At 35.1% G+C, this 288,358-nt stretch overlaps 17 protein-coding genes and 23 long non-coding RNA genes across 40 annotated transcripts; 25 read left to right on the top strand and 15 right to left on the bottom strand.

Annotated features, from left to right (window-relative positions):
- The first annotated feature begins 4,421 nt into the window (after nt 1-4,421).
- Nucleotides 4,422-5,974, top strand: LOC131006377 (receptor-like protein 35). The gene is made up of 3 exons (XM_057933559.1): nt 4,422-4,837; nt 5,311-5,382; nt 5,753-5,974. Exons 1-3 carry the CDS (start codon nt 4,459-4,461, stop codon nt 5,857-5,859), a joined length of 558 nt encoding a protein of 185 aa, XP_057789542.1. The 5' UTR covers nt 4,422-4,458; the 3' UTR covers nt 5,860-5,974.
- Nucleotides 5,975-20,761: 14,787 nt separating this feature from the next.
- LOC131006376 (receptor-like protein 33) lies at nt 20,762-21,904 on the top strand. Its single transcript, XM_057933558.1, has one exon. It carries the CDS (start codon nt 21,130-21,132, stop codon nt 21,874-21,876), a length of 747 nt encoding a protein of 248 aa, XP_057789541.1. The 5' UTR covers nt 20,762-21,129; the 3' UTR covers nt 21,877-21,904.
- Nucleotides 21,905-26,585: 4,681 nt separating this feature from the next.
- On the top strand, nt 26,586-29,207 carry LOC131014143 (receptor kinase-like protein Xa21). The gene is made up of 3 exons (XM_057942023.1): nt 26,586-27,433; nt 28,011-28,235; nt 28,939-29,207. The coding sequence occupies exons 1-3, from the start codon at nt 27,283-27,285 to the stop codon at nt 29,205-29,207; spliced, it is 645 nt and encodes a 214-aa protein (XP_057798006.1). The 5' UTR covers nt 26,586-27,282.
- Nucleotides 29,208-37,839: 8,632 nt separating this feature from the next.
- Nucleotides 37,840-47,959, top strand: LOC131006380 (uncharacterized). Its single transcript, XR_009095502.1, has 3 exons — nt 37,840-40,710; nt 41,238-47,184; nt 47,712-47,959. It is a non-coding gene; the product is annotated as an uncharacterized LOC131006380 (long non-coding RNA).
- Nucleotides 47,960-54,019: 6,060 nt separating this feature from the next.
- LOC131014128 (putative receptor like protein 25) lies at nt 54,020-55,318 on the top strand. The gene has a single exon (XM_057942018.1). The coding sequence runs from the start codon at nt 54,395-54,397 to the stop codon at nt 55,316-55,318; it is 924 nt and encodes a 307-aa protein (XP_057798001.1). The 5' UTR covers nt 54,020-54,394.
- Nucleotides 55,319-75,014: 19,696 nt separating this feature from the next.
- LOC131006387 (uncharacterized) lies at nt 75,015-76,653 on the top strand. Its single transcript, XR_009095508.1, has 2 exons — nt 75,015-75,934; nt 76,315-76,653. It is a non-coding gene; the product is annotated as an uncharacterized LOC131006387 (long non-coding RNA).
- Nucleotides 76,654-85,607: 8,954 nt separating this feature from the next.
- On the top strand, nt 85,608-87,294 carry LOC131006389 (uncharacterized). Its single transcript, XR_009095510.1, has 2 exons — nt 85,608-86,527; nt 86,908-87,294. It is a non-coding gene; the product is annotated as an uncharacterized LOC131006389 (long non-coding RNA).
- Nucleotides 87,295-89,473: 2,179 nt separating this feature from the next.
- On the top strand, nt 89,474-90,488 carry LOC131014113 (receptor-like protein 9DC3). The gene is made up of 2 exons (XM_057942017.1): nt 89,474-90,144; nt 90,464-90,488. The coding sequence occupies exons 1-2, from the start codon at nt 89,474-89,476 to the stop codon at nt 90,486-90,488; spliced, it is 696 nt and encodes a 231-aa protein (XP_057798000.1).
- Nucleotides 90,489-96,735: 6,247 nt separating this feature from the next.
- Nucleotides 96,736-120,416, top strand: LOC131014097 (LRR receptor-like serine/threonine-protein kinase EFR). The gene is made up of 4 exons (XM_057942016.1): nt 96,736-97,371; nt 98,053-98,124; nt 119,868-119,939; nt 120,310-120,416. The coding sequence occupies exons 1-4, from the start codon at nt 96,738-96,740 to the stop codon at nt 120,414-120,416; spliced, it is 885 nt and encodes a 294-aa protein (XP_057797999.1). The 5' UTR covers nt 96,736-96,737.
- LOC131006393 (uncharacterized) lies at nt 100,031-102,295 on the top strand. Its single transcript, XR_009095514.1, has 3 exons — nt 100,031-100,342; nt 100,797-100,868; nt 101,469-102,295. It is a non-coding gene; the product is annotated as an uncharacterized LOC131006393 (long non-coding RNA).
- LOC131006379 (uncharacterized) lies at nt 109,639-111,165 on the bottom strand. Its single transcript, XR_009095501.1, has 2 exons — nt 110,159-111,165; nt 109,639-109,839 (listed from the first exon to the last, which is right to left on the bottom strand). It is a non-coding gene; the product is annotated as an uncharacterized LOC131006379 (long non-coding RNA).
- On the top strand, nt 109,783-112,935 carry LOC131006385 (uncharacterized). The gene is made up of 3 exons (XR_009095507.1): nt 109,783-109,923; nt 112,031-112,093; nt 112,701-112,935. It is a non-coding gene; the product is annotated as an uncharacterized LOC131006385 (long non-coding RNA).
- On the bottom strand, nt 115,712-117,238 carry LOC131006378 (uncharacterized). Its single transcript, XR_009095500.1, has 2 exons — nt 116,232-117,238; nt 115,712-115,912 (listed from the first exon to the last, which is right to left on the bottom strand). It is a non-coding gene; the product is annotated as an uncharacterized LOC131006378 (long non-coding RNA).
- LOC131006384 (uncharacterized) lies at nt 115,856-119,008 on the top strand. The gene is made up of 3 exons (XR_009095506.1): nt 115,856-115,996; nt 118,104-118,166; nt 118,774-119,008. It is a non-coding gene; the product is annotated as an uncharacterized LOC131006384 (long non-coding RNA).
- Nucleotides 120,417-121,658: 1,242 nt separating the features above from the next.
- Nucleotides 121,659-123,456, bottom strand: LOC131006388 (uncharacterized). Its single transcript, XR_009095509.1, has 2 exons — nt 123,272-123,456; nt 121,659-122,083 (listed from the first exon to the last, which is right to left on the bottom strand). It is a non-coding gene; the product is annotated as an uncharacterized LOC131006388 (long non-coding RNA).
- LOC131006375 (receptor-like protein 9DC3) lies at nt 123,131-128,715 on the top strand. The gene is made up of 3 exons (XM_057933557.1): nt 123,131-123,166; nt 126,861-126,932; nt 127,351-128,715. Exons 2-3 carry the CDS (start codon nt 126,899-126,901, stop codon nt 128,628-128,630), a joined length of 1,314 nt encoding a protein of 437 aa, XP_057789540.1. The 5' UTR covers nt 123,131-123,166; nt 126,861-126,898; the 3' UTR covers nt 128,631-128,715.
- A 2,378-nt stretch (nt 128,716-131,093) lies between these two features.
- Nucleotides 131,094-133,726, bottom strand: LOC131006392 (uncharacterized). Its single transcript, XR_009095513.1, has 2 exons — nt 133,514-133,726; nt 131,094-131,277 (listed from the first exon to the last, which is right to left on the bottom strand). It is a non-coding gene; the product is annotated as an uncharacterized LOC131006392 (long non-coding RNA).
- On the top strand, nt 131,946-133,507 carry LOC131006383 (uncharacterized). The gene is made up of 2 exons (XR_009095505.1): nt 131,946-132,856; nt 133,308-133,507. It is a non-coding gene; the product is annotated as an uncharacterized LOC131006383 (long non-coding RNA).
- Nucleotides 133,727-138,561: 4,835 nt separating the features above from the next.
- Nucleotides 138,562-141,057, bottom strand: LOC131006391 (uncharacterized). The gene is made up of 2 exons (XR_009095512.1): nt 139,431-141,057; nt 138,562-139,021 (listed from the first exon to the last, which is right to left on the bottom strand). It is a non-coding gene; the product is annotated as an uncharacterized LOC131006391 (long non-coding RNA).
- A 3,777-nt stretch (nt 141,058-144,834) lies between these two features.
- LOC131006390 (uncharacterized) lies at nt 144,835-145,827 on the bottom strand. The gene is made up of 2 exons (XR_009095511.1): nt 145,704-145,827; nt 144,835-145,294 (listed from the first exon to the last, which is right to left on the bottom strand). It is a non-coding gene; the product is annotated as an uncharacterized LOC131006390 (long non-coding RNA).
- LOC131006382 (uncharacterized) lies at nt 145,111-146,345 on the top strand. Its single transcript, XR_009095504.1, has 2 exons — nt 145,111-145,250; nt 145,330-146,345. It is a non-coding gene; the product is annotated as an uncharacterized LOC131006382 (long non-coding RNA).
- A 3,416-nt stretch (nt 146,346-149,761) lies between these two features.
- On the top strand, nt 149,762-151,903 carry LOC131014090 (probable leucine-rich repeat receptor-like protein kinase At5g63930). The gene is made up of 3 exons (XM_057942015.1): nt 149,762-149,993; nt 150,773-150,916; nt 151,725-151,903. The coding sequence occupies exons 1-3, from the start codon at nt 149,906-149,908 to the stop codon at nt 151,901-151,903; spliced, it is 411 nt and encodes a 136-aa protein (XP_057797998.1). The 5' UTR covers nt 149,762-149,905.
- Nucleotides 151,904-152,267: 364 nt separating this feature from the next.
- LOC131006381 (uncharacterized) lies at nt 152,268-154,544 on the bottom strand. Its single transcript, XR_009095503.1, has 3 exons — nt 154,297-154,544; nt 153,058-153,138; nt 152,268-152,549 (listed from the first exon to the last, which is right to left on the bottom strand). It is a non-coding gene; the product is annotated as an uncharacterized LOC131006381 (long non-coding RNA).
- A 14,219-nt stretch (nt 154,545-168,763) lies between these two features.
- Nucleotides 168,764-169,656, top strand: LOC131014081 (receptor like protein 22-like). Its single transcript, XM_057942010.1, has 2 exons — nt 168,764-169,266; nt 169,353-169,656. The coding sequence occupies exons 1-2, from the start codon at nt 168,764-168,766 to the stop codon at nt 169,654-169,656; spliced, it is 807 nt and encodes a 268-aa protein (XP_057797993.1).
- A 1,633-nt stretch (nt 169,657-171,289) lies between these two features.
- LOC131006374 (DNA excision repair protein ERCC-1-like) lies at nt 171,290-175,315 on the top strand. The gene is made up of 11 exons (XM_057933556.1): nt 171,290-171,407; nt 171,629-171,929; nt 172,031-172,115; nt 172,517-172,599; nt 173,697-173,796; nt 173,879-173,955; nt 174,160-174,259; nt 174,369-174,440; nt 174,529-174,597; nt 174,723-175,017; nt 175,201-175,315. The coding sequence occupies exons 2-11, from the start codon at nt 171,682-171,684 to the stop codon at nt 175,227-175,229; spliced, it is 1,158 nt and encodes a 385-aa protein (XP_057789539.1). The 5' UTR covers nt 171,290-171,407; nt 171,629-171,681; the 3' UTR covers nt 175,230-175,315.
- A 2,340-nt stretch (nt 175,316-177,655) lies between these two features.
- LOC131006373 (uncharacterized) lies at nt 177,656-179,910 on the top strand. The gene is made up of 3 exons (XR_009095499.1): nt 177,656-178,274; nt 178,371-178,470; nt 179,457-179,910. It is a non-coding gene; the product is annotated as an uncharacterized LOC131006373 (long non-coding RNA).
- Nucleotides 179,911-180,355: 445 nt separating this feature from the next.
- LOC131014074 (uncharacterized) lies at nt 180,356-184,584 on the top strand. Its single transcript, XM_057941998.1, has 6 exons — nt 180,356-180,417; nt 181,996-182,413; nt 183,211-183,392; nt 183,548-183,701; nt 183,829-184,095; nt 184,191-184,584. The coding sequence occupies exons 1-5, from the start codon at nt 180,356-180,358 to the stop codon at nt 183,847-183,849; spliced, it is 837 nt and encodes a 278-aa protein (XP_057797981.1). The 3' UTR covers nt 183,850-184,095; nt 184,191-184,584.
- A 3,320-nt stretch (nt 184,585-187,904) lies between these two features.
- LOC131006372 (uncharacterized) lies at nt 187,905-189,658 on the bottom strand. Its single transcript, XR_009095498.1, has 3 exons — nt 189,438-189,658; nt 188,414-188,557; nt 187,905-187,994 (listed from the first exon to the last, which is right to left on the bottom strand). It is a non-coding gene; the product is annotated as an uncharacterized LOC131006372 (long non-coding RNA).
- An 11,708-nt stretch (nt 189,659-201,366) lies between these two features.
- Nucleotides 201,367-202,840, bottom strand: LOC131014065 (receptor like protein 22-like). Its single transcript, XM_057941989.1, has 2 exons — nt 202,069-202,840; nt 201,367-201,395 (listed from the first exon to the last, which is right to left on the bottom strand). The coding sequence occupies exons 1-2, from the start codon at nt 202,838-202,840 to the stop codon at nt 201,367-201,369; spliced, it is 801 nt and encodes a 266-aa protein (XP_057797972.1).
- Nucleotides 202,841-204,996: 2,156 nt separating this feature from the next.
- On the top strand, nt 204,997-209,355 carry LOC131006370 (uncharacterized). Its single transcript, XR_009095496.1, has 3 exons — nt 204,997-205,851; nt 208,026-208,085; nt 208,591-209,355. It is a non-coding gene; the product is annotated as an uncharacterized LOC131006370 (long non-coding RNA).
- Nucleotides 209,356-216,028: 6,673 nt separating this feature from the next.
- Nucleotides 216,029-219,909, top strand: LOC131006371 (uncharacterized). Its single transcript, XR_009095497.1, has 3 exons — nt 216,029-216,883; nt 219,060-219,119; nt 219,625-219,909. It is a non-coding gene; the product is annotated as an uncharacterized LOC131006371 (long non-coding RNA).
- An 8,110-nt stretch (nt 219,910-228,019) lies between these two features.
- Nucleotides 228,020-229,105, bottom strand: LOC131006369 (uncharacterized). The gene is made up of 2 exons (XR_009095495.1): nt 228,969-229,105; nt 228,020-228,295 (listed from the first exon to the last, which is right to left on the bottom strand). It is a non-coding gene; the product is annotated as an uncharacterized LOC131006369 (long non-coding RNA).
- Nucleotides 229,106-234,133: 5,028 nt separating this feature from the next.
- On the bottom strand, nt 234,134-237,171 carry LOC131006368 (uncharacterized). The gene is made up of 3 exons (XR_009095494.1): nt 237,140-237,171; nt 235,083-235,145; nt 234,134-234,409 (listed from the first exon to the last, which is right to left on the bottom strand). It is a non-coding gene; the product is annotated as an uncharacterized LOC131006368 (long non-coding RNA).
- A 5,572-nt stretch (nt 237,172-242,743) lies between these two features.
- On the bottom strand, nt 242,744-243,591 carry LOC131014052 (LRR receptor-like serine/threonine-protein kinase EFR). The gene is made up of 3 exons (XM_057941982.1): nt 243,230-243,591; nt 242,932-243,156; nt 242,744-242,823 (listed from the first exon to the last, which is right to left on the bottom strand). The coding sequence occupies exons 1-3, from the start codon at nt 243,558-243,560 to the stop codon at nt 242,744-242,746; spliced, it is 636 nt and encodes a 211-aa protein (XP_057797965.1). The 5' UTR covers nt 243,561-243,591.
- Nucleotides 243,592-249,562: 5,971 nt separating this feature from the next.
- On the top strand, nt 249,563-256,124 carry LOC131014051 (probable sulfate transporter 4.2). Its single transcript, XM_057941981.1, has 16 exons — nt 249,563-249,567; nt 249,823-249,940; nt 250,580-250,645; nt 250,723-250,830; nt 250,981-251,088; nt 251,216-251,281; nt 251,391-251,451; nt 251,587-251,714; nt 252,005-252,046; nt 252,262-252,378; nt 253,392-253,443; nt 254,231-254,369; nt 254,483-254,571; nt 255,000-255,076; nt 255,306-255,386; nt 255,930-256,124. Exons 1-16 carry the CDS (start codon nt 249,563-249,565, stop codon nt 256,122-256,124), a joined length of 1,452 nt encoding a protein of 483 aa, XP_057797964.1.
- Nucleotides 256,125-260,179: 4,055 nt separating this feature from the next.
- LOC131006367 (3-ketoacyl-CoA synthase 19-like) lies at nt 260,180-265,000 on the bottom strand. The gene is made up of 3 exons (XM_057933555.1): nt 264,280-265,000; nt 263,142-263,564; nt 260,180-260,718 (listed from the first exon to the last, which is right to left on the bottom strand). Exons 1-3 carry the CDS (start codon nt 264,879-264,881, stop codon nt 260,343-260,345), a joined length of 1,401 nt encoding a protein of 466 aa, XP_057789538.1. The 5' UTR covers nt 264,882-265,000; the 3' UTR covers nt 260,180-260,342.
- Nucleotides 265,001-267,876: 2,876 nt separating this feature from the next.
- LOC131014044 (DNA excision repair protein ERCC-1-like) lies at nt 267,877-271,525 on the bottom strand. The gene is made up of 9 exons (XM_057941972.1): nt 271,175-271,525; nt 270,650-270,950; nt 270,479-270,563; nt 269,992-270,095; nt 268,866-268,965; nt 268,707-268,783; nt 268,400-268,499; nt 268,141-268,278; nt 267,877-267,954 (listed from the first exon to the last, which is right to left on the bottom strand). The coding sequence occupies exons 2-9, from the start codon at nt 270,895-270,897 to the stop codon at nt 267,877-267,879; spliced, it is 930 nt and encodes a 309-aa protein (XP_057797955.1). The 5' UTR covers nt 270,898-270,950; nt 271,175-271,525.
- A 1,552-nt stretch (nt 271,526-273,077) lies between these two features.
- On the bottom strand, nt 273,078-275,265 carry LOC131006366 (putative receptor like protein 25). The gene has a single exon (XM_057933554.1). It carries the CDS (start codon nt 274,909-274,911, stop codon nt 274,012-274,014), a length of 900 nt encoding a protein of 299 aa, XP_057789537.1. The 5' UTR covers nt 274,912-275,265; the 3' UTR covers nt 273,078-274,011.
- A 4,439-nt stretch (nt 275,266-279,704) lies between these two features.
- Nucleotides 279,705-280,804, top strand: LOC131006365 (uncharacterized). Its single transcript, XR_009095493.1, has 2 exons — nt 279,705-279,878; nt 280,509-280,804. It is a non-coding gene; the product is annotated as an uncharacterized LOC131006365 (long non-coding RNA).
- A 5,310-nt stretch (nt 280,805-286,114) lies between these two features.
- Nucleotides 286,115-287,214, top strand: LOC131006364 (uncharacterized). Its single transcript, XR_009095492.1, has 2 exons — nt 286,115-286,288; nt 286,919-287,214. It is a non-coding gene; the product is annotated as an uncharacterized LOC131006364 (long non-coding RNA).
- The last annotated feature ends 1,144 nt before the right edge of the window (nt 287,215-288,358 follow it).

Genomic DNA, 288,358 nt, shown 5'->3' with positions numbered 1-288,358 from the left:
TAAATAAGTCATGACATTCCAATAATTAAATTGAAAAGTTTAGTTGTAGTAATTTATGGACTCAAGTAATTAAATAATTTTAGGGCCCAGTTGAATAAAATCGGCCCAGAGAAAAATATTTCAATCCAAGTGATTGAATTTCTAACTGGGCTTAATTAATTAACATGAGAGGCCCAATTGAAATAATTCATCGGCTCAAGTAATTAAATAAATCTTGGCCAAATAAATAATGAACAATTGGACTAAGTTTAAATCAAGTATGCAAGGCCCAATAGCAATTAAATAAATAAGGCCCAACTGAATAATCGTTCAACCCCTTCTACTCTATTAAAATCAGCTCAAATAAAATAATAACCGACCAAAATATACATATGAAATTTGGAAATAGAAGTCTATTAATAATAATATCTCAGCCCAATTCTTATAGAATAATTAAAGCCCAACCTTTTAAAATATTTCGGCCCAAAAACAATTATATAGGAGCCCAAAATTAAACAAAACAGGAGCCCAATTTTTTTTTTTTGCCCAAAGTAAAATAAATAGGAAGCCCAATCGAAATTAAATAACAAAAGCCCAATTACAATTAAAAGAAAAAGCCCAATTATTAAATTAAAGCCCAATGAAAAATAAATGAAATAAGCCCAACTCCCTCTCATCACTCTCGGCCCTTTTCTTCTTTTCTCATCACCAACTCACGCACACACACAAAAACGCACATCTCTCTCTCTCTCGTTCAAGATCTGCCGCCCCTGTCTGCGACCGGCGTCGGCTGTAGTCGCGCCTAAGTCCGGTGCCTCCCTTTCCCTTTGGTTCACCGAGCACAACCCTCAAACAGACCTCTCTCACTCTCTCGATTTCTGGAATCGCGGAACATGAAGGCGAGCTTCTTCGCCTGAATCCGCTGTCGTCGTCTCTGTAATTCCGGCGAGCGGCGGTCGAACCTCTTCCCTCACGTCCATCTCTGCCTTCTTCGCTCTTCCTCTCTCAAGATCTGTTCGTCTCTCTCTCTCCCGAAGTCACCGCCGTCCGAGCTCGCCGGAGCGAGCGGCGACAACCACTGCTCCTTGGTTCTCTCTTCTTTCTCGCTGAAACAGGCCCGACATCTCTCCCTCCGCCGACCAGCCCCCGCGTCCAGCCGCCGTCCAACCACTGCTCTATCTGAATCGATGGGCAGCAGGAGCACCTGGCCACTGCCGCCGTCGATTTCCCGAGCCCCGACGCCGCTGCTACTGGAAGGCCGGCTTCGCCGTGCCACTGCACTCCAGAATCGGCGAGCACCGCCGCTGCTGCGATGCGATTTCCGGCGAGCAGGGGAGAGTCCGCCGTTGCTGCTTTCTCCGAGAAGCTCGCGAATGGCCGCCCAGACGTCGTCTCTCAACTGGACTAAGCAGGGCAGCCCTCTAAAGCTATGTTCTCTCGTCTACTTTTCATCGATTCGAAAACGTGAACTAGACAAGGTGAAATCTTCTCAGTTTATTTACACCTAATGCTCGTTTAAAACGCGGTTTAAAACTACATATAAACTGTCACTTGTTCATGAAAGCATATTTGGTGATTCTGCTAAGTTCTAGGGCGTGAAGTAGCAGTGGATGAATCATGCCCTGTTGGATGTGAATGAACTAACGAAATATTGATCTAAAAAAAATGATGTTGATGATTAAGAAGTTGTGAAGTTTGGTTTTATGGTTGTAAACTGGATTGAATACTAAGGTGTATAAGTACCTTTGAAATGTCTTGGTTGATTGTTGATGTGGAGCTAAATGAACTGGAATAATCTGAATATCAATGATGATTCTTGTGTTAATGCAGGTGTTAATCAAATAGAATGAAATCATTGAAGCCCATCCTTACCTGAGAGCTTCGGCTGAATGAGCTGGGCTATTCTTTGATTCCCCTTTGGGTGAGATGAGTTGAGAGTGAAAATTTTATTTGTTGGCTGATTATCAATAATTGTCGTTGCATAATTATGTGATAATGGTGGTAATGGAAAACAAAGTATAGTGGTGTAGAAAAGTGGTGAGTGGTGGGGAAAATGGTGGTGAAAGTGGTGGGGAAAAATTAGGGAACTAAAGTTGATGGAAGAAAAAAGAAATAAAAAAAAATGTAGAGAAGAATTAATGATGTATTTTCTCTGTATCGATGATTCTGTAACTGTAAAGTGGATCGCGTGCTCATATCTGCTTGTACTGTTTATTTACATAAATCTCGATTTCGACATGTGATATCTCGCTAAAATCGATAAGTTATAAAATGAATCTAAATTAAATCCGTAGATTTAATTCGTTTGTTTTTCTAATATTTAAATTAAATCCGCAGATTTAATTAACTCACGAGTCGGAAATAATCCACGACTTGAGTAAAAATAAAATCTAATTCCATCTCGCTTAAAAATAATAACGTGACTTTGCTAAGTCAGTTATAACTCTGAAATAATATCATTGACTGCTTTAATAATATGAATTCAGGATCATAAGCTGAATTCATATCAGGATAATAACCGTTTTCATTCACTGATGAACATAAATAAACACTCATTACTGGATTTAATATATATAAAAGAGCGGGTCACTACAGGAAAACAGACTCTAATATTGGAACGGTGGAATCTCTTTTTCATGTGGATAATAGAGGGACTCACATAGAACTCTAGGGTATGAGACTCGAAGGCAACAACCCCAGTACTTGAGATTGGAAATCTATTTTATTTATGGTTATCAGGTCGGCTACCAAAGAACATTTGCACGCACAATAACCTTCAAAAACTCAAATTACTTGACTTGCCGATGAACAAATTGGAAGGAGATATACCATCGAGTTTGTACCGATGTCCACAACTTGAGAGTATTCATTTGTCACACAACAAGTTTGGTGGACATGTGCCTATAGAAATTGGGAATATCACGCTGCTTAAGGAATTAGACCTTAGTGAGAACAATTTGAGAGACTTTTTCTATTCATTTTACTATGTTGCAAGTTATTCAATTAAATTAGTGAAAGAGTAAGTAAGTTATATGATCTAAAGTCGAATGTCTTTTATATTATAAAATTGATAATAAAATTAGTAATATTTTGAATGATAAAATTTATGAGTTTTTCATCTTATATAAAATAAATTTAATTATTATTGTATTGCCCAGATAAATTAAACATGAGTTAAGTTTATAGTTGGAATATGTGTTAAGTTAATGACTAAAATTTAATCACTGTGATTGTGGGGCGACGCCTCCGAGGAGGGAGGCCTGTTGTAACTCGGTCTCGTTGAACTGCGGGATCCCTAGGATGATGAAGACGAGGAAAACCCCCCATCGGGGGTATCTGATGAAGAAGACGAAGGCATGGGGGGGAGGTCTGATGTTGTTTTGAGTTGGGTTGGTTGGGGTGGGCTGTGGGAGGCACGTGTTTGTGGAGTGGTGTTGTAGACAATTCACCTTCTTTTTCCTTTTTTTTTTAATTTATTTAATTTGAGGTTAAAATAGTAATTTAGTCTAGAGTTATATTGTGTCTATCAAAAAAAAATATTACCTATCTTAAGATTATATTTTATTTATCAAACACATATACATAATAATAATCTCACTCAATCCATGTTATTTTATCTAGGTTTTATTTATCATGCTTTATCTCAACTTAGATATCAAACGGGCCCTTACTTTTTAAGTTGGGTCGACCCTTGGGACACCTATGTACTCCCTCCGTGCCACGAAACATGAGTCTTATTCATTAGGAGAGTGAGGTGTGAAGACCATTAATATGTGAAGAAACATATTGTAGAAAATAGGAGATGCACATTTAATTTAGTCTATTAATTCTATGCTAGTGCCGGTCATCATGTGGAGACCATTAATATAACTTCCAATTAATATTATTGACTATCACACAATTATACACTTTGAAAAGTAATAAAAAAAAAAAATCCCTTTCAATCAATTTCAGAAAATTATCACGTTCAAGAAAATAATACAAGGCAATATTTCATAGTGGTTATTGGCGAAAAATATTAAATATCTCAATTTTCTTGTCAATTTTTTTTATTTATATCATGATCTTTATTTTTTTCAGTAAATTCATAAATTTAATATTAATTCTGAATCGTTCCACGCACACAATTTAGCCTAAAAAATTTTAGGCTCACAAGAAGTGTTTTAGATTTGAATATAAAGGGCATTTGTAGGCTTCTTGTTTTCTCACACAATTATCACTCACAATATGGATACATTTTCCCCATTTTCCCTTCTTTCGCTTCTCATATTGTTTACTTGTCTTAACCTTTCTGCTGCGCAGAAGATAACTCAAATCAAAAGTGATGAATCCATACTTCTTGCTTTGAAATCCCACATCACTTTAGATCCTTTCAATATTTTGAAAAATAATTGGACCAGTGGAACCTCAATCTGCACATGGATAGGAGTTACTTATGATTCACGTTACAATAGGGTGACTCAGTTGAATATATCGGACATGGGTCTTGTCGGAACCCTCCCACGAGAAATCGGGAATCTTTCTTTCCTTGTCTCTTTAAATGCGAGTCACAACTCTTTTCATGGCCTCATTCCCCCATCTATCTTCAACATGTCATTTCTAGAAGTTTTGGCACTAAAGAATAATAGTTTGTCTAGTAGTTTACCTCTTGATATGTGCATACACAATCTGCATAGACTCAAGTGGCTTCGTATATCTTTCAACGAGTTGTATGGGGAAATACCATCGAGTTTGGGGCAGTGTTCACAGCTTGAGTTTCTGTCTTTGTACAACAACAATTTCAGTGGATTTGTGCCGACAGAAATTGGGAACTTGACCAAGCTTCAAGAGTTGTACCTTGGTGAAAATAAGTTGACTGGTAAGTGGATTCCTATATTTATGAGGTCAATTCATGCATTTAATCCCATATTATTTAATTCTTTAATTTATGTGCTTTGCGTTTGAGGGTCAAATTTGAAATTTATCTCGGGCTAATTGTATGTATAAACTTAATTTGGACCACTAATCATTATACAATAATGCATACAACTGTAAGGATGTGATTTGTTGATAATTGATAAAGGTTTTATTTTTCTTTGAGTTATAACTCACACACATCCTTACTCATGCATATGGATGACTCGAACCTCCAACCTACATCATTTTATGTTATGCATAATTTCTCCTTTTTAATTTTAGGTCCAATACCATCTACTATTGAAAACCTCTCAAATTTGGAAGGATTATATCTTAGTTCAAACAAATTTAGTGCTAAGCTTACATCATCCTCTTCTTTAAGTGGAGTCTTGAAGTTGGTTATTTTATGTTCTTCATAATTTTTCCTCTTTTCAGGTCCAATACCATCTACTATTGGAAACCTCTCTAATTTGCAAGACTTACATCTTAGTTCAAACAAATTTAGTGGTGAGCTTACATCCTTCATCAGCAACTTGACATTCCTTGAAATACTTATTCTCTCTAATACGTACAGTTTGGAAGGATCAGTTGCACAAGGTTTTCGAAACTTCAGAAAATCTTTGATGATCTTTCGTTTAAACACAAACAGTTTAGTGGTAATAAATTGCAAGAAGTGGGACACCCTAAAATAGAAATAAAGTCATTTGAAGATAGATTGTAACAAAATATCTTGTGTGCAATGCTAATTGATTTATACTTTAAAGGCATTTAGCAAATAATAAAGTTTCAGTGTATGTTTTCAAGTACAAAACAAAATGTCTTTCTTACTATACTCCATCTTTAAAGCGATTGAAATGAAGGGTTCTTTAATTTTTAGGTCCAATACCATCCACCATTGGGAATCTATCCAATTTGTCGTCGCTATGGCTCTCTTCCAACAAATTAAATGGTGAGCTTCCATTCTCCATCTGCAACTTGATATAACTTCTTTACAAACTTGATCGGATCTTTGGCCATTTTTGTTTGAACTAGTCTTTTTAATATTTTACATTTGTTAAGATAAGATTTGTCTAATTCCTTTGCCAATGCATGCACAATATGAAATAGAACAAGAAGGATATTTAAAAAAAAAATAGAAAACACTTTTTTCGAATTGTATGACTTAGCTAATTTGTGTCAAAAGATCTGAGTGCTTTACATCTCTATCTTTAAAGTGATTTATGTGAAGGGTTCTCCAATTTTCAGGTCCAATACCATCCACCATTGGGAATCTATCAAATTTGTACTCGCTAGACCTCGCTTCCAACAAATTAAATGGTGAGCTTCCATTCTCCATGTGCAACATGACATCCCTTCAAATTCTTATTTTCTCAAATAACAGTTTGGAAATCTTTGGACATATTTCATCTAAATGCAAATCACTTTAGTGGCCCCATTCCATCAATATTTATGAGAGGGTGTATTTTTGAGTCTAACAATTTGAGTGTTAATAAATTGCAAGGAAATTTGTCTGTACGTGTGTTCATATAAGATATGCGATTTGTCTAATTCCTTTGTCACTCCATGTGCAATATGAAATAGATTTATATAAAAAAAAAAGTTGCGTAATATATTTTCTCGATAAAAGAAAAAAGAAAACATACTCTAATATTTTGAAAAATAATTGGAGCAGTGTAATATCTTTTTCACATGGATAATAGAGTGACTTATTTAGAACTCTAGCTGGGGTATGACTTGTGAGACTCGAAGGCAGCATCCCACTAGAAATTGGAAATCTGTCTTGTGATAGCCCTGATTTCCCGGGAGAATAAGAAATGGGCTATGTGACAGGACTACTAAGTTTTACTTGAATAAAATAGGTAATGAGCCCTGAGGGTTGGACATTATGCCGTATTTAAATGAAAACAAGTACGACATTATAACATAATTATTCTCCCTATCAGGATCGGAAGTTCGAAGGTCTGAGACCAAGACAACGTCTCATACTAAGCATATAATAGATGCGGAAAACAATCGCTAGAAAAGTGACGGAGAATGAAATTCATATTAGAAATATGAATAAAAGTATTAATATAGTTAGACATCAGATAATATCCACTAAGTGAATTTATTTCAGCGGAAGTAAACATAGCATTTCTCAAAATCCATAGCAATAACCCTTCCTCAGCCTCGCACGTCACCACCAGCTGCTCAATCTGCAAAAGGTTTTGAAAACAATTGCAGGGCTGAGTACTAGTGTACTCGGTGGGTTGAGCCATTTAAAAATGTTTAAAAATCATTTACTTAAAAAGATAATTCATGCCTTAAACAGTATAACACAGAATGTTTTTAAAGTGAGTCATTCCATGCATACTAAAATAATCTGAGCTCATATTTTCCTGGCCATCTATTGGGCATGCTATCTACAACTGGTTGTCACCGATCTCTCGAGACAACAGGTTCTGGTGTACGTACACAATTCTGGTTAGCAGAGCTAATAATGTTCTGGTTGGCGGAGCCAACAATGTTCTAGTAGAAGCAATAACCAATAGAGAGCAAAAACATTTTAAGCATGAACCATCAACTTTAACATTTCATAAAAACCGAGCTTATTAGCTCAAACATACATTTCGTAAATAAAGCCTCACCTGATTTGGAGAAAATCCAAACAATATAACTCAACTGACCAAGAGCCTAAATATCCTCTTCTGTAGGACCTACAAGATAAGTTCTTAACTTAAACTCATAGTCCTAAAATCAAGCTTAACCTTCATGACTTGTCATCATTTTCTAACTAGATTCACAACACCCGGATTTTCAAAAATCAACACAAAACTTGAAATCATTTTTCTTGGCTAAGGGTTTCAATAATACCCTTGCTCGGCTTTTGCTTTAAAAACTCATCTTGAGCATAAATCAACTTAAAAATATTTTGCTTACAAACATTTGTAAGACTTTAACTTTTTAATAAAAACATATAATCAAACAATCATGTGCCTATAATAACACTTGTAACGAAATAATTAGTGAAGATTTAATTAATTAAATCAGTGTTCAAATGAACTTGAATCATTGATTTAATTAATACATTCAATGGGCAAACCCAATAAGTTAAAACCCAACAAATAAACATGCAGTCCAATTAACAAATTGATGGCCCAAACCATGAGCCCAACTCAATTTATAAGAACAAAACCGGCCCAGAAACTTTAGCCCAACCCCTCTCTCTCTCTCTTTTTCTTATACGTCTCTCTCTCCCCTTTTTGTTCTCTCTCACGACACACAGACACCCTCACGCAGCTCCCTCTCCTCTCTTTCTCCTTCTCCTCCGGCGGCAGAGGCCGCCGCCGCATCGGGTACCACCACCGCCCTCTCATCTCTTTCTTTTTCCTCTTCTCTCCTACTCTCCTGCAAATACCCCAAATCTGCAAATAAAAAAATCCCTAAATCCCTAATTTATATGGTAATCCTATCAGCTCGTGTGATATCCCGACTTTTCTATAAGAAATATAGAAGATCTTTACTTAGTTTATTATTGATACACGTCCATTTTTAATAAATTATATTATTCGAAAGAAATTTTACAACTTTGACGTTCATGATTTTTTATTTAGAAATTAGTTGATAATGTCATTCAATTTCATTCTTTCACTATCTTGTTATGCCATTTTTTTAATTATGCTTTATTTACTTGATTGGAATAATAATTTAGTTTTTGAAATAATTCAAAAATATGGAAAAGAATTTTGGGTTGTCTAATTTTTTTATAAAAACTATTTTTGATTGAATGATATTTTTATCTAAGAACCAATAGAATACATGTATTATTAAAGAAGACCCTTTCATAAAAAACTTAAGAAAATGGGCATTTTTATCTATTAACACTTACTTTTATCCATCTAAACTAATCCGCAAAAATAAGTTTCTATAATATTTTTGATGAATTGATAGTAATTTGATTAGAAGTCAAATTTTGTGGCTCAATGATTTCACTTCCACGGATCTAATGATAAAAACAGGACTTTAACTTTCAATATTTTTCAGAAAGATGACTATATGTTACGAAATTTGAAAATAAGGACTATATGTTACGGAATTTGAAAATGAGGGCTATTACTTTTATTTTTTACATTTACACTCCTATTTCGGGCCCTTATTTGATGTGTTAAATAGGAGTGTAATTATAAAAAATGAAAGTTATAGTCCTCATTTTCAAACTTCGTAACATATAGTCCTCATTTTCAAATTCCGTAACATGTAGTCTTCTTTCTGAAAAATATTGAAAGTTACGGTCCTATTTTTACCATTAGGTCGACTTCCACGCGGCATTGTCACATAGGTCAAATAATGACTTGCAATTTGAGTTGTCTTGTAAATTAATACTCCCTCCGTTCCATAAGAGTGTGCATCATTTTTTGTGGCATGAGTTTTAATAAAATGTTAAATAAGTGTATTGGAAGTTGAAAAAGTGATTGACTTTATTAAAATAAAAGTAAGAAATAAAAAATTAGTGTCCAAAAATGACAATGCACACTCTTATGTGCCGGAATAAGTAGTCTCCAAAAATTCTAGGCTCACAAGAACAGTTTTAGATTTGAATATAAAGGGCATTTGTAGGCTTCTTGTCTCCAAAATTCTAGGCATATTTTAAATCAACTATTACTCTCTTTTTTATTAAAAAAAAAGATTAATAACGAATTTTCATTTTCCCAATAGTGATTCAAATCCCTAATCTATTAATTGGAAGTGGAGAACTTTACCAATTGAGTCACGCTTCGTTATGAAATTAACTATATACTTATTACTTTGCATGACTATATATGACTTTGAATTGATTAGATATAAATTCTTGCACATTAATCTTTTTACAATAAACCGTATGCTTTGATTAAAAAAAAATGACATTTTAATTTTATTTTAACAACTTAATACCAATTTGTAAATATATATCATAGGGCCCACAAGGCCAAGGTTCAATGAAGAAGGCCTAAATGTAAGAAAGAAGAGAGAAGTAATCTCATCCATTGATCTTATCTAATCTAACGGACATGATTTATTCACGCCATGTTCAACAGATTTTTTTCGTTGAACATATGGGGGGGTTCGAAACCTATAACCCCCAAAAATATTGTATATATTCACGAATGTTCAACGAAAAAATCCGTTGAACATGGCGTGAATAAATCATGTCTGTTAGATTAGATAAGATCAACGGATGAGATTACTTCTCTCTTCTTTCTTACATTTAGGCATTTTTCATTGAACCTAACCCGGGCCCACAAAACTTAATTGATATTGCTCAATTCATAACTATATATTTTTTTTTGATCAGTAAAAGAGAAACTTTATTGGCAAAGAAAATAGAGAACCCAAGGTACCAGAGGTACCAAGAGTATTACAGAAAAGCGAGTTTATGTTCACAAGAACACCAAGAGGAGAAGGAAACATTGATATCCACCAATTGGTTTATTTTGTTCCAACTCCATAATCTACCCTTCAAATCCAAAACGAGCTTCTTAGCATCCCAGACCCTACCCTCAAACCTGCTCTCGTTTCTATATTTCCAAATCAGCCACACAATCCCAACCCAAATAGCAAGAAGTAGTTTTCTCCCTTTCTTCCTTCTAGCGCCAAAGACAAAGGATTTAAAGTGTTGAGTAATACCTTTAGGCTTTGCTGTTTTAATGTCCATCCATTGAAAAATTCCATCCCAGACCATCTCAACTTTGGGGCAATTCAAAAAGATATGTTCCGCCGTTTCTTCTTGCATCACACATGAGTTACACCATCTCTCTTCGGGACCAATTGCAACATTTCTCCTAAGCAAATTATCACATGTAGGCAATCTGTTAAGCAAGAGTCTCCATGCTGTCACAGCTGCCTTATGGGGAGTCTTAGCCTTCCAAACTTGAGCTGCGTCGCTTCCCGTTTCCGTCATCTGCCCATTTTTAGAAGCCGCAATGGTATCATAACCCGTCTTTGTTGAAAAAGCTGCGTCTTTGCCGGGTTTCCACTGCCAGTCGTCTTCCTTCCCTGCACAAGGAGTAATATGAGAGAAAAAAGTCCTCAGCTCCTCCCACATCCCTCTTTCCCTATCTCTCAGCTCCCTTCTCCATCCGATCTCCCAAATCCAGTTCCCGTTCTCCCAAAATCCCATCTCTCCCACACATCCTCTTTTGTTACCACATAGATTGAATAATCTAGGGAAGACGTATTTCAGAGGTTTACACCCAACCCACACCTCGTCCCAGAAGCTAATCCTCATCCCATCACCCACCCGCCGAGAAATGTTACTAGAGAACCATTTCTCGTCCTTCTCCCCACTCTTCGCAATTAATCTCGCCCACCATCCCTTTCCCCCACCCCTATTCTCCAACCTGCATTCTCCCTCAATCCCCCAGCTCACCTCACCATAAATGGATTTAACCACCCTAGCCCAAAGAGCTTCACCCCCCGTCAAATATCTCCAAAGCCATTTAAAAACCATTACCTGATTAAACCATTCCAGATTCCGAAACCCCAACCCCCCCTCTCTCTTTTTGTAGCAGAGGGCACTCCATTTGACCCAAGCAATGCCACTCGACTCTCCATTTCCCCCCCAAAGGAACTTACAGAACAGAGAATTAAGCCTACTAATCACAGTTTTTGGGATAAAGGAGAAAGAAAGTTGAAATACCGGGATGGCTTGCAACACCGATTTGATCAGAGTAATTCGCCCAGCAAAAGACAAGGTTTTTCTCTTCCATCCTCCAATTTTCTTTGCGACTTTGTCAACCAGGAAATTCCAGTCCCCAATGCAATTCCCTCGTCCACCCACCTTAATACCGAGGTACTTACAAGGGAAGGCGTCCGCCTTGCATCTAAGGATTGTTGCCCATCTGACAATTTTTTCTGCGGTCACCGACACTCCCATGATGCAACTCTTCTCAAAATTAACCGCCAACCCCGACAAGAACTGGAAGAGCAGTAACAAGTTCTTGATGGCCAACACATTCCTCTCATCTTCATCAAGAATAAAGATAGTGTCATCTGCGTATTGCAGATGAGAGATCGGAATCTTGTCTCTCCCCATCAACACTGGAACCACGATCAGTTTTTCTGTTGCCTTTTCAATGAGTGAGTTAAGACCTTCGGCGACTATTAAAAACAGAAACGGTGACATTGGGTCGCCTTGTCGAAGACCTCTCTCCATTTTAAAATCACCCGAAGACGACCCATTTACCAGTATACTTGCGGACGCTGAAGATAAGCATCCCCTGATCCAACTCCTCCACTTACCATCGAAATTCAGGAGCAACAACAGTCTATCCAAGAAGTCCCATTGAACGGAATCGTAAGCTTTGGCGAAGTCGATTTTGAAGAAAATTCGACCCTTTTTCCTTTTCTTGGCCTCTGTCACTGCTTCGTTCAAGATGACAACTCCATCAAGAATAGATCGACCTTTCACAAACGCACTCTGCTTTTCTGAAATAATCGACCCAACAACCTCCTTTAATCTCCCGGCGAGGACTTTTGCAATGATTTTATATAAACTACTAATGAGAGAAATAGGTCTGAATTCCTCCAAAGACTCGGCGCCTTCTTTTTTCGGGATGAGAACGACAAATGTTGAATTACACCCTCTAGGGATAGCCCCGTTCTGATGGAATTCCTTCATCACTTGCAATAAATCCTCTTTGACGATATGCCATGCTGCTCTCCAAAATACAAAATTAAAACCATCTGGACCCGGACTCTTATCCCCGCTGCAACTCCAAACCGCCGTCTTAATTTCGTCCAGATCAAAATCCCGAATCAACCATACTCTTTCCTCGTTCGAAAGCCTCATTTTCATAAGATCAAGAGGAAGGTTTGGTAAATGGCGCTGTCGTCGTTTGAAGAAAGATCCGAAATGATCTCTGATTCTGGCTTTGATTTCAACCGGGTTTGAAATCCACTGATTCTCAAAAACAAGACCAGCAATTTCATTTCTTTTACGTCTCCCAATTATGGCCCGATGAAAGAAGCTAGTGTTGAGATCTCCATCCTGCAACCATTTGATTTTAGCTTTCTGCTTCATCAGACTCTGTTTGTCTTTTAATTGAAGGAACAACTTCGCTTGAGCTTCGTTTCTCCTGATAATTTCTGATTCCTGCAGCCCACTGTCCTCGTCTTTTTTATCCATTTCTTGAATCTCAATCTTCAAACTCTGAATCCTGTGATCAATACTTCCAAAGGTCAATTTGTTCCATTCCTTTAACTTCACCTTAAGTATTTTGAGTTTCTCTTTGACAACGAAACTTTTCCAGCCCACAACATCTGCCTTTGACCACACATCATCAACAACATCATGGAAGTCCGGGTGTGACACCCAAACGTTAAGAAACCGGAATGGTGTAGGGCCCCAATCTTCGCATTTGGTCCTGAGTTGGATAGGCAGGTGATCTGAAAGGGTTCTTTGAAGACCACATGCAACTGATCCTTCCCACACTCGCAACCATTCCTCATTAACCAGAAACCGGTCCAACTTGCTCTTACATCTACCATTCGGCTTAAACCAGGTGTATTTCCGACCTTGAATTCTGATTTCCTCTAACTCATTACTACAAATGAAATCATCAAACCCTCTTGCCTCTGCCTCATTAAAAGTCTCCCCATTGCCTGCTCTTTCCTCCCTTCTTCTCACCACATTGAAGTCTCCCATAACGCAAACACACATATCTGCATTTTGAACAACAATAGTTCCGATAGCATCCCACAATCTATGTTTCTCCCCTGCTCGAGCCGGTGCATAGACGTTAATGATACAACACCCAATATTCCCTTGTTTAACAATACCATTAACAACCACTGCCCCAGGAAGATCCCATTTACTGGAAGCCTCAAAAACTTCTCTATTCCACACACAAGCAATCCCTCCGGCCCTCCCTTCAGAGTTCCTCACCGCCACTTCGAAGTTATTTACCCCCCACCAAGATTGACAAAAGAAATCAAGAAGATTCTCCATCTTTGTTTCCTGGAGGCAACAAAAATCCACTTTCTGATTTCTAACCAAAACACTCACATCCCTTTGTTTCGCAATACTCCCCAAGCCCCTCACATTGTAAGACAAAAAATTCATGGGAAACTAACTGGTAAACTCCTAGCTTTCTCTGTGTCTTGGTACTTACCTTGATGCGCAATCTGGCGTTCAACTTCACTATCTTCAAGATGACTTGTAAGCCCCAGCTCTTTTCCCAGCGACCAAATTTCTTGACTCGCTGATTTTTCTTTATCCATGACTTCGGGCACTTCATTGTTCCTCTGTACTGTCTTCAAGCTTTCCTCTTGTCTGTCCGATTTTCCTTCATTTTCCAGATTTGAGATGAAAATCCCCCATTTATTATTCGCCTCTTCTCTACTTTGCTTTCTGTTTTTCTTTCTATTACCTTTTGTTTTTGGAGAAATTTGAATTTTGCTTTGGACGTCTGATCTTCTCGACTCCTTCTTTTCCTTTCCTTTCCTCCTACCCCCGGTTTGAATCACGGGAAACTCACTTCCAGGAGAATCAATTGCCTCCAGATCTGTTTCAACCTCCTTCGATGTACTCTTCTGAAATTCTTCCCCTTTACTACTCGGGGCGCTCTCACCAAACTGTGTCTCCTGGTCTGGTGTTACAGTTCGATCAGGCAAAGAGCTTTGTGTTGAATGAGAGGATTCGGCTTCTCTATTCCTTTCTGAATCCAGGTGAGTTCCGTCATTTAAATCAGGGGCGTGCGCACTTCGAGGGAGATCAGATTGAGTTGCAATTGGAGAATGACCCTGATTAAAACCAAGATCGTTTGGGCTTAAAACACCTGTATCCACATAAACTTCGCTGGTTGGGCCTTTGTTTTCGGCCCACTCCAGTGTCTCAGCATTTGTTGGGCTTATCGCAAGAAGATATAAATTCTTGCACATTAATCTTTTTGCAATAAACGTACCGTATGCTTTGATTAAAAAAATGACATTTTAATTTTATTTTAACAACTTAATACCAATTTGTAAATATCCGAGGGCCCACAAAGCTTAATTAATATTGCTCATGATTACTTTGGTAGACTCTTAACCGAATTATTGACCACTACTTAGCCCATATCACAAGATATATTGCTCATGATTACTACGGTGGGCTCTTATTTATTATTATTATTATTATTATTATTATTATTATTATTATTATTATTATTAATTATTATTTCTCTCTCTTTTTCTATACTTAACTCGGTTTACATCGATCTAATTAAATAGAATTGTTTACAAATTAGCCCATATATATGACAATATATATTCACTTTCATATAATTAGAAAAAGCACACCACTAACTAATTTTCTAATAGTAATTATGATTTTAGATTGGTTAGATTAACTATATATGACTCTGCATTGAATAGGTTAGATATAAATTCTTGTACATTAATCTTTTAGCAATAAACCGTATGCTTTGATAAAAAAAAATGACTTTTTAATTTTATTTTAACAACTGAAAACCAATTTGTATATATCAGAGGCCCCACTTAATTGAACCATTGCCAAGACTAAATTGAACCGAGTCAAATTATTTGGATTGAACAATTACCATTTAATATTCACCTAATAATGTATTCAAATTGACAAAAACGAACCATTAAATATAGTGTTCTAATTATACTTATTATTTTTGTGGTCGTGTTATAATAATCAAATCAATTCTTTTACGACTTGGCAATCAAAGAGATTGATTATGTATATCTTGGGAATAAGAAATTCCACAATGCTATGAAAACTTTAGGCCATCTTTAGTTCAATTATAAATCAGTTTAGAAAAATGAGATATATGGAACATTGCATAAATTATATGTCTGTCCATTTCCTAATTTGTTGGTTTTAGATACATTTGTTGAAAAGATATTTCAAATTATCTGCCAAAGTAAATGGTGAGCTTCCACTCCATCTACAACTTGGCATCCCTATCTTTAGCTTATTTTGTTTTCTTAGCTTGCTGGCTTCTTCTCATATAACTAATTTATGCTTAGTTAGATAAATACTCTAACAGCATATGGATTTTCTGTTTCCAGCCATATTGAATCCTCTATTTTCTCAATGTTAACAGATGATTTGTTAAATTATGATGTCATCAAGTATACTTGGTGTGCATGTCTTCGTGATACTGGGAAATATAAGATTTGTAACAAAATATCTTGTGTGCATTGCTAATTGATTTATACTTTAGAGGCATTTATCAAATAATAAAGTTTCAGCGTATGTTTTCAAGTGCAAAATAAAATGTGTTTCTTACTATCCTCCATCTTTAAAGTGATTGAAATGAAGGGTTCTTCAATTTTTAGGTCCAATACTATCCACCATTGGGAATCTATCAAATTTGATGGAGCTAGACCTTTCTTCCAACAAATTAAATGGTGAGCTTTCATTCTTTATATGCAACTTGACATAATAACTTTTTTACAACCTTGATCGGATCTTTGGCCATTTTTGTTTGAACTAGTCTTTTTAATATTTTACATTTGTTAAGATAAGATATGCAATTTGTCTAATTCCTTTGCCAACCAAATACTTTAACAATAGTTGGATTTGTTGTTTCCAACCATATTGTAAATCTATTAATTTTAAGGATCAATGTTAACAAATGCTATATTAAATTAAGATGCCATTGAATATATGTGACATGCATGGGTGATAGAAGAATAGAAGAGATAATTTAATTTCTATCAAAATACTTCACGTGCATAAAATGTATTTCTTCATTGCCATGTTTCTTTATGTATCCAGATGTCTCTAAAGCAATATATATCTACGTTGACTTCTCAAACTTCCAGGTCCAATACCATCCACCATTGAGAATCTATCAAATTTGAAGTATTTAGTCCTCTCTTCCAACAAATTAAATGGTGAGCTTCTGTAACAACCCGCTCTTTTATTATATTTAAATCCAGTAATATGATATTATTATTTCATCTTTCAGTAAATCAAGCCCAATAATTATTTATGATTTAAATTCAGCTTATGACCTTGGATTATATTCAATTAAGCAGGATTATTATTTTATTACCAAGTCAGTAGCTTCGCGTAAATAAAACCGCGATGAGAATTATTGAGTAAGCCAATAATTATTTCAGATTCATAACTGACTTAGCGAAGTCATGTTATTTATTAATCACAATAGAATTATTTTTCTATTTTTATTATTATTTCTTGAGTCGTGAATTTATTCCGGTTTATGAAGAATTAAATCTACGGATTTAATTTAGAATTTATTCTAGCTAAGAAAGGAAGCAGATATCGAGTAGTTTTATAAACACGCGATATTAACAAAACCCGGTAGTTGGATTTTATTTAAAAAAAAAAAAGATGCAATACAATATTACAGATATAGAAATTCCAAGACAAGAATTATTGCTTCTGTTTATACTTCACTTTACAAACCCCTATTTTTCTATCTATCTACCAACATTAAAAAAAAAAAAATGGAATAGTGTATGTGTGTGAAGAAAATCTGCAGATATCCCTTAAGCATGCTCAAGCATGCTCAGCCATCTATTGACATTTTTTCTTTGACTCCAGCTCCACGCCTTTGAAATATTTTTCTTTGACTCCAGCTCCAGCAGCATATTTGCAAAATTTTCACACCCAAACACCTTCATGTGGTTTCAGATTTCAGCAGCTATTAATCCTCATCTCATACCCATTCCATACTTAAACGTTTTCATCATTCTCTGCCAAAGAAATTTTCAAGTATCAGTTAATTCTTGCTTCATTCAACACCAACGAGCAGTTCATTCAACAACCAACACAAACATTCAAGGTATTAATTCTATCTCTAATATCCATTCCAATAAAGCATTCATACCAAAGCATGATCAGTTTTACAATGATAGAAAACCTTTGTAAGCATACTGAACTTAACAAAGTTACACTCCTTATAATGCAAACACCAACAATTCTTAGGCAAAGCAAGAACAGACTGCACTCTTTCACACTAGGAAAATAAGAATTTTAGAAGATGTACCCCTAGACTGCCTTTGTTCGTATGTTGCTAAGACAAATACAGTAAAACCCCAAACTCCAAATCACACGCCATTTTCTTAATAACGAAGAGACAAGACAAGAACTTAGCTTTAGACGACGAAGGACGCTGCCCAGTTCAGTCGGGCTAAGAGACGTCGAGTGGGCAGCGACTACTGCCAGCTCTGAATTGAGGATGACGGCGCACCGAACCAAAGCTGTGGCGACTTCGCCGATTTCCGAAATCTGCCAGTGGTGGCGAATGAAACCCAGATACGGCAGTCTCGCCGGAAATTGCACGCCGAGGCGACGGACGGAGACACAGCATCCTTCACGCGGCGGCGTCGAACAGAGGGAGGCGATTTTCTGATTTTTGGAAAGCTAGGGCTTTTACTCCATTCTTCATTTGGGGATTTCGATTGAGAGGCAAATCGAGAGAGGGGGGAAGCCTGAGGAGGCAGGTGAACGCCGGCCACGCCGGCAACAGGTCGCTGGACTGCAGGAGACCGCGGCGGCAGCAGAAGCCTCGGCGTCGGCTGGAGGCGGAGCAAGAGGGAGACGAGTTTGAGAGAGAGCAGATCGCTTGAGAGAAGAGGAAGAAAGAAGGGCGCACGGATGGGCGCGAAGGCAGCCAGCGCCGGATTCCGGAGCCACGGCGGCGGAACTCCTCGGCGACGGCTGGATCGAGCGAGAGAGAGATGTTGGGCAGCAGATCGAGTGAAGAGAGGAAGGGGCGAGCAGCTCCTTGGGCGAGAGATGAGAGTGAGACAGCAAGGTGTGCCGCCCTCTGCCAGGCACGGCCGCGCCGGCAGCGGCGGCGGCGCCCGCCTCGGCTGGAGACGGATCGAGCGAGAGAGAGAGATGATGAGCGAGAGAGAGAGATGATGAGCAGTGAGAGAGAGATGATCGAGCTGAGAGAGAGAATTGAGAGAGTTTTAATTTTGATAATTGAGAGAGAGAGAGAGTGGCTGCTTTAATAAAAAGAAAAAGAAAGGGAGAGAACCGATAATTTAGAGAGAGAGAGGAGAATTGTCGGTAGTGAGTGAACCGAGAGTGAAGATTTATGGGGAGAATTTTTGGACTCTTTTATTGGGCCATCTTTTTATTTCTAACTGGGCCGAATTTATTTAATGTTCTTGGGCTGGAATTTATTTAATTCTATTGGGCCTGTTTCAGATTTGTTTAGTTCAACCCAGCTGTTAATTCGTCATTTGGGCCGATTAAAGTGTCTATTGGACTAAGATTAATTCTTTCCAGTCCACATTAATTATTACTTGGATTCCTATTATTTATTAATAATGGGTCTCGAATTTATATTACTTGGGCTCCTACGATTTAATTGATTAAGTCCAATGAAATTTATTTATTTAACCCAATAAGAATTATTATTTTAGGCTTCTGTATTAATCCTAATTATTTTAATTAGTGATTAATATTAAAATTTATTAATTATTTTAAGGATGATGATGAGCTCACTTATTGGGCTTCATGATTTTATTATCTTGGGCCTCATTTGTTGGGCTCTAGAATTTAATTGATGTTGGGCCTAATATTATTAATGCATTGGGCTTTGAATTTATTCATTTGGGCTCAAATTAAATTCCTTTTGGGTCTTGATTATTTTTATTTTAATTGGGCCTTCATAATTATTCTATTAAGTTTAATTAGAGAAGATTTTAAGACTTACTAATTATTAATTAGTAAGTGAATTAGATTATTTTAAGATGAGTAGATTATTAAAGATTAATAATCCGACCTCATAAGACGAGCTTTAATTCCTTAAATAGGATTAGCATCTCATAATTTAATTAAAGGAATATGAGTCATGCATAATCATTTCACGCATCCTCATTTATTGAGATTTTTCGAGAATTAGAATCTTATTTTATTTTCTCGAATTAAAGGTCAAGCACCAGAGTTAGAGCTAAACCGTGAGTCTGCTATTCAGGTAGGCTTTCTACGTATAAACTAAAATTATATATTAGAATTGTTAAGACTTTATGCTTATGAATTTAAATGATATTGTCAATGCCTAAATGCTTTATGTTTTATTATTAATTGCCTATCTGATGTTAATCGAATTCGGATTCTGGATGGGACCGCAAATCCCTTCGGAATTAGTGTACACCTTGTGATCGTGAGTCATCTAGCGGGTTGGCCGATCATAGTGTCCGTAGAGGGAGGCCTCTCTCTCGGCACGAGTTACTGATATGGTGATTAATGATATAAAATACCTGCGCGGGTTATTGATAAAAAAAATGATATTATGTTTGGTAAATACGAGTCTTTAAAGGAAAACCCTCGTATCTTACTACTGTTGAAAGGCTTGACAATAAAATATTATGCATGTATGTAAATTTCGGCAAGTGTCCACTAAGTACTTTTGTACTTAGCCCTGCATGTATTTTTAAATGTGCAGGTTGAGCGGTGATCGAGGATGTAGTGTGCAAGCGGAGCTTTGTCAAACTAGGATGATTACCTCAGAGTAGAGTATATGTCTTCATACATATACTCAAATTGTTATTCCGCTGCGAACACTGATTATGTTAAGATATTATGTCAAACAATATGTATTATTTAATAATGTACTAAAACTATTGAGTACTCCGTTTTGGGATAATATTATGTACGGTCCCCTTGTGGCCTTCATTGATATCTAGATATTTCGATTGATTTCCTTATACAAGTCGAGTCATCAAGAAACCGAATATGCCCCTTTCTTACTCCCGCTCCTAAATTCCCTCCCTTAGTCGCGGTTTCCCCGAATTTGCTATCCTTAGCAAGTGCGGTCGTGACAGCTTCCATTCTGCATCTGCAACTTGACATCCCTTCAGCTTCTTCTACTCTCAAATAACAATTTGGAAGGGACAGTTCCACAATGCTTTCGAAACTTGAGCAAATCGTTGTCCATATTTCATTTAAATGCAAATAACTTTAGTGGCCTCATTCCATCAATATTTATCAATGGGTGTAGTCTTCAGTCCATCAATTTGAGTGGTAATAAATTGAAAGGAAGATTACCTAAATCCTTAATCAATTGCAAAAGTCTGAAGGGTCTCGACGTTGGAAATAATAGAATACGAGACAAATTTCCGTTTTGGATGGAAGGTCTTCCTAAGCTTCGAGTACTCATATTGAAGTCCAACAAGTTTGATGGTAACATGTAGCTGTCTTCACGAAGCAACCTTCCATTTCAAAAGTTGCAAGTTTTAGATATATCTGACAATGAATTTGTGGGGTCTCTCCCTCAAACATATTTCAAGAACTTTAGAGCAATGATGGATGTGAAGGAAAATAAGACAGATCTAATTACAAGTAGTGATGATGACTCTTTTCTAAGGTATGTGGAGATGAGAATCACCTTGAAAGGTTTGGATCTGTTATTGACGAGACTGTTGAAAACCTTTACAACCATTGACTTATCCTCCAACAATTTCTCTGGTAGTATTCCAGATTCCATAGGTAATCTTAATTCTTTGAGATACTTGAATTTGTCGCACAATAATCTCATGGGACACATACCTGCATCTCTTGGAAATATAAGTGTGCTCGAATCATTGGACTTGTCATCGAACAAATTGGATGGTGGAATTCCAAGGGAATTGACGAGGTTGACATTCCTTGAGAAATTAAACCTTTCAATGAATAATCTTGTGGGGCAAATACCACAATCTAACCAGTTCTCCACATTTGACAATGATTCATATATGGGAAACTTGAGATTGTGTGGAATTCCATTGACGAGAAAATGCAACAAGGAGAACGGGCATCAGATGCAGCCAGAAGAAGATGAAGAAGATGAAGAGTATGGATTTATAGATGGATTTGGATGGAGAAGTGTGGTGATGGGATATGGAAGTGGAATCATAGTCGGAATTGGAATTGGTTGTTGGATTATTCGATTTGGAAGGCCAAGATGGTTGGTGGAATTCTTTTTTGGCGTTGGATATACATACAAGAAGAACAAGAAGAAGAAGAAGAAGACAAGGAAGAGAGCTACTCCAACACAGAGAAGTTTATAATGTTTATGTTAAAACTTTGTATTTACGAAAATACCCTCATCTAAATTTCAACACCTAAAATGTATTTAAAAATCCCTTGAAACTCAATAAAATTTCCTGCTGCTACGTGACACATTGATCTCAGCCACGAATAAAATTACGGTGAATTCTTCGTGGTGGGTTTTCTTTGAAAGGTGATTGTGATGGAGTCCGGTATCAAATCCAGCAGTTATTTTCATTTGGGCCGTTTGTCGAACACTTGGCGGACTACTTTTCGCTATGCTTTAGGGAATCTTAATTTCCTTCGTCTCTTGGAAACTCGAGCATTCTTGAGTTGACCGAGTTGAAATTTTTTACAAATTTATATCTTTCCATGTTTTAATTTTTCCTATATCTCATTCTTTTATATATTCATGGTCTTCCCAAAACTATTCATGGAATCTTGACGTGGAAATATAAAAAAATTGAAAATTTGAACTTAAATACAGAATTGTTAAAAATGAATTGATGGAGCTACCTTGATTGGGCTATAGAGATTTCGGCCCATCTGAGCTTGATATTTTTGTATATAAAAGTGACTATTGGGTTGGGCTGGGTAGGTAGACTTGCTTTTTGAGCTGAGTCGATCTCTTTGACACCTTTACTTGTGTAGTAAAAAACAAAATTCTACATACATATTTTTTTTATTGAATTAAATATAAAATATTAATTAATCAAATTTAAAAAGAATATATAATTAAATAAGTAACTAGCAGGCACGCGAGACCTCTACACCACACAAAGGTGAAAAAACTACCCACACACAAATATGATCACTACCTACACAAAAGTTGAAAAACTACTCGCCGTAGGCGAGATTGAACCCAAGACCTTTTACAAGGGAGAGTTATCTTTCGAGAATCACATTATACTCGAAATTGTTTTTATTACCAAAAAGCTGGGCCATGTGGTCTTAATTTCCACACGTCTTCTTTTGCAGATGGTCACACACCACATACTTCACACGCATACATACACTCATATTCCACAGTGCTTTCAAAACTTCCAATCTTTGCTCATCTTTCATTTAAATGCAAATCACTTTAGTGGCCTCATTCCATCAATATTCATAAAAGGGTGTAGTCTTATCTCCATCAATTTGAGTGGTAATAAATTGCAAGGAAGATTACCTAAATCCTTAATCAATTGCAAAAGTCTTAAGAGCCTCGATGTCGGAAATAATAGAATACTAGACAAATTTCCATTTTGGATGGAAGCTCTTCCTCAGCTTCGAGTGCTAGTTTTGAAGTCTAACAAATTTGATGGTAACATGTCGTTGCCTTCACAAATCTACCTTTCGTTTCCCAAGTTGCAAGTTTTAGATATATCGAGGAATGCATTTGGGGGATCTCTACCTCAAAGATATTTCAAGAATTTTAAAGCAATGATGGGTGTGAAGGCCAATTATGATGATATGAACTTTGTAGCTCACGTGGAGATGACATTGACCTTGAAAGGTCAAGATCAGTTATTGAAGAGACTGTTGGAAGCCTTTACAATCATTGACTTATCCTCCAATAATTCTCTGGGAGTATTCCACATTCCATAGGTAATCTTAATTCTTTGAGATACTTGAATTTGTCCCATAATAATTTCATGGGACACATACCTGCATCTCTTGGAAATATAAGTGTGCTTGAATCATTGGACTTGTCATCGAACAAATTGGATGGAGGTATTCCAAGTGAATTGACGAGGTTGACATTTCTTGAGAAACTAGACCTTTCAATGAATGATCTCGTGGGGCAAATACCACAATCTAACCAGTTCTCCACCTTTGATAACGATTCATACGTGGGAAACTTGAGATTGTGTGGAGTTCCATTGACGAGAAAATGCAACAAGGAGGATGGGCAGCTGATCGGACCAGAAGAAGAAGATGAAGAAGAAGAAGAAGAAGAAGAAGAAGAAGAAGAAGAGTATGGATTTATAGATGGAGAAATGTGGTGATGGGATATGGAAGTGGATTCATTGTTGGAATTGGAATTGGTTACATTATTATTAGAAATGGAAGGCCGAGATGGTTAGTGGAATTCTTTTTTGGCGTTGGATATAATAAGAAGCAAAAGAGACTCAATAGAGTAACACCAAGAGAGGAGGAGTTGATACTTTGATTTGAAGATGGTTATTTTAATCTTTGTGTCTTACTTTTTCTTCATTTTAATTGTTTCTCTCTTTCTCTTTTATCTTTTTGAATTAGGTCGACTTACATGCTACCACTTTCTGAAACAAATTAAGTTGTTAATTTGTTGTAATTCATTAGTTTAGTTTGCTTTGTGAGACTTCTGTCGTGCTAAGATATTTTGTAATTGCAATTCCGTAATAATTAAAAATGATAAAAAAAAATTGGAAAACAGTTCGTCTAATTTATATCTTCAAAGTTCGTATTAATATCAAATATATTTAATAAATTATTCTCGACTCTAGTGCCGGTCGCCTATGAAATTTTTAGATGGGCATGTGGAGACCATTAATACAATTAATATTATTATTGACTATCACACAATCATACACTTTAAAAAGTAATAAAAATATATATTTCCCTTTCAATCAATTTCAGAAAATTATTTCATTCAAGAAAATAATACAAGGCGCAATTATCATGCTCAAACCATTAAATTAAAATTCAAAAGATTTGATGTGTGAAATTTTGAACCCATTTCAATTAAGCTAACATTATCTTCAACTTGAATAATATTGATTCTCCATTCAAACTAGTTTTTTTTTTTTTTTTTTTTTTTTTTTTTTTTTTATATATCGGGCAAAGTCATGCTAAATGTTAGTAGTTAGTTCCTCATCCACTCCAAGAACCACCTTATCTCTCCATTCACCAAAATCCACCTTATATCTCCAATCTCCAATTCGCTCCCAAGAGGGATCGAACCCGGGTCACTTCACTTAAGTGAGGACCTGGTGGCCAGTACGTACATTGAAATTAAACGACATGTTTAAATAAATAAATATTTTCATATACAAATTTTTTTTAATGACAAGAGCGAAAACAAAATATTTTAAATTTTAAAATTTTCATAACCGATTTGTTTTAAATTCTTTTTTGATGATTTTTATACCATATTAAAAAACTTGTAACGAATTAAATTTAATTAAGATGCATATTGAATTTTTATCATGAATCAAATTTGACGATGTTTAGAAAATAATAAAAACAAATAGAGCAAATTAATAGGAAGATAGAGAGAATAATATTGAAAAATTTGGTGGAGAAGAAAGAGAAAAAGGGAGGAAAAAATGTAGGGAAAATACGTACTCACTTTTTATATATTGTTCTATAATCAAACCTATCATACACCTAAATCTAGATTTGATGCACTATGGTATCCAAATATTAAAAATTCATTTCAAGCTTTGAGAATTTCATATGAAACGTAGACGATGGTGACAAATAATGTATTTCTCAAGAAAATAAAGTTAAAACTGATTAGAGAAGCTTCCCTCATATTTCCACAAAAATGTGGAAAATTTGCATTCCATTTGACTTAGACTTTACTTGTAAATAGACTCTGCTACAATTATTTTAGATTTGAATATAAATGTCAATTGGTAGGCTCATATTTTAGACTCGACCTTAGCTTCCCCTTGGTAATTTCATCATAATAAATTAAAAAATTTCATGATCAAATTTGATGATATTTAGAAAATAATTACAATATAAAAAGGTAAAAAGAAAAAATATTTAAATTTTAATGGAAGAAGAAAGGAAAAAAATAAAGGGAGAAAACTCCTCTTTTATATACTATAGATGGGTTCATTGGTGGTTTTAACATCACTAGTACACTGTATTTAATTTCTACATGAATCTTCAATACGCAATTAAATCACCACTCAATTATAATTAATTTTAAATTAGTCTTGGACTTTACTTGATAATAATAAAGTTATACACTATTAATCAAATTATAAAATGCTTGACTACAGTCAATTCCATACAACTCAAAATCTTATCACTCACGGATGGATGGATGGATGGATGGGAATAGATAAAAAATATGTGATGCACATTTGGTCTTTTGCTTAAATTCCTTTTTCAAATGGAAACAATTATATATCCTTTTCAATCAATTTCTGAAAATTATAAACCTCCAAAAAATATAATACAATTGATTAACCAATTATTGTTCTGCGATTATCGCGATACCGAACCATTAAATATTGCAAATTCAATTTCACAATGACTTCCTCTAATGATCAATGTTAACATACATGGGTGTGATTCAATTTCACTTACCATTAAATATTGTGAATTTAATTTATCCATGGAAAATGAAAAAAAAATAAAAATATATGTAATACACATTTAGTCTTATGGTTAAGTCAAAGTCTAGTGCCCGTCGTGTAAGTAACAATTATATTTCCCTTTCAATCGATTTTTGAAAATTATCACATTCAAAAAAATACTAATCGAAAGCAATTTTCCATGTAGAAAATGTCATTGTGGGCTCCCCAATAATTTGTTTATAATTAAGAAATTTAATTATTCATTTTTCATTCCATAGGTGTGAGAGATCCTATTACGAATCATAGGCTCACAAATCAAACATCTCAGCTTCAAAAGAGGTGGAATAATTTTTTTTTTTAAATGTTGTGTAATATTTTCTCAAGAAAAGAAAAAAGAAAACAAACTCTAATATTTCCGTTACATGAAATTTCATGAGTTTTCTTCTTTGCCCAAATCACACTCCAATATTGAGAGCATAAAGAAGACTAGGTCAATAAATTTTGGGTCGAGACAAAATAATGACTTGCATTGACTTCCAAAAACTGTGGAAAATTTACATTCTCAATTCTCAGTCTCCAAAATTTTAGGCTCACAAGAAGTGTTTTAGATTTGAATATAAATGGCATTTGTAGGCTTCTCGTTTTCTCACACAATTAGCACTCACAATATGGATGCATTTTCCCCATTTTCCCTTCTTTCGCTTCTCTTATTGTTTTCATGTCTTAGCCTCTCTGCTGCACACAACATAACTCAAATCAAAAGTGATGAATTCATACTTGTTGCCTTAAAATCCCACATCACTTCGGATCCTTACAATATTTTGAAAAATAACTGGACAAGTGGAACCTCGTTTTGCACGTGGATAGGAGTTACTTGTGATTCACGTCGTAGCAGGGTGACTGAATTAGATATCTCGGCTATGGGACTTGAAGGAAGCATTCCACAGGAAATTGGAAATCTTTCTTCACTTGGTCATTTAGATTTGAGTTGGAACTCTTTTCATGGTTGTATTCCTCTCTATCCATTTTTAAATTTGTAGTTAGTAGAATCTATTTATTTATAAGGTAATCCTATCAGGTCGGCTACCAAAGGACATTTGCAGTCACAATAACCTTCGAAGACTCAAACTACTTAACCTATCGAGGAATGAAATGGAAGGAGATATACCGTCAAGTTTGTACCAATGTCCACAACTCGAGAGTATTGACTTGTCAGGCAACAACTTTGGTGGATATGTGCCTGCACAAATTTGGAATATCACACTGCTTAAGGAATTAGACCTTGGTGTGAACAATTTGAGAGGTATATATATTCTTATCTCTATACTGAGAATTTAACTAGTTTGATGCCTTACTATTTCATTTCTATTGATAATCTAGAAATTGGTTGATAATGTCATTCGGTTTAAACGTAGATTTTGGGGTAAATGGCAAAGCTACGGCTCTTGCGTCTAATGATATTCTGCAATTCCTCAGTAACATGATGTATATATAGCTAAGCAATTTATTTATTCTTTTCTCATTTTACTTTCAACTTTATTAATACTAATTCTTTATTCAGATGCTCAATCTAACAATAAAACCGGGCATACACCTAAATCTAGATTTGATATATTATAGTCTCCAAATATAAAAAACTAGTGAGTATTTTGACGTGGAATTATTTTAAATTGTAATTTAAATTAAGTTATAGTATTATTTTTCGTAATGCTATTATCTACGCTGATTTGTGAGATTATATAGTCTGGAGTTTGTAAAATTTGGTCACAATGCACTTAACAAAAACTTAACCAAATTCTTAAAATTTGTGCCGAAGCTATTTAGGTATATTTTTGTTTTTGCGTACGGAGGGTGTATTTTATACCATAATACTTTATCAGGCCGCCTACCAAAAGACATTTGCTCGCATAACAACCTTCAAAGACTCAAACTACTTAGCCTGTGGTGGAACGAATTGGAGGGAGATATACCATTGAGTTTGGGTCAATGTACACAACTTGAGAGTATTGACTTGTCATACAACAACTTTGGTGGAAATGTCCCTCGAGAAATTGGGAACATCACACAGCTTAAGGAATTAAGCCTTAATAGGAACAATTTGAAAGGTATGCTCTTGTCTTTATACTAATAATTTAACTTCAATAGAAAAAATATTAATTTATTTAACTTATTTTTTAAAATAAAAATAAAATGTTATTATTTTATTATATTCTCTACATTGTAGTTTTTTTATAATTTTTTGTAGCTTTTTTAGTTTTATTAAAAAATAAATTAAAAATAAAAGATGCAAAAAAAATAACTACAATATAGATAATACAATAAAACGACTAAATTCTATTAAATTAATTGAATTTTTTTTTATTCAATTAAATTGTGGGTGACCAAAATGTGGCTGCATAGATTTATTGAATCTAATAACCATTATAGGTTCAACAAGTTTTGAAAGATCACGTTAAGTACTCAAAATAACACAAGAGATACATATATTCACTTAATTTCATATAGTTGGACAACGTTAATTTACATTTCATAATTGATAAGATGTATGAATATTTTTATTTTCATTATTTGAATATTTTCACTCCCACCCTTGTAATGGGATATTAGCTCACATAATAGTATTTATCAAGGTCTTGAGACATTAATAACTGCTTTGACTCGGTTTACAATTTACAGTTTAGAGTTTAACATTGATGTGATTGTCAGTACACATGATAATACGAGACAACTCCTTTGAAGTTTGAAGTGGTATACAACTAATATACTTTATAATCAAACATAATTTTTTAACTTGACATTATTTCACAGGTGATATTCCGAAAGAGATTGGTTATCTTAATTATTTAGAGGTATTGAGCATGAGCAACAACAAATTCAGTGGACGATTACCAAGACAACTTTGGAATGTCACGACTCTTCGTGAATTACGCATTGGCAACATCTCTTTAATTGGTATATCATTACTCTTTCTGCTAATTTTTTTTATTGAGGCATTAACCACCTTTATTGTTATTTCTAATAAGCCAATTGTTAATCATATTTATCGTCACTTTTCTGTCCTATTTTCTGTTCTTTGAACATTGTATATTACTGCTTTGACTCGGTTTACAGTTGAACAAAGGATTAACCTTAGCAATTAAAATAGAGATTTATTAAAAAAGGAAAGAAAGAAAAAACGTACCAACAAAGGATTAACAAAGGATTAGTCTTAGTTTTAGCAATAAATTAACCGTATGCTTTGATTAAATAAATGACTTTTTAATTTTATTTTAACAACTTATAACCAATTCGTAAATATCAGAGAGACCACTTAACTTAATTAATACTATTGCTCATGATTACTTTAGTAGACTCTAAACCGAATTGTTTACAACTTAGCCCATATCACATGATATATTGCTCATCACAAGTCTCCGTGAACTATACCTTGATGGCGCCTCTTTAAATGGTACGTATGTCTGCATTACTCTTTAAGCCAAAACTTTAGTGAAAGAGTTTGGTATATCGTAACTAACCATGAGAATTGGAAATAATATGTGATACACATTTAGTCTTATGCTTAAGTCAAAGTCTATTACTCGTCGTGTAAGAGATGATTATATTTCCCTCTCAATCGATTTTTGAAAAATAATTGGAGCAGTGGAATCTCTTTTTCACATTAGACTTGAAGACAGCATCCCACTTGAAAATGGAAATCTTTCTTCGCTCGTCTATACTAGGAATTTAACTAGGTTGATGTTGGAATATAAGAAAATATGTATAGGATTTTATTTTGGAGAATGAATAATTTATAGTGGAGAAACTAATTTGTATAAATGTGTATGTGTGTGGACGTGTAAATTGATAAGAGAATAGGAGTTTGATTTCTTAAACTTCTTTTTCCTCACAATCCCAACAATACAAATGCACACATATATATAGTGGCATAGGTCGGTGATATAGCTCACCATTTTAGACTAGTTAATTAATTTTAGCTACTAGAATAGTCTAGGACTACTCATTTGCTAGAATAGTCTAGATAATTAATTAAATATCTTAGGTTCTAGATTTTTCTACTTATTTCCTATATTCTAGATATTTCTTTACAAAATATTTTACTTACAAATCAAGTTTATATTTCAACACTCCCCCTTAAACTTGATTTGTCATCCCGAGCAAAATTCTGAACTTCACAAAATCCTCGAACTTGAGCGGCTTGGTAAAAATATCGGCAACTTGATCTTGTGATTTCACATACTCCACTTGGACCTCCTTCTTTGCGATGCATTCTCTGATGTAGTGGAAGCGGGTGTCAATATGCTTACTTCGATTATGAAAAACCGGATTCTTTGAGAGCGCGATTGCTGACTTATTATCCACGCAAATAGTTGTTGGCTCCTTTTGTGGCCACCCAAGCTCTTCCAGTAAACTTCGTAGCCAAACTGCATGACAAACACTGGATGTGGCAGCCACATATTCAGCTTCACATGTTGATAGCGTGACTATGGGTTGCTTCTTTGACATCCAGGTGAAAGCGGTGTCTCCCATAAAAAACACGAACCCGCTCGTACTCTTGCGGCCATCATTATCTCCAGCCCAATCGCTATCACTATAGCCAACAAGCTTATAATCATGAGTATTTGAATAGAATAGGCCGTAGTTGAGCGTACCTTTGAGGTAGCGAAGAATTCTCTTTGCCGCCTTAAAATGCGTAGTGGTTGGATTCTCCATATAGCGACTCACGAGTCCTGTCGCATAAAGAATGTCCGGCCTTGTGCAAGTTAAGTACCGTAAACTTCCAACCAGGCTCTTGAATAATGTCGGGTCCACCTTTTCTCCTCCATCATTCTTGGATAATTTTATCCCGCATTCCACTGGCGTGTTGATTGCTTTGCAGCCCTCCATCTTGAACTTCTTGAGAATTTCCTTGGCGTATCCTTCTTGTGTGATGAAGATCCCATCTTCGAGTTGCTTGACTTCTACGCCGAGGTAGTACGCCATCAGCCCAATGTCTGTCATCTCGAACTCCTTTGACATGGCCTTCTTGAACTCCTCAATCATCTTTGGATTATTTCCTGTGAAAATCAAATCATCTACATACAAGCACACAATTAAGACATCTCCTCCATTGACTTTCACGTAGAGAGCATGCTCGTGAGGGCATTTGGTGAAACCATTCTCCTCCAAGTACTTATCGATCCTGCTATTCCATGCCCTTGGTGCTTGCTTTAATCCGTATAGGGCCTTCTTTAACTTCAAGACTTTATCTTCTTGCCCTTTTACCTCGTAGCCCATTGGCTGCTTGATATAGACTTCTTTGTCTATATACCCATTCAAGAAGGCTGACTTGACATCCATTTGATAAATCTTCCATCTATTTTGGGCTGCAAGAGAGAGTATTAGTCTGATAGTTTCTAAGCGAGCAACGGGAGCAAATACCTCATCATAATCGATTCCAGCTCTTTGACTATATCCTTTCACGACAAGCCTCGCTTTATATCTTTCCACTTCACCCTTGGAATTCTTCTTAACTTTATACACCCACTTGACTCCAATGGCCTTGTGCCCTTTTGGTAGTGTCACGAGCTCCCATGTATCATTCTTCTTTATGGCTTTGATTTCTTCATCCATCGCGACTCGCCAATTTTCACTATCTGCTGCTTCTTCAAAGCTAACAGGCTCACAATCAGCAAATAGGCAAAATAAGGTAAGATCTTCTAACCTTTCAGTTTTCTCATATATCTCGCCCAAACTCCTTGCTCGTGGTGTGGCTCTTTCATTTAAGAAAGATGGTGGCGAGTCTTCAGTGACTGGCACTGGTGAAGCTGGTGGAGTCACTGACTCTTGTTGGACTTCTCCAACTTGCTCTTCTGCTCTTTGTTCTTCTAACTGTGGGATGTAGGTGAAGTCACCGTTGGAGCTGAAATCCCATACTCCTTCTTCGTCGAACTCCACATCTCGACTTATCACTGTTTTCTTGGTATTTGGATTATATAACTTATAACCTTTAGAGTTAGAGTCGTACCCGATAAATATGAATGCTTCACTTTTGTCATCGAGCTTCTTCCTTCTCTCATCTGGTACATGCACGTAGGCTTTGCTCCCAAATACCTTTAGGTGGGAAATTCCTGGCTTTCTCCCGCTCCAGGCTTCTTGTGGAGTCATTCCCCACACGCTCCTTGTCGGCGATCGGTTAGATAAGTACACCGCGCACGCCACTGCTTCGGCCCAAAACTCTTTAGGCAGATTCTTCGTCTTTAGCATGCTTCTCGCCATCTCCATAATTGTTCTGTTTTTTCTTTCCGCCACTCCATTTTGTTGAGGGGATCTCGGAACTGTCAGGGGCCGCCGAATTCCATTTGCTTCGCAAAATTCTAGAAACTCCCTTGACGTGAATTCTCCGCCTCGATCGGACCTCATGGCCTTGATTTGTCGTCCGCTCTCCTTCTCGACGGCAGCTTTGAATTTCTTAAATGCATCAAATACTTCTGACTTCTGCTTCAAGAAATATACCCACGTTTTTCTAGAAAAATCATCAATGAAGAGCAGAAAATAATTATTTTTACCGAGGGAGCTTGGATTTATCGGCCCACACACGTCAGCATGAATCAACTCCAGTGGCTTTTGAGCTCTTGAGCTTGACTCCTTTGGAAACGGCTTTCTGAACTGCTTCCCGAGTAGACAACCTTCGCAGAGTTGATCGGGATGCTTGATGGATGGTAGGCCTCTCACCATCTCTTTCTTTGATAGCAACTCCAAGCCGCCAAAATTTAAGTGCCCAAACCGTAGGTGCCATAACCAAGACGGATCTTTATAGCAAGCTTTCAAGCATTTGGCCACATCATTTCTAATATTTAATAGAAACATTCTATTTTTCGACATTGGCACCTTGGCAATAAGATTATTTTTGCCATCTCTTATTGAAAGGTTATATTCTCTCATGTGAATATCATAACCTTTCTCTAAGAGTTGTCCCAAACTCAAGATATTATTTTTCATATTGGGCACGTAATAAACATTGGAAATAAATTCATGATTTCCATTTTTCAAGCGGATTAAAATTTTTCCTTTTCCTTTAACTGGAATTTTAGATTCATCACCAAAGGAGACGTTGCCACTTACCGACTCATCGAGCTCCACAAACATATTTCTTTTCCCGCACATGTGATTGCTAGCACCAGTGTCGAGGTACCACGTGTCATCTTGTCTTCCAGCTTCTCCTTTATATGCCAGAAGCACACTACCAATATCTTAATTTGTACTTTCGGCGTAATTGGCCTTCTCTTCAATCCTTACTTTTTCACTTCTGCACTCGGAAGCATAGTGCCCAAATTTATGGCAATTATAACACTTTATCGAAGATTTATCGTACCTCGACTGCGGGTTGCTCCTCCCCCGACCATTTGTAAACTCCTTTCTTTCACTACTGTTGACGAAGCCTCCTCGTCCTCGTCCACGTCCACGACCTCTTCCTCGATCTTGACCTTGACCACGTCCTCTCCCGAATTGTCCATGGCCATTGCTCGGACCTTCTTCTTTCTCTTTCGGGCTTACTTGCAACTTTAAAAGTTGCTCTGAAATCTCTTGCTTCTTCTTTTGCTTCTCCTCATATGCTTGCAACGACCCCAACAAAAGATCGATTGTCATCTCCTCCAAATTTTTAGTTTCTTCGATCGTCACCACAATGTGCTCAAACTTTGGGGTTAGTGAGCGCAATATTTTCTCCATAATTCTTACATCCTCCAATTTTTCACCATTTCTTTTCATTTGATTAGACACCGCCAAGACTCTTGAAAAATAATCCGATATCGATTCGGACTCTTTCATATGTAAAGACTCAAACTCTCCTCTTAAAGTTTGAAGTCGTACCTTTTTTACTTGCTCCGCTCCTTTGCACGCGTTCTGGAGCTTCTCCCATGCTTCTTTGGCGGTGCTCGCGTTTGAGATTTTCTCGAAATCGTCGTCCCCTAGCGCCTGATAAATAAGACAGAGAGCCTTCTTGTCTCTCTTTCTCGCGTCTCGCAATCTATCCTTTTGTTGTTGGGATAGTGCGGCCTCGTCCTGCGGCTCCTCGTAGCCATTCTCCACGATCTCCCAAACGTCGTGGGCTCCCAATAGCGCCTTCATCTTGATGCTCCAATTGTCGAAGTTGCTCTTGTTGAGCATGGGGACTTGAAACGATTGTAAATTCGCCATACCACAAGTAGAATCTTGTGGCTCTGATACCACTTTGTTGGAATATAAGAAAATATGTATAGGATTTTATTTTGGAGAATGAATAATTTATAGTGGAGAAACTAATTTGTATAAATGTGTATGTGTGTGGACGTGTAAATTGATAAGAGAATAGGAGTTTGATTTCTTAAACTTCTTTTTCCTCACAATCCCAACAATACAAATGCACACATATATATAGTGGCATAGGTCGGTGATATAGCTCACCATTTTAGACTAGTTAATTAATTTTAGCTACTAGAATAGTCTAGGACTACTCATTTGCTAGAATAGTCTAGATAATTAATTAAATATCTTAGGTTCTAGATTTTTCTACTTATTTCCTATATTCTAGATATTTCTTTACAAAATATTTTACTTACAAATCAAGTTTATATTTCAACAGTTGATACCTTACTATTTCATTTCTATTGATAATTCAGAAATAGGTTGATAATGTCATTTGGTTTAAACGTAGATTTTTGGGAAAATGGCAAAACTACGGCTCTTGCCTCTAATGATATTTTTCGGTTCCTCAGTAATGTGATGTATATATAGCTAAGCAATTTAATTATTATTTTCTCATTTTACTTTCAACTTTATTTATACTGATTCTTTATTCAGATGTTCAATCTAACAATAAAACCGGTCATACACCGAAATCTAGATTTGATGTATTATAGTCTCCAAATATAAAAAAAACTAGTGAGTATTTTAACATTAATCTTTTTGCAATAAACCGTATGCTTTGATTAAAAAAAATGACATTTTAATTTTATTTTAACAATTTAATACCAATTTGTAAATATCAGAGGGCCCACAAAACTTAATTGATATTGCTCAATTCATAACTGTATACTATAACTTTGCATGACTATATATGACTTTGAATTGATTAGATATAAATTCTTGCACATTAATCTTTTTGCAATAACCGTATGCTTTGATTAAAAAAATGACATTTTAATTTTATTTTAACAACTTAATACTAATTTGTAAATATCAGAAGGCCCACAAAACTTAATTGATATTGCTCATGATTACTTTGGTAGACTCTAAACCGAATTATTGACCACTACTTAGCCCATATCACAAGATATATTGCTCATGATTACTACGGTGGGCTCTTATTTATTATTATTATTATTATTATTATTATTATTATTATTATTATTATATATTTTTTTTTTTATCGATAATACTTTATCAGGCTGCTTACCAAAAGACATTTGCTCGCATAACAACCTTCAAAGACTCAAACTACTTAGCCTGAGGTGGAACAAATTGGAGGGAGATATACCATTGAGTTTGGGTCAATGTACACAACTTGAGAGTATTGACTTGTCATGGAACAACTTTGGTGGAAATGTCCCTCGAGAAATTGGGAACATCACACAGCTTAAGGAATTACGCCTTAGTTGGAACAATTTGAAAGGTATGGTCTTATCTTTATACTAATTTATTTAACTTATTTTTTAAAATAAAAATAAAATTTAGTTATTTTATTATATTCTCAACATTGTAGTTTTTTATAATTTTTTGTAACTTTTTAAGTTTTATTAAAAAAAAATTAAAAATAAAAGATGCAAAAAAAATAACTACAATATAGATAATACAATAAAACGACTAAATTCTATTAAATTAATTGAAATTTTTTCAATTCAACTAAATTGTGGGTGACCAAAATGTGGCTACATAGATTTATTGAATCTAATAACCATTATAGGTTCAACAAGTTTTGAAAGATCACGTTAAGTACTCAAAATATCACAAGAGATACATACATACATTCACTTAATTTCATATAGTTGGACAACGCTAATTTACATTTCATAATTGATCGTATGAATATTTTTATTTTCATTATTTGAATTTTTTCAGTCCCACCCTTGTATAATGGGATATTAGCTCACGTAATAGTATTTATCAAGGTCTTGAGATATCCTAAAATTTTACTTATATTCTTTTTCTTTTCGTATATCTGTGTATGGAATTCGGATTATAGTCCACCCAACTCCTTTTTCTGCATTTGCAACTATCCACAATGGATAGGGGAGCAGTTTGACAACATAATTTATTAACTTGACAACTTTAACGGACGATTACCAAGACAACTTTGGAATGTCACGACTCTTCGTGAATTATACATTGGCAACATCTCTTTAATTGGTATGTCGTTACTCTTTCTGCTAATTTTTTTTATTGAGGCATTAACCACCTTTATTGTTATTTCTAATAAGCCAATTGTTAATCATATTTATCGTCACTTTTCTGTCCTATTTTCTGTTCTTTGAACATTGTATATTACTGCTTTGACTCGGTTTACAGTTGAACAAAGGATTAACCTTAGCAATAAATTAAATAAATGACTTTTTAATTTTATTTTAACAACTTATAACCAATTCGTAAATATCAGAGAGACCACTTAACTTAATTAATACTATTGCTCATGATTACTGTTGGTGGGCTCAATTTCACAGGTGGACTTTATTATTATTATTATTATTATTATTATTATTATTATTATTATTATTATTATTATTATTATTATTATTATTATTATTATTATTATTATTATTATTATTATTATTATTATCTCTCTCTCTCTCTGTCTATTATTGACTCAATTTGCATCGATCTAAATGGAATTGTTTACAATTTATCCCATATGATATATTCACTTTCATTTAATTAGGAAAAGCACTTCACTAACTATTTTTCTAATACTTATGATTTAATTTGCAGTTCATACTATTTGTAACATATTATTACACCCGATTCAAATCGAGTTATCATGATTTGACACAATTTCACAGGTGGTATTCCGAAAGAGATTGGTAATCTTAATAATCTAGAGATGTTAGACATGAGTTTCAACAATCTTAGTGGACCATTTCCAAGACAAATCTTGAACATCACAAGTCTCCGTCTACTATACCTCAGCGACGCCTCTTTAAATGGTATGTCTGCACTACTCTTTAAGCCAAAATTTTAAAAACAACTATATATCGTACATAACTAACCATGGGAATTATAAAAATACGTGATACACATTTAGTTTTATGCTTAAGTCAAAGTCTATTGCCCATCGTGTATGAGATGAATATTATATTTCCCTTTCAATCGATTTTTGAAAATCATCACGTCCAAGGAAAATAATTAAAAGCAATTTTCCATATAGAAGATGCCATAGGGCTCCCCAATAATTTTTTTATAGTTAAGAAATTTAATTATTATTATTATTATTTGCTTTTATAAAGTTACAATATTAAAAAGCTAGTGAGTATTTCGATCTAACAACATACCAGCTTCAAAAGAGCGAGGTGAAATAATAATAATTATTTTGGGAATTTATACCGAGAGGTATATATGTTCTTGTCTCTATACTGAGAATTTAAATAGATTGATACCTTAGTATTTCATTTCTACTGATAATCCAGAAATTGGTTGATAATGTCATTCAGTTTAAACGTAGATTTTTGTGAAAATGGCAAAACTTCGGCTCTTGCCTCTAATTGTAACACCCAGCATTTTCACTACAGTATATATATTATTTTCTATTATCTAAAAGAAGAAAGAGAAGTAGAATCACTGAGATGAGATGAGATATTATTATAATACCTTGAGCTTTTAATTCAATGATTGCATAATTTGAATAATTAAGTATTCTTGCTTTCTTTATTATTTTCATTCTTGGAAGCAAGTTTATAATTCCTAGTTAAAGGGATTATTTTATTATTTTTCAGAGATGAGATTGGTGATAAATACGAAATATTATTAGTCGACTTATTGCTCGGCTAATTGAAGTGACGGATGTTATTTAATTATTTATCTATGAGCTTTCTTTTTTTAATAGTGATAGTTTGAGGAAATTTAGTATATGTATATAGAATTGTATTATATTTCATTGGGTGTATAATAATTTATTAATTTAGATAGCTATCAAATACTACTTGAGCTTGGAGCACAAGTTTCGTGAGTCATATTAGTGTAGAGAATTGCTTTTCTAATTTATTCTTATTTTTATTTGATCTAATTTTGAGGGCCACAAAATAAGGCTTATAGGAAAAGCCAAGTTTTCCTCTTATTATTTATTTCTTCTACAAACCTCAAATGGGCCGATCAGCAAGGGAAATGAGGTTTGAATTATATTGCTCATTTCTATAATTGGATTTAAATTTTTAATGTTTGAGATAAGCATTTATTTATTGTAAAGTGTATATATTAGTTTGAGGAGATTCATTTCCTTTTCTTCTCCCCAAATCAGTCGACCTTCTCCCCTCTCTCTTTATGGAACCTCTGTTTGAGTTTACTTTCAACCTTCAAGAAGATTCAGCCGCCGCCTCTGCTCCGACCGTCGTCGGCTGCCGTCGGGTCCAAGTCCGGCGTCTCGTCTGTTCTTCCCTGGTGCCCCTCGCACTACTCTCATCTTCTCTCGATTTAGCGAAGAACCCAAATGAGAAGCCCTAATTTCAAAATCCGAAATCGCCGTCACCCGAGCCCGAAATTCGGCAATACAGCAGCCTCCTCTTCAACGTGGTCGAAGTTCTCGCACCGGAAGTCCTCGCCGTTCCCCCTTCTTTTTCGATGTGGAGCCCTAATTATTAGAAGAAGGAAATTACTACTGTCGCGACTGGAAGGCCAACGAACGGCTGAGCTTCGCCCATCTCTGCCTTGAATCCATGCTCGAGAATGAGAGAAAGGGAAACGAGCTCTAATTCTTTTCTACTCCCGCCGTCATGGTTCGGCTGCCACCTCCGCCGTCTGTGGAAGACCGGCGATTCAGCGGCGCCGCTCCATTCACGACGCCGCTACTGCTGCTACACGATCCCCTCCGAGGCAGGAAGCGCTGCTGTCATCATCGTCGTCTTGGCTCGACTGAACAGGGTAGCGTCCCTCGTCGTCGAAAAGTTAAGTATTCTACTTGTTATTGTAGAAAGTGTTTGATGTTGCTTGTGATTTCTGAGTTCATGCCATAATAATCGAGGCATAGGTGACTTCTCTCTAAGATTCCTAAAGTGAGATATTAAACAAAATGTTATATGTTTCTAAGTTAGTAATTACTTTAAATTAAGTAAAATGATGGCAGGAATCATAGCTTCAGCCCAAAGCTTCGATTTTTGACCCTCCCTCAAGAACCCCAGAATTTCATCTTCTTTATATTTGTATCAATTGACTATGTATACATGTCTATATGTATGTGAAGAATTGATTGGGATTTTATTTGGGTATTTATTCACAAGAAAACATGATTCCCTAATAGTTTAGTTTAAGTGGATTTGGGAGTTCTTGGAATAAGCTAGCTACATGTTTGATGCTTGTGTAATTGTACTCCTTGAATTGTAAAATGAGATTATATGACAATAGTTGGAGGATATCAAGCATGCTACTATATGTTGATGTGTTGAACATGAATTACGTTTAAGCTAAAGCATGCTAATGTGTAGTAAGATGATGTATTTGAGTTACTATAGCTTTTATTTGATAAAAATATGAGTTATATGTTGAGTTGAGATGAAGAAGGTATTGCTGTTGGTTTTGCTGTACAGGACAGTACCTTGTAAGGTATTTTCGGGAGTGTTCCTGTGTTCGAAATGATTTGAAATTTTTACAGTAATTACTTCATTATGAGTATTAGATCTCTGCAAAATTTCAGCTAAATCCGAGACTAATAGACATGTCAAACTATTTTCTGAAATGTACTGCACGGAGCAGCAGAGTTCAGTTGCAGATTCTGTCTTTGGTCATATAACTTCTTATACACTTGAGATATTGTATTTTTGTAACTTTCTAATAAATATAGACGTTAATAGCTTTCTAAAAAGGTAAAGCCCGTATTTTTCCTTGAAGCGATTGATTTTATATGATTTTCCAAAGTTAGGATTCAAATGTGTATGTGTCTTGATTAAACTTGTGATTGGTAGTTAATTGAGATCCTACACTACTAAACTTGAATTAAGGTTTTATTGTTCTAATTACCTATTGAGAATTATTGATTACTAAGCTTGTTAATATGATAGTTGATGGACATAATTATGTTTATATGATTAATTACTTTGGGATTTTGTGTTTTACATGTATGGTTAGTTGTAAACTGATCTCTATGGAATGGATTTGTTTACTTCTAAACTTTCTCAAGTAGAGGAATTCCTATAAGATAGGAATATTAGTTTATACTTTCTTAAAGTTCATAAGAGTTAGTATATTGGTTAGTTTAGTTGATTCAACCCTAGCTCTGCAGAAGATTAAAAGTTTATTGGGATGTTATTTATAGCTAATTCTTCTTATCTAGTTATCCAATCTTATTTTAGAATCTTGCTATTATGAAGGTGACAGTAACAATGCTAGATAAGTGAGCAAGAGTTTCTACACCGTTAAGCGTATCAGGTGGGCTTTCTAAACTCATAATTTGAAGTGCGCACTATTTAATTATGTTATTATATGAATGAAGTTATATTAAAGTTATTGACTTGCCAAATTATTTTAAGAGCTTGTATGTTACCATCTACGAGAGATAGACGATATCGGCCCTATGCTGAAGCGAGATGTCAGTAAGGGTTTGTGCACATAGTTGTGACCGTGAGTCATCGAGCGGGTTGGCCGGTCACTGTGATCGGGAGCCTTCGGGCCGATCACTGTGTTTGAGAAGGAGGCCTACTTCTCAACACAAGGTTACATGATGCGTAGTTATGGTACATACATGTTAATTGTCTGCAGACGTATATGATGTTATGATGATATATATAAGTTTTACAGTTTTGGCGTGCACAGGTTATTTAAATAAAACTCCTGTGTGATGCTTGAGATGGCAAGTTCAATATATAGCTCTAAGAGCAAACTTTAAAGTTATTTCGGCATGTGACCATTGAGTACCTTTTTAGTACTCAGCCCTGCATATGTTTCTAAATGTGCAGGTTAAGCTGTGATGCAGATGGAGGCGAGCAGAGCAAAGCTTTTGAAGTATAAGTATTAAATTAGGCTCAGGATTTCATGTCTTCATACATGTAATCCACTTAAGTTATTCCGCTGCAACACTTAGTGTATTTTACTTTATTGATGTGTTGTACAGATTTTAAACCAATAGCTTCGAAAATTATGTCACTTGAAAATTTGACAACTTGTCGTTATGTATTGTGAGTTGTCTGCTTTGAGTTTTAGAAAAGATTGTTTATGATTACCAAATATTTAGGTAAATTATTGTTTAAGCAAGATGATTATTTTTATTGAAACCTCTTTTATTTTCCATTTTCTTTTTCCATTTCCCCAGTCACATTTTCCCCGGCTTAACTGTTGTTAGCTTAGGTCGGGCTGTGACAGAGTGGTATCAGAGCAGGTCGTTTGCTCTGAGCCTAAATATTCCTTTGAGTCTAGTCTAAATTTGAATCTTTGGACTAGTGTGAGTAATATAGTAAAAGCTCTGCTCTCCATCTCATCCAACTTAGCCAGGTACGGATTTTCAGAGTTTTGAAGTAGCATGTTACATTTTTAAACAAGTTTGAGATATGAGTTGCAGTTTTGCAAGTATTAGTATGATGGAAACTTATATATTTTAAAATGAGCATGGACAACATGAGTTATTTATGAGTATCCTCTGCCTATACGAACTTTTGAGATTTGAATGGATAAAAGTGTTATTCATATTTTAATATTTGTGTTTTGATATGTGGATGGAGATATAGAAAGTTTGATGATACAATAATGACGTATATCAGTCGCGATGTAACCTAGTACTAGTAGTGATGTTATACAGTTACGGCACCACAATTAATACTAAGAGTTTTTTTTGCAACATATATTCCTATCTTTCGTATGAGAACTCATTGAGGCAAATTTTCTCATGATATGAAGTGATCAAAGTGGTCATTTACTAGGTTGTTATTGAGATTTACTTGCGTTTTATGACTTGAATTTTGGTGTATGAGTTTTATAACTTAGTTTGATTCTAGTTAAGTAGGAGTTTGACTTTATTGATGGGGTGAAAACTCAATTTTGGAGATTTTGTGTATTTACTCGGCATGATGTCTCAAAAGAAGAAGTGGAAACCTGCCATCCACCAGATGAACAATTTAGAGAATTTACTCCTCCCCCCTCATCTGGAAAGAAGAATTGCAGAAAGTTTTTCATCGTCAAAATTCCCCTATTTATAGTAGAGTTTCGCGAGTTTCGCTTCCTGTGATGCAATGATCAAGAGCACCTTCTTGTATGTTATTTCAACAAGGATCGACTGGTTATTAGTGGGAGACGAAGCAGAAGATATATACCCTCGAGCGATTAGAGAGTCTTATTTGGGGTCAGATCATAGAAGCTTTTACCAAGAATATATTTCCAGAAGCCGTCGTCAGCAAAAGGAGACGTAATTTAACAATTTAAAGCAATAGAAGAAGACAGTAGCTGAATGTGATCAAGGGTTTTGTGATATAGCTGGATATATGCCTTATAAGGCTGACACATATATTAGTTGTAACTTTTGATAGAGTTTTGATGTAGTGCCTTTGCTTGTTGGCAAACCAAATATTCTTTCAGCTATTGCAAGCCAAACATTCCTTCAACTAATGAAGATATCTCTTTTCCATTTCATCCCTCCCACCAAAAGTTTTGTTTGAAATCTTGATATAATTTAGTGCTTCTGTGGTGGGCAGTATATAGCGTATCATGAGCTTTACTCGTGATTTTATTTCTCAACTGTTCAGTATTGGGTACACAACTTTTCTCAAACATGATAGCAGTACCCCTAGCTTTTTGGCAAGTATTGACCCCTTCTATCAAAATCCTTACCCATAATTTTTCTCCTTTTTATTTTCCCCATGTACTTTAACAATTCTTCTTCTCAAATCAAAAATCATTGTTAACATTGCAATTACAGCTTCTCTTGTTTGCTGTGGTAGAACCATTTGTAAATCCAACTTTCAAATCCTTGATGAGAATTTTTCTTCATGGGTAAGGAGAAATCCTTAGTAAACTTGAGTTTTTCTACTCAAGGCATCCACTACTATATTGGCTTTGCGTGGGTGATAATTTATTCTACAATCATAGTCCCTTACTAATTCGAGCTATATTCCTTGTCTCACACTTAGATCTTTTGCTCGAATAAGTATTTTAAACTTTTATGAGGTGTATCAATTCCACATCTCGTTTCAGAATACCATTGTTGCTAGTTCCAAGTTATGTTGAGCAATTCAGTTCTTGTGGTCTATGTTCTCATGACCCAATAACAATAACTCTTTCACTTTGCAACAATGCACAACCAAGTCCATCTTTGATACACAGGACCAATTTTATATGGTCTTTCAACTTTGAGAATTCGGCCATATTTTAAAATAGCCTTTCATCCAACAACAGATGAGCAATTTGAGAGAAATCTTTAAACCTTAGAAGATGTGACATAGACTATTGTACTAGAGCGAAGAAGTGGCGACCTTAGCAGTAGGGACACTGGCGATCGTAAGAAATTCTGGGTTCCAAAACTCTCTTTCCAAAAATGATTTTTCAGAAGGAGCGAATTCCCCGCAAACAAGGCAGGAGACGACTATCTCAAGGTGCATCACGCGTACTCAGAAGCCGCATTATGCACTAGATTGAAGGATGAATTGGGAAAACCTTTTGCTAGTAATTGAATTGGCCTACAATTATAGCTTTCGGGCAATAATTGATATGACACCATATGGAGCTTATTGTGGAAAGAAATATTGATCTCCACTCTATTGACATGAGGTAAGTGAAAGAAAAGTAACAGGACCTGATGCGCTTGAAGAAATGATTACGCTTATCCGACAAATTCAACAACTGCTCAACGAACCTCAAGAGCGACAGAAATTTTTTTTTTTGTAGATACTCGTTGATTTGATTTGAAATTTTTGAAATAGGGGATGAAGTTTTTCTCAGTGTTCCGCATTCTAAGAATGCACAAATTCGATGTGAAAGAGAAGTATCTAGCATTATTCTCTGACGTAGTCAAATTTCGAGGACGAAATTTCTTTAAGGGGGAGAGGATGTAACACCCAGCATTTTCACTACAGTATATATATTATTTTCTATTATCTAAAAGAAGAAAGAGAAGTAGAATCACTGAGATGAGATGAGATATTATTATAATACCTTGAGCTTTTAATTCAATGATTGCATAATTTGAATAATTAAGTATTCTTGCTTTCTTTATTATTTTCATTCTTGGAAGCAAGTTTATAATTCCTAGTTAAAGGGATTATTTTATTATTTTTCAGAGATGAGATTGGTGATAAATACGAAATATTATTAGTCGACTTATTGCTCGGCTAATTGAAGTGACGGATGTTATTTAATTATTTATCTATGAGCTTTCTTTTTTTAATAGTGATAGTTTGAGGAAATTTAGTATATGTATATAGAATTGTATTATATTTCATTGGGTGTATAATAATTTATTAATTTAGATAGCTATCAAATACTACTTGAGCTTGGAGCACAAGTTTCGTGAGTCATATTAGTGTAGAGAATTGCTTTTCTAATTTATTCTTATTTTTATTTGATCTAATTTTGAGGGCCACAAAATAAGGCTTATAGGAAAAGCCAAGTTTTCCTCTTATTATTTATTTCTTCTACAAACCTCAAATGGGCCGATCAGCAAGGGAAATGAGGTTTGAATTATATTGCTCATTTCTATAATTGGATTTAAATTTTTAATGTTTGAGATAAGCATTTATTTATTGTAAAGTGTATATATTAGTTTGAGGAGATTCATTTCCTTTTCTTCTCCCCAAATCAGTCGACCTTCTCCCCTCTCTCTTTATGGAACCTCTGTTTGAGTTTACTTTCAACCTTCAAGAAGATTCAGCCGCCGCCTCTGCTCCGACCGTCGTCGGCTGCCGTCGGGTCCAAGTCCGGCGTCTCGTCTGTTCTTCCCTGGTGCCCCTCGCACTACTCTCATCTTCTCTCAATTTAGCGAAGAACCCAAATGAGAAGCCCTAATTTCAAAATCCGAAATCGCCGTCACCCGAGCCCGAAATTCGGCAATACAGCAGCCTCCTCTTCAACGTGGTCGAAGTTCTCGCACCGGAAGTCCTCGCCGTTCCCCCTTCTTTTTCGATGTGGAGCCCTAATTATTAGAAGAAGGAAATTACTACTGTCGCGACTGGAAGGCCAACGAACGGCTGAGCTTCGCCCATCTCTGCCTTGAATCCATGCTCGAGAATGAGAGAAAGGGAAACGAGCTCTAATTCTTTTCTACTCCCGCCGTCATGGTTCGGCTGCCACCTCCGCCGTCTGTGGAAGACCGGCGATTCAGCGGCGCCGCTCCATTCACGACGCCGCTACTGCTGCTACACGATCCCCTCCGAGGCAGGAAGCGCTGCTGTCATCATCGTCGTCTTGGCTCGACTGAACAGGGTAGCGTCCCTCGTCGTCGAAAAGTTAAGTATTCTACTTGTTATTGTAGAAAGTGTTTGATGTTGCTTGTGATTTCTGAGTTCATGCCATAATAATCGAGGCATAGGTGACTTCTCTCTAAGATTCCTAAAGTGAGATATTAAACAAAATGTTATATGTTTCTAAGTTAGTAATTACTTTAAATTAAGTAAAATGATGGCAGGAATCATAGCTTCAGCCCAAAGCTTCGATTTTTGACCCTCCCTCAAGAACCCCAGAATTTCATCTTCTTTATATTTGTATCAATTGACTATGTATACATGTCTATATGTATGTGAAGAATTGATTGGGATTTTATTTGGGTATTTATTCACAAGAAAACATGATTCCCTAATAGTTTAGTTTAAGTGGATTTGGGAGTTCTTGGAATAAGCTAGCTACATGTTTGATGCTTGTGTAATTGTACTCCTTGAATTGTAAAATGAGATTATATGACAATAGTTGGAGGATATCAAGCATGCTACTATATGTTGATGTGTTGAACATGAATTACGTTTAAGCTAAAGCATGCTAATGTGTAGTAAGATGATGTATTTGAGTTACTATAGCTTTTATTTGATAAAAATATGAGTTATATGTTGAGTTGAGATGAAGAAGGTATTGCTGTTGGTTTTGCTGTACAGGACAGTACCTTGTAAGGTATTTTCGGGAGTGTTCCTGTGTTCGAAATGATTTGAAATTTTTACAGTAATTACTTCATTATGAGTATTAGATCTCTGCAAAATTTCAGCTAAATCCGAGACTAATAGACATGTCAAACTATTTTCTGAAATGTACTGCACGGAGCAGCAGAGTTCAGTTGCAGATTCTGTCTTTGGTCATATAACTTCTTATACACTTGAGATATTGTATTTTTGTAACTTTCTAATAAATATAGACGTTAATAGCTTTCTAAAAAGGTAAAGCCCGTATTTTTCCTTGAAGCGATTGATTTTATATGATTTTCCAAAGTTAGGATTCAAATGTGTATGTGTCTTGATTAAACTTGTGATTGGTAGTTAATTGAGATCCTACACTACTAAACTTGAATTAAGGTTTTATTGTTCTAATTACCTATTGAGAATTATTGATTACTAAGCTTGTTAATATGATAGTTGATGGACATAATTATGTTTATATGATTAATTACTTTGGGATTTTGTGTTTTACATGTATGGTTAGTTGTAAACTGATCTCTATGGAATGGATTTGTTTACTTCTAAACTTTCTCAAGTAGAGGAATTCCTATAAGATAGGAATATTAGTTTATACTTTCTTAAAGTTCATAAGAGTTAGTATATTGGTTAGTTTAGTTGATTCAACCCTAGCTCTGCAGAAGATTAAAAGTTTATTGGGATGTTATTTATAGCTAATTCTTCTTATCTAGTTATCCAATCTTATTTTAGAATCTTGCTATTATGAAGGTGACAGTAACAATGCTAGATAAGTGAGCAAGAGTTTCTACACCGTTAAGCGTATCAGGTGGGCTTTCTAAACTCATAATTTGAAGTGCGCACTATTTAATTATGTTATTATATGAATGAAGTTATATTAAAGTTATTGACTTGCCAAATTATTTTAAGAGCTTGTATGTTACCATCTACGAGAGATAGACGATATCGGCCCTATGCTGAAGCGAGATGTCAGTAAGGGTTTGTGCACATAGTTGTGACCGTGAGTCATCGAGCGGGTTGGCCGGTCACTGTGATCGGGAGCCTTCGGGCCGATCACTGTGTTTGAGAAGGAGGCCTACTTCTCAACACAAGGTTACATGATGCGTAGTTATGGTACATACATGTTAATTGTCTGCAGACGTATATGATGTTATGATGATATATATAAGTTTTACAGTTTTGGCGTGCACAGGTTATTTAAATAAAACTCCTGTGTGATGCTTGAGATGGCAAGTTCAATATATAGCTCTAAGAGCAAACTTTAAAGTTATTTCGGCATGTGACCATTGAGTACCTTTTTAGTACTCAGCCCTGCATATGTTTCTAAATGTGCAGGTTAAGCTGTGATGCAGATGGAGGCGAGCAGAGCAAAGCTTTTGAAGTATAAGTATTAAATTAGGCTCAGGATTTCATGTCTTCATACATGTAATCCACTTAAGTTATTCCGCTGCAACACTTAGTGTATTTTACTTTATTGATGTGTTGTACAGATTTTAAACCAATAGCTTCGAAAATTATGTCACTTGAAAATTTGACAACTTGTCGTTATGTATTGTGAGTTGTCTGCTTTGAGTTTTAGAAAAGATTGTTTATGATTACCAAATATTTAGGTAAATTATTGTTTAAGCAAGATGATTATTTTTATTGAAACCTCTTTTATTTTCCATTTTCTTTTTCCATTTCCCCAGTCACATTTTCCCCGGCTTAACTGTTGTTAGCTTAGGTCGGGCTGTGACACTAATGATATTTTACGGTTCCTCAGTAACGTGATCTATATATAGCTAAGCAATTTAATTATTCTTTTCTCATTTAACTTTCAACTTTATTAATACTGATTCTTTATTCAAATGCTTTATCTAACAATAAAACCGGGCATGCACCTAAATCTAGATTTGATGTATTATAGTCTCCAAATATAAAAAGCTAGTGAGTATTTCGACTTGGAATTATTTTAAATTGTAATTTAAATTAAGTTATAGTATTATTTTTCGTATAATGCTATTGTCTAAGCTGATTTGTGAGATTATATGCTCTGGAGTTTGTAAAATTTGGTCACAATACACTTAACAAAATTCTTAAAATCTGTGCCGAAGCTATTTAGGTATATATTTTTGCATACGGAGGGTGTATTTTATACCATAATACTTTATCAGGCCGCCTACCAAAAGACATTTGCTCGCATAACAACCTTCAAAGACTCAAACTACTTAGCCTGTGGTCGAACAAATTGGAGGGAGATATACCGTTGAGTTTGGGTCAATGTACACAACTTGAGAGTATTTACTTGACATACAACAACTTTGGTGGAAATCAACTTGTACATTAATCTTTTAGCAATAAATTGCATGCTTTGATAAAAAAAATGACTTTTTAATTTTAGTTTAACAACTGAAAACCAATTTATAAATATCAGAGGGCCCATTTAATTGATTCATTGCCAAAACTAAATTGAACCGAGTCAAAATTAAGTGGATTCGACAATTACCATTTAATATTCACTTAATAATGTATTCAAACTAACAAAAACGAACCATTAAATATAGTGTTCTAATACTTATTATTTTTGTGGTTGTGTTATAATAATCAAATCAATTTATTTTACGACTTGGCAATTGTGGAGGTGATATTCCAAAAGAGATTGATTATGTATATCTTGGGAATAAGAAATTCCACAATGCTATGAAAACTTTAGCAAAACTTTGGCCATCTTTCGTTCAATTATAAATCAGTTTAGTGGTAAAAAAATTGGACGGAACATTACATAAATTATATGTCGTCCATTTCCTAATTTGTTGGTTTTAGATACATTTGTTGAAAAGATATTTCAAATTATCTGCCAAAGTAAGATATGCGATTTGTCTAATTCCTTTGCCAATGCATGCACAATATGAAATAGAACACGAATGATATTTAAAAAAAAAAAGAAAAAAAAATAGAAAACACTTTTTTTTCGAATTGTATGACTTAGCTAATTTGTGTCAAAAGATATGAGTGCTTTACATCTCTATCTTTAAAGTGATTTATATGAAGGGTTATCCAATTTTCAGGTCCAATACCATCCACCATTGGGAATCTATCAAATTTGTGGAACCTAGACCTCTCTTCCAACAAATTAAATGGTGAGCTTCCATTCTCCATGTGCAACTTGACATCCCTTCAAATTCTTATTTTCTCAAATAACAGTTTGGAAATCTTTGGACATATTTCATCTAAATGCAAATCACTTTAGTGGCCCCATTCCATCAATATTTATGAGAGGGTGTATTTTTTAGTCTAACAATTTGAGTGTTAATAAATTGCAAGGAAATTTGTCTATACGTGAGTTCATATAAGATATGCGATTTGTCTAATTCCTTTGTCACTCCATGTGCAATATGAAATAGATTTATATAAAAAAAAGTTGAGTAATATATTTTCTCGATAAAAGAAAAAGGAAAACATACTCTAATATTTTAAAAAATAATTGGAGCAGTGTAATCTCTTTTTTACATGGATAATAGAGTGACTTATTTAGAACTCTAGCTGGGGTATGACTTGTGAGACTCGAAGGATAATGGGGCCACTAGAAATTGGAAATCTGTCTTCACTAGAAATTGGAAATATGAGTGGAAACTCTTTTCATGGTACTATTTCCTCTATCTATTTTTTAATTTGTTGTTAATAGAATATATTTATTTATATGGTAATCCTATCAGCTCGTGAGATATCCCGACTTTTCTATAAGAAATATAGAAGATCTTTACTTAGTTTATTATTGATACACGTCCATTTTCAATAAATTATATTATTCCAAAGAAATTTTACACCTTTGACGTTCATGATTTTTTTTTTTTTAGAAATTAGTTGATAATATCATTCAATTTCATGCTTTCACTACCTTGTTATGCCATTTTTTTTTTAATTATGCTTTATTGACTTGATTGGAATAATAATTTAGTTTTTGAAATAATTCAAAAATATGGAAAAGAATTTTGGGTTGTCTAAATTTTTTATAAAAACTATTTTTGATTGAATGATATTTTTATCTAAGAATCAATAGAATACATGTTTTTACTAAAGAAGACCCTTTCATAAAAAACTTAAGAAAGTGTGCATTTTTATCTATTAACACTTACTTTTATCCATCTAAACTAATCCTCAAAAATAAGTTTTTATAATATTTTTGATGAATTAATAGTTACTCCCTCCGTTCCATGAAGCATGACACAGTTCTTTTCGGCATGAGAATTAAGAAATTGGTATTTTGTGTGTTACGTGTGGTGGGTGAAAAAGTGAAAATGTGAATAAAGGGTAAATTTGTTTGCCATTTTTAGAAACGTGTCATACTTCGTGGGATAGACCAAAAAAGAAACTGTGTCATGCTTCGTGGGATGGATGGAGTATTTGAGTAGAAATCAAATTTTGTGGCTCAATGATTTGACTTCCGCGCGGCATTGTCACATAAGTCAAATAATGACTTGCAAATTGAGTTGTAGTAAATAAAATTGTGCATCATTTTTTGTAGCACGAGTTTTAATAAAATGTTAAATAAGAGTGTTGGAAGTTGAAAAAGTGATTGACTTTATTAAAAAATAAGAGTAAGAAATAAAAAATTAGTGGTGTAGTAGTGTCCAAAAATGACAATGCACACTCTTATGGGCCGGAGTAAGTAGTCTCCAAAATTCTAGGTATATTTTAAATCAACTATTACTCTCTTTTTTATTAAAAAAAAGATTAACGATTTTTCATTTTTGCCAATAGTGATTCAAATCTCTAATCTATTAATTGGAAGTGGAGAACTTTACCAATTGAATCACGCTTCGTTATGAAATTAACTATATATAACTTTGCATGACTATATATGACTTTGAATTGATTAGATATAAATTCTTGCACATTAATCTTTTTGCAATAAACCGTATGCTTTGATTAAAAAAAATGACATTTTAATTTTATTTTAACAATTTAATACCAATTTGTAAATATCAGGGAGCCCACAAAACTTAATTGATATTGCTCAATTCATAACTATATGTAACTTTGCATGACTATATATGACTTTGAATTGAATAGATATAAATTCTTGCACATTAATCTTTTTGCAATAAACCGTATGCATGCTTTGATTAAAAAAAATGACATTTTAATTTTATTTTAACAACTTAATAGTACCAATTTGTAAATATCAGAGGGCCCACAAAACTTAATTGATATTGCTCATGATTACTACGGTAGGCTCTTATTATTATTATTATTATTATTATTATTATTATTATTATTATTATTATTATTATTATTATTATTATTATTATTATTATTATTATTATTATTATTATTATTATTATTATTATTATTATTTCTCTCTCTTTTTCTATACTTGACTCGGTTTACATCGATCTAATTAAATGGAATTGTTTACAAATTAGCCCATATGACAATATATATTCACTTTCATATAATTAGAAAAAGCACGCCACTAACTAATTTTCTAATAGTAATTATGATTTTAGATTGGTAGATTAACTATATATGACTCTGCATTGAATAGGTTAGATATAAATTTTTGTACATTAATCTTTTAGCAATAAACTGTATGCTTTGTGATAAAAAAAAAATGACTTTTTAATTTTATTTTAACAACTGAAAACCAATTTGTAAATATCAGAGGCCCCACTTAATTGAACCATTGCCGAGACTAAATTGAACCGAGTCAAAATTATTTGGATTGAACAATTACCATTTAATATTCACCTAATAATGTATTCAAATTGACAAAAACGAACCATTAAATATAGTGTTCTAATTATACTTATTATTTTTGTGGCCGTGTTATAATAATCAAATCAATTTTTTACGACTTGGCAATCAAAGAGATTGATTATGTATATCTTGGGAATAAGAAATTCCACAATGCTATGAAAACTTTAGCAAATCTTTGGCCATCTTTGGTTCAATTATAAATCAGTTTAGTGGTAAAAAAATGAGATATATGGAACATTACATAAATTATCTGTCGTCCATTTCCTAATTTGTTGGTTTTAGATACATTTGTTGAAAAGATATTTCAAATTATCTGCCAAAGTAATTCTTGTGAACGTTTGGTACTAACTTTCAAATCTGCAAATCCTACAACTCTCTTCCAACCAATTAAATGGTGAGCTTAATTCCACTCCATCTACAACTTGACATCCCTTGCTATCTGCAACTCGGCAGAAACGATTGCAAAACTTGATCAAATCTTTATCTTATTTTGTTTTCTTTGCTTGTTGGCTTGTTCTCATATAACTAATTTATGCTTAGTTAGATAAATACTCTAACAGCAGTTGGATTTTTTGTTTCCAGCCATATTGGATCTTCTATTTTCTCAATGTTAGATGATTTGTTAAATTATGATGTCATCAAGTATACTTGGTGTGTCTTCGTGATACAGGGAAATATAAGATTTGTAACAAAATGTCTTGTGTGCATTGCTAATTAATTTATACTTTAAAGGCATTTAGCAAATAATAAAGTTTGAGCGTATGTTTTCAAGTACAAAACAAAATGTCTTTCTTACCATCCTCCATCTTTAAAGTGATTGAAATGAAGGGTTCTTAATTTTTAGGTCCAATACCATCCACCATTGGGAATCTATCAAATTTGCAGTGGCTAGACCTCTCTTCCAACAAATTAAATGGTGAGCTTCCATTCTTTATATGCAACTTGACATAATAACTTTTTTACAAACTTGATCGGATCTTTGGCCATTTTTGTTCGAACTAGTCTTTTTAAAATTTTACATTTGGTAAGATAAGATATGCGATTTGTCTAATTCCTTTGCCAATGCATGCACAATATGAAATAAAACACGAATGATATTAATAATAAAAGAAAAACATAGAAAACACTTTTTTTTGAATTGTATGACTTAGCTAATTTGTGTCAAAAGATCTGAGTCCTTTACATCTCTATCTTTAAAGTGTATTATATGAAGGATTCTCCAATTTCAGGTCCAATACCATCCACCATTGGAAATCTATCAAATCTGCAGTCACTATACCTCTCTTCTAACAAATTAAATGGTGAGCTTCCATTCTCCATGTGCAACATGACATCCCTTCAAATTTTTATTTTCTCAAATAACAGTTTGGAAATCTTTAGACATATTTCATCTAAATGCAAATCACTTTAGTGGCCCCATTCCATCAAATATTTATGAGAGGGTGTATTTTTAAGTCTAACAATTTGAGTGTTAATAAATTGCAAGGAAATTTGCCTATACGATTTGTCTAATTCCTTTGTCACTCCATGTGCAATATGAAATAGAAAAGGATGACTTATCTAATTTTTAATCTTTGATTTCTCAACTTGCTAGGTTGTTCTCATTTAATTAGCTCGTGCTTAATTAACTAAATACTTTAACAATAGTTGGATTTGTTGTTTCAACCATATTGTAACTCTATTAATTTTAAGGATCAATTGTTAACAAATGCTAATATTAAATTAAGTTGCCATTGAATATATGAGACATGCATGGGTGATATAAGAATAGAAGAGGTAATTTAATTTCTATCAAAATACTCCACGTGCATAAAATGTATTTCTTCATTGCCATGTTTTTTTTTTATGTATCCAGATTGTCTCTAAAGCAATATATATGCTGACTTCTCAAACTTCCAGGTCCAATACCATTCACCATTGGGAATCTATCCAAGTTACGGTTGCTAGAGCTCTCTTCCAACAAATTAAATGGTGAGTTTCCATTCTCCATCTGCAACTTGACATCCCTTGGGATTCTTCTTCTCTCAAATAACAGTTTGGAAGGGACAGTTCCACAATGCTTTCGAAACTTGAGCAAATCGTTGTCCATATTTCATTTAAATGCAAATAACTTTAGTGGCCCCATTCCATCAATATTTATCAAAGGGTGTAGTCTTCGGTCCATCAATTTTAGTGGTAATAAATTGCAAGGAAGATTACCGAAATCCTTAATCAATTGCAAAAGTCTGAAGGGTCTCGACGTTGGAAATAATAGAATAGAAGATGAATTTCCGTTTTGGATGGAAGGTCTTCCTAAGCTTCGAGTACTCATATTGAAGTCCAACAAGTTTGATGGTAACATGTCGCTGCCTTCACGAAGCAACCTTCCATTTCAAAAGTTGCAAGTTTTAGATATATCTGACAATGAATTTGTGGGGTCTCTCCCTCAAACATATTTCAAGAACTTTAGAGCAATGATGGATGTGAAGGAAAATAAGACAGATCTAATTACAAGTAGTGATGATTTCGATTTTCTAAGGTATGTGGAGATGAGAATCACCTTGAAAGGTTTGGATCTGTTATTGAAGAGACTGTTGAAAACCTTTACAACCATTGACTTATCCTCCAACAATTTCTCTGGTAGTATTCCAGATTCCATAGGTAATCTTAATTCTTTGAGATACTTGAATTTGTCACACAATAATCTCATGGGACACATACCTGCATCTCTTGGAAATATAAGTGTGCTTGAATCGTTGGACTTGTCATCGAACAAATTGGATGGAGGAATTCCAAGTGAATTGACGAGGTTGACATTTCTTGCGAAATTAAACCTTTCAATGAATGATCTTGTGGGGCAAATACCACAATCTACTCAGTTTTCCACATTTGATAATGATTCATACGTGGGAAACATGGGATTGTGCGGATTTCCTTTAACAAGAAAATGCAACGATGAGAACGGGCATCGGATGCCGCCAGAAGAAGAAGATGACGAAGATGATGAGTATGGATTTATAGATGGATTTGGATGGAGAAGTGTGGTGATGGGATATGGAAGTGGAATCATAGTTGGAATTGGAATTGGTTGTTGGATTATTCGATTTGGAAGGCCAAGATGGTTGGTGGAATTCTTTTTTGGCGTCGGATATACATACAAGAAGAACAAGAAGAAGAAGAAGACAAGGAAGAGAGCTACTACTCCAACACACAGGAGAAGTTGATTCAAGACAAACATCTATTATGAGCTTTTCTTTCTTGCTTTTTGTTCTTTTCCAGAGTTCAGATTGTTTTTTTTTTAATTGCTACTTGTGAGTTTGTGATTTTGAGTTTATAAAATGTTGTTTATGTTCAAAGTTTGCTAAGTTTTAATTTTATCTCATTTAAAATAGATTTGTGATTTCATTTTGTTAAATTGACTTAATCAAGTATTTGATTTGCATGATTGAGCCTGTAATTGATAACTCGGCCTGTATCTAATCACCCAAATGAGTGATTGTTTATCACCCCAAAATTGAGTGGATTAGTCAATCTCTCCCCCAATTCTATCAATCTTATTTATCCCATCCATCGAACCAAACATGAAACATCTATCTTACTAACCCCTCAATGGTTGTATTCCTTTCCATTTTTTGGTCTGGAATGTCTACTCTGTGATTATGTATTTTTTTTTTTCGTCTCTCTCTTTCTATACTTGACTCAGTTTGCATCGATCTAAATCGAATTGTTTACAATTTAGCCCATATGACAAGATATATTCACTTTCATATACTAATTAGGAAAAACACATCACACTAACTATATTTCTAATACTTATGATTTTGGAGTTCGTACTATTTGTAACATATCTTTATACCTGATTCAGATCGAGCCTTCATGATTTAACACAATTTCACAGGTGGTATTCCAAAAGAGATTGGTAATCTTAATAATCTAGAGATATTAGACATGAGTGACAATAATCTTAGTGGACCATTTCCAAGACAAGTTTTGAACATCACAAGTCTTTGTGAACTATACCTTGGTGGCGCCTCTTTAAATGGTATGTCTGCATTACTCTTTAAGCCAAAAGAGAGGACGAGTTGATACAAGAAAAATTTATGGGCTTGTTCTTCAGTTTGTTGTGAGAGCTTGTGTTTCAATTGTTTTTCTCTTTCTTACACTAATATTGTAACTCCAAAAATATATAGAAGCTTTTTAGCCAAGGTATTATCAAATAGCATAAGCAACTTAAATATTCATGGAAAAACAAGCACAAGTTATTGATGTAATAGCATTTTATACCTTTTAAAATAGTTAATTAAAATTCATAAATATTAATTATTGCAGACAAATATTAGTAGATATGATTAAATAACGTCGGCTGCAAATGCAGCATGTATGACAGACTTATAGACTAACTTTTTGTGTATATATAAAATTCTATAATTATTTATATTGTGCATTCGCACATATACAAAAGTATGGTTGGCAGAAGAAATAATTTTTTCTCCAAAAGTATAGTGCGGTCGTCTTAATTTCCACAAGTCTACTTTTCCTTTGCAGATAGTCACACACCACTCACTATTCACACGTCTACTTTTGCACTCCACCTCCACTTTAGTAATTAAAGACCCAGTCATGTGGTTTATAATATCTTAGGTATGGATGTTAATTCAGTCCGTAACTCGTGAATTGACCCAATTAACTCGTTGATTCGAGAGGGTTAGGGATGAAATTTTTTAACTCGATTGGCCTGTAACCGAATAGTCCGGCACCCGATAGGATCGACCCGAAATTAACCCAAAACCCTATAGGGCTGACCCGAAAAATTGTGTTTGCTTGATTATATGAAAATTTTCTCATTATTTGATTTTCAACTTCATTACTTTGCTTATGAAAATTAGTATAATAAGATATTTAAAAAAACAAATTGTGAAATGTATTTTAATTCAATATTAGAAAGTAATACTCATCATCAATATTTTTAATCCAATATTTAACATAAAATATTTAGTTGTAAAAATTAGAAAATGTTACGTATTTGATAACAACATTGCATTTTATATCTCTAAGACTTGCATATTATATCTCTAAACTTGCATTTATATCTCGATGTTGAAATATTATTTATTTATGCGTTTATTTATTACAAATGTAATATTATCAAAAGAAATATGTTAGTTAATTTTTTTTAAAAAAAAATTTGAGCCAGATTAACCCGATGGGATAGCCCGAAACAAGAACATTTAGGGTTAAGGTTGAAAATTTCTAAAAATCTTCAATCTGATTAGCCCGCACCCGAATAACCCGTAATCCGATAGGGCTACCCCGTAACCCGGTGAGTTGGCTCGATTAACATTCCTAATCTTAATAATTCATCAAGTTAAAATTCTCAACAAAAATAAAACTAGTTTTTGACCATCAAATTTTGGTACAAATCAACAATACTAATTGAAATTGACATTGGAAGTTCATTAACTATTGCAAATTCAAGTTCGATTGGTGGAATAATATTTTTTTTTTTAAATGTTGCGTAATATTTTCTCAAGAAAAGAAAAACGAAAACAGATTCTAATATTTCCATTACATGAAATTTCATCAGTTTTCTTCTTTGCCCAAATCACACTCCAATATTGAGAGCATAAAGAAGACTAGGCCAATTAATTTAATTCCTAAATTGAAAACTTACATTTTGGGGCCAGACAAAATAGTGACTTACGCTGACTTCAAAAAATGTGGAAATCTGTGTTTTATTATTTTATATATATATAGTTTGAGCATTAAATGTCGAAGTCGAAATCTGTGTTTGATGATAAATTTACTTACACTGTGTTCAATTCGTGTCCCTATTTTCTAAAATTATTTATTTTGCACGAAGGCAGGACGTCTACCCACATAAAGTTGAAAAAAATTGGAAAACTATGCGCACGCAGGCGGGATTGAACCCAATACCTCTCATAAAGGATTCGTGTCACGCAGGCGGGATTGAACCCAATACCTCTCATAAAGGAGAGTCATTGAGTACCTCAATTTTACCACTTGAACTAAGCCTCATTGACGATTATTAAATTGAGGTTTATTATAAAAGAAAAAGAAAAAAATCCCTTGAGAGCACAAAACGCAGACTAAGGGCACGAAACTCGAAAAGAGATCGTTAAGCTAAGAATCCTGAAGACACTAGCAATCCCATAACTCAGGATAGTCGTCCATCTCATCTGACTAACGTCTATTTACTATATTATTCATTGCCCTCATGCTATCATTATTGCTACAATCAACTACAAAGTCCCTCGGCTTGTAGCTCATTTCCCCCGCATTCCTGAGACGACCTTTTATGCTACCTTCCGGAACCGCTTGCATCGGCTCCTTTCCCATGCCCTTTCCCGTGCCCTTTGGGCGGCCACGTCCCCGCTTGGTCGTCTTGTCCGAGAGTATTTGCATCCCCTGATTAACCTGCTCTTCTAACCGACTAATGCGACTATCAATATTTTCCGGGCCAAGAGCGGACAAATCCTTGTTACCTTCATGCGAAACACCCCCTCTTTTGTCCAAAGTTGGGTCACGTTCGAGATAAACAACTGTGTCGTCAATAATCGGGCTGTTCAAACCCGCGCCATCCGTAGCCTCCATCTCCAAAGTTTCCTCCACATCCGAGTCCTCCTCGTTAATGACCAAGTCACTATCTTTAATAATCACATCTTTAACCCCCCTGAACCGGAACCAGGATTTTTTCCAACAAATCCGGGCCAGATAAATGAACCCCGAAAGACGTTCCAGAAATAGGATCAACGCCCATATCCAAAACAGTCTCCGCATTATTCTCCACGTCAAGAGCCTGAAATGCATTCCGCGTCTCAACAGCCTCTTTCTCAAGAACTTGAACAACAATCTGTTTTTTTACCGCCTGTTCGGTAACCTTTGACCAAGCCGCAGCAGGTTTAGCAGCCATGTGAGCTTTAGGCTTAACCTTCTTGCTCTTGTTTTCATTATCAGTAGCAGACTCGATCAGAGCTTCTTTACTGTCCTGGCTGTCCTTCCGCTTAAGCTTTGTACACTTTTCCACCTGATGTCCAGTGATGCGGCAATTCGAGCAAAAGAAAGGCAATTGTTCATAGCTAAACTCGACATAGAAAGGATGTTCACAATCTATAAGCATCGATTCCTGCAATTGCTGAGCGAGATCCACTTCAATTAGCACACGAATGAAATGGCCGACCTCTCCATGAGCTGATACACCATCAATTTTGATTGGAAAACCAATAATTCTCGCAATTGCTGTTATTACCTCAGGATCCCAAAACTCATTTGGAAGGTAATAAATTCGAACCCAAACTTGACATATAGAAGAGACTTTAAGCCTCATTGGCGATGCAACTAGTATATAAAAATAAATACATATATAAATAAAAAAGCAAAATATAAACAAATACAAAATATGTTTTAGTAAAATGTAATAATTCACATCAATTACTCAATAAAATCCTGAATTTAAAAATGTAAATATTCAATTTATACAAAGTGTAATGATAATTATAGTTATTAAATAAATTTAAAAAATTATTCGATAGTAAAAATTTTCAGTAAACATATGTTATTCATCATAATAAATAAAAAGCTATAAATTTTGAATGAAGATAAATAAAATAAAATATTTTAAATTTTCATAACTTATTCATTTTAAATTCATTTTTGATGATTTTTGTACAAAATTAAATTTATGATACATATTGATTATTTTTTCATGATCAAATTTGATGACATTTAGAAAATAATTACAATATAAAAAGGTAAAAAGAAAAATATTTAAAATTTTAATGGAAGAAGAGAGGAAAAAAATAGAGGGAGAAAACTCCTCTTTTATATACTATAGATGGGTTCATTGGTGGTTTTAACATCACTAGTACACTGTATTTAATTTCTACATGAATCTTCAATACGCAATTAAATCACCACTCAATTATAATTCATTATAAATTAGTCTTGGACTTTACTTGATAATAATAAAGTTATACACTATTAATCAAATTATAAAATGCTTGACTACAGTCAATTCTATACAACTCAAAATCTTATCACTCACGGATGGATGGATGGGAATAGATAAAAAATATGTGATGCACATTTGGTCTTTTGCTTAAATTCCTTTTTCAAATGGAAACAATTATATATCCTTTTCAATCAATTTCTGAAAATTATAAACCTCCAAAAAATTTAATACAATTGATTAACCAATTATTGCTCTGCGATTATCGCGATACCGAACCATTAAATATTGCAAATTCAATTTCACAATGACTTCCTCTGATGGGTGTGATTCAATTTCACTTACCATTAAATATTGCAAATTTAATTTATCCATGAAAAATGGAAAAAAAATAAAAATATATGTGATACACATTAAATCTTATGGTTAAGTCAAAGTCTAGTGCCCGTCGTGTAAGTAACAATTATATTGCCCTTTCAATCGATTTTTGAAAATTATCACATTCAAAAAAATACTAATTGAAAGCAATTTTCCATGTAGAAAATGTCATTGTGGGCTCCCCAATAATTTGTTTATAATTAAGAAATTTAATTATTAATTTTTCATTCCATAGGTGTGAGAGATCCGATTACGAATCACAATTCCCCCAACTCAGCTTCAAAAAGAGGTGGAATAATATTTTTTCTTAAATGTTGTGTAATATTTTCTCAAGAAAAGAAAAAAGAAAACAGACTCTAATATTTCCATTACATGAAATTTCATGAGTTTTCTTCTTTGCCCCCAAATCACACTCCAATATTGAGAGCATAAAGAAGACTAGGTCAATTAATTTTGGGGCGAGACAAAATAATGACTTGCATTGACTTCCAAAAAATGTGGAAAATTTACATTCTGCAATTCTCAGTTTCCAAAACTCTAGGCTCACAAGAAGTGTTTTAGATTTGACTATAAATGGCATACTCTAGGCTCACAAGAAGTGTTTTAGATTTGAATATAAATGGCATTTGTAGGCTTCTTGTTTTCTCACACAATTAGCACTCACAATATGGATACATTTTCCACCCTTCTTTTGCTTCTTATATTGTTTTCTTGTGTTAGCCTCTCTGCTGCACACAACATAACTCAATTCAAAAGTGATGAATATATACTTCTTGCCTTAAAATCCCACATCACTTCAGATCCTCACAATATTTTGAAAAATAATTGGACCAGGGGAACCTCGTTTTGCACATGGATAGGAGTTACTTGTGATTCGCGTCGTAGCAGGGTGACTGAATTAGATATCTCTTATATGTATCTCGAAGGATGCATTCCACGGGAAATTGGAAATCTTTCTTCACTCGTTTATCTTGATATGAGTGGAAACTCTTTCCATGGTTGTCTACCAGGTCGTCTATCTCTTAAATTTGTAGTTAGTAGAATCTATTTATTTATATGGTAATTCTATCAGGTCTGCTACCAAAGGACATTTGCAGTCACAATAACCTTCAAAGACTCAAACGACTTAACCTATCGAGGAACGAAATGGAAGGAGATATACCGTCAAGTTTGTACCAATGTCCACAACTTGAGAGTATTGACTTGTCAATCAACAACTTTGGTGGACATGTGCCTACACAAATTTGGAATATCACACTGCTTAAGGTATTAGACCTTAGTGAGAACAATTTGAGAGGTATGTTCTTATCTCTATACTGAGAATTTAACTAGTTTGATGCCTTACTATTCATTTCTATTGATAATCCAGAAATTAGTTGATAATGTCATTCGGTTTAAACGTAGATTTTGGGGTAAATGGCAAAGCTACGGCTCTTGCATCTAATGATATTCTGCAGTAACATGATGTATATATAGCTAAGCAATTTATTTATTCTTTTCTTATTTTATAACTTTCAACTTTATTTATATTGATTCTTTATTCAGATGCTTAATCTAACAATAAAACCGGGCATACACCTAAATCTAGATGTGATATATTATAGTCTCCAAATATAAAAAACTAGTGAGTATTTTGACGTGGAATTATTTTAAATTGTAATTTAAATTAAGTTATAGTATTATTTTCCGTAATGCTATTATCTAAGCTGATTTGTGAGATTATATCGTCTGGAGTTTGTAAAATTTGGTCACAATACACTTAACAAAAACTTAACAAAATTCTTAAAATTTGTGCCGAAGCTATTTAGGTATATATTTTTTTTTTGCGTACGGAGGGTGTATTTTATACCATAATATTTTATCAGGCCGCCTACCAAAAGACATTTGCTCACATAACAACCTTCAAAGACTCAAACTACTTAGCCTGTGGGCGAACAAATTGGAGGGAGATATACCATTGAGTTTGGGTCAATGTACACAACTTGAGAGTATGGACTTGTCAGACAACAACTTTGGTGGAAATGTCCCTCGAGAAATTGGGAACATCACACAGCTTAAGGGATTACGCCTTAGTTGGAACAATTTGAAAGGTATGCTCTTGTCTTTATACTAATAATTTAACTTAGGGTTAATAGCCGAAAAATACACGAACTTTCATCGAATTTGCATATTGCACATGACCTTCAAAAATAGCCCCAGAATACACCACATTTGAATTTAATCGCAAATTGCACCCGCGTTGACTAACACCTTGATCGGCGGTGACGTGGCCATCGGAATTTGTTGACGTGGACGATTTTCTGATGTATTAAAACGACGTCGTTTTGTCAAGCTCTTTTAAATTTAAAAAAAAATCAAAAAATGGAAAAAATCATTTTGTTCCAATTTTTCTAGTTTCCGGCGAGGAGGCCCGTTTCATTTTCCAGGCGATTTCTAGACGCCGAGCACCAGGCCAGCGCCCCAGATCCGCCGCCTTTTCCAGACGCCGAGCACCACCTCCACCTCCACCACATCGCACAGCGCGACCTTGTCTCTGACCGCTGCGTTCCACCACCACCGTTCATGAACGTCGCCGACCACCGAGCCCTACACCTTCAATTCAACGCCAACTCTGCAAAATCCCCGAATCCAGAACCAAAACGATTCTCGGTCAATGATTTTAGGAGGTTTTGTATGTTTGCTTGTTTGGGGTTCTAAAATCGCTGCTCTGCAATTTCTAAAATCGAGTGGTTGGGAGGTCGATGAAGGAGGAGGGTTTGCAGAGTGCGAGGCGGCGAAAAGTCGCGGGGGAAGAGGGAGGGCGGCGGGGCAGCGAAAGTCGCGGGGGAAGAGGGAGGGCGGCGGGGCGGCGGAAGTCGAGGGGAAGAGGGAGGGCGGCGGGCGGCGAAAATGGGCCAACTCCGATCAAATCAAACCCTTCCCCAAATCTTTCAATAGATCAAATCGAAGAAGGCGGTGGAGATTTTTGTGATGGTGGTGGTGGTGGAGATGACGGAAAACAGTGGTGGTGGAGAGGGAAAACGGTGGTGGTGGAGAGGGAAAATGGTGGTGGCCGGACTCAGACCGCATCGACGAAGGCGGTGGACCGGTGGTTCATCGTTCTTCATCATTCTTTCATTTTTTTAAATTTCTTTTTCAATAAAAATGACACGTGTAATGCCAGATTTTTTAAAAATGCCACGCGTATTGCCACCTACAATAAAAATGTTACGTGGAGTAAACGTCATTGCCGGTCAACTTTAATTATGGCCGGAGTTCTCGCCGTGTGCAAATCACGATAAAATCAAAAGGTCATGTATTCTGAGGCCAATTTTGAAGGTCATGTGCAATTTGCAAATTTCGTGAAAGTTCGTGTATTTTTTGGCTATTAACCCTTTAACTTATAATCTCGAAATCAATTGATGATATATAACGTCATTCAATTTCATGCTTTGTTTTCAAGCTTTTCATTGTTTTACAGTTCAATAAATCTATGCAACCACATTGTGGCCACCCACAATTTAGTTTAATAGGGAAAATTTCAATTTGTTTAATTTATTTTTTAAAATAAAAATAGTATTTAGTTATTTTATTGTATTCTCTACATTATAGTTATTTTTTTGTAATTTTTTTGCAACTTTTATTTTTAATTTAATTTTTAATAAAAATAAAAAGTTACAAAAAAAGTATAAAAAAATAACTACAATGTAGAGAATACAATAAAATAACTAAATCTTATTTTTATTTTAAAAAATAAGTTAAATAAAATAATTTTTTTTCTATTTAAGTGAATTGTGGGTGGCCACAATTTGGCTATTTAGCATTACTCTTTACATTATATCCATCATATGAAAAAAGATGATTAGAATTTACCATTTTGTCATAATTATTACTCATTTTTCTCGTTCTGGGGTTTGAGAAGAAACGGATTTTGATGTCAAATCTAATAACCATTATAGGTTCAACAAGTTTTGAAAGATCACGTTAAGTACTCAAAATATCACAAGAGATACATATATTCACTTAATTCCATATAGTTGGACAACTCTAATTTACATTTCATAATTGATAAGATGTATGAATATTTTTATTTTCATTATTTGAATTTTTTCAGCCCCACCCTTGTAATTGGATATTAGCTCACGTAATAGTATTTATCAAGGTCTTGAGATATCCTAAAATTTTACTTATATTCTTTTTCTTTTCGTATATCTGTGTATGGAATTCGGATTATTCCAACTCCTTTTTATGCATTTGCAACTATCCACAATGGATAGGGGAGCAGTTTGAAGTGGTATACCACTAATATACTTTATAATCAAACATAATTTTTTAACTTGACATCAGGTGATATTCCGAAAGAGATCTGTTATCTTAATTACTTAGAAGAATTAGACTTGAGTTCCAACAAATTTAACGGACGATTACCAAGACAACTTTGGAATGTCACGACTCTTCGTGAATTAAACATTGCCAACATCTCTTTAACTGGTACGTTGTTACTTTTTTGCTAAATTTTTTTATTGAGATATTTGGTCTGAGGCATTAACCACCTTTATTGTTATTTCTAATAAGCCAATTGTTAATCATATTTATCGTCACTTTTCTGTCCTATTTTCTGTTCTTTGAACATTGTATATTACTGCTTTGACTCGGTTTACAGTTGAACAAAGGATTAACCTTAGCAATAAATTAAATAAATGACTTTTTAATTTTATTTTAACAACTTATAACCAATTCGTAAATATCAGAGAGACCACTTAACTTAATAAATTTGCTCATGATTACTTTAGTAGACTCTAAACCGAATTGTTTACAACTTAGCCCATATCACATGATATCAATTTGCATCGATCTAAATGGAATTGTTTACAATTTATCCCATATGATATATTCACTTTCATATAATTAGGAAAAGCACTTCACTAACTATTTTTCTAATACTTATGATTTAATTTGCAGTTCATACTATTTGTAGCATATTATTACACCCGATTCAAATCGAGTTATCATGATTTGACACAATTTCACAGGTAGTATTTCGAAAGAGATTGGTAATCTTAATAATTTAGACACATTAGACATGAGTGACAACAATATTCTTAGTGGACCATTTCCAAGACAAATCTTGAACATCACAAGTCTCCGTCAACTAGACCTTGGTGGCGCCTCTTTAAATGGTATGTCTGCACTACTCTTTAAGCCAAAACTTTAGTGAAAGAGTTTGGTATATCGTAACTAACCATGAGAATTGGAAAAAATACGTGATACACATTTAGTTTTATGCGATGAATATTATATTTCCCTCTCAATCGATTTTTGAAAATTATTGCATCCAAGAAAAATAATTGAAAGCAATTTTCCATATTGAAGATGCCATTAATTTTTTTATAGTTAAGAAATTTAATTATTCATTTGTCATTCCATGAGCCTAAGAGATCCGATTACTTATTGCAAGATATAGCACCGGAAATCGAACATATATACCAGCTTCAAAAGAGGTTCAAGGGTTTTATGTGTAAATATTTCTTTTTACCCACACATAATTCAAATGTCAACAAGTGTGGGTAAAACTTTGTAAAGAAAGAGTTTTACCCACACATACATATATGTGTAGGTAAAACACTAAACATTACCTACACATACATGTCACTAAATGTATATTTTATGTGTGGTTAAAAATATTTCTGGTATAATGTAATGATTACATGGAAATGACGTGGATGATGACGTGTATATATACGTGGCTATTTATATGTGTGGGTAGGTAAATTTTTTTTAAAAATAATTATTTTAATTTTAATTTGCTACATAATATTAGTATTATAATATATTTTATATTAGTCAAATATAATATGATCTTATTAAAAAAACCTAAATTAAGTGTAGTACAACACATTAAAAAACAGCAAGATTATAAAATTTTTATTTCATAAATAATATTAAATAATATTAAAGTACACAATATTTATATGACAACTACACAAAACTTTACATGTCAAAATAACTATACTTGACTCGGTTTACATCGATCTAATTAAATGGAATTGTTTACAAATTAGCCCATATGAAAATATATATTCACTTTCATATAATTAGAAAAAGCACGCCACTAACTAATTTAGATTGGTTAGATTAACTATATATGATTGTGCATTGAATAGGTTAGATATAAATTTTTGTACATTAATCTTTTAGCAATAAACCGTATGCTTGGATTAAAAAAAATGACTTTTTAATTTTATTTTAACAACTGAAAATCAATTTGTAAATATCAGAGGCCCCACTTAATTGAACCATTGCCAAGACTAAATTGAACCGAGTCAAAATTATTTGGATTGAACAATTACCATCTAATATTCACCTAATAATGTATTCAAATTGACAAAAACGAACCATTAAATATAGTGTTCTAATTATACTTATTATTTTTGTGGTCGTGTTATAATAATCAAATCAATTCTTTTACGACTTGGCAATCAAAAAGATTGATTATGTATATCTTGGGAATAAGATCTTTAGCTTATTTTGTTTTCTTAGCTTGCTGGCTTCTTCTCATATAACTAATTTATGCTTAGTTAGATAAATACTCTAACAACAGTTGGATTTTCTGTTTCCAGCCATATTGGATCTTCTATTTTTTCAATGTTAACAGATGATTTGTTAAATTGTGATGTCATCAAGTATACTTGGTGTGCATGTCTTCGTGATACAGGGAAATATAAGATTTGTAACAAAATATCTTGTGTGCATTGTTAATTGATTTATACTTTAGAGGCATTTAGCAAATAATAAAGTTTCAGCGTATGTTTTCAAGTACAAAACAAAATGTCTTTCTTACTATGCTCCATCTTTAAAGCGATTGAAATGAAGGGTTATCCAATTTTCAGGCCCAATACCATCCACCATTGGAAATCTATCGAATTTGTGGTGGCTAGACCTCTCTTCCAACAAATTAAATGGTGAGCTTCCATTCTCCATGTGCAACATGACATCCCTTCAAATTCTTATTTTCTCAAATAACAGTTTGGAAATCTTTGGACATATTTCATCTAAATGCAAATCACTTTAGTGGCCCCATTCCATCAATATTTATGAGAGGGTGTATTTTTGAGTCTAACAATTTGAGTGTTAATAAATTGCAAGGAAATTTGTCTATACGTTTGTTCATATAAGATATGCAATTTGTCTAATTCCTTTATCACTCCATGTGCAATATGAAATAGATTTATATAAAAAAAATAGTTGAGTAATATATTTTCTCGATAAAAGAAAAAGGAAAACATACTCTAATATTTTGAAAAATAATTGGAGCAGTGTAATCTCTTTTTCACATGGATAATAGAGTGACTTATTTAGAACTCTAGCTGGGGTATGACTTGTGGGACTCGAAGACAGCATCCCACTAGAAATTGGAAATCTGTCTTCACTTGTTTATCTTGATATGAATGGAAACTCTTTTCATGGTACTATTTCCTCTATCTATTTTTTAATTTGTTGTTAATAGAATATATTTATTTATATGGTAATCCTATCAGCTTGTGTGATATTCCAACTTTTCTATAAGAAATATATAAGATCTTTACTTAGTTTATTATTGATACACGTCCATTTTTAATAAATTATATTATTCCAAAAAAAATTTACAACTTTGACGCTCATGATTTTGTTTTTTTAGAAATTAGTTGATAATGTCATTCAATTTCATGCTTTCACTACCTTGTTATGCCATTTTTTTAATTATGCTTTATTGACTTGATTGGAATAATAATTTAGTTTTCGAAATAATTCAAAAATATGGAAAAGAATTTTGGGTTGTATATTTTTTATAAAAACTATTTTTGATTGAATGATATTTTTATCTAAGAATCAATAGAATACATGTTTTTATTGAAGAAGGCCCTCTCATAAAAAAATTAAGAAAGTTGGCATTTTTATCTATTAACACTTACTTTTATCCATCTAAACTAATCCTCAAAAATAAGTTTTTATAATATTTTTGATGAATTAATAGTTATTTGAGTAGAAGTCAAATTTTGTGGCTCAATGATTTGACTTCCACGCGGCATTGTCACATAAGTCAAATAATGACTTGCAAATTGAATTGTTTTGTAAATTAATTAATACTTTATTCGTTCCATAAAAGTGTGCATCATTTTTTGTAACACGAGTTTTAATAAAATATTAAATAAGTGTATTGAGAGTTGAAAAAGTGATTGACTTTATTAAAAAATAAAAGTAAGAAATAAAAAAATAGTAGTGTAGTAGTGTCCAAAAATGACAATGCACACTTTTATGTGCCAGAGTAAGTAGTCTCCAAAAATTCTAGGCTCACAAGAACAGTTTTAGATTTGAATATAAAGGGCATTCGTAGGCTTCTAGTCTCCAAAATTCTGGGCATATTTTAAATCAACTATTACTGTCTTTTTTATTAAAAAAAAGATTAATAACCATTTTTCATTTTTCCAATAGTGTTTCAAATCCCTAATCTATTAATTGGAAGCGGAGAACTTTACTAATTGAGTCACGCTTCATTATGAAATTAACTATGTAATTATAACTTTGCATGACTATATATGACTTTGAATTGATTAGATATAAATTCTTGCACATTAATCTTTTTGCAATAAACCGTATGCTTTGATTAAATAATATTAAAGTACACAATATTTATATGACAACTACACAAAACTTTACATGTCAAAATAACTATACTTGACTCAGTTTACATCGATCTAATTTAATGGAATTGTTTACAAATTAGCCCATATGACAATATATATTCACTTTCATATAATTAGAAAAAGCACGCCACTAACTAATTTAGATTGGTTAGATTAACTATATATGATTGTGCATTGAATAGGTTAGATATAAATTTTTGTACATTAATCTTTTAGCAATAAACCGCATGCTTTGATAAAAAAAAAATGACTTTTTAATTTTATTTTAACAACTGAAAACCAATTTGTAAATATCAGAGGCCCCACTTAATTGAACCATTGCCAAGACTAAATTGAACCGAGTCAAAATTATTTGGATTGAACAATTACCATTTAATATTCACCTAATAATGTATTCAAATTGACAAAAATGAACCATTAAATATAGTGTTCTAATTATACTTATTATTTTTGTGGTCGTGTTATAATAATCAAATCAATTCTTTTACGACTTGGCAATCAAAGAGATTGATTATGTATATCTTGGGAATAAGATCTTTAGCTTATTTTGTTTTCTTAGCTTGCTGGCTTCTTCTCAAATAACTAATTTATGCATAGTTAGATAAATACTCTAACAGCAGTTGGATTTTTTGTTTCCAGCCATATTGGATCTTCTATTTTCTCAATGTTAACAGATGATTTGTTAAATTATGATGTCATCAAGTATACTTGGTGTGCATGTCTTCGTGATACAGGGAAATATAAGATTTGTAACAAAATATCTTGTGTGCATTGCTAATTGATTTATACTTTAGAGGCATTTAGCAAATAATAAAGTTTCAGCGTATGTTTTCAAGTACAAAACAAAATGTCTTTCTTACTATTCTCCATCTTTAAAGCGATTGAAATGAAAGGGTCTTTAATTTTTAGGTCCAATACCATCCACCATTGGGAATCTATCAAATTTGAGGAGGCTAGACCTCCCTTCCAACAAATTAAATGGTGAGCTTCCATTCATCATCTGCAACTTGATATAATAACTTTTTTACAAACTTGATCGGATCTTTGGCCATTTTTGTTTGAACTAGTCTTTTTAATATTTTACATTTGTTAAGATAAGATATGCAATTTGTCTAATGCCTTTGCCAATGCATGCACAATATGAAATAGAACACGAATGATATTAATAATAAAAGAAAAAAAATAGAAAACACTTTTTTTTTGAATTGTATGACTTAGCTAATTTGTGTCAAAAAATCTGAGTGATTTACATCTCTATCTTTAAAGTGATTTATATGAAGGGTTTTCCAATTTTCATGTCCAATACCATCCACCATTGGAAATCTATCGAATTTGGGGAATTTAAGGCTCTCTTCCAACAAATTAAATGGTGAGCTTCCATTCTCCATGTGCAACATGACATCCCTTCAAATTCTCATTTTCTCAAATAACAGTTTGGAAATCTTTGGACATATTTCATCTAAATGCAAATCACTTTAGTGGCCCCATTCCATCAATATTTCTGAGAGGGTGTATTTTTAAGTCTAACAATTTGAGTGTTAATAAATTGCAAGGAAATTTGTCTATACGTGTGTTCATATAAGATATGCGATTTGTCTAATTCCTTTGTCACTCCATGTGCAATATGAAATAGATTTATATATATAAAAAAAAGTTGGGTAATATATTTTCTCGATAAAAGAAAAAGGAAAACATACTCTAATATTTTGAAAAATAATTGGAGGAGTGTAATCTCTTTTTCACATGGATAATAGAGTGACTTATTTAGAACTCTAGCTGGGGTATGACTTATGGAACTCGAAGGCAGCATCCCACTAGAAATTGGAAATCTGTCATCACTTGTTTATCTTGATATGAATGGAAACTCTTTTCATGGTACTATTTCCTATATCTATTTTTTAATTTATATATTTATTTATATGGTAATCCTATCGGCTTGTGTGATATCCCGACTTTTCTATAAGAAATATAGAAGATCTTTACTTAGTTTATTATTGATACACGTCCATTTTTAATAAATTATATTATTCTAAAGAAATTTTACAACTTTGACGTTCATGATTTTGTTTTTTAGAAATTAGTTGATAATGTCATTTAATTTCATGCTTTCACTTCCTTGTTATGCCATTTTTTTAATTATGCTTTATTGACTTGATTGGAATAATAATTTAGTTTTTGAAATAATTCAAAAATATGGAAAGGAATTTTGGGTTGTCTAATTTTTTTATAAAAACTATTTTTGATTGAATGATATTTTTATCTAAGTATCAATAGAATACATGTTTTTATTAAAGAAGACCCTTTCATAAAAAACTTAAGAAAGTGTGCATTTTTATCTATTAACACTTACTTTTATCCATCTAAACTAATCCTCAAAAATAAGTTTTTATAATATTTTTGATGAATTAATAGTTATTTGAGTAGAAGTCAAAATTTGTGGCTCAATGATTTGACTTCCACGCGGCATTGTCACATAAGTCAAATAATCACTTGCAAATTGAGTTGTCTTGTAAATTAATACTTTATCTGTTCCATAAAAATGTGCATCATTTTTTGTAGCACGAGTTTTAATAAAATGTTAAATATGTGTATTGGGAGTTAAAAAAGTGATTGACTTTATTAAAAAATAAAAATAAGAAATAAAAAATTAGTGGTGTAGTAGTGTCTAAAAATGACAATGCACACTCTTATGTGCCGGAGTAAGTAGTCTCCAAAAATTCTAGGCTCACAAGAACAGTTTTAGATTTGAATATAAAGGACATTTGTAGGCTTCTAGTCTCCAAAATTCTAGGCATATTTTAAATCAACTATTACTCTCTCTTTTATTAAAAAAAAGATTAATAACGATTTTTCATTTTTCCAATAGTGATTCAAATCCCTAATCTATTAATTGGAAGTGGAGAACTTTACCAATTGAGTCACGCTTCGTTATGAAATTAACTATATACTTATAACTTTGCATGACTATATATGACTTTGAATTGATTAGATATAAATTCTTGCACATTACTCTTTTTGCTAAACCGTATGCATGCTTTGATTTAAAAAAATGACATTTTAATTTTATTTTAACAACTTAATACCAATTTGTAAATAACAGAACCAGGGGGCTTAGCTCACCTGGCCACCGGGTTCTCACTTAAGTGATGAGACCCGGGTTCGATCCCCCTTGGGAGCGAATTTGGTGATTGGAGAGATAAGGTGGGCTTGGTGAATTCTTGGAGTGTTTGGGGATCTAACTGTTAACCTTTAACATAACTTTATCCGATCAAAAAAAAAAATTTGTAAATAACAGAGGGCCCACAAAACTTAATTGATAGTATTACTTTGGTAGACTCTAAACCGAATTATTGACCACTACTCAGCCCATATCACAAGATATATTGCTCATGATTACTACGGTGGGCTCTTATTATTATTATTATTATTATTATTATTATTATTATTATTATTATTATTATTATTATTATTATTATTTCTCTCTCTTTTTCTATACTTGACTCGGTTTACATCGATCTAATTAAATGGAATTGTTTACAAATTAGCCCATATGACAATATATATTAACTTTCACATAATTAGAAAAAGAACACCACTAACTAATTTTCTAATAGTAATTATGGTTTTAGATTGGTTAGATTAACTATACATGACTCTGCATTGAATAGGTTAGATATAAATTCTTGTACATTAATATTTTAGCAATAAACCGTATGATTTGATAAAAAAAAATGACTTTTTAATTTTATTTTAACAACTGAAAACCAATTTGTAAATATCAGAGGCCCCACTTAATTGAACCATTGCCAAGACTAAATTGAACCGAGTCAAAATTATTTGGATTGAACAATTACCATTTAATATAGTGTTCTAATTATACTTATTATTTTTATGGTCGTGTTATAATAATCAAATCAATTCTTTTATGACTTGGAAATCAAAGAGATTGATTATGTATATCTTGGGAATAAGAAATTCCACAATGCTATGAAAACTTTAGCAAATCTTTGGCCATCTACATTTGTTGAAAAGATATTTCAAATTATCTGCCAAAGTAAATGGTGAGCTTCCACTCCATCTACAACTTGACATCCCTTGCTGTCACGACCGACCCTAATTAAGGATAATTAAGCCGGGAAATCGTGACTAATGGAGGGAGATTAGAAGCGGGGTAGAAAGGGGATAATCAAACAAGGAAGGATCGCATTTCATCATTAAACAAAGGGATATTTATAATATAACAGAAGTTTAGTCGTATAGACTCAAATAACTAGTAAGTTCAGATATCTCTGACTTAGCCAAATAAACATAAAACTTCTGAGTACGCAGCGGAATATGATTCTGATTACATGTATGAAGACATGTAACCCTAGAGTTCATTAATACATAATAAGATAAAAGAATCCCGCTCGTCACTTCATCACCATCGGCAGCTACTCAACCTGCACATTTAGAAATATATGCAGGGCTTGAGTACAAAAGTACTCAGTGGGCACGTATGCCTAAGTATAAAATACATGCTTCAAAACTGTAAATTGTCATGCCATAATTAAACAGTACAGCAAGGGAGTTTTTCGCTAAAAGGCCCAAGCTTACTAAATTCATTTGTGATTCTTAAAGTTCGACTGCAGTCTAAGTTCTCTTGTAATCTATCATATCTGGAACTTTGTGCCGGAGAGGTGGCCACCTCTCACGGTCACTTGACCGGCCAACCCGCTAGATGACTCACGGTCACTGGTGTACACTAGTCCTGGCAGGATAGCTATCAACTGCTCAGGACCCGAATTCGATTTCATAATAAAAGTCACATCAGATAGATATCATACTGAAATTTAAACATTTTATGGCAAGACAATATTTGAAATAACTTCAATTAATTTAGTCATGAAATAACTTGCTTGAACGTAACATTTAAACTCATTTGATATATATGAAAGTAATGCCCACCTGATAGTGATTTTCTGTGATACAAAAGCTCCTCAATAGATTGTCAATCTCGCCCTTGACCTTTATTACGAGAATATATGTACATATATAAGATATTTGCTCGAATAAAAATCCTCAAATGATGAGAATACAGAATTAATGATGCATGATCCTTATGCATGAATTATTATTCTGAAATAATAATCAGGGAATTTCTATTGTTAATCCAAGCTATCGGATTTAAATAAAAGCTAAGTTTCATCTCATGAAACCGGATAATTAACTAAAATTAATCTATTCTCTTCAGGATGTTATAATCCACTGATTAAATAAATCCATCTTTATTGGTCGTTACTAAGAAATAACTAATTCGGCTTATTCGCTGAATAACCTCATAAATTAATCGGGCTTAATAAATAGGAATAAATAATGTTATAAGATTAAATAATTAAAAGGCTTAACATAAGGCAGCCTAATAATTAATTAAATAGAAGTGGGCTTGAATAATTAACATGAGAGGCCTAATTGAAATAACTTATCGGCTCGATTAATTAAATAAATCTTGGCCCAATAATTAATTTGATTAGCTGGGCTCAATTAAATAAATCAAACGAGGCCCAACGAAGATAATATAACAGCCCAATAAAATAGATGGGCTTCAATTTAAATAAATTCGGCCCAATGAAGTAATTTAATAAAGGCCCATCTAAGTAAAATAAATAAGGCCCAACAAATAAATAAGGGCCCAAAATAGTTTAGCCCAAATCAATTAAAATCGGCCCATATAAATAAATTAGAGGCCCAATTACAATAATTAAAATTGGTCCATATAAATAAATTCTGAAGCCCAATTCCTAATTTAAAATCGGCCCAAAATTAATAAATAACTCAGCCCAACTCAAGCCCACTGAAAATAAATAACAAAGCCCAATAAATAAATAGGAGGCCCAAATTTTTCGGCCCAACTAAATAAAAAAAATCGGCCCAACTAAATAAAAAAATCGGCCCATCACTTGGCCCAAACTCAAATCCACTCCCCAATCCCTAGCCTTTCTTTCTTCCCTGCGCCTCTCACGCACACACACATAGCTTCAGCCCTCACTCTCCCTCTCTGCCTCTCGGCTCTCTCTTCACCTCTCTCACTCAGCCATCAGTCCCGCCGCCGCGGCTTCTTCCGGCGAGACAGCCGTCGACCCGCCTCCTTCCTTGGCAACGTCGATAGGTATCGCCGCCGTCTCCCTCCATCTCTCTCTCTCTCTCAAAGCTCCGCCGCTGCGGAAGCTCGCCGGGGAGCAGCTGCGATAAGCCGTCGTCACCCACTGCTCTTCCCTCTCCGTCCGTTTCCGGCGACAGCAACGACAAAAGCCGCCACCGACCAGTGAATCCAACTCCTTGACAGACGAACAGTAGCAGCCATCGGCCACCACAATCGTCGATCTCACCATCTCTGGACCACCGTCGATCTCTCCGCCGCTGTAACTGGAAGGCCGGGAGATTCGCCGCCTCTTGCTCCCATAAAATCAGTCGCGCCTCCGCGGCCCTGAAATTTCGGCGAGATATCGCCGCCTGGGAGCGGCGCCGTTCATCTCCTTCGTCCTCAAAATCTCCCTCCGTCGTCGAGCCCTAAGTTTTAGAAAAGGCAGAACGCCGTTGCCGAGCGTCCGCTGCTGCTGCGCTCGAGACTTCCGCCACTGTCGTCGCCACTGGTCCGACGTGGTTCGTGTGTTGCTGTTTTGGGGAAGCCGCTGCCATCGTTTCGATCCACCACCGGCACTGTGCAGTCGGCGAGTAGCGCTGTCGTTGACGACTAGGGCGTCGCTGCCGGCGTCTGCTTGATTCGTCGCACCGTTGCCGCTGTTCTTGAGGTCCAGCGGCTCGCAGTGCAGCCCAAGTTCTTCTCTTCTAAAGTTAAGTCTATTTCATTCTACTATTGTATCTTGATTCATTTGCTTATGAAGTTAAGAAATCTCATTGTGTTTATAAAGTATAGTGAAGTATGCCTACAATTCGTTCCATCTCCTTAAGCACTTCATAGATGATTGATTATGCTATGATATGATGACAATATATGTGGCTTGAATGAGTTGAGAAAATGAACTGAAACAGTAGTATATACCTAGAAAATGATTAGAGGTTTGCCGTTGTTGCTGAGTTAAATAAGTTGATTGGATCTTGTTGAAGTTTGGCAAAATTTGAACTGCTCTATCTCTCACTCTTTCAAGTGTTAACTGGTATCAAATGATTGAATCTGAAAATGGTAGTACTTGTTGTTGTTTAATGAATACAGGTAAAATCATGGAAGAAGATGGAAAAAAAATGTAGCCAAAGTTTACCTAGAAGTGGCAGAGCACCGGATGAATGAAAGCCAAATCTCACCTTGGAGTTTCTGGCAGCATTTTAGACTAATTACTTCCCTTGGTTTGCTAGTGATTAAGGGAGTGTTTTGGCTGAACTTGTAGGCTAGGAAGGCAAAGGGGCGATGGAGTGCACTTGAGTGTTGAGTGGTGGTGTTGTATGAATGGGGAGAAAAGCATGGTGGAGCAAAAAGAAAGTTTGTGTAATGATACTGATGACTTTGTATGTTATTATGAGTTGTGGACATCAATGTATCAATGTGATTGGAATATTGTATATTTACATAAATCTCGATTTCGACATGTGATAACTCGCTAAAATCGATAAGTTGTAAAATGAATCTAAATTAAATCCGTAGATTTAATTTGTTCGTTGTCTTGATATATAAATTAAATCCGCAGATTTATTTAACTCACGAGTCGGAAATAATCCACGACTTGAGTAAAAATAAATTCTAATTCCATCTCGCTTAAATAAATAACGTGACTTTGCTAAGTCAGTTATAACTCTGAAATAATATCATTGACTGCTTAAACAATATAAATTCAGGATCATAAGCTGAATTCATATCAGAATAATAACCGTTTTCATTCACTGATGAACATAAATAAACACTCATTACTGGATTTAATATTTATAAAAGAGCGGGTCACTACATACTACCCCTCTTAACAAAAATTTCGTCCCGAAATTTGCATATTTCTTCTAAAACAGTTCGGGGTATTTATCCTTCATTTTGTCTTCAAGCTCCCACGTGGCTTCTTCTTGTCCGTGGTGTTTCCATAAGACTTTCACTGATGTGATTGCCTTATTCCTGAGTTGTTGTACTTTTCGATCTAGAATGGCCTCTGGTCTCTCTTCATAACTCAAGTCTGGGCAAAGGATCATCTCTTCTTGGTGGATTATGTGCTTTGGATCAAAAACGTATTTTCTGAGTTGTGATACGTGGAAAACATTGTGAACGTTTCCAAAACTTGGCGGTAACGCCAACCTATAGGCTACTGGGCCTATTCTCTCCAAAATCTCATAAGGTCCTACGAATCGGGGCCTAAGTTTTCCCTTGACACCAAACCTAGTTATCCCCTTGGTAGGAGATACCTTTAGGAAGACTTTGTCTCCTATTTCAAACTGTAATTCGGTTCGGCGTGCATCAGCGTAAGATTTCTGTCTATCTTGCGCCTCCTTTATTCGCCCTCTGATTTGGCGGACTATCTCAACCATCTCATTTACCATGTCTGGTCCTAAAACTTTTCTCTCACCCACTTCATCCCAATAAAGTGGTGATCTACATTTTCTTCCATACAATGCCTCATATGGTGCCATATCGATAGTCGCCTGGTAACTGTTATTATAGGCAAATTCAATCAACGGCAGCACTACTTCCCAACTTCCACCTCTATCTAACACCACTGTTCTCAACATATCTTCGAGGGTCTGAATTGTCCTCTCAGACTGCCCATCTGTCTGCGGGTGGAAGGCGGTGCTGAAATTTAACCTCGTGCCTAACTCCTTCTGTAAGCTCATCCAAAATCTAGAAGTAAATTTTGAGTCTCGGTCTGAAGTGATCGACACGGGTACACCATGTAAGCGTACAATCTCTCTAACATATAACTGAGCTAGCTTGTCTGATCCGTGTGTGATCGGTATTGGTATAAAATGAGCACATTTTGTGAGTCGATCCACTATTACCCAAATGGCAGTGTTTCCTTTCTTTGTTTTGGGCAAACTGGTCACAAAATCCATTGCTATGTGCTCCCACTTCCATTCTGGGATTTCCAACGGTTGTAGTTTTCCATATGGCCTTTGGTGTAAGGCCTTCACCTGTTGGCATGCTAGGCATTTCTCCACAAATGACGCTATGTCTCTCTTCATTCCTTCCCACCAAAAGTGTTTCTTTAGGTCCTGATACATCTTAGTACTGCCTGGGTGGGCAGTATAAGGGGTATCGTGAGCCTCACTCATGATTTTATCCTTAAGCTCATCATCGTGGGGGATGCATATTCTTCCTTCAAAGAGGATAACATTATCTGATGCTTCTTGATAATTCTTGACGCCTCCTTTCCTTACTGCTTCCCGTAGTTTTTCCATCTTCCCGTCTTTTCTTTGTGCTTCTACGATCATCTTCCTCAAGTTAGGTACTGTTGCCACAACGCTTGCTATCGTCCCTGGTGGTTTAACCACTTCTATGCTCATTTTGCTAAATTCCCTTATGAGCACCGTCTCTCGAGTGATGAGAGCTCCCAATTTGGATTGGGTCTTACGACTCAATGCATCAGCCACTACGTTGGCCTTGCCTGGGTGGTAGTTAATACTGCAGTCATAGTCTTTCACTAGTTCGAGCCATCTCCTCTGTCTCATGTTGAGGTCCTTTTGCTCGAAAAAGTATTTCAGGCTTTTATGATCTGTGAATATTTCACACCTAACTCCATATAGGTGGTGCCTCCAAATCTTCAGCGCATGCACCACTGCAGCTAACTCCAGATCATGAGTCGGGTAATTCAGTTCATGTGGCCTAAGCTGTCGTGACGCATATGCTATCACTCTTCCTTCTTGCATCAGCACGCAACCAAGTCCATTTTTGGACGCGTCCGTGTAGATCATATATTCCTTATCAGCTGTTGGGACGGCTAACACTGGTGCCGTAGTTAACTTCTCCTTAAGTTCTTGGAAGCTCTTCTCGCACTCCTCTGTCCAAGAAAATTTTATTCCCTTCCTGAGTAGTTGCGTCATTGGCCTTGCAATTTTGGAAAATCCTCCCATAAACCTCCGATAGTAACCTGCCAATCCTAAGAAACTTCTTATCTCATTAGGGTTAGTAGGCGATTTCCATTCGCGCACCGCTTGCACTTTTTCAGGGTCCACTTTAATCCCTTCTGATGACACAATATGTCCTAAAAATGTGACTTCGCTGAGCCAAAACTCGCACTTGCTGAATTTGGCGTAAAGGCGCTCCGTCCTCAACGTTTCTAGAACAATTCTCAGATGTTCCTCATGGTCTTTATCGTTCTTCGAGTAGATCAGGATGTCATCTATGAATACCAAGACAAATTTGTCTAAATACGGATGGAACACTCGATTCATGAGGTCCATGAACACGGCTGGCGCATTAGTTAGCCCGAATGGCACAACTACAAATTCGTAGTGACCATACCTAGTTCGAAATGCCGTCTTAGGTACGTCTTCTGGTCGAATCTTCAGCTGGTGATAACCAGACCGCAAATCAATCTTCGAGAACACGCTTGCTCCCTTGAGCTGGTCGAAGAGGTCATCTATCCTTGGTAAAGGATATTTGTTCTTCAGTGTCACTTTGTTCAGTTCCCTATAGTCTATGCACATTCTCAATGTGCCATCCTTTTTCTTCACAAAAAGTACAGGTGCACCCCAAGGTGATACACTTGGCCTAATGAATCCAAGTTCCAAAAGTTCTTGCAGTTGTATCTTAAGTTCTTCCAACTCTTTAGGAGCCATCCGGTACGGTGCCTTCGAGATGGGAGCTGCCCCGGGTTCCAAATCAATGGTAAACTCAATTGGTCTGTCCGGTGGTGGCCCTGGCAGAATCTCTGGAAATACATCTGAAAAGTCCCGTACAATTGCTACATCTTCTATACTCTTTTCAGTACCCAGTTCTCCGTGCAAGTATACGAGGTAAGCTGGGTATCCCTTCTTCATCATTTTCGTTGCTTGTAGGGCGGAGATGATCATCTTTCTTCTTCCCATACTAATTCCGTGGAAATGTGACGGCTCCCTTCCTGGGGGTCGAAACGATATTCGTCTTTCGTTACAAAGGATGGTGGCATAGTTCTCGGCTAGCCAGTCCATTCCTAGGATTATGTCCACATCTCCCATTGGAATAACATACGAGTTGTTCACTACAATCTTGTGTGACCCTATGTTCAGTTCTAGGTTCAAGCACACATGATCTACTGTCGTCATCCCTCCTATAGGTGATGATATACTCAACTCTTGGTCAGCTCTTTCCATTTTAAGTTTTAATGTGTCAACACATGTACTTGAAATGAAAGTATGTGATGCGCCCGTATCAAATAGAAGTACAACAGGAGTATTGAGTAGCATGCCCATACCTGCCAGGTTTCCCTGGTTGTTCTCGGGCTGCTTCTGCCTCATAGCATAGGCTCTAGCATGACGAGGTTTTTCATGTTGTTTCTGTTGTCGCTGCTGTTGTTGGCGGGCCTGTTGCTGATATGGTTGTTGAGGTTGGGGTTGGTACTGTAGCTGTTGGTGCTGTTGTGGCTGCTGATACTGTGGTTGCGGCCTTGGGTATGATTGGGGCAAAGCTTGAATTGCTCGCAGAGGTGGAGCCTGGATAGGTGGGTTTGGCCTTGAACCCGTTCCATGTTGCTTATTCGGGCACCGGTTTGCATAGTGCCCCTTCTGGTTACAGATATAGCAACTATCACTGCCGGCCTTACAGATTCCCACATGATTTTTGTTACATTTGGGACAATGTGGGGCCCTCTGTTGGTTATTTTCCATCTGTTTCGGTGCACTCTGACCTCCATAGCCCTGTGACTGGAAGACCCGTCCCTGCCATGGCTTCTTCTCGCCTTGGTTCGGGTTACTGTTGTCCCATCTCCTCTTTCCTCTAAAATTTTGATTATGATTCTGATCATGTGAAGGTGCTGGCGTAGGTACAGTTGCAGGTCTTTCTCCTGGCATGGCTGCTTCAATGTCTAATGCTCGGCTGAGCGACTCAGTGTAAGACAATCCTCCGTGGCTTGCCAAAGCCATCCTAATTTCGTGCCTCAGACCGGCACAAAACTTTTCAGCCATCTTCTCATCTGTGTCAACTTGTTCCGGTGCATATCTAGACATATCGCAGAACATCCTGTCGTATTGAGTTACCGACATCTTCCCTTGTTTTAGATTGTAAAATTCAGCTTCCTTTTTCTTGCGGTAGCTCTTGGGTATATATACTTATCATATATACCGGCTTTGAATTGTTCCCAGGTCAGATTTTCTAACTGCTCTGCTGTCATTGTTTTCATCCTTGCTTCCCACCAGAAATCAGCTGACCCAGTCAACTGAAAGGACATACAAGTCAGGCGTTCTTGGTCGGTGCAACGCAGGAAGTTGAAAATGCGTTCAATAGCGCGAACCCAAGTTTCAGCTTCTGCCGGGTCTCCTGTCCCGTTGAAAGTAGGTGGGTTCTGTCGCAAAAATAATTCTTCAATCCGTCGTTCTGGCTGAACAGGTGGTTGAACTATTTCGGGTTCTGGTTCTGGCACTGTTTCTGGGTCTCTTCTTTCATTTCGGGGAATCCTGCCCCCTCCTCTTGGTCGTCCTCGTTTTGGCGGCATTCTATTAGGTCAAAACATACGTTGTCAACGCATTAAAAAAAAAATAAGGCCATACTATCATTTCTATAGTTACTCTTTAACTCATCGAGTTCTGCTCTTGCTAAAACTTAAGCGAATATATAAATAAAACATAGCGGAACGACTTGCTGCGAAAAACCAATAAGATCACCATATATAACATAGGGAAAATTGCCTCAATGAGGACTTTACATTATCATAAAAATCTAGGTTCAAAGATCTATGTAAGTACCACACATGATGAACTGGCTATCCAGCGAAGCCATTACAAAAAGTACTCAATCACAGAACGCCCCAAGGTTTCGCGTATCCGTACTAATACTAGTCCAAAGACTATGCCGGCATATGGCATACAAAGAGCATTAAAACAATCTATGTTTCTGGAATATTTAAATATCATCCTATTAGATATATATATATATATATAAACCGGTCTAAGAAGATCGGGTACAAGATCCCTGGGTCGGGGCATGGCTGTCTTCCTCTGGATCCTCTTCCGGATCTTCCTCTGGGTCTTCATCTGTTTCTCCGCCAGATGGGTGCGACTCACCCCCTCCTTCACCTGCTGCCTGGCCAATGATGGCTGAGCGAATCATCTTCAAGGTGACTCGAAGAGTTGGGCGGTCGTCCATGGCCGGGGCTTTTCCCTTATTGAGGAAATCCATGGTATCGGCTAAGACTCTGTCAACGTCGACCATAGCGGCTGCTATCTCTGCCTTGCTCAACTGCCTCGATGACAATGGTGGCTCACAGACTAATGGCACTGAACCCGTGCCAGGTGGAAAATCTCTGTAGGCTTGAGGCCTAGAGGGGCCTGCCTCAGCGTCGTGCCTCCTGGGTTGCCTTAAGATAGGGGCTGCTGGTGGAGTCGGCTCCGGAAGTGGGTCCAGTAGTTCGTCGGGCGAAGGTACTCCGACTCGAGCAAGGTCTCCCGGACGTATATACGGCCCTCGAGGAGCATTTCCCCAACGAGTGAATTGTGCCTGGATCTCAGCAGTAAATCCAGAGAAGTCATAATGCAAGTCATAGGACCTGCCAGAACGAGTGATGTAGTGAGCGGAAATCATCCTCGCCCATCCCTGCCATTCTGATGGCAGCAAATCCATTAGCCGCTCCATTCCGTCATAGTCCGATATCCCATGGTCTCTTGCAGCGACCCAGTGTCGATGGAAGCCGGCCAAGAATTGGCCTAAGTCATCACCGTGGCATCGGCGATAAGTAAAATATGAGTTCCTGATAGTATCCGGACTAGCATCTCGACGCAACGGCCGTCGTCTGGTAAAGCGCATCCTCGCCATCTATACATGAAGGTCGCATAATCAAACTCACGAATATCAAAATAGGTGGCAAAACAGTAGGGTTCAAACATATCTACAACAGTAAGGTAATAATTCTACTTGAGGTCTCGAAATTCAAACCACGGTATTATAATCATAATAGCCTAACACTAGACTCGAATATAATTCGTGAAGTCTTAAATATGCTGCAACTAGTACTAACTAGGTTTTTGAAAAGAGATAACTCCGCTATGTTGCAGTTTCCAAACTATGTAGGGTATTCTTATTACTATGAAAAGTGTTCCCACCATACTCTGATTAAGGCAATAGTTGATTCGGTATCCGCCTCGCGTGAATAATCCGAACGAAGATCTATGCCCGTGTCACTATCTCGTGTGTGACACTTTTCTTTACTCCCCATTGTAATTTGTTTGTTGATTTCTCGTCTGGTTCACTAACTTTGTAACTTACTCATCGCCTCAATTTACAGAGAAAAGCAAAAATGTTCTTGCTAAATTCCTTCTATTGTTGTGTTCATAACAGTGATCATGCATCCTTAGCGCATCTAAGTTCATTGAGTAACATCTCCATAAAAAGGCATAAGTAAAATCAACATCTGCATCAAGGCGAAATATAAACTTCAACATTCAAAACTTTCTGTTGCATTCCTTTCTGTTGAGCATAGCGATGTGATGAAGTGCTGAGCTTTTGCCGACTGACTCTTTCATACTAGTGATCATACTAGAAAAATTTATTAACTCTAGGGTTCAGAGCAAATGAACTGCTCTGATACCACTCTGTCACGACCGACCCTAATTAAGGATAATTAAGCCGGGAAATCGTGACTAATGGAGGGAGATTAGAAGCGGGGTAGAAAGGGGATAATCAAACAAGGAAGGATCGCATTTCATCATTAAACAAAGGGATATTTATAATATAACAGAAGTTTAGTCGTATAGACTCAAATAACTAGTAAGTTCAGATATCTCTGACTTAGCCAAATAAACATAAAACTTCTGAGTACGCAGCGGAATATGATTCTGATTACATGTATGAAGACATGTAACCCTAGAGTTCATTAATACATAATAAGATAAAAGAATCCCGCTCGTCACTTCATCACCATCGGCAGCTACTCAACCTGCACATTTAGAAATATATGCAGGGCTTGAGTACAAAAGTACTCAGTGGGCACGTATGCCTAAGTATAAAATACATGCTTCAAAACTGTAAATTGTCATGCCATAATTAAACAGTACAGCAAGGGAGTTTTTCGCTAAAAGGCCCAAGCTTACTAAATTCATTTGTGATTCTTAAAGTTCGACTGCAGTCTAAGTTCTCTTGTAATCTATCATATCTGGAACTTTGTGCCGGAGAGGTGGCCACCTCTCACGGTCACTTGACCGGCCAACCCGCTAGATGACTCACGGTCACTGGTGTACACTAGTCCTGGCAGGATAGCTATCAACTGCTCAGGACCCGAATTCGATTTCATAATAAAAGTCACATCAGATAGATATCATACTGAAATTTAAACATTTTATGGCAAGACAATATTTGAAATAACTTCAATTAATTTAGTCATGAAATAACTTGCTTGAACGTAACATTTAAACTCATTTGATATATATGAAAGTAATGCCCACCTGATAGTGATTTTCTGTGATACAAAAGCTCCTCAATAGATTGTCAATCTCGCCCTTGACCTTTATTACGAGAATATATGTACATATATAAGATATTTGCTCGAATAAAAATCCTCAAATGATGAGAATACAGAATTAATGATGCATGATCCTTATGCATGAATTATTATTCTGAAATAATAATCAGGGAATTTCTATTGTTAATCCAAGCTATCGGATTTAAATAAAAGCTAAGTTTCATCTCATGAAACCGGATAATTAACTAAAATTAATCTATTCTCTTCAGGATGTTATAATCCACTGATTAAATAAATCCATCTTTATTGGTCGTTACTAAGAAATAACTAATTCGGCTTATTCGCTGAATAACCTCATAAATTAATCGGGCTTAATAAATAGGAATAAATAATGTTATAAGATTAAATAATTAAAAGGCTTAACATAAGGCAGCCTAATAATTAATTAAATAGAAGTGGGCTTGAATAATTAACATGAGAGGCCTAATTGAAATAACTTATCGGCTCGATTAATTAAATAAATCTTGGCCCAATAATTAATTTGATTAGCTGGGCTCAATTAAATAAATCAAACGAGGCCCAACGAAGATAATATAACAGCCCAATAAAATAGATGGGCTTCAATTTAAATAAATTCGGCCCAATGAAGTAATTTAATAAAGGCCCATCTAAGTAAAATAAATAAGGCCCAACAAATAAATAAGGGCCCAAAATAGTTTAGCCCAAATCAATTAAAATCGGCCCATATAAATAAATTAGAGGCCCAATTACAATAATTAAAATTGGTCCATATAAATAAATTCTGAAGCCCAATTCCTAATTTAAAATCGGCCCAAAATTAATAAATAACTCAGCCCAACTCAAGCCCACTGAAAATAAATAACAAAGCCCAATAAATAAATAGGAGGCCCAAATTTTTCGGCCCAACTAAATAAAAAAAATCGGCCCAACTAAATAAAAAAATCGGCCCATCACTTGGCCCAAACTCAAATCCACTCCCCAATCCCTAGCCTTTCTTTCTTCCCTGCGCCTCTCACGCACACACACATAGCTTCAGCCCTCACTCTCCCTCTCTGCCTCTCGGCTCTCTCTTCACCTCTCTCACTCAGCCATCAGTCCCGCCGCCGCGGCTTCTTCCGGCGAGACAGCCGTCGACCCGCCTCCTTCCTTGGCAACGTCGATAGGTATCGCCGCCGTCTCCCTCCATCTCTCTCTCTCTCTCAAAGCTCCGCCGCTGCGGAAGCTCGCCGGGGAGCAGCTGCGATAAGCCGTCGTCACCCACTGCTCTTCCCTCTCCGTCCGTTTCCGGCGACAGCAACGACAAAAGCCGCCACCGACCAGTGAATCCAACTCCTTGACAGACGAACAGTAGCAGCCATCGGCCACCACAATCGTCGATCTCACCATCTCTGGACCACCGTCGATCTCTCCGCCGCTGTAACTGGAAGGCCGGGAGATTCGCCGCCTCTTGCTCCCATAAAATCAGTCGCGCCTCCGCGGCCCTGAAATTTCGGCGAGATATCGCCGCCTGGGAGCGGCGCCGTTCATCTCCTTCGTCCTCAAAATCTCCCTCCGTCGTCGAGCCCTAAGTTTTAGAAAAGGCAGAACGCCGTTGCCGAGCGTCCGCTGCTGCTGCGCTCGAGACTTCCGCCACTGTCGTCGCCACTGGTCCGACGTGGTTCGTGTGTTGCTGTTTTGGGGAAGCCGCTGCCATCGTTTCGATCCACCACCGGCACTGTGCAGTCGGCGAGTAGCGCTGTCGTTGACGACTAGGGCGTCGCTGCCGGCGTCTGCTTGATTCGTCGCACCGTTGCCGCTGTTCTTGAGGTCCAGCGGCTCGCAGTGCAGCCCAAGTTCTTCTCTTCTAAAGTTAAGTCTATTTCATTCTACTATTGTATCTTGATTCATTTGCTTATGAAGTTAAGAAATCTCATTGTGTTTATAAAGTATAGTGAAGTATGCCTACAATTCGTTCCATCTCCTTAAGCACTTCATAGATGATTGATTATGCTATGATATGATGACAATATATGTGGCTTGAATGAGTTGAGAAAATGAACTGAAACAGTAGTATATACCTAGAAAATGATTAGAGGTTTGCCGTTGTTGCTGAGTTAAATAAGTTGATTGGATCTTGTTGAAGTTTGGCAAAATTTGAACTGCTCTATCTCTCACTCTTTCAAGTGTTAACTGGTATCAAATGATTGAATCTGAAAATGGTAGTACTTGTTGTTGTTTAATGAATACAGGTAAAATCATGGAAGAAGATGGAAAAAAAATGTAGCCAAAGTTTACCTAGAAGTGGCAGAGCACCGGATGAATGAAAGCCAAATCTCACCTTGGAGTTTCTGGCAGCATTTTAGACTAATTACTTCCCTTGGTTTGCTAGTGATTAAGGGAGTGTTTTGGCTGAACTTGTAGGCTAGGAAGGCAAAGGGGCGATGGAGTGCACTTGAGTGTTGAGTGGTGGTGTTGTATGAATGGGGAGAAAAGCATGGTGGAGCAAAAAGAAAGTTTGTGTAATGATACTGATGACTTTGTATGTTATTATGAGTTGTGGACATCAATGTATCAATGTGATTGGAATATTGTATATTTACATAAATCTCGATTTCGACATGTGATAACTCGCTAAAATCGATAAGTTGTAAAATGAATCTAAATTAAATCCGTAGATTTAATTTGTTCGTTGTCTTGATATATAAATTAAATCCGCAGATTTATTTAACTCACGAGTCGGAAATAATCCACGACTTGAGTAAAAATAAATTCTAATTCCATCTCGCTTAAATAAATAACGTGACTTTGCTAAGTCAGTTATAACTCTGAAATAATATCATTGACTGCTTAAACAATATAAATTCAGGATCATAAGCTGAATTCATATCAGAATAATAACCGTTTTCATTCACTGATGAACATAAATAAACACTCATTACTGGATTTAATATTTATAAAAGAGCGGGTCACTACACTTGCAAAACTTGATCAGATCTTTAGCTTATTTTGTTTTCTTAGCTTGCTGGCTTCTTCTCATATAACTAATTTATGCTTAGTTAGATAAATACTCTAACAGCAGTTGGATTTTCTGTTTCCAGCCATATTGGATCTTCTATTTTCTCAATGTTAGATGATTTGTTAAATTATGATGTCATCAAGTATATTTGGTGTGTCTTCGTGATACAGGGAAATATAGGATTTGTAACAAAATATCTTGTGTGCATTGCTAATTGATTTATACTTTAGAGGCATTTAGCAAATAATAACGTTTCAACGTATGTTTTCAAGTACAAAACAAAATGTCTTTCTTACTATCCTCCATCTTTAAAGTGATTGAAATGAAGGGTTATCCAATTTTCAGGTCCAATACCATCCACCATTGGGAATCTATCCAATTTGCAGTTGCTAGATCTCTCTTCCAACAAATTAAATGGTGAGCTTCCATTCATCATCTGCAACTTGATATAATAACTTTTTTACAAACTTGATCGGATCTTTGGCCATTTTTGTTTGAACTAGTCTTTTTAATATTTTACATTTGGTAAGATAAGATATGCAATTTGTCTAATTCCTTTGCCAATGCATGCACAATATGAAATAGAACACGAATTATATTAATAATAAAAGAAAAAAAAATAGAAAACACTTTTTTTCGAATTGTATGACTTAGCTAATTTGTGTCAAAAAATCTGAGTGCTTTACATCTCTATCTTTAAAGTGATTTTTATGAAGGGTTTTCCAATTTTCATGTCCAATACCATCCACCATTGGAAATCTATCAAATTTGGGGTATTTAAGGCTCTCTTCCAACAAATTAAATGGTGAGCTTCCATTCTCCATGTGCAACATGACATCCCTTCTTCCTATTCTCATTTTCTCAAATAACAGTTTGGAAATCTTTGGACATATTTCATCTAAATGCAAATCACTTTAGTGGCCCCATTCCATCAAATATTTATGTGAGGGTGTATTTTTAAGTCTAACAATTTGAGTGTTAATAAATTGCAAGGAAATTTGTCTATACGTGTGTTCGTATAAGATATGCGATTTGTCTAATTCCTTTGTCACATATGAAATAGAAAAGGATGACTTATCTAATTAATTTTGAATCTTTGATTTCTCAACTTGCTAGGTTGTTCTCATTTAATTAGCTCGTGCTTAATTAACTAAATACTTTAACAATAGTTGGATTTGTTGTTTCCAACCATATTGTAACTTCTATTTTATGCATCAATGTTAACAAATGCTATATTAAATTAAGATGCCATTGAATATATGAGACATGCATGGGTGATATAAGAATAGAAAAGCTAATTTAATTTCTATCAAAATACTTCACGTGCATAAAATGTATTTCTTCATTGCCATGTTTCTTTATGTATCCAGATTGTCTCTAAAGCAAATATATATCTACATTGACTTCTCAAACTTCCAGGTCCAATACCATCCACCATTGGGAATATATCAAATTTGGAGTATTTATTGCTCTCTTCCAACAAATTAAATGGTGAGCTTCCATTCTCCATCTGCAGTTTGACATTCCTTGATGGTCTTCTTCTCTCAAATAACAGTTTGGAAGGGTCAATTCCGCAATGCTTTCGAAACATGAGCAAATCTTTGCTCATATTTCATTTAAATGCAAATAACTTTAGTGGCCCCATTCCATCAATATTTATCAAAGGGTGTAGTCTTCAGTCCATCAATTTGAGTGGTAATAAATTGCAAAGAAGATTACCGAAATCCTTAATCAATTGCAAAAGTCTGAGGGGCCTCGATGTTGGAAATAATAGAATACGAGACAAATTTCCATTTTGGATGGAAGCTCTTCCTGAGCTTCGAGTGCTCGTCTTGAAGTCTAACAAGTTTGATGGTAACATGTCGTTGGCTTCACGAAGCAACCTTCCATTTCCTAAGTTGCAAGTTTTAGATATATCAGAGAACGAATTTGTGGGGTCTTTACCTCAAAAATATTTCAAGAATTTCAGAGCAATGATGGATGTGAAGGAAAATCAAACAAATCTAACACCAAGTGATGATGATGATGATCGCAACTTTCTATTTTTTTTGGAGATGAGAATCACCTTGAAAGGTCTCGATCAGCTATTGAGGAGATTGTTGAAAACCTTTACAACCATTGACTTATCCTCCAACAATTTCTCTGGTAGTATTCCAGATTCCATAGGTAATCTGAATTCTTTGAGATACTTGAATTTGTCCCACAATAATCTCATGGGACACATACCTGCATCTCTTGGAAATATAAGTGTGCTTGAATCATTGGACTTGTCATCGAACAAATTGGATGGAGGAATTCCAAGTGAACTGACAAGCTTGACATTTCTTGCGAAATTAAACCTGTCAATGAATAATCTAGTGGGGCAAATACCACAATCTACTCAGTTTTCCACATTTGAGAATGATTCATACGTGGGAAACATGGGATTGTGTGGATTTCCTTTAACAAGAAAATGCAACGATGAGAACAGGCATCGGATGCAGCCAGAAGAAGAAGATGACGAAGATTATGAGTATGGATTTATAGATGGATTTGGATGGAGAAGTGTGGTGATGGGATATGGAAGTGGAATCATAGTTGGAATTGGAATTGGTTGTTGGATTATTCGATTTGGAAGGCCAAGATGGTTGGTGGAATTCTTTTTTGGCGTTGGATATACATACAACAAGAACAAGAAGAAGAAGACAAGGAAGAGAGCTACACCAACACGGAGGAGAAGTTGATTCCAGATAAATACCATATATTATAAACTTTTCTTTCTTGCTTTTTTGTTCTTTTCTGGACTTCAGATTGTTTTTCTATTGCTACTCGTGAGTTTGTGATTTAGAGTTTATAAAATTTCCTGCTGCTAAGTGAGGCATTGATCTAAGCCTCCCCAGAAGCCATCACACGAAAAAAAACGACAGTGATTTTGCTGATTTTCTTACATTTTTCTTCATTCTTCGTTGTGGGTTTTCTTTGAAAAGTGATTGTGATGGAGTCCCGGTATGATAAAAGCAGCTATTTTCTTCTTTTAATAAAATTTTTTATTAAATTTTTCACATCGTAAGATGTAGATACAGTTTAATTTTCAGTTTATACAGTTTAATCCTACAGATGCAACACTATTTTAAGAAACATAAGCAGATAAGCTGAACAAAAATAACCTATTAGGAGGTCTCGAAGTTCGAGATAAAAATAAAATGAATTAATTTGCACATTGGTAATGGAAAAATAATGGATATATTTGATTTGTTAAATAAGGATTTATCAAAACAAAGTATATAAGCAAAGGACTTAATAAATTTTGCCTAAATTCTATTTAAATCAAAATCTAATTGTCACTCATATCATATGGATGAGAATAGGCAAAAAAAAAAATGTGATGCACATCTGGTCTTCTGCTTAATTAGAAGACTATTCTAACGCTTGGAGATAATTTCATTTCCCTTTCAATCAATTTCATGTCTGAAAAATGAAAATGATTTATTTTAATTCCAACAAAACTATTTGTAAAAGCTTTTGTAAATTGTTATGCATTGCATCTTATTTAATTTGATTACATTAATATTTATATAATTAATTTTATATATGAGTATTAATATTTATGCAAGGATTTAAAAGAAAAATCCTATCACCCCCGACTCCCTCAATCTCCTCACACTCCATACTTTGGCTAAGCTTATTTTAAAGAGCTTATAAGCTCTTGGAAGCTTATAAGATGTTTCAAGAGCTTATAAGATATAATTTTTAAAAACTTATAAGTTGTCAAAGTGTTTGGATAATTGAGATTATAAGCTAGAGAGAGAGAATTTTTTTGTTAAAGAGAGCAAATCGAAGAAAAATAAACTTGAATGATATATGATGAAAATAATAAATTATAGTTGAAAAATATTTGTAAAAAGATTGTTGCATATGAGATTATAAAAAAATAAGTTGGGGTAGCGCAACTTATTTTTTGGGGAGCTTATTTTTGGAGCTTATAAGTTATTTAGAGAAACTTATTTTGTCAAACACTTTGAAGGAGCTTATAAGCTCAGCCAAACACCCTCTTAACATCACTCTCTGCAAATCCATACTCCTTCAATTCTCCAACAAATACTACAGCTAAATTTCTCCTTCTCTTATCTCAAACAATTCATTCTCGCACAAGAGAAACTCAAATTCAAGAGAATATTCCACAAGTCTCTTCTTCACCAATTTGACAAACCAACAAACAAACACCCCCATCTCATTCAAGGTTTACCATTTTTGAACTCTAGCTTATTTCAGCTTTTTATTTCGCATCCTGTTTGAGTCTAATTTATTAAACCAACGAGAAATAGCAATAAACTGAATAAAGATATGAACTGTACTACTGTATACAATCGAGATACAGAATGGATTTTTTATGAATAAGTATTTGAATTAACAATATATTATTTGGGTTAATTAATTCAAAGTTAGGGTATATATAATTTTTTTAAATTTAAAATTTTAATTATAAATATTAATTAGAGTTCATAATATAATAATAATTTTTATTTATAGAAAAATTAATTATAAAATATAAAAAATAAGAGTGGAAAATGATTTCATCCGGAAGAAATGAGGGAGGAAACGGCTGCGTGAGAAAGAAAATGGAGGATTAGGTTTGGGCTCAAGTATTGGGCCTGAATAATTATAAGTTGGGCTGCTAAGTCTGGGCCGATTTAGATTTAAAGTGATGGGCTTCTTCTTGGCTGAGGATGTTGGGCTATGAATTTGGGTTTTATAATAGATTGGGCTCTCAATTAATTATTTTAATTGAGCTGCAGATTTTATCATTTGTTGAAAGATATTTCAAAAACTTTGGAACAATTAATGATAGAGGTGACATAAATTAAGACTTCTTCCATAGCTGTCAAAGCGATTAGAATTCGGTAGAATTTTCTGAAGAAAGGGCTGAATTTTTACTGAAATTGATTTGGTTGTATTAGGTTTATTGAATAGAATTACAGTTCTGAAGGCTGGGTAGAATTTTAATGATCAAGGAAATAGAATTATAGAAATGAGGGATTTTGGAAGGGTGAATGAGGAGAGTGAGTTGTGAAGATGGAAAACAGAGGTGATCCTTTCAATCAATTTCAATTATACACTTCCAATTAATATTATTGACTATCACATATTATACACTTTGAAAAGTAATAATAAAAAAATATATTTCTCTTTCAATCAATTTCAGAAAATTATCACGTTCAAGAAAATAATACAATGCAATATTGAATAGAGGTTATTGCGGAAAATATTAAATATCTCAATTTTCTTGTCATTTTTTTTTTATTTATATCATGATCTTTGTTTTTTCCAGTAAATTCATAAATTTAATATTAATTCTGAATCGTGCCGCGACACACAATTTCGCCCAAATTCAATCTGAATAATCCACTTATTAAGGGGTTTAAGCAATGCTGCAAACTGATAATAGGGCGAAATATGACAATTTCAGTCAAATCCAATTTGAATTGTCCCACGACTTGACATTTTTCATTGCCACATTAGATTGAATCTAGGTGAAATTGACTCGTGGGGGACGATTCAGAATCAACTTAAATTCATAAGTTGGTCTGCCATTATCATGATCAAACCACTAAAATAATATTCAAGAGATTTGTCGTGTGAAATAGTGAACCCATTTCAATTCAACTGACATTATTTCTTCAACTTGAATAATACTTATTCTTCAACCAGTTTTCAGATTTGTTTTTACATCTGTATTTCTGTAATCGAAGGTGGTTAAGACTTAAAGAAATTCATTTCAAGCTTTGAGAAATATTTCATGTGAAACGTAGATTATGGTGACAAAATATTGTCTTTCTCAAGTAAATAAAATTGATTAGAGAAGCTTCCCTCATTTTCCCACAAAAAGTGTGGAAATTAAATTTGCATTCCAGTTGACCTGGCTTGTAAAATGTCTCTGCCACAATTGTTTTAGGTTTGAATATAAATGGCATTTGGTAGGATTCCTGTTTTCTCACTCACAATATGGATACATTTTCCCCATTTTTCCTTCTTTCGCTACTCTTAGTGTTTACTTGTCTTAGCCTCATGTTTTGTATGCATAATTTCATTTGTTTTTTTATAAAAGTGTCATTTGTTGTTAGTAAAAATATCATTTACGCAATAACTGGAAAGAGTAGGATCACGTATAATATATCGATAGGAGAAGCCCACTAAACTATGTTTCTGCATATCGCACACTAAAATCATGACATCCCTAGACAATAGTAAAAAGGTTAATTGGGTGTAAAATACATCACTTTCATCACATTTTAGTTTTGCATACAAACTTTAAAAGATAGTGTGATAATTATCGAACCAATTTAATTTTTTTTACAAAATTAAATCTTTCGATGTTTGAATTTTTCCCAAAAATATATTCATGGTCTTTCCAAAAATATTTCGTACTGATGGTCATTATGTCAAATAAGACATTTCATCCCAATGGGTAATTAAAGTCTCTAATTTGTGCTCCTCATCCACAAAAAATAGTCCTAGAATAAGAATATAGGATGACACGTGTTTTAATTATATATTGTGAATGGAGATTGAGACCCACCATGACCACGTGATAAAAAATTTCTAAAAATAAAAAAGGGACTAATATTTGTGGACATCTCAAAACGGCAAAAATGAACTATTTTTTGTGGACGGATGGAATAGTAGTTTTACGGATTGCATTTAAGATTTTTTTTTTTTCATTTACAATTATAATATGAACATGCATTACATCCGATAACAAAAATATATTTTCAAATCAAGCTAATTTGCACTAGTTTAATTATTATTTGATTCTATTATTTCCCTTTCAATCGATTTTTGAAAATTATCACGTCCAAGAAAAATAATTGAAAGCAATTTTCCATATAGAAGATGCCATTGGGCTCCCCAATGATTTGCTTATAGTTAAGAAATTTAATTATTCATTTTTCATTCCATGAGTAGTGAGAGATCCTATTACTTATTGCAAGACATAGCACCAAAAATCGAACATCTAAACTTCAAAAGAGGTGGAATAATAATTTTATTAAAAAAAAGTTGCGTAATAAATTTTCTCGATAAAAGAAAAAGGAAAACAGACTAATATTGGAACGGTGGAATCTCTTTTCCATGTGGATAATAGAGGGACTCATATAGAACTCTAGGGTATGAGACTCGAAGGCAGCAGTACTTGAGATTGGAAATCTTTCTTCACTCATTTATCTTGGTATGCGTGGAATCTAATAGATAGAATAGATCGATTATCAATTTATATTAATTGAATAAATTACGCTATTAATTAACGAGATACTTCATATAAATATATGAATTTTGAAGATTTTTATAGTTTGAACATTAAATGGTCGAAGTCTAAATCTGCGTTTGATGATAAATTTATATAAATATTTATATAATCAAATAAGCAACTCAACATTAAATGGTCGAAGTCGAAATCTGTGTTTGATGTTAAATTTAAATAAATATCTATTATACAATCAAATAAGCAATTTACATAAATATCTATTATATAATCAAATAACCAACCTGACGACACTAAATGGTTGAAGTCGAAATCTATGTTTGATGTTAAATTTACATAAATGTCTATTATAGGTGAGACCACTGCCCACATAAAGGTAGGAAAACTACCCGCATGCAGACCGGATTGAACCCAAGACCTCTCACAAAGGAAAGTTTTTGGGTGTCTCAGCTTTGCCACTTGAGCTAAGTTTCATTCGCAAGGTGGTATTATATGAGATAAATTGACATTCAACTTTCACATTTAACTAATTGACTATGCATGATAATGAAATTAATTAAGAAACTACAATTTCATTCATACTCCATTTTGTGTGGATAGCTCTATAAATTCTATGTTAATTTCATTCCATTTCTTCATCATTCTTTAAATTCGACTTATTTGTTATACTAAAATCGGTTCATTGGTGGTTTTAACACCATTGTACACTGGTTTTAATTTCTACATGAATCTTCAATACGCAATTAAATCACCACTTAATTATAAATTAATCTTGGACTTTACTTGATAATAATAAAGTTACACTATTAATCAAATTATAAAATGCTTGACTACAGTTAATTCCATACAACTCAAAATCTTATCACTCACAGATGGATGGATGGGAATAGATAAAAAAAATATGTGATGCACATTTGGTCTTATGCTTAAATCCCTTTTTCAAATGGAAACAATTATATATCCATTTCAATCAATTTCTGAAAATTATAAACCTTCAAAAAGTTAATACAATTAGATTAAGCAATTATTGTTCAGCGATTTTCGCGATACCGAACCACAAAATAGTGCAAATTCAATTTCACACCATGATTCTTCCTCTAATGATCAATGTGTGTGATTCAATTTCACGTACCATTAAATATTGAATTTAATTTATCCATGAAAATTGGAAAAAAAATAAAAATATATATGATACAGTCTTATGGTTAATTAAGTCAAAGTCTATTGCCCGTCGTGTAAGTAACAATTATATTTCCCTTTGAATTGATTTGAAAATTATCACATTCAAAAAAATACTAATTGAAACCAATTTTCCATATAGAAAATGTCATTGTGGGCTCCCCAATAATTTGTTTATAATTAAGAAATTTAATTATTAATTTTTCATTCCATAGGTGTGAGAGATCCGATTACGAATCACAATTCCCCCAACTCAAACAAGAAAGAGATATTGCACCACAAATCGAACATCTCAGATTCAAAAGAGGTGGAATAATATTTTTTTTTTTAAATGTTGCGTAATATTTTCTCAATAAAAGAAAAAAGAAAACAGACTCTGATATTTCCGTTACATGAAATTTCATGAGGTTTCTACTTTTCTTCATTGCCCAAATCACACTCCAATATTGAGAGCATAAAGAAGACTAGGTCAATTAATTTTGGATCGAGATTTTTTAATGACTTGCATTGACTTCCAAAAAATGTGGAAAATTTACATTCTGCAATTCTCAGTCTCCAAAACTCTAGGCTCACAAGAACTGTTTTAGATTTGAATATAAATGGCATTTGTAGGCTTCTTGTTTTCTCACACAATTATCACTCACAATATGGATACATTTTCCCCACTTTCCCTTCTTTCGCTTCTTATATTATTGTTTACTTGTCTTAACCTTTCTGCTGCGCACAACATAACTCAAATCAAAAGTGATGAATCCATACTTCTTGCTTTGAAATCCCACATCACTTTAGATCCTTTCAATATTTTGAAAAATAATTGGACCAGTGGAACCTCGTTTTGCACGTGGATAGGAGTTACTTGTGATTCACGTTACAATAGGGTGACTCAGTTGAATATATCGTACATGGGTCTTGTCGGAACCCTCCCACGAGAAATCGGGAATCTTTCTTTCCTTGTCTCTTTAAATGCGAGTCACAACTCTTTTCATGGCCTCATTCCCCCATCTATCTTCAACATGTCATTTCTAGAAGTTTTGGCACTAAAGAATAATAGTTTGTCTAGTAGTTTACCTCTTGATATGTGCATACACAATCTGCATAGACTCAAGTGGCTTCGTATATCTTACAACGAGTTGTATGGGGAAATACCATCGAGTTTGGGGCAGTGTTCACAGCTTGAGTATCTTTCTTTGTTCAACAACACTTTCACTGGATTTGTGCCGACAGAAATTGGGAACTTGACCAAGCTTCAAGAGTTGTTCCTTAGTGAAAATAAGTTGACTGGTAAGTGGATTCCTATATTTATGAGGTCAATTCATGCATTTAATCCCATATTATTTAATTCTTTAATTTATGTGCTTTGCGTTTGAGGGTCAAATTTGAAATTTTATCTCATGTTAATTGTATTGTATAAACTCAATTTGGACCACTAATCATTATACAATAACGCATACAATGTAAGGATGTGATTTGTTTATAAAGGGTGCGTGTGTTCTTTTTTGTTGTAAATTTATCATGAGAAAAGGAGGGATAAACAAAATTTAACCCTTTAAATCCTTTCTTTCTTTTCCTACATTTCCTACTTGACCCTTACTCATTCCTCATTTATACTATAAAGGAGGGATAACATTATCACATCATTTTTGGAGGGATAATATTATCCCTCATTTGTAGTGTAAATGAGGAATGAATAAGGGTCAAGTAGGAAATGTGGGAAAAGAAAGAAAGAATTTAAAGGGTTAAATTTTGTTTATCATTCCTTAATTTTCCCATGATAAATTTACAACCAAAGAGAACGCACCCAAAAGAGTTTATTTTTCTTTGAGTTATAACTCGCACACATCCTTATGCATGTATACTGGATGAGTCGAACCTCCAACCTACATAATTTGATCTTCTTTAAATGGTATGTTGTCTTGAAGTTGGTATTTTATGTTATACATAATTTCTCCTCTTTAATTTCAGGTCCAATACCATCTACTATTGGAAACCTCTCAAACTTGGTATACTTAGATCTTGGTTACAACAATTTAAATGGTGAGCTTTCATCCTCCATCTGCAATTAACATAAAATTTGGATACACCCTCCATCAGCAACTTAATTGACATTCCTTGAAATACTTATTTTCTCTAATACGTACAGTTTGGAAGGATCGGTTGCACAAGGTTTTCGAAACTTCAATTTTTTTTTGATGATCTTTCATTTAAACACAAACAGTTTAGTGGTAATAAATTGCAAGAAGTGGGACACCCTAAAATAAAAATAGGGTAATTTGAAGCGGGATGGAGGGAGTACTATTTATTTTTCTCGTTTTGGGGTTTGAGAATCAACAGATTTTGATGTCAAATCTAATAACCATTATAGGTTCAACAAGTTTTGAAATATCACGTTAAGTACTCAAAATATCACAAGAGATACATACATTCACTTAATTTCATATAGTTGCAACGTTAATTTACATTTCATAATTAGTCAAATTTTGTGGCTCAATGATTTGACTTCCACGCGGCATTGTCACATTATAAGTCAAATAATGACTTGCAAATTAAGTTGTCTTGTAAATTAATACTTTATCCGTTCCATAAAAGTGTGCATCATTTTTTGTAGCACGAGTTTTAATAAAATGTTAAATAAGTGTATTGAGAGTTGAAAAAGTGATTGACTTTATTAAAAAATAAAAATAAGAAATAAAAATAACAATGCACACTCTTATGTGCCGGAGTAAGCTAGTCTCCAAAATTTCTAGGCTCACAAGAACAGTTTTAGATTTGAATATAAAGGGCATTTGTAGGCTTTTAGTCTCCAAAATTCTAGGCATATTTTATATCAACTATTACTCTCTTTTTTATTAAAAAAAAGATTAATAACGATTTTTCATTTTCCCAATAGTGATTCAAATCCCTAATCTATTAATTGGAAGTGGAGAACTTTATCAATTGAGTCACGCTACGTTACGAAATTAACTATATACTTATAACTTTGCATGACTATATATGACTTTGAATTGATTAAATATAAATTCTTGCACATTAATCTTTTTGCAATAAACCGTATGCTTTGATTAAAAAAAATGACATTTTAATTTTATTTTAACAATTTAATACCAATTTGTAAATATCAGAGGGCCCACAAAACTTAATTGATATTGCTCATGATTACTTTGGTAGACTCTAAACCGAATTATTGACCACTACTTAGCCCATATTACAAGATATATTGCTCATGATTACTACGGTGGGCTCTTATTTATTATTATTATTATTATTATTATTATTATTATTATTATTATTATTATTATTATTATTATTATTATTATTATTATTTCTCTCTCTTTCTCTATACTTGACTCGGTTTACATCGATCTAATTAAATGGAATTGTTTATAAATTAGCCCATATGACAATATATATTCACTTTCATATAATTATAAAAAGCACACCACTAACTAATTTTCTAATATTAATTATGATTTTAGATTGGTTAGATTAACATTATATGACTCTGCATTGAATAGGTTAGATATAAATTCTTGTACATTAATCTTTAAAGGCATTTAGGAAATAATAAAGTTTCAGTGTATGTTTTCAAGTACAAAACAAAATGTCTTTCTTACTATATATGCTCCTTGTTTAAAGTGATTGAAATGAAGGGTTCTTCAATTTTTAGGCCCAATACCATCCACCATTGGGAATCTATCAAATTTGTGGTCGCTAGAGCTCTCTTCCAACAAATTAAATGCTGAGCTTCTATTGTTCATTTGCAACTTGTCGTAACTTCTTTACAAACTTGATCGGATCTTTGACCATTTGTGTTTGAACTAGTCTTTTTTATATTTTACATTTGTTAAGATAAGATATGTGATTTATCTAATTCCTTTGCCAATGCATGTACAAGCAATATGAAATAGAACACGAATGATATTACAAAAAGAAAAAAAAGAGATTGATTATGTATATCTTTGGGAATAAGAAATTCCACAATGCTATGAAAACTTTAGCAAATCTTTGGCCATCTATCGTTCAATTATAAATCAGTTTAGTGGTAAAAAAAAATTAGACGGAACATTACATAAATTATTTGTCATCCATTTCCTAATTTGTTGGTTTTAGATGCATTTGTTGAAAAGATATTTCAAATTATCTGTCAAAGTAATTCTTGTGACGGTTTGCTACTAACTTTCAGGTCCAATACCATCCATCATTGGAAATCTATCAAATCTGCAGTGGCTAAATCTCTTTGACAACGAGTTAAATGGTGAGCTTCCACTCCATCTACAACTTGACATCCCTTGCTATCTGCAACTCAGCAGAAACAATTGCAAAACTTGATCAAATCTTTAACTTATTTTGTTTTCTTTGCTTACTAGCTTGTTCTCATATAACTAATTTATGCTTAGTTAGATAAATACTCTAACAGCAATTGGATTTTCTGTTTCCAGCCATATTGGATCTTCTATTTTCTCAATATGTTAACACATGATTTGTTAAATTATGATGTCATCAAGTATACTTGGTGTGCATGTCTTCGCGATACAGGGAAATATAAGATTTGTAACAAAATATCTTGTGTGCATTGCTAATTGATTTATACTTTAGAGGCATTTAGCGAATAATAAAGTTTGCATATGTTTTCAAGTACAAAACAAAATGTCTTTTTTACTATGCTCCATCTTTAAAGCAATTGAAATGAAGGGTTCTTCAATTTTTAGGTCCAATACCATCCACCATTGGGAATCTATCAAATTTGTGGAACCTAGACCTCTCTTCCAACAAATTAAATGGTGAGCTTCCATTCTCCATGTGCAACATGACATCCCTTCAAATTCTTATTTTCTCAAATAACAGTTTGGAAATCTTTGGACATATTTCATCTAAATGCAAATCACTTTAGTGGCCCCATTCCATCAATATTTATGAGAGGGTGTATTTTTGAGTCTAACAATTTGAGTGTTAATAAATTGCAAGGAAATTTGCCAATACGTGTGTTCATATAAGATATGCGATTTGTCTAATTCCTTTGTCACTCCATGTGCAATATGAAATAGAAAAGGATGACTTATCTAATTTTGAATCTTTGATTTCTCAACTTGCTAGGTTGTTCTCATTTAATTAACATACTTTAACAATAGTTGGATTTGTTGTTTCCAGCCATATTGTAACTCTATTAATTTTAAGGATCAATGTTAGCAAATACTATATTAAATTAAGATGCCATTGAATATATGACACATGCATGGGTGATATAAGAATAGAAGAGGTAATATTATTTCTATCAAAATACTTCACGTGCATAAAATGTATTTCTTCATTGCCATGTTTCTTTAAGTATCCAGATTGTCTCTAAAGCAATATATATCTACATTGACTTCTCAAACTTCCAGGTCCAATACCATCCACCATTGGGAATCTATCAAATTTGGAGTATTTATTGCTCTCTTCCAACAAATTAAATGGTGAGCTTCCATTTTGCATCTGCAACTTGACTTCCCTTCAGTTTCTTCTACTCTCAAATAACAGTTTGGAAGGGACAATTCCACAATGCTTTCGAAACTTGAGCAAATCGTTGTCCATATTTCATTTAAATGCAAATAACTTTAGTGGCCCCATTCCATCAATATTTATCAAAGGGTGTAGTCTTCAGTCCATCAATTTGAGTGGTAATAAATTGCAAGGAAGATTACCGAAATCCTTAATCAGTTGCAAAAGTCTGAAGGGTCTAGACGTTGGAAATAATAGAATACAAGATGAATTTCCGTTTTGGATGGAAGGTCTTCCTGACCTTCGAGTGCTCGTCTTGAAGTCTAACAAGTTTGATGGTAACATGTCGTTGGCTTCACGAAGCAACCTTCCATTTCCTAAGTTGCAAGTTTTAGATATATCTGACAATGAATTTGTGGGGTCTTTACCTCAAAAATATTTCAAGAATTTCAGAGCAATGATGGATGTGAAGGAAAATAAGACAGATCTAATTACAAGTAGTGATGATGACTCTTTTCTAACGTTTGTGGAGATGAGAATTACCTTGAAAGGTTTGGATCAGTTATTGAAGAGATTGTTGGAAGACTTTACAATCATTGACTTATCCTCCAATAAATTCTCTGGGACTATTCCACGTTTCATAGGTAATCTTAATTCTTTGAGATACTTGAATTTGTCCCACAATAATCTCATGGGACACATACCTGCATCTCTTGGAAATATAAGTGTGCTTGAATCATCGAACAAATTGGATGGAGGAATTCCAAGTGAACTGACAAGCTTGACATTTCTTGCGAAATTAAACCTGTCAATGAATAATCTAGTGGGGCAAATACCACAATCTACTCAGTTTTCCACATTTGAGAATGATTCATACGTGGGAAACATGGGATTGTGTGGATTTCCTTTAACAAGAAAATGCAACGATGAGAACAGGCATCGGATGCAGCCAGAAGAAGAAGATGACGAAGATTATGAGTATGGATTTATAGATGGATTTGGATGGAGAAGTGTGGTGATGGGATATGGAAGTGGAATCATAGTTGGAATTGGAATTGGTTGTTGGATTATTCGATTTGGAAGGCCAAGATGGTTGGTGGAATTCTTTTTTGGCGTTGGATATACATACAACAAGAACAAGAAGAAGAAGACAAGGAAGAGAGCTACACCAACACGGAGGAGAAGTTGATTCCAGATAAATACCATATATTATAAACTTTTCTTTCTTGCTTTTTTGTTCTTTTCTGGACTTCAGATTGTTTTTCTATTGCTACTCGTGAGTTTGTGATTTAGAGTTTATAAAATTTCCTGCTGCTAAGTGAGGCATTGATCTAAGCCTCCCCAGAAGCCATCACACGAAAAAAAACGACAGTGATTTTGCTGATTTTCTTACATTTTTCTTCATTCTTCGTTGTGGGTTTTCTTTGAAAAGTGATTGTGATGGAGTCCCGGTATGATAAAAGCAGCTATTTTCTTCTTTTAATAAAATTTTTTATTAAATTTTTCACATCGTAAGATGTAGATACAGTTTAATTTTCAGTTTATACAGTTTAATCCTACAGATGCAACACTATTTTAAGAAACATAAGCAGATAAGCTGAACAAAAATAACCTATTAGGAGGTCTCGAAGTTCGAGATAAAAATAAAATGAATTAATTTGCACATTGGTAATGGAAAAATAATGGATATATTTGATTTGTTAAATAAGGATTTATCAAAACAAAGTATATAAGCAAAGGACTTAATAAATTTTGCCTAAATTCTATTTAAATCAAAATCTAATTGTCACTCATATCATATGGATGAGAATAGGCAAAAAAAAAAATGTGATGCACATCTGGTCTTCTGCTTAATTAGAAGACTATTCTAACGCTTGGAGATAATTTCATTTCCCTTTCAATCAATTTCATGTCTGAAAAATGAAAATGATTTATTTTAATTCCAACAAAACTATTTGTAAAAGCTTTTGTAAATTGTTATGCATTGCATCTTATTTAATTTGATTACATTAATATTTATATAATTAATTTTATATATGAGTATTAATATTTATGCAAGGATTTAAAAGAAAAATCCTATCACCCCCGACTCCCTCAATCTCCTCACACTCCATACTTTGGCTAAGCTTATTTTAAAGAGCTTATAAGCTCTTGGAAGCTTATAAGATGTTTCAAGAGCTTATAAGATATAATTTTTAAAAACTTATAAGTTGTCAAAGTGTTTGGATAATTGAGATTATAAGCTAGAGAGAGAGAATTTTTTTGTTAAAGAGAGCAAATCGAAGAAAAATAAACTTGAATGATATATGATGAAAATAATAAATTATAGTTGAAAAATATTTGTAAAAAGATTGTTGCATATGAGATTATAAAAAAATAAGTTGGGGTAGCGCAACTTATTTTTTGGGGAGCTTATTTTTGGAGCTTATAAGTTATTTAGAGAAGCTTATTTTGTCAAACACTTTGAAGGAGCTTATAAGCTCAGCCAAACACCCTCTTAACATCACTCTCTGCAAATCCATACTCCTTCAATTCTCCAACAAATACTACAGCTAAATTTCTCCTTCTCTTATCTCAAACAATTCATTCTCGCACAAGAGAAACTCAAATTCAAGAGAATATTCCACAAGTCTCTTCTTCACCAATTTGACAAACCAACAAACAAACACCCCCATCTCATTCAAGGTTTACCATTTTTGAACTCTAGCTTATTTCAGCTTTTTATTTCGCATCCTGTTTGAGTCTAATTTATTAAACCAACGAGAAATAGCAATAAACTGAATAAAGATATGAACTGTACTACTGTATACAATCGAGATACAGAATGGATTTTTTATGAATAAGTATTTGAATTAACAATATATTATTTGGGTTAATTAATTCAAAGTTAGGGTATATATAATTTTTTTAAATTTAAAATTTTAATTATAAATATTAATTAGAGTTCATAATATAATAATAATTTTTATTTATAGAAAAATTAATTATAAAATATAAAAAATAAGAGTGGAAAATGATTTCATCCGGAAGAAATGAGGGAGGAAACGGCTGCGTGAGAAAGAAAATGGAGGATTAGGTTTGGGCTCAAGTATTGGGCCTGAATAATTATAAGTTGGGCTGCTAAGTCTGGGCCGATTTAGATTTAAAGTGATGGGCTTCTTCTTGGCTGAGGATGTTGGGCTATGAATTTGGGTTTTATAATAGATTGGGCTCTCAATTAATTATTTTAATTGAGCTGCAGATTTTATCATTTGTTGAAAGATATTTCAAAAACTTTGGAACAATTAATGATAGAGGTGACATAAATTAAGACTTCTTCCATAGCTGTCAAAGCGATTAGAATTCGGTAGAATTTTCTGAAGAAAGGGCTGAATTTTTACTGAAATTGATTTGGTTGTATTAGGTTTATTGAATAGAATTACAGTTCTGAAGGCTGGGTAGAATTTTAATGATCAAGGAAATAGAATTATAGAAATGAGGGATTTTGGAAGGGTGAATGAGGAGAGTGAGTTGTGAAGATGGAAAACAGAGGTGATCCTTTCAATCAATTTCAATTATACACTTCCAATTAATATTATTGACTATCACATATTATACACTTTGAAAAGTAATAATAAAAAAATATATTTCTCTTTCAATCAATTTCAGAAAATTATCACGTTCAAGAAAATAATACAATGCAATATTGAATAGAGGTTATTGCGGAAAATATTAAATATCTCAATTTTCTTGTCATTTTTTTTTTATTTATATCATGATCTTTGTTTTTTCCAGTAAATTCATAAATTTAATATTAATTCTGAATAGTGAACCCATTTCAATTCAACTGACATTATTTCTTCAACTTGAATAATACTTATTCTTCAACCAGTTTTCAGATTTGTTTTTACATCTGTATTTCTGTAATCGAAGGTGGTTAAGACTTAAAGAAATTCATTTCAAGCTTTGAGAAATATTTCATGTGAAACGTAGATTATGGTGACAAAATATTGTCTTTCTCAAGTAAATAAAATTGATTAGAGAAGCTTCCCTCATTTTCCCACAAAAAGTGTGGAAATTAAATTTGCATTCCAGTTGACCTGGCTTGTAAAATGTCTCTGCCACAATTGTTTTAGGTTTGAATATAAATGGCATTTGGTAGGATTCCTTTTTTCTCACTCACAATATGGATACATTTTCCCCATTTTTCCTTCTTTCGCTACTCTTAGTGTTTACTTGTCTTAGCCTCATGTTTTGTATGCATAATTTCATTTGTTTTTTTATAAAAGAGTCATTTGTTGTTAGTAAAAATATCATTTACGCAATAACTGGAAAGAGTAGGATCACGTATAATATATCGATAGTAGAAGCCCACTAAACTATGTTTCTGCATATCGCACACACCTGCCTAAAATCATGACATCCCTAGACAATAGTAAAAAGGTTAATTGGGTGTAAAATACATCACTTTCATCACATTTTAGTTTTGCATACAAACTTTAAAAGATAGTGTGATAATTATCGAACCAATTTGATTTTTTTTACAAAATTAAATCTTTCGATGTTTGAATTTTTCCCAAAAATATATTCATGGTCTTTCCAAAAATATTTCGTACTGATGGTCATTATGTCAAATAAGACATTTCATCCCAATGGGTAATTAAAGTCTCTAATTTGTGCTCCTCATCCACAAAAAATAGTCCTAGAATAAGAATATAGGATGACACGTGTTTTAATTATATATTGTGAATGGAGATTGAGACCCACCATGACCACGTGATAAAAAATTTCTAAAAATAAAAAAGGGACTAATATTTGTGGACATCTCAAAACGGCAAAAATAAACTATTTTTTGTGGACGGATGGAGTAGTAGTTTTACGGATTGCATTTTAAGATTTTTTTTTTCATTTATCATTATAATATGAACATGCATTACATCCGATAACAAAAATGTATTTTCAAATCAAGCTAATTTGCACTAGTTTAATTATTATTTGATTCTATTATTTCCCTTTCAATCGGTTTTTGAAAATTATCACGTCCAAGAAAAATAATTGAAAGCAATTTTCCATATAGAAGATGCCATTGGGCTCCCCAATGATTTGCTTATAGTTAAGAAATTTAATTATTCATTTTTCATTCCATGAGTAGTGAGAGATCCGATTACTTATTGCAAGATATAGCACCAAAAATCGAACATCTAAACTTCAAAAGAGGTGGAATAATAATTTTATTAAAAAAAAGTTGCGTAATAAATTTTCTCGATAAAAGAAAAAGGAAAACATACTTTAATATTGGAACAGTGGAATCTCTTTTTCATGTGGATAATAGAGGGACTCATATAGAACTCTAGGGTATGAGACTCGAAGGCAACAACCCCAGTACTTGAGATTGGAAATCTTTCTTCACTCATTTATCTTTGTATGCGTGGAATCTATTTTATTTACGGTAATGTTATCAGGTCGGCTACCAAAGAACATTTGCATGCACAATAACCTTCAAAAACTCAAATTACTTGACTTGTCGATGAACAAATTGGAAGGAGATATACCTTCGAGTTTGTACCGATGTCCACAACTTGAGAGTGTTCATTTGTCACACAACAAGTTTGGTGGACATGTGCCTATAGAAATTGGGAATATCACGCTGCTTAAGGAATTAGACCTTAGTGAGAACAATTTGAGAGACTTTTTCTATTCATTTTACTATGTTGCAAGTTATTCAATTAAATTAGTGAAAGAGTAAGTAAATTATATGATCTAAAGTCGAATGTCTTTTATATTATAAAATTGATAATAAAATTAGTAATATTTTGAATGATAAAATTTATGAGTTTTTCATCTTATATAAAATAAATTTAATTATTATTGTATTGCCCAGATAAATTAAACATGAGTTAAGTTTATAGTTGGAATATGTGTTAAGTTAATGACTAAAATTTAATCACTGTTATTGTGGGGCGACGCCTCCGAGGAGGGAGGCCTGTTGTAACTCGGTCTCGTTGAACTGCGGGATCCCTAGGATGATGAAGACGAGGAAAACCCCCCATCGGGGGCATCTGATGAAGAAGACGAAGGCATGGGGGGAGGTCTGATGTTGTTTTGAGTTGGGTTGGTTGGGGTGGGCTGTGGGAGGCACGTGTTTGTGGAGTGGTGTTGTAGACAATTCACCTTCTTTTTCCTTTTTTTTTAATTTATTTAATTTGAGGTTAAAATAGTAATTTAGTAATTTAGTCTAGAGTTATATTGTGTCTATCAAACAAAAATATTACCTATCTTAAGATTATATCTTATTTATCAAACACATATACATAATAATAATCTCACTCAATCCATGTTATTTTATCTAGGTTTTATTTATCATGCTTTATCTCAACTTAGATATCAAACGGGCCCTTACTTTTTAAGTTGGGTCGACCCTTGGGACACCTATATACTCCCTCCGTGCCACGAAACATGAGTCTTATTCATTAGGAGAGTGAGGTGTGAAGACCATTAATATGTGAAGAAACATATTGTAGAAAATAGGAGATGCACATTTAATTTAGTCTATTAATTCTATGCTAGTGCCGGTCATCATGTGGAGACCATTAATATAACTTCCAATTAATATTATTGACTATCACACAATTATACACTTTGAAAAGTAATAAAAAAAAAAATCCCTTTCAATCAATTTCAGAAAATTATCACCTTCAAGAAAATAATACAAGGCAATATTTCATAGTGGTTATTGGCGAAAAATATTAAATATCTCAATTTTCTTGTCAATTTTTTTTATTTATATCATGATCTTTATTTTTTCCAGTAAATTCATAAATTTAATATTAATTCTGAATCGTTCCACGCACACAATTGAGCCTAAAAAATTTTAGGCTCACAAGAAGTGTTTTAGATTTGAATATAAAGGGCATTTGTAGGCTTCTTGTTTTCTCACACAATTATCACTCACAATATGGATACATTTTCCCCATTTTCCCTTCTTTCGCTTCTCATATTGTTTACTTGTCTTAACCTTTCTGCTGCGCAGAAGATAACTCAAATCAAAAGTGATGAATCCATACTTCTTGCTTTGAAATCCCACATCACTTTAGATCCTTTCAATATTTTGAAAAATAATTGGACCAGTGGAACCTCAATCTGCACATGGATAGGAGTTACTTGTGATTCACGTTACAATAGGGTGACTCAGTTGAATATATCGGACATGGGTCTTGTCGGAACCCTCCCACGAGAAATCGGGAATCTTTCTTTCCTTGTCTCTTTAAATGCGAGTCACAACTCTTTTCATGGCCTCATTCCCCCATCTATCTTCAACATGTCATTTCTAGAAGTTTTGGAACTAAAGAGTAATAGTTTGTCTAGTAGTTTACTGTAGTAGCCCGCTCTTTTAATTATGATTAAAACTGGTAAATGCAATTTTTTTATAAATAAATCCAGTTTATGGTCCTGATTTTTTTTTTATCAGAAACGGAGTTATTATTTTAGTTTTATATTTTTTTTTACGTATGAGAAAAACGCGACGAGCATTATTGAGCCATTCAATAATTATTATTTCCAAGTTATGAATGACTTAGCAAAGTCATGTTATTTATTAATCGAAAAACAGAAGCAATTATATTTATTAGTGCTACTTGAAGTCGAGGAATTATTCCGACTGCAACGCAGATTAAATCTACGGATTTAATCTAGATATTAAATGGCTTGTGAAATGAATTAAATCTACGTATTTAATTTATACACAAATAATGAACAGAAGCCAGTATTTGATTGCAAAAACGCGATTAAATAGCAGATGCACTAAGTAACCAAGACACGAAGATTTATTATTATTATTTACAATTAGGACATCACACTATACACGCATAATTACCACCGCCGTTTTCCATCAGCCATTTCCGTTACTTGGAAGAGTAGTTTTTTTTTTATTTTCACAATTTCTAGAATTTTATTTTATTGTGGAACGACTTTAGTCCTTGATTGCACCAGAAGATCATACATTCAACTCTCAAATCATCTCTAGATTCATCTTGACTCCACTATCTAATTATATAATCACCACCAACATTCCACCACGAAAGAGAGAGTTTAAAAAAAAAAAAAAAACAAAATGTTGCAAAGCAAGATAAGATAAGGAAAAGTGTGCACTACAATCCTTTGCCCACCACCTTTTGCTTTCCTCCACTACATTCTCCCCACCACCTTCGATTCTTGAAAGCTACTAGCCAACACTTCTTCAAGCAAACAATTCAGCAGCAACCTTCCTCCATTCACCTCCATTCATTCCTTACTCACCTGTATTTGTTAAAGTATCAACCTTATTTTAGTTCATCTCATACAAATCAACAACAAACAGCTAACGAACACCAAGCATAGCAGGTATATACTAAGCTCAGCTCCAGTTCATACATCATATCATCAAGCATATGTTTAAAAGGAAATACATAGTATACAGGTGTGTATATATATATGCATAGATGGATTAAGCAAATCACAGTGCCTAGTTTCAATCTCTAGCATAACCGATATGTATAGAGAGATCAAGAGTATTACTAACTTAGCAGAGTATTACTAACTTAGATTTATAAGGGGAAAAATGAGTATTTTACTGTACCTGTTTCAATGTACCGAGAAGGAGCCGACTTGACTATTCCGTCGAACGAGAGGTGGACGGCGGTGACTCTCTCGCCTGAGCTAAGAGGACCGAGAACTCGGCCTTTCCCTCGTTCGTGTACACGAGTGAAAGAGGGGAGCAGCGGACACCGCCCTACCCTGATTTACTACTCATCGGAGAATCGATGAGGGCGTCGGACACTCTCCTGCTCGCCGGAATTTCATAGTAGAGCGGCGTCGAGCTGAGGCGATTTCTGAATTAGGAGTAAGGATTTTCCTCCGCTCCATAGATTGAAAGGGGGAGATGACTTGGGAGTAGAGAAACAGAGAGCAAGGTCGAGAGCAGCAACTCCAGTCGGCGGCGACTCCCGGCGAAGCAGCAGCAGTCGGCGCTGACCATCGGACGAGCAGCAGCAACTCCAGACGGCGGCGATGGCTCCAGACAACGGCGGCAGCAACCTGGTAGTTGACTCTAGGGCACGATTTTGGGGGCTCTGCGCTGAGGAGAGAGAACGACGCTGAGGTTTGAAGTGTCGAAAATCGAAGCCAACCGGAGCCGACGGCCGCTGCACTGCCGGGGTAGGAGGAGCCGACCTGTGCGGAGGATGGAGCCGAGCGAGCAGGCTGGAGAGGAAGGGGCGAGCAACTCCTTGAGAGAGAGAGGAGAGTGAGACGGCAAGGTGTGCCACCCTCTGCCAGGCACGGCCGCGCCGGCAGCGGCGGCGGCGCCCGCCTCGGCTGGAGAGGGATCGAGAGAGAGAGAGAACCGAAGCGTGCGTCTGTGTGTGTATTTCTTTGAGAGAGAGAGAGTTATGAAATTGTGTGGGTGAGAAAAAAAAAAGAAGACCGAGAGTTGAGTAAAGAGATAGAGGTTTGGGCTTTTGTTTTTTTTTTAGTTGGGCTATGTTTTGGGCCACTAATTTCTTTTGGGCCGAATTTTAAGCTTGGGCTTTGTTTAAATTGTTTTGGGCCTTTATTTTTATTTTCAATTGGGCCGAATAATTGAGAAGAAATGGACCTTGCTTTATTTGGGCTTCCTATTTTAATTATTTGAACCCAACAACATAATTTTATTGAGCCCAGAATTATTTATCTCAGTTGGACTGCTATTTTTTTTTTATTTGAGCCTAGATCTATTTAATTATTTGAGTCCAGTAATATTGTTCCAGTTGGGCCTAATTTATTTTATTCTACAATTGGGCCTTTCCTAATTTAATTCAGTTGGGCCTAACTTTTTAGTGGGCCTCTTTCACTTAATTGATTATTGGGCTTATGTTTTTTTTTAGAAATGGGCTACCTTATTATTTAACTGGGCTGCAGTTCAAAGAAAAATGGATACTTATTAATTAGACTATTTATTTAGTTTAATTAATTATCTTTCTCAAAAGATGATTTACATAATAATAATATTGTATTATTATTATGTGCATATTTTAAGTAAATTACTTATTATATGCTAAGCATGACATGAAATTGCATTTTTACTTGCAATAAAAGTATTTAATTGATTTTAATTATAAATCCAATTATTAAAGAAAGACGAGTAAGAATATTGTTGGTATTCTTAACTCAAGAGAAATGTTTTCAATTATTTATTAAATTTTGAAAAGCCCGATAATTTTTATGAGATCACACCTCGATTAAAGCCGAGTTAGTTCTTTATTTTCGACGAGAAAGGAAGAGTTACATCTTTATTCGACCGCGATAAATGAGAGTTAGTTAAATTTATTAACGAGGATTAATAGTAGAATTTCCGATTATGGCTCAGAATATTAGTTCATGCATACCAGATTCATGCATAGTTAATTACGCTTTCTCATTAATTGAGAATTTTCCTCGAATCAATGTCTTATTTTATATTCTCGTGATTAAGGTCAAGCGCGAGAGTAAGAACTACTCAAGGAGTCAAAATACCTTAGCAAAACCTTGCTATCAGGTGGGCAATTTCTTACGCGTAAATAAAATGCTATGCATGTGTTATGCTTTAAAATGCAAATTGGATCTTCAAGTATGGTATGCTTTATTATGCTTTACGCTTGATTACGCTTATTTACGCTTGAATGCTTTACGCTGATAAGTTTATGCCTGTGATTGATGCTTGCGTCTGTTGGGGGAGGCCTCCCTCAACAGTACGATGCCGTGTCCGCTGAGGAGGGCCTTCCTCACGGCGCGATGCCCGTGTCCGCTGAGAGAGGCCTCTCTCGCGGCGCGATGCCAGTATTCCAGTGTTACAGCGTCTATTGGGGAGGCCTCCCTCAATAGTACGATGCCGTGACCGCTGAGGGAGGCCCCCTTCACGGCGCGATGCCCGTGTTCGTTGGGGAAGGCCTTCTCCATGACACGATGCGTGTTGATGATTGTTAATGATGAAGAATGCGCTCATGCTGTTTATGAATATGGAAATGTTTAATGAGCAAAGGATTTGAAAGAAACTTATGCCTCTTATGCGAAGTTGTGTTTTGTTGTTGATATTATGTTATATGCTTGGCACTGCCCACTGAGTACTCTTGTACTCAGCCCTTCGTATGTTTATGTTTGTGCAGGTTGAGCTGTGATGGGCGATGAAGTGTTGTTGCTGAGTAGAGTTTTTGTCGAATTTAAAGTAGGCTCAGAAAGGATACATGTCTCCATACATGTATCTCAGTTATGCATTCCGCTGTAAACACTGATTATTTCAGTTACACCTTCCGTTGCAAACTCTGATAATGTTTTAGCCAAGCCCCTAACGATGCCTTTTTCCTTTTAAGGAATATAACGCGTATACAAGTTCTTTGAGTACCCTTTTTATGCGAACTATGCCTTTTTCCTTTTTAAGGAATATTTCACGCGTATTCAAGCTCTTTGAGTATTCTTTTATGCACCCCTTTCTAAACCCGCTCCTTAATTTCCCTTCCCCAGTCATGGTTTTCCCGGATTAATTATCCTTAATTAAGGCCGGTCGTGACAGAGTGGTATCAGAGCAGTTCGTTTGCTCTGAGCCTAAGAGTTTATTTAAGCCAAACTTAGAATGGATCACTAAAGTGTCTAGAGTTCAATCGACAAAGCTCAGCACTTCATCGCATCACACTCAACGAAGCAGAATGGTAAACTCTTCCAAGTTTTGAGTGAATGTTTACAAAAAGTGAGAACTATCGTAATAGCAAAGTGTGTAACAGTCAATAGCTATGTTATGTTGTTATTGACTGAAATGATTTACGCAAGTATGATTAAGTATGCCTATGGAATAAATCCCTATGAACATAGAGCTATTAAGATATGAGATCACCACTACGACAGAACATAGAAGCAAACGTAGAAGAAATTCGACTGTATCTTTTGGTGGTTATAGTGAAGGCAACAAGATAAGTGATACGTATAGAATAAATTTTTTTAAGCTCATGATTTTATAGCCGCTATGAATCTCCATGACTTATGCTTAAGTATCCAATTTAGATGATGAGATATTATATGCTTAAGAATTGATATGCCTCATGGATATGAGATGCTAAGGACCCTTAGAACTTACTACATCAATGCTGTCATTGGAGTTATGACTTGTTTACAAGTTAGAATAAGTTGACCTTTACAAGAATTTTTTTTTAGGTTTGTATTAGATTATGCTAGAGTGTACTAATTGGCACATCTTTGCTATCAGAATGCCGCCTAAGAGAGGACGCCCTGCGAGAAACAATAACAATCGCAGAAACCGTAACGCTGTACCCGAAGAACCACAAGATGCTCGAGGACATAACCCACCCCCTCCGCCCCCGACTAGGAGAGTCGAAGAACTCTTTTTAAGGCAAAATCCACCTACGTTTGACGGAACGAGTGAACCGGCTGAAGCTGAGATTTGGGTGCGTGCAATGGAACGCATTTTCAACTTCCTACGTTGTACTGATGAGGAGCGCCTATCTTGCGTCTCTTTCCAACTAACAGGATCGGCTGACTTCTGGTGGGAAGCACGACGAAAAATTCTGACACCTGAACAATGGGCAAGTTATACTTGGGAAGATTTTAAGACAGGATTATATGATAAATATATTCCGAAAAGCTATAGGAAGATGAAAGAAGCTGAGTTCTACGAGTTGAAGCAAGGAAAGAAATCTGTGGTTGAATACGACAAGGAATTCTGCAATCTGTCTAGGTTTGCTCCACAACAAGTGGACACAGAGGAGAAGATGGCAGAGAAATTTTGTGCCGGACTGCGGTACGAAATTAAGATGGCTCTAGCAAGCCACGGAGGACTCTCATACACGGAGTCTCTGAACAGGGCACTTGACATTGAAGCTGCAATGCCGTCAGACAAGTCAGCCCCACCATTGATCTCAATGCCAAACGATCCACCAGCAGCCTCGCATACTCTCAAAGGGAAGCGCAAGAGGGACAACAACGAAGACAATGTCAATCAGACTAGTAAGAAAGTGTGGCAAGAAAAGGAACGGGACGAACAGTTTATTCAACCAAGGTACGAGGCACAGACTAATCTCGAGCCAACTGGAGGTAACCAAGGTCAGAAAGGAATTTCACCTTGCCCAAATTGCGGTAAGATGCATAGAAGTGTTTGTCGATCTGGGACTAACGGTTGTTACAATTGTGGTCAAAAAGGTCACTACTCCACGCAATGCCCCAACAGACAACAAGGTTCAGCAGTTGGGAACACCCACACTCCCTTGCCAGCAATACGTGGACACTTGCGAAATCAGCCTCAATCACATCAGTGAAAATCTTATGGAGACACCGCAGACAAGAGAAGCCACGCGGGAACTTGAAGACAGGATGAAGGAAAAATACCCCGAATTGTTTTAGCAGAGATATGCAAATTTCGGGACGAAATTTTTGTTAAGAGGGGTAGTATGTAGTAGCCCGCTCTTTTAATTATGATTAAAACTGGTAAATGCAATTTTTTTATAAATAAATCCAGTTTATGGTCCTGATTTTTTTTTTATCAGAAACGGAGTTATTATTTTAGTTTTATATTTTTTTTTACGTATGAGAAAAACGCGACGAGCATTATTGAGCCATTCAATAATTATTATTTCCAAGTTATGAATGACTTAGCAAAGTCATGTTATTTATTAATCGAAAAACAGAAGCAATTATATTTATTAGTGCTACTTGAAGTCGAGGAATTATTCCGACTGCAACGCAGATTAAATCTACGGATTTAATCTAGATATTAAATGGCTTGTGAAATGAATTAAATCTACGTATTTAATTTATACACAAATAATGAACAGAAGCCAGTATTTGATTGCAAAAACGCGATTAAATAGCAGATGCACTAAGTAACCAAGACACGAAGATTTATTATTATTATTTACAATTAGGACATCACACTATACACGCATAATTACCACCGCCGTTTTCCATCAGCCATTTCCGTTACTTGGAAGAGTAGTTTTTTTTTTATTTTCACAATTTCTAGAATTTTATTTTATTGTGGAACGACTTTAGTCCTTGATTGCACCAGAAGATCATACATTCAACTCTCAAATCATCTCTAGATTCATCTTGACTCCACTATCTAATTATATAATCACCACCAACATTCCACCACGAAAGAGAGAGTTTAAAAAAAAAAAAAAAACAAAATGTTGCAAAGCAAGATAAGATAAGGAAAAGTGTGCACTACAATCCTTTGCCCACCACCTTTTGCTTTCCTCCACTACATTCTCCCCACCACCTTCGATTCTTGAAAGCTACTAGCCAACACTTCTTCAAGCAAACAATTCAGCAGCAACCTTCCTCCATTCACCTCCATTCATTCCTTACTCACCTGTATTTGTTAAAGTATCAACCTTATTTTAGTTCATCTCATACAAATCAACAACAAACAGCTAACGAACACCAAGCATAGCAGGTATATACTAAGCTCAGCTCCAGTTCATACATCATATCATCAAGCATATGTTTAAAAGGAAATACATAGTATACAGGTGTGTATATATATATGCATAGATGGATTAAGCAAATCACAGTGCCTAGTTTCAATCTCTAGCATAACCGATATGTATAGAGAGATCAAGAGTATTACTAACTTAGCAGAGTATTACTAACTTAGATTTATAAGGGGAAAAATGAGTATTTTACTGTACCTGTTTCAATGTACCGAGAAGGAGCCGACTTGACTATTCCGTCGAACGAGAGGTGGACGGCGGTGACTCTCTCGCCTGAGCTAAGAGGACCGAGAACTCGGCCTTTCCCTCGTTCGTGTACACGAGTGAAAGAGGGGAGCAGCGGACACCGCCCTACCCTGATTTACTACTCATCGGAGAATCGATGAGGGCGTCGGACACTCTCCTGCTCGCCGGAATTTCATAGTAGAGCGGCGTCGAGCTGAGGCGATTTCTGAATTAGGAGTAAGGATTTTCCTCCGCTCCATAGATTGAAAGGGGGAGATGACTTGGGAGTAGAGAAACAGAGAGCAAGGTCGAGAGCAGCAACTCCAGTCGGCGGCGACTCCCGGCGAAGCAGCAGCAGTCGGCGCTGACCATCGGACGAGCAGCAGCAACTCCAGACGGCGGCGATGGCTCCAGACAACGGCGGCAGCAACCTGGTAGTTGACTCTAGGGCACGATTTTGGGGGCTCTGCGCTGAGGAGAGAGAACGACGCTGAGGTTTGAAGTGTCGAAAATCGAAGCCAACCGGAGCCGACGGCCGCTGCACTGCCGGGGTAGGAGGAGCCGACCTGTGCGGAGGATGGAGCCGAGCGAGCAGGCTGGAGAGGAAGGGGCGAGCAACTCCTTGAGAGAGAGAGGAGAGTGAGACGGCAAGGTGTGCCACCCTCTGCCAGGCACGGCCGCGCCGGCAGCGGCGGCGGCGCCCGCCTCGGCTGGAGAGGGATCGAGAGAGAGAGAGAACCGAAGCGTGCGTCTGTGTGTGTATTTCTTTGAGAGAGAGAGAGTTATGAAATTGTGTGGGTGAGAAAAAAAAAAGAAGACCGAGAGTTGAGTAAAGAGATAGAGGTTTGGGCTTTTGTTTTTTTTTTAGTTGGGCTATGTTTTGGGCCACTAATTTCTTTTGGGCCGAATTTTAAGCTTGGGCTTTGTTTAAATTGTTTTGGGCCTTTATTTTTATTTTCAATTGGGCCGAATAATTGAGAAGAAATGGACCTTGCTTTATTTGGGCTTCCTATTTTAATTATTTGAACCCAACAACATAATTTTATTGAGCCCAGAATTATTTATCTCAGTTGGACTGCTATTTTTTTTTTATTTGAGCCTAGATCTATTTAATTATTTGAGTCCAGTAATATTGTTCCAGTTGGGCCTAATTTATTTTATTCTACAATTGGGCCTTTCCTAATTTAATTCAGTTGGGCCTAACTTTTTAGTGGGCCTCTTTCACTTAATTGATTATTGGGCTTATGTTTTTTTTTAGAAATGGGCTACCTTATTATTTAACTGGGCTGCAGTTCAAAGAAAAATGGATACTTATTAATTAGACTATTTATTTAGTTTAATTAATTATCTTTCTCAAAAGATGATTTACATAATAATAATATTGTATTATTATTATGTGCATATTTTAAGTAAATTACTTATTATATGCTAAGCATGACATGAAATTGCATTTTTACTTGCAATAAAAGTATTTAATTGATTTTAATTATAAATCCAATTATTAAAGAAAGACGAGTAAGAATATTGTTGGTATTCTTAACTCAAGAGAAATGTTTTCAATTATTTATTAAATTTTGAAAAGCCCGATAATTTTTATGAGATCACACCTCGATTAAAGCCGAGTTAGTTCTTTATTTTCGACGAGAAAGGAAGAGTTACATCTTTATTCGACCGCGATAAATGAGAGTTAGTTAAATTTATTAACGAGGATTAATAGTAGAATTTCCGATTATGGCTCAGAATATTAGTTCATGCATACCAGATTCATGCATAGTTAATTACGCTTTCTCATTAATTGAGAATTTTCCTCGAATCAATGTCTTATTTTATATTCTCGTGATTAAGGTCAAGCGCGAGAGTAAGAACTACTCAAGGAGTCAAAATACCTTAGCAAAACCTTGCTATCAGGTGGGCAATTTCTTACGCGTAAATAAAATGCTATGCATGTGTTATGCTTTAAAATGCAAATTGGATCTTCAAGTATGGTATGCTTTATTATGCTTTACGCTTGATTACGCTTATTTACGCTTGAATGCTTTACGCTGATAAGTTTATGCCTGTGATTGATGCTTGCGTCTGTTGGGGGAGGCCTCCCTCAACAGTACGATGCCGTGTCCGCTGAGGAGGGCCTTCCTCACGGCGCGATGCCCGTGTCCGCTGAGAGAGGCCTCTCTCGCGGCGCGATGCCAGTATTCCAGTGTTACAGCGTCTATTGGGGAGGCCTCCCTCAATAGTACGATGCCGTGACCGCTGAGGGAGGCCCCCTTCACGGCGCGATGCCCGTGTTCGTTGGGGAAGGCCTTCTCCATGACACGATGCGTGTTGATGATTGTTAATGATGAAGAATGCGCTCATGCTGTTTATGAATATGGAAATGTTTAATGAGCAAAGGATTTGAAAGAAACTTATGCCTCTTATGCGAAGTTGTGTTTTGTTGTTGATATTATGTTATATGCTTGGCACTGCCCACTGAGTACTCTTGTACTCAGCCCTTCGTATGTTTATGTTTGTGCAGGTTGAGCTGTGATGGGCGATGAAGTGTTGTTGCTGAGTAGAGTTTTTGTCGAATTTAAAGTAGGCTCAGAAAGGATACATGTCTCCATACATGTATCTCAGTTATGCATTCCGCTGTAAACACTGATTATTTCAGTTACACCTTCCGTTGCAAACTCTGATAATGTTTTAGCCAAGCCCCTAACGATGCCTTTTTCCTTTTAAGGAATATAACGCGTATACAAGTTCTTTGAGTACCCTTTTTATGCGAACTATGCCTTTTTCCTTTTTAAGGAATATTTCACGCGTATTCAAGCTCTTTGAGTATTCTTTTATGCACCCCTTTCTAAACCCGCTCCTTAATTTCCCTTCCCCAGTCATGGTTTTCCCGGATTAATTATCCTTAATTAAGGCCGGTCGTGACATTTACCTTTTGATATGTGCAAACACAATCTGCATACACTCAAGAGGCTTCGTATATCTTTCAACGAGTTGTATGGGGAAATACCATCGAGTTTGGGGCAGTGTTCACAGCTTGAGTTTCTGTCTTTGTACAAACAATTTCAGTGGATTTGTGCCGACAGAAATTGGGAACTTGACCAAGCTTCAAGAGTTGTACCTTGGTGAAAATAAGTTGACTGGTAAGTGGATTCCTATATTTATGAGGTCAATTCATGCATTTAATCCCATATTATTTAATTCTTTAATTTATGTGCTTTGCGTTTGAGGGTCAAATTTGAAATTTATCTCGGGCTAATTGTATGTATAAACTTAATTTGGACCACTAATCATTATACAATAATGCATACAACTGTAAGGATGTGATTTGTTGATAATTGATTAAGGTTTTATTTTTCTTTGAGTTATAACTCACACACATCCTTACTCATGCATATGGATGACTCGAACCTCCAACCTACATCATTTTATGTTATGCATAATATTTCTCCTTTTTAATTTTAGGTCCAATACCATCTACTATTGAAAACCTCTCAAATTTGGAAGGATTATATCTTAGTTCAAACAAATTTAGTGCTAAGCTTACATCATCCTCTTCTTTAAGTGGAGTCTTGAAGTTGGTTATTTTATGTTCTTCATAATTTTTCCTCTTTTCAGGTCCAATACCATCTACTATTGGAAACCTCTCTAATTTGCAAGACTTACATCTTAGTTCAAACAAATTTAGTGGTGAGTTTACATCCTTCATCAGCAACTTGACATTCCTTGAAATACTTATTCTCTCTAATACGTACAATTTGGAAGGATCAGTTGCACAAGGTTTTCGAAACTTCAGAAAATCTTTGATGATCTTTCGTTTAAACACAAACAGTTTGGTGGTAATAAATTGCAAGAAGTGGGACACCCTAAAATAGAAATAAAGTCATTTGAAGATAGATTGTAACAAAATATCTTGTGTGCAATGCTAATTGATTTATACTTTAAAGGCATTTAGCAAATAATAAAGTTTCAGTGTATGTTTTCAAGTACAAAACAAAATGTCTTTCTTACTATACTTCATCTTTAAAGCGATTGAAATGAAGGGTTCTTTAATTTTTAGGTCCAATACCATCCACCATTGGGAATCTATCCAATTTGTCGTCGCTATGGATCTCTTCCAACAAATTAAATGGTGAGCTTCCATTCTCCATCTGCAACATGATATAACTTCTTTACAAACTTGATCGGATCTTTGGCCATTTTTGTTTGAACTAGTCTTTTTAATATTTTACATTTGTTAAGATAAGATTTGTCTAATTCCTTTGCCAATGCATGCACAATATGAAATAGAACAAGAAGGATATTTAAAAAAAAATAGAAAACACTTTTTTCGAATTGTATGACTTAGCTAATTTGTGTCAAAAGATCTGAGTGCTTTACATCTCTATCTTTAAAGTGATTTATGTGAAGGGTTCTCCAATTTTCAGGTCCAATACCATCCACCATTGGGAATCTATCAAATTTGTACTCGCTAGACCTCGCTTCCAACAAATTAAATGGTGAGCTTCCATTCTCCATGTGCAACATGACATCCCTTCAAATTCTTATTTTCTCAAATAACAGTTTGGAAATCTTTGGACATATTTCATCTAAATGCAAATCACTTTAGTGGCCCCATTCCATCAATATTTATGAGAGGGTGTATTTTTGAGTCTAACAATTTGAGTGTTAATAAATTGCAAGGAAAAATAGATTTATATAAAAAAAAAGTTGTGTAATATATTTTCTCGATAAAAGAAAAAGGAAAACATACTCTAATATTTTGAAAAATAATTGGAGCAGTGTAATATCTTTTTCACATGGATAATAGAGTGACTTATTTAGAACTCTAGCTGGGGTATGACTTGTGAGACTCGAAGGCAGCATCCCACTAGAAATTGGAAATCTGTCTTGTGACAGCCCTGATTTCCCGGGAGAATAAGAAATGGGCTATGTGACAGGACTACTAAGCTTTACTTGAATAAAATAGGTAATCATGAGCCCTGAGGGTTGGACATTATGCCGTATTTAAATGAAAACAAGTACGACATTATAACATAATTATTCTCCCTATCAGGATCGGAAGTTCGAAGGTCTGAGACCAAGACAACGTCTCATACTAAGCATATAATAGATGCGGAAAACAATCGCTAGAAAAGTGACGGAGAATGAAATTCATATTAGAAATATGAATAAAAGTATTAATATAATTAGACATCAGATAATATCCACTAAGTGAATTTATTTCAGCGGAAGTAAACATAGCATTTCTTCAAAATTCATAGCAATAACCCTTCCTCAGCCTCGCACGTCACCACCAGCTGCTCAATCTGCAAAAGGTTTTGAAAATAATTGCAAGGCTGAGTACTAGTGTACTCAGTGGGTTGAGCCATTTAAAAATGTTTAAAAATCATTTACTTAAAAAGATAATTCATGCCTTAAACAGTATAACACAGAATGTTTTTAAAGTGAGTCATTCCATGCATACTAAAATAATCTGAGCTCATATTTTCCTGGCCATCTATTGGGCATGCTATCTACAACTGGTTGTCACCGATCTCTCGAGACAACAGGTTCTGGTGTACGTACACAATTCTGGTTAGCAGAGCTAACAATGTTCTGGTTGGCGGAGCCAACAATGTTCTGGTTGGCGGAGCCAACAATGTTCTGGTAGAAGCAATAACCAATAGAGAGCAAAAACATTTTAAGCATGAACCATCAACTTTAACATTTCATAAAAACCGAGCTTATTAGCTCAAACATACATTTCGTAAATAAAGCCTCACCTGATTTGGAGAAAATCCAAACAATATAACTCAACTGACCAAGAGCCTAAATATCCTCTTCTGTAGGACCTACAAGATAAGTTCTTAACTTAAACTCATAGTCCTAAAATCAAGCTTAACCTTCATGACTTGTCATCATTTTCTAACTAGATTCGCAACACCCGGGTTTTCAAAAATCAACACAAAACTTGAAATCATTTTTCTTGGCTAAGGGTTTCAATAATACCCTTGCTCGGCTTTTGCTTTAAAAACTCATCTTGAGCATAAATCAACTTAAAAATATTTTGCTTACAAACATTTGTAAGACTTTAACTTTTAAATAAAAACATATAATCAAACAATCATGTGCCTATAATAACACTTGTAACGAAATAATTAGTGAAGATTTAATTAATTAAATCAGTGTTCAAATGAACTTGAATCATTGATTTAATTAATACATTCAATGGGCAAACCCAATAAGTTAAAACCCAACAAATAAAACCATGAGCCCAACTAAAAATTAATCCCAACTCAATTTATAAGAACAAAACCGGCCCAGAAACTTTAGCCCAACCCCTCTCTCTCTCTCTCTTTTTCTTATACGTCTCTCTCTCCCCTTTTTGTTCTCTCTCACGACACACAGACACCCTCACGCAGCTCCCTCTCCTCTCTTTCTCCTTCTCCTCCGGCGGCAGAGGCCGCCGCCGCATCGGGTACCACCACCGCCCTCTCATCTCTTTCTTTTTCCTCTTCTCTCCTACTCTCCTGCAAATACCCCAAATCTGCAAATAAAAAAATCCCTAAATCCTTTCCCCCTGCGATTTCCGGCGAGGTAACCGCCGAACCACCGCCTTCTTCCCCTCTCTCTCTTCTGATCGACAACCACGGTCAGCCGGACCGCCGCTATCACCGCCGAACAGCCCCGCGTCCAGCCGCCGTCCACCCCCCTCTCTCTCTGGATCGACGGGCAGCAGGAGCATCAGGCCGCTGCCGCCGCCGATCCTCCCCTGTTCTCTCTCGATCCCAACCTGCCCGACTCGCCACAACGACGACGACAGCTCTAAGAACTCACGCACACAGCAGCACACATACACACACACACGCCAACAAAAACATGAAAAAGATGGCTTTTCAACATATTGTGCAATTCAAAATCTAGAAAATAACATGGTATGTGTGTTGATTTCTGAATATGAAATATGTTTATGCCATCGGTGATGGTCTTCTTTGTGAAATGAATGACTGATTATTGAGTGTATATGTTAGTAGGTTTACCTCTTGTGAGATAAATTGATTTCTCCAGATTATGGTTGGGAGTGGGTTGCTGTAAATAGATGTTTGTGATGGTAAAGAAAGTCTGAAGGGATTGCGAAAGTTGTTCTTCAAATTGGGAGTGAAGAAAGTAAGCTGAGATTAGAAACGATAAGGGCCTTAGCTATAAAATGGAGAAAAGTAGGCTACGCGGATACATGTATTTTTTATTTAGAAATTAGTTGATAATGTCATTCAATTTCATTCTTTCACTACCTTGTTATGCCATTTTTTTAATTATGCTTTATTGACTTGATTGGAATAATAATTTAGTTTTTGAAATAATTCAAAAATATAAAAAAGTAAAGCATAAAATTGGAAAACATTTTGCTTTAGGGCTTTCAATACATTCTTTGTTGGAAATAGCATATTTTTCTCCGGGGTGCGAATCGACTTAATGCTAAACCCAATCATTCTTCTAAAATCACATTGAGAAAAATTCGGGGTATTACATGTCTTCACTTGTTTATCTTGATATAAATGGAAACTCTTTTCATGGTTCTATTTCCTCTATCTATTTTTAATTTGTTGTTAATAGAATATATTTATTTATATGGTAATCCTATCAGCTCGTGTGATATCCCGACTTTTCTATAAGAAATATAGAAGATCTTTACTTAGTTTATTATTGATACACGTCCATTTTTAATAAATTATATTATTCGAAAGAAATTTTACAACTTTGACGTTCATGATTTTTTATTTAGAAATTAGTTGATAATGTCATTCAATTTCATTCTTTCACTATCTTGTTATGCCATTTTTTTAATTATGCTTTATTGACTTGATTGGAATAATAATTTAGTTTTTGAAATAATTCAAAAATATGGAAAAGAATTTTGGGTTGTCTAATTTTTTTATAAAAACTATTTTTGATTGAATGATATTTTTATCTAAGAACCAATAGAATACATGTATTATTAAAGAAGACCCTTTCATAAAAAACTTAAGAAAATGGGCATTTTTATCTATTAACACTTACTTTTATCCATCTAAACTAATCCGCAAAAATAAGTTTCTATAATATTTTTGATGAATTGATAGTAATTTGATTAGAAGTCAAATTTTGTGGCTCAATGATTTCACTTCCACGGATCTAATGGTAAAAACAGGACTTTAACTTTCAATATTTTTCAGAAAGATGACTATATGTTACGAAATTTGAAAATAAGGACTATATATTACGGAATTTGAAAATGAGGGCTATTACTTTTATTTTTTACATTTACACTCCTATTTCGGGCCCTTATTTGATGTGTTAAATAGGAGTGTAATTATAAAAAATGAAAGTTATAGTCCTCATTTTCAAACTTCGTAACATATAGTCCTCATTTTCAAATTCCGTAACATATAGTCTTCTTTCTGAAAAATATTGAAAGTTACGGTCCTACTTTTACCATTAGGTCGACTTCCACGCGGCATTGTCACATAGGTCAAATAATGACTTGCAATTTGAGTTGTCTTGTAAATTAATACTCCCTCCGTTCCATAAGAGTGTGCATCATTTTTTGTGGCATGAGTTTTAATAAAATGTTAAATAAGTGTATTGGAAGTTGAAAAAGTGATTGACTTTATTAAAAAATATAAGTAAGAAATAAAAAAATTAGTGTCCAAAAATGACAATGCACACTCTTATGTGCCGGAATAAGTAGTCTCCAAAAATTCTAGGCTCACAAGAACAGTTTTAGATTTGAATATAAAGGGCATTTGTAGGCTTCTTGTCTCCAAAATTCTAGGCATATTTTAAATCAACTATTACTCTCTTTTTTATTAAAAAAAAAAGATTAATAACGAATTTTCATTTTCCCAATAGTGATTCAAATCCCTAATCTATTAATTGGAAGTGGAGAACTTTACCAATTGAGTCACGCTTCGTTATGAAATTAACTATATACTTATTACTTTGCATGACTATATATGACTTTGAATTGATTAGATATAAATTCTTGCACATTAATCTTTTTGCAATAAACCGTATGCTTTGATTAAAAAAAAAATGACATTTTAATTTTATTTTAACAACTTAATACCAATTTGTAAATATATATCGTAGGGCCCACAAAACTTAATTGATATTGCTCAATTCATAACTATATAAAACTTTGCATGATCACTATATATGACTTTGAATTGTTTAGATATAAATTCTTGCACATTAATCTTTTTGCAATAAACGTACCGTATGCTTTGATTAAAAAAATGACATTTTAATTTTATTTTAACAACTTAATACCAATTTGTAAATATCAGAGGGCCCACAAAGCTTAATTAATATTGCTCATGATTACTTTGGTAGACTCTAAACCGAATTATTGACCACTACTTAGCCCATATCACAAGATATATTGCTCATGATTACTACGTTGGGCTCTTATTTATTATTATTATTATTATTATTATTATTATTATTATTATTATTATTATTTCTCTCTCTTTTTCTATACTTAACTCGGTTTACATCGATCTAATTAAATAGAATTGTTTACAAATTAGCCCATATATATGACAATATATATTCACTTTCATATAATTAGAAAAAGCACACCACTAACTAATTTTCTAATAGTAATTATGATTTTAGATTGGTTAGATTAACTATATATGACTCTGCATTGAATAGGTTAGATATAAATTCTTGTACATTAATCTTTTAGCAATAAACCGTATGCTTTGATAAAAAAAAATGACTTTTTAATTTTATTTTAACAACTGAAAACCAATTTGTATATATCAGAGGCCCCACTTAATTGAACCATTGCCAAGACTAAATTGAACCGAGTCAAATTATTTGGATTGAACAATTACCATTTAATATTCACCTAATAATGTATTCAAATTGACAAAAACGAACCATTAAATATAGTGTTCTAATTATACTTATTATTTTTGTGGTCGTGTTATAATAATCAAATCAATTCTTTTACGACTTGGCAATCAAAGAGATTGATTATGTATATCTTGGGAATAAGAAATTCCACAATGCTATGAAAACTTTAGGCCATCTTTAGTTCAATTATAAATCAGTTTAGAAAAATGAGATATATGGAACATTGCATAAATTATATGTCTGTCCATTTCCTAATTTGTTGGTTTTAGATACATTTGTTGAAAAGATATTTCAAATTATCTGCCAAAGTAAATGGTGAGCTTCCACTCCATCTACAACTTGGCATCCCTATCTTTAGCTTATTTTGTTTTCTTAGCTTGCTGGCCTCTTCTCATATAACTAATTTATGCTTAGTTAGATAAATACTCTAACAGCATATGGATTTTCTGTTTCCAGCCATATTGAATCCTCTATTTTCTCAATGTTAACAGATGATTTGTTAAATTATGATGTCATCAAGTATACTTGGTGTGCATGTCTTCGTGATACTGGGAAATATAAGATTTGTAACAAAATATCTTGTGTGCATTGCTAATTGATTTATACTTTAGAGGCATTTATCAAATAATAAAGTTTCAGCGTATGTTTTCAAGTGCAAAATAAAATGTGTTTCTTACTATCCTCCATCTTTAAAGTGATTGAAATGAAGGGTTCTTCAATTTTTAGGTCCAATACTATCCACCATTGGGAATCTATCAAATTTGATGGAGCTAGACCTTTCTTCCAACAAATTAAATGGTGAGCTTTCATTCTTTATATGCAACTTGACATAATAACTTTTTTACAACCTTGATCGGATCTTTGGCCATTTTTGTTTGAACTAGTCTTTTTAATATTTTACATTTGTTAAGATAAGATATGCAATTTGTCTAATTCCTTTGCCAACCAAATACTTTAACAATAGTTGGATTTGTTGTTTCCAACCATATTGTAAATCTATTAATTTTAAGGATCAATGTTAACAAATGCTATATTAAATTAAGATGCCATTGAATATATGTGACATGCATGGGTGATATAAGAATAGAAGAGATAATTTAATTTCTATCAAAATACTACACGTGCATAAAATGTATTTCTTCATTGCCATGTTTCTTTATGTATCCAGATTGTCTCTAAAGCAATATATATCTACGTTGACTTCTCAAACTTCCAGGTCCAATACCATCCACCATTTGGAATCTATCAAATTTGAAGTATTTAGTCCTCTCTTCCAACAAATTAAATGGTGAGCTTCCATTCTGCATCTGCAACTTGACATCCCTTCAGCTTCTTCTACTCTCAAATAACAGTTTGGAAGGGACAGTTCCACAATGCTTTCGAAACTTGAGCAAATCGTTGTCCATATTTCATTTAAATGCAAATAACTTTAGTGGCCTCATTCCATCAATATTTATCAATGGGTGTAGTCTTCAGTCCATCAATTTGAGTGGTAATAAATTGAAAGGAAGATTACCTAAATCCTTAATCAATTGCAAAAGTCTGAAGGGTCTCGACGTTGGAAATAATAGAATACGAGACAAATTTCCGTTTTGGATGGAAGGTCTTCCTAAGCTTCGAGTACTCATATTGAAGTCCAACAAGTTTGATGGTAACATGTCGCTGGCTTCACGAAGCAACCTTCCATTTCAAAAGTTGCAAGTTTTAGATATATCTGACAATGAATTTGTGGGGTCTCTCCCTCAAACATATTTCAAGAACTTTAGAGCAATGATGGATGTGAAGGAAAATAAGACAGATCTAATTACAAGTAGTGATGATGACTCTTTTCTAAGGTATGTGGAGATGAGAATCACCTTGAAAGGTTTGGATCTGTTATTGACGAGGCTGTTGAAAACCTTTACAACCATTGACTTATCCTCCAACAATTTCTCTGGTAGTATTCCAGATTCCATAGGTAATCTGAATTCTTTGAGATACTTGAATTTGTCCCACAATAATCTCATGGGACACATACCTGCATCTCTTGGAAATATAAGTGTGCTTGAATCATTGGACTTGTCATCGAAGAAATTGGAGGGAGGAATTCCAAGTGAATTGACAAGATTGACATTTCTTGAGAAATTAAACCTTTCGATGAATGATCTCGTGGGGCAAATACCACAGTCTAACCAGTTCTCCACATTTGAGAATGATTCATACGTGGGAAACTTGAGATTGTGTGGAGTTCCATTGACGAGAAAATGCAACGAGAAGAATGAGCAGCAGATGCAGCCAGAAGAAGAAGAAGATGAGTATGGATTTATAGATGGATTTGGATGGAGAAGTGTGGTGATGGGATATGGAAGTGGATTCATAGTTGGAATTGGAATTGGTTGTTGGATTATTCGATTTGGAAGGCCAAGATGGTTGGTGGAATTCTTTTTTGGTGTTGGATATACATACAACAAGAACAAGACAAGGAAGAGAGCTACTCCAACACAGAGGAGAAGTTGATTCAAGACAAATATATATTATGAGCTTTTCTTTCTTGCTTTTTTGTTCTTTTCCAGACATCAGATTGTTGTTTTATGATTGCTACTTGTGAGTTTGTGCTTTTGAGTTTATACAAAATACTTGTTTATGTTCAAAGTTTGCTAAGTTTTAATTTTATCTCATCATCAACGTCGCCTCCTCTTTCAGGTTTTCAGGTCCCCGTCGCGCGATCTTTAAAATTACTTTTTCATTTCATCAAAAAGACGGATAACTCAATCATTTATTTTTCACTACATTTTAACAACACATTTCACTTTACTTAATCGGCAACCTCTAATCAAATACATTGATCTATCCTCAAGGCTAACTATATTAACTATATTAATCATTCTTTTTCATCTCTTATTTTTGACTCTTATGTTTTTTGGATAATCATGATCTTCCACTCGCCGTCTTCCCACGACACTGGTGTCGCCAACGTGAACATGGCGGCGAAGGGGGAGGCGCTGAGGTTCAGAGCCATGAGCATCGTGATTTCTTTTCCAAACTAAGCTTGCAGCAGAGTTTAAATATTTATTAGCTGACATATAATCTTACAAAAACATTGATCTATCCTCAAGGCTAAGATGAACAATGGCATAAAAAAGCCAAAGACAAGTACGGAATGAAAGAGGCATAAATGCATTTATTCAATGGTTTTTGAGTGCCTAAACTAAACTCGGCTTTCACATTTTGTAGAACAGATAGCTGTGGATTTCAAGGATCAACAGACGATGCAGCAGAATATCCAAAACATTAGCCTGAAAACAGGAGCTCCAATGGAATCACCTTTTGCCTTCACAAAGCTCCAAGAACAACTTGTTATGGCTGCCCATTATGCTTCATATCAGTTGGAAGACGGTTTCCTCGTCAGGCACCATACGAAGCTGGAAGGAGATATACCATCGAGAAGTATATTGGGCCCACGGGAAGGGATCATCAGTTTTGAGTTCTCTGGGATCCTCTGTACGTAGGCATGCTCTCCGAGTTCTGTCAATCGGGAATTGCTTCCAAATCCCACAAAGATACCTGCCTTTGCATCTTTTAAGCTTGTAATGCTTTTTTAGGATGCATAACATTGAATATAAATATGCATGATGTAAAATACAAAAATACAAAAGTTGCACACAAAAGTGCATGGATTGGGCATCATTTTCAATAAACTACTGATTGGCAGACTACTCTATCTCAGTTTGACAAGACCTGATATTACTTTTGCTGTACACAACTTAAGCCAATTTGTTTCTAAACCATGTGAAGGTCATTTAGCAGCAGCAGAACGTGTGATTAAGTACCTCAAAGGAACAGTTGGGCATGGACTTTTCTTTGCCAAGGAGTCTAGTTTGCATTTGTCTGCTTTTTCTGATGCAGATTGGGCATCCTGCCCCACCACTCGACGCTCAGTCACAGGTTTTGCTGTGTTCCTAGGGTCCTCTCTTGTTTCATGGAAATCAAAGAAACAGAATACTATTTCCTGCTGCTAAGTGAGGCATTGATCTAAGCCTCCCCAGAAGCCATCACACGAAAAAAAACGACAGTGATTTTGCTGATTTTCTTACATTTTTCTTCATTCTTCGTTGTGGGTATTCTTTGAAAAGTGATTGTTTTCTTTTGGGCTTTTTGTCGAACAGTTGGCGGTCTTCTTTTTGCCATTCTTCAGGGAATCTTAATTCCCTTAGATACTTGAATTTGTTTCACAATACTTGTCATCAAATAGATTGGATGGGGAAATTCCGAGTGAGTTAACCAAGTTGAATTTTTTTTACAAAATTAGATCTTTCGATGTTTGAAATTTTCCTTTCTCATTCTATCATATATTCATGGTCTTCGCAAAAATAAGACATTTCATTCCAATTGGTGATTAAAGCACATTAAAGTTTCTAATTTGTAGTAGTTTTAAGGGTTGCATTTTAAGAATTTTTGTATTTTCTTGTATCATTATACATCCGATAACAAAATTTTTTTTTCAAATTTTATTGAATTTTACTTTTTTTTTTTTTTTTTTTTTTGAGACGATTAAATTTTACTGTTATGACACCATTTTTCAAATTTTATTAAATTTTTCATTATACATCCGATACATAGCACCTTTCACGCCTTTAAATGTCAAAAATGAATTGACCCAACTAGATTGGGCCATTGAGCCTCAGGCCCAAAAAGGTTTTGTATGCAAAAGTGATTATTGGGCTGGGCTGGGTTGGTGGACTTACTTTTCGAGTTGGGTCGTGTCACAGCCCGACCTAAGCTAGTGAATAGTTAAGTCGGGAAAAAGTGTGACTGAAAACAAAATAAGAAAATGAAAAAGAAAATAGATCTCAATAAAAATCACTAACCTGCTTAAACGATAATTTACCAAAATATTTGGTAATCATAAGCAATCTTTTCTTAAAACTCCTGAGTAGACAACTTACAACAATATAACGACAAGTTGTCTAAGTATCACGGGGCATAATCTCAAAGCTATTAGTTTGAAAACTTTGCAACACATCAATAAAGTAAAACGCACTAAGCGTTGCAGCGGAGTAACTTAAGCGGATTACATGTATGAAGACATGAAATCCTGAGCCTAATTTAGTACTTATGTTTCAAAGCTTCGCTCTGCTGACATCCATCTGCATCACAGCTTAGCCTGCACATTTAGAAAACATATGCAGGGCTGAGTACTAAAAAGGTACTCAATGGTCACATGCCAAAATAGCTTGAAAGCTTGCTCTTAGAGCTATATATTGAACTTGCCATTTCAAGCATTACACAAGAGTTTTATTTAAATAACCTGTGCATGCCAAACTATAAAACTTCCCTGTAATTATCATAAACTTGGCATGCGTCTGCAGACATACTTCTTTGTACTCTACCATATCTGCAATGATAACTGTGTGCCGAGAAGGTGGCCACCTTCTACGGTCACTGACCGGCCGATACGCTAAACCGGCTCACGGTCCTAGACCGGCCGATACGCTAAACCAGCTCACGAACCTAGACCGGCCGATACGCTAAACCGGCTCACGGTCCTAGGCCGGCCGATATGCTAGATCGGCTCACGGTCCCTTGTGTACACTAATCCTGTCTATCATCTGGATAGAACAGGATCCGAATTCGATTAACTTCTGGTGCCAGATAGGTATCATACAAGCTCATAAAAGTTTTGGCAAGTCAACAACTTTAATATAACTTCATTCATGTAAACATCATGAAATAGTGTGCACTTCATATTTTGAGTTTAGAAAGCCCACCTGATCGTGGTCTGACAATACTAGTAATTCTGAACTATTGCTTTACCCTTGCTTGTATCTGACATTCAGTATAAAAAACTGACTAATAAATAATGAGGAAAATGATATGGACTGATTTAAAAGGAATACTTATGTTGGTTTTAAGATGATAGCTCTATTGGGATTTATGGTATGAAGATTAGTTGGTATCCGGCAAACTTATCAACAAAAACTAACATAAACTTAAACTGCAATACTCATAACTCTAGCGTTAATCATAACTCTACTCATTCTAATTTAATAAATAGCTATTAACTGGAAATAATATAAATCTATTTTTCTCTTCTTTCAAGAATTTGATTCTATAATAATATAGTGTCTAATTTATGCATAATTACATAGAGTAATAGCATAATTTAATTATATGTCTAGGCCATTTAATAAATCAAGCCAATTATTAGCAAATAGCTAATAATCCTTTATACATATTTATAGGCTTAAATTAAAATAAACTCATCTCAATTAATAAATGAATTAAGGACCCAAACCAATAATTAAGCCCCTAATCTAATTTATTACTAAGGTCCAATAGCAATTAATGGCCCAAGTATTATTTAAACCCAATATGAAATTCTCAAAGCCCAATTAATCAAAATAAATAAAAACTAAATAGAACTTAAGTCTAGAATATACTAAAGTCAACATCTCTCTTCTTCCTTCTTTTTCTTTTTACGCAGACTCCATTTCTCTCTGTTCTCTCACCTGCGTCTCTCACTTTCCCTCTCCCTCTCGCCCGGCGACGTCGCCAGTCCTCGCCGCCTCGGGCGCGGCGAGGCCGGCGTCTCTCTCCCCTTCTTCTTCCTTTCCTTCCCTTTTCCCCAATTCTTAATTCAAAATCAACCTAGGGTTTCTAATTTTCCCCCCTTCAACTCCAGTCATCCGGCGAGTTTCACTGCCACCGTTGTCCCCGTCGCACTGCCACCTACTCCATCTCAGGTAAGCTTCTCTTTCTCCCTCTTTTTCTCTCTGTCTCTCGATCTCTCTTTCTGCCTTCTCTGCGCTCTTAATCTCGATCTCTCTCTCTGCCCCTTTGCTTGCAGCGGCCGCAGCGGCGCATGCAGCGCCGGCGGTCGCCGCCGCTCTGCTCTTCTCTCCCTGCCTCTATCTCGCTCTACTTTCTCTCATGTCCGTGTCTCTCTGTCTTTGTCTTACTCTCTCTCGCTCAAACTCTCTGTGCTACTGGCGGCCACCGCGGACCGCCGTGGCGTGGGCAGTGCCGGCGGTCGCTGCCGCCAGTCGCGCCTCCGTCGCGGTGGCTCGCGGTTGCTGCTGCTGCTGCCATCCTTTCCCTTGTTCTAATTATTTTCCTTCTTCTTTTCTCTTTTTCTTTATTTTCTATTTCAATAACCTATTTCAGTTCTAATACCTCAAACTAATCAATCCCTAGTTTTTCTATTTCAGGTGTCTCTCGGAGTGGCTACTGCTCAAGATCCGATTTTTATATGTGATAAATCTATTTCTTTATTGTTATTAAGAAATTGGAACTGTGTTTATGAAGTCAGGATTGCATATGTGATTATAGTTATTACTCATCACAGTTCTTGGTTGCTGCCTTTATGATATAAAGTTAACTGTATTGAAAAGAAAGACTACCTTCTTTGATGTCTGCTGTGGATGATTGTGTGTAATTTGTGTGTTGGATGGATGTTTACTGGAGTAGTAGTTAAGATTTTGCAGAATGAAGAAAATGGTTCAACGCTTGAGGGATGAAGCTTATACTGACTTGAGTCGGTTTGTGTGAGCAGCTGCGTGGAAGCTAAATGCTACGTGTATGAAGAATAACTAATCTGAATTAATAATCTGAATAATTTAAGGTTGACTAATCTGCTTAAGGAAAGAATGTTGGGTTTGGGCTTCCTCATCATTTCTTAATATTCTTAGCCCAACCAAATAGCTATTGTTTTTATACTTAAAAACTGAATTCATATACACAAATTGGGCTCTGGCTACTTCACATTCAAATAAAATTGCTAGCCAAAATGCTAAGTATTGGGCTTTTTGCATAAAATCCTATCAACCTTAAAATCATGAAATACTCGGGCTTCTATGATTTTTAAAAAATCCCGATATAATCTGCTCGTTAAATAACTAAGTTCAGGTTTTACATAAAAATTGAGACTTCTCTTTCTTCTTTAAAATCATAGAAAACAATATTAATAATATATATACTGCAGTGAAAATGCTGGGTGTTACAGGTCGACCCTTCGTCCATGCTATCGTTTTGTCATTTTTCTCCGTCCACAATAAATGTGATTTTTTCATGGACATATAATTTTATACTTTTATCTCAATATTTACCAAAAAAGTCATCCCGCACATTATTTATTAACAATTCAATTTTCATGGGATCTTTCTCTATTCCATACACATTTTTTAAAATTTTCTTTAAATCCATGTTCTTCTTTCTACACCATATTTATCGTGAAGGGATGAAGTAATATTAAAAAAAAAAAATTACCAAAAAGAGGATTAGTGATTAATTGGGCCTGGGGAGTTCAATTAAAGTAATTACCTAATTAATTCAGCATATTAATTATTTCGAAAAGTTTTTATCTTTGGCGTGTTAATAATTTCGACGTCTAAACATATTTTTTGCTTTCTTCAAACTTTCTGATCATGAAAAGATTGTTAAATTAATTATAGCTGTCTTCAAATTCTTCGATTAAATAACTCTATATGAGTCGTTGGAGGCTATGTTAGTAGAAAAGGGAACAAAATATGTCCGTGATTGAATTCTGGAGGGGGTAAATTTTTTACCACATTTGTAAATTTTATTGATTTATTTATTCTCATTGTAAATATGTGTGCACTACTCTTTACACCAAAACTTTAGTGAAAGAGTTTGGTATATCGTAACTAACCATGAGAATTGGAAATAATATGTGATACACATTTTAGTCTCATGCATAAGTCAAAGTCTATTGCCCGTTATGTAAGAGACAATTATATTTTCCTTTCAATCGATTTTTGAAAATTATCACGTCCTAGAAAAATACTAACTGAGAGTAATTTTCCATATAGAAGATGCCACTGGGCTCCCCAATAATTTGTTTATAGTTAAGAAATTTAATTATTCATTTTTCACTCCATATCTTGAGAGATCCGATTACTTATTGCAAGATATAGCACCAGAAATCGAACATATCAGATATGAATAATCCAATTAATTATTAAGGGGTTAAAAGCAAAGCTGCAAAACCGATAATAGGGCGAAATATGACAATTTCGGTCAAATCCAATTTGAATAGTCCCACAACTTGACATTTTTCATTGCCACATAAGATTGAATCTAGGTGAAATTGACTCTCATGGGATGATTCAGAATCAACTTACATTCATAAGTTGTTCTGCCATTATCACGATCAAACCATTAAAATAATATTCAAGAGATTTGTCGTGTGAAATAGTGAACCCATTTCAATTCAACTGACATTATTTCTTCAACTTGAATAATACTGATTCTTCAACCAGTTTTCAGATTTGTTTTTACATCTGTAATCGAAGGTGGTTAAGACTTAAAAAAGATTCATTTCAAGCTGAGAATTTCATGTGAACAGATATGAGAGGACGCGAGTCAGAGAACTAGAGACGAGGAGACTGAGTTTAAGAGATATCAGAGAATATTCTTTAATATTATTTTATATAAGGGGTTATAGGGAGTAAAACGGGAGGCTATGAATAGAATTACTCTTTTATATTTAAGTTCAAATTTTTATTATTTCATGGATCAAAACCCACTTCGTTTTATATTTATGGTAGATTTAGGAAGAAAAAAATTCCACTAAGCATCTTGGCCTTCCATTTCTAACAATAATGTAACCAATTCCAATTCCAACTATAAATCCACTTCCATAACCCATCACCACACTTCTCCAACCAAACCCACTATATTAATTGGTGGGTTTTGAACACCACTTGTACACTGTATTATAAATATGTGATGCACATTTGGTCTTATGCTTAAATCCCTTTTTCAAATGGAAACAACTATATATCATTTTTCAATCAATTTCTGAAAATTATAAACCTTTAAAAAGTTAATACAATTAGATTAAGCAATTATTATTCAGTGATTATCGCGATACCGAACCATTAAATATTGCAAATTCAATTTCACAATGATTCTTCCTCTAATGATCAATGTTAACATACATGTGTGTGATTCAATTTCACGTACCATTAAATATTGCAAATTTAATTTATCCATGAAAATGTGAAACACATTTAGGCTCACAAGAAGTGTTTTAGATTTGAATATAAATGGCATTTGTAGGCTTCTTGTTTTCTCACACAATTAGCACTCACAATATGGATGCATTTTCCCCATTTTCCCTTCTTTCGCTTCTCTTATTGTTTTCATGTCTTAGCCTCTCTGCTGCACACAACATAACTCAAATCAAAAGTGATGAATATATACTTCTTGCCTTCAAATCCCACATCACTTCAGATCCTTACAATATGTTGAAAAATAATTGGAGCAGTGGAACCTCGTTTTGCACGTGGAGAGGAGTTACTTGTGATTCACGTCGTAGCAGGGTCACTAAATTAAATATCTCTGATATGGGACTCGAAGGAAGCATTCCACAGGAAATTGGAAATCTTTCTTCACTCGCTTATCTTGATATGAGTTATAACTTTTTTCATGGTACTATTCCTCTATCCATTTTTTAATTTGTTGTTAGTAGAACCTTCAAAGACTCAAACTACTTAACTTGTCGTTTAACAAATTGGAAGGAGATATACCATCGAATTTGTACCAATGTCCACAACTTGAGAGTATTAACTTGTCAAGCAACTACTTTAGTGGAATATCACACTGCTTAAGGAATTAGACCTTAGTTCCAACAATTTGATAGGTATGTTCTTATCTCTATACTGAGAATTTAACTAGTTTGATGCCTTACTATTTCATTTCTATTGATAATCCAGAAATTGGTTGATAATGTCATTCGGTTTAAACGTAGATTTTGGGGTAAATTAATGGCAAAGCTATGGCTCTTGCGTCTAATGATATTTTGCAGTTCCTCAGTAACATGATGTATATATAGCTAAGCAATTTATTTATTCTTTTCTCATTTTACTTTCAACTTTATTAATACTAATTCTTTATTCAGATGCTCATCTCCAAATATAAAAAACTAGTGAGCATTTTGACGTGGAATTATTTTAAACTGTAATTTAAATTAAGTTATAGTATTATTTTCCGTAATACTATTATCAAGTTGATTTGTGAGATTATACCGTCTGGAGTTCGTAAAATTTGGTCACAATACGCTTAACAAAAACTTAACAAAATTCTTCAAATTTGTGCTGAAGCTATTTAGTATATATTTTTTTTGCGTACGGAGGGTGTATTTTATACCATAATACTTTATCAGGCCGCCTATCAAAAGACATTTGCTCACATAATAACCTTCAAAGACTCAAACTACTTAGCCTGAGGTGGAACAAATTGGAGGGAGACATACCATTGAGTTTGGGTCAATGTACACAACTTGAGAGTATTGACTTGTCAATGAACAATTTGAAAGGTATGGTCTTATCTTTATTAATATTGATTCTTTATACTAATAATTTAACTTAAATAGAAAAAATATTAATTTATTTAACTTATTTTTTAAAATAAATATAAAATTTAGTTATTTTATTATATTCTCTACATTGTAGTTTTTTATAATTTTTTGTAACTTTTTTAGTTTTATTAAAAATAAATTAAAAATAAAAGATGCAAAAAAAATAACTACAATATAGATAGTACAATAAAACGACTAAATTCTATTAAATTAATTGAATTTTTTTTTATTCAATTAAATTGTGGGTGACCAAAATGTGACTGCATAGATTTATTGAATCTAATAACCATTATAGGTTCAACAAGTTTTGAAAGATCACATTAAGTACTCAAAATATCACAAGAGATACATACATACATTCATTTAATTTCATATAGTTGGACAATGTTAATTTACATTTCATAATTGATAAGATGTATGGATATTTTTATTTTCATTATTTGAATTTTTTTTATTAGTCCCACCCTTGTAATGGGATATTAGCTCACGTAATAGTATTTATGAAGGTCCTGAGATATCCTAAAATCTTGCTTATGTTATTTTTATTTATCTAAGATAATCGTAAACAATAATTATCAACACACCTTTTGTTTATATCCTGTAATGACCCGCATTTTTATTTTTATTTAATATGGTATCGCGATAATTAATATCGCATCTTTCAGTAAATGAAACCCAGTTACCAGTTATATATGAATTCAGTTTATAGTCCTGATTTTTTTTATCAGAAATGGAGTATTATTTTAGCCGTATGCTTTTGTATGCATGAGAAAAACGCGACGAGGATTATTGAGCTATTCAATAATTATTATTTTTAATTGACTTAGCGAAGTCAAGTTATTTATTAATCGAGAAACGGAAGCAGTTATATTTTATTAGTGCTACTAGAAGTCGAGGATTTATTCCGACAGCAAAGCAGATTAAATCTACGGATTTAATTTAAGTTATATTATAGTTTATCAAGTTAGCAGGCAAGGAAAAAGATATCAAACAGATACAATAACGGATGATAGAGAATAGAAGCCAGTATTTTATTTACAGTTCACAGATTACAGGCTAGTTCCCAGCTTGGGGAAAATCGTCTAGTATATCACAAAGATTTTGTACTCTACGTGGCCACTTACTGCCACTCACTAAAGTATTAACAATCAAAGGAAGAAAAGTCAATAAAAGAAAAGAAGATAGAGAGATATGAAATGTGTGGGGCTGTGCAAAATCTGCAGCAGCCTCCAATCCCCTTCAATTTCCACTCACTCTTACCTCCCCACCACTACCATAAAAATCATTAAAGTTGAGAGAAAGAAAATGAGTGTGCTGCCCACCACCCTTGTTCCCCATCTCTTCAGCCGCCCTCTTTTAATATCAACTCCCATCAACCAACAACTCCTTCTCATATAATCTCTTTTTAAGCTAGCATTCCTCTCATTTTCTTCATTGGCGCATCGGCAATCAAACGAAAAGGGAGATTCATTGTGCTGCCAGAGGTAAGCCTAGGCTTAAATCCCTCCATTTCCTTCATAAGTTCAGCCTGCAATTGTTAAGCAAATAAGCAATTTATTTCAGTTTCTATCCATTGAACTCCAGAGCAACCAACCAAAAACACAAGAACATTCAAGGTATTTTTACATCGGTATGCTTTCTTCTTTGTTACACGCCTCATTTCCCATGAAGCATATGATCAGTTTATTTGAAAAGCATAGTAGGAGACGAATGGTATAATCTTTTATCCATATAGAATCAACAACCCATGACTTTCACACAAGGCAAATACAATGAGAATTTCTGACGACACATAGCAAAACCATGATGCCTAGTTTCAATCTATAGCATAAACGACAATAGGAGCCAAAGGTTTAATTTACGGACTGCACTGAACTAGAAAAAAAACCATATCTTGCTGCTTTTGCTTTTAAAAATACTAAGAGTTAGGGCCGAACCTCAACTGCTGGAACGAAGAATGAAAACGGCGAACTCTCGTCGTCTTGCCTGCATCGGAAAGAAGGGCTGACAGCCCGACGGGGACGACGACGACGGTCGGGACAGGGCGAACTCGCCCAACCTCATCAGGGCCCCGAACAGCAGCTGCCCGGCGACGAGCTGAGACTTGTGCGCAGCAGCAGCGTCCAGGGGCAGCAGCGACGCGGTGAGAGGCGTAGGCCTTCTTACTCCAGTCGCCGGTGGAGAGAATCGCCGGAGGCAGCTGACGCCGATCAGATCAGAGCCGAGCAGGGGCTCGAGTGCAGCAAACGCGGACGCTCGACAGCGGCGTCCTTCCCTTTTCTGAAATCTAGGGCTCGACGTCGGAGAGGGATAGGAGGACGGGAGTTGGACGGCGCCACTCCCAGACGACGACCGCTCGCCGGATTCCAGACGGAGGTGCGACAGCGGCGATGATTTCCAGAGTTAGGGCTCGGCTAGGTTCTGCGATGAAGAGAGAGAGCAACGCCGGTGTTTGACGCGTCGCCGATCGAAGCTGATCGGAGCATATGACGGCTGAACGGCCGGAGTAGGCGCAGCCGACCAGAATTTGGCAGAGAGAGAGAGAGATCGGCTTTGAAGAAGAAGGAAGAGCGGCCCCCTTGAGAATGAGAGAGAGATCGAGAGTTTAGAAAGAGAGAGAGATTGGGCTATGTTTTGGGCTTACCCTATTTTTTTGTTAATCATTTGGGCTTTCTTTTATTTAATTGTTGGGCCTATTTTCTTATGTTATTTGGGCCGATGCATTTTATGTTGGGCTTGAGTTGTTCTGTTGGGCCGAAAATGTAGAAGGAAAGTGAATGGGCTTAAGTCAGTTTGGGCTTGAGTTTTGGGGCTATTTTTGTTGGGCTCGTTTAAATGATTTTAATTAGTCTGGACTGCTCTTTTTATTTAACATGGACTCAATTTTAATTAATAGTTCAGCCTTCAGTTATATAAATTTTGGGCCGATTTTAATTACTGTATGGGCCTCTGATTTTAATTTAAATTGGGCTGATTTTAGTTACTTATGGGCCTCTGATTTTAATTTAATTTGGGCCTAATTTATTTTTTTTAAGTTGGGCCGAAAATTTTGAGCTTGTGTTTTAAAGATTTGGGCTTCTTTTTATTTAAGTTGGGCCGAATTTTTAGCTTGTTTTAAGGTAATTGGGCTTTTCCTTTTAATTTATTGTGGGCCGAATTATTTTAAGCTGGGCTTGATTTTATTTTAATTGCTTGGGCTTTCACAAATAAATTCGAAATGGGCCAGTCTTTAATTTAAATGGCCATTCCCATTATTTCTATTGGGCTTGAATTATTTTAAAGATTGGACTGATGCTTATTTTACGATGGGCTATTATTCTAATCCCATTTATATTTCGTTGGGCCAGTTTAATTCATCATTTGGGCCGATTAAATTGCCTATTGAACTGAGATTTATTCTTTCCAGCCCACATTAATTTCTATCATCACTTGGGCTGAAGCTACTTCTTAAGTTAAGCCTTGCAGTAATTATTTTGATGGAGCCCAATTATTTATCAGTGAATGAGCCGCCCAGTTTATTAATTATTGTTTTGGATTTCAGACTTTAAAGCGAACTATTATCATTTATTTCTTTAAAGCCACTGGTTTATTTAATTAATTGGCTACTCTCTTTTGAGCCTATTAATTATTTGAGGTTACGCTAGTAATGATGTTTCTATCGAAAAGCCCGATAATTTCTACAAGGTCACACCTCGTTTAAAGCCGAGTTAGTCCTTTTTCAATTCAAGATTTTGAATTAGATGTTTATGCGAGGTTTATTTCACGACTAGAATATTCCGATGAGGAAGGAAGAATCACAGTTTTATTCGACCGCGCTAAACGAGAATTAGCTAAATCTATTAACGATGATTAATAGTAGAATTCCCGATTATCGCTCAGAAGATTAGTACATGCATACCTGATTCATGCATAATAGTTAAATTACGCTTTCTCATTAATTAAGAATTTTCCTCGAGGCAATGTCTTATTTTATATTCTCGTGATTAAGGTCAAGCGCGAGAGTAAGAACTACTCAAGGAGTCACAATACCTTAACAAAACTTTGCTATCAGGTGGGCAATTTCTTACGCGTAAATAAAATGCTATGCATGTGTTATGCTTTAAAATGCAAATTGGATCTTCAAGTGTGGTATGCTTTATTATGCTTTACGCTAAATGATTTACGCTTGATTACGTTTATTTACGCTTGAATGCTTTACGCTGATAAGTTTGTGTCTGTGATTGATGATTGCGTCTGTTGGGGGAGGCCTCCCTCAACAGTACGATGCCGTGTCCGCTGAGGAGGGCCTTCCTCACGGCGCGATGCCCGTGACCGCTGAGAGAGGCCTCTCTCGCGGCGCGATGCCAGTATGCCAGTATGCCAGTGTTACAGCGTCTATTGGGGGAGGCCTCCCTCAATAGTACGATGTCGTGACCGCTGAGGGAGGCTTCCCTTCACGGTGCGATGCCCGTGTTCGTTGGGGAAGGCCTTCTCCACGACACGATGTTTGTTAATAAAGATTGATGATGAAGAATGCCCTTATGCTATTTATGAATTTGGAAATGTTAATGAGCAAAGGATATGAAAGAAACTCATGCCTCTTATGCGATATTGTGAAATTGTTAATGATGTTATGTTATATGCTTGGCAACTGCCCACTAAGTACTCTTGTACTTAGCCCTTCGATGTTTATGTTTGTGCAGGTTGAGCTGTGATGGGCGATGAAGTGTTGCTGAGTAGAGTTTTTGTTGAACTTAAAGTAGGCTCAGAAAGGATACATGTCTTCATACATGTATCTCAGTTATGCATTCCGCTGTAAACACTGATTATTTCAGTTACGCCTTCCGTTGCAAACTCTGATAATGTTTTAGCCAAGCCCCTAACGATGCCTTTTTCCTTTCAAGGAATATCACGCGTATCCAAGCTCTTTGAATACCCTTTTTATGCAAACTATGCATTTTTCCTTTTTAAGGAATATTTCACGCGTATCCAAGCTCTTTGAGTATTCTTTTATGCACCCCTTTCTAAACCCGCTTCGTAATTTCCCTTCCCCAGTCATGGTTTTCCCGGATTAATTATCCTTAATTAAGGCCGGTCGTGACAGAGTGGTATCAGAGCAGTTCGTTTGCTCTGAGCCTAAGAGTTTATTTAAGCCAAACTTTGAATTGATCACTAAAGTGTCTAGAGTTCAATCGACAAAGCTCAGCACTTCATCGCATCACACTCAACGAAGCAGAATGGTATGCTCTTCCAAGTTTTGAGTTAATGTTTACAAAAAGTGAGAATTATCGTAATAGCAAAGTGAGTAACTGTTAATAGCTATGTTATGTTGTTATTGAATGAAATGATTTACGTAAGTACGATTAAGTATGCCTATGGAATAAATCCCTATGAACATAGAGCTATTAAGATATGAGATCACCACTACTACAGAACATAGAAGCAAACATAGAAGAAATTAGATTGTATCTTTTGGTGGCTATAGTGAAGGAAGCAAGATAAGTGATACATATAGAATAATTTTTAAGCTCATGATATTATAGCCGCTATAAATCTCCATGACTTATGCCTAAGTATCCAGTTTAGATGATGTGATATTATATGCTTAAGAATTGATATGACTCATGGAAATGAGATGCTAAGGACCCTTAAAGCTTACTACATCAATGTTGTCATTAAGTTAACCTGTACAAGAATTCTTTAGAGGCTTGTATTAGATTATGCTAGAGTGTACTAATTGGCACATCCCTGCTATCAGAATGCCGCCTAAGAGAGGACGCCCTGCGAGAAACAATAACAATCGCAGAAACCGTAACGCTGTACCCGAAGAACCACAAGATGCTCGAGGACATAACTCATCCCCTCCGCCCCCAACTAGGAGAGTCGAAGAACTCTTTTTAACGCAAAATCCACCTACGTTTGACGGAACGAGTGAACCAGCTGAAGCTGAGATTTGGGTGCGTGCAATGGAACGCATTTTCAACTTTCTGGTGGGAAGCACGACGAAAAATTCTGACACCTGAACAATGGGCAAGTTATACTTGGGAAGATTTTAAGACAGGATTATATGATAAATATATTCCAAAAAGCTATAGGAAGAAAAAAAAAAACTGAGTTCTACGAGTTGAAACAAGGAAAGAAACCTGTGGTTGAATACGACAAGGAATTCTGCAACCTGTCGAGGTTTGCTCCACAACAAGTGGACACAGATGAGAAGATGGCAGAGAAATTTTGTGCCGGACTGCGGTACGAAATTAGGATGGCTCTAGCAAGCCACGGAGGACTCTCATACACGGAGTCTCTGAACAGGGCACTTGACATTGAAGCTGCAATGCCGTCGGACAAGTCAACCCCATTGTTGATCTCAACGCCAAATGATCCACCAGTAGCCTCACATACTCTCAAAGGGAAGCGCAAGTGGGACAACAACGAAGACAATATCAATCAGACTAATAAGAAAGTGTGGCAACAAAAAGAACGGGCCGAACAGTTTATTCAACAAAGGCACGAGGCACAGACTAATCTCGAGCCAACTGGAGGTAACCAAGGTCAGAGAGGAATTTCACCTTGCCCAAATTGCGGTAAGATGCATAGGGGTATCTGTCGGGCCGGAACTAACGGTTGTTACAATTGTGGCCAAAAGGGTCACTACTCCACGCAATGCCCCAACAGACAACGAGGTTCAGCAATTGGGAACACCCACACACCCTTGCCGGTAATACGTGGACACTTGCGAAATCAGCCTCAATCACATCAGTGAAAATCTTATGGAGACACCGCAGACAAGAAAAGCTACGTGGGAACTTGAAGACAAGATGAAGGAAAAATACCCCGAACTGTTTTAGCAGAGATATGCAAATTTCGGGACGAAATTTTTGTTAAGAGGGGTAGTATGTAATGACCCGCATTTTTATTTTTATTTAATATGGTATCGCGATAATTAATATCGCATCTTTCAGTAAATGAAACCCAGTTACCAGTTATATATGAATTCAGTTTATAGTCCTGATTTTTTTTATCAGAAATGGAGTATTATTTTAGCCGTATGCTTTTGTATGCATGAGAAAAACGCGACGAGGATTATTGAGCTATTCAATAATTATTATTTTTAATTGACTTAGCGAAGTCAAGTTATTTATTAATCGAGAAACGGAAGCAGTTATATTTTATTAGTGCTACTAGAAGTCGAGGATTTATTCCGACAGCAAAGCAGATTAAATCTACGGATTTAATTTAAGTTATATTATAGTTTATCAAGTTAGCAGGCAAGGAAAAAGATATCAAACAGATACAATAACGGATGATAGAGAATAGAAGTCAGTATTTTATTTACAGTTCACAGATTACAGGCTAGTTCCCAGCTTGGGGAAAATCGTCTAGTATATCACAAAGATTTTGTACTCTACGTGGCCACTTACTGCCACTCACTAAAGTATTAACAATCAAAGGAAGAAAAGTCAATAAAAGAAAAGAAGATAGAGAGATATGAAATGTGTGGGGCTGTGCAAAATCTGCAGCAGCCTCCAATCCCCTTCAATTTCCACTCACTCTTACCTCCCCACCACTACCATAAAAATCATTAAAGTTGAGAGAAAGAAAATGAGTGTGCTGCCCACCACCCTTGTTCCCCATCTCTTCAGCCGCCCTCTTTTAATATCAACTCCCATCAACCAACAACTCCTTCTCATATAATCTCTTTTTAAGCTAGCATTCCTCTCATTTTCTTCATTGGCGCATCGGCAATCAAACGAAAAGGGAGATTCATTGTGCTGCCAGAGGTAAGCCTAGGCTTAAATCCCTCCATTTCCTTCATAAGTTCAGCCTGCAATTGTTAAGCAAATAAGCAATTTATTTCAGTTTCTATCCATTGAACTCCAGAGCAACCAACCAAAAACACAAGAACATTCAAGGTATTTTTACATCGGTATGCTTTCTTCTTTGTTACACGCCTCATTTCCCATGAAGCATATGATCAGTTTATTTGAAAAGCATAGTAGGAGACGAATGGTATAATCTTTTATCCATATAGAATCAACAACCCATGACTTTCACACAAGGCAAATACAATGAGAATTTCTGACGACACATAGCAAAACCATGATGCCTAGTTTCAATCTATAGCATAAACGACAATAGGAGCCAAAGGTTTAATTTACGGACTGCACTGAACTAGAAAAAAAACCATATCTTGCTGCTTTTGCTTTTAAAAATACTAAGAGTTAGGGCCGAACCTCAACTGCTGGAACGAAGAATGAAAACGGCGAACTCTCGTCGTCTTGCCTGCATCGGAAAGAAGGGCTGACAGCCCGACGGGGACGACGACGACGGTCGGGACAGGGCGAACTCGCCCAACCTCATCAGGGCCCCGAACAGCAGCTGCCCGGCGACGAGCTGAGACTTGTGCGCAGCAGCAGCGTCCAGGGGCAGCAGCGACGCGGTGAGAGGCGTAGGCCTTCTTACTCCAGTCGCCGGTGGAGAGAATCGCCGGAGGCAGCTGACGCCGATCAGATCAGAGCCGAGCAGGGGCTCGAGTGCAGCAAACGCGGACGCTCGACAGCGGCGTCCTTCCCTTTTCTGAAATCTAGGGCTCGACGTCGGAGAGGGATAGGAGGACGGGAGTTGGACGGCGCCACTCCCAGACGACGACCGCTCGCCGGATTCCAGACGGAGGTGCGACAGCGGCGATGATTTCCAGAGTTAGGGCTCGGCTAGGTTCTGCGATGAAGAGAGAGAGCAACGCCGGTGTTTGACGCGTCGCCGATCGAAGCTGATCGGAGCATATGACGGCTGAACGGCCGGAGTAGGCGCAGCCGACCAGAATTTGGCAGAGAGAGAGAGAGATCGGCTTTGAAGAAGAAGGAAGAGCGGCCCCCTTGAGAATGAGAGAGAGATCGAGAGTTTAGAAAGAGAGAGAGATTGGGCTATGTTTTGGGCTTACCCTATTTTTTGTTAATCATTTGGGCTTTCTTTTATTTAATTGTTGGGCCTATTTTCTTATGTTATTTGGGCCGATGCATTTTATGTTGGGCTTGAGTTGTTCTGTTGGGCCGAAAATGTAGAAGGAAAGTGAATGGGCTTAAGTCAGTTTGGGCTTGAGTTTTGGGGCTATTTTTGTTGGGCTCGTTTAAATGATTTTAATTAGTCTGGACTGCTCTTTTTATTTAACATGGACTCAATTTTAATTAATAGTTCAGCCTTCAGTTATATAAATTTTGGGCCGATTTTAATTACTGTATGGGCCTCTGATTTTAATTTAAATTGGGCTGATTTTAGTTACTTATGGGCCTCTGATTTTAATTTAATTTGGGCCTAATTTATTTTTTTTAAGTTGGGCCGAAAATTTTGAGCTTGTGTTTTAAAGATTTGGGCTTCTTTTTATTTAAGTTGGGCCGAATTTTTAGCTTGTTTTAAGGTAATTGGGCTTTTCCTTTTAATTTATTGTGGGCCGAATTATTTTAAGCTGGGCTTGATTTTATTTTAATTGCTTGGGCTTTCACAAATAAATTCGAAATGGGCCAGTCTTTAATTTAAATGGCCATTCCCATTATTTCTATTGGGCTTGAATTATTTTAAAGATTGGACTGATGCTTATTTTACGATGGGCTATTATTCTAATCCCATTTATATTTCGTTGGGCCAGTTTAATTCATCATTTGGGCCGATTAAATTGCCTATTGAACTGAGATTTATTCTTTCCAGCCCACATTAATTTCTATCATCACTTGGGCTGAAGCTACTTCTTAAGTTAAGCCTTGCAGTAATTATTTTGATGGAGCCCAATTATTTATCAGTGAATGAGCCGCCCAGTTTATTAATTATTGTTTTGGATTTCAGACTTTAAAGCGAACTATTATCATTTATTTCTTTAAAGCCACTGGTTTATTTAATTAATTGGCTACTCTCTTTTGAGCCTATTAATTATTTGAGGTTACGCTAGTAATGATGTTTCTATCGAAAAGCCCGATAATTTCTACAAGGTCACACCTCGTTTAAAGCCGAGTTAGTCCTTTTTCAATTCAAGATTTTGAATTAGATGTTTATGCGAGGTTTATTTCACGACTAGAATATTCCGATGAGGAAGGAAGAATCACAGTTTTATTCGACCGCGCTAAACGAGAATTAGCTAAATCTATTAACGATGATTAATAGTAGAATTCCCGATTATCGCTCAGAAGATTAGTACATGCATACCTGATTCATGCATAATAGTTAAATTACGCTTTCTCATTAATTAAGAATTTTCCTCGAGGCAATGTCTTATTTTATATTCTCGTGATTAAGGTCAAGCGCGAGAGTAAGAACTACTCAAGGAGTCACAATACCTTAACAAAACTTTGCTATCAGGTGGGCAATTTCTTACGCGTAAATAAAATGCTATGCATGTGTTATGCTTTAAAATGCAAATTGGATCTTCAAGTGTGGTATGCTTTATTATGCTTTACGCTAAATGATTTACGCTTGATTACGTTTATTTACGCTTGAATGCTTTACGCTGATAAGTTTGTGTCTGTGATTGATGATTGCGTCTGTTGGGGGAGGCCTCCCTCAACAGTACGATGCCGTGTCCGCTGAGGAGGGCCTTCCTCACGGCGCGATGCCCGTGACCGCTGAGAGAGGCCTCTCTCGCGGCGCGATGCCAGTATGCCAGTATGCCAGTGTTACAGCGTCTATTGGGGGAGGCCTCCCTCAATAGTACGATGTCGTGACCGCTGAGGGAGGCTCCCCTTCACGGTGCGATGCCCGTGTTCGTTGGGGAAGGCCTTCTCCACGACACGATGTTTGTTAATAAAGATTGATGATGAAGAATGCCCTTATGCTATTTATGAATTTGGAAATGTTAATGAGCAAAGGATATGAAAGAAACTCATGCCTCTTATGCGATATTGTGAAATTGTTAATGATGTTATGTTATATGCTTGGCAACTGCCCACTAAGTACTCTTGTACTTAGCCCTTCGATGTTTATGTTTGTGCAGGTTGAGCTGTGATGGGCGATGAAGTGTTGCTGAGTAGAGTTTTTGTTGAACTTAAAGTAGGCTCAGAAAGGATACATGTCTTCATACATGTATCTCAGTTATGCATTCCGCTGTAAACACTGATTATTTCAGTTACGCCTTCCGTTGCAAACTCTGATAATGTTTTAGCCAAGCCCCTAACGATGCCTTTTTCCTTTCAAGGAATATCACGCGTATCCAAGCTCTTTGAATACCCTTTTTATGCAAACTATGCATTTTTCCTTTTTAAGGAATATTTCACGCGTATCCAAGCTCTTTGAGTATTCTTTTATGCACCCCTTTCTAAACCCGCTTCGTAATTTCCCTTCCCCAGTCATGGTTTTCCCGGATTAATTATCCTTAATTAAGGCCGGTCGTGACATATCCACAACTTCCTCCATTGACGTTCACATTTTATTTCTTCGAGTTTATTTCTCTTCGCCGACCGTCACCAAATTTTCTTTGGATTAAAATATTGGCCAACAATCACTTTAGTTCGTGTATCGCGATGCACGAGAAGGCGTACTAATTAGGAAAAGCACACCACTAACTAATTTTCTCCAATATTTATGATTTTGGAGTTCATACTATTTGTAACATATCATTATACCTGATTCAAATCGAGTTATCATGACTTAACACAATCTAGAGATGTTAGACATGAGTTTCAACAATCTTAGTGGACCATTTCCATGAGCCTAAGAGACCCGATTACTTATTGCAAGATATAGCACCGAAAATCGAACATACCAGCTTCAAAAGAGGTGAAATAATAATAATAATGTTTTTGGGAATTTATACTGAGAGGTATATATGTTCTTATCTCTATACTGAGAATTTAACTACTTTGATACCTTACTATTTCATTTCTATTGATAATCCAGAAATTGGTTGACAATGTCATTCAGTTTAAACGTAGATTTTTGGGAAAATGGCAAAACTACGGCTCTTGCCTCTAATGATATTTTTCGGTTCCTCGGTAACGTGATGTATATATAGCTAAAAAATTTAATTATTCTTTTCTCATTTTACTTTCAACTTTATTAATACTGATTCTTTATTCAGATGTTCAATCTAACAATAAAATCGGGCATGCACCTAAATCTAGATTTGATGTATTGTAGTCTCCAAATATAAAAAGCTAGTGAGTATTTCGACGGGGAATTATTTTAAATTAAATTATAGTAGTATTATACACATAATAAAAACTTAATAAAATTCTTAAAATCTGTGCCGAAGCTATTTAAGGTATTTATATTTTTTGCATACGGAAGGTGTATTTTATTCCATAATACTTTATCAGGCCGCTTACCAAAAGACATTTGCTCGCATAACAACCTTCAAAGACTCAAACTACTTAGCCTGTGGGCGAACAAATTGGAGGGAGATATACCATTGAGTTTGGGTCAATGTACACAACTTGAGAGTATTGACTTGGCAATGAACAACTTTGGTGGAAATGTCCCTCGAGAAATTGGGAACATCACACAGCTTAAGGAATTATACCTTCACCAGAACAATTTGAAAGGTATGCTCTTGTCTTTATACTAATAATTTAACTGATTATCTCGAAATCAATTGATGATATATAACGTCATTCAATTTCATGCTTTGTTTTCAAGCTTTGCATTGTTTTACAGTTCAATAAATCTATGCAACCACATTGTGGCCACCCACAATTTAGTTTAATAGGGAAAATTTCAATTTGTTTAATTTATTTTTTTAAATAAAAATAGGATTTAGTTATTTTATTGTATTCTCTACATTATAGTTATTTTTTTGTAATTTTTTTTAAGTGAATTGTGGGTGGCCACAATTTGGCTATTTAGCATTACTCTTTACATTATATCCATCATATGAAAAAAGATGATTAGAATTTACCATTTTGTCATAATTATTACTCATTTTTCTCGTTTTGGGGTTTGAGAAGAAACGGATTTTGATGTCAAATCTAATAACCATTATATATAGGTTCAACAAGTTTTGAAAGATCACTTTAAGTACTCAAAATATCACAAGAGATACATATATTCACTTAATTTCATATAGTTGGACAACGTTAATTTACATTTCATAATTGATCGTATGAATATTTTTATTTTCATTATTTGAATTTTTTCAGTCTCACCCTTGTAATGGGATATTAGCTCACATAATAGTATTTATCAAGGTATCCAAAAATTTTACTTATATAGTCCACCCAACTCCTTTTTCTGCATTTGCAAGATAGGGGAGCAGTTTGAAGTGGTATATCACTAATATACTTTATAATCAAACATAATTTTTTAACTTGACATTATTTCACAGGTGATATTCCGAAAGAGATTGGTTATCTTAATTATTTAGAGGTATTGAGCATGAGCGACAACAATCTCAATGGACGATTACCAAGACAACTTTGGAATGTCACGACTCTTCGTGAATTAAACATTGCCAACATCTCTTTAAGTGGTACGTTGTTACTTTTTTGCTAAATTTTTTTATTGAGATATTTGGTCTGAGGCATTAACCACCTTTATTGTTATTTCTAATAAGCCAATTGTTAATCATATTTATCGTCACTTTTCTGTCCTATTGTCTGTTCTTTGAACATTGTATATTACTGCTTTGACTCGGTTTACAGTTGAACAAAGGATTAACCTTAGCAATTAAAATAGAGATTTATTAAAAAAGGAAAGAAAGAAAAAACGTACCAACAAAGGATTAACCTAATTAGCAATAAATTAACCGTATGCTTTGATTAAATAAATGACTTTTTAATTTTATTTTAACAACTTATAACCAATTCGTAAATATCAGAGAGACCACTTAACTTAATTAAGACTATTGCTCATGATTACTTTAGTAGACTCTAAACCGAATTGTTTACAACTTAGCCCATATCACAAGATATATTGCTCATGCATTACTGTTGGTGGGCTCAATTTCACAGGTGGACTTTATTATTATTATTATTATTATTATTATTATTATTATTATTATTATTATTATTATTATTATTATTATTATTATTATTATTATTATTATTATTATTATTATCTCTTTCTCTCTCTCTCTATTATTGACTCAATTTGCATCGATCTAAATGGAATTGTTTACAATTTATCCCATATGATATATTCACTTTCATATAATTAGGAAAAACACATCACTAACTATTTTTCTAATACTTATGATTTAATTTGTAGTTCATACTATTTGTAACATATTATTACACCCGATTCAAAAATAGTTACCATGATTTGACACAATTTCACAGGTGGTATTCCGAAAGAGATTGATAATCTTAATAATCTAGAGATATTAGACATGAGAGGAAACAATCTTAGTGGACCATTTCCAAGACAAATCTTGAACATCACAAGTCTCCGTGAACTATACCTTGGTGGCGCCTCTTTAAATGGTATGTCTGCACTACTCTTTAAGCCAAAACTTTAGTGAAAGAGTTTGGTATATCGTAACTAACCATGAGAATTGGAAATAATATGTGATGCACATTTAGTCTTATGCTTAAGTCAAAGTTTATTGCCCGTCGTTAATATGGAAACTCTTTTCATGGTACTATTTCCTCTATCTGTTTTTTAATTTGTTGTTAATAGAATATATTTATTTATATGGTAATCCTATCAGCTTGTGTGATATCCCGACTTTTCTATAAGAAATATAGAAGATCTGTGACAGCCCTCGTTCCCGGGAGAATAGGAAATGTGCTACTTAATGGGATTTCTAGACTTTGCTCGGATAAAATAGGTGATATGTCCTTAGATTTGGGTGACACATTCATAATAAAGGAATTTCGTAATTGAAGGATAATGAATACGGCAATTAAGATAGAAATTCTCCCAACCAGGATCAAAAGTTCGGAGGTCTGAGACAAAAAGATATCATTTAGTACTAAGCGAATAATATATGAGAGGAATAATCGCTAGGAAAGCGATAACATCAGGAGTTCATATTAAAATAGTTAATCTCAATTAATATCCATCTTAGTGAATACTATGGCAGCGGAATTTATTCTTGACATTCATTTGGAAATACAGCAACACCCTCCCTCAGCTTCGCACGTCACCATCTGCCGCTCAACCTGCAAAAGGTTTTGAAAACAATTGCAGGGCTGAGTACTAATATACTCAGTGGGTTTAGCCATTTGAAAACATTTGAAAAATCCATTTAAAGAATAATCCATGCTATGAACAGTATAACATAGAAATATTAGAAAGCATTCCATGCATACTTAAAATAAATTGTGGATCCATTTTCAGTCTTCTCTCTACTGGTGCTTCGCCTATTATGTGAACTTGTGGGAGCAGCCCACAGAGGTCCACTACCATGCATGTTTCAGAAATGGGAGCAGCCCAAGTCTGACAGTCTGAGGCAAGTAGGAGCAGCCCACAATACCCCCTTGTGTGTACACAATCCTAACCAGGGCGATCCAATCGCTACGCCGGCTAGGACCCGATCGTTAGAGAACATAGGAGCACTTTAAACAATAGAGAGATAAAATCATTTTAACATGGACATTCATTTGCATTTGCATAAAAACAATTTAGAGCTCAATAACTCAAAACATACATTGGAAAATAAAAACCCACCTTGATAGAACAAGCTCGTAGATAAAAGATGTACAATTCTCTTCTTGTAAAAGCAATGCTAATTCCTTCTCTCAAGTGGACCTACAAGACAATCTAATCTTAATAGGTCTCAAAATATCGTATGAACTAACGATTCTACAAAGCTGCTAAATCTTAATATTCTGCGCCCGGATTTTCAAAACTCAAATTATAGAGTCTAATTAAATAATTAGACCATTAAATCATTATCCAAATTACTCAACTAATTAAAGATATTTGAGTAAAGGCTGATTTAAAGAAATAAATTAGCCCAAAACCTTAAAATAAAACCCAACTCAATTAATCAAATCAGCCCAACTTGAATTAAAAGTATAGGCCCAAAATAATAAACAAACAAGCCCAAAACAATTTCATAAGTCAAAACCCCCTTATCTCTCCTTCTCTACGCCTCCTGTCTCTCTCTCTCTCACCAAAACACACGCCCTTCTCCTCTCTCGGCCCTCTCTCTCTCACCAGCCACCTCGCCACTTCTCCATCGCCGGCGACGACAGCTATATCGCCGTCGCGGCTCCCCCTTCCCCTATCTTGCTTCTCTCTCTCTCAAAAAGGAAATCCCCAAAATCCCAAACCCTTTCCTTCGATTTCAAGGGAGAGGCAGTCGGAGCATCGCCTTGCCGTCACGGCACAGCAGCAGCGTCGCTCAGCCACCTTCTCTCCCGATCGACGAACGGACGGCGCCAATAGGCTACCGCCGCCGCGATTCATCACCACCATCTCCGATTCTCCCTAAACCGCCTCTTCCTCCCCTCTGAATTTCGGCCAGCAGCTCGAAATACCGCCGCCGCCGCCGACTCTATCCCGCCTCCCCTCCTTCTCTCCTTCTACACGTGACGACAGCCACGCCGGCGACAACAGCAGTAACCGCGCCGCCGCGGTGAACACAGCAGCACTGCTGCCTTCGCTTCCTTTTTCTCGATCGGCGAACAACACCAGCCGCTGTCGCCGTCTCCGATTCTCCCTCAGCCGACTCACCTCATCTCTCACAACATCACTCGAGCCCCTGCCTGCACCATCTACCCAGAACAACAGTAACTGCAACTCACGCACCCAGCATCACACACACCACAACACAGAAAGATAGCTTCTTTTTAACAAAACATGGTAGGTAGATTGTTGGGTAATTATGCGCATATATATATATATATATATATATATATATATATATATATATATCATGAATAGAATGGTGCAAGAGCAAACCTTTTTCAAGGATTTTGCAATAAAGCAGTGTTTTTGCTGTAGCGATGATGGTATCGAGTAAGGGATGCTGCTGTGTTTGAGTTAGCACCTGTGAGTGCAGCTTGTTGTTGTGTGTGTTTGCTGGGAATTAGAAGATAATATGATGGAGTTTGGTTTGGTGTAGAGTTTGAGTATTGCTGAGGACTCTTACAGGAGAAGAGTGGGGACGTGGAAGTACCCCTATCATGCATTAAAACTAATTGATAACCATGTAATGTGTCAATTTTAAAGCCCCAAGTAAAAGATTAAAAACTCATACAAAAACTCAAGACTGTTGTAAATATATCTTCTAGATATATCTTATGTGTGTTGACCAAGAAACCTAGAGGGAGAATAACACTTGACATCTTCAAGCCACCGGAGTTGACTGTCCTCCGTTCACACCGGACGTGTGTGAACGTTCACACCGGACGTTCACACTTGGTTTAACACCTATAAATATGGGTGTGTTGTGAGCTTCATAAGAACTTCATTGGTATTCTCTACTATATTCTCTCGCTTCTCTCTAGTTTATAACACGTTATCAGCACGATAGTTCTAGTTCTCTCATCTCTCTAATCGATTGACTCAATGATGGAGGTATGCCCTAGGAAAGAATCGTGTCTTTCCGATAAGGTAATTCATATTCGATTATAGAAGTGATATTTGAATTGTTACTTTGAAATTGTATGGTTTTCCACCATCAAATGCTGTCTCACAGAACACCTGATATAGTAAGGTAAATTGAATGTATTACTTCTGAATCAACTCAAACAAAAACGACAACAATATTGAAGTGCCATCAATTATTTTTTCTAGATAATTAAAAGCTTGCTTAGATAATTGTTGCGATTCCAGGAAATTGTGCATATTAAACCAAGTGTGTGGTCGCCTATACATAATGAATCATATGTATGTGGATGTGGTGTAGAAGACATACAAGAAAATAATATTTTGGATGAAATAACATGAGTATAGGAAGCTAATTAATTCACGCTTGTCCGTGTCTAGACCACTGCACGAAACAAGGAAAAAATAAGAATTTGGATCCTTTGCTAAAGCTGTCTGTATCTGACTAATGCATCACTATTTTATTAGTTAATCTTAATTTCTTTCTTAGCATAAAATTGATTGTAATGGCACATGGAATACATTACAAATTATTTGTAATTTCGTAATTTTTTATGCTCTTATTTCGAATTTTGATATATTATATTCTGTAATATATTACATATATACAATCTATTTTTTTAAAATGATCTTGAAAATTAAATTGGTGCTATTTAAATGGCACAAGTAGTATTCCTAAAGAATATTACATTCAAAATCTTAAATTGATGCTATTAAAGTAGCACAAGTAATATTCCTGAAGAATATTACATGCTCTAAGAGCAAGTAAATTAAATATTTGGATAACATATCCTTGAATCTTTATCTATTTGATTCATATTGTTGCTCCCGATGTAGCACAATCAATATTCCATGAAGAATATTACATACTCTTCAAGAGCAATCCATATTACATGCTCTTGAAAATTAGACCTTGAAGGTCAAACGGCTCTAAAGGTCGAATGGTTGTACTCTTTTTTCCTTACTAAGTTTTTTCCTACGAGGTTTTCTTAGTTAAGGTTTTTAAGACAACTAGTGTAATATATGAGTAAATATATATATCTTGTACTCTTTTCCTCTACCAAATTTTTCCCATGGGGTTTTTACGGAGAGGTTTTTAACAAGGCATGAATATATATATATATATATTAATATCATATGAAATATTGTGATATTTGTCTTGGTAAATAAATACACATATTATTCTTCAAAAGAAGAAGTATTTCCTTAAGTTGACATTAGATGAGAATAATGTTAACATAATATCAGGTGCATCAAAAATCATTGAAGGCTCCGGAAGAGCTTGTATCATTTTGCCAAATGATACTAAATTAGATATTGAAAATGCCCTGCACTTTAGTAAGTAACTTACTAAGTTTCAAGGATATCCGAAATAATGGATACCACATCGAGACAATTATGTGAAAGGTAGAAATGAATATCTTTGCATAAATTCTTTTGTTTCAGGCTATAAGCTGACAAAAGAAAAATTAGCAACACTACCTTCTGGAATGTATTACACATTCATAAAAGCAATTGAGACAAACCATGTCATGAACATAAAGTTCAATGATACAAAAAGCTTTAAGCTTTGGCATGATAGGTTTGGACATCCTGGAGCGACTATGATGCGCCGAATAATCAATAATTCATATGGGCACAATATAAAGAATCAAAAGATTCTTTCTACAAAGGAATTCCCATGTGATGCTTGTGCGCAAGGCAAGTTAGTTATTAGACCTTCATATACGAAGGTTAATACTGAATCTCCATCTTTCCTAGAAAGAATTCAAGGAGACATTTGTGGACCTATACATCCACCTTGTGGACCTTTTCGATACTTTATGGTATTGATTGATGCTTCTTCTAGATGGTCACATGTATGCTTGCTTTCTACTAGATATGCAGCATTTGCTAGACTACTTGCTCAAATCATAAAATTAAGAGCTCAATTCCCAGACAATTCAATTAAAAGAATTCGTCTTGATAATGCTGGTGAGTTTACATCTCAAGCATTTGATAACTATTGTATGGCTATTGGAATTGAGATTGAACATCCAGTAGCTCATGTCCATACTCAAAATGGTTTAGCGGAATCATTTATTAAACGTCTTCAAATTAGTGCTAGACCATTACTTATGAAATCAAAACTACCAACTACTGTTTGGGGTCATGCCATATTACATGCTGCAACATTAGTTCGACTAAGGCCATCAACAAATCATGAATACTCCCCAATGCAAATTATCTTTGGCCGAGAACCTGATGTTTCTCACTTACGAACTTTTGGTTGCGCGGTTCAAGTCCCAATTGCAACCCCCACAACGAACAAAAATGGGTCCCCAACGAAGACTTGGGATATATGTTGGATTTGATTCACCATCGATTATAAGGTATCTAGAACCTTTAACAGGTGATTTATTTACTGCACGTTTTGCAGATTGTCATTTAGATGAAATGACATTTCCAACATTAGGAGGAATAAATCTACATCCAGAAAAGCACAAGGAAATCTCTTGAAATGAGAAAAACTTATCACATTTTGATTCTAGAACAAATCAATGTGAACAAGAAAATGAAAAGATCATTCATTTGCAAAATATTGCAAATCAAATTCCTGATGCTTTTGTAGATACAAGAAAAGTGACACAATCTCACATACATGCTGCAAATACTCTAGCTAAAATTGATGTCCCTGAAGGACAAATAGCTTTGGCAGCAAATGAGTCCAAAATTCGTCAAAAACGTGGTCGACCAGTTGGTTCCAAAGATTCTATGCCTAGAAAAAGAAAGGGGCAAGATGGAAACCAAACAATGACGAAAACGACTAATCAATCAAATGAAAGTGATGTAATTCCTGAAGAATTACAAGTATCTGAAAATCATGAGATCTCAATAAATTATTTACATCAGATACTAGAGAGAGAAAATATCATTGTTGATGATATATTTGCCTTTCATATAGCTCTTCATGTTTTAAATGAGGATCCTCAACTAAAGTCTGTTGCAGAATGCAAACATAGACTTGATTGGCCTAAGTGGAAAGAAGCTATAGAAAGGGAATTAAATTCCTGTGATAACCGGAAAGTATTTGGGCCTATAGCCTTAACTTCGGAATCTAAAATCCCTGTTGGATATAGATGGATTTTTGTTAGAAAGAGAAACGAGAAAAATGAAGTTACGAGATATAGAGCAAGACTCGTAGCACAAGGTTTCTCACAAAAACCAGGAATTGATTATGAGGAAACATACTCTCCAGTAATGGACGCTATTACTTTTAGATTTTTGATTAGTCTGGCTGTGTCACAAAGGCTTGATATGCGCCTTATGGATGTAGTGACTGCTTATCTATATGGGTCATTAGATACTGACATATATATGAAAATTCCTGAAGGATTTCAGTCACAACCCAAAAGCATGTATTTAATTAAACTGCAAAAATCGTTGTATGGGTTGAAACAGTCTGGTCGTATGTGGTACAATAGACTGAGCGAGTATCTTTTGAAAGAAGGATACAAGAATGATGATATCTGCCCTTGTGTTTTCATTAAGAAAACCGAAAGTGGATTTGCAATCATAGCAGTTTATGTTGATGATTTAAATTTAATTGGGACTCCTGAAGAGCTCAATAAAACTGCTGAATATTTGAAGAAAGAATTTGAGATGAAAGATTTGGGAAAGACAAAGTTTTGTCTTGGTTTGCAAATGGAACGTATCCGTGGAGGTACGTTTATCCATCAATCCACATATACAGAAAAAGTGTTAAAACGCTTCTATATGGATAATGCACATCCATTAGCATCACCAATGGTCGTTAGATCTCTTGATACTAAGAAAGATCCATTTCGACCAATTGAAGAGGGTGAAACGATACTTGGTCCTGAAGTACCATATCTAAGTGCAATTGGAGCATTGACTTATCTGGCTAATAATACTAGACCAGATATAGCTTTTTCTGTTAATCTTCTAGCAAGATTTAGCTCTGCACCCACTTTGAGACATTGGAATGGTGTTAAGCACATTCTACGTTATCTAAAGGGTACCATTGACCTTGGATTATATTATCAAGAAAATTCTGATAATACTCTAGTGGGGTATTCGGATGCAGGATTTTTATCCGATCCACATGAAGCTAAGTCACAAACTGGATATATTTTCACATGTGGTGGAACTGCTATATCATGGAAGTCTGTGAAACAAACCTTGACTGCAACATCCTCAAATCATTCTGAAATCATTGCAATCCACGAAACAAGTCGAGAATGTGTATGGTTGAGAAATGTGACGAGTCATATCCAAGAGTCGTGCGGGTTAGCTTCATCAAAGGCCAAACCAACTGTTTTATATGAAGACAATGCTGATTGCATCACGCAACTCAAGGAAGGATACATCAAAGGAGATAGGACGAAGCATATTTTTCCAAAGCTCTTCTACACACACGACCTTCAAAAGGGTTACGATATTGACGTGCAACAAATTCGCTCAAGTGAAAATCTGGCGGACTTATTCACCAAGGCATTACCAACATCGACATTCAGAAAGTTGGTACACGAGATCGGCAGATTGGTCAATCAAGGGGAAGTGTTGTAAATATATCTTCTAGATATATCTTATGTGTGTTGACCAAGAAACCTAGAGGGAGAATAACACTTGACATCTTCAAGCCACCGGAGTTGACTGTCCTCCGTTCACACCGGACGTGTGTGAACGTTCACACCGGACGTTCACACTTGGTTTAACACCTATAAATATGGGTGTGTTGTGAGCTTCATAAGAACTTCATTGGTATTCTCTACTATATTCTCTCGCTTCTCTCTAGTTTATAACAAAGACACATATATATGTATATGTTCGGTCCTCTTAATGAGGAACTGGGCTTCTTAAATAAGTAAGCCTTTGCAAATTGTTTACAAAGCCCAACCTCAAAATAATTTATTGAGATAGAAAATATAAGCACATTGCCTTCAAATAATTTGATAAAATCTATTATTAAAAGGAATACTTTTTCGAAAAGAAATATAATAATTTATCCGGGCGAGAATCTACTTATTCTAAATTCAAGTATTCTCGTGAAATCCTATTAAGAAGAAATCGGGGTATTACAAGATCTTTACTTAGTTTATTATTGATACACGTCCATTTTTAATAAATTATATTATTCCAAAGAAATTTTACAACTTTGACGTTCATGATTTTTTTTTTTTTAGAAATTAGTTGATAATGTCATTCAATTTCATGCTTTCACTACCTTGTTATGCCATTTTTTTTAATTATGCTTTATTGACTTGATTGGAATAATAATTTAGTTTTTGAAATAATTCAAAAATATGGAAAAGAATTTTGGGTTGTCTAAATTTTTTATAAAAACTATTTTTGATTGAATGATATTTTTATCTAAGAATCAATAGAATACATGTTTTTATTAAAGATGACCCCTTCTTCCAAAGCATTTTTTTCATTGGGAAGCCGGGATTATCTAGGAGCGATGGTACGGCCGGAGTTTCTGAAATTCTCCCAACTCAGCTTCTAACAATTTTTTTCTTTTTAGACGAGTACTCTTTTTCCTCTTGCTGAGGTTTTAACGAGGCTCGACCCTTAGTCTGCTTTTCTGTGCTTTCAAGGGTTTAGGTTCTGCTGCTTTTTCTCTTTTCTTTTTAATATAATCCTATTTTAATAATTAAAGATGACCCCTTCATAAAAAATTTAAGAAAGTGGGCATTTTTATCTATTAACACTTACTTTTATCCATCTAAACTAATTCTCAAAAATAAGTTTTTATAATATTTTTGATGAATTAATAGTTAGAGTAGAAGTCAAATTTTGTGGCTCAATGATTTGACTTCCACGCGGCATTGTCACATAAGTCAAATAATGACTTGCAAATTGAGTTGTTTTGTAAATTAATACTTTATCCGTTCCATAAAAGTGTGCATCATTTTTTATAGCACGAGTTTTAATAAAATGTTAATAAGTGTATTGGGAGTTGAAAAAGTGATTGACTTATTAAAAAATAAGAGTAAAAAATAAAAAATTAGTGGTGTAGTAGTGTCCAAAAATGACAATGCACACTCTTATGGGCCGGAGTAAGTAGTCTTCAAAAATTCTAGGCTCACAAGAACAGTTTTAGATTTGAATATAAAGGGCATTTGTAGGCTTCTAGTCTCCAAAATTCTAGGCATATTTTAAATCAACTATTACTCTCTTTTTTATTAAAAAAAGATTAATAACGATTTTTCATTTTTCCCAATAGTGATTCAAATCCCTAATCTATTAATTGGAAGTGGAGAACTTTATCAATTGAGTCACGCTTCGTTATGAAATTAACTATATATAACTTTGCATGACTATATATGACTTTGAATTGATTAGATATAAATTCTTGCACATTAATCTTTTTGCAATAAACTGTATGCTTTGATTAAAAAAAATGATATTTTAATTTTATTTTAACAATTTAATACCAATTTGTAAATATCAGAGGGCCCACAAAGCTTAACATAACTATATATAACATTGCATGACTATATATGACTTTGAATTGATTAGATATAAATTCTTGCACATTAATCTTTTTGCAATAAACCGTATGCTTTGATTAAAAAAAATGACATTTTAATTTTATTTTAACAACTTAATACCAATTTGTAAATATCAGAGGGCCCACAAAACTTAATTTTATTTTAACAACTGAAAACCAATTACTGAAAACCAATTTGTAAATATCAGAGGCCTCACTTAATTGAACCATTGCCAAGACTAAATTGAACCGAGTCAAAATTATTTGGATTGAACAATTACCATTTAATATTAACCTAATAATGTATTCAAATTGACAAAAACGAACCATTAAATATAGTGTTCTAATTATACTTATTATTTTTGTGGTCGTGTTATAATAATCAAATCAATTCTTTTACGACTTGGCAATCAAAGAGATTGATTATGTATATCTTGGGAATAATCAAATCAATTCTTTTATGCTTAGTTAGATAAATACTCTAACAACAGTTGGATTTTTTGTTTCCAGCCATATTGGATCTTCTAGTTTCTCAATGTTAACAGATGATTTGTTAAATTATGATGTCATCAAGTATACTTGGTGTGCATGTCTTCGTGATACAGGGAAATATAAGATTTGTAACAAAATATCTTGTGTGCATTGCTAATTGATTTATACTTTAGAGGCATTTAGCAAATAATAAAGTTTCAGCGTATGTTTTCAAGTACAAAACAAAATGTCTTTCTTACTATGCTCCATCTTTAAAGCGAATCTTTAATGCTTATCCAATTTTCAGGTCCAATACCATCCACCATTGAGCAGGGGCGGAGCCAGACTTTCGATTCAGGGGGGCCCAAATTTTTTTTAAAAGAAAATTAATAATTAAATTAAAAAATAAAAATTAAATTAAATTAAAAAAAAATAATAATCAATAGCACAATTATAATATTATTTAAATTACAAAAAACACATTTTAACAGATTTTCAAGCTCATATTCATGTTACGATGTATTTTATAATAAAATTACTAAATATTGAATATTATATATTTCTTAAGACGAAGAGTTAGAAAGGTAGGGTGATTTAGCGGCGGCAGGCCTCAGAGAACATGTGGTGAGCTTATCCGGTTGAATTTTGATCTATCCGGCAAACCGCCCTTTTTCTGGCTCAACTTCTATCTATATTCAGGGAGGGATTGGACTTTCCTCTTTGGGTATGGGGCTTAGCTACACATACTGAGTTCATTACGAGACCACTCACGTTCATATCGAGTTAGCTCTCTTCCGCTCATATCGAATGGCCTATGCAAATACATGATACAGTCTCTAATTTGGAGAAATTTTTAATTGAAATGGTACGAAACGATGTCGTTTAAGCCTCACAAAAACGTCGTCGTTTTTACTAATCATGTAAGCTCCAATTCAATACTCTAGCGATCGAAAAAAACAGGGGGACAAAATTGCAAAACTTGAAAAAAATAGTGATTTAATTCGCCATGCACACTCAAAAGACGTTAAAATTGCAAATTCAAAATAGTTTGTGATTTTATTTTCCAAAATCCCATGAAACTTTATAAGGCAAAGTAACTTTCAATATCAAATTCAAAAAAAAATCTCTAGAATCCAATCCAAGCATGATATGCATAAATTAATTATGTTTTTACTTATTCTAAAAGTCTTAACTCTAAAGTTTACATATCAATTACAGTATAAAATAGCTCAACGAGATAATGATGTAGATAAAATTATATATTTTTTATTTTTAATACAAAATTACAAAAATATCCTAGTATTTTTTAAAATCCCAGGGGGGCCCAGTGACCCCCCTGCCCCACCCCTAGCTCCGCCCCTGCCATTGAGAATCTATCGAATTTGCAGTGGCTAGACCTCTCTTCCAACAAATTAAATGGTGAGCTTCCATTCTCCATGTGCAACATGACATCCCTTCAAATTCTTATTTTCTCAAATAACAGTTTGGAAATCTTTGGACATATTTCATCTAAATGCAAATCACTTTAGTGGCCCCATTCCATCAATATTTATGAGAGGGTGTATTTTTGAGTCTAACAATTTGAGTGTTAATATATAAAATGCGATATTATATAAAGGAAAATAAAAAACCTAAGAAACCCTTGAAAGCACTAGAAAGCAGACTAAGGACCGAGCCTCGTTAAAACCTTTTTACGGAAAACCCAGGGGGAAAAACCGTAACAAGGAAAAAGAGTACCCGTCTAAACAACCAAGAAAGAGGGAGTGAGAGCGGCAGGATAAGTTTCCGGAACTCCGGCCTAACCATCGTCCCCAAACCAACCCGGCTCTCATCCCACATAAAAAGAAAAGAAAAAAAAACCAAGCTGGGGCAAAAGGCCGGTGAGACGCCGTCGCCAAATTGCCAAAAAGAAGAAGCTACGCGGCCGGTTAGACGCCGTCGCCGTTAGCTCGGACAAACAAAACAAACAAAAGGAAGCAACACAGCCGGTTATACGCCGTCGCCGTGAGCTAACCAAGAAACTAGACTCCAAATCCAAGGGGTAAAAAATCGGCCGGTTATACTCCGTCGCCGAAATTACCAAGGAAGAAAAGCTAGTAGTTTCGGCCGGTGAGATGCCGTCGCCGAGAACTAAATAACCTTGTGTACCCTCGAAAAAGCACGCTGGCAAGCCAGCCTCCTCCACGTAAAACCAGCAGCAGTTCAACCGAGAACAACGAACTAGCACCACATGCCCACCAAGTGTTTGACCAAAAAGGCCGAGAACATCCACCACCGCGCCCCAGGTGTTCGACAGAACAACTGCGAAGAAACCCACCAACTGCTCGATCAAAGTGTTATGCTGCCAACTCCCAACAGCTCGCACCACCCCAAAAAACTCATCCTTCATTGAAAACCAAAAACTCCCAGCACCAGCAGCCCAAAAGCCGACCTCATCAGCCCAAAACAATTTGAGTGTTAATAAATTGCAAGGAAATTTGTCTATACGTGTGTTCATATAAGATATGCAATTTGTCTAATTCCTTTGTCACTCCATGTGCAATATGAAATAGATTTATATAAAAAAAAAAGTTGAGTAATATATTTTCTCGATAAAAGAAAAAGGAAAACATACTCTAATATTTTGAAAAATAATTGGAGCAGTGTAATCTCTTTTTCACATGGATAATAGAGTGACTTATTTAGAACTCTAGCTGGGGTATGACTTGTGGGACTCGAAGGCAGCATTCCACTAGAAATTGGAAATCTGTGTTCACTTGTTTATCTTGATATAAATGGAAACTCTTTTCATGGTACTATTTCCTCTATCTATTTTTAATTTGTTGTTAATAGAATATATTTATTTATATGGTAATCCTATCAGCTCGTGTGATATCCCGACTTTTCTATAACAAATATAGAAGATCTTTACTTAGTTTATTATTGATACACGTCCATTTTTAATAAATTATATTATTCGAAAGAAATTTTACAACTTTGACGTTCATGATTTTTTTTTAGAAATTAGTTGATAATGTCATTCAATTTCATGCTTTCACTACCTTGTTATGCCATTTTTTTTAATTATGCTTTATTGACTTGATTGGAATAATAATTTAGTTTTTGAAATAATTCAAAAATATGGAAAAGAATTTTGGGTTGTCTAAATTTTTTATAAAAACTATTTTTGATTGAATTTATCTAAGAATCAATAGAATACATGTTTTTATTAAAGAAGACCCTTTCATAAAAAACTTAAGAAAGTGGGTATTTTTATCTATTAACACTTACTTTTATCCATCTAAACTAATCCTCGAAAATAAGTTTTTATAATATTTTTGATGAATTAATAGTTATTTGAGTAGAAGTCAAAGTTTGTGGCTCAATGATTTGACTTCCACGCGGCATTGTCACATAAGTCAAATAATGACTTGCAAATTGAGTTGTCTTGTAAATTAATACTTTATCCGTTCCATAAAAGTGTGCATCAATTTTTGTAGCACGAGTTTTAATAAAATGTTAAATAAGTGTATTGGGAGTTGAAAAAGTGATTGACTTAATTAAAAAATAAGAGTAAGAAATAAAAAATTAGTGTCTAAAAATTCTAGGCATATTTTAAATCAACTATTACTCTCTTTTTTATCAAAAAAAAAGATTAATAACGATTTTTCATGACTATATATGACTTTGCATGACTATATATGACTTTGAATTGATTAGATATAAATTCTTGCACATTAATCTTTTTGCAATAAACCGTATGCTTTGATTAAAAAAAAATGACATTTTAATTTTATTTTAACAATTCAATACCCATTTGTAAATATCATAGGCCCCACAAAACTTAATTGATATTGCTCAATTCATAACTATATATAACTTTGCATGACTATATATGACTTTGAATTGATTAGATATAAATTCTTGCACATTAATCTTTTTGCAATAAACCGTATGCTTTGATTACAAAAAATTACATTTTAATTTTATTTTAACAACTTAATACCAATTTGTAAATATCAGAGGGCCCACAAAACTTAATTGATATTACTTTGGTAGACTCTAAACCGAATTATTGACCACTACTTAGCCCATATCAGAAGATATATTGCACATTATTATTATTATTATTATTATTATTATTATTATTATTATTATTATTATTATTATTATTATTATTATTATTATTATTATTATTATTATTATTATTATTATTATTATTATTATTATTTCTCTCTCTTTTTCTATACTTGACTCGGTTTACATCGATCTAATTAAATGGAATTGTTTACAAATTAGCCCATATGACAATATTATTCACTTTCATATAATTAGAAAAAGCACACCACTAACTAATTTTCTAATAGTAATTATGATTTTAGATTGGTTAGATTAACTATATATGACTCTGCATTGAATAGGTTAGATATAAATTCTTGTACATTAATCTTTTAGCAATAAATCGTATGATTTGATTAAAAAAATGACTTTTTAATTTTATTTTAAAAACTGAAAACCAATTTGTAAAAATATCAGAGGCCCCACTTAATTGAACCATTGCCAAGACTAAATTGAACGGAGTCAAATTATTTGGATTGAACAATTACCATTTAATATTCACCTAATAATGTATTCAAATTGACAAAAACGAACCATTAAATATAGTGTTCTAATTATACTTATTATTTTCGTGGTCGTGTTATAATAATCAAATCAATTTTTTTACGACTTGGCAATCCAAAGAGATTGATTATGTATATCTTGGGAATAAGCAATTCCACAATGCTATGAAAACTTTAGCAAATCTTCGGCCATCTTTCATTCAATTATAAATCAGTTTAGTGGTAAAAAATGAGATATATGGAACATTACATAAATTATCTGTCGTCCATTTCCTAATTTGTTGGTTTTAGATACATTTGTTGAAAAGATATTTCAAATTATCTGCCAAAGTAAATGGTGAGCTTCCACTCCATCTACAACTTGACATCCCTTGCTATCTGCAACTCAGCAGAAACAATTGCAAAACTTGATCAAATATTTATCTTATTTTGTTTTCTTTGCGTACTGGCTTGTTCTCATATAACTAATTTATGCTTAGTTAGATAAATACTCTAACACCAATTGGATTTTCTATTTCCAGCCATATTGGATCTTCTATTTTCTCAATGTTAACACATGATTTGTTAAATTATGATGTCATCAAGTATACTTGGTGTGCATGTCTTCGTGATACACGGAAATATAAAATTTGTAACAGAATATCTTGTGTGCATTCCTAATTGATTTATACTTTATAGGCATTTAGCAAATAATAAAGTTTCAGCGCATGTTTTCAAGTACAAAACAAAATGTCTTTCTTACTATGCTCCATGTTTAATTAAAGTGATTGAAATGAAGGGTTCTTCAATTTTTAGGTCCAATACCATCCACCATTGGGAATCTATCCAATTTGCAAGTGCTAGATCTCTCTTCCAACAAATTAAATGGTGAGCTTCCATTCATCATCTGCAACTTGATATAATAACTTTTTTACAAACTTGATCGGATCTTTGGCCATTTTGGTTTGAACTAGTCTTTTTAATATTTTACATTTGGTAAGATAAGATATGCAATTTGTCTAATTCCTTTGCCAATGCATGCGCAATATGAAATAGAACACGAATGATATTAATAATAAAAGAAAAAAAAATAGAAAACACTTTTTTTCGAATTGTATGACTTAGCTAATTTGTGTCAAAAAATGTGAGTGCTTTACATCTCTATCTTTAAAGTGATTTATATGAAGGGTTTTCCAATTTCCAGGTCCAATACCATCCACCATTGGAAATCTATCAAATTTGGGGTATTTAAGGCTCTCTTCCAACAAATTAAATGGTGAGCTTCCATTCTCCATGTGCAACATGACATCCCTTCAAATTTTCATTTTCTCAAATAACAGTTTGGAAATCTTTGGACATATTTCATCTAAATGCAAATCACTTTAGTGGCCCCATTCCATCAATATTTATGAGAGGGTGTATTTTTGAGTCTAACAATTTGAGTGTTAATAAATTGCAAGGAAATTTGTCTATACGCGTGTTCATATAAGATATGCGATTTGTCTAATTCCTTTGTTACTCCACATATGAAGTAGAAAAGGATGACTTATATATCTAATTAATTTTGAATCTTTGATTTCTCAACTTGCTAGGTTGTTCTCAATTAATTAGCTCGTGCTTAATTAACTAAATACTTTGACAATAGTTGGATTTGTTGTTTCCAACCATATTGTAACTCTATTAATTTTAAGGATCAATGTTAACAAATGCTATATTAAATTAAGATGCCATTGAATATATGAGACATGCATGGGTGATATAAGAATAGAAGAGCTAATTTAATTTCTATCAAAATACTTCACGTGCATAAAATGTATTTCTTCATTGCCATGTTATGTATCCAGATTGTCTCTAAAGCAATATATATCTACGTTGACTTCTCAAACTTCCAGGTCCAATACCATCCACCATTGGGAATCTATCCAATTTGTGGACGCTAGAGCTCTCTTCCAACAAATTAAATGGTGAGCTTCCATTCTGCATCTGCAACTTGACATCCCTTCATTTTCTTCTACTCTCAAATAACAGTTTGGAAGGGACAGTTCCACAATGCTTTCGAAACTTGAGCAAATCGTTGTCCATATTTCATTTAAATGCAAATAACTTTAGTGGCCCCATTCCATCAATATTTATCAAAGGGTGTAGTCTTCAGTCCATCAATTTGAGTGGTAATAAATTGCAAGGAAGATTACCTAAATCCTTAAGCAACTGCAAAGGTCTGAAGGGTCTCGACGTTGGAAATAATAGAATACAAGATGAATTTCCGTTTTGGATGGAAGCTCTTCCTAATCTTCAAGTACTTATATTGAAGTCCAACAAGTTTGATGGTAACATGTCGTTGGCTTCACGAAGCAACCTTCCATTTCAAAAGTTGCAAGTTTTAGATATATCTGACAATGAATTTGTGGGGTCTCTCCCTCAAACATATTTCAAGAACTTTAGAGCAATGATGGATGTGAAGGAAAATAAGACAGATCTAATTACAAGTATTGATTATTTTCTAAGGTATGTGGAGATGAGAATCACCTTGAAAGGCTTGGATCAGTTATTGAAGAGATTGTTGGAAGACTTTACAATCATTGACTTATCCTCCAATAAATTCTCTGGGACTATTCCACGTTTCATAGGTAATCTTAATTCTTTGAGATACTTGAATTTGTCGCACAATAATCTCATGGGACACATACCTGCATCTCTTGGAAATATAAGTGTGCTTGAATCATTGGACTTGTCATCGAACAAATTGGATGGAAGAATTCCAAGTGAATTGACGAGGTTGACATTTCTTGCGAAATTAAACCTTTCAATGAATGATTGTTGTTTTCCACATTTGAGAATGATTCATATGTGGGAAACTTGAGATTGTGTGGAGTTCCGTTGACGAGAAAATGCAACGAGGAGAATGGGCAGCAGATGCGGCCAAAAGAAGAAGATGACAAAGATGATGAGTATGGATTTATAGATGGATTTGGATGGAGAAGTGTGGTGATGGGATATGGAAGTGGAATCATAGTTGGAATTGGAATTGGTTGTTGGATTATTCGATTTGGAAGGCCAAGATGGTTGGTGGAATTCTTTTTTGGCGTCGGATATACATACAAGAAGAAGAAGAAGAAGAAGAAGAAGACAAGGAAGAGAGCTACTCCAACACAGAGGAGAAGTTGATTCAAGACAAATATATGTTATGAGCTTTTCTTTCTTGCTTTTTTGTTCTTTTCCAGACATCAGATTGTTGTTTTATGATTGCTACTTGTGAGTTTGTGCTTTTGAGTTTATACAATGTTGTTTATGTTCAAAGTTTGCTAAGTTTTAATTTTATCTCATTTAAAATAGTTATGTGATGGAGTCCCGTTATTAGATAAGCAGTTATTTTCATCTGGGCTTTTTGTCGAACACTTGGCGAACTGATTTTCGCTATTCTTCTCCACCGTCTTTAATTCACTGGAAAATGGAGCTTTTACTTCGTCTACAATGATTTACATGATTATTAATTTTGATCGGTTGAGGTTGGATATATCATATCTTGGATATCATATTACAATGGTCTATAACTTGGATGCATTTTAGATCTTGGCATTCAAATAATTGAGATTGCATATATCATATAATCCACCCAACTTTGGATTGATAAACGATTGTAAGCCGATTTATCAATCATGTGTCCAATCATGCAAACCAAATATTTAATTAAAGTGAATTATTTTATCAATCATGCGTTACCACTCAAACCAAATTTAACGCCTCCTTAGATTCTTGAATTTGTCTAACAATACTTGAATTCCCTTCGTCTCTTGGAAATATGAGCATTCTTGAGTCACTTGAAAATTAATCAAATAGATTGGATCGGGCATTCAAATAATTGATGTTTTTTACAAAATTAAATATTTTGATGTTTGAATTTTTTCTATGTTTTTCTATATCTCATTTTATCATATATTCATGTCAAATAAGCATTAAGGACATTTCATCCCAATTTGTAGTAGTTTTAAGCATTAAGCATTAAGGACATTCTTTACGAAATTAAAAATTTATGGGCTTGCTCGAGTTACTTTGATCTTCGTATCATACCTTTTCTTAAGTTTGGTGTAAGAGCTTGTGCTTCAACTGTTTCTCTCTTTCTTTCTTTTTTATTGGCATCTAGATATACGAACTTTCGGTCCATTCTGATTTTTCCCATAAACTTTGAAAATTCTCAAAAAATACACAAATTTTGACTCATTTTGTTTTTTCTATGAACTTTAAGAATTATCAAAAGTTACGCAAACTTTGGCTTCATTTTGTTTTTTCCCATGAAACATATTGCTATAAAAATGATTCAAATAATTCTTTTATTTTTTATTTTTCAAAACGACGTCGTTTTGATCACGGGATATATTTTCAAATAAAAAAAATCATGTCACTCATGAATAATTATCATTTATCATTAATTAAATCAATTAAGCTAGCTAGTTAAATATAAAAGAATTATTTGGATCATTTTTTAATAACAATATATTTCATGGGGAAAAAAAATGAGCCAAAGTTCATGTATTTTTTTACAATTCTCAAATGATGTATGGAAAAATGTTTGTTTTAACTATATATGTAAAAGTATGAATAAATGTATTTGTTTTAATTATATATGTCCTTGATTATGGACAAATGATATATGGAAAAAGTATGTTTTAATTACGGACAAATGATATATGTATCATTAATGACTTTTTTAATACTTCATAAATTAAGACGATGTCGTTTTGATCCAAGATAAGTTGGAAGAGTTTTACCGTTAATACTTAGTATTGTTTCTCCCAATTCTCTCCTCCGCCGCGTTTCTCCGCCGCCGTCTGGAGCATCGGTAAGCAAGCCGCCGCCGCAGTGCGCATCATCCGCTCCGGCTAAATTGTTCCACCACCACTTCTGCTCTTCCATTCGAGGTACCACTTTATATGCTACCACTTTCTGAAACAAATTATGTTGTTAATTTGCTGTAATTCATGGATGTAATTTGTCCCGTAAGACTTCTTCGGAAGAATTCGGTAGAATTTTCTGTAGTGAAGGCTGAATTTTTACTGAATTGATTTGGTTGTATGTGTTTATTGAATGTTCTGAAGGTTGGGTAAAATTATAATGCTAAATTTGATTTAAACTGATGAAGGAAGTAGAAAGGAGGGATTTTGGAAAGGTGAATTAGGAGAGTGAGTTGTGAAGATGGAAAACAGAGGTGATCCTGAGCAGCAGAAACAGAATAATGCATCATTTGTTGTGAAAATACCTTCATATGAAGAGGTGGTTGAGAGCTCCCAACCTAAGTCGCAATCTTTATTCAAGCCTTCCTCCTCCTTTTCGCAAGCTTTCAATTTTATCAAAAACACTGAATTTTACACCACCCCGCCGTCTGCACCAGTGGCTCAGTCCTCCAAAGATGCCCCTTCATCCTCTCAAGGATCCCATCCAAGGTCTCTATATATCTATGTATAGTTATGAGAACGCTTTTTTGCTTTAGAGTGGTTCATGTAGGATGTTGGTTACATCAAGAGCTATTTTTGTCATCTTCTAGGCAAACCATTCATTCTGAAGCTCCATCCACTTCAGTTTCATCAGCTGGTGCAAATCGGAATGCCATCATCGTAAGCCATAGACAGGTGAGTTACTTTTGTTGTGCACTATTACCAATATGTTCAATCAATAATAAGCATATGCCAAACTCATTGTTGATGTGTAATTCGTTATGTGGACTCAAAATGACTAAACATTATTACCTGGGGAGTTTTTCAATGTTTACTTGGTCATTATGTTAACCTACAGACTACAGTTTTTATATGCTTGGGTTAGCACACTGCATTTTTCTTTTATTTTTGTAAATGTGATCTTTAGCCAGTTAAAATTTTTTGATATAATGCATTTTTTAACCTCTATCGGCATATAAATTGGTGACTTGTATTTGTTATTTTGTTCAAATTACATTTAGTTTGGCCTGTTATAAGCTGGCGATGCCTTCCAAACTCTGAGACTGTAAACTGCTGTGGCATATTCATGCTCCAAGCATATAAGGAATGTTCGATGGGTTTTCGCTGATGTTGTTTGCGACTACTTGTTGGGCCATAATGCTTGTGCACTTTATTTGAGGTTTGAAGTCAAGTACAGTTTCATCAATGTTTATATGTTGGAATCAAGTACATTTCCTATGGCATGTTTTGACAGCACTCTTATTCCGATGTAGCCACTATTATGATCATAGAAACATGTGTTTTGGCACAGGCTCTTGAGATAGCAATATCTTGACACCATCATATTGAAATGCCCCTATTTGATATACCTGAAATCTCGAGAAAGGACCTTTAACAACGCCTCTGTGCAACAATGAGGACCATAAACCTAACTTGGCCACTTCCTTTTGCCTTGGGTTTATTTTTTATCTGCAAAATCTTGGTTGACTAGTAGTTTTTGGCTTCCAAACACCAATATTTGAACGAAAATAAGTTTATAATTTGATACCCAGAAGCAAGATTTAATTTCATTAACAAACTGAGAAAATAAACTGCATTTTTTGTTATACTATGGTTATATGTATGAGGAGTTTGATGTGGATGCTAAAAGCATACTTGATTATGTCCCTTTCTCTAACTGTTCTGATATTTAAGTACTTTCTACTTTTTACTTGTGGGAAATTGGACAAAATTCTATTAGAGAGAGAGAGAGAGAGAGAGAGAGAGAACATGTTTTATTGCTCAGAAAATGATTTTGAGAAGCTAAAAGGAAGCAATGTGTTTCATAGAAAACTATGGTGGGAAACAATCTGCAACCAACTATTATTAGCTGACATTGGCTCCAACTGGAAGGCAAAATGCAACATGCTTAGCCTGTCAGGCATTCTCTGTATTACTATGTTCTGATAATGTGACACATATTCCAGCTTTCAACCTAGATTATTAATGTTAATTATTCTAGGACTTAGGCCAAGTCTGGTGATTTATGCTGCTCTAGGTGATGAGAATGTCTCCCCTCGTGCATTTTCATTTTGCTGTTATAGGCATTTGTCCCTTTAAAGTCATATCCAATTTTCAGAAAATTAAGAGGTTATCTCCCTTATCAATGGATTTTGGTACTCTTAGTCCTCATTGCATATTGTTAGAATCTACATGTTAGCATATCTTTCCATTGTTTATTCAGTTGGTATAGTGATCCTCTTACATAAACAGGATTTATTCTGTTGTCTTTTTCAGTCTTCGTTATCATCTTCTACATCCAGATTATCTGTATTTTCGGATAAGGGAACTGCAGAAGAATTTCAAGCTTCGCGTCGTATTGTGCCATGTTGATGTGGTAAGGCTTTGATATCATCTTATACAAGTTTTGATCTAAATTTTTGTAAGGGGTCTCTGATTTTCTCCCCTGTGGGTACCAGGAAGATGTTGTTAAGCCTCTACTTGAAGTCACAAAAACAGCACTACTCCATGACTGCACTCTTTTATGTGCTTGGAGGTATCTTTTCTGTGTCTAGTGCCTATGTTACAATGAAATTTATTAGCTCGTCAAAATTTATTTTTCAGAGTTGAAAAGAATGTGTCATTGAAGAAATTGGTTTTTGAAACTAGAAAACTGCTAATGCCATTGCCCCCTTCTTACCCTTTCTTATGTAATTTTTTTTACATTACCCGACTGGTTTTTTGCCTTTTCTTTATTTAGCTTGGAAGAGTGTGGTCGGTACCTGGAGACCATTAAAGTTTATGAAAATAAACCTGCCGATCTTATTCAGGGACAGATGGATATGGACTACATTTCACGGGTATGGCTCATTTTATTGATAGTTTATTAGCTTTCGTAGTTACATTCGACAAACAATAAACTGCTGATTAACATAATATAACCGATACTAATGTCCTGTTCTGTTATAGTTAAACCATGCACTCACATCAATCCGGCATGTTAACAAGACAGATGTTGTTACTCTTGGATCTACATTCGGGGTAAGGCTCTGTTTTTTTATTATGCACTTGATTCTATTGGTTACTAATTTTGTTCTTTTGCACTGACTTCGAATTTTACCGAATTTAGTCTCTTTCCAATATCATGGACGCATCAATGGAAGATCTTGCCCGTTGCCCGGGCATAGGAGAAAGAAAGGTAGGTATTGTGTTTGTTGCGGTTCCTGCACAATGCTGGGTCCAAATCTGATACACAATCATAGTATTGCAGTTTCGGTTATCTAGAGCATGTCTTTAGATAATCATCATTTTTTTCTACGACAGGTCAGACGCTTGTACGATACTTTCCATGAGCCGTTCAAGCGCGCAGTTCCTAACCCTGCTGCGCCCGTTGCTGAAAATCCTATCGCGTCTGTAAGTGAAAGAAACGAGGAAGTTAAGGAGAATCAAGAGACGAGCAGAGAGCATAAGAAAGAAGAAGAGATCAGCGTAAGATCTGCCCTGAAGGCAGCGTTTGCCAAGTACTCCGGCACCAGGGGAAGCAAGAGGAAGGCAGCAGTGCAGGCGGAAACGGAGGAGGATGCAGCCGACACCCGACGAACCAACGACGGTGAAGAAGGTACGAGATGAGTTTTTTTACTCAGTTATGAGATGGAGTTACTATAGAAGCTTTTTTCAAGTTATCATAAATCACACCTGAAAAGAGGTCGTTTAGGTTGTTTGTAATCTTTGCAAGAAAGGCTAATGTATTCCAAAAAAAGGTAAAAATAATTATTCCTTACAACATTGAAATGCATTGCAGTTAGGGCTGTAAACGAGTCGAGCTCCTAGATCTCGAGATGTTGATGATACTCAGCTCAGTAGCTGGTGAGCTCATTAAGTGAGTTAACTTGAAAATACGTGATTATTAATTTGGGACAATTTGATCTTTTTATATTATAATTAGTAATATATAATAATTCATCATTGAATTTTCTCATTCTTTGAATATTTCATGTTGGTGATATTGTATGTTATACTCCCTCCGTTCACCAATTCGTGTCCTTATTTGCCATTTTTGTCTGTCCACCAATTCGTGTTTTTATTTTTAGTAACTATTTCCTTAATTACTACCCTTATATTTTACACTTATTTACACATATGTCATTGTGATACCCATCCCATCACTTTTAATCTTAAAAAATGTCATTAGTCAACTATACGTACTAATTGTGGATTCCTTTCTTCATTCAACAAATAAATAATACACTTTTTTTTAAAACCCGTGTGACCGTGCCCCTTTCAGTCTTTCTCTTAGGACACGAATTGATGGACGGAGGGAGTAAGAATTTTGTATCAAAATGTGAAAAATGAAAAGAAAAAAATGTATCCAAATATCTGACAGAATAAATGTATATACTGCCATTAAATGTGTGATCAGGAAGGGCAATTCTGACTGAATGGAAAATTCAGAACCAGGCCTTTAAGAGAGAGAGAGATTGTTCAGAATCACATAAGTCGTTTTTTGGACTTGGTAAAAAACATTGGATTATACTCCCTCCGTCCCATATACATAGGCTAATTGAGATTTTCACAAAGATTAAGAAAAATCATTGAAAATGAAAATATATAAGTAAACTTCCTAATATGCCCATATTTATTATTCAATGATATATTAAAGTTAGAGTAAATTAAAGAATTAAATAGGGATATAATAGTAAATGAATAAAAAAACATTACTTTTTATAGAAATAGGCCTATATAAATGGGACATCTGAAAAAGGAAAACAAGCCTATATATATGGGACGGAGGGAGTATTTTTACTTAATGTCGAGAAGTGACAACCAATGTAGGAACTAAGAAAAAGAGGAATAAGAACGTATTGGAAATTTTAGCATTTTTTACCTCATATTATAGGATGGAAAATTGTGGGAAAATATTATCACTAATTGGAGTGAAAAAAGATTGCTAAAAAAATTTATCCACCCTAAATACGAAAATATATATTTTTCATCATTTTTCGCCCTAAAAAAAGGGAGAAGTAAGACTGTAAGAGTATATAATTTGAGTGATAGGTCAAAATATATTCTGACAATTTGGTTTAATGTTTGCTTACGGGAGAGGAAATTAAATGTGTGATTACGTGTGTGTGAGAGTGAGAGAGAAAGAGAGAGATGTTTTCTTACTGGAGAGGAAATGTGTGTGATTATGTGTGTGTGTGAGAGAGAGAGGATCAACCATTAGGAAGTTAGGAACTGCACTTAAAAGTCTTGTTATTTGAAACAATGATATCAAATTACTAAATTTATTCTTGTTTAATTTTTCAATAAATCTATGCAGGAAAATCTTGATTTATTTATTTTATTTTTTTAAATAAAAATAGAATTTAGTTATTTTTATTATATTCTCTACATTGTACTTTTTAAAAAAAAAATTTTGCATTTTTTATTTTTGCTGTTATGGGCATTTGTCCCTTTAAAGTCATATCCAATTTTCAGAAAATTAAGAGGTTATCTCCCGCAAGACTTCTTCGGAAGAATTCGGTTAATGAAATTTATGAGTTTCTTTTCTTATATAAATAGATTCAATTAATATTGTATTGACTAAATAAATTAAACACAAGTTAAGTTTATAGTTGGGATATGTGTTAAGTTAATGACTAATAGTATATAATAAACACACATTTTTTTAACTACTCATCATTTTCAACTTGTAGAGTCTCAAGGCAATCTATAGATTTTTTTTTTCAAAATTCAACTAACCTAGAAAAAGTTTCTAGAAATATGTGAATGGGGACAATAGAGATTAGAGGAGTTAGCTAGTTTGATGAAGGGATAGCATTGTTAAGTTGGGTGATTATTTTAATTTTATGCACAAGAAAATTAATCCTATGTTATTCGATGAGAATTATGGATTTTTTAATGATAAATTTGCAACTAAAATAAACTGAATGCAAAATTTGAAGAAATACACTATTAAAAATTAAAAATTTGAGCATAAAGTGTTGTCCAAAACGAGTTGACCCATTTTCTTAACTGGACTGGGCCATAGAACTTTGGGCGTGTGAAAAATTTGGAAAAATTTAATATATATAGTTTGGGTGATTCTATTCATAACCCTCATTTTACTCCTTATAGCCTCTTTTATAAAATAATAATAATAATTAATTATATATTTACTATTTTACCCTATTTTTTATAGCTCCAAATTAATTTAATTGCAAATGATTCCTCATTTCAATTTCTTTTTAACGACAGATTTTTGAGAAATTTATTTTATAGCCCGATTTTTAGTCTTACCTGATGCTGCTAGAGTTTTTCTTCTGATTGCTCATTGTTCAGAGTCTTACATGTTGCTGCCGGAGTTTTTCTTCTAATTACTCATTGTTCGTCAGTCTTCCTCTTCGTCGGGACCACCTCGGTATGAAATTCAGAGCCGCCGTGTGTTGTGAGCGACAGCTAGATCGAAGGGGAGTCGCAAAAGAAGAATGAAGGGGCTATAAAATATATATATTTCATATTTGGTTGTTGTCTTGTTCAAGTCTTCGAGAATCAAGAGGCTTCCGGTTTCGATCGTAATATATATTTCGGGGATGAACCGATTGTATATGCATTTCAGGAATTCTAGTAAACATTTCCCTATTTTATGTTTTCTTGTTTCAATATTGGTTGCTTTATCTTAGTTATTGGAAGTCCCTTTTTTTTGAAGTATTAATTAATGAGAAAAGCTATTACTCTTATGTATTGTCAATTTTGTTATAGCAGATTGTATATTGTAATTAATTGATAACTTTATGGAATGAAATGAGTTTCTTTTACACCTCAATAGTGATGGCAATATCGTCGATGCTCTTACAGTTGTTGGAGGAAGAGTTCAATACTTTAATTAATAAGAAGGTGATCTAAACAGATTCACATGTATTTAGTTTGAACACACGTTGTGTTCTTACCTCACATACAATTTATCACTTATTTTTATTTATCATATTGCAGGATCAAATGAATATTGAAACAAATAATGGATATACGATTTATTGGAGAACTTTTTAAGTCTAAAATTGGTCGTGCCAGCTTGGTTTTTAGTTGTCTAAAGGTACGGAAAATTACATCGTTTATATATAAATGAAATACTTTTCTGCATTTCTTTCTAGTAAGCTTGTATTGGTGTATGGGGAGCTTATTCATATCAGAAGTTATGTTGTGTGTGGTCGGTGGCTGTGCTATCTCCTTGCAGAAAATTTTCATATGAAAATCTTGTGCAAGAAGTTGTGCCTGTTTAGCAATATACATCGTTAATATAGGTTATGCGTTCCAGCCATCTTAAAACTAGCACTTCATTTCACCAATCATCTGAACAGAGTGCAGTTGGTCATGAAGAAGACCAATACGGTTTTCAGAAGTTGCTAGTACATCCATAGCATCTTTAACTTATATTCATGCTCAACCAGAAACTTTGAGCAGACTACGAAGAATTTCACATTCATGCAGCAACTTTCTGTTGCCAGCATCAATACAATCCCTTTTCGTCCTTTCCTTTTGTAGGCTTGTCTATAGAGAAGAATATTAGCATTATCCATTATTTTGCATTAATGTGACCAAGGTCATAGAAGACCACGACAGTCAACATATACAATGGAAAACAAAGGGATATCATGATCATATTAGGTTAAGATGCAAATTCTCTCAATGTGCTTTAACATCTGATTTTGATTTTAGGTCTGCCTCTTTGGTGTATTTCTGCGTATCTTTTAGCTGCTCTCTAGCAGAATCCAACTCTAGGTTTTATTCTTCTACTTAGATTGATGAAGATAATGGAACATGCTATGTGAATTATAGTTAATTTAGCAGGACTAATAAGTCTGTTAGTTTGGTTTTATGTTTAGTTAACATATTCTTTTTAGTTTCTCATACAATGGATTCCTAAATACCACACATATTATGATGCCAAGCCCCAGAAAAAGATTACGCTATTGCCATGTTTCTAGCAACTTAAAATCCGTGATGTCTTTGTGTGCATGAAATGAGTTTAAGGATCTTCCATCAACTATCATGAATAGTCATTTTTATCTCATATGGCAGGATAGCGAGGACAACAGGAAACTCAATGATTTGTTAGGCCTATATGTCTTGCAGATCATGGTGGAAAAAAGGAGATTACAGAAGGTGTTGCAGCTGGTCTTGCTGCATTAACAACAGAGAACTCAAAACATGGTGAGAGGGACGAATCTTGCGTTGTTGCTTCTGCAGCGACCTTAGTGGCTGAGACGATGAGAGCCAAGATGGAGCAGCTGAGCAGCGTGATAGGCTCAAGAATCAGCAGCACAATTTCCAGCGAGATAGTAACGCTACCAGCTGCTGCTACAACATGTATGAGCTAGTACTTTCATATTAGGATAACAAAAGTTTTTAGATGAACCAAATAATGGCAAACTGCATATTAGTGTGTCTCTCTACATTGTTGGCAAAATGCATTAAAGCTAACAGCGTACAGTGCAACATAAAACTTATCAATTTCAGTTCAAAAATATTAATTATGATGGGCTCCTAGAGATCGTCCTTGAACAAAGTGGTGGCCGAGGGAGGCGATACCGCCGGGAATCGAAGGTGGGCAGCGGCGGCGCCCTCCAGTTTCTGCCGAATCTCTTCTGATGGTCGAATCTGCTCCTTGGGTGGTTGAGGGCAAGCCCATCATTCTCGACGTTGTGCTTGATCTCAATTACACAACCAAGAATAATCCAATCTTATATAATGGCTACATAAAGAGCACAGTTGGTGCCAATTATTCTGGCTATTTATCTGCTTTATATTCAATTTTCCAATACTTCCAAACAACAATTACTCGCTTCTTTCACAAGTAGTATATCAAGGCCGCACGTTCTCGAGTGACTCTGATGTTGCAAGAGACTCATGGCTAACTAATGAGGGACACGAGTGTTGTTGGGTGATCATGAGAGAATCGATAGTTTTGGAGGTGGAATATGGTGCAGAGTGCAGGGAAGAACACTCGCATTGTTCTCCACTCAGTTGGATCGTTGCCGCGGTTACTGCTTTTCACTCCAAAAAAAAAGGTTCAAACTACAAAAAAATTTAAGAAAATTAATCGAAGATGGTATCAATTTTGTTTGTTTCATGTAGTTCTCAAATTTTTGAGTTGGGGCTATGCAGTTTTTTTTCAGAGTTTGTATAAGCATAAACGTATTTATTACTCCCTCCGTCCACGAAATGAGTACCCATATTTCCTTTTTCGTCCGTCCACAAAATGAGTACCCATTTCCCTTTTTGGCAAGTGTACCTCACACATCTCTTTAATTAATACACTCAAAAAGTGGGACCCTTAAACTATTCACACTACACTCCATACATTTCTTAAAACCCGTGCCGTCCACAAATGGGTACTCATTTCGTGGACGGAGGGAGTATAACAGATTATGATAGATGAAATTATTAATTTGATTTAATTTGAAGTAATAAAATATAGGGTAAAATAGTAATTTTCTAATTAATTATTATTAATATTTTACAAGATGGGCTGTAAGGAGTAAAATGGGGGCTATGAATAGAATCACCCATATAGTTTGAGCATTAAATGTCGAAGTCGAAATCTGTGTTTGATGATAAATTTACATACACTGTGTTCGATTCGTGTCTCTATTTTCTAAAATTATTTATTATGCACGAAGGCATGACGTCTACCTACATAAAGTTGAGAAAAACTGGAAAACTATTCGCACGCAGGCGGGATTGAACCCAATACATCTCATAAAGGAGAGTCATTGAGTACCTCAATTTTGCCACTTGAGCTAAGCCTCATTGGCGATGCAACTAGTATATGCTCATTTGTGTGATGCACGATCGATATCGAAATTAAACGATAAATTTAAATAAAATAAATACATATAAAAATAAAAAAACAAAATATAAACAGATACAAAATATGTTTTAGTAAAATGTAATAATTCACATCAATTACTCAATAAAATCCTGAATTTAAAAATGTAAATATTCAATTTATACAAAGTGTAATGCTAATTATAGTTATTAAATAAATTTAAAAAATTATTCGATAATAAAAATTTTCAGTAAACATATGTTGTTCATCATAATAAATAAAAAAGCTATAAATTTTGAATGAAGAGAAATAAAATAAAATATTTTAAATTTTCATAACTTATTCATTTTAAATTCATTTTTGATGATTTTTGTACAAAATTAAATTTATGATACATATTGATTATTTTTTCATGATCAAATTTGATGACATTTAGAAAATAATTACAATATAAAAAGGTAAAAAGAAAAAAATATTTAAAATTTTAATGGAAGAAGAGAGGAAAAAAATAGAGGGAGAAAACTCCTCTTTTATATACTATAGATGGGTTCGTTGGTGGTTTTAACATCACTAGTACACTGTATTTAATTTCTACATGAATCTTCAATACGCAATTAAATCACCACTCAATCATCATCATCATTATATAATACGTTTTGAGAATCCTGCTCTCCCCTCGATTTTAGGTCCCATGTGGCATATCTAATAATTCAAGGTTTAAAATCCCTGTAATTCTAGAGTCTCTACCTCAATTCTGTATCGCTGACGTGGCAATTTACATCCACATAGATTATTTTATTTTATACACAAAATCAATATTTCTCTCCCTCAATTCCCTAAACCTAAAACCAATTCCTCTTCCCCATTTTCTCACATCCAACTCTCCTCTCCTCGCCGCAATTCGCCGCTCCTAGCAATCCGCCCACTCCTCCCTTCCTGCAGTTCCCGGCGAGCAACGGTGAAGACCGGCACCGCCGTCTCAACCCTCGGTTCTCCGTCGCCCTTCCCCCTATCTACAGAACCCCGCGGCCGCAGTGGCTCAAGACCACGGCCATGGTCGTCCGCCACCGCGCCGTGCCGGCACCCTCCGCATCTCCTCCCTCCCGTCTCCACACAAGCTCTCATTTCCCCCGACCACAGACATGGCACAGCCGCCGCCAATGGCTGCCCCGAGCCTGGCACCACCGTCGTCAATGGGTGTCTCAAGGTCTGCATTTTCTTATTTCCTCCTCTTTAACCCTAGCACCCATTCAACAAACACTGCCCCGCATTCTCCGATTGTTTTTTCGTATGTCTTATTTAGTGCGTCTGTATCTTCATCGCTGTGTGAATGATTCTATTGCTTGGATGTGGCGGCTGCTTAGTGATGAATCACAGTTTTTAATTTGTCGCTGACCGTGTTTTACATGCGTTCTCTAATTTTGGAGATGAAAAAAACCAGTTGCCTGTAATAAAATTGGATCTTTATTACTTATGCTTAACTTTAGCTCTCGGAAGCTGCTGATAGTGTTATCCATGATTGTGTTGATTAACTGTTGTTTGTGATATTATTTCATAATTTTGCATTGTACTTAAATATATGCACCAGAATCCTTAAACAGAGTGATAATTATCTGTTGTCAGCGACGAGACTCCTATTTTTTCCACAATAAATTAGTTGATTTTATACTAGGTAGTGGTAAAAAGTAATGTGATAAATAGGAAAATTTATTTTGTTTAATTGCTTGAATACAAATCTAATCTTCAGTTGCCCCTAGAAATTGGAATTTACAGGCTTTATTCAGAGATGATAGTTGTGTATGTCTGATAGAAATATGAAATTCCTATGTGACCAAAAATTCTTATCCGACAATGATATAGTGTCATGCACAGAGATGATGATGGCATGCATTTTTTTATAAATTTTAGTTTTATTTATATGAAGTATTGACAATAATATTAAAAAGTTTCATTTTTCCGTCAAAATTCTACAGTCTTATCAGTGTTATGTTCAATGGAATGCAGGAGCTTGCAATGACAGTTTTTAGGCTTCCTGTGTTTTTCAAGCAGAGGGACAGTCTATTCTACCCAGCTTGGGCCTTCGCGTTGCCAATTTGGGTGCTTTGTATTCCCATCTTTGTCGTGGAGTGTGCATTGTGGATCATCTTCACCTACTACACCATTGGATTTGCACTTTCTCCTGTTAGGTACTTTGCAAGTGAATATTCAACAACAAAGTATAAAAATGAGGAATGTGAAATGACTGTTTTGATTGATTCTTGATTTGCTATGTGTATAAAAATGAGGAATGTGAAATGAATGTTTTGATTGATTATTGATTTGCTATGTGTACTTTTTTCAGGTTCTTCAAACAACTGTTGGCCTTCATTGGGGTGCATCAGATGGCTCTCTCCCTCTTCCGTTTCATTGCTGTAGTAGGAAGAACTCAAGTCGTTGCAAACACATTTGGAACTTTCTGTTGGTGTTTGTGTTGGCAGGCTTTGTTGTTGCAAAGGGTAAATAAACAATCAAGCATCTTTCTTTCCTATGAACAGAATTTTGAGTAAATAAACAATCAAGCATCTGATCATATATTATCTATTGAGTGATTGTTTTGAATTGATGAATGTTGGTTTTTGACAGATGATATCCAAGATTGGATGATATGGGGTTACTACATCTCTCCTATGATGTATGGACAGAACGCAATCGCCGTTAATGAGTTCCTCTATGAGAGATGGAATGCAACTGCGCCTGCTAATTCATCTGAGTCAACTGTAGGCAAGACCCTTCTCAAGGACAGAGGTTTGTTCACAACGGAGTCGTGGTACTGGATCTGCATCATAGCTCTCTTTACCTTCTCTCTGCTGTTCAACGTCCTCTTCGTTGCTGCATTGACATACTTGAACCGTAAGTACCACCAACCCCCTCCTACTTCGCATTTTTGCTGGGGAAGATGGTGATTTGACGCGTGTGCTAACTATTTTTTCGTTGCTTGCTCTCAGCTCTGGGCGATAACAAGGCCATCATAAGCGATGAAAACGAGGAGAGCAAGAACAAAAAATTGTGACTAATTCGGGTTTTCTATCTTTAGACCGATTACGAGCTTGAACAAAAAATTGGAACCCTCGAATGCAGACATGAATACCACAGTGAGTGCATAAAGAAGTGGTTGCTGATGAAGAATAGTTTCCCTGTGTGCAAATCCCCAGCCCTGAGAATCGATTGATGTTGGCCGAAAAGTTTGAACCTCTTGGTAATTATTCTATAATCAAGAGTACTTGATTCATGTATTATATTTTTGTATATACATGCAAAAATATTACTGCCTCCCAAAATGTATAGACCCATTTGTTTGTGGTGCTTATCATGAAACATGGAGTAATATTTAATTTCCTACTTGAATTTGCCATGTTCTGATTCACACATAGTCACTGATCTGTTGGCTTTCTTTGTCTCCCTGCAGGTGTTCGAAAGAAAATTAAAATAGGTTGAGGAATTCACAGAAGGAAATAAGAGCTGCAGATGTGAAGATTTACCGTCTCAAAGTTTGGAAGAAGGCTGGTGGTTGGGGAACAAAAAGGAGGAAAGGTTTTTATGGGAGGGTGAAAGTTAACGTGGAGATGTAATAGCATAGGAAATGTTGTAAAAAAAAAAATGTGAATCAAGCCATGAACGTGGCTTCTTTCGTTTCACAGAATTCTAATAAAATAATAAGTGATCATTCTCCTGCCCACTCCATTCCTCACGTTACAACACAAACAAATCTGAGTTTCCACTTTGGGCCTAAGTCCAAATAAAATAGAAACTTTCACTTATGAACTTCGGGCCCAACAATAAAGATCTTTCAAAAAGAAAGAAAAATAATTATGAGATGGGTTTGTACTAAAATCAAATAATTGTTAACCAATCCCAAAAATAATATCATTAATCTACCATTTTATGAAATTTATTTAATCTGGGCGTGTATCAATAATATACTAATTAAAGGTCTTCTACATTACTTATGGGAAAAATCGAGATATCACAAAAACAAATCGGTTATGAAAAATTTAAAATATTTTGTTTTCGCTCTTTTCATTAAAACAAATTTGTATATGAAAATATTTATTTATTTAAACATATCGTTTAATTTCAATGTACATACTAATTTGAATGGAGAATCAATATTATTCGAGAATAATTTATTAAATATATTTGATATTAATACGAACTTTGAAGATATAAATTAGACGAACTGTTTTCCAATTTTTTTTTTCATTTTTAATTCTTCTTTATTTTTATTTTTTTCATTATTTAGAAAAAACAAATTCATTTTTTCCATCGTCACACCCCACTCTCCTAATTCTGCCTTCCAAATCCGTCCTTTCTATTCAACTTCCATTATTGTTGAGCTCACAAAGTCTCTCTATTTCCCTATCAGTTTAAATTACAGTTAACATTATAACTTATATTGAACCTTCGGAACTATAATTATATCAATCATGAAATGCATTAAAGCATCATTTCTAAAAATGTATTCGATGGTAGATGTTTCAATCAATGTGACACAACCAGAATAATTTATGTTAAGAGGCTTAGTTCAAACAGCAAAACTGATGCACCAAAAGATTCTATGTCATCAACCGCGTGTAGATATTGAATTGTATTTGTTTGGATATTTGGTCTAGTAATACAACCAACTTAAATTCAGGAAAAATTCAGCCTTTACTACATAAATTATTACCGAATTGTAATTACAATATATCTAATTAAGCACGACAGAAGTCTCACAGAGCAAACTAAACTAATGAATTACAACAAATTAACAATTTAATTTGTTTCAGAAAGTGGTAGCATGTAAGTCGACCTAATTCAAAAAGATAAAAGAGAAAGAGAGAAACAAATTAAAATGAAGAAAAAGTAAGACACATATTAAAATAACCATCTTCAAATCAAAGTATCAACTCCTCCTCTCTGTTGGTGTTACTCTAATAATAATGTAACCAATTCCAATTCCAACTATGAATCCACTTCCATATCCCATCACCACACTTCTCCATCCAAATCCATCTATAAATCCATACTCTTCTTCTTCATCATCTTCTTCTTCTGGCCCGATCAGCTGCCCATGTAACTGATCTTGACCTTTCAAGGTGATTGTCATCTCCATGTAAACTACAAAGTTCAAATCCTCATAATTGTATATTAATTTCAGTTTGAATTTCCTTCACATCCATCATTGCTCTAAAATTCTTGAAATGTCTTTGAGGTAGAGATCCCCCAAATGCATTCCTCGATATATCTAAAACTTGCAACTTGGGAAACGAAAGGTAGCTTTGCGAAGGCAACGACATGTTACCATCAAATTTGTTAGACTTCAAAACTAGCACTCGAAGCTAAGGAAGAGCTTCCATCCAAAATGGAAATTTGTCTAGTATTCTATTATTTCCGACATCGAGGCTCTTAAGACTTTTGCAATTGATTAAGGATTTAGGTAATCTTCCTTGCAATTTATTACCACTCAAATTGATGGAGATAAGACTACACCCTTTTATGAATATTGATGGAATGAGGCCACTAAAGTGATTTGCATTTAAATGAAAGATGAGCAAAGATTGGAAGTTTTGAAAGCACTGTGGAATTGTCCCTTCCAAACTGTTATTTGAGAGAAGAAGAACATCAAGGGATGTCAAGTTGCAGATGGAGGATGGAAGCTCACCATTTAATTTGTTGGAAGAGAGCCATAAACCCCACAAATTTGATAGATTTCCAATGGTAGATGGTATTGGACCTGAAAATTAGAGAACCCTTCATACATATCACTTTAAAGATGGAGCAGAAGAAAGACATTTTTTTAAAAATTTAAAGATGGAGCAGATGTACTTGAAAACAAACATTGAAACTTGCAGATGGATGATGGAAACTCACCATTTAATTTATTGGAAGAGAGCCGTAAATACTGCAGATTTGATAGATTTTCAATGGTGGATGGTATTGGACCTGAAAATTCGAGAACCCTTCACACAAATCACTTTAAAGATAGAGCATAATAAATTTATGAGATCGAGGAATATCTTGGTCAACATTAATTCACATGAAGTACTTAATTATTAAATGATCTTTTGTTACAAATCTTATTACATCTTCTATTCCTATAGCACCTATACACAGCACGTATACTCCACAACATCATAATTTAACAAATCATTTGGTAACATTGAGAAAATAGAAAATCCAGTATGTACGGAAACAGAAAATCCAACAATGGTTTGGAGTATTTAATTAATTAAGCACAAACTAATCATATGAGAACAAGCAAGCAAGCTAAAAAACAAAATTAGAAACATATGATAGTTTTTAAAAATTTATATCAATCATGTTCAATTTCATACAGTACATGCAATGACAAAGGAAATACTCCCTCCGTCCCACTATTGTTGGCCACATTCTTTTCGGCACGGAGATTAAGAAATTGAGTGTTATGTTTTAATTGAGTGTGGCCCACCAAAATTAATGAGTAATTTTGGCATTTTTAGAAAGTGGCCAACAATTGTTGATTTAATTAGTGAGCAATTGTTGACTTGATTAAAGTAAACTTTGTCATTTTTAGAAAGTGACCAACAATAGTGGGACAAACCAAAAAGGAAATGTGGCCAACAATATTGGGACGGAGGGAGTAGCAAAATTTGTCTATTATCTGAACTCGCATTTGAAAGAAAAAAAAGGGGGGGGGGAAATAATGTTTAATAAATCACCATTTAATTGGTTGGAAGAGAGCTCTAGCCACTACAGATTTGATAGATTCTCAATGGTGAATGGTATTGTACCTGAAAGTTGGTAGTAAACCTTCTCAGGAATTACTTGGCAGATAATTTGGATATATAAGAATACAAATCTACTTCCTTTAAATAAATAAAAAAATGCACATATCATTTCACCAATGCCTGCTATTTTACTTTATACATACATGTATATATCACCTCTATCATTGTTGTGAAATTTTTGAAATATCTTTCAATAAATGCTTAGGAAATGGAAGGTTGGTTCGTGAAGACTACATCTCTTCTAAATTGACTTGTATTTAAATGAAAGATGACTAAAGAAAATATTGAAGGGATTCGAAGTTGCAAATGAAGAATGGAAGCTAGCAAGCAGAGACAACAATGATCACTTTGGACGATGAACAAACTCTTGCTTATAAATTTAAGACATATATGTATGTATTCATATTGTGAAAGGGACATACCATTTAAAGAGGCATCCCGAAGGTGTAGTTCATGGAGAGTTGTGATGTTCCAAATTTGTCTTGGAAATGGTTCACAAAGATTGTTGTAACTCATGTCTAATATCTCCAAATTATTAAGATTATCAATCTCTTTTGGAATACCACCTGTGAAATTGTATTAAATCATGACAACTCGATTTGAATCATGAGGTATAATCATATTTTACAAATAGTATGAACTCCAAAATCATAAGTATTGAAAGGGAATATACTTGTGATATACAAATCTGCAAGTATATGGGCTGAACTGCAAACAATTCGTTTAGATCGATGTAAACAGAGTCAAAGCAATTATAGACAATCCAAAATATTAATCAAGAAACTAAAATTGAGGAAACATATAAAACCTTTTCAAACGAATTAAAGATTTATACTACAAAACTGCTTTTGTAGTACTGAATTTCCGTTGCAAATTCACAAGATCTTAAGAAATTAAATTAGTGTGTGGTAATAAAGTCAATAGAGTGAATAAAGTGAAAAAGTCATTCCATATAAAGAAATTGATCAACTTAGTTGGGACCGTCCAAAAAGGAATATTGATCTAAGTTGGTTGGGACAGAGAGATTATGATTTTTTCAACAAAATTTATTTCTGCCGAAAAATAAAAATGCACGGCTGACAATGATTCAACATAAAAATGTGCGTGCCTGAGGAGTTTGATTAATGAATTTTAAAACAGACAAATACAACTTATTGAAGATTAATGATTATTGAAGTTGAATTTCCCAATCGTGCAAATCATTTTGGCGGTTTCAGTTTGATTCTTCGGTTCTTCCAAACTCTGGGATTGGGTGGTGGGGTTAGCATTCACACAAAATCAACTCAGTTTTTAAAAATCTGAAATTAAAATTAACGATGTGCATGCATACAAGAAGTAAATGATGAAACTGAATGACATTATCAACTAATTTCTAGAATATCAATAGAAACGAGATTAGTAAAGGATCAAACTAGTTAAATTCTCAGTATAGAAATAAGAAGATACCTCTCAAATAGTTCCAACCAAGATCCAATTCCTTTAGCAGTGTGATATTCCCAATTTGTTTAGACACATTTCCACCAAAGTTGTTGGATGACAAGTCAATAATCTCGAGTTGTGGACATTAGTACAAACTCGACGGTATATCTCCTTCCAATTTGTTCCACGACAGGTGAAGTAGTTTGAGTCTTTGAAGGTTATTGTGCGTGCAGATGTCCATTGGTAGTCGACCTGATAGAATTAGTGTATAAATAAATAGATTCTACTATCGAGATATTATACGTGATCCTACTCTTTCCAGTTATTATACGTAAATGATATTTTCACTAACAACAAATGACACTTTTATCAATAACAAATGAAATTATGCATACAAAACCTGAGGTAAAATGATATTTTTCTTAATAACAACGGATACTTTTTTAAATGCAAATAATACTTCGCAAATGATATTTTATTATAAAAGTAAATGATACTTTGTATAAAAATAAATGTTATATTACAAATGACACTTTTAATAACAAAAAATGATATTGTATCTGGATCCTGGAGATAGCGGAATATTTTAAATTTTGTCATTCATCAGTATATATTGCATTGTTCATCAGTATATACTGTCTTGTTCGTTAGTATATATATCTTATTCATTACCAATTTTTTAAATTTTATTTTTCATCAGTATATACATCTTGTTCGTTATATATACGTCTTGTTCATTAATATTATATGTCTTATTCATTGTCCTCGTGTTACACGAAAAATAGGGGGTCTCACTGGAGCGTGCCCCTATATATATATATATATATATATATATATATAGGGTAGGGTTAATATAAAAACCCCTCTTAAGATGAAAACTAGGAACCAATTTAAAGTCATTGATTTAAATAAAATAGATGGCTGGGATTAAACTACAGATGCACAATTTCGATTGCATAGATGCACAGTTTCAATTGCATAGATGCACAATTTCGATTTGCTTGAGTATTTTGCATTGTTGATTTCAATTGCATAAATTGCTATTTTTTAAGTGCACAGTAAAATATAATAGATGCACAATTTCTTTTGTTGACTAAATCCAAACCATTAGATCTAATATTTAAAAGGTCAAGATTAGGTTCCTAGTTCTCATTTTAACAGAGGTTTTTATTAGAACCTCTTCATATATATATATATATATATATATATATATATATATATATATATATATATAGGGTTAGCTTATATTGAGATTTTAAATATTTTGAGATTTTGAGATAAATGAACATATCAATAAATTCTTTGAACATAACCAATATAACTGATGAACATATGAATCTATTTAATTTATTTAAAAAACACGCCACTTGTAGGGATTGAACCCTAGACCAACGCGCGTTCATAAAAATTAATTGACATGTTCATCAAAATGTACTTATATGTTCATTTATCTCAAAATCTCAAAATATATATAAATCTCAATTGAACCAATTCCTATATATATATATATATATATATATATATATATATATATATATATATATATATATATATATATAGGGAGAAGATCCATAGAGAATGCTAAATATTTTGAGAATAGAGAATGCGTGAAAAAATAACGAATAAGTCTATAATTTCGATGAATAAATCAATGTAGCGCGTGAATAAGATTTTGGCCTGGGTTCGAATCCTGAGAGAGGCGAGATTTTCACTATATTTACTGAATACATCTGTTCATTAATTATGCTGATTTGTTCATAAAATTTATAGATTTATTCGGTATTCTTCATTCTCTCGAAAAATATAATTCTCTATGGATCCTCCCCCTATATATATATATATATAGGCTAAAGTTCAATGAAGAAGGCCTAAATGTAAGAAAGAAGAGAGAAGTAATCTAATCCGTTGATCTTATCTAATCTAACGGACATGATTTATTCACGCCATGTTCAACGGATTTTTTCGTTGAACATATGGGGGGTCGAAACCCAAAACCCCCAAAAATATTGTATATATTCACGAATGTTCAACGAAAAAATCCGTTGAACATGGCGTGAATAAATCATGTTCGTTAGATTAGATAAGATCAACGGATGAGATTACTTCTCTCTTCGAGAATTATCTTTTTCGAGAGAACGAACAAATGTATATATTTTACGAACAGATCAACATAAGTAATGAACAAACGTATTTAGTAAAAATATAGAAAAACTCGCCACCAGCAGGATTCGAACCCGGGGCAAATTGTTGTTCATGCGGTACATTGACCTGTTCATTAAAATTATAGGTCTGTTCGTTTTTATTTTACGAATTCTCTATTCTCCACAATATTTAGCTTCTCTGTTGAACCATTCTCTCTCTATATATATATATATATATATATATATATATATATAGGAATTGGTTCAATTGAGAAGCTCAAATGTGTTGAGAAGTTGAGAAGCAATGTAATAGATGAACATGTTAGTACATTTTGATGAACATGGTAATTAGACACTATATAAATAAATTCTTTGAACATACCAAATACAACTGACGAACATACGAATCTATTTAATTTGTTAAAAAATACGTCACCGCCAATGATCGAACCCCAGATCAAACTTGTGTTCATAAAAACTAATTGGCATGTTCATCTATTAAATTGCTTCTCAACTTCTCAACACATTTGAGCTTCTCAATATAACCTAACCCATATATATATATATATATATAGGCTAAGGTTCAATGAAGAAGGCCTAAATGTAAGAAAGAAGAAAGAAGTAATCTTGGCCCTCCATACTAAGAAATCTGTCGGTCCATATTGATAATCAAATTCGGCAGATCATATTTCATTGAAGGACATCATTGTAAATTACTTATATATGATATGCGTTTGTTTCCTTATATTGTGCTAATCAAATCATCCTAATCTTATGTTCTTATATTCGGCAGATCACAAAATCAGGGACGTGTATCTTCTTATTTTTGGCATTATGTTCGAGTATTCCTTTTTAATGCATTATCAATAATAGTTAATTATTATTTTATGTTATCAAAAAGTCAGCTAACGTTTATCACCCATTATGTTCAAGTATTCATTTTTTGGGCATTATGTTTGAGTATTCTTTTTTTTTCTTTCTCATAGTTTATCGAATTATGATAAAATTGATGAATTTAGATGATATACGACCAATATAATTGAGTAACTACTTAGTTGTTCCGATGAACATAAAGAGTGTTTAGTTGAACTTTTTTAATATAAGATGATGGTACCATGTTCAACACAAATATTGGATGGTTCATTAAGTGCTACACGATGGTACCATGTTCAACACAAATATTGGATGGTTCATTAAGTGCTACACATATGTTCGATATAAATATACAGATGATGGCACCATGTTTATTTTAAATCCATTGAACTTATATTGAATCGATTTTGAACAAATAGTTATATCCTTTGAACTTTAATGAACAAATCTCAATTTCTGGATGAACATAACTCAAATTTTGCAATGAATATTGTATTAATTATGATGAACATATTTTACTGATTTGATGAACATATTTTGCTAATTTGAACGTAATTTGTTGAACAAATAGTTATATCATTTGAACTTTGCTAGACTATCCCAGATTGATGAAATTATATTTTTTAGATGAACATAACTATTAATGTACAAATCTCAAGTAACAATAACCTTTCTTATGCATGCTTCTGTTTGGATGTAAATGATATGCATGAAAACTATTCTCAATCTATCTACAGTACAAAAAACAATTGAAAGAGAACGAAAAAAAAAATTCAAGGATAGAATACATATGTCCTAGGTCAGGACCTTTATTAATTGTCTTACCACCCCCGGATTGAATCCCAAAGCCCGAGACTCTTCATAAAGTACACACTTTCGACATAAAAAGGTCAAAATGATAATTTAACCACTATTTGGGAATGTTTCCGGAAACATAATAGAGTGGTTTGTAGCATTGGAGCAATATATCTCTGCACGGACAAGATTTGCATACTTCAATAGAATTAAGCAATGTAAGCAACTTCCAGTTTAGTGCAAGTTAAATAGAGAAGAAACACGTATAACTACTTCCTACATCTTCACTGACGATCCCTTGTGCGTCGAATAAATATTCCGAAAGCTTTCCCATGGCGAGTGACAGATCAATGCTCTGAAATAATGCTCTTATCTTCAATTTGTAATGTAAAATCTGGGATTTAGCCTTCTCGAGCTCCTTCTCTGGCTTTAATTTGTCCAAGCTGCAAATCTAGAGAGAAAAGAAAGATTTTCTCCGAAAAAAAAGAGATGTCTTGTAGAAATAAAATAAAACTTGATACGCAAACATAGTCTGCCAAAGTTTTGAGTAATCTATAAAGGTCAAGAAAAATTCCACTAGATGTTACATTTTAATCTGCAAAGTTTCACTGTAACTATTGAATCATACGATGCCATCTCTACCATGAAGAGAAAATAACTACATATGGTATGTTATCTTAAACTCAATTCCCCAACCAATAGAGGCTGAAACACACAGAACTTCATCTTATCTTAATTCAAATCATGATACTGTCAATATATTGCAGCAAAAGGCCCCATCTATAGTTAGAAACAGCTTCAACAAAACAATTCAAACAAAATACTGAAAAGAGACTTATACATAATATTTTTAATGAACTAATTATATATTTTTAATGAACTAATTAAAAACAATTCAAACAAATTACTGAAAAGAGACTTAAACATAATATTTTTTAATGAACTTAATGAACTAATTATATATTTTTAATGAACTATCAACACACAAAAAAAAAAACATATCATCTTCATCCAAAAAATAAAAACATAAAAGATGCAGAAATTCTTACGACTTTGAAGAACATTAGTCCTTCGTCGTCCGTTGAGAGCTCGCACCTCTTTATTCAGTCGTCGGAATAGCGCGCCGGCAATCCTGGTTACGACGTGGATACGAACTCCTCCACCTTCTTCACATAAGATGGGCAGAGGCTGCGGCTGCATCTGCAGCGCAGGCCAGCGGGGCCGTGGACAGAGGCGATCGGGGGAGGCCGGACCACCAGAGGTGAACTGGGGGTGGGGGAGGCGCCGAGGCGGCGGACTAGGGTCTGGGGTGGGAGGCGGACATGAGAGAGATACCCTACCTTTCGTGACTTTCGTCTTCCGTTCGAAGATGAATGAGTGCAGTATGGATTAAACAAATTCGTTGAAAATCCCATACAATCAGCATCCAGAAGAGATTTGAGAAAATCATGAGATTTGATTATATTTCCTTAATTCTGATGAACTAAAATTGACCTATATAACCCTATCGAATTTAGAACTAATTTTCAGACTTTATATTAATTAATGAAACGATATTGAGAATAAAATCTGAACCGTTGGATTCAGTGAAAGTAAGGGACTAGATTACTTCCTTCTTCTTACTCTAATAGGCCTTTTCTATAGAAATGAACCCTATATATATATATATAGAATTGAACCCTATATATATATATATATATATATATATATATATAGGGAGAGGCTAAAATAAAAACATTTTTTACAGTATAAAATAGGAACACTCGTGGGCCTTTAGATTAAGAAGAATCAATGGTTAGATTTATGCCCATATTAGTAAGTAATATTATTCGCTGCTTTTATAATGGGTCATTTCGGTAAATTTGTTTTTAATGAAATCAATCATTCCATAAATTAAGGGATTAGGTGATTAATCCTAGGGATAATTATCAATTTTAGATTTCAATTTCTTTATACTTTAAATAAAATCGTCAAAAACATATCTTCAATAATTCTATCATGAATTTAGGTTTATTTATTTATTTATCTATTATTATTATTATTATTATTATTATTATGTGTGATCTTTTTCGTTCATTATGTTATTATTATTTTGTGGAATAGTGGTTTGGTTAATTATTATTTGTATCATTTATTTTATATCAAACTTTGACGAATTTAACATATTATAATATGAATTCACAATGATGTATGTATGAATTATTTAATTATCATGGATTTTGGCAAGAAATAAATTAACTATTATTTGGTGTAGTGTACGAGCATCTTTAAAAAACATAATTTCAATGTTTGAGATTAGTTTAGTGTTTTTTTAATAATTCGTTAATTTATTTTTTCATGGTTAAAGGTCTTAATTATTCACTAGAGTACTGGTATATATGTTGATTTTAGACTTTTTTTCTTTTTGGCCAAAATTCATGATAATCAAATAATTCATATATAAAACTATTATGAATTATTATTATAATGTACTGAATTCCTCAAAGTTATTATGAACAAAAAAAGACCATAAATTATGATAAAAAAAAAACCTAGATTCATTGTAAAATTAAATTTAACTTTTTATTATTGTTTGCGTTTTTTTAAAAATAATTCATGAACATAATTAAAGTTCTTAAAAATAAAGGTATTATTATTTTGTGATATTTTATTATGAATTCATACATTCATACTTGATAAGTCATAACACAATTCATACATTCATACTTGATAATCCATACATTCATAATTGATAATTCATCAAAGATTAAATTCATACATTCATACTTGATTATAACATTAAATTTATAGATGAATACTCCATAGTTCATTACAGGCAAATTATAACACATTTTGGATTATATGAAATTGCTTATAATGTTATATCTTGTCAAAATGCAAATATGAAATGCACACATTCATTTATATCATCATGAAAATTTAGATCGATATCGCTTACAGTTCATTACAAATTATTCCCCATTTACTAAAATTGCATTGATTTCAGACATGATTGTTGTTCATGATTAGTATGAATTAAACATTAATATGCATGAATTAATATGTATGAATTATTCAGTATAATTAGTATGAATTAAACATTAATATGTATGAATTAATATGTAGGAATTATTGACTATGATTAGTATGAATTAAACATTAATATGTATGAATTAATATGTATGAATTATTCAGTATGATTAGTATGAATTAAACATTTATTTATATGTTTTTAATAGTTTCATTAATTTATAATCATGAATGGCGTAAAATTTTTGCAAAAAAGATTTGTTTCAAAGATCATTCTAATTCACATATATATTAATTGATTCATATATTAATTCCATAATAATATTGCACACAAATCGGAAGAAGATTAGTTGGTTATATGGAAGATCACACGCCACTTCCAATTTTACCCTTTGACGCATTAATCTCTGCATTTGAGGAAGGAATTCAGCGAATTAAAGAGGCAGTTGTCTTTTAAATCAAAACCGTTCAAAAACTGAAGATCTATGGTCTGGATTTGATCTTATTTTATATACTAAGGATAGTTTTCTATATAGCCTCCCCCTATATATATATATATATACATCGCTCATGTGACAAAAAATAGTATTAGTAAGAGACGATTCGAGTTTTAATATTGTGAGTGGAAAAAAGGTTTAACTTAAAAAGTAGAGTTTATAATGATAATTAATTGTATTGTGAGTGGAGAATAATGTCCACCATGTGATAAATAGTTTTCAAAAGAATTTAAAGGGACTAAAGTTTGTGAATATTTTAAAATGACAAAAAATACTATTTTTTTGTGGACGGAGTAAATATTAATTAATCATAATTAGTACGCCCTCTAGTGCATCGCGAGCTAAAGTGAATGAGTTAAAGTGATTACTGGCCAATAATTTAATCCAAAGAAAATTTGGTGACTGTCGGTGAAGAGAAATAAACTCTGAAGAAAGAAAATGTGAACGTCAATGGGGGCAGTTGTGGATGAAACAAAAGGTGTGTTGATAATTATTGTTTAGGATTATCTTAGATATTTAAAAATAACATAAGTAAAATTTTAGCACATTTCAAGACCTTGATAAATACTATTATGTGAGCTAATATCTCATTACAAGGGTGGGACTGAAAAAATTCAAATAATGAAAATAAAAATATTCATACATCTTATCAATTATGAAATGTAAATTAACGTTGTCCAACTATATGAAATTAATTGAATATAAGAATCTCTTGTGATATTTTGTTTTTTGAGTACTTAACGTGATCTTACAATAATGGTTATTAGATTTGACATCAAAATCCGTTGATTCTCAAACCCCAAAACGAAAAAAGTAAATAATAATTATGACAAAATGGTAAATTAACTTTTTTGAGCCTTGGAAAAGCCTCCAATCATCTTTTCTTTTATGATGGATATAACTATAAAATAATGCAAAACTTGAAAAACAAAGCATGAAATTGAATGACGTCATCATCAATTGATTTCGAGATAATCAGTTAAATTATCAGTTAAATTAGTTAAATTATTAGTATTAAGATAAGACGTACCATACCTTTATCAAATAGATTGGAGTTGACCAAGTTGAAATTTTTTACAAAATTAGATCTTTCGATGTTTGAAATTTTCCTATATCTCATTCAATCATATATTCATGGTCTTCGCAAAAATAAAACATTTCATTCCAATTGGTGATTAAAGCACATTAAAGTTTCTCATTTGTAGTAGTTTTAAGGATTGCATTTTAAGAATTTTTGTATTTTCTTGTATCATTATAATTATAATATGAACATGTATTACATCCGATAACAAAAATATTTTTTCAAATTTTATTAAATTTTACTGTTATGACACCATTTTTCAATTTTTTTTAAATTTTTTCACATCGTGAGATGTAGATACACAGCACCTTTCACGCCTTTAAATGTCAAAACATGAATTGACGCTAGATTGGGCCATTGAGCTTCAGGCCCAAAAAGGTTTTGTATGCAAAAGTGATTATTGGGCTGGGCTGGGTTGGTGGACTTACTTTTCAAGTTGGGTCAACCCTTCGTCCATGCTGTCATTTTGTCATTTTTCTCTGTCCACAATAAATGTGATTTTTTCATGGACATATAATTTTATACTTTTATCTCAATATTTACAAAAAAGTCATCCCGCACACTATTTATTAACAATTCAATTTTCATGGGATCTTTCTCTATTTCATACACATTTTTTAAATTTTTCTTTAAATCCATGTTCTTCTTTCTACACCATATTTATCGTGAACGGATGAAGTAATATTAAAAAAAATAAAATACCAAAAAGAGGATTAGTGATGAATTGGGCTTGGGGAGTTCAATTAAAGTAATTACCTAATATTAATTATTTCGAAAAGTTTTCATCTTTGGCGTGTTAATAATTTCGACGTCTAAACATATTTTTTGCTTTCTTCAAACTTTCTGATTATAAAAAGAGCTTTCGAAGGGGCTATGTTAGTAGAAAAGGGAACAAAATATGTCTGGGATTGAATTCTGGAGGGGTAAAATTTTTACCACATTTGTAAATTTTATTGATTTATTTATTCTCATTGTAAATATGTCTGCACTACTCTTTACACCAAAACTTTAGTGAAAGAATTTGGTATATGGTAACTAACAATGAGAATTGAAAAAAATATGTGATACACATTTTAGTCTTATGCATAAGTCAAAGTCTATTGCCCGTTGTGTAAGAGACGATTATATTTTCCTTTCAATCGATTTTTGAAAATTATCATGTCCAAGAAAAATACTAACTGAGAGTAATTTTCCATATAGAAGATGCCACTGGGCTCCCCAATAATTTGTTTATAGTAAAGAAATTTAATTATTCATTTTTCATTCCATATCTTGAGAGATCCGATTACTTATTGCAAGATATAGCACCAGAAATCGAACCATTAAATATTGCAAATTCAATTTCACAATGATTCTTCCTCTAATGATCAATGTTAACATACATGTGTGTGATTCAATTTCACGTACCATTAAATATTGCAAATTTAATTCATCCATGAAAATGTGATATATGTGTATCGATTTTTAGATTTGAATATAAATGGCATTTGTAGAGGTTGGGGCGGTGGCTGGTCTGGGCTGGGGATTTGTTGAGGTCAGGACGGCGGCAGCCATGGGTTGCTGTCGCTGGGATTTTTTAGAGGGAAGCGACTGTTGCGGCTTTGCTGTAATCGCCGGAAACCAGAGGGAGGCAACGGAACTCTTCGCCGTTGAAGGAGAGAAGTTCCCGGAGTTTAGTGAGAGAGGAAGAGTTTAGAGGTGTGCGTTGTTTGAGTCAGGGAGGCGAGAGGCTTGAGGGGCTCCTCGCCGGAAATTTCAGGCGGCAGCCTTAGGCGGTGGTAGATTTGGGGATCTGGGGGTTTATGGGAAGAGAGAGACGGCGCCGCCGCTCACAGGTGGGCGGCGGTGACCGAGGTAAAGGAGAGAGGAAGATGATGTGGTGAGTCGGGCAGGAGATGACGGGCGGCGGCTGGTTCGCTGCTTCGCCGGAGAAGAGAGGGAGCCGGGCGGATCTGTGTGAGCAGAGAGAGAGTTGAGCGGGTTTCATTTTCAGTGAGGAAGAAAAGGGTTAGAAGTCATGGGCTGAGTTTGGGCCTTAACTGATGGACTTTATTTTCATTTTATTTAAATTTAGTTGGGCCTTTATTTTATTTAAGGATTTTGGGGTGCAATTTTGATTTAAAGGATTTAGCTCTTAATTATTTTATTTTATTTGATTGGGCTGCATGTTATTTAATTAAAGAAATGTCTTTAATTAATTTAGTAATTAGACATAATTGGTTTAATTAATTAATTATTATTTTAATTATGATTGCATAATAATAATATAATTATTATGTGCATATATTAAGTGATTACTTATTATATGCTAAGCATGACATGAATTGGCATATGCATTTTTGCAAATAAAAGTACCTATGGTTTAAATTGGATTTCATTAAATCCAATTATTAAAGAAAAATCGAGTAAAGATATTGTTGGTGTCTTTGACTCAAGAACTTTCGTTTTCAATTATTTATTTATTAAATTTTGAAAACCCGGCTAAGTGAATCATAGAAAGATTAGCACACTCACTAAGAATTAAGATTAGTTTATGAGACCTATTAAGGATAAAATTTCTTGTAGGTTTTGTGGATCAAGGGGATTAGCACTGCTTTCCCAAGATGAGTTTATGTGATTATGATCTTCAGGCTTTGCCTAACCAGATGGGCTTACTTTCGAAATGTATAAAGTATGATTGAGTCATTAAGCTCTAAATGTTTCAATGAAATGCAAACTGTTTATTCAATTCAATGCAAACTGTTTATTCAATAAAATATTTTGTGCACTCTGCTCTGTTTAAGGCTCGCAAAGTTAATCAATTGAGGTTCTCTTATGACCTAACACGTTGTCTGAGAATCGTGTACACATGCTAGTTGACCTGGTGGGTTGATCTCCATCGGGCACTGGCCGAGGCGTTATAAGGGTGCTCGACGGGATGTGTTCCGGAGCATGCATCATGTAAGGCCTGCCTGGGTAGCGTCCCGAGGTCAATTCAACTTGTCTGAGTTACGTCCTCAGGGCAAGTGCAATGGGAGAAATGGATCCGTCGGTGGCTAAAAGGTCCGGGATCACAGCGAGTAACGGAAAGGGAGTGTGACATGTGCGCACAAATGAAAGAAATTATTTTAACATGCTTAGAAGTTATTTCACTTTAAAACTTTCTAAGTTATGTCAAGTGTGATTGGATAAACTGTCTTTATGAAAATATGAAATATTTCAGAAAATGCTTGCCCACTAAGTACATTAGTACTTAGCCCAAAAATACTTTCAAATGTTTTCAGGTTGGCTGGCTGGTGCTGACGGGACTGAGCTGAGGCTAGGGTTCAATTTTTATATAGACTTCCGTTGTAGTAACTCTTATACATCTTTTGTTTTCTCAACTTAAGATGACTTCATGTCGAGCTTCAATTTAAAATTTCTAGTTTTATGTTAATAAACGTTGGTTGTCAGAAGCATGAAGCAAAACTTGTGATCCAAAGGGGACTAGCCCGATTTGTTATCTTATTATTCGGGTTCAATAAGGATTTTCCCTTATGTTATTTTTATAAAATAGTTGCACCTCGATTGTATATATTCCTTCAAGAATTGGGGTGTGACACAGACCCACCTACCAAAAGACATTTGCTCGCATAACAACCTTCAAAGACTCAAACTACTTAGCCTGTGGGCGAACAAATTGGAGGGAGATATAGCATTGAGTTTGGGTCAACGTACACATCTTGAGAGTGTTGACTTGTCATGGAACAACTTTGGTGGAAATGTCCCTCGAGAAATTGGGAACATCACACAGCTTAAGGAATTATGCCTTAGTTGGAACAATTTGAAAGGTATGGTACGTCTTATCTTTATACTAATAATTTAACTGATTATCTCGAAATCAGCAAGTATTGTGAAACAAATTCAAGTATCACTTTTCAAAGAATACGCACAACGAAGAATGAAGAAAAATGTAAGAAAATCAGCAAAATCACTGTCGTTTTTTTTCTCGTGATGGCTTCTGGGGAGGCTTAGATCAATGCCTCACTTAGCAGCAGGAAATTTTATAAATTCTAAATCACAAACTCACGAGTAGCAATAGAAAAACAATTTGAAGTCCAGAAAAGAACAAAAAAGCAAGAAAGAAAAGCTCATAATATATATTTGTCTGCAATCAACTTCTCTGTGTGTTGGAGTAGCTCTCTTCCTTGTCTTCCTCTTCTTGTTCTTCTTGTATGTATATCCAACACCAAAAAAGAATTCCACCAACCATCTTGGCCTTCCAAATCGAATAATCCAACAACCAATTCCAATTCCAACTATGATTCCACTTCCATATCCCATCACCACACTTCTCCATCCAAATCCATCTATAAATCCATACTCATCATCTTCGTCATCTTGTTCTTCTGGCTGCATCCGCTGCCCATTCTCCTCGTTGCATTTTCTCGTCAACGGAAATCCACACAATCTCAAGTTTCCCACATATGAATCATTCTCAAATGTGGAAAACTGAGTAGATTGTGGTATTTGCCCCACGAGATCATTCATTGACAGGTTTAATTTCGCAAGAAATGTCAACCTCGTCAATTCACTTGGAATTCTTCCATCCAATTTGTTCGATGACAAGTCCAATGATTCAAGCACACTTATATTTCCAAGAGATGCAGGTATGTGTCCCATGAGATTATTGTGCGACAAATTCAAGTATCTCAAAGAATTCAGATTACCTATGGAATCTGGAATACTCCCTGAGAAATTGTTGGAGGATAAGTCAATGGTTGTAAAGGCTTCCAACAGTCTCGTCAATAACTGATCGAGACCTTTCAAAGTGATTCTCATCTCCAAAAATCTTTCAAAGCCATAATCTCTATACATTTGATTTTCCTTTACATCCATCATTGCTCTAAAACTCTTGAAATATCTTTGAGGTAGAGAGCCCACAAATTCGTTCTCTGATATATCTAAAACTTGCAGCTTAGGAAATGGAAGGTTGCTTCGTGAAGGCAGCGACATGTTACCATCAAACTTATTAGACTTCAAGACGAGCACTCGAAGCTCAGGAAGACCTTCCATCCAAAACGGAAATTCATCTTGTATTCTATTATTTCCAACGTCGAGACCCTTCAGACTTTTGCAATTGATTAAGGATTTCGGTAATCTTCCTTGCAATTTATTACCACTCAAATTGATGGACTGAAGACTACAACCTTTGATAAATATTGATGGAATGGGGCCACTAAAGTTATTTGCATTTAAATGAAATATGGACAACGATTTGCTCAAGTTTCGAAAGCATTGTGGAATTGTCCCTTCCAAACTGTTATTTGAGAGCAGAAGAAACAGAAGGGATGTCAAGTTGCAGATGCAGAATGGAAGCTCACCATTTAATTTGTTGGAAGAGAGCATTAAATACCCCAAATTTGATAGATTCCCAATGGTGGATGGTATTGGACCTGGAAGTTTGAGAAGTCAACATAGATATATATTGCTTTAGAGACAATCTGGATACATAAAGAAACATGGCAATGAAGAAATACATTTTATGCACGTGAAGTATTTTGATAGAAATTAAATTAGCTCTTCTATTCTTATATCACCCATGCATGTCTCATATATTCAATGGCATCTTAATTTAATATAGCATTTGTTAACATTGATCCTTAAAATTAATAGATTTACAATATGGTTGGAAACAACAAATCCAACTATTGTTAAAGTATTTGGTTGGCAAAGGAATTAGACAAATTGCATATCTTATCTTAACAAATGTAAAATATTAAAAAGACTAGTTCAAACAAAAATGGCCAAAGATCCGATCAAGGTTGTAAAAAAGTTATTATGTCAAGTTGCATATAAAGAATGAAAGCTCACCATTTAATTTGTTGGAAGAGAGGTCTAGCTCCATCAAATTTGATAGATTCCCAATGGTGGATAGTATTGGACCTAAAAATTGAAGAACCCTTCATTTCAATCACTTTAAAGATGGAGGATAGTAAGAAAGACATTTTATTTTGTACTTGAAAACATACGCTGAAACTTTATTATTTGCTAAATGCCTCTAAAGTATAAATCAATTAGCAATGCACACAAGATATTTTGTTACAAATCTTATATTTCCCTGTATCACGAAGACATGCACACCATGTATACTTGATGACATCATAATTTAACAAATCATCTGTTAACATTGAGAAAATAGAAGATCCAATATGGCTGGAAACAGAAAATCCATCTGTTGTTAGAGTATTTATCTAACTAAGCATAAATTAGTTATATGAGAAGAAGCCAGCAAGCTAAGAAAACAAAATAAGCTAAAGATCTGATCAAGTTTTGCAAGCTCTTCTGCCAAGTTGTAGATGGAGTGGAAGCTCACCATTTACTTTGGCAGATAATTTGAAATATCTTTTCAACAAATGTATCTAAAACCAACAAATTAGGAAATGGACAGACAGATAATTTATGTAATGTTCAATATATCTCATTTTTCTAAACTGATTTATAATTGAACTAAAGATGGCCTAAAGTTTTCATAGCATTGTGGAATTTCTTATTCCCAAGATATACATAATCAATCTCTTTGATTGCCAAGTCGTAAAAGAATTGATTTGATTATTATAACACGACCACAAAAATAATAAGTATAATTAGAACACTATATTTAATGGTTCGTTTTTGTCAATTTGAATACATTATTAGGTGAATATTAAATGGTAATTGTTCAATTCAAATAATTTTGACTCGGTTCAATTTAGTCTTGGCAATGGTTCAATTAAGTGGGGCCTCTGATATTTACAAATTGGTTTTCAGTTGTTAAAATAAAATTAAAAAGTCATTTTTTTTTATCAAATCATACGGTTTATTGCTAAAAGATTGATGAACAAGAATTTATATCTAACCTATGCAATGCAGAGTCATATATAGTTAATCTAACCAATCTAAAATCATAATTACTATTAGAAAATTAGTTAGTGGTGTGCTTTTTCTAATTATACGAAAGTGAATATATATTGTCATATGGGCTAATTTGTAAACAATTCCATTTAATTAGATTGATGTAAACATAGTCAAGTATCGAAAAAGAGAGAGAAATTATAATAATAAGGGTAGGTCTCTGGTGCGACGGTCGCACACCAGTGCGACGGGTCCGCCCGTGTAGTGACCCGCTCTTTTATATCTTTTAAATCCAGTAATGAGTGTTTATTTTTTTGTTCATCAGTGAATGAAAACGGTTATTATCCTGATATGAATTCAGCTTATGATCCTGAATTTATATTATTAAAGCAGTCAATGATATTATTTCAGAGTTATAACTGACTTAGCAAAGTCACGTTATTTATTTAAGCGAGATGGAATTAGAATTTATTTTTACTCAAATCGTGAATTATTTCCGACTCGTGAGTTAATTAAATCTGCGGATTTAATTTAGATATCAGAACAACGAACGAATTAAATCTACGGATTTAATTTAAATTCATTTTATAATTTATCGATTTTTAGCGAGATATCACATGTCGAAATTGGGATTTATTTAAATAAACAGTACAAGCAAATATGAGCACGCGATCCACTTTACAGTTATAGAATCACCGAGACAGAGAAAATACATCAATAATTCTCCTCTACATTTTTTTTTTTTCCTTTCTTTTTCTTCTCTTTTTCTTTCCATTAAATTTGTCCCCCAACTTTTCCCCACCACGCAATTATGCAACTAAATCAAGCTAATTCAATAACTCTCCCACTTAACTCACATCTCCCTCTATTTGCACAACTCCAGCCAAGAAACAAAACATTCCCTATCATTTTCACCGTGAGTCCTCTTCAAAGAGCAGGAAGTCTCCATTTCGTCCAGCCAAATTCTTAAGGTAAGCTTTGCTATAATCTTCCATTTTCTTCCATTATCCGCCTGCAATCAGCCTGCAATCACTGAGACAACAACACAAATTTATTTCAGTTCCAGTTCATTCACCACACCACAACCGAAAAGTGAGAGAAATCACTCATTCACTCCCTGCCAGAATCAATAAGTTCAGTCATTCCAATTCATTCAACTCCAACAGCCATCAATCAGTTCGATCATATTCAAGGTATTATACTATCTCGAATTTCAATCCAATCAAGCATTCATGTCAACATGTTCAAGCTATGGCATTACAACTATGTCGATTCATTCACTGTTATTTTACGCTTTAGAACGACAAACCATGAGTATTCTGCCCTTAACAACTAGTTATTGAAGTAGAAGAAGAATGAAAATAGAGAACTTAGCTTTAGGTTGAGTGGTAGTGGACTGTCGGAGCTCTGCGACTCACGACGACTGCGTCTCCGGAAGAGGCGGGCTGCTGGAGATCAGACCAGTGACCTCGATTCTGGGCGGCGGCGTTATCTCAGCAGAGGCGACGTCCGGCGAAAAAGCTTCCAGGCGTGTCGGCGGACGGCGGCGGTTGCACCAGATCTTCACTGATCTTCCAGTAGCAGCGGTGTCGGGGCTCGGGAAATCGACGGCGGCGGTGGCCAGGTGCTCCTGCTGCCCGTCGATTCAGAGAGAGCAGTGGGTGGACGGCGGCTGGACGCGGGGCTGGTCGGCGGAGGAAGAGATGTCGGGCCTGTTTCAGCGAGAGAGAAGAGAGAACCAAGGAGCAGTGGTTGTCGTCGCTCGCTCCGGCGAGTTCCGACGGCGGTGACTTCGGGGAAGAGAGAGAGACGAACAGATCTTGAGAGAGGAAGAACGAAGAAGGCAGAGATGGACGTGAGGGAAGAGGTTCGACCCCCGTTCGCCGGATTTCGAAGGTGGAGGTGGCAGATTCAAGTGAGGGAGAAATTAGGGCTTCTTCTTCGTTCCTTCAATAGATTCGATGGAGAGATGAACGTTTGAAGCCGAGAGGAGATGGGCGAAGGGAGTGTCCGAGTCAGGCAGAGCAACGACCGGCGATCATTTGCCGTCCTTCCATGGACAGGCGACAGCGGCGATTTTAAATTGGGAAGGGAGAGTGACAGCTCTGTTTTGGAGAGGATAAGAAGGACGTTGAGGGATTGACGTTGACGAGGAGAAGCAGCGAAGCGTCGACCTCGCCGGGCTCCGGAGCTGTGGCGGCAGGCGTCTCAGCTGAGGCCGATTGGAGGCGGAGCGAGAGGAAGAAATAGAGAGAGAGAGGTCTCGATTGTTTTGAGAAGAGAGAGCTCGACTGGGAGAGATAAGGGGGATTTGGGCCTTTCTTTTTTTTTATTATTTGGGCTAAGTTTAATTATCTTGGGCCAGAATTTATTTTATTTTGGGCCTCCTTATTTATTTTATATGGGCCGAACTCATTTAAATAATTGGGCCGAAATTTTTATCTCCTATTTATTTTCTTTGGGCCTTGTTGTATTTATTTTCATATGGGCCTTTATTATTTCTCTTTGGGCCGAATTTACTAATAAAAGCCCAACTGCATTCTATTTTAATTGGGCTTTAGTTTAATTCATCGGGCCTTTGTTATTAATTCAAATTGGGCTTTAGTTTAATTCATTGGGCCTTTGTTATATTATCTTAGTTGGGCCTCGTTTGATTTATTTAATTGAAGCCCATCTATTTTATAAGAATTGGGCTGAGATATTATTATTAATAGACATCTATTTCCAAATTCCATATGTATATTGTTGGGCCGGTTATTGTTTCATTTGGGCCGATGTTAATAGAGTAGAATGGGTTGAACGATTATTTCAGTTGGGCCTTATTTATTTAATTGCAGTTGGGTCTTGCATACTTGATTTAAAATTAGCCCAACTGTTAAGTATTTATTTATTTGGCCAAGATTTATTTAATTACTTGAGCCGATGAGTTATTTCAATTGGGCCTCTCATGTTAATTATTCAAGTCCACTTCTACTTAATTAATTATTAGGCTGCCTTATGTTGAGCCTTTTAATTATTTAATCTTATAACATTACTTGTTAAGCCCGATTAATTATGAGGTTATAAAGCGAATAAGTTGAAGTATTTATTTATTTTCTATTGACTACGAGGAATGGGGTTTATTTGATTGGCGGATTAGAACACCCTAAGAGAACGGATTAATTTTTATTAATTATCCGGCTTCATGAGACGAGACTTAGCTTTTGTTTAAATCCAATAGCCTGGATTAACAATAGAAATTCCCTAATTATTATTTCAGAATAATAATTCATGCATAAGGATCATGCATAGTTAAATACACATTCTCATTGGAGGATTTTTATTCGAGCAAATATCTTATATATGTACATATATTCTCGTAATAAAGGTCAAGGGCGAGATTGACAATCTGTTGAGGAGCTTTTGTATCACAGAAAATCACTATCAGGTGGGCATTACTTTCATATATATCAAATGAGTTTAAATGTTACGTTCAAGCAAGTTATTTCATGACTAAATTAATTGAAGTTATTTCAAATATTGTCTTGCCATAAAATGTTTAAATTTCAGTATGATATCTATCTGATGTGACTTTTATTATGCAATCGAATTCGGGTCCTGAGCAGTTGATAGCTATCCTGCCAGGGCTAGTGTACACCAGTGACCGTGAGTCATCTAGCGGGTTGGCCGGTCAAGTGACCGTGAGAGGTGGCCACCTCTCCGGCACACAGTTCCAGATATGATAGATTACAAGAGAACTTAGACTGCAGTCGAACTTTAAGAATCACAAATGAATTTAGTAAGCTTGGGCCTTTTAGCGAAAAACTCCCTTGCTGTACTGTTTATTATGGCATGACAATTTACAGTTTTGAAACATGTATTTTTATACTTAGGCATACGTGCCCACTGAGTACTTTTGTACTCAAGCCCTGCATATATTTCTAAATGTGCAGGTTGAGCAGCTGCCGATGTTGATGAAGTGATGAGCGGGATTCTTTTGTCTTTTTATGTATTAAAGAACTCTAGGGTTACATGTCTTCATACATGTAATCAGAATCATAATCCGCTGCGTACTCAGAAGTTTTATGCTTATTTGGCTAAGTCAGAAATATCTGAACTTATTAGTTATCTGAGTCTATACGACTAAACTTCTGTTATATTATAAATATTCCTTTTGTTAAATGATGAAATGTGATCCTTCTTTGTTTAATTATCCCCTTTCTACCCCGCTTCTAATATTCCTCCATTAGTCACGGTTTCCCGGCTTAATTATCCTTAATTAGGACCGGTCGTGACAGAGTGGTATCAGAGCAGTTCATTTGCTCTGAACCCTAGAGTTAGCCCATTTTTCTAGTATGATCACTAGTATGAAAGAGTCAGTCGATCAATGCTCAGCACATCATCACATCGTCATGCTCAGCAAGAAAGAAGGTGGTAATGATTTTAAAACATTGAGAAGTTCACGTTCTATATGAATGTACTGATGCTTACATTCAAGTTTTATGCTTTATTGATTGATTAGATATCTCAATGAACTTAGATGCGTTAAGAATGCATGATCACTGTTACGGGAAGAACAATAGAAGCTATAAACTCAGTTATATTTCACTATAGCCATGGTGAAGAGCTAAGAAAGAGGAAGAGAATCCAATGAAAGCAGTGCAAGCAGAGTGCCACGCACGAATCACTGAAGCAGGCATAGTTCTTCATTCAGGTTGTTCACGCGAGACGGAGCACCTAATCGACTATTGCCTTATTCGATGATAGTTTAAGTATGATATTGCTTATAGCGATGAGTGTGACTATTGTAATCAGTTAGCTATCGCATAATGAACTAAGATTCATTACTAACTCTCGATTATCACCAGTTATGGCATGAAGAGAACCTTCATGATTTATGTTCGAACTTCAGAGTCAGACTCACATGCAGTTATAACACTTTGTGTATGATGTTATAGCTTCGCGATTAAAGCTATCAACTTACAGTTTCAGATATTCAGAACCTTTATGATTACAATTACCTATTATATTACATGTGAGCATGATTTAGAATCCCTATTGATTACGATCACCTCCTACAAATCGAAAGGAGGATAGGTGCCATGGGTAACTAGAAGTTACCAACCATTATGATTGACTAGAAAAATCTATACAAGTGCGTAAGACGGGAGGAGTTCCTGAAGATGGTTTGGAGTTTAACAAGAGCTAGAAATATCGACAACGGTTTGATGTTAAAGTTAAGAGATTGAGATTATGATGAGAGACTAAGCAGGTTAAGTATGCATACCTTAGTCGATCAGAGACATTCCCCAGTTAGAACAGTTTAGATTAAACATTCAGTTTAGTAGCCAGAATGCAAGCATTGACTAAGGTCATTCCATGACTTAGTATTTATTGTAGTGACACATACCTTGCAAAGATGCTCAGAGATGCAAAATCTATTTCCTGTAAAGGCGTGAGAGTGCTTCGAATTATATGGTTGCATTTCAAGCGCTATGTGAATGAACACTAAGTACTAGAAGTACTACATTAAGATCATATAGAGGAACATTGTTGAGTAAGGTCAAGCCTACCTTATTTCGCCTATAGAAGATGTTTAAGAATTTCATTAAACTAGGAGGCAGACTCCAAGTTTGAGAAGCTCTAGGATATTCTCAAGGACATGTTCAAGATATTAAGAAGAAAGTGGTGATTTTAGACCAAATATACCTTTTGCAGCCAAGGAACAAGAGTTGCCAAGTTCGGAAAAGTATTTCCGAATGACTGAGAAGTAGTTGTGTCGGACCTGGCCAGTCCACATGGCCAAAATCTCAGTAGTCGTCATATATGGGTCTTTAAACCTATATATTTTAAACCTTCATCTGAAAAGCCAAACGGGTTCAGACTATTAGGTCATTTCGTTTCGACCTTTCAGTCAATTCATTTCTACCCTATGGTTATTCATTTTCAATTGTTTGGCAAATTATTGAAACACTTTGCCTAATTGCCATTTGTGAATTGAATCATTGTGATCTACTAGCTATTGGTAGATTTTCTGTGACCCAAGGACAAACAGATACTCATCAGATTAAATCAGTCAAACACGTATGCTTCAACCCAAGGGTCAAGCACGTAATGCATACAGACATTCTCTTGTGCATTTAGTAGGACGTTATTTGTGTATTTCGAAAACGATGATCATTTCGATGCTTTTGTATGCCCCTATGTTGGCTTAGTTATTTTGACTAGTATTAGTACGGAGATGCGAAACCTTGGGGCGTTCCGTGACTGAGTATTTTTTTGTAATGGCTTCGCTAGAGAGCCAGTTCATCATGTGTGGTATTTAGATAGATCTTTGAATCTAGACTTTTATGATGATGTAAAGTCCTCATTGAGGCAATTTCCCTATATTATATATGGTGACCTTATTGGTCTTTTGCGGCAAGTCACTTCCGCTATGTTATTTATATACTTTCATGAGGAAGAGTATGAACGAGAATTGAGAATCAAGAAAACAATTTACAGAATCGATGATATGCATCTGTGTATTACATTGGTGACTATATGTCGACTCATCGGAATGCCAACAAAGCAAAGGCGTCCGAGAGAAGTTGGATAGAACGATAAGAACGATAGTATGCCTTGTGATGTTACATTAACAACTTGTGTTTTGACCTAATAGAATGCCGCCAAAACGAGGACGACCAAGAGGAGGGGGCAGGATTCCCCGAAATGAAGAAAGAGGCCCAGAAACAGGGCCAGAACCAGAAATAGTTCAACCACCTGTTCAGCCAGAACGGCGGATTGAGGAATTATTCTTGCGACAGAACCCACCTACCTTCAACGGGACAGGAGACCCGGCAGAAGCTGAAACTTGGGTTCGCGCTATTGAGCGTATTTTCAACTTCCTGCGTTGCACCGACCAAGAGCGCCTGACTTGTATGTCCTTTCAGTTGACTGGGTCAGCTGATTTCTGGTGGGAAGCAAGGATGAAAACGATGACAGCAGAGCAGTTAGAAAACCTGACTTGGGAACAATTCAAAGCCGGTATATATGACAAGTATATACCCAAGAGCTACCGCAAGAAAAAGGAGGCTGAATTTTACAATCTGAAACAAGGGAAGATGTCGGTAACTCAGTACGACAGGATGTTCTGCGATATGTCTAGATATGCGCCGGAACAAGTTGACACAGATGAGAAGATGGCTGAAAAGTTTTGTGCCGGACTGAGGCACGAGATTAGGATGGCTTTGGCAAGCCATGGAGGATTGTCTTACACTGAGTCGCTCAGCCGAGCATTAGACATTGAAGCAGCCATGCCAGGAGAAAGAACTGCAACTGTACCTACACCAGCACCTTCACATGATCAAAATCATAATCAGAATTTTAGAGGAAAAAGGAGATGGGACAACAGTAACCCGAACCAAGGCGAGAAGAGGCCATGGCAGGGACGGGTGTTCCAGTCACAGGGCTATGGAGGCCAGAGTGCACCGAAACAGATGGGAAATAACCAACAGAGGGCCCCACATTGCCCCAAATGTAACAAAAATCATGTGGGAATCTGTAAGGCCGGCAGTGATAGTTGCTATATTTGCAACCAGAAGGGGCACTATGCAAACCGGTGCCCGAATAAGCAACACGGAACGGGTTCAAGGCCAAACCCGCCTATCCAGGCTCCACATCTGCGAGCAATTCAAGCTTTGCCCCAACCATACCCAAGGCAGCAACCACAGTATCAACAGCCACAGCAGCACCAACAGCTACAGTACCAACCACAACCTCAACAACCGTATCAGCAACAGGCCCGCCAACAACAGCAGCGACAACAGAAACAACATGAAAAACCTCGTCATGCTAGAGCCTATGCTATGAGGCAGAAACAGCCCGAGAACAACCAGGGAAACCTGGCAGGTATGGGCATGTTACTCAATACTCCTGTTGTACTTCTATTTGATATGGGCGCATCGCATACTTTCATTTCAAGTACATGTGTCGACACCTTAAAACTTAAAATGGAAAGAGCTGATCAGGAGTTGAGTATATCATCACCTATAGGAGGGATGACGACAGTAGATCATGTGTGCTTGAACCTAGAACTGAACATAGGGTCACACAAGATTGTAGTGAACAACTCGTATGTTATTCCGATGGGAGATTTGGACATAATCCTAGGAATGGACTGGCTAGCCGAGAACTATGCCACCATCCTTTGTAACGAAAGACGGATATCGTTTCGACCCCCAGGAAGGGAGCCGTCACATTTCCACGGAATTAGTATGGGAAGAAGAAAGATGATCATCTCCGCCCTGCAAGCAACGAAAATGATGAAGAAGGGATACCCAGCTTACCTCGTATATTTGCACGGAGAACTGAGTACTGAAAAGAGTATAGAAGATGTAGCAATTGTACGGGACTTTTCAGATGTATTTCCAGAGATTCTGCCAGGGCCACCACCGGACAGACCAATTGAGTTTACCATTGATTTGGAGCCCGGGGCAGCACCCATTTCGAAGGCACCATACCGAATGGCTCCTAAAGAGTTGGAAGAACTCAAGATACAACTGCAAGAACTTTTGGAACTTGGATTCATTAGGCCAAGTGTATCACCTTGGGGTGCACCCGTACTTTTTGTGAAGAAAAAGGATGGCACATTGCGAATGTGCATAGACTATAGGGAACTAAACAAAGTGACACTGAAGAACAAATATTCTTTACCAAGGATAGATGACCTCTTCGACCAGCTCAAGGGTGTAAGCGTGTTCTCGAAGATTGAATTGCGGTCTGGTTATCACCAGCTGAAGATTCGACCAGAAGACGTACCTAAGACAGCATTTCGAACTAGGTATGGTCACTACGAATTTGTAGTTGTGCCATTCGGGCTAACCAATGCGCCAGCTGTGTTCATGGACCTCATGAATCGAGTATTCCATCCGTACTTAGACAAATTTGTCTTGGTATTCATAGATGACATCCTGATCTACTCGAAGAACGAGAAAGACCATGAGGAACATCTGAGAATTGTTTTAGAAACGTTGAGGACAGAGCACCTTTATGCCAAATTCAGCAAGTGTGAGTTTTGGCTCAGCGAAGTCACGTTTTTAGGACATATTGTATCATCAGAAGGGATTAAAGTGGACCCTGAAAAAGTGCAAGCAGTGCGCGAATGGAGATCGCCTACTAACCCTAATGAGATAAGAAGTTTCTTAGGATTGGCAGGTTACTATCGGAGGTTTATGGAAGGATTTTCCAAAATTGCAAGGCCAATGACGCAACTACTCAGGAAGGGAATAAAATTTTCTTGGACAGAGGAGTGCGAGAAGAGCTTCCAAGAACTCAAGGAAAAGTTGACTACGGCACCAGTGTTAGCCGTCCCAACAGCTGATAAGGAATACGTAATCTACACAGACGCGTCCAAAAATGGACTTGGCTGCGTGCTGATGCAAGAAGGAAGAGTGATAGCATATACGTCACGACAACTTAAGCCACATGAACTGAATTACCCGACTCATGATCTGGAGTTAGCTGCAGTGGTGCACGCACTAAAAATTTGGAGACACCACCTATATGGAGTTAGGTGTGAGATATTCACAGACCACAAAAGCTTGAAATACTTTTTCGAGCAAAAGGATCTCAACATGAGACAGAGGAGATGACTCGAATTAGTGAAAGACTATGACTGCGGTATTAACTACCACCCAGTCAAGGCCAACGTAGTGGCTGATGCATTGAGTCGTAAGACCCAATCTAAATTGGGAGCTCTCATCACTCGAGAGACGATGCTCATAAGGTAATTTAGCAAAATGAGCATAGAAGTGGTTAAACCACCAGGGACGATAGCAAGCGTTGTGGCAACAGTACCTAACTTGAGGAAGACGATCGTAGAAGCACAAAGAAAAGACGGAAAGATGGAAAAACTACGGAAAGCAGTAAGGAAAGGAGGCGTCAAAGATTATCAAGAAGCATCAGATAATGCTATCCTCTTTGAGGGAAGGATATGCATCCCCCACGATGATGAGCTTAAGGATAAAATCATGAGTGAGGCTCACGATACCCCTTATACTGCCCACCCCGGGAGTACTAAGATGTATCAGGACCTAAAGAAACACTTTTGGTGGGAAGGTATGAAGAGGGAGATAGCGTCATTTGTGGAGAAATGCCTGGCATGCCAACAGGTGAAGGCCTTACACCAAAGGCCATATGGAAAACTACAACCGTTGGAAATTCCAGAATGGAAGTGGGAGCACATCGCAATGGATTTTGTGACCAGTTTGCCCAAAACAAAGAGAGGAAACACTGCCATTTGGGTAATAGTGGATCGACTCATAAAATGTGCTCATTTTATACCAATACCGATCACACATGGGTCAGACAAGCTAGCTCAGTTGTATGTTCGAGAGATTGTACGCTTACACGGTGTACCGTGTCGATCACTTCAGACCGAGACTCAAAGTTTACTTCTAGATTTTGGATGAGCTTACAGAAAGAGTTAGGCACGAGGTTAAATTTCAGCACCGCCTTCCACCCGCAGACAGATGGGCAGTCTGAAAGGACAATTCAGACCCTCGAAGATATGTTGAGAACAGTGGTCTTAGACAGGGGTGGAAGTTGGGAAGCAGTGCTGCCGTTGATTGAATTTGCCTATAATAACAGTTATCAGGCGACTATTGATATGGCACCGTATGAGGCATTGTATGGAAGAAAATGTAGATCACCACTTTATTGGGATGAAGTGGATGAGAGAAAAGTTTTAGGACCAGATATGGTCAATGAGATGGTTGAGATAGTCCGCCAGATCAGAGGGCGAATAAAAGAGGCACAAGATAGACAGAAATCTTACTCTGATGCACGTCGAACTGAGTTATGTTTTGAAATAGGAGACAAGGTCTTCCTAAAGGTATCTCCTACCAAGGGGATAACTAGGTTTGGTGTCAAGGGAAAACTTAGGCCTCGATTCGTAGGACCTTATGAGATTTTGGAGAGAATAGGCCCAGTAGCCTATAGGTTGGCATTACCGCCAAGCTTTGGAAACGTTCACAATGTTTTCCACCTATCACAACTCAGAAAATACGTTTTCGATCCAAAGCACATAATCCACCAAGAAGAGATGATCCTTTGCCCAGACTTGAGTTATGAAGAGAGACCAGAGGCCATTCTAGATCGAAAAGTGCAACAACTCAGGAATAAGGCAATCACATTAGTGAAAGTCTTATGGAGACACCACGGACAAGAAGAAGCCACGTGGGAGCTTGAAGACAAAATGAAGGAGAAATATCCCGAACTGTTTTAGAATAAATATGCAAATTTCGGGACGAAATTTTTGTTAAGAGGGGTAGTATGTAGTGACCCGCTCTTTTATATCTTTTAAATCCAGTAATGAGTGTTTATTTTTTTGTTCATCAGTGAATGAAAACGGTTATTATCCTGATATGAATTCAGCTTATGATCCTGAATTTATATTATTAAAGCAGTCAATGATATTATTTCAGAGTTATAACTGACTTAGCAAAGTCACGTTATTTATTTAAGCGAGATGGAATTAGAATTTATTTTTACTCAAATCGTGAATTATTTCCGACTCGTGAGTTAATTAAATCTGCGGATTTAATTTAGATATCAGAACAACGAACGAATTAAATCTACGGATTTAATTTAAATTCATTTTATAATTTATCGATTTTTAGCGAGATATCACATGTCGAAATTGGGATTTATTTAAATAAACAGTACAAGCAAATATGAGCACGCGATCCACTTTACAGTTATAGAATCACCGAGACAGAGAAAATACATCAATAATTCTCCTCTACATTTTTTTTTTTCCTTTCTTTTTCTTCTCTTTTTCTTTCCATTAAATTTGTCCCCCAACTTTTCCCCACCACGCAATTATGCAACTAAATCAAGCTAATTCAATAACTCTCCCACTTAACTCACATCTCCCTCTATTTGCACAACTCCAGCCAAGAAACAAAACATTCCCTATCATTTTCACCGTGAGTCCTCTTCAAAGAGCAGGAAGTCTCCATTTCGTCCAGCCAAATTCTTAAGGTAAGCTTTGCTATAATCTTCCATTTTCTTCCATTATCCGCCTGCAATCAGCCTGCAATCACTGAGACAACAACACAAATTTATTTCAGTTCCAGTTCATTCACCACACCACAACCGAAAAGTGAGAGAAATCACTCATTCACTCCCTGCCAGAATCAATAAGTTCAGTCATTCCAATTCATTCAACTCCAACAGCCATCAATCAGTTCGATCATATTCAAGGTATTATACTATCTCGAATTTCAATCCAATCAAGCATTCATGTCAACATGTTCAAGCTATGGCATTACAACTATGTCGATTCATTCACTGTTATTTTACGCTTTAGAACGACAAACCATGAGTATTCTGCCCTTAACAACTAGTTATTGAAGTAGAAGAAGAATGAAAATAGAGAACTTAGCTTTAGGTTGAGTGGTAGTGGACTGTCGGAGCTCTGCGACTCACGACGACTGCGTCTCCGGAAGAGGCGGGCTGCTGGAGATCAGACCAGTGACCTCGATTCTGGGCGGCGGCGTTATCTCAGCAGAGGCGACGTCCGGCGAAAAAGCTTCCAGGCGTGTCGGCGGACGGCGGCGGTTGCACCAGATCTTCACTGATCTTCCAGTAGCAGCGGTGTCGGGGCTCGGGAAATCGACGGCGGCGGTGGCCAGGTGCTCCTGCTGCCCGTCGATTCAGAGAGAGCAGTGGGTGGACGGCGGCTGGACGCGGGGCTGGTCGGCGGAGGAAGAGATGTCGGGCCTGTTTCAGCGAGAGAGAAGAGAGAACCAAGGAGCAGTGGTTGTCGTCGCTCGCTCCGGCGAGTTCCGACGGCGGTGACTTCGGGGAAGAGAGAGAGACGAACAGATCTTGAGAGAGGAAGAACGAAGAAGGCAGAGATGGACGTGAGGGAAGAGGTTCGACCCCCGTTCGCCGGATTTCGAAGGTGGAGGTGGCAGATTCAAGTGAGGGAGAAATTAGGGCTTCTTCTTCGTTCCTTCAATAGATTCGATGGAGAGATGAACGTTTGAAGCCGAGAGGAGATGGGCGAAGGGAGTGTCCGAGTCAGGCAGAGCAACGACCGGCGATCATTTGCCGTCCTTCCATGGACAGCGGCGACAGCGGCGATTTTAAATTGGGAAGGGAGAGTGACAGCTCTGTTTTGGAGAGGATAAGAAGGACGTTGAGGGATTGACGTTGACGAGGAGAAGCAGCGAAGCGTCGACCTCGCCGGGCTCCGGAGCTGTGGCGGCAGGCGTCTCAGCTGAGGCCGATTGGAGGCGGAGCGAGAGGAAGAAATAGAGAGAGAGAGGTCTCGATTGTTTTGAGAAGAGAGAGCTCGACTGGGAGAGATAAGGGGGATTTGGGCCTTTCTTTTTTTTTATTATTTGGGCTAAGTTTAATTATCTTGGGCCAGAATTTATTTTATTTTGGGCCTCCTTATTTATTTTATATGGGCCGAACTCATTTAAATAATTGGGCCGAAATTTTTATCTCCTATTTATTTTCTTTGGGCCTTGTTGTATTTATTTTCATATGGGCCTTTATTATTTCTCTTTGGGCCGAATTTACTAATAAAAGCCCAACTGCATTCTATTTTAATTGGGCTTTAGTTTAATTCATCGGGCCTTTGTTATTAATTCAAATTGGGCTTTAGTTTAATTCATTGGGCCTTTGTTATATTATCTTAGTTGGGCCTCGTTTGATTTATTTAATTGAAGCCCATCTATTTTATAAGAATTGGGCTGAGATATTATTATTAATAGACATCTATTTCCAAATTCCATATGTATATTGTTGGGCCGGTTATTGTTTCATTTGGGCCGATGTTAATAGAGTAGAATGGGTTGAACGATTATTTCAGTTGGGCCTTATTTATTTAATTGCAGTTGGGTCTTGCATACTTGATTTAAAATTAGCCCAACTGTTAAGTATTTATTTATTTGGCCAAGATTTATTTAATTACTTGAGCCGATGAGTTATTTCAATTGGGCCTCTCATGTTAATTATTCAAGTCCACTTCTACTTAATTAATTATTAGGCTGCCTTATGTTGAGCCTTTTAATTATTTAATCTTATAACATTACTTGTTAAGCCCGATTAATTATGAGGTTATAAAGCGAATAAGTTGAAGTATTTATTTATTTTCTATTGACTACGAGGAATGGGGTTTATTTGATTGGCGGATTAGAACACCCTAAGAGAACGGATTAATTTTTATTAATTATCCGGCTTCATGAGACGAGACTTAGCTTTTGTTTAAATCCAATAGCCTGGATTAACAATAGAAATTCCCTAATTATTATTTCAGAATAATAATTCATGCATAAGGATCATGCATAGTTAAATACACATTCTCATTGGAGGATTTTTATTCGAGCAAATATCTTATATATGTACATATATTCTCGTAATAAAGGTCAAGGGCGAGATTGACAATCTGTTGAGGAGCTTTTGTATCACAGAAAATCACTATCAGGTGGGCATTACTTTCATATATATCAAATGAGTTTAAATGTTACGTTCAAGCAAGTTATTTCATGACTAAATTAATTGAAGTTATTTCAAATATTGTCTTGCCATAAAATGTTTAAATTTCAGTATGATATCTATCTGATGTGACTTTTATTATGCAATCGAATTCGGGTCCTGAGCAGTTGATAGCTATCCTGCCAGGGCTAGTGTACACCAGTGACCGTGAGTCATCTAGCGGGTTGGCCGGTCAAGTGACCGTGAGAGGTGGCCACCTCTCCGGCACACAGTTCCAGATATGATAGATTACAAGAGAACTTAGACTGCAGTCGAACTTTAAGAATCACAAATGAATTTAGTAAGCTTGGGCCTTTTAGCGAAAAACTCCCTTGCTGTACTGTTTATTATGGCATGACAATTTACAGTTTTGAAACATGTATTTTTATACTTAGGCATACGTGCCCACTGAGTACTTTTGTACTCAAGCCCTGCATATATTTCTAAATGTGCAGGTTGAGCAGCTGCCGATGTTGATGAAGTGATGAGCGGGATTCTTTTGTCTTTTTATGTATTAAAGAACTCTAGGGTTACATGTCTTCATACATGTAATCAGAATCATAATCCGCTGCGTACTCAGAAGTTTTATGCTTATTTGGCTAAGTCAGAAATATCTGAACTTATTAGTTATCTGAGTCTATACGACTAAACTTCTGTTATATTATAAATATTCCTTTTGTTAAATGATGAAATGTGATCCTTCTTTGTTTAATTATCCCCTTTCTACCCCGCTTCTAATATTCCTCCATTAGTCACGGTTTCCCGGCTTAATTATCCTTAATTAGGACCGGTCGTGACAGCCCGCCCAGACCCGAAACTCTGAATCATAAATGATTACATTTGTTTATAATAATTGTTACTTTTAATAAGCATGACATATACATTTGTTCGCACAAATGTATACTTAGGCACATAAGAGTGTGCATTGTCATTTTTGGACATTACTACACCACTAATTTTTTTTTTTTAATAAATTAATCACTTTTTCAACTCCCAATACACTTATTTAACATTTTATTAAAACTTGTGTTACAAAAAATGATGCACACTTTTATGGAACGGATAAAGTATTAATTTACAAGACAACTCAATTTGCAAATCATTATTTGACTTATGTGACAATGCCGCGTGGAAGTCAAATCATTGAGCCACAACGGAATTGACCACCCTTCCAAACTGTTACTTGAGAGAATAAATTGGAGCACCCTTCATATAAATCAAAATCAATTTAAAGATAGAGATGTAAAGCACTCAGATCTTTTGACACAAATTAAATTACAACTACTATTCTTATATCACCCACGCATGTCTCATATACTTAATGTCATTTAACAAGCCGGGAAAACTAAATTAGCTATGTCATGCAATTGGGATTTTTTTTTTCTTTTTTTAAATATCATTCGTGTTCTATTTCATATTGTGCATGCATTGGCAAAGGAATTAGACAAATCACATACCTTATTTTAACAAATGTAAAATATTAAAAAGACTAGTTTAAACAAAAATGGCCAAAGATCCGATCAAGTTTGTAAAGAAGTTATGTCAAGTTGCAGATGGAGAATGAGAGCTCACCATTTAATTTGTTGGAAGAGAGATATAAATACCACAGTTTTGATAAATTCCCAATGGTGGATGGTATTGGACCTAAACATTGAAGAACCCTTCATTTCAATCACTTTAAAGATGGAGCATAGTAAGAAACACATTTTATTTTGTACTTGAAAACATACACTGAAACTTTAATTATTATTTGCTAAATGCCTTTAAAGTATAAATCAATTAGCAATGCACACAAGATATTTTGTTAGATTCTCAATGGTGGATGGTATTGTACGTGAAAGTTAGTAGCAAACCTTCACAAGAATTACTTGACAGATAATTTGAAATATCTTTTCAACAAATGCATCTAAAACCAACAAATTAGGAAATGGATGATAGATAATTTATGTATGTTCCGTCTATTTTTTTTGCCACTAAACTGATTTATAATTGAACCAAAGATGGCCAAAGATTTGCTGAAGTTTTCATAGCATTGTGGAATTTCTTATTCCCAAGATACATGCTTAAAATATGCTAGTATTTTATTTTGAGCCTAGAATTTTGGAGACTAGAAGCCTACAAATGCCCTTTATATTCAAATCTAAATCTGTTCTTGTGAGCCTAGAATTTTTGGAGACTACTTCCTCCAGCCCGTAAGAGTGTGCATTGCCATTTTTGGACACTACTTCACCACTAACTTTTTATTTCTTACTCTTATTTTTTAATAAAGTCAATACACTCATCTAACATTTCATTAAAACTCATGCCACGAAAAAGTATGCACACTCTTATGGAACGGAGGGAGTATTAATTTACAAGACAACTCAAATTGCAAGTCATTATTTGACCTATGTGACAATGCCGCGTGGAAGTCGACCTAATGGTAAAAATAGGACCGTAACTTTCAATATTTTTCAGAAAAAAGACTATATGTTACGGAATTTGAAAATGAGGACTATATGTTACGGAGTTTGAAAATGAGGACTATAACTTTCATTTTTTATAATTACACTCCTATTTAACACATCAAATAAGGGCCCAAAATAGGAGTGTAAATGTAAAAAATAAAAGTAATAGCCCTCATTTTCAAATTCCGTAACATATAGTCCTTATTTTCAAATTTCGTAACATATAGTCCTCTTTCTGAAAAATATTGAAAGTTACAGTCCTTTTTTTACCATTAGATCCGTGGAAGTGAAATCATTGAGCCACAAAATTTGACTTCTAATCAAATTACTATTAATTCATAAAAAATATTATAGAAACTTATTTTTGCGGATTAGTTTAGATGGATAAAAGTAAGTGTTAATAGATAAAAAATGCCCATTTTCTTAAGTTTTTTATGAAAGGGTCTTCTTTAATAATACATGTATTCTATTGGTTCTTAGATAAAAATATCATTCAATCAAAAATAGTTTTTATAAAAAATTTAGACAACCCAAAATTCTTTTCCATATTTTTGAATTATTTCAAAAACTAAATTATTATTCCAATCAAGTCAATAAAGCATAATTAAAAAAAATGGCATAACAAGGTAGTGAAAGCATGAAATTGAATGACATTATCAACTAATTTCTAAATAAAAAATCATGAACGTCAAAGTTGTAAAATTTCTTTCGAATAATATAATTTATTAAAAATGGACGTGTATCAATAATAAACTAAGTAAAGATCTTCTATATTTCTTATAGAAAAGTCGGGATATCACACGAGCTGATAGGATTACCATATAAATAAATATATTCTATTAACAACAAATTAAAAATAGATAGAGGAAATAGTACCATGAAAAGAGTTTCCATTTATATCAAGATAAACAAGTGAAGACAGATTTCCAATTTCTAGTGGGATGCTGCCTTCGAGTCTCACAAGTCATACCCCAGCTAGAGTTCTAAATAAGTCACTCTATTATCCATGTGAAAAAGAGATTATAGAGTATGTTTTCCTTTTTCTTTTATCGAGAAAATATATTACGCAACTTTTTTTTATATAAATCTATTTCATATTGCACATGGAGTGACAAATGAATTAGACAAATCACATATCTAATATGAACACACGTATAGGCAAATTTCCTTGCAATTTATTAACACTCAAATTGTTAGACTCAAAAATACACCCTCTCATAAATATTGATGGAATGGGGCCACTAAATTAAGTGATTTGATATGTCCAAAGATTTCCAAACTGTTATTTGAGAAAATAAGAATTTGAAGGGATGTCATGTTGCACATGGAGAATGGAAGCTCACCATTTAATTTGTTGGAAGAGAGCCACAAATACTCCAAATTTGATAGATTCCCAATGGTGGATGGTACTGGACCTGAAAATTGGATAACCCTTCATATAAATCACTTTAAAGATAGAGATGTAAAGCACTCAGATCTTTTGACACAAATTAGCTAAGTCATACAATTTGAAAAAAAGTGTTTTCTATTTTTTTTTTTAAATATCATTCGTGTTCTATTTCATATTGTGCATGCATTGGCAAAGGAATTAGATAAATCGCATATCTTACTTTGACAGATAATTTGAAATATCTTTTCAACAAATGCATCTAAAACCAACAAATTAGGAAATGGATGACAAATAATTTATGTAATGTTCCGTCTAATTTTTTTACCACTAAATTGATTTATAATTGAACGATAGATGGCCAAAGATTTGCTAAAGTTTTCATAGCATTGTGGAATTTCTTATTCCCAAAGATATACATAATCAATCTCTTTTGGAATATCACCTCCAAAATTGCCAAGTCGTAAAATAAATTGATTTGATTATTATAACACGACCACAAAAATAATAAGTATTCACAAGTCATACCCCAGCTAGAGTTCTAAATAAGTCACTCTATTATCCATGTGAAACAGAGATTACACTGCTCCAATTATTTTTCAAAATATTAGAGTATGTTTTCCTTTTTCTTTTATCGAGAAAATATATTACGCAACTTTTTTTTATATAAATCTATTTCATATTGCACATGGAGTGACAAATGAATTAGACAAATCGCATATCTTATATGAACACACGTATAGGCAAATTTCCTTGCAATTTATTAACACTCAAATTGTTAGACTAAAAAATACACCCTCTCATAAATATTGATGGAATGGGACCACTAAATTAAGTGATTTGATATGTCCAAAGATTTCCAAACTGTTATTTGAGAAAATAAGAATTTGAAGGGATGTCATGTTGCACATGGAGAATGGAAGCTCACCATTTAATTTGTTGGAAGAGAGGTCTAGCGAGTACAAATTTGATAGATTCCCAATGGTGGATGGTATTGGACCTGAAAATTGGATAACCCTTCATATAAATCACTTTAAAGATAGAGATGTAAAGCACTCAGATCTTTTGACACAAATTAGCTAAGTCATACAATTTGAAAAAAAGTGTTTTCTATTTTTTTTTTTTTTTAAATATCATTCGTGTTCTATTTCATATTGTGCATGCATTGGCAAAGGAATTAGATAAATCGCATATCTTACTTTGACAGACAATTTGAAATATCTTTTCAACAAATGCATCTAAAACCAACAAATTAGGAAATGGATGACAAATAATTTATGTAATGTTCCGTCTAATTTTTTTACCACTAAATTGATTTATAATTGAACGATAGATGTCCAAAGATTTGCTAAAGTTTTCATAGCATTGTGGAATTTCTTATTCCCAAAGATATACATAATCAATCTCTTTTGGAATATCACCTCCAAAATTGCCAAGTCGTAAAATAAATTGATTTGATTATTATAACACGACCACAAAAATAATAAGTATTCACAAGTCATACCCCAGCTAGAGTTCTAAATAAGTCACTCTATTATCCATGTGAAACAGAGATTACACTGCTCCAATTATTTTTCAAAATATTAGAGTATGTTTTCCTTTTTCTTTTATCGAGAAAATATATTACGCAACTTTTTTTTTTATATAAATCTATTTCATATTGCACATGGAGTGACAAAGGAATTAGACAAATCGCATATCTTATATGAACACACGTATAGGCAAATTTCCTTGCAATTTATTAACACTCAAATTGTTAGACTAAAAAATACACCCTCTCATAAATATATATTGATGGAATGGGGCCACTAAAGTGATTTGCATTTAGATGAAATGTGTCCAAAGATTTCCAAACTGTTATTTGAGAAACTAAGAATTTGAAGGGATGTCATGTTGCACATGGAGAATGGAAGCTCACCATTTAATTTGTTGGAAGAGAGGTCTAGGTATGATAGATTTGATAGATTCCCAATGGTGGATGGTATTGGACCTGAAAGTTTGAGAAGTCAACGTAGATATATATATTGCTTTAGAGATTATCTGGATACATAAAGAAACATGGCAATGAAGAAATACATTTTATGCGCGTGAAGTATTTTGATAGAAATTAAATTAGCTCTTCTATTCCCAATGGTGCATGTCTCATATATTCAATGGCATCAATTTAATATAGTATTTGCTAACATTGATCCTTAAAATTAATAGAGTTACAATATGGCTGGAAACAACAAATCCAACTATTGTTAAAGTATTTAGTTAATTAAGCACGAGTTAATTAAATGAGAACAACCTAGCAAGTTGAGAAATCAAAGATTCAAAATTAGATAAGTCATCCTTTTCTATTTCATATTGCACATGGAGTGACAAAGGAATTAGACAAATATCATATCTTATATGAACACACGTATAGGCAAATTTTCTTGCAATTTATTAACACTCAAATTGTTAGATTCAAAAATACACCCTCTCATAAATATTGATGGAATGGGGCCACTAAAGTGATTTGCATTTAGATGAAATATGTCTAAAGATTTCCAAACTGTTATTTGAGAAAATAAGAATTTGAAGGGATGTCATGTTGCACATGGAGAATGGAAGCTCACCATTTAATTTGTTGGAAGAGAGTTGTAGCCACTGCAAATTTGATAGATTCCCAATAATGGATGGTATTGGACCTAAAAATTGAAGAACCCTTCATTTCAACCGCTTTAAAGATGGAGCATATATAGTAAGAAAGACATTTTGTTTTGTACTTCAAAACATACGCTGAAACTTTATTATTTGCTAAATGCCTCTAAAGTATAAATCAATTAGCAATGCACACAAGATATTTGTTACAGCAAAGTTGTTGTTTGACAAGTAAATACTCTCAACGGTATATCTCCCTCCAATTTGTTCGACCACAGGCTAAGTAGTTTGAGTCTTTGAAGGTTGTTATGCGAGCAAATGTCTTTTGGTAGGCGGCCTGATAAAGTATTATGGTATAAAATACACCCTCCGTATGCAAAAATATATACCTAAATAGCTTCGGCACAGATTTTAAGAATTTTGTTAAGTTTTTGTTAAGTGTATTGTGACCAAATTTTACAAACTCCAGACCATATAATCTCACAAATCAGCTTAGATAATAGCATTATACGAAAAATAATACTATAACTTAATTTAAATTACAATTTAAAATAATTCCAAGTCGAAATACTCACTAGCTTTTTATATTTGGAGACTATAATACATCAAATCTAGATTTAGGTGCATGCCCGGTTTTATTGTTAGATTGAGCATCTGAATAAAGAATCAATATTAATAAAGTTGAAAGTAAAATGAGAAAAGAATAATTAAATTGCTTAGCTATATATACATCACGTTACTGAGGAACCGAAAAATATCATTAGAGGCAAGAGCCGAAGTTTTGCCATTTTCATAAAAATCTACGTTTAAACTGAATAACATTATCAACCAATTTCTGGATTATCGGTAGAAATGAAATAGTAAGGTATCAATCTATTTAAATTCTCAATATAGAGATAAGAACATATATACCTCTCAGTATAAATTTCCAAAAAAATTATTATTATTTCACCTCTTTTGAAGCTGGTATGTTCGATTTTCGGTGCTATATCTTGCAATAAGTAATCGGATCTCTCAGGCTCATGTAATGAAAAAAGAATAATTAAATTTCTTAACTATAAACAAATTATTGGGGAGCCCAATGACATGCATCTTCTACATGGAAAATTGCTTTCAATTATTTTTCTTGGATGCAATAATTTTCAAAAATCGATTGAGAGGGAAATATAATCATCTCTTACACGACGGGCAATAGACTTTGACTTAAGCATAAGACTAAATGTGTATCACATATTATTTCCAATTCTCAATATACTAAACTCTTTTACTAAAGTTTTGGCTTAAAGAGTAGTGCAGACATACCATTTAAAGAGGCGCCATCAAGGAATAGGTAACGGAGACTTGTGATGTTCAAGATTTGTCTTGGAAATGGTCCACTAAGATTGTTGGAACTCATGGCTAATATCTCTAGATTATTAAGATTACCAATCTCTTTCGGAATACCACCTGTCAAATTGGGTCAAATCATGATAACTATTTTTGAATCGGGTGTAGTAATAATATGTTACAAATAGTATGAACTACAAATTAAATCATAAGTATTAGAAAAATAGTTAGTGATGTGTTTTTCCTAATTATATGAAAGTGAATATATCATATGGGATAAATTGTAAACAATTCCATTTAGATCGATGCAAAGTGCAAACTATATGAGAGAGAGAGAAATAATAATAATAATAATAATAATAATAATAATAATAATAATAATAAATAAGAGCCCACCAACAGTAATGCATGAGCAATATATCTTGTGATATGGGCTAAGTTGTAAACAATTCGGTTTAGAGTCTACCAATAGTATTAATTAAGTTAAGTGGTCTCTCTGATATTTACGAATTGGTTATAAGTTGTTAAAATAAAATTAAAAAGTCATTTATTTAATCAAAGCATACGGTTAATTTATTGCTAAGGTTAATCCTTTGTTCACTGACAATCATATTAATGTTAAACTGTAAACTGTAAATTGTAAACCGAGTCAAAGCAGTAATATACAATGTTCAAAGAACAGAAAATAGGACAGAAAAGTGACGATAAATATGATTAACAATTGGCTTATTAGAAATAACAATAAAGGTGGTTAATGCCTCAATAAAAAAAATTAGCAGAAAGAGTAATGACATACCAATTAAAGAGATGTTGCGAATGTATAATTCACGAAGAGTCGTGACATTCCAAAGTTGTCTTGGTAATCGTCCACTGAATTTGTTGTCGCTTATGCTCAACACCTGTAAATAATTAAGATAACCAATCTCTTTCGGTATATGTCACGACCGGCCTTAATTAAGGATAATTAATCCGGGAAAACCATGACTGGGGAAGGGAAATTACGAAGCGGGTTTAGAAAGGGGCGCATAAAAGAATACTCAAAGAGCTTGAATACGCATGAAATATTCCTTAAAAGGAAAAAGGCATAGTTCGCATAAAAAGGGTACTCAAAGAACTTGTATACGCGTTATATTCCTTAAAAGGAAAAAGGCATCGTTAGGGGCTTCGCTAAAACATTATCAGAGTTTGCAACGGAAGGCGTAACTGAAATAATCAGTGTTTACAGCGGAATGCATAACTGAGATACATGTATGAAGACATGTATCCTTTCTGAGCCTACTTTAAGTTCGACAAAAACTCCACTCAGCAACAACACTTCATCGCCCATCACAGCTCAACCTGCACAAACATAAACATCGAAGGCTAAGTACAAGAGTACTTAGTGGGCAGTTGCCAAGCATAACATAACATCAACAACATCGCATAAGAGGCATAAGTTTATTTCAAATCCTTTGCTCTTTAAACATTTCCAAATTCATAAACAGCATGAGCGCATTCTTCATCATTAACAATCATAAACACGCATCGTGTCGTGGAGAAGGCCTTCCCCAACGAACACGGGCATCGCACCGTGAGAGGGGGCCTCCCTCAGCGGTCACGGCATCGTACTATTGAGGGAGGCCTCCCCCAATAGACGCTGTAACACTGGCATACTGGCATCGCGCCGCGAGAGAGGCCTCTCTCAGCGGACACGGGCATCGCGCCGTGAGGAAGGCCCTCCTCAACGGACACGGCATCGTACTGTTGTGGGAGGCCTCCCCCAACAGACGCAAGCATCAAACATAAGCATAAACTTATCAGCGTAAAGCATTCAAGCGTAAATAAGTGTAATCAAGCGTAAATTACATAGGGCGTAAATAGTATAACAGCATAGCGTAAATCATTTAACGTGCAGCATAATAAAGCTTAACTCATTTAAGCGTAATAAAGCATACCATACTTGAAGATCCAATTTGCATTTTAAAGCATAACACTTGCATAGCATTTTATTTACGCGTAAGAAATTGCCCACCTGATAGCAAAGTTTTGCTAAGGTACTGTGACTCCTTGAATAGTTCTTACTCTCGCTCTTGACCTTAATCACGAGAATATAAAATAAGACATTGGCTCGAGGAAAATTCTCAATTAATGAGAAAGCGTAATTAATTATGCATGAACTAATCTTCTGAGCGATAATTGGAATTCTATTATTAATCCTCATTAATAGATTTAGCTAATTCTCGTCTAGCGTGGTCGAATAAAACTGTGATTCTTCCTTCCTCATCGAAATATTCTAATCGTGAAATAAACCTCGCATTTGTACTTGATTGAAAAAGGACTAACTCGGCTTTAAACGAGGTGTGTCCTTGTAGAAATTATCGGGCTTTTCGATAGAAATATCATTACTAGCGTAACCTCAAATAATTAATAGGCTCAAAAGAGAGTAGCCAATTAATTAAATAAATCAGTGGCTTTAATGAAATAAACCATGATAGCTTGCTTTAAAGTCTGAACTCCAAAACAATAATTAATAAACTGGGCGGCTCATTTACTGAATACGAATCGGCTCACCCACTGATAAATAATTGGGCTCCATCAAAAATTGATACTGCTAGGCTTAGCTCAAAGGAGTAACTTCAGCTCAAGCTTTAAAAGAATTAAAACCCAACTTAAAAAGTCTTCGACCCAAAACAATTAAAATAGAGGTCCAAATAATAATTAATGTGGACTGAAAAGAATTAATCTTAGCCCAAAAAGGCAATTTAATCGGCCAAAATGATGAATTAAACTGGCCCAACGAAATATAAATGGGACTAGAATAATAGCCCATCATAAAATATGCATCAGCCCAACTCCTTAATTAAATCGAGCCCAATAGAATTAATGAGAAGGACCAATTAAATAAAAGACTGGCCCAGTTCGAATTTAACTGTGAAAGCCCAAGCAATGAAAATAAAATCAAGCCCAAATCTTTAAAACACAAGCTCAAAATTTTCGGCCCAACTAAAAAAAAATACAAGGCCCAAAATTAAAAAAAAATAACAAGCCCAACTCATTCTCTCTCAACTCTCGGTCCTCTCTCTCTTCAAGGCAACCGACACTCTCCTTCTCTCTCAAACCAGCCGCACGCCTCTTCTCCCTCTCACTCTCGACTCGCCTTCACACGAGGCGTCCGCCGCCGCGACTCCGGCGCCGTTCATCTTCCCTCGTCTCAACCCTGAAAGGAGAAGCACAAGCTCTAATCTTCCTGAATCGAAATCGTCGCCGCTGTAACTGGAAGGCCGGGAGATTCGCCGCGCCGCTGTTTCGATCCGCCACTGCCGCGGAACCGGCGAGCGGCGCTGCTGCTGCTCTGTTATTCCGGCGAGCAGGGGAGTCTCGTTCGTCCTCTCTTCGTCTCAACCATTAAATAGTCGGCGCCGGTCGTTCTCTCATCCGGCCGTCTGCTGCGTCGACGCCTTCGCATCGGAGCTTCTCTCCTCCCGCCTCTCTCTCTCCTCGTCTCTATCGTGAAGGGGATCGAAAGCCCTAGCTCTCCCCTGAGGTTTCAAACTCCGACCTTCATCTCAAATCCGACCGCGGAACCCAGATCGAGCTCTAACTTTCAATTACCAGGTCGCCGCTGCTCCGCGTCCCCGTCGGAAACTGACGGTTAGTCTCCGTTCCAGAAAAGCAAGAATTGCCGCTGCCGAGCAGCTGCTGATCGGGGTTCAGTGCTGGGTGGCTTCGTTCGATTTCCAGTTTGGTAACTCCGCAACCGCTATTCTAATTCCAGGAAGGAAGGGATCGCCGCTGCCGGGCAGCCGCTGCTCGGGCTCGGTACCGGTCGAGGCAGTCAGCCTTCCCCCCTTTAAAAGCTAAGTTAAACCATTCTCTTTTATCGATTCTTAACGCGAATTAGGAACGATAAGGTGTAATCTCTTCTTTGCTTTGCATAAACTCAAATTATGCTTGTTGTTCTAGAGTGCAGCCTGTTTGTGAAGTTTATACTTTCTATTGTACGAAATATCTAGGCTATTTGATGTAGATGAACTGTGATATGCTAGATATGGATGCAAACTGAATTGAATATTTGGGATATCAAATTACCTTGAGTATTTTGTGTTGGTAGCTGCTGTTGTGGATAATGAATTCAATGGGGAAGGAACTGAAATTGCAAATATTGTTTCCTCAACAAATGCAGAAAGAACCAAGTATGGAATGAAGAAAACTTAGGCCAAGACTTACCTCTCGATACTTGGCAGTTGGCAGCAGGAATTAACTTCTCTTCATCTCCCTTTCTGTGCTTAGTGTATGAGAGAAGGAATGAATGGAGGTGAATGGAGGAAAGTTGCTGCTGAATTGTTTGCTTGAAGAAGTGTTGGCTAGTAGCCTTCAAGAATCGAAGATGGTGGGGAGAATGTAGTGGAGGAAAGCAAAAGGTGGTGGGCAAAGGATTGTAGTGCACACTTTTCCTTTTTTTTTATCTTGCTTTGCAACATTTTGTTTTTTTTAAAACTCTCTCTTTCGTGGTGGAACGTTGGTGCCAATTGAGTGGAACGTTGGTGGTGATTATATAATTAGATAGTGGAGTTGGCCCAATCTAGAGATGATTTGAGAGTTGAATGTATGATCTTCTGGTGCAATCAATGACTAAAGTCGTTCCACAATAAAATAAAATTCTAGCAAATGTGAAAATCAAAAGGCTACTCTTCCAAGTAGCGGAAATGGCTGATGGAAAACGGCGGTGGTAATAATGCGTGTATAGTGTGATGTCCTAATTGTAAATAATAATAAATCTTCGTGTCTTGGTTACTCAGTGCATCTGCTATTTAATCGCGTGTTTGCAATCAAATACTGGCTTCTGCTCATTATTCGTGTATAAATTAAATACGTAGATTTAATCTGCGTTGCATTCGGAATAATTTCTCGACTTCTAGTAGCACTAATAAAATATAACTGCTTCTGTTTTTCGATTAATAACTAACATGACTTTGCTAAGTCAGTTATAACTTGGAAATAATAATTATTGAATGGCTCAATAATCCTCGTCGCGTTTTTCTCATACGTTATAAAAGTATAAAGCTAAAATAATAACTCCGTTTCTGATAAAAAAAATCAGAACCATAAACTGGATTCATTTATAAAAATTGCATTTACTAATTTTAATCATAATTAAAATAGCGGGCTACTACATACTACCCCTCTTAACAAAAATTTCGTCCCGAAATTTGCATATCTCTGCTAAAACAGTTCGGGGTATTTTTCCTTCATCTTGTCTTCAAGTTCCCGCATAACTTCTCTTGTCTGCGGTGTCTCTATAAGATTTTCACTGATGTGACTGAGGCTGATTTCGCAAGTGTCCGCGTATTGCTGGCAAGGGGGTATGGGTGTTCCCAAATGCTGAACCTCGTTGTCTGTTGGGGCATTGCGTGGAGTAGTGACCCTTTTGGCCACAATTGTAACAACCGTTAGTTCCAGCTCGACAAACACTCCTATGCATCTTACCGCAATTTGGGCAAGGTGAAATTCCTCTCTGACCTTGTTTACCTCCAGTTGGCTCGAGATTAGTCTGTGCCTCGTACCTTGGTTGAATAAACTGTTCGGCCCGTTCCTTTTCTTGCCACACTTTCTTACTAGTCTGATTGATATTGTCTTCGTTGTTATCCCACTTGCGCTTCCCTTTGAGAGTATGTGAGGCTCCTGGTAAGTCGTTTGGCGTTGAAATCAATGGTGGGGCAGACTTGTCTGACGGCATTGCAGCTTCAATGTCAAGTGCCCTGTTCAGAGACTCCGTATATGAGAGTCCTCCGTGGCTTGCTAGAGTCATCCTAATTTCGTGTCGCAGACCGGCACAAAATTTCTCTGCCATCTTCTCATCTGTGTCCACTTGTTGTGGAGCAAACCTAGACAGGTTGCAGAATTCCTTGTCGTATTCAACCACAGATTTCTTTCCTTGCTTCAACTCGTAGAACTCAGCTTCTTTCTTCTTCCTATAGCTTTTCGGAATATATTTATCATATAATCCTGTCTTAAAATCTTCCCAAGTATAACTTGCCCATTGTTCAGGTGTCAGAATTTTTCGTCGTGCTTCCCACCAAAAATCTGCTGATCCTGTTAGCTGGAATGAGACGCAAGATAGGCGTTCCTCATCAGTACAACGTAGAAAGTTGAAAATGCGTTCCATTGCACGCACCCAAATCTCAGCTTCAGCCGGTTCACTCGTTCCGTCAAACGTAGGTGGATTTTGCCTTAAAAAGAGTTCTTCGACTCTCCTAGTTGGGGGCGGAGGGGATGGGTTATGTCCTCGAGCATCTTGTGGTTCTTCGGGTACAGCGTTACGGTTTCTGCGATTGTTATTGTTTCTCGCAGGGCGTCCTATCTTAGGCGGCATTCTGGTAGCAAATGTGTGCCAATTAGTACACTCTAGCATAATCTAATACAAACCTCAAAAGAATTCTTGTAAATGTCAACTTAATATAACTTGTAAACAAGTCATGACTCCAATGACATCATTGATCATTGATGTAGTAAGCTTTAAGGGTCCTTAGCATCTCAAATCTATGAGTCATAACAATCCTTAAGCATATAATATCACATCATCTAAATTGGATACTTAAGCATAAGTCATGGAGATTCATAGCGGCTATAAAATCATGAGCTTAAGAATTATTCTATACGTATCACTTATCTTGCTGCCTTCACTATAGCCACCAAAAGATATAATCTAATTTCTTCTATGTTTGCTTCTATGTTCTGTCGTAGTGGTGATCTCATATCTTAATAGCTCTATGTTCATATGGATTCATTCCATAGGCATACTTAATCGCACTTGCGTAAATCATTTCATTCAATAACAACATAACAAAGCTATTGACAGTTACTCACTTTGTTATTACGATAGTTCTCACTTTTTGTAAACATTAACTCAAAACTTGGAATAGCTTACCATTCTGCTTCGTTGAGTGTGATGCGATGAAGTGCTGAGCTTTGTCGATTGAAATCTAGACACTTTAGTGATCCATTCTAATTTCTAAGTTTGGCTTAAATAACTCTTAGGCTCAGAGCAAACGAACTGCTCTGATACCACTCTGTCACGACCGGCCTTAATTAAGGATAATTAATCCGGGAAAACCATGACTGGGGAAGGGAAATTACGAAGCGGGTTTAGAAAGGGGCGCATAAAAGAATACTCAAAGAGCTTGAATACGCGTGAAATATTCCTTAAAAGGAAAAAGGCATAGTTCGCATAAAAAGGGTACTCAAAGAACTTGTATACGCGTTATATTCCTTAAAAGGAAAAAGGCATCGTTAGGGGCTTCGCTAAAACATTATCAGAGTTTGCAACGGAAGGCGTAACTGAAATAATCAGTGTTTACAGCGGAATGCATAACTGAGATACATGTATGAAGACATGTATCCTTTCTGAGCCTACTTTAAGTTCGACAAAAACTCCACTCAGCAACAACACTTCATCGCCCATCACAGCTCAACCTGCACAAACATAAACATCGAAGGCTAAGTACAAGAGTACTTAGTGGGCAGTTGCCAAGCATAACATAACATCAACAACATCGCATAAGAGGCATAAGTTTATTTCAAATCCTTTGCTCTTTAAACATTTCCAAATTCATAAACAGCATGAGCGCATTCTTCATCATTAACAATCATAAACACGCATCGTGTCGTGGAGAAGGCCTTCCCCAACGAACACGGGCATCGCACCGTGAGAGGGGGCCTCCCTCAGCGGTCACGGCATCGTACTATTGAGGGAGGCCTCCCCCAATAGACGCTGTAACACTGGCATACTGGCATCGCGCCGCGAGAGAGGCCTCTCTCAGCGGACACGGGCATCGCGCCGTGAGGAAGGCCCTCCTCAACGGACACGGCATCGTACTGTTGTGGGAGGCCTCCCCCAACAGACGCAAGCATCAAACATAAGCATAAACTTATCAGCGTAAAGCATTCAAGCGTAAATAAGTGTAATCAAGCGTAAATTACATAGGGCGTAAATAGTATAACAGCATAGCGTAAATCATTTAACGTGCAGCATAATAAAGCTTAACTCATTTAAGCGTAATAAAGCATACCATACTTGAAGATCCAATTTGCATTTTAAAGCATAACACTTGCATAGCATTTTATTTACGCGTAAGAAATTGCCCACCTGATAGCAAAGTTTTGCTAAGGTACTGTGACTCCTTGAATAGTTCTTACTCTCGCTCTTGACCTTAATCACGAGAATATAAAATAAGACATTGGCTCGAGGAAAATTCTCAATTAATGAGAAAGCGTAATTAATTATGCATGAACTAATCTTCTGAGCGATAATTGGAATTCTATTATTAATCCTCATTAATAGATTTAGCTAATTCTCGTCTAGCGTGGTCGAATAAAACTGTGATTCTTCCTTCCTCATCGAAATATTCTAATCGTGAAATAAACCTCGCATTTGTACTTGATTGAAAAAGGACTAACTCGGCTTTAAACGAGGTGTGTCCTTGTAGAAATTATCGGGCTTTTCGATAGAAATATCATTACTAGCGTAACCTCAAATAATTAATAGGCTCAAAAGAGAGTAGCCAATTAATTAAATAAATCAGTGGCTTTAATGAAATAAACCATGATAGCTTGCTTTAAAGTCTGAACTCCAAAACAATAATTAATAAACTGGGCGGCTCATTTACTGAATACGAATCGGCTCACCCACTGATAAATAATTGGGCTCCATCAAAAATTGATACTGCTAGGCTTAGCTCAAAGGAGTAACTTCAGCTCAAGCTTTAAAAGAATTAAAACCCAACTTAAAAAGTCTTCGACCCAAAACAATTAAAATAGAGGTCCAAATAATAATTAATGTGGACTGAAAAGAATTAATCTTAGCCCAAAAAGGCAATTTAATCGGCCAAAATGATGAATTAAACTGGCCCAACGAAATATAAATGGGACTAGAATAATAGCCCATCATAAAATATGCATCAGCCCAACTCCTTAATTAAATCGAGCCCAATAGAATTAATGAGAAGGACCAATTAAATAAAAGACTGGCCCAGTTCGAATTTAACTGTGAAAGCCCAAGCAATGAAAATAAAATCAAGCCCAAATCTTTAAAACACAAGCTCAAAATTTTCGGCCCAACTAAAAAAAAATACAAGGCCCAAAATTAAAAAAAAATAACAAGCCCAACTCATTCTCTCTCAACTCTCGGTCCTCTCTCTCTTCAAGGCAACCGACACTCTCCTTCTCTCTCAAACCAGCCGCACGCCTCTTCTCCCTCTCACTCTCGACTCGCCTTCACACGAGGCGTCCGCCGCCGCGACTCCGGCGCCGTTCATCTTCCCTCGTCTCAACCCTGAAAGGAGAAGCACAAGCTCTAATCTTCCTGAATCGAAATCGTCGCCGCTGTAACTGGAAGGCCGGGAGATTCGCCGCGCCGCTGTTTCGATCCGCCACTGCCGCGGAACCGGCGAGCGGCGCTGCTGCTGCTCTGTTATTCCGGCGAGCAGGGGAGTCTCGTTCGTCCTCTCTTCGTCTCAACCATTAAATAGTCGGCGCCGGTCGTTCTCTCATCCGGCCGTCTGCTGCGTCGACGCCTTCGCATCGGAGCTTCTCTCCTCCCGCCTCTCTCTCTCCTCGTCTCTATCGTGAAGGGGATCGAAAGCCCTAGCTCTCCCCTGAGGTTTCAAACTCCGACCTTCATCTCAAATCCGACCGCGGAACCCAGATCGAGCTCTAACTTTCAATTACCAGGTCGCCGCTGCTCCGCGTCCCCGTCGGAAACTGACGGTTAGTCTCCGTTCCAGAAAAGCAAGAATTGCCGCTGCCGAGCAGCTGCTGATCGGGGTTCAGTGCTGGGTGGCTTCGTTCGATTTCCAGTTTGGTAACTCCGCAACCGCTATTCTAATTCCAGGAAGGAAGGGATCGCCGCTGCCGGGCAGCCGCTGCTCGGGCTCGGTACCGGTCGAGGCAGTCAGCCTTCCCCCCTTTAAAAGCTAAGTTAAACCATTCTCTTTTATCGATTCTTAACGCGAATTAGGAACGATAAGGTGTAATCTCTTCTTTGCTTTGCATAAACTCAAATTATGCTTGTTGTTCTAGAGTGCAGCCTGTTTGTGAAGTTTATACTTTCTATTGTACGAAATATCTAGGCTATTTGATGTAGATGAACTGTGATATGCTAGATATGGATGCAAACTGAATTGAATATTTGGGATATCAAATTACCTTGAGTATTTTGTGTTGGTAGCTGCTGTTGTGGATAATGAATTCAATGGGGAAGGAACTGAAATTGCAAATATTGTTTCCTCAACAAATGCAGAAAGAACCAAGTATGGAATGAAGAAAACTTAGGCCAAGACTTACCTCTCGATACTTGGCAGTTGGCAGCAGGAATTAACTTCTCTTCATCTCCCTTTCTGTGCTTAGTGTATGAGAGAAGGAATGAATGGAGGTGAATGGAGGAAAGTTGCTGCTGAATTGTTTGCTTGAAGAAGTGTTGGCTAGTAGCCTTCAAGAATCGAAGATGGTGGGGAGAATGTAGTGGAGGAAAGCAAAAGGTGGTGGGCAAAGGATTGTAGTGCACACTTTTCCTTTTTTTTTATCTTGCTTTGCAACATTTTGTTTTTTTTAAAACTCTCTCTTTCGTGGTGGAACGTTGGTGCCAATTGAGTGGAACGTTGGTGGTGATTATATAATTAGATAGTGGAGTTGGCCCAATCTAGAGATGATTTGAGAGTTGAATGTATGATCTTCTGGTGCAATCAATGACTAAAGTCGTTCCACAATAAAATAAAATTCTAGCAAATGTGAAAATCAAAAGGCTACTCTTCCAAGTAGCGGAAATGGCTGATGGAAAACGGCGGTGGTAATAATGCGTGTATAGTGTGATGTCCTAATTGTAAATAATAATAAATCTTCGTGTCTTGGTTACTCAGTGCATCTGCTATTTAATCGCGTGTTTGCAATCAAATACTGGCTTCTGCTCATTATTCGTGTATAAATTAAATACGTAGATTTAATCTGCGTTGCATTCGGAATAATTTCTCGACTTCTAGTAGCACTAATAAAATATAACTGCTTCTGTTTTTCGATTAATAACTAACATGACTTTGCTAAGTCAGTTATAACTTGGAAATAATAATTATTGAATGGCTCAATAATCCTCGTCGCGTTTTTCTCATACGTTATAAAAGTATAAAGCTAAAATAATAACTCCGTTTCTGATAAAAAAAATCAGAACCATAAACTGGATTCATTTATAAAAATTGCATTTACTAATTTTAATCATAATTAAAATAGCGGGCTACTACAGTATATCACCTGTGAAATAATGTCAAGTTAAAAAATTATGTTAGATTATAATGTATATTAGTGGTATACCACTTCAAACTGCTCCCCTATCCATTGTGGATAGTTGCAAATGCAGAAAAAGGAGTTGGAATAATCCGAATTCCATACACAGATATACGAAACGAAAAAGAATATAAGTAATATTTTAGGAGTTGGAATAATCCGAATTCCATACACAGGGTGAGCTATTATGTGAGCTAATAACAATAAAGGTGGTTAATGCCTCAGACCAAATATCTCAATAAAAAAATATACGAAAAGAAAAAGAATATAAGTAAAATTTTAGGACTGAAAAAATACTATTATGTGAGCTAATATCCCATTACAAGGGTGGGACTGAAAAAATTCAAATAATGAAAACAAAAATATTCATACGATCAATTATGAAATGTAAATTAGCGTTGTCCAACTATATGAAATTAAGTGATCAATATATGTATCTCTTGTGATATTTTGAGTACTTAACGTGATCTTTCAAAACTTGTTGAACCTATAATGGTTATTAGATTTGACATCAAAATCCGTTTCTTCTCAAACCCCAAAACGAGAAAAATGAGTAATAATTATGACAAAATGGTAAATTCTAATCATCTTTTTTCATATGATGGATATAATGTAAAGAGTAATGCTAAATAGCCAAATTGTGGCCACCCACAATTCACTTAAAAAAAATTACAAAAAAATAACTATAATGTAGAGAATACAATAAAATAACTAAATCCTATTTTTATTTAAAAAAATAAATTAAACAAATTGAAATTTTCCCTATTAAACTAAATTGTGGGTGGCCACAATGTGGTTGCATAGATTTATTGAACTGTAAAACAATGCAAAGCTTGAAAACAAAGCATGAAATTGAATGACGTTATATATCATCAATTGATTTGGAGATTATCAATTAAATTATTAGTATAAAGATAAGACCATACCTTTCAAATTGTTATAGCGAAGGTCTAATTCCTTAAGCTGTGTGATGTTCCCAATTTCTCGAGGGACATTTCCACCAAAGTTGTTCCATGACAAGTCAACACTCTCAAGTTGTGTACATTGACCCAAACTCAATGCTATATCTCCCTCCAATTTGTTCGACCACAGGTTAAGTAGTTTGAGTCTTTGAAGGTTGTTATGCGAGCAAATGTCTTTTGGTAGCCGGCCTGATAAAATATTATCGATAAAATACATCTTCCGTACGCAAAATATATATGCTTTAATAGCTTCAGCACGAATTTTAAGAATTTTGGTAAGTTTTTGTTATGTATAATACTACTATAATTTAATTTAAATTACAATTTAAAATAATTCCCCGTTGAAATACTCACTAGCTTTTATATTTGGAGACTATAATACATCAAATCTAGATTTAGGTGCATGCCCGGTTTTATTGTTAGATTGAGCATCTGAATAAATAATCAGATTAATAAAGTTGAAAGTAAAATGAGAAAAGAATAATTAAATTGCTTAGCTATATATACATCACGTTACTGAGGAACCGACAAATATCATTAGAGGCAAGAGCCGAAGTTTTGCCATTTTCACAAAAATCTACGTTTAAACTGAATGACATTATCAACCAATTTATGGATTATCAGTAGAAATGAAATAGTAAGGTATCAATCTATTTAAATTCTCAGTATAGAGATAAGAACATATATACCTCTCAGTATAAATTCCCAAAAAAATTATTATTATTTCACCTCTTTTGAAGCTGGTATGTTCGATTTTCGGTGCTATATCTTGCAATAAGTAATCGGATCTCTCAGGCTCATGTAATGAAAAAAGAATAATTAAATTTCTTAACTATAAACAAATTATTGGGGAAATATGTTTGATTTACGGTGCTATATCTTGCAATGACATGCATCTTCTATATGGAAAATTGCTTTCAATTATTTTTCTTGGATGCAATAATTTTCAAAAATCGATTGAGAGGGAAATATAAACATCTGTTACACGACGGGCAATAGACTTTGACTTAAGCATAAGACTAAATGTGTATCACATATTATTTCCAATTATCATGGTTAGTTACGATATACCAAACTCTTTTCACTAAAGTTTTGGCTTAAAGAGTAGTGCAGACATACCATTTAAAGAGGTGTTGCTGAGGTATAGTCGACGGAGACTTGTGATGTTCAAAATTTGTCTTGGAAATGGTCCACCGAGATTGTAATTGAAACTCATGTCTAATATCTCTAGATTATTAAGATTACCAATCTCTTTCGGAATACCACCTGTGAAATTGTGTCAAATCATGATAACTATTTTTGAATCGGGTGTAGTAATAATATGTTACAAATAGTATGAACTACAAATTAAATCATAAGTATTAGAAAAATAGTTAGTGAAGTGCTTTTCCAAATTATATGAAAGTGAATATATCATATGGGATAAATTGTAAACAATTCCATTTAGATCGATGCAAATTGAGTCAATAAGAGAGAGAGAGAGAGATAATAATAATAATAATAATAATAATAATAATAATAATAATAAAGTCCACCTGTGAAATTGAGCCCACCAACAGTAATGCATGAGCATATCATATGGGATAAATTGTAAACAATTCCATTTAGATCGATGCAAATTGAGTCAATAAGAGAGAGAGAGAGAGATAATAATAATAAAGAAGTCCACCTGTGAAATTGAGCTCACCAACAGTAATGCATGAGCAATATATGTTGTGATATGGGCTAAGTTGTAAACAATTCGGTTTAGAGTCTACTAAAGTAATCATGAGCAATAGTATTAATTAAGTTAAGTGGTCTCTCTGATATTTACGAATGGGTTATAAGTTGTTAAAATAAAATTAAAAAGTCATTTATTTAATCAAAGCATACGGTTAATTTATTGCTAATTAAGGTTAATCCTTTGTTCACTTACAATCATATTAATGTTAAACTGTAAACTGTAAATTGTAAACCGACTCAAAGCAGTAATATACAATGTTCAAAGAACAGAAAATAGGACAGAAAAGTGACGATAAATATGATTAACAATTGGCTTATTAGAAATAACAATAAAGGTGGTTAATGCCTCAATAAAAAAAATTAGCAGAAAGAGTAATGACATACCTGCAGTTAAAGAGATGTTGGCAATGTTTAATTCACGAAGAGTCGTGACATTCCAAAGTTGTCTTGGTAATCGTCCACTGAGATTGTTGTTGCTCATGCTCAATACCTCTAAATAATTAAGATAACCAATCTCTTTCGGAATATCTGTGAAATAATGTCAAGTTAAAAAATTATGTTTGATTATAAAGTATATTAGTGGTACACCACTTCAAACTGCTCCCCTATCTTGCAAATGCAGAAAAAGGAGTTGGGTGGACTATAAATTAGCGTTGTCCAACTATATGAAATTAAGTGAATATATGTATCTCTTGTGATATTTTGAGTACTTAACGTGATCTTTCAAAACTTGTTGAACCTATAATGGTTATTAGATTTGACATCAAAATCCGTTTCTTCTCAAACCCCAAAACGAGAAAAATGAGTAATAATTATGACAAAATTGTAAATTCTAATCATCGTTTTTCATATCATGGATATAATGTAAAGAGTAATGCTAAATAGCCAAATTATGGCCACCCACAATTCACTTAAAAAAATTACAAAAAAATAACTATAATGTAGAGAATACAATAAAATAACTAAATCCCATTTTTATTTAAAAAAATAAATTAAACAAATTGAAATTTTCCCTATTAAACTAAATTGTGGGTGGCCACAATGTGGTTGCATAGATTTATTGAACTGTAAAACAATGCAAAGCTTGAAAACAAAGCATGAAATTGAATGACGTTGTATATCATCAATTGATTTCGAGATTATCAGTTAAATTATTAGTATAAAGACAAGAGCATACCTTTCAAATTGTTCCCAATAAGCTCTAATTCCTTAAGCTGTGTGATGTTCCCAATTTCTCGAGGGACATTTCCACCAAAGTTGTTCCATGACAAGTCAATACTCTCAAGTTGTGTACATTGACCCAAACTCAATGGTATTTCTCCCTCCAATTTATTCGCCCACAGGCTAAGTAGTTTGAGTCTTTGAAGGTTGTTATGCGAGCAAATGTCTTTTGGTAGGTGGCCTGATAAAGTATTATGGTATAAAATACACCCTCCGTACGCAAAAAAATATATATATACCTAAATAGCTTCGGCACAAATTTTAAGAATTTTGTTAAGTTTTTGTTAAGTGTATTGTGACCATATTTTACGGACTCCGAATGATATAATCTCAGAAATCAACTTAAATAATTGCATTATACAAAAAAATAATACTATAACTTAATTTAAATTACAATTTAAAATAATTCCACGTCAAAATACTCACTAGTTTTTTATATTTGGAGACTATAATATATCAAATCTAGATTTAGGTGTATGCCCGATTTTATTGTTAGATTGAGCATCTGAATAAAGAATTAGTATTAATAAAGTTGAAAGTAAAATGAGAAAAGAATAAATAAATTGCTTAGCTATGTATTCATCATGTTACTGAGGAACTGCAGAATATCATTAGACGCAAGAGCCGTAGCTTTGCCATTTACCCCAAAATCTACGATTAAACCGAATGACATTATCAACCAATTTCTGGATTATCAATAGAAATGAAATAGTAAGGGATCAAATTCCTTAAGCAGTATAGAGATAAGAACATATATACCTCTCAAATTGTTCACACCAAGGTCTAATTCCTTAAGCAGTGTGATATTCGAAATTTGTGCAGGCACATATCCACCAAAGCTGTTGCGTGACAAGTCGATACTTTCAAGTTGTGGACATTGGTACAAACTTGACGGTATATCTCCTTGCAATTTGTTAGACGACAAGTCAAGTAGTTTGAGTCTTTGAAGGTTATTGTGACTGCAAATGTCCTTTGGTAGCCGACCTGATAGAGTTACCGTATAAATAAATAGATTCTACTAACTAAAAATTTAAAAATGGATAGAGAGGAATACAACCATGAAAAGAGTTTCCACTCATATCAAGATAAGCGAGTGAAGAAAGATTTCCAATTTCCTGTGGAATGCTTCCTTCGAGTCCCATATCAGAGATATTTAATTTAGTGACCCTGCTACGACGCGAATCACAAGTAACTCCTATCCATGTGCAAAATGAGGTTCCACTGGTCCAATTATTTTTCAAAATATTGGAAGGATCCAAAGTGATGTGGGATTTGAAGGCAAGAAGTATATATTCATCACTTTTGATTTGAGTTATGTTGTGTGCAGCAGAGAGGCTAACACAAGAAAACAATATGAGAAGCAAAAGAAGGGTGGGAAATGTATCCATATTGTGAGTGCTAATTGTGTGAGAAAACAAGAAGCCTACAAATGCCATTTATATTCAAATCTAATACAGTTCTTGTGAGCCTAGAGTTTTGGAGACTGAGAATTGCAGAATGTAAATTTTCCACAGTTTTTATTGACCTAGAACATTATTTTGTCTAGACCCAAAATTAATTGACCTAGTCTTCTTTATGCTCTCAATATTGGAGTGTGATTCGGGCAAAGAAGAAAACTCATGAAATTTCATGTAACGGAAATATTAGAGTCTGTTTTCTTTTTTCTTTTCTTGAGAAAATATTACACAACATTTAAAAAAAAATATTATTCCACCTCTTTTGAAGCTGAGATGTTTGATTTGTGGTGCAATATCTCTGTCTTCTTTGAGTTGGGGAAACTGTGATTCGTAATAGGATCTCTCACACCTATGGAATGAAAAATGAATAATTAAATTTCTTAATTATAAACAAATTACTGGGGAGCCCACAATGACATTTTCTATATGGAAAATTGCTTTCAATTAGTATTTTTTTGAATGTGATAATTTTCAAAAATCGATTGAAAGGGAAATATAATTGTTACTTACACGACGGGCACTAGACTTTGACTTAACCATAAGACTAAATGTGTATCACATATAATTTTATTTTTTTTCCATTTTTCATGGATAAATTAAATTCGCAATATTTAATGGTAAGTGAAATTGAATCACACACATGTATGTTAACATTGATCATTAGAGTAAGTCACTGTGAAATTGAATTTGCAATATTTAATGGTTCGGTACAACAATAATTGGTTAATCAATTGTATTAAATTTTTTGGAGGTTTATAATTTTCAGAAATTGATTGAAAAGGATATATAATTGTTTCCATTTGAAAAAGGGATTTAAGCAAAAGACCAAATGTGCATCACATATTTTTCATCTATTCCCATCCATCCATCCGTGAGTGATAAGATTTTGAGTTGTATGGAATTGACTGTAGTCAAGCATTTTATAATTTGATTAATAGTGTATAACTTTATTATTATCAAGTAAAGTCCAAGACTAATTTATAATTAATTATAATTTGATTAATAGTGTATAACTTTATTTTTCAAAATATTGTTAGGATCCGAAGTGATGTGGGATTTTAAGGATTTCAAAATATATTCATCACTTTTGATTTGAGTTATGCTCTGTGCGGCAGAGAGGCCAAGACAAGAAAACAATATGAGAAGCCAAAGAAGGAAAAATGGGGAAAATGTATCCATATTGTGAGTGCTAATTGTGTGAGAAAACAAAAAGCCTACCAATTGACATTTATATTCAAATCTAAAATAATTGTAGCAGAGTGCAAATTTTCCACATTTTTGTGGAAATATGAGGGAAGCTTCTCTAATCAATTTTAACTTTATTTTCTTGAGAAATACATTATTTGTCACCATCGTCTACGTTTCATATGAAATTCTCAAAGCTTGAAATGAATTTTTAATATTTGGATACCATAGTGCATCAAATCTAGATTATAGAACAATATATAAAAAGTGAGTACGTATTTTCCCTACATTTTTTCCTCCCTTTTTCTCTTTCTTCTCCACCAAATTTTTCAATATTTTTCTCTCTATCTTCCTATTAATTTTCTCTATTTGTTTTTTATTCTTTTCTAAACATCGTCGAATTTGATTCATGATAAAAATTCAATGTGCATCTTAATTAAATTTAACTTCGTTACAAGTTTTTTAATATGATATAAAAATCATCAAAAAGGAATTTAAAATTTAAAATATTTTGTTTTCGCTCTTTTCATTAAAAGAAATTTGTATATGAAAATATTTATTTATTTAAATATATCGTTTAATTTCAATATACGTACTAGTTTGAATGGAGAATCAATATTATTCAAGTTGAAGATAATGTTAGCTTAATTGAAATGGGTTCACAATTTCACACATCTTCACAATTTCACACAATCTTTTGAATTTTAATTTAACGGTTTGATTATGATAATGGCAAAATATATAACTGTATATTTTCCTTATGAAAAATTGCGCCTTGTATTATTTTCTTGAATGAGATAATTTTCTGAAAGGACCTTGCTATTTGGATCAATTTGATCCGAATCAAATTCAAAAATTAATTAATGTTCAACATAAAAAGACATATTTACCCTTTATATATTTATCATTTTATAATTTTATTGAAGGCTTTCGATAATAGAGTATATTTATTCTCCTAGATTTTTTTCTCAAATATAATAAAATTAAAATTCTTGATATTTTATTTAAGGAACCATCTTATCATTAAATTCAATTGAACCAACTAAAGCTTGAATTTTTAATTGAAACTTATTTGGGTAAACTTATTTAGACATGTCAACTTTGCTACCAAGAAAATTAATGTGTTCTTATCGAGAAAAGGGCAAACTTGAAAAGTAAATTGGTGCAAGTAATGGTCATAATGTTGAATATAATGAATGTTATCTATGAAAATCCAAGAAGAGTTAACACCTCCAATTTCCTCGAACCTCCATTTAATGGCCTAATTCTCCTAATTTAGAAAAAACAAATTCATTTTTTCCATCGTCACACCCCACTCTCCTAATTCTGCCTTCCAAATCCCTCCTTTCTATTCAACTTCCATTATTGTTGAGCTCACAAAGTCTCTCTATTTGCCTATCAGTTTAAATTAAAGTTAACATTATATATCGAACCTTCAGAACTATAATTATATCAATCATGAAATGCATTAAAGCATCATTTCTAAAAATGTATTCGATAGTAGATGTTTCAATCAATGTGACACAATGGGTAAAATAGCGATAGTAGATGTTTCAATCGATAGTAGATATTGAATTGTATTTGTTTGGATATTTGGTCTAGTAATACCAACTTAAATTCAGGAAAAATTCAGCCTCTACTAAATAAATTATTACCGAATTGTAATTACAATATATCTAATTAAGCACGACAGAAGTCTCACAGAGCAAACTAAACTAATGAATTACAACAAATTAACAACTTAATTTGTTTCAGAAAGTGGTAGCATGTAAGTCGACCTAATTCAAAAAGATAAAAGAGAAAGAGAGAAACAATTAAAATGAAGAAAAAGTAAGAAACAAAGATTAAAATAACTGGAGCAAGTATCAGTCTCTTCACTTTAAAGGTAATTTTCATCTCCAAAAAGAAATATGTGAAGAATATGAGCGTATGTATGCGTGTGAATAGTATGTGGTGTGTGACCATCTGCAAAAGTAGACGTGTGGAAATTAAGACCACATGGCCCAGCTTTTAATTTGGTGATAAAAACAATTTCTCCACTCCTATATGATATATGGACATATAATATTAAATGTTAAAATTTAATAACAATTAAAATAGGACTCTCTAGTATAACGTGACTAGAAAGATAACTCTCCGTCTTGGGTTCAATCCTGCCTACGTGCGAGTAATTTTTCCACTTTTGTGTGGACAGTGGTCCTACCTGCGTGTAGATAGTTTTCTCACCTTAATTTGTATGGTGTAGAGGTCGCGCGTGCGTGCGAGTTACTTATTTGATTATGTAATAAATACCTCTTGTAATTCTCAGAAAAAAGAAAATATATATTTATATAGGGAATATATCGATAGAGAATGCTAAATATATAGAGAGAAAAAAAGACAGTCTGAATATATATTTAAAATCCAAAAAAATCCAACAGAATCCCAAACCAATACACACAATCTCGTGCATTTATTTGAGCATTCCCTATGTCTAAATATATATTCAATAAGACAATACCCTTGTATAGGAATTATGAATCAATTCTAACCTTATATACGTCTGAATCAAAAGTTGGGCTGATCTCTGACCAAACCATGTCGGCCCGGCCCGGCCCATAAGGCTCACATTGACATATATATATTTAGCCATTATTTTTAAAAAATATGTGGACAAAAAATAGGAATAAAAGTTCGGACAATTGATAATTTTTTTTCTTCTTTTGAAATGAAGTTCGAACCGAGTGCCTTATTCAGAGCACACATTATTTGGCCCAATGTTTGGCCTAATTTGCATCCACCCATAATCAAATCTTAATTATAATTATTAAATTCTAAATGGAATTTGATGAAATAAAGTTTGTCTAAGTTTATTTTAGAGAGTATATAAGCTCCAACAGCTTATAACATTATTTTTTGTTTTTACTTGGGGGAGTTGGGGAGGGGGAGCGGTGGGGATTGAACCCGAGACCTCACTGTTCAAAGACAGAAAGGGCTTATAAAATTTAATATGTCAAAAGCTTATAAGTTATTAAAGTATTTGAATAATTGAATTTATAAGTTGTAAAAAGCAAATTAACAACTTAATTTGTTTCAAAAAGTGATAGTATATATATAAGTCGGCCTAATTCAGATGAAGAAGGGAAAGTACCTCGAATGGAAGAGCAGAAGCGATGGCGGCCGGAACGGATGATGCGCACTGAGACGACGGCTTACTTGCCGATGTTCCAGACAATGGCAGAGAAAACGCGGCCAAGGAGAGAATTGGGAGAAACTATATTAAATATTAACCTCTCAACTTCATTGAGATGTGATTTTAAATAAGGGTAATTGCCTATAAATTCATAATGTTTACACGGAATTGGTTTTTGCACCTAATTTTATTTTTCTACTTTTAAATACATGACCTTTCGTTTTTGTCTCAAATTTATCCGGTCACCAGTTTTTTATTACGCCTTCGCCGAAAATTACACGGTGGCAGCCGGAATCGACAAGGTGGTAGTCGGAAGTTGATACATGGACATAGTATTGACATGAGGGAAAAAAATTTGAAAAAAAGAAATGAAAAATATGCCATATCATCATCTTCCCCAACCCCCCCTTCAAACCCTAATCCCTCCCCCCCCCACCCTCCGCCTCTGCCACCCACTACAAAAAAACGCGTAAATAGCGACCGCAGAGCTTCCACCGATAATTGCCGGCAGCGACAAAAACGGCGACCCATTTTTTGCCTTTTACTGGCCGATTAGCGGCAGCAATTTCGCCGTCGCTAATGATCGACAGCGGCGTCGCCGATAATTATTAATATCAATTAAAATTAATTTTTATTAAATAATTTGAACATTAGAATAGCGACGGCGTCCAAGCCGCCGCTATTAAAGGCTCGGGTCGGTTTTTACCGACGGCGTTTTGCCGTCTATAATTGGGACCTAAAATTAGGTCGCGCAGCCCCTTATTTTAAAAAATAAGTTGAATAAATTAATTTTTTTTCTATTTAAATGAATTGTGGGTAGCCACAATGTGGCTATTTTGTATCACTCATATAGATTAGACGAACTGTTATCCAATTTTTTTTTTATCATTTTCAATTCTTCTTTATTTTTTATTTTTTTCATTATTTAGAATAAATTTATTTTTTCCATCTTCACACCTCACTCTCCTAATTCAGCCTTCCAAATCCCTCCTTTCCATTCAACTTCCATTATTGTTGAGCTCACAAAGTCTCTCTATTTCCCTATCATTTTAAATTAAAGTTAACATTATAACATATTGAACCTTCAGAACTATAATTATATCAATCATGAAATGCATTAAAGCATCATTTCTAACAATGTATTCAATAGTATATGATTCAATCAACGTGACACAACCAAAATAATTTATGCTAAGAGGCCTAATTCAAGTAGCAAAATTGATGCACCAAAAGATTCTGTCGTCTCACCGACCACGTGTGGATATTTGGTCTAGTAATTAATACAACAAAATTAAATTCAGGAAAAATTCAGCCTCAACTACATGAATTATTACGGAATTGCAATTACAAAATATCTTAATTAACCAAGTTACGCATCAAATTGATTTTTCTCCCTATGCATTCGGTCATATATACTCATTTGCTTATCCAGCTTTGTTGTATTCACGTATTTTAGGAATTTGTTACCTTATTTAAATTCTTCATTAAACGTACGATTTGCTGGACATTGCCTAGAGCTTCACGGTTTTTTAGATTTTCACATAAATAAGCTTATTCAAGGATTAAGTAGGCAACAATGCTGTAAAGCAAATAGGTTTTCAGTTGTCAGGGGCTGAACCATATCATCATATACCATTCAGCATGTAATAACCTGGCAGAATGTGTTCCCTTTTACAAGTCATTTTCTTGATTAACTTTATACAAATTGAGCAACCGCCAAAATGGTTACAATAATGGTGTAGTGTTAAATCTTTGCTCTGCTACCTTGCTCTTTCTTTTCATTGATATTTGAACTCTTTTTTAACAAAAAATTATATTGATTTTCTTTATATCCAGGCTTGGATGGCTTCTTCGATTCATCAGCCATTATAATTGGATGTACGTGGGATACAGTGTTGTGCGAAGCAGCGAGATTATTCCACTGGTGAAGAGCATTATTGCAGGGGCAGATCAGGTACGCTGGAGCTGTTATACTGCTTCTGGATAAGCTATTTTCCTCTTTCAGTTCATCCTTGTATATTCCAAGGAGCACTATCTGTTCTCTAATAATTTACCTAAATACATATGCTATCTTTATGGTAGAATGCACAGAATTGTCATGGATTATCCCACGTTTTATCTTTGTGTTTTAGTGATATGAAGAGGAATTAGATCTTCATTGTCATCCTATGTGCACATATGAACTGTTTGGCTCTGAGTTATACTCTTTCACATAATTGTTGCAACAAAGAGATTGTAGTGCAAGGATGACTACTTGTAGGAGGGTCCCATCATTTATTAATATTATTGTGGTTGATGAAGCTTATTTTGTAGCCAATTTGGAGATGAGAAGAGGTGTCATTTTAAGCTACTATACTTACCATATCATTTTCATTTTTGAGTCGCTAAAACACTAAACTAGAAGTGGCTACCTTAATTTGAGGCTCTCGTTCTCTACGGCGCCAAAAAAAGAAAAAACTCTTAACTCTTTTCTTATTCCAGTTCAAACATATTTACCTCAACTTCTGTTTATGCTTCATTTTCGGTATATGCTGGCGGTCTGTTACAACCATATGATTTATTATTGATTTCTTGTCTTTTGGTTCCTCTGTAGTTCTTGTGGCAACCTTTTCTCATGGGCTCCATCACATTGGCAGTTCTTCTGATCATGAAGCACTTGGTATGAATCTGTTCTTTCAATTAGGTATCCATTTGTCAATTTTTGACCTCTTCAAACTAACTTTGTTATGTTGACAGGGAAAAACTAGGAAATCGTTGCGTTTTTTGCGAGCTTCTGGTCCCCTTACAGCTGTAGTTTTGGGCACCATTTTTGTGCATGTATTTAGTCCATCTTCAATATCTTTGGTGAGGACTGCTTTAATTAACCAAGTTACCAAGATGTTGGGCTGTAAAGAATAATCAAATGCCATTTACTATCATAAATTATCCCTCCAATGAACTTTAGCTTGTGTGAAATATATTTTATATGTATGTTTTTTGGCTCTGCTGTTCTAGGTAGGTGAAATACCACAGGGCCTGCCAGAATTTTCCATCCCAAAGAAATTTGAGTATGCTGAATCTTTGATTTCTACAACGATTCTCATTACTGGCGTGGCTATTTTGGTAAGAGAAGTTTTAATCATAACTCTCTCCTACTATAGTTTCTCTTATATCTTCTACTCTCTCATGTTGTTAGAAGTATGCGCTCTTTCAGAAAGGAGATATTGAATGTACAAATTTTAATTTATAGGAGTCTGTGGGAATTGCTAAAGCACTTGCAGCAAAGAATGGTTACGACTTGGATTCCAATCAAGAGGTCTGTTTTCATTGACCTTAGCCCTACTAATGAATTGCATTGCCCTGCATTGTCATGTATCCATTTGTGATGTCAGTATGGAGATATGCTTACCGTTTATCTTTTACAGTTATTTGGTCTTGGTGTGGCAAACATTGTTGGTTCTTTCTTCTCTATTTACCCTACAACTGGTAGAGTTTTCTGTTCTCTGAATCAATAATTTAATTTCTCTTATAAACTATCAAATAATACTTGTACAAGGTTAGAATAAATGTCACAATTGGTATAGGTTCCTGAAAATTCTTTTCCTCAATTATGTGCTGCAGGATCATTTTCCAGATCAGCTGTGAATCATGAAAGTGGAGCCAAAACTGGCTTATCTGGAGTAATTATGGGAATTATAATGGGATGTGCGCTTCAATTCCTGACTCCATTGTTTGAATACATACCACAGGTTGATTTGAAGAAATTGTTTCTTCTCCTTTAGTATTGTTAATTTGTTGTATGTGGAAGTGCTTACTTGTTCTTGGCAGACTATGCCTGCCCCTTCTCTTTCTATGACTCATAAAAATCTTTACTGGCATTAAGCTGTCTTGATATAACTGGGAACTTTAAACCCCCATAAAAGGATATGTAGTTTGAAATTGAGATATCTGTGGAGATGGAGCTAACATTTGACTCTCAGCATTGCAAATTCTGTTGCTAATAATTCTGTCTTCTCCTTCATTTTGTGTTTCTTTGCAGTGTGGTCTAGCCGCCATTGTCATTTCTGCTGTTATTGGACTGGTGAGTTGTTCTTTCAAAAGTAGATGAGTCCTACATGTTTTCCTGTCTCAGAAGTATCTGGTATACTTTGCATCTCAAAAGCATGGCATTTTATCACCATTCTTATAACCAATTGTTGGGAAATTCAATCTGTTAAATAAGATGCGTGGAAGTTATTGTGAACTTCTTTCTTAAGTTTGGCACTCAATCTATAATTTTACACTTCACTGGTTTAGGTGGATTATGATGAAGCTACTTTCTTATGGAGGGTGGATAAAAGAGACTTTCTCCTCTGGACCATTACATTCATCTTTACCTTGTTCCTTGGCATAGAGATCGGCGTCCTTCTTGGTGTAAGTATAGATTATATTGATGATTTTCTATGAATAATTTGAACTGTAATCTTACTTTTTGTCCGGTTACTATTTTTGGTAATTTTTCATCTCTATTTTTTTCCTCTGTTTTCTTAATTATAGAGCAATTATCTTAAAAAGGAGACCAGATTATTGAGAACAGGTGTTCGTATACATGGTATATGAAAATAACTTTTGCATATGTTGGAATTCCTCACTGAGATATTCTAAACTTTACTTTAGGATAAAAGTGTAGGTGAAAATAGAATCTAAAACGACAACAATTTGTAGGATGAATTAATTTTGCCAATTCTGAACTCTATAAGAATTAGTAGGATAGAGAAAAGGCAAATGGAAAGCTATTTTATCTGAGGAAATAGAAGTGTGCTTCCTGCTAGATGAACAACACATTTACTTAGACTCTTCTCATTTAAAACAATTGTTTCTATGTCAACATAAACACCATATATAAAATATTTTCCTCCTACAATGTTAGTAATTCAATTTTAGTTTTCAGCTACAGTTGTGGATATTGGCTTAAACCACATTATCGTAGTATCAAATTGTAAACCGTGATAAATTTATGGATTCAATGTGAAGATCTAGCAATCTCATTTATTTGAGCTAATTTTCTGGTTCAGTACCCGTCAAATCATATATGCCATCTCTTCGATGTTTAAATTGGCTATACTATTTTCCTTATTCTTATGAATGCTTTCTTGTCATTTTGTAGAAAATATATCATGTTTATTGCATCTAAGTTTTTTCATAACTTGACCCAGAAATTCAGCAAAGTGGATTGCCTTTAATAGTTTCAAAGGTCGTTCTCAAGTTTTCAAACTACTGCTAACAATTTATTGAGTTCTAACAATGCATTTATCTGATCTAGAATCACATTCTATTAGAGTCGTGTCAATCCTACTGTTTTCTTTGCTTCTCAATCTTTGATTGAGCCTATCTTAGTAGTTGCAATGTGCTATCTTTTCTCATTGCTTCCCTGTATTGGTGCTTAGGTCGGTGTTTCACTTGCATTTGTCATCCATGAATCAGCTAATCCACATATTGGTAAGTCTTGATCTAATTTAGAAGGGTTTGCTTTGCCCAAACAATTAAATTATGTACCTCAATATTGTCATTTATATATATAATATGTCTCCCATTCTGTTCTTTGGCACTTTAAGTTTCATCACATGATTTATTGCTTATCAATCGTCCAATGTTCCCAAAATGCTTTTAAATGAAAATATGTTTCAGGAAGCTGTGCCTAGGATATATGCCTCCTGATCACTAACTGATATATTTAAAATCCGAATTTCAAATTACATATATACTCCCTCCGTCCCATTGAGCTTGTCCCATTTGGTTTTGGCACGATTATTAAGAAGAGTATTAGTAGTGTTTTAAGTGTGCAGATAAAGTAGGAGATAGAATGTAATAAAGTGATAAAGTATGAGAGAGAATGAGAGAGAAGATGATATAGTAAGAGAGAGAAAGTGATAAAGTAGGAGTACTATTTATAGAAATGGGACAAGATCAGTGGAACAAACAAACAAACAAATCTGAGTCATCCCCTACCTGTCTTATATAATCCTTTCTGCCTAAAAAGGACATGCAAATAATGTTATCCACTAAGATTTAGCTTCCCTAATTTTATATGAATTGTGTAATAAGCTGCTGGATATTTGAGATGCTTGTGGAAAATATGAGATCTACAAACTTGTAAGCCATGTAAAAGTGAAAGAGGTTAACATTGATGCATACATGATCAGGCCAAAGGTTCTTTTCTAAGTTCTACTAGCTGTAAAAATAATTGGTGCAATTCATTGAGAGCCAAACATTATTTGTTATGCAGCCGTCTTGGGCCGTTTACCTGGCACAACTGTATATAGAAACACGCAGCAGTATCCTGAAGCTTATACATACAACGGAATTGTGATTGTTCGCGTTGATGCTCCAATCTATTTTGCCAATATAAGCTACATCAAAGACAGGTGACTTGAGAACTTCTTCTTCGTTAAGTTAAATCGACCTCATCTGTCTTGAACTGCTTTACCTTGTTAGTGTTCTGTCATAACCGTGCTGCTGTCCTATTTCCTTTCTCTAGGCTCCGAGAATACGAGACTGTAGTTGATGGACCTATAAGGCGAGGCCCTGAGGTCGCAGGAATTCATTTTGTCATTCTTGAGATGGCTCGTGAGTAAATCTTCGGACATTTACTAGCGTTAATGATTGTTTTTACCCATTTTCAAGTTGTTTTTACTTAAATCGTAAACTTTGCTTGACATGCTCAAGCTCAATGAATGCAAATCAAGTATTTGTGGTAAATGCACTAATGCTCGGCCACTACGAGTCGAATATGTCGAGCACTAGTGTATTTGTTGTAAATGCATTAATACTCAACATGCTCGACCATTGTGATCGGGCAATGGAGCATTAGTGGTCGAACATTCCTATAAAATGCACTAATACTCGACATACTCGACCTCGTCATAAGGGTAAAAAAAGTTCTAAAATGTGTATAATTTGTATATTTTGTAAAAAGGTGGATATTTTTTAAGTTTTGTTTTCCGAAATGCGTATATATCATTTTGCCCCCATTTACGGTTGGTCTTTTGTTTCAGCTGTCACTTACATAGACTCTAGCGCTGTTCAAGCTCTAAAAGACTTGTACCACGAATACAGATCACGTAACATCCAGGTAAGCAAAGACTTCAACTTAGAGAGCGTATACTTTGCATGATTGAGTATTTTTTTTCTTTAAGATTAAGATTTCTTCAATCCCACATTTTCAATGGGATATAAATCAAAGGGTTCGTCTTACTATGTTTATTTATCAAAGCTAATCATCAAAAGTAAACGCTCCCTTAGCATATATCATGATCATTGAGATGCATCCATTTATAAAATGTTTTGCCTGCATATTTCAGATAGCCGTTTCCAATCCAAATCGAGACGTTCTGCTGACTCTAACAAGAGCCGAGGTGGTCGATCTAATAGGCCGAGAATCAGTGGCGGATCCAGGATTTTTAAATTGGGGATGCAAAAAATAATCTTATAAACACTAGTGGAGCTAGGATTTTTTTGAGGGAGTTGAACTTCTACGGGCCCCGAGATTTTTTTTTTGAGGCCTTCGATACATTTTAGACATTTTTTTTACTAAAATACAAATATAATAGTAATAACTTTGCATTTCAAATGCAAAATGTATACTTTCAACTTTTTTGTTTAATTAAGAATTGAGGTAATTGATTGATTAAATGATGGGCTTGATCAAAAGAATGAAAAAGAAAGAGATGGTGAGCTCTCTTTTTAGTTGGGTCAATGGAATTTAAGATTTTAAAAACTGAATTTCTCTTTTATTTTCGATTAAAACTTTTAATTGGGGGTGCAAAAACTAAATCTAAAATAATTTATATATGAATATTAATACTAGTAAAAAATTTTTTTTTTTTTTGGGGATGCAACTGCACCCCCATGTTCCATGGTGGATCCGCCCCTGCCGAGAATGGTTCTTCGTTCGCGTGCACGATGCAGTCCAAGTATGTCTACAGCATGTGCAGAGCTTAACCGATTCTTCCATGAGCCAATCTCCATTGCTAGAGAAGAAATCAAGCCTCTTCAATCGACTGCTGAAACAGAGATCAGAAGAAGCAGCCCTGTCTCAGTTGGAGTCGGGAAATCGGGAGATCTCCGCCTCGAGAGACGACGCCGGCCATCTGGAGCCACTGCTGTCAAAGAAGACCTGAGAACAACAGTGATGGTGGTGCCATTGTCTGGTAAGATTATATGGCAAATGTATGTAAAATTGTGTGTCCAATTCTTTGCATATAGATATATATTGGTTTGAATGTGTTTATTTGTTTCAACCTACTCTTTGAGTTATATTGTAATATGATTCTAAAAAAAACAAGTGCATTTATTATACTCCCTCCGTCCACGAAATGAGTACCTATATTTCCTTTTTCGTCCGTCCACGAAATGAGTACCCATTTTCCTTTTTGGCAAGTGTACCCCACACATCTCTTTAATTAATATACTCAAAAAGTGGGACCCTTAAACTATTCACACTACACTCCATACATTTCTTAAAACCCGTGCCGTCTACAAATGGGTACTCATTTCGTGGACGGAGGGAGTATATGTTTTTTATTCTATATTATATTTTCTTTTATTTTCTAGATTTTTGTGCTTTTCATCTTTTATTTTTCTAATTATAAAATATTTTTATATATAAAATTTTATAGCTAAAAAAGTATTCTATAGATAAAATAATCTAAATTGGTTATATGTTTTACATCAATCAAAATTGAAAATTAAGAGATATACTCCGCCTACAAAAAAAATATTAGTTTTTTTATATCATTTTAGAGCGTTCACAAAAATTAGTCTCTTTCTATTTTTGGAAACTTTCAATTATATGGTGGGTCTCTTTCTCCATTTATAATACAATTAATTATCATTATTAACACTATTTTTTTAATAGAGTAATTTGGTCTTACTTTTCTGAATCAACGGTTGGATACTAATAATAATAATAATAATAATAATAATAATAATAATACTCCATTCGTCCCAATTTTTAGTATTCATATATTCATTTTTGGATGTCCCACATTTTGGTATCTATTTCTATTTTTTGTAAAGGTAGGTGAAACTTTTACTTCACTTTAATTATTTTAACACTCACAAAAAAGGTGAGACTCTTATTCCACTCACAATACACCCAACCACTTTATTAAAACTCGTGTCACTCTCAATTAAAGTTGGGACCGAGGGAATAATAATAATAATAATAATAATAATAATAATAATAATAATAATAATAATAATAATATCATCGAAATTAAAGAATAGCCAAAATGTGTGATTCTAAAGAGCATCCTTAAATTGTCTTGTGTATTGATCTTAAGAAAAAAGGAGTACTACCTCCGTCTCACTATTGTTGTTTCAAAACTTTTGACCACGGTAATTAAAGATAATGTGTAAATTGATTAAAAAAATGGTAGAATCCATAACTTTTGAAGAGTTAATTGTTACCTTTAATAGAAATGATACAATAATAATGGAACAATCCAAAATGGTAAGTGAAATGAAAGAAGTACATTTATTGTGTATGTCCAAGTAAGTGCGTCAAATAAAGTTTACATTGTGTACGAATATATTAATCCGATTCTGAAAATTCGAAATTTGCCTAAAATAAAATCCGTCCGATCCAAAAATTCGAATCAAATTCTAATTTTCAATTTGTTACAATTTTAGATCAGATATTCAGATTTCGGGTATTTTTGTTCACCCCTAAATTTTGACGAACCATTTTCATCTGCTGTTTTCTTCCTGTCTAAACGAGTCTATATCATCGCCTTTCTTCCTCAAGATTTCTCTAAGAGATGTAGGAGCAGAATTTCTAGTGCACACCACTCGTTCGACAGAAATCCACAAAGAATTAAGGAGCTGTTTTAATGTCTGTGCACGCTCACCAGGTGCTCGACAGAAAACCAAGACTTCTTGATGCCGGAAATCTATTTTAGTATTGAAGATTGTCACCAAAACAATTTATGATGCTTGTATAATGTATTTTAATTAGTAATTTGGACTTAAATTATCTTTAAATCAAATTATGAGGCTATATAAATGACTGCATTTTCCTTTAAATTTATTGTTGTATTGAGTTAATACGACACGGTGCTGCAAGTGGCAAAGTTGAGACACCCAACGACTCTCTTTTGTAAGAGGTCTTTTGGTTCAATCCCGTTTGTGATCGGTGTAGTTTTCCCACTTTTGTGTGGGTAGTGATTCCGCTTGCGTGCAGTTATCTTCCCACCTTTGTGTGATGTAAAGGTCTCGCCTGCGTACAAGTTGCTTATTTGATTATATTTAGATAATTCCTGTAATTCTAATTCAAAAAAAAACAAAAGTACCACACGTTGCTTGAAGTGCATTGAATAGTATTTATGTCCAATTAGCTCGCCTCATAAAAATTGCATTAAATTAACTAACTCAGACATGTCGCTTGACTGCATTAAATGGATTGCAACATATATCTGTAACCAAAACTAATTTATCTGGCTATCTCTAATTTGGAAAAATATGTCGTGCAGCAGTAAATGTGGTTAATTAATCGAATATTGTCATTAATTAAGTCCACCAACCCAAGTTGAGAATATCAAATGATATGTAGTATTTTTTTTACAATATATATATACACACTAATAGAAAAAGAGGCACTCTCCCGTGCAATTGGTTGCACAGTGCAACTGGTTTATAATCTTCAAGTGTCATTTGTATGTTGAAGTAGTGTTATTCGAAAATGTTCAAGTGTCATTTCCCGAATGAAGTAGTGTCATTCTGGAAATCAGTTGCACTGTGCAACTGATTGCACATGAGTATTTGTGATTGGATACAAAATGTAGATTGCCTATGTTACCCCCACTACATATTTTATTTTAAGATTATTTTTTATAAATCACATATTATTATATATTTATAAGAGTATATTAATTTATTAGATATTACACTAAATATATTTAATATATATCTAATATAATATGAGTTTAGATTAGGAGTAATCTAATGGAAAATTTGGGCGATGCTATATTATAGGATTAAAACTACTATTTGTATTAATACAAGACACGTTATTTGTATTAAGTATTATATAAGTGTAGATTAGGAATACTCTAATAGAAAATTTCAACGATGCTATATTAAAGGATTAATACTATTTGAATTAATAAAAGACATGGTATTTGGATTAATGTATATTAGATCTTAGAAAGAGTAATAGAATAATGTTCAGTAAAAGAGCCAAGTAAGAGAATAGTTTCGACAAATACATATTATATTAAGCTAATAATTTGTTTTCTTTCTTTTACTTCTAAATATTTAGTATTTTATTGAGTGCAATGAGACATAAGAATTTTATTAGTCTACATAGTTTATGAATCTATTGAGTATAATTTTAAAAGGGGTTTACTATACTATATAGTTGTAGAATCAAATAGACAAAATTGTTAATTAAAAAATTAAATACAATAGATATTATATCTATATTTTTAATTTTATTAAATAAATAACATTAATTATGCGTACAGCGTACGCTAGTTTTAACTGCTATAAAAATTTCTCCTCTAGAAAGTAGAATTCAATCTAGATCATTAATTTTTATATCATCTAGATTTAACTGCTATAAAAAAGAGCTACGATTTCTAGATTATGAGAAAGGACGTGTTGGTCTAATGGTAGAGTAGTGACGTAATATTGTTGTATTGTACCTCCAAAAAAAATTACCCCTCTGTCCCATTAAAAGTTACGGGTTACTTTATTACACGTAAAATAAGAAGAATGTGTAGAGTGGCTAATTAAAAGTAGTAGAGCCTATATTTTTTTATGGATTAAATTTTGTTATTTATAGAAACAAACCACTTATAATGGAATAACCCAAATGGAATACAAACCATTAAACCCTATTTATTTTCTTTGCAACAACAAATTTAGAAAGAAAAAGAAGAGGATAACTCAATCATTTATTTCATCCGTCCCACTGTGTGTGAGACTTTTTTTTTTACACGGAAATTAAGAAAAGTGTATTTTGTTTATAGGTGAAAAAGTGAAAATGTGTTTAAATGGTAAAATCTTTATCAAAAAAGGAAAGAGTCTCACTTACAGTGGGACGTCTTAAATAAAAAGAGTCTCAGATACAGTGGGACGGAGGGAGTATTTTTGAAAATGTTTGTTTAATATTTTAGCCGCACCGACGTCGCCTCCTATGTCAGGTTTTCAAGTCGTCCTCCGTCACACGATCTTTAAAATTAATTTTTCATTTCATCAAAAAAAAAAAGTATAACTCAATCATTTATTTTTTACTACATTTGAACAACACACATGCATTTCACTTTACTTAATTAGCAACCTCTAATCAAATACATATGATATGATATCTCAACCAAAACACTTGCTTAAATCATTCAATCGTTGCTCGAGAACACACAATCCTCAATCCGAACGAAGCTGAGACGCTCATCGTTGATCCATCCGTATTTCTCGGTGAAAGGGTTGGCGAGGCTCGGCGGCGGGTATCGATGGATGCAATCTTCCCACACATTCGCATCGCCCAAGTCTCTGAGGACTTCCCACAAACAGTTGTTGCACTTGAAGCCAGCTCCGAAGCTGATCATCATGATCCGATCGCCCTTCCTCAGCCGCTTCTTCGCCTCCATGTAACCCAGCACGTACCAAAGCCCGCCCGCCGAGGTGTTGCCGAAGCGGTGGAGCGCCATCCGAGCCGGCTCGAGGTCGTACTCGCTCAGCCCGAGGCTCTCCCCGACCCCGTCGATCACAGCCCTGTTTTTTTTAAGAAGACTAAATTAGGGTGTCGTGTTGTAAGGGGCGGACGCAGAAAATAAGAGCTACTTCCTCTGTTCCAACGAAGTTGAGTCGTATTCTTTTCGAGACGTTCCAACAAAGTTGAGTCGTTTCCCTTTGGAATAAATTAAAGCTATATTTTCATTCACTTTCTTTTTTATTGTACTTTTTTTATTTCACTTGTTCACTAAAACTAACTCTTTAAATCTCGTGCCCAAAAGAAACGCCTCATCTTCGCTGGGACAGAGAGAGTATATTTTTAGAAGATAATTTTTTTATAATTCGATTTTGATGCTTTCGTTTAGAAGACAATTTTAGATGAAAATTTGCACAAAAAACCAATAATCCAACGATTTTATAATAATTAAAAAAATAAATTACATGGTGGGGGCTGAATAGATTATTCAGCTTGCTATTATTTATTACTCCTTCTGTCCTACTCTAATAGACTCATTTTTCTTGAGACTTCCCAATAGAATGAGCTCGATTTTCATTTTGAATAAAAAAAATGTACTTAATTGATGTGGACCACACCACTTTTTTCCTAAAAAGTACTCCCTCTGTCCACAATTTAATGCCCTACTTGCCTTTAAAAATCTGTCCACAATTTAATGCCCTATTCTACTTTTTGTACCCTTTTACTCTTCTTCTTTTTCTATATTTACTACCCTTTGCCACTAATGGACCCACCTTAAAACACATTTATCATTTTTATATTCTATATTTACTACACTTTATCATTAGTGGACCCACTCACAACACCTTTATCACTTTAGTCAACTATCTTTATCACTTTAGTCAACTACCCTTATATTTCATCCACATCACCTTTTTCAACTTTCTTAATCTCCGTGCCCACACCCAAATAGGGCATTAAATTGTGGACGGAGGGAGTAGTAAGTTTTTTAATCTCCATGCCTAAAAGAAGTGAGCCTATTAGAGTGGACGAAGGGAGTACTTTAATATTTTTTTGTAAAAATAAATGTGTTATAATAATAATATGAATGTACTTAACTATTATATCAAAAATTAAAATAAAACAAATATTATCATTCTTAATAAGAAATTATTAACTAATAAAAATAAAATTAAATAATTAAAAATTATTATATATCATAATTGAGTGAAATAAATCTTAATTAATTATTATAAAATCAAATTAAAGCATATAAAAATTTTTGAAGAAAAAATAAAATAAAAAATAAAATCGAAAGTGAAACACCTAATTCAATACCTTAAATCTCAAGTATTATTGTGAACGTATAAGGATGTCGAACATTTAGTCAAATTTAAAAAATTGACTAAATTATCTCATTCTTTAAAATTTTAATTGATATATATATATATTGGCACGTGGTGATAAATAGGGAACTCTTGCAATAAATGTTACGGCATGTGAAAGCAAGGATGAGTGTCAATTTTTCAAATCGAACTATTGTCGAATTGATTTTTGATGATTTCAATTTTTTGACTATAAGAATTTATTGAGAAAACCAGCCAAATAGTACGGTACGGTTTCATTTTGTGTGTAAGGTGAGGATGATTTGTAACCCCACCACATCTTATCTTCGACTGCAGATATAAAAATAGCTACCACAAAATTTGAACCCTAGATTAATACTCCATATGGGTCCGAATTTATTAGTGTTAGGTATATACAAAATGACCACTATATATATATCATATTATGAGCGATATATACATTTTTTTACTTCATCATATTATTAGTAAGTTTATTATATAATACACCTATGGATAAAAGTGGTGTTTTTGTCATTTTCGTCTGTTTCATTTGAGGACATATACGATATACCTTTATAAATTTATCTTATTTACACACATTATTTACAGAAAATTCATCTCATATACTCCCTCTGTCTCACAAAAATATGAACATTTTTCCATTTTGAGGCGTCTCACAAAAACATGAACATTACTATTTTTGAAAATTATCCCTTTATTTTTCATCACTCCTTTTTACACTTATTTACAAAAAAATCATTATGGCCCACCACTCTCTATTTTTAATTAATTCATTAATTTCACAACACTTTTTAAAGTGGGACCCACTCACTTTAACTCTCAACTAACATTTCTTAAGACCCGTGCCATTTCTCTTTGTTCATGTTTTTGTGAGGCGAAGAGAACATCATTTATTTATTACCCAACATTGGTGGGACTTTTCTACACTTTATACACATCTCAATGTTTTAAAAAATCAGTGTCATCCCATCCACACCACACTTACCGTGAATGAATAAAGTATTATTTTTTTTTCTTTTTATAATAAATAATTATAAAATAGTGAGACATAATAAATTGTGGAATGGAAGATCTTATTCCGCAAATTAATAATCAAAATAATTAATCACCCAAAAAATTATATATATAATTCCACCTACCTTCCCCCAGGGTGTATGCAGAAATGATCAACGCCGGACTTGAGATTGAGGCCGCCGCCGGCGAGGGCTTCCATGAGCTTGTTCTTCCTCTTACCCCACCGGAGATAGACAAAAATGAATCTGATAATCTCCCACGGCGGCAAGATCTTCGGCAGCAGAACTCTGAGATTAATCACAAACACCTGCGCCGCTGCTTTGGTGAGCTTCTTCGTGAGCCGAAAGCCGGCGTAGCCTTGATCATCTTCAACCTGTATGCAGCAGTTGTAGGCTTCGTCGTTGGATCCGAAATGCGTCCTTACCAAATGGTTGAGTTTCAAGATGGCTCGGTGTCGGAATTCCGGCCGGTTCGTCAGAAGCATCGAGCAGCCGCCCGACCGGAATAGGCAGTTCGACAGCATCATGGATTTGTCGACGCCGCGATACCTGCCCATCGATCCAAGGCTCTTTTAGCTAAGAATTCTGCCTCCAAATATACGAACTTTCAATTTTTTTATTTTTTATTTTTTTTATTTTTCACACAGTTGTTAATTGATTTCAAATTAATATCGTGTTGGACGCATAAAATAACACTATACGGTTTTTATTCTTATTTTTCACACGATTATTAATTATTCTCATATTAGTGTTAAGGTGGACGCATGAAATGTCTATATAGTTTAATCGATTAATGATTGAATGATATAGTTGGATGTGTCTACGCCTCTTCAGCTAGTAACGATGACAATAATTTGCCACTTCAACTAACAACGACAACGACGACATAAATTTGATGTGAAAAAAATCGGTACAATTGAAAGTTTGTTTATTTTTTGAGGTAGAATATTTTAATTTATTTCGAAAATTTATATATTTAGGTACAATTACTCTAATTTGACTTTTTTTTTTTTTTTTTCTCGATTAAGCACGGTTCGAGTTTTCTAACTAGACCAATCCAATAGACGTATTTCTATAAAAAGTGATGTCACATCTAAAATTTTGTAAAAATTTAATCAAAATCTTAATTTTGTAATATTTTAAAAAATCATCAAAATTCATGTATTTAATTATTCGCCAACTTTATAAAATATGAAAAAAAATATATATATACTAATAGTTTGTGAATTTACAGTCAATTAACGAAACGAGACAGTCGTCGTACCAGTTGGGGCCGAGGGACTCGGTGCTGACGACGACGGCGAGCCTATTCCGATACGTCTTGAAGAGCTGACGGACGAGGTCGACGGCGACGAGGCTGGCGCTGCAGCCCATGCCGGAGAGGTTGAAGGCCTTGACGTCGGAGCGCATTCCGTAGCGGTTGATGATTCGAGACGATAGAGAGGGAGCCGGCGAGAGCAGCGAGACGTTGACGACGAGGATGTCGATCTCCCGCGGCGAGACTCGGGATTTGGCGAAGAGGTTGTCTAGGGTTTGGAAGAAGATGTGGTCGAGCTCTTGGAGGGAGTCGGGGAGGGACGGGTCGGCTTCTCGGCCGGCGACGACGTTGGCGGGGCTGTGGGTCTCCTCGCCGAGGCCGGAGCTGACGATGGTCTTGAGGAGGAACTTGTATTGCTCCCACCCGAGGTTCGTGTTGCGGAGGACGACGCGGCACGAGGCCTCGGTGTCGAGTTTGAGGTGGTCGGAGGGTTTGTAGCACTCGTAGTTGAGCATGTAGCAGGTGGTGGAGTGCTTGCGCTTGAGGAGGAAGGTGAGTGTGAGGAGGAGAGAGAGGAAGAGGAGGAGGAGGGTTGTAGGGGTTTCCATTGGGGGGTGGGGGGTGATGGGGTTGGTTAGTTAGTAGTGTGTTTGGTTTTATAGTTTGGAGTTTGATGGAGGGGGTGACTTTTTATTTGTTCAGGAACATTCAAGCGGTGAAAACTCTTGTCTTAAGAGAGAAGTCTACGTGCGTGTGTTGATTCAGCAGTAGTGTTGTTAATGTTGGGCGAGGGGGGTGATGGGGTTGGTTAGTTAGTAGTGTGTTTTGGAGTTTGATGGGGGGGGGGGTGACTTTTTATTTGTTCGGGAACATTCAAGCGGTGAAAACTCTTGTCTTAAGAGAGAAGTCTGTGTGCGCTTGTTGATTCAGTAGTAGTGTTGTTAATGTTTGGGGGGGGGGGGGTGATGGGGTTGGTTAGTTAGTAGTGTGTTTGGTTTTATAGTTTGGAGTTTGGTGGAGGGGTGACTTTTTATTTGTTCGGGAACATTTAAGCGGTGAAAACTCTTGTGTTAAGAGAGAAGTCTGCGCACGTGTGTTGATTCAGTAGTAGTGTTGTTAATGTTTAAGGCCGATAATTTTAAATTCAAGTCTAATGTCATATTTGATTTTTTCGTCCCACACCGTTTTTTGTAAATTAAAAAAGAAATATTCTTAAATTATAGCTCAAAAAATGTGAACTTAAAATATTATATATAAATTGTATTTGTATATGTTGTTTATTTAATAGTCCAAGTTCATCTTTTCTAGCAGGAGAAACAAATATTTTAAAACATTATGTGACAATGGATTCAAATTGAGACGTTTGACCTCAAGCATTAACCACGTTACACTTGGCCAAGGCACGCACACAACACAAGTAAAAATTTCCGGCCAATTAACGTGTGATCTTCAAGAAACAGACATCAAAACGGATAAAATGCCTACAAAAATCGATTTTTTTTTCTTTAAATGCTGAAAAACCAACGAAAACTCTCTAAAGTTGAACCAAAATTGTGACCCGACCTATTAAGTGAACAACAGAGATAAATATAGATTATATTTATAATACTTTTTATTTTTGGTTAAAAGTTTCCATGTTGTCAAAAATTGGACTATAATTTAACAAGTCCTACAAAAATAAATAAATAAATAAAAATGACTGAAGGGGGTGACTAATGTAATTAATTGAGTGTTGGTCTAAAAATTGATTTCAACTTTGTAGTACGAATGTGTAAGAGTTAATGGAGGGGAGTCCCTTGTTTTAGATGAGTTGTCAAATATTAATGCATTTATGCATCGTTTCCTAACTTACAAGCAAAAACAATTTAGAGAAAGTTGCTGGTTTCGTTATGTCTCCCAACTTAATATCACAATAACTCTTTTTTTTAACTTTTTTTCAAGACTATATAAATGCACCCATGCTACTCAAAGCATAATTTGTTGGTATAATTTGAACTTGTATAATTAATCTTTGATCACTAGTCCCTGTCATCGTGTAGGCAATTTTTTGAATTATTGTAATTAAATTGTAGTACTGTTTTGTATTTTTTCTTCTTCTGATTTTATATATAAAAATGTGATTTAGCCTGTCAAAACATGTTTTTAAATAATAAAATGTAATTCTCCCGTCCATAATAGCAAAATGGTCAATAATTAGTTGTTAATTTTTGTACAAAACCCTAAAAAATATTAAAATTTCGACACGACACACGGCATACTATATCATTTAGGGCTCATCCTAATATGTTGTTTGCTTTAAAAAATCAAACATCTTTATAAATTAATGTAGTCTGTTATCTACAATCCATATATTATATTGTTGATTCTGTATCACATGATATATATTGATATATAGTAAATTAATAAACATCACAGTCAAAGATATCATACATTATTCCATACTGCATAGCAAGCGAGCCCTTAAAGCTATTAGAATTTCCCGAAGAAGGCTCCAAGACATGAAATATTTTATAAAGTTTTGAATTTAATTAAAGCAAGTTATGGTCCTAACAATTTCAAGAAATTGTACAAGAAAATCTGAAGAGGACTTAAAGTGAGATTATATATTAATAAAACACCAACAAAATAATGAAAAAGCTAAAATATACTATAAAGATAAAAAGTAAAAGTACAAATCTCATGAAGTATATACTAGTAGTTAATTTGTAGGTAAATTTTACCTATCGTGGTTATGAACCTAGATCCGTACACATATATTACTCTTAATAAATATGGGCATATTAGGAAGTTTACTTATATATTTTCATTTTCAATGATTTTTCTTAATCTTTGTGAAAATCTCAATTAATGGGACGGAGGGAGTATAATCCAATATTTTTTACCAAGTCCAAAAAACGACTTATGTGATTCTGAACAATCTCTCTCTCTCTCTTAAAGGCCTGGTTCTGAATTTTCCATTCAGTCAGAATTGCCCTTCCTGAAACGACTTATGTGATTCTGAACAATCTCTCTCTCTCTCTTAAAGGCCTGGTTCTGAATTTTCCATTCAGTCAGAATTGCCCTTCCTGATCACACATTTAATGGCAGTATATACATTTATTCTGTCAGATATTTGGATACATTTTTTTCTTTTCATTTTTCACATTTTGATACTAAATTCTTACTCCCTCCGTTCACCAATTCGTGTCCTAAGAGAAAGACTGAAAGGGACACGATCACACGAGTTTTAAAAAAAAGTGTATTATTTATTTGTTGAATGAAGAAAGGAACCCACAATTAATACGTATAGTTGACTAATGACATTTTTTAAGATTAAAAGTGATGGGTATCACAATGGCATATGTGTAAATAAGTGTAAAATATAAGGGTAGTAATTAAGGAAATAGTTACTAAAAATAAAAACACGAATTGGTGGACAGACAAAAATGGCAAATTAGGACACGAATTGGTGAACAGAGGGAGTATAACGTACAATATCACCAACATGAAATATTCAAAGAATGAGAAAATTCAATGATGAATTATTATATATTCTCATTACTAATTATAATATAAAAAGATCGAATTGTCCCAAAATTAATAATCACGTATTTTCAAGTTAACTCACTTAATGAGCCCACCAGCTACTGAGCTGAGTATCATCAACATCTCGAGATCTAGGAGCTTGACTCGTTTACAGCCCTAATTGCAATGCATTTCAATGTTGTAAGGAATAATTATTTTACCTTTTTTTGGAATACATTAGCCTTTCTTGCAAAGATTACAAACAACCTAAACGACCTCTTTTCAGGTGTGATTTATGATAACTTGAAGAAAGCTTCTATAGTAACTCCATCTCATAACTGAGTGAAAAGACTCATCTCGTACCTTCTTCACCGTCGTTGGCTCGTCGGGTGTCGGCTGCATCCTCCTCCGTTTCCGCCTGCACCGCGGCCTTCCTTTTGCTTCCCCTGGTGCCGGAGTACTTGGCAAACGCTGCCGGATTGATGTGAGTGCATGGTTTAACTATAACAGAACAGGACATTAGTATCGGTTATATTATGTTAATCAGCAGTACACAGTTTGTCGAATGTCATAAGCTTCCTAACTACGAAAGCTAATAAACTATCAATGAAATGAGCCATACCCGTGAAATGTAGTCCATATCCATCTGTCCCTGAATGAGATCGGCAGGTTTGTTTTCATAAACTTTAATGGTCTCCAGGTACCGACCACACTCTTCCAAGCTAAATAAAGAAAAGGAAAAAAACCAGTCGGGTAACGTGAAACAAATTACATAAGAAAGGGTAAAAAGAAAGGGGCAAGGGCATTAGCAGTTTTCGAGTTTCAAAAACCAATTTATTCAATGACAATTCTTTTTCAACTCCGAAAAATAAACGTTGATGAAGTAATAATTTTCATTGTAACATAGGCACCAGACACAGAAAAGATACCTCCAAGCACATAAAAGAGTGCAGTCATGGAGTAGTGCCGTTTTTGTGACTTCAAGTAGAGGCTTAACAACATCTTCCTAGTACCCACAGGGGAGAAAATCAGAGACCCCATATGAAAATTTAGTTCAAAATTTGTATAAGATAATATCAGAGGCTTACCACATCAACATGGCATAATACGACGCGAAGCTTGAAATTCTTTTGCAGTTCCCTTATCCGAAAATACAGATAATCTGGATGTAGAAGATGATAGCGAAGACTGAACAAGACAAGAGAACAAATCCTGATTATATAAGAGGATCACTATACTAACTGAATGAACAATGGAAAGATATGCTAACATGTAGGCTTGATTCTAACAATATGCAATGAGGACTAAAAGTATCAAAATCCATTGATAAGGGATATAACCTCTTAATTTTCTGAACATTGGTCAAATGCACATAACAGCAAAATGAAAATGGACGAGGGAAGACATTCTCATCATCTAGAGCAGCATAAATCACCAGACTTGGCTTTAAGTCCTAGAATAATGAAACATTAATAATCTAGGTTGAAAGCTGGAATATGTGTCACATTAGCAGAACAAAGTAATACAAATATGCCTGACAGGCTAAGCATGTCACATTTTGCCTTCCAGGTATTTTCATTTCTATGAAACACATTGCTTCCTTGTAACTTCTCAACAACATTTTCTGAGCAATAAAACATACTCTCTCTCTCTCTCATAGAATTTTGTTCAATTTCCCACAAGCAAAATTAGGAAGTGCTTAATATTCAGAACAGTTAGAGAAAGGGACATAATCAAGATGCTTTTAGCATCCCCATCAAACCCTTCATATATATAACCATAGTATAACAAAATGCCGTTTTTTTTTTCTCAGTTTGTTAATGATATTATATCTTGCTTTCTGGGTATCAAATTATAAATTTACTTTCGTTCAAATTCTGGTCTTTGGAAGCCAAAAAGTACTAGTTAACCAAGATTTTGCAGATAAAAAATAAACCCAAGGCAAAAGGAAGTGGCCAAGTTAGGTTTACGGTCCTCATTGTTGCACAGAGGCGTTGTTAAAGGTCCTTTCTCAAGATTTCAGTTAGATCAAATAGGTGTATTTCAATATGATGGTGTCAAGATATTGTTATCTCAAGAGCCTGTGCCAAAACACATGTTTCTATGATCATAATAGTGGCTACATCGGAATAAGAGTGCTGTCAAACCATGCCATAGGAAATGTACTTGATTCCCAACATATAAACATCGATGAAATTGCACTTGACTTCAAACCTCAAATAAAGCGCACAAGCATTTTGGCCCAACAAGTAGTCGCAAACAACATCAGCGAAAACCCATCGAACATTCCTTATATGCTTTAGCAAAGGGTTGCCCTTCTGCATTACAAGACAAACATGGGATAATTTAGAAATCATATTATCAAGTATCAACCTACAGGACCTGGAAAACATAGTTATCTATTCCCAATGGAGCATGAAAATGCCACAACAGTTTACAGTCTCAGAATTTGGAAGGCATCGCCAGCTTATAACAGGCCAAACTACATGTAATTTGAACAAAATAAAGTCACCAAGTTTTTGGTGGCTAATCTACACTTTTTAACTGGCTCCCCAGGTTACGTTTAGTCATGTTGAGCCCACATAACAAATAACAAATAACAAATTAAACATTAATGATGAGTTTCACATGCTATTTCACCTATGTATCAAAGCATTATTATTGATTGAACATATTGGTTATAGTGCACAAAAAAGCTCACCTGTCTATGGCTAACGATGATGGCATTCCGATTTGCACCAGCTGATGAAACTGAAGTGGAAGGAGCTTCAGATTGAATGGTTTGCCTACAACACAACCAACATCCTACATTAACCACTCTAAAGCAAAAAGGCATTCTCATAATTATATATAGAGAGAGGGAGATAGAGACCTTGGATAAGATCCTTGAGAGGATGAAGGGGCATCTTTGGAGGACTGAGCCAGCGGTGCAGATGGCGGGGTGGTGTAAAATTCAGTGTTTTTGATAAAATTGAAAGCTTGCGAAAAGGAGGAGGAAGGCTTGAATAAAGATTGCGACTTAGGTTGGGAGCTCTCAACCACCTCTTCATATGAAGGTATTTTCACAACAAATGATGCATTATTCTGTTTCTGCTGCTCAGGATCACCTCTGTTTTCCATCTTCACAACTCACTCTCCTAATTCACCCTTCCAAAATCCCTCCTTTCTACTTTCTTGATCAGTTTAAATCAAATTTAACATTATAATTTTACCAAACCTTCAGAACATTCAGTAAACACAGACAACCAAATCAATTCAGTAAAAATTCAGCCTTCACTACAGAAAATTCTACCGAATTCTTCCGAAGAAGTCTTACGGGACAAATTACAGCAAATAATTTGTTTCAGAAAGTGGTCGCATATAAATCGACCTAATTTAGATGAAGAAGGAGAAGTACCTCGAATGGAAGAGCAGAAGTGATGGCGGAATAATTTAGCCGGAACGGATGATGCGCACAGCGGCGGCGGCGGCGGCGGCGGCTTGCTTACCGATGCTCCAGACGGCGGCGGAGAAACGCGGCCAAGGAGAGAATTGGGAGAAACAATATTAAATATTAACTGTAAAACTCTTCCAACTTATCTTGGATCAAAACGACATCGTCTTAATTTATGAAGTATTAAAAAAGTCATTTCTACAGAGTTTCACATACTGAAAAAATTGTTTGAAGATATATTTGCATTGTTTCTTGTGGTTTGGAGAGAGTAATTAGTCAAAGTCGATATATAATTTACCATCAACTTGAAAAAAGTGTTACAATTTAGGATATTATTGAACATATTAATTAACTTCCAATTTAATAATTAAAACATATATAATTATATATCATTTGTCAATAATCAAGAACGACCACATAAGTAGCAATAAATACAAAAAGATAAAGGGTTATTGGCGCCTAAATACACAAACTTTGAGCTTATTTTGATTTTTCTACTCATTTTTTTTTCATGAACTTTGAGAATTGTCAAAAAATACATGAGCTCTCTTTTTTTTTTTTTTTCCCATGAAATATATTGTTATTAAAAATGATCCAAATAATTCTTTTATATTTATCTAGCTAGCTTAATTGATTTAATTAATGATTGATGATAATTATTCATGAGTGACATGATTTTTTTTAATTTGAACTCGTAATCAAAACGCCGTCGTTTTGAAAAAAATAAGGGTTAATTCTCTCTAAATCTTTTAACTATAGTCATTTTCCGTTTTTTCCCTCAATCTTTGAACTCCCCATAAAAATTCACCAACTATTGATTTTTCTCAATTTTCCCATGACAGATTTTTCGGCCAAATCTGTACACATGTGGAATCGGAATTATCTAACGTGGACGCGCGGGATACTTAATAAAACGACGTCGGTTTGCGCATTCATAAACGACGTCGTTTTGCGCATTCTTGTCCAAATAAACGGCGGTGGCGGTGGGTGGTTTGGCTTTTTGGTCGATGCTGTTCGGTAGAAAGAGAGGAGGTGGCGCCAGTGGGTTTTTCTCAGTCGGTCGATGGAGGAGGAAGACGGCTAGGTGGCGTTACTTCTGCCGCCGCGGCGATGCAATCCTCCGGCTGGGCGGCGTTACTGTTGTCGCCATCAAGAAAGAGGTGGTGGTTGTCCGTCGCGAGAAAAGAAAAAAATCAAGAGAACGACGTCGTTGTTTGGGATCTGGACGGTGGCGACCGACATCGAGGATGAATGAGCTAGGGTTTCTGACTTTGGGGGTTTTGGTGATCGAGGGTCAACTGAAGAGAGAGGCGATGCCGGGTTAAGGAGGCGGTGATGGCCCCCGACGCTGCAAGCGCATCGACGGCCATGGCTGTGCAGCGACAGAGGAGAAAGGGGGAAAGGGTGATGTCGCTGCTGCCAACGCCACCGACGTCGAGACTGGGGGAGCTAGGGTTTTTGATTTTGGGGGTTTTGGTGATCGAGGGTCAACTGAAGTGAGAGACGACGCCAGGTAAAGGAGGCGGTAATGGCTCCCGATGCTGCAAGCGCATTGGCGTCCATGGTTGTGCAGCAGCAGAAGAGAGAGTGAGAGAGAGGGGGAAAGGGTGAGAGTGAGATGGGAAAAGGGTTGCCAAATATTGCCACGTATAGGGTTATGTGTCAAATATAAAACATGTTGGCGCCACGTATTAAGTGAATAACGCCACATAGGAAAATTCCGACATCGAATTTGGCTGGAAAATCCGTCATGGGAAAATTAGGAAAAATCAATAGTTGGTGGTTTTTTATGGGAAGTTCAAAGATTGAGGGAAAAAATGAAAAATGACTATAGTTTAAGGATTTAGAGCGAATTAGCCCTAAAAATAAAAAATAAAAGAATTATTTGGATCATTTTTATAATAATATATTTCGTGGGAAAAAACAAAATGAAGCCAAAGTTTGTGTATTTTTTGATAATTCTCAAAGTTCGTGGAAAAAACAAAATGAGTCAAAGTTTGTGTAGTTTTTGAGAATTTTCAAAATTCATGGGAAAAATCAAAATGGACCGAAAGTTCGTATATCTAGATGCCAATAACTTAAAGATAAAAAAATAAAGAAAGGGAGAAACAGTTGAAGCACAAGCTCTTACACCAAACTTAAGAAAAAGTATGATACAAAGATCAAAATAACGCTCTTACACCAGACGAAGGGAATTCAAGTATTGTTAGACAAATTCAAGAATCTGAGGCATTAGGTTTGAGTGGTAACGTATGATTGATAAAATAATTCACCTTAATCAAATATTTTTTGCATAATTGGACACGTGATTGATAAATCGGCATACAATCGTTTATCAATCCAAAATTGTGTGGATTATATGATATATCCAATCACCTTAATCTAAAATGCATCCAAGTTATCACTATAACCAACCTCAACCAATCAAAATTAATAATAATTGTTGGAGATCTCTCTAGGATTTCACACACTCCGGATTTCGAGAAAAACGACACCGTAGACGAAGTAAAAGCTCCATTTTGCAGTGAAGTAAAGACGGTGGAGAAGAATAGCGAAAATCAGTTCGCCAAAAGTTCGACAAAAAGCCCAGATGAAAATAACTGCTTATCTAATAACGGGACTCCATCACAAAACTATTTTAAATGAGATAAAATTAAAACTTAGCAAACTTTGAACATAAACAACATTGTATAAACTCAAAAGCACAAACTCACAAGTAGCAATCATAAAACAACAATCTGATGTCTGGAAAAGAACAAAAAAGCAAGAAAGAAAAGCTCATAATATATATTTGTCTTGACTCAACTTCTCCTCTGTGTTGGAGTAGCTCTCTTCCTTGTCTTCTTCTTCTTCTTGTTCTTGTTGTATGTATATCCAACACCAAAAAAGAATTCCACCAACCATCTTGGCCTTCCAAATCGAATAATGCAACAACCAATTCCAATTCCAACTACGAGTCCACTTCCATATCCCATCACCACACTTCTCCATCCAAATCCATCTATAAATCCATACTCATCATTTTCGTCATCTTGTTCTTCTGGCTGCATCCGCTGCCCATTCTCCTCGTTGCATTTTCTCGTCAACGGAACTCCACACAATCTCAAGTTTCCCACGTATGAATCATTCTCAAATGTGGAAAACTGATTAGATTGTGGGATTTGCCCCACCAGATCATTCATTGAAAGGTTTAATTTCGCAAGAAAGGTCAACCTCGTCAATTCACTTGGAATTCCACCATCCAATTTGTTCGATGATAAGTCCAATGATTCAAGTACACTTATATTTCCAAGAGATGCAGGTATGTGTCCCATGAGATTATTGTGGGAAAAATTCAAGTATCTCAAAGAATTCATATTACCTATGGAATGTGGAATAGTACCAGAGAATTTATTGGAGGATAAGTCAATGATTGTAAAGTCTTCCAACAATCTCTTCAATAACTGATCCAAACCTTTCAAGGTGATTCTCATCTCCACATAATTTGAAAAATAGTCAATATCACCATCTGTTTGATTTTCCTTCGTTGCTCTGAAATTCTTGAAATATTTTTGAGGTAAAGACCCCACAAATTCGTTCTCTGATATATCTAAAACTTGCAACTTAGGAAATGGAAGGTTGCTTCGTGAAGCCAACGACATGTTACCATCAAACTTGTTAGACTTCAAGACGAGCACTCGAAGCTCAGGAAGAGCTTCCATCCAAAACGGAAATTTGTCTTGTATTCTATTATTTCCAACATCGAGGCCCCTCAGACTTTTGCAATTGATTAAGGATTTAGGTAATCTTCCTTGCAATTTATTACCACTCAAATTGATGGACTCAAGACTACACCCTTTGATAAATATTGATGGAATTGGGCCACTAAAGTTATTTGCATTTAAATGAAATATGAGCAAATTAGATTTGCTCAAGTTTCGAAAGCATTGTGGAACTGTCCCTTCCAAACTGTTATTTGAGAGTAGAAGAAGCTGAAGGGATGTCAAGTTACAGATGGAGAATGGAAGCTCACCATTTAATTTGTTGGAAGGGAGAAATAAATACTTCAAATTTGATAGATTCCCAATGGTGGATGGTATTGGACCTGGAAGTTTGAGAAGTCAACGTAGATATATATTGCTTTAGAGACAATCTGGATACATAAAGAAACAAGGCAATGAAGAAATACATTTTATGCACGTGAAGTATTTTGATAGAAATTAAATTAGCTCTTCTATTCTTATATCACCCATGCATGTGTCATATATTCAATGGCATCTTAATTTAATATAGTATTTGCTAACATTGATCCTTAAAATTAATAGAGTTACAATATGGCTCGAAACAACAAATCCAACTATTGTTAAAGTATTTAGTTAATTAAGCACGAGCTAATTAAATGAGAACAACCTAGCAAGTTGAGAAATCAAAGATTCAAAATTAGATAAGTCATCCATTTCTATTTCATATTGCACATGGAGTGACAGAGGAATTAGACAAATCGCATATCTTATATGAACACACGTATAGGCAAATTTTCTTGCAATTTATTAACACTCAAATTGTTAGACTCAAAAATACACCCTCTCATAAATATTGATGGAATGGGGCCACTAAAGTGATTTGCATTTAGATGAAATATGTCCAAAGATTTCCAAACTGTTATTTGAGAAAATAAGAATTTGAAAGGATGTCATGTTGCACATGGAGAATGGAAGCTCACCATTTAATTTGTTGGAAGAGAGCCACAAATACTCCAAATTTGATAGATTCCCAATGGTGGATGGTATTGGACCTGAAAATTGGAGAACCCTTCATATAAATCACTTTAAAGATAGAGATGTAAAGCACTCAGATCTTTTGACACAAATTAGCTAAGTCATACAAAAATGGCCAAAGATCCGATCAAGTTTGTAAAGATGTTATGTCAAGCTGAAGATGGAGAATGGAAGCTCACCATTTAAATTGTTGGAAGAGAGTTCTAGCCAGGACAAATTTGTTAGATTCCCAATGGTGGATGGTATTGGACCTAAAAATTGAAGAACCCTTCATTTCAATCACTTTAAAGATGGAGCACAATAAGAAAGACATTTTCTTTTGTACTTGAAAACATAAACTGAAACATTATTATTTGCTAAATGCCTTTAAATTATAAATCAATTAGCGATGCACGCAAGATATTTTGTGTAGTAGCCCGCTATTTTAATTATGATTAAAACTAGTAAATGCAAATTTTTATAAATGAATCCAGTTTATGGTCCTGATTTTTTTTATCAGAGACGGAGTTATTATTTTAGCTTTATACTTTTATAATGTATGAGAAAAACGTGACAAGAATTATTGAGCCATTCAATAATTATTATTTCCAAGTTATAACTGACTTAGCAAAGTCATGTTATTTATTAATCGAGAAACAGAAGCAGTTATATTTTATTAGTGCTACTAGAAGTCGAGGAATTATTCCGACTGCAACATAGATTAAATCTACGGATTTAATTTAAGTCATATTATAGTTTTTCAATATTGGAAACAAGGAAGCAGATACTAAACGGATACAGAAATGCGATGATTGAAAATCGAAGTCAGTATTTATTTACAGTTCACAGATTACAGGCTAGTTCCCAGCTTGGGGAAAATCGTCTAGTATATTACAAAAGCAAAAGCTCTTCAATCAATTAAAGTTTAGATAAAGTTATTATTTCCATCTTTTGCTAACGATGTACACGTCTTTGCTCTCCACTCAATTATTCATTCAATAAGCACCAACGTTCCAAGAGAGAAAGTATTGCAAAGTTAGTGGAAAGAAAAGAAAAAGTGGCTCACTTAATGCCTTCACTCAAGTGTAGGCACATTAGTCAATAAGAGATAAAATTTAAAAGTAGAGAATGTAGAGGAAAGAGCCGACCATCAACTCCACTCCACGCCACCACCATTTGCTTTCTCCACCAACTACACTCCTTTTTCCCCACCACACTCAAGTGCACCACCAAGTGCACCACTACTCCTTCTTAGCCTACATCTTCAGCCCACGCGTACCATTTTCACTCCCAATCTTCACAAGGGAATCCACCAAATAATAGGAGAAATCTGCATTCATTGCCCTGCTGCCAAAAATTTCAGAGGTAAGCTTGGTTCAATTTCTTCACCTTTTTCCATATTCCACCTGCATTAATACAAGAACAGCAATCTTGAATTATTTCAGAGCTATTCCAGTTCATCTAGTACCTCAACAACAGCCAACCAAACATTAAGATTATTACACATTTCTTTCAACACCAACAGCAAGCAATCAGTTCAAACATATTCAAGGTAATCATGCTATCCTATTTTTCATACCAGTGAGCATTCATATCAAAGCATGAGCATGATCAGTTTTAAATATAGAAGACCTTATAGACATCTTGAACTTAGCAAATACACCAACTAGATCTCATGTGAATGACAATAGGTATGAGCACTCAATAGTGCTTAAAACAACTCTTATGCAAGGCAAGAACAGGCTGCACTTTTGCACCCTAAGAATATAAGATTGTAGAGGATGAATTCCTAGACTACCTCTATTTGAGTGACTAAGACAAATCAGTGAAATCCCAAACTTCAAAGCCACACGCCATTAATCCCTTGCATAATCGACAATATAGAAACTAAGAGAGTTGAGTTATGTACTGCCAGACTAGAATTTCCTATTCACAGTAGAGTATTACTAACTTAGCAATTAAGAAGAAGAGGAAGATAGAACAAAGACTTAGCTTATGGAAGAAAAGAGAGGCCGACTTCCTTGTTCAGTCCAGCTGCAACGACGGAGATAACGGCGACAAGCTCCTGCTACCTCGTCGTAAAACGGGAACAACAGCAACGGCGTGGCTCGAACTCGACAACTGCAACGGAGTATAAACGGCAACACTGACTCGCGGACTCGCCGGCCTCCACTGGTGGTGACGACGGGGCCTCTGTTGACGTCGCGGCGAGAAGGGAAGGCTGACTGCCTTGACCGGTACCGAGCCGAGCAGCGGCTGCTCTGCAGCGGCGACTCGCCAGAAATTCAGGGCGTTGGAGCTGGAGAATCACTGAGGCCGACTGGAACCATGAAGGAGAGGAGGCCGACGGGCTCCAGGCCGGAGCAACGCCGCTCCCAGACGGCGACCGGTTGCCCAATTTCGAAAGGGTAGCAGCAGCGATAATTTCTTGAGAATCAGGGCTCGATGTTGGGGAATCGATGAATTGAGATGACAGGATGAGAGAGCGCCAGCTGAATCGCCGGATTTCGGGCGAAGGAGTAGCAGCGACAGCGGCGAGGACTTCTTGAGTTAGGGCTCGACTGGTTTGAGGAGAAGGGGACGAGCGGCTCTTCCAGAGAGAGAAAGGCGAGATTGGATTTTGAGGAAGAAAGAAGACGACGCCGGTCGGAGCAGGCGGTGGCCGAACGGAATCTCGGTGAGAGGAGAAGAGGCCGATCGGCCGGCCTTGAGGAAGAGAGGGAGCGTCGGTTCTTGAGAGAGAGAAAAGAGAGAGAAAAACGTTTGAGAGTTGAGAGAGAAAGAGAGCCGAGAGCTTGAGAAGAGAGAGGGATTGGGCTATGTTGGGCTTACCCCTATTTTAATTAATTGGGCTAAATTGTGAGCTTGTTTATTTTAAATAAATTGGGCCAACTGATTTTTGGGCTTTATTATTTATTTAAATTGGGCCATCTGATTTTTTGGGCTTTATTATTTATTTGAATTGGGCCAACTGATTTTTTTGGCTTTATTATTTATTGTAATTGTGCCTAATTTAATTAATTCATTGGGCTTTGTTATTTTATTCCGATTGGACCTCCTAGTTATTTTCTTTGGGCCTTTGTTATATTATTTTTATTGGGCTCGATTTAATTAAGGAGTTGGGCTGATGCATATTTTATGATGGGCTATTATTCTAGTCTTATTTATATTTCGTTGGGCCAGTTTAATTCATCATTTGGGCCGATTAAATTGCCTTTTTGGGCTAAGATTAATTCTTTTCAGTCCACATTAATTATTATTTGGACCCCTATTTTAATTGTTTTGGGTCGAAGACTTTTTAAGTTGGGCTTTAATTCTTTTAAAGCTTGAGCTGAAGTTACTCCTTTGAGCTAAGCCTAGCAGTATCAATTTTTGATGGAGCCCAATTATTTATCAGTAATGAGCCGCCCAGTTTATTAATTAATGTTTTTGGACTTCCGACTTTAAAGCAAGCCATTATTGTTTATTTCATTTAAGCCACTGGTTTATTTAATTAATTGGCTACTCTCTTTTGAGCCTATTAATTATTTGAGGTTACGCTAGTAATGATGTTTCTATCGAAAAGCCCGATAATTTCTACAAGGTCACACCTCGTTTAAAGCCGAGTTAGTCCTTTTTCAATCAAGTACAAATGCGAGGTTTATTTCACGACTAGAATATTCCGATGAGGAAGGAATAATCACAGTTTTATTCGACCGCGCTAGACGAGAATTAGCTAAATCTATTAACAAGGATTAATAGTAGAATTCCCGATTATCGCTCAGAAGATTAGTTCATGCATACCAGATTCATGCATAGTTAATTACGATTTCTCATTAATTAAGAATTTTCCTCGAGGTAATGTCTTATTTTATATTCTCGTGATTAAGGTCAAGCGCGAGAGTAAGAACTACACAAGGAGTTAGAGTACCTTAGCAAAACTTTGCTATCAGGTGGGCAATTTCTTACGCGTAAATAAAATGCTATGTATGTGTTATGCTTTAAAATGCAAATTGGATCTTCAAGTGTGGTATGCTTTATTATGCTTTACGTTAAATGATTTACGCTTGATTACGCTTATTTACGCTTGAATGCTTTACGCTGATAAGTTTATGCCTGTGATTGATGCTTGCGTCTGTTGGGGGAGGCCTCCCTCAACAGTACGATGCCGTGTCCGCTGAGGAGGGCCTTCCTCACGGCGCGATGCCCGTGTCCGCTGAGAGAGGCCTCTCTCGCGGCGCGATGCCAGTATGCCAATATGCCAGTGTTACAGCGTCTATTGGGGGAGGCCTCCCTCAATAGTACGATGCCGTGACCGCTGAGGGAGGCTCCCCCTCACGGCGCGATGCCCGTGTTCGTTTGGGAAGGCCTTCTCCACGACACGATGCTTGTTATGATTGTTGATGATGAAGAATGCGCTCATGCTGTTTATGAATATGGAAATGTTTAATGAGCAAAGGATTTGAAAGAAACTTATGCCTCTTATGCGAAGTTGTGTTTTGTTGTTGATATTATGTTATATGCTTGGCACTGCCCACTGAGTACTCTTGTACTCAGCCCTTCGTATGTTTATGTTTGTGCAGGTTGAGCTGTGATGGGCGATGAAGTGTTGTTGCTGAGTGGAGTTTTTGTCGAACTTAAAGTAGGCTCAGAAAGGATACATGTCTTCATACATGTATCTTAGTTATGCATTCCGCTGTAAACACTGATTATTTCAGTTACGCCTTCCGTTGCAAACTCTGATAATGTTTTAGCGAAGCCCCTAACGATGCCTTTTTCCTTTTAAGGAATATAACGCGTATACAAGTTCTTTGAGTACCCTTTTTTTGCGAACTATGCCTTTTTCCTTTTAAGGAATATTTCACGCGTATTCAAGCTCTTTGAGTATTCTTTTATGCGCCCCTTTCTAAACCCGCTTCGTAATTTCCCTTCCCCAGTCATGGTTTTCCCGGATTAATTATCCTTAATTAAGGCCGGTCGTGACAGAGTGGTATCAGAGCAGTTCGTTTGCTCTGAGCCTAAGAGTTTATTTAAGCCAAACTTTGAATGGATCACTAAAGTGTCTAGAGTTCAATCGACAAAGCTCAGCACTTCATCGCATCACACTCAACGAAGCAGAATGATATTCCAAGTTTTGAGTTAATGTTTACAAAAAGTGAGAATTATCGTAATAGCAAAGTGAGTAACTGTTAATAGCTATGTTATGTTGTTATTGAATGAAATGATTTACGCAAGCACGATTAAGTATGCCTATGGAATGAATCCCTATGAACGTAGAGCTATTAAGATATGAGATCACCACTACGACAGAACATAGAAGCAAACATAGAAGAAATTAGATTGTATCTTTTGGTGGCTATAGTGAAGGCAGCAAGATAAGTGATGCGTATAGAATAATTTTTAAGCTTATGATTTTATAGCCGCTATGAATCTCCATGACTTATGCCTAAGTATCCAATTTAGATGATGTGATATTATATACTTAAGAAATTTTTATGACTCATGGATTTGAGATGCTAAGGACCCTTAGAGCTTACTACATCAATGTTGTCATTGGAGTTATGACTTGTTTACAAGTTAGAATAAGTTAACCTGTACAAGAATTCTTTTGAGGCTTGTATTAGATTATGCTAGAGTGTACTAATTGGCACATCTTTGCTACTAGAATGCCGCCTAAGAGAGGACGCCCTGCGAGAAACAATAACAATCGCAGAAACCGTAACGCTGTACCAGAAGAACCACAAGATGCTCGAGGACATAACCCATTCCCTCCGCCCCCCAACTAGGAGAGTCGAAGAACTCTTTTTAAGGCAAAATCCACCTACGTTTGACGGAACGAGTGAACCAGCTGAAGCTGAGATTTGGGTGTGTGCAATGGAACGCATTTTCAACTTTCTACGTTGTACTGATGAGGAGCGCCTATCTTGCGTCTCATTCCAGCTAACAGGATCGGCTGACTTCTGGTGGGAAGCACGTCGAAAAATTCTGACACCAGAACAATGGGCAATTTACATTTGGGAAGATTTTAAGACAGGATTATATGATAAATATATTCCGAAAAGCTATAGGAAGAAGAAAGAAGCTGAGTTCTACGAGTTGAAACAAGGAAAGAAATATGTGGTTGAATACGACAAGGAATTCTGCAACCTGTCTAGGTTTGCTCCGCAACAAGTGGACACAGATGAGAAGATGGCAGAGAAATTTTGTGCCGGTCTGCGGTACGAAATTAAGATGGCTCTAGCAAGCCACGGAGGACTTTCATACACGGAGTCTCTGAACAGGGCACTTGACGTTGAAGCTGCAATGCCGTCGGACAAGTCAACCCCACCATTGATCTCAACGCCAAACGATCCACCAGCAGCCTCGCATACTCTCAAAGGGAAGCGCAAGTGGGACAACAATGAAGACAATATCAATTCGATTAATAAGCAAGTATGGCAAGAATATGAACGGGCCGAACAGTTTATTCAACCAAGGCACGAGGCACAGACTAACCTCGAGTCAACTGGAGGTAGCCAAAGTCAGAGAGGAATTTCACCTTGCCCAAATTGCGGTAAGATGCATAGGGGTATCTGTCGAGCTGGAACTAACGGTTGTTACAATTGTGGCCAAAAGGGTCACTACTCCACGCAATGCCCCAACAGACAACAAGGTTCAGCAATTGGGAACACCCACACCCCCTTGCCAGCAATATGTGGACACTTGCGAAATCAGTCACATCAGAGAAAATCTTATATAGACATCACGGTCAAGAAGAAGCCACGTGGGAACTAGAAGATAAGATGAAGGAAAAATACCCCGAACTGTTTTAGCAGAGACATGCAAATTTCGGGACGAAATTTTTGTTAAGAGGGGTAGTATGTAGTAGCCCGCTATTTTAATTATGATTAAAACTAGTAAATGCAAATTTTTATAAATGAATCCAGTTTATGGTCCTGATTTTTTTTATCAGAGACGGAGTTATTATTTTAGCTTTATACTTTTATAATGTATGAGAAAAACGTGACAAGAATTATTGAGCCATTCAATAATTATTATTTCCAAGTTATAACTGACTTAGCAAAGTCATGTTATTTATTAATCGAGAAACAGAAGCAGTTATATTTTATTAGTGCTACTAGAAGTCGAGGAATTATTCCGACTGCAACATAGATTAAATCTACGGATTTAATTTAAGTCATATTATAGTTTTTCAATATTGGAAACAAGGAAGCAGATACTAAACGGATACAGAAATGCGATGATTGAAAATCGAAGTCAGTATTTATTTACAGTTCACAGATTACAGGCTAGTTCCCAGCTTGGGGAAAATCGTCTAGTATATTACAAAAGCAAAAGCTCTTCAATCAATTAAAGTTTAGATAAAGTTATTATTTCCATCTTTTGCTAACGATGTACACGTCTTTGCTCTCCACTCAATTATTCATTCAATAAGCACCAACGTTCCAAGAGAGAAAGTATTGCAAAGTTAGTGGAAAGAAAAGAAAAAGTGGCTCACTTAATGCCTTCACTCAAGTGTAGGCACATTAGTCAATAAGAGATAAAATTTAAAAGTAGAGAATGTAGAGGAAAGAGCCGACCATCAACTCCACTCCACGCCACCACCATTTGCTTTCTCCACCAACTACACTCCTTTTTCCCCACCACACTCAAGTGCACCACCAAGTGCACCACTACTCCTTCTTAGCCTACATCTTCAGCCCACGCGTACCATTTTCACTCCCAATCTTCACAAGGGAATCCACCAAATAATAGGAGAAATCTGCATTCATTGCCCTGCTGCCAAAAATTTCAGAGGTAAGCTTGGTTCAATTTCTTCACCTTTTTCCATATTCCACCTGCATTAATACAAGAACAGCAATCTTGAATTATTTCAGAGCTATTCCAGTTCATCTAGTACCTCAACAACAGCCAACCAAACATTAAGATTATTACACATTTCTTTCAACACCAACAGCAAGCAATCAGTTCAAACATATTCAAGGTAATCATGCTATCCTATTTTTCATACCAGTGAGCATTCATATCAAAGCATGAGCATGATCAGTTTTAAATATAGAAGACCTTATAGACATCTTGAACTTAGCAAATACACCAACTAGATCTCATGTGAATGACAATAGGTATGAGCACTCAATAGTGCTTAAAACAACTCTTATGCAAGGCAAGAACAGGCTGCACTTTTGCACCCTAAGAATATAAGATTGTAGAGGATGAATTCCTAGACTACCTCTATTTGAGTGACTAAGACAAATCAGTGAAATCCCAAACTTCAAAGCCACACGCCATTAATCCCTTGCATAATCGACAATATAGAAACTAAGAGAGTTGAGTTATGTACTGCCAGACTAGAATTTCCTATTCACAGTAGAGTATTACTAACTTAGCAATTAAGAAGAAGAGGAAGATAGAACAAAGACTTAGCTTATGGAAGAAAAGAGAGGCCGACTTCCTTGTTCAGTCCAGCTGCAACGACGGAGATAACGGCGACAAGCTCCTGCTACCTCGTCGTAAAACGGGAACAACAGCAACGGCGTGGCTCGAACTCGACAACTGCAACGGAGTATAAACGGCAACACTGACTCGCGGACTCGCCGGCCTCCACTGGTGGTGACGACGGGGCCTCTGTTGACGTCGCGGCGAGAAGGGAAGGCTGACTGCCTTGACCGGTACCGAGCCGAGCAGCGGCTGCTCTGCAGCGGCGACTCGCCAGAAATTCAGGGCGTTGGAGCTGGAGAATCACTGAGGCCGACTGGAACCATGAAGGAGAGGAGGCCGACGGGCTCCAGGCCGGAGCAACGCCGCTCCCAGACGGCGACCGGTTGCCCAATTTCGAAAGGGTAGCAGCAGCGATAATTTCTTGAGAATCAGGGCTCGATGTTGGGGAATCGATGAATTGAGATGACAGGATGAGAGAGCGCCAGCTGAATCGCCGGATTTCGGGCGAAGGAGTAGCAGCGACAGCGGCGAGGACTTCTTGAGTTAGGGCTCGACTGGTTTGAGGAGAAGGGGACGAGCGGCTCTTCCAGAGAGAGAAAGGCGAGATTGGATTTTGAGGAAGAAAGAAGACGACGCCGGTCGGAGCAGGCGGTGGCCGAACGGAATCTCGGTGAGAGGAGAAGAGGCCGATCGGCCGGCCTTGAGGAAGAGAGGGAGCGTCGGTTCTTGAGAGAGAGAAAAGAGAGAGAAAAACGTTTGAGAGTTGAGAGAGAAAGAGAGCCGAGAGCTTGAGAAGAGAGAGGGATTGGGCTATGTTGGGCTTACCCCTATTTTAATTAATTGGGCTAAATTGTGAGCTTGTTTATTTTAAATAAATTGGGCCAACTGATTTTTGGGCTTTATTATTTATTTAAATTGGGCCATCTGATTTTTGGGCTTTATTATTTATTTGAATTGGGCCAACTGATTTTTTTGGCTTTATTATTTATTGTAATTGTGCCTAATTTAATTAATTCATTGGGCTTTGTTATTTTATTCCGATTGGACCTCCTAGTTATTTTCTTTGGGCCTTTGTTATATTATTTTTATTGGGCTCGATTTAATTAAGGAGTTGGGCTGATGCATATTTTATGATGGGCTATTATTCTAGTCTTATTTATATTTCGTTGGGCCAGTTTAATTCATCATTTGGGCCGATTAAATTGCCTTTTTGGGCTAAGATTAATTCTTTTCAGTCCACATTAATTATTATTTGGACCCCTATTTTAATTGTTTTGGGTCGAAGACTTTTTAAGTTGGGCTTTAATTCTTTTAAAGCTTGAGCTGAAGTTACTCCTTTGAGCTAAGCCTAGCAGTATCAATTTTTGATGGAGCCCAATTATTTATCAGTAATGAGCCGCCCAGTTTATTAATTAATGTTTTTGGACTTCCGACTTTAAAGCAAGCCATTATTGTTTATTTCATTTAAGCCACTGGTTTATTTAATTAATTGGCTACTCTCTTTTGAGCCTATTAATTATTTGAGGTTACGCTAGTAATGATGTTTCTATCGAAAAGCCCGATAATTTCTACAAGGTCACACCTCGTTTAAAGCCGAGTTAGTCCTTTTTCAATCAAGTACAAATGCGAGGTTTATTTCACGACTAGAATATTCCGATGAGGAAGGAATAATCACAGTTTTATTCGACCGCGCTAGACGAGAATTAGCTAAATCTATTAACAAGGATTAATAGTAGAATTCCCGATTATCGCTCAGAAGATTAGTTCATGCATACCAGATTCATGCATAGTTAATTACGATTTCTCATTAATTAAGAATTTTCCTCGAGGTAATGTCTTATTTTATATTCTCGTGATTAAGGTCAAGCGCGAGAGTAAGAACTACACAAGGAGTTAGAGTACCTTAGCAAAACTTTGCTATCAGGTGGGCAATTTCTTACGCGTAAATAAAATGCTATGTATGTGTTATGCTTTAAAATGCAAATTGGATCTTCAAGTGTGGTATGCTTTATTATGCTTTACGTTAAATGATTTACGCTTGATTACGCTTATTTACGCTTGAATGCTTTACGCTGATAAGTTTATGCCTGTGATTGATGCTTGCGTCTGTTGGGGGAGGCCTCCCTCAACAGTACGATGCCGTGTCCGCTGAGGAGGGCCTTCCTCACGGCGCGATGCCCGTGTCCGCTGAGAGAGGCCTCTCTCGCGGCGCGATGCCAGTATGCCAATATGCCAGTGTTACAGCGTCTATTGGGGGAGGCCTCCCTCAATAGTACGATGCCGTGACCGCTGAGGGAGGCTCCCCCTCACGGCGCGATGCCCGTGTTCGTTTGGGAAGGCCTTCTCCACGACACGATGCTTGTTATGATTGTTGATGATGAAGAATGCGCTCATGCTGTTTATGAATATGGAAATGTTTAATGAGCAAAGGATTTGAAAGAAACTTATGCCTCTTATGCGAAGTTGTGTTTTGTTGTTGATATTATGTTATATGCTTGGCACTGCCCACTGAGTACTCTTGTACTCAGCCCTTCGTATGTTTATGTTTGTGCAGGTTGAGCTGTGATGGGCGATGAAGTGTTGTTGCTGAGTGGAGTTTTTGTCGAACTTAAAGTAGGCTCAGAAAGGATACATGTCTTCATACATGTATCTTAGTTATGCATTCCGCTGTAAACACTGATTATTTCAGTTACGCCTTCCGTTGCAAACTCTGATAATGTTTTAGCGAAGCCCCTAACGATGCCTTTTTCCTTTTAAGGAATATAACGCGTATACAAGTTCTTTGAGTACCCTTTTTTTGCGAACTATGCCTTTTTCCTTTTAAGGAATATTTCACGCGTATTCAAGCTCTTTGAGTATTCTTTTATGCGCCCCTTTCTAAACCCGCTTCGTAATTTCCCTTCCCCAGTCATGGTTTTCCCGGATTAATTATCCTTAATTAAGGCCGGTCGTGACATTTTGTTACACATCTTATATTCCCTATATCACGAAGACACACCAACTATACTTGATAACATCATAATTTAGTTAACATTGAGAAAATAGAAGATCCAATATGGCTGGAAACAGAAAATCCAATTGCTGTTAGAGTATTTATCTAACTAAGCATAAATTAGTTATATGAGAAGAAGCCAGCAAGCTAAGAAAACAAAATAAGCTAAAGATCTGATCAAGTTTTGCAAGCGTTTCTGCCAAGTTGCAGATAGCAAGGGATGTCAAGTTGTAAATAGAGTGGAAGCTCACCATTTACTTTGGCAGATAATTTGAAATATCTTTTCAACAAATGTATCTAAAACCAATAAATTAGGAAATGGACGACAGATAATTTACGTAATGTTCCATATATCTCATTTTTTACCACTAAACTGATTTATAATTGAACTTAAGATGGCCTAAAGTTTTCATAGCATTGTGGAATTTCTTATTCCCAAGATATACATAATCAATCTCTTTGATTGCCAAGTCGTAAAAGAATTGATTTGATTATTATAACATGACCACAAAAATAATAAGTATAATTAGAACACTATATTTAATGGTTCGTTTTTGTCAATTTGAATACATTATTAGGTGAATATTAAATGGTAATTGTTCAATCCAAATAATTTTGTCTCGGTTCAATTTAGTCTTGGCAATATTTCAATTAAGTGGGGCATGTGATATTTACAAATTGGTTTTTCAGTTGTTAAAATAAAATTAAAAAGTCATTTTTTTTATCAAATCATACGGTTTATTGCTAAAAGATTAATGTACAAGAATTTATATCTAACCTATTCAATGCAGAGTCATATATAGTTAAATCTAAAATCATAATTACTATTAGAAAATTAGTTAGTGGTGTGCTTTTTCTGATTATATGAAAGTGAATATATATTGTCATATGGGCTAATTTGTAAACAATTCCATTTAATTAGATCGATGTAAACCGAGTCAAGTATAGAAAAAGAGAGAGAAATAATAATAATAATAATAATAATAATAATAATAATAATAA

Source organism: Salvia miltiorrhiza, chromosome 1, assembly GCF_028751815.1.
Source record: "Salvia miltiorrhiza cultivar Shanhuang (shh) chromosome 1, IMPLAD_Smil_shh, whole genome shotgun sequence".
Classification (NCBI taxonomy): Eukaryota; Viridiplantae; Streptophyta; class Magnoliopsida; order Lamiales; family Lamiaceae; genus Salvia; species Salvia miltiorrhiza.
Note: the sequence above shows the minus strand (reverse complement) of the source record. Positions and strands in the feature narration are given on the sequence as shown.

What these genes read in the sequence shown, in the direction of transcription:
- LOC131006377 (XM_057933559.1), top strand. Translation starts at nt 4,459, where the DNA reads ATGGGTCTTGTCGGAACCCTCCCACGAGAAATCGGGAATCTTTCTTTC. An exon ending in TGGTGAAAATAAGTTGACTG is followed by an intron (nt 4,838 to 5,310) that starts GTAAGTGGATTC and finishes TCCTCTTTTCAG; the next exon opens with GTCCAATACCATCTACTATT. An exon ending in TAGTTCAAACAAATTTAGTG is followed by an intron (nt 5,383 to 5,752) that starts GTGAGCTTACAT and finishes TTTAATTTTTAG; the next exon opens with GTCCAATACCATCCACCATT.
- LOC131006376 (XM_057933558.1), top strand. Translation starts at nt 21,130, where the DNA reads ATGATGGATGTGAAGGAAAATAAGACAGATCTAATTACAAGTAGTGAT.
- LOC131014143 (XM_057942023.1), top strand. Translation starts at nt 27,283, where the DNA reads ATGGAAGGAGATATACCGTCAAGTTTGTACCAATGTCCACAACTCGAG. An exon ending in TGGTGTGAACAATTTGAGAG is followed by an intron (nt 27,434 to 28,010) that starts GTATATATATTC and finishes ATACTTTATCAG; the next exon opens with GCCGCCTACCAAAAGACATT. An exon ending in TAATAGGAACAATTTGAAAG is followed by an intron (nt 28,236 to 28,938) that starts GTATGCTCTTGT and finishes ATTATTTCACAG; the next exon opens with GTGATATTCCGAAAGAGATT.
- LOC131014128 (XM_057942018.1), top strand. Translation starts at nt 54,395, where the DNA reads ATGGAAGGTCTTCCTAAGCTTCGAGTACTCATATTGAAGTCCAACAAG.
- LOC131014113 (XM_057942017.1), top strand. Translation starts at nt 89,474, where the DNA reads ATGGAAGCTCTTCCTGAGCTTCGAGTGCTCGTCTTGAAGTCTAACAAG. An exon ending in AAATGCAACGATGAGAACAG is followed by an intron (nt 90,145 to 90,463) that starts GCATCGGATGCA and finishes TCTGGACTTCAG; the next exon opens with ATTGTTTTTCTATTGCTACT.
- LOC131014097 (XM_057942016.1), top strand. Translation starts at nt 96,738, where the DNA reads ATGGATACATTTTCCCCACTTTCCCTTCTTTCGCTTCTTATATTATTG. An exon ending in TAGTGAAAATAAGTTGACTG is followed by an intron (nt 97,372 to 98,052) that starts GTAAGTGGATTC and finishes CTTTAATTTCAG; the next exon opens with GTCCAATACCATCTACTATT. An exon ending in TGGTTACAACAATTTAAATG is followed by an intron (nt 98,125 to 119,867) that starts GTGAGCTTTCAT and finishes TCCTCTTTTCAG; the next exon opens with GTCCAATACCATCTACTATT.
- LOC131006375 (XM_057933557.1), top strand. Translation starts at nt 126,899, where the DNA reads ATGGAGCTAGACCTTTCTTCCAACAAATTAAATG. An exon ending in TTCTTCCAACAAATTAAATG is followed by an intron (nt 126,933 to 127,350) that starts GTGAGCTTTCAT and finishes TCAAACTTCCAG; the next exon opens with GTCCAATACCATCCACCATT.
- LOC131014090 (XM_057942015.1), top strand. Translation starts at nt 149,906, where the DNA reads ATGAACAACTTTGGTGGAAATGTCCCTCGAGAAATTGGGAACATCACA. An exon ending in TCACCAGAACAATTTGAAAG is followed by an intron (nt 149,994 to 150,772) that starts GTATGCTCTTGT and finishes ATTATTTCACAG; the next exon opens with GTGATATTCCGAAAGAGATT. An exon ending in TGCCAACATCTCTTTAAGTG is followed by an intron (nt 150,917 to 151,724) that starts GTACGTTGTTAC and finishes ACAATTTCACAG; the next exon opens with GTGGTATTCCGAAAGAGATT.
- LOC131014081 (XM_057942010.1), top strand. Translation starts at nt 168,764, where the DNA reads ATGGAAGCTCTTCCTAATCTTCAAGTACTTATATTGAAGTCCAACAAG. An exon ending in ATTCCAAGTGAATTGACGAG is followed by an intron (nt 169,267 to 169,352) that starts GTTGACATTTCT and finishes GGGAAACTTGAG; the next exon opens with ATTGTGTGGAGTTCCGTTGA.
- LOC131006374 (XM_057933556.1), top strand. Translation starts at nt 171,682, where the DNA reads ATGGAAAACAGAGGTGATCCTGAGCAGCAGAAACAGAATAATGCATCA. An exon ending in CGGGCATAGGAGAAAGAAAG is followed by an intron (nt 174,598 to 174,722) that starts GTAGGTATTGTG and finishes TTTCTACGACAG; the next exon opens with GTCAGACGCTTGTACGATAC. An exon ending in AACCAACGACGGTGAAGAAG is followed by an intron (nt 175,018 to 175,200) that starts GTACGAGATGAG and finishes AATGCATTGCAG; the next exon opens with TTAGGGCTGTAAACGAGTCG.
- LOC131014074 (XM_057941998.1), top strand. Translation starts at nt 180,356, where the DNA reads ATGGTGCAGAGTGCAGGGAAGAACACTCGCATTGTTCTCCACTCAGTT. An exon ending in TCAGTTGGATCGTTGCCGCG is followed by an intron (nt 180,418 to 181,995) that starts GTTACTGCTTTT and finishes ACATCCACATAG; the next exon opens with ATTATTTTATTTTATACACA. An exon ending in TTTGCACTTTCTCCTGTTAG is followed by an intron (nt 183,393 to 183,547) that starts GTACTTTGCAAG and finishes TACTTTTTTCAG; the next exon opens with GTTCTTCAAACAACTGTTGG.
- LOC131014065 (XM_057941989.1), bottom strand. Translation starts at nt 202,840, where the DNA reads ATGGAAGGTCTTCCTGAGCTTCGAGTGCTCGTCTTGAAGTCTAATAAG. An exon ending in CATAGTTGGAATTGGAATTG is followed by an intron (nt 201,396 to 202,068) that starts GTTGTTGGATTA and finishes GTCTTTTGGTAG; the next exon opens with GTGGGTCTGTGTCACACCCC.
- LOC131014052 (XM_057941982.1), bottom strand. Translation starts at nt 243,560, where the DNA reads ATGGATACATTTCCCACCCTTCTTTTGCTTCTCATATTGTTTTCTTGT. An exon ending in GAGTGGAAACTCTTTTCATG is followed by an intron (nt 243,157 to 243,229) that starts GTTGTATTCCTC and finishes TAACTCTATCAG; the next exon opens with GTCGGCTACCAAAGGACATT. An exon ending in TGGTGTGAACAATTTGAGAG is followed by an intron (nt 242,824 to 242,931) that starts GTATATATGTTC and finishes GTTTAATCGTAG; the next exon opens with ATTTTGGGGTAAATGGCAAA.
- LOC131014051 (XM_057941981.1), top strand. An exon ending in TGTTTGAATACATACCACAG is followed by an intron (nt 251,715 to 252,004) that starts GTTGATTTGAAG and finishes GTTTCTTTGCAG; the next exon opens with TGTGGTCTAGCCGCCATTGT. An exon ending in ATAAGCTACATCAAAGACAG is followed by an intron (nt 254,370 to 254,482) that starts GTGACTTGAGAA and finishes TCCTTTCTCTAG; the next exon opens with GCTCCGAGAATACGAGACTG.
- LOC131006367 (XM_057933555.1), bottom strand. Translation starts at nt 264,881, where the DNA reads ATGGAAACCCCTACAACCCTCCTCCTCCTCTTCCTCTCTCTCCTCCTC. An exon ending in GAGTCCCTCGGCCCCAACTG is followed by an intron (nt 263,565 to 264,279) that starts GTACGACGACTG and finishes ATCGATGGGCAG; the next exon opens with GTATCGCGGCGTCGACAAAT. An exon ending in TGCATACACCCTGGGGGAAG is followed by an intron (nt 260,719 to 263,141) that starts GTAGGTGGAATT and finishes TAAAAAAAACAG; the next exon opens with GGCTGTGATCGACGGGGTCG.
- LOC131014044 (XM_057941972.1), bottom strand. Translation starts at nt 270,897, where the DNA reads ATGGAAAACAGAGGTGATCCTGAGCAGCAGAAACAGAATAATGCATCA. An exon ending in TATTATGCCATGTTGATGTG is followed by an intron (nt 268,784 to 268,865) that starts GTAAGCCTCTGA and finishes TGTGGGTACTAG; the next exon opens with GAAGATGTTGTTAAGCCTCT. An exon ending in AGCCAACGACGGTGAAGAAG is followed by an intron (nt 267,955 to 268,140) that starts GTACGAGATGAG and finishes CATTGCAATTAG; the next exon opens with GGCTGTAAACGAGTCAAGCT.
- LOC131006366 (XM_057933554.1), bottom strand. Translation starts at nt 274,911, where the DNA reads ATGGAAGCTCTTCCTGAGCTTCGAGTGCTCGTCTTGAAGTCTAACAAG.